The sequence below is a fragment of the Apteryx mantelli genome, chromosome 19, assembly GCF_036417845.1.
Source record: "Apteryx mantelli isolate bAptMan1 chromosome 19, bAptMan1.hap1, whole genome shotgun sequence".
Classification (NCBI taxonomy): Eukaryota; Metazoa; Chordata; class Aves; order Apterygiformes; family Apterygidae; genus Apteryx; species Apteryx mantelli.
In genome coordinates, this window is record NC_089996.1 from 5629105 (window position 1) to 5915993 (window position 286889).

At 45.6% G+C, this 286889-nt stretch overlaps 4 protein-coding genes and 1 long non-coding RNA gene across 9 annotated transcripts; 2 read left to right on the top strand and 3 right to left on the bottom strand.

Annotated features, from left to right (window-relative positions):
* Positions 1-7811: 7811 nt before the first annotated feature.
* Positions 7812-114642, top strand: MYH10 (myosin heavy chain 10). 2 transcript variants are annotated; one of them, XM_067308261.1, is made up of 41 exons: positions 7812-7870; positions 10546-10923; positions 24084-24240; positions 46527-46554; positions 58584-58686; positions 67803-67895; positions 71832-71895; positions 73629-73727; positions 74659-74802; positions 75121-75216; positions 78636-78754; positions 79184-79336; positions 79872-80045; positions 81853-82026; positions 83853-83967; positions 87589-87782; positions 88054-88175; positions 88992-89061; positions 89162-89322; positions 89916-90024; positions 90103-90234; positions 91180-91386; positions 92739-92876; positions 93503-93626; positions 95864-96035; positions 96929-97141; positions 97246-97390; positions 98918-99124; positions 100180-100284; positions 102752-102904; positions 103240-103488; positions 104047-104259; positions 104393-104605; positions 106135-106296; positions 107738-107866; positions 109157-109245; positions 109489-109612; positions 109714-109922; positions 110798-110906; positions 111780-111952; positions 112853-114642. In XM_067308261.1, the coding sequence occupies exons 2-41, from the start codon at positions 10579-10581 to the stop codon at positions 112995-112997; spliced, it is 5931 nt and encodes a 1976-aa protein (XP_067164362.1). In that variant the 5' UTR covers positions 7812-7870; positions 10546-10578; the 3' UTR covers positions 112998-114642. The 2 variants fall into 2 exon arrangements, with proteins under 2 accessions (XP_067164362.1, XP_013808636.1); XM_013953182.2 differs by lacking the exon at positions 7812-7870 and adding an exon at positions 9561-9610.
* A 1576-nt stretch (positions 114643-116218) lies between these two features.
* NDEL1 (nudE neurodevelopment protein 1 like 1) lies at positions 116219-149115 on the bottom strand. 4 transcript variants are annotated; one of them, XM_013953189.2, is made up of 10 exons: positions 142170-142227; positions 138121-138218; positions 136652-136805; positions 135229-135377; positions 134012-134148; positions 131711-131884; positions 130806-130897; positions 127932-128083; positions 124561-124595; positions 117989-118072 (listed from the first exon to the last, which is right to left on the bottom strand). In XM_013953189.2, the coding sequence occupies exons 1-10, from the start codon at positions 142197-142199 to the stop codon at positions 118065-118067; spliced, it is 1029 nt and encodes a 342-aa protein (XP_013808643.2). In that variant the 5' UTR covers positions 142200-142227; the 3' UTR covers positions 117989-118064. The 4 variants fall into 4 exon arrangements, with proteins under 4 accessions (XP_067164364.1, XP_013808643.2, XP_067164365.1 ...); XM_067308264.1 differs by lacking the exons at positions 124561-124595; positions 142170-142227 and adding exons at positions 125809-125940; positions 149036-149115 and having other exon boundaries at positions 118011-118072; XM_013953188.2 differs by lacking the exon at positions 124561-124595 and adding an exon at positions 125809-125940 and having other exon boundaries at positions 118011-118072.
* A 19636-nt stretch (positions 149116-168751) lies between these two features.
* RNF222 (ring finger protein 222) lies at positions 168752-171176 on the top strand. The gene is made up of 2 exons (XM_013953181.2): positions 168752-168797; positions 170171-171176. The coding sequence occupies exon 2, from the start codon at positions 170202-170204 to the stop codon at positions 170865-170867; it is 666 nt and encodes a 221-aa protein (XP_013808635.2). The 5' UTR covers positions 168752-168797; positions 170171-170201; the 3' UTR covers positions 170868-171176.
* A 27284-nt stretch (positions 171177-198460) lies between these two features.
* LOC136993677 (uncharacterized) lies at positions 198461-199958 on the bottom strand. The gene is made up of 2 exons (XR_010886078.1): positions 199846-199958; positions 198461-198990 (listed from the first exon to the last, which is right to left on the bottom strand). It is a non-coding gene; the product is annotated as an uncharacterized lncRNA (long non-coding RNA).
* A 7907-nt stretch (positions 199959-207865) lies between these two features.
* On the bottom strand, positions 207866-215712 carry PIRT (phosphoinositide interacting regulator of transient receptor potential channels). The gene is made up of 2 exons (XM_013953177.2): positions 215701-215712; positions 207866-208288 (listed from the first exon to the last, which is right to left on the bottom strand). Exon 2 carries the CDS (start codon positions 208262-208264, stop codon positions 207866-207868), a length of 399 nt encoding a protein of 132 aa, XP_013808631.2. The 5' UTR covers positions 208265-208288; positions 215701-215712.
* Between the last annotated feature and the right edge of the window lie 71177 nt (positions 215713-286889).

Here is a 286889-nt window from a genome sequence, read left to right on the forward strand (position 1 = left end):
TCATTTCTGAAGTACAACGGAGTTTTACAGCCAGTGTTAGGAGATTTGGAAGCATCCACGTCCCATTTTCAAACCCGAGGCAGGATTTGGGAATGCTTTTTGAGGGTTTTCCTATGAGACACAAGCTCTTGGGGGTAAGATCTGAAGAAGTGCTGAGGTTGCTGATAGCCCTGGAGACTGCTGACAATCTCGTGATACCTGTTGGCATGCTTCAGCACGCACATGCCTTCCCCAGCCGGCCCCCTGGGGAGCCCACACCTCCTTGCAAGGCAAGAAGACTTACCAAATGCCTTATTAATCTTTAAAAATGGGCCTTAGGCTCCCAAGCCACTCCAGCACTCATAAAATCTCTGTTCTTGGCAGAAGGTTCCTCCCCTGTGGTCTGTCAGATCCTATAGGGATGCCGTCCTCAGCTCTTTTTTTGGCTGTTTGCTCCCCAGAATGGGCCCTGAAGAGTTTTTCTCTTCCATGGCATGTCAGGGCATTTGAAAAGTGTAAGAGGGCAAGTGGGAGGCAGACGCCAGGAGCTGAGATGTGCGAGTGCAAGCTCGGTTTCCCGTGCCCCTGCCGTGGGCTGGTTGCACACGGCCGTTGAGTGGGTGCCCTCCTGCCTGCCCCAGCGGCACTGCCTGATGCCTGCGTGGCCTGGGAGAGCTCTGGCCCAGGCGTCACCTCACGTCTCAGCATCTCATCTGCCCCAGCACAGCCCCAGTGTCACCCCATGCCCTGCACAGCTAGGCAAGTTTCGCCACGTCTTTGCTCCTTGGCTAAAGGGCACGGTGGGAGCTTTCATTGAGGGCGCTGGTTATGTCCAGATGGGAATTTTCAACACTGTTTTTTCCCTGTTGGAAAATGCTGATTTGATACCTTTTTTGTAGAAAAGGGATGCTTTTAATTGAAGTTCTGCCAGCACAGAGCCTTTGGTCTTGGATGGAAGTTCTGGTCCAAGAGAGAAAGATTTGCCCCGTTCAGACGAGCCAAGGGTCCCTGCCAGGGAAGTGAGAAACCAGACCCGGGCAGCTGTACTCTGCCTGCTCTCCAGCCAGGACGTGAACTCAGTTTTCCCACTCTGTCGGTTTTGTTACTGTGAATTAATTCAGGGGCAGCCCCTCAATTTCTGCTCTGGAGAAGCATTTTGTAGAGATGAGAACTCAAAACTGGTGAGAGATGGGCCACATCCCAGCCTGGCAGCCCCAGTACTTCCCCACAGTTTCCGAATCAGGAGGTGCCACTACTCCTAGTCTCCTATAGTTCTGCAAAGGTCTCCAGATCTTGGGCCATGGGGGGGGACTCACATTCCTTTGCTGCGCTTCTGTATATGACAAATGTCAAAAAATTACTGGGCTTGCTCAGCTATGAATGAGGTATTTAGTCCAAATTAGAAAATGTTCTATGAGCCTTGACAGTATGGGGCAGAGGGACAGGTAGGACAAACGACGGACAGTTAGGGGATAAATAAAATTTCCAACCAGGGTAGCATAGGTGGGTGCTATGTTGGTACTAATGCACGAGCCATGCCTATAGGCAATGGGAACGGGGCATGAGAGAGCACGCTACAAATAAATCCTACATTTGAAATACACAGAGGGGAATCTTTCTCATCTAGTGAGGTATGCCTGACGTGCTCATCCTGCTGGCATCTGAGCACCTAATCTTGCAGTTGTGCTGAGTAAAGTCCAGTTCTGGATGAGGTTGAGATCCCCAGGGAAATGTGCCCTTCACAGATGGACCCACAGGAAACCACCACCGTTTTCTTTATTTTTTGAAGTTTGCAAAATCATAACTGACCCTGCTTTGAGCAGGAGGTTGGACTAGATGATCTCTTGAGGCTCCTTCTAGCCTGAATTATCCTATGATCCTATGATGCCAAAGAAATCTTTCTTCTGGCCTTCCTACTTGCCAACTCGCTACATCCTGACCTCTTGAGAATGGTACTGCAAGGGAGAAGTGCCTCTGCAGACCTCAGAGCTGTTCCTGCAATGCAAACTGGTGTAAATGGAATAAGAATCCAGCCCGGCGAATCGCAAGCTCTTGGCTAGCCAGAAATGAAAGGACTGCTCCCCAAACCTGCAGCACGCGGTTTTCCCGGGGATGATTTCCGATCTTAGGGTGTGGTGAATGAGGCGGGGGAGGAAAGATCTCACAGACAAGTTCCTGCTTTGAGGGGAAAGGGAGGTTCACATTTCTGGCGTTTTTAACAGACGCTTGCGAATGAGCCCTCCTTTTCCTTGAGGGAAGAGAAACATGTGCCAAACCCTTGTGTTGAGGGTGGAAGGTATGATTGAGAAAATCCTGTTCTGCCTTCCCAGCCACTGCTTCTTCCAAGCATGACGAATGGAGGAAAGAGGAAGGAAGAGAGAAAGCAGGAGCGGGCCAGCAAAGGTGGCCCACGCTGCAGCTTGCTCCAGAGGATGGTGTGGCTGGCTATTGCTCCTAGCATGTTTGCAACGGGATGATCTGACCCAGGTCTCATCCTGGGTCCTCCACTTTGGTCCTTCGTGTTCAAAGGAGGCTAGCTGATTTTCTGCAAAGCGTTTCTGCTTCCAGCACAACCTGTTAGCAAGTGGCCACGTGGTTGTCAGACTTACTCGGAGGGAATGCGAATCTTTCACTCTGCTGCTCGGATCTTGACTCAGTTGCTGAAGAGGTGGCTATTTTTGCTAATCTGACATCAGTTTCACAGCAGCCTATCCAATGAACTATTGTGCAATCCCCCTTTGTGAGTAAGAAGCAGACTTTCCATTCCTGATTTAGCTAACTTTTTAAACTAACCAGGACTAAAATATATGATGGGTGAGACAACGAAGCTCATATTTGGTGCTGATCCCTGTAAGGCACCCTGGAGAACACCTTCTATTTCAGAATGTTTCCTATTGACATATGAGATAAAATAAATGGCACCGTCCCAGAGGACTGCATGATTCAAGAAATAAGTGTAACCTCATCTTACTGTAATTCATCATATCTCGGAAAGCTTTGAAACACAAGCATTAGGCTTGAACCTCTAATTCCTTTCAAGCCTCTCCCATAGAAATGTTTACTATAAAGTCATTTTATTGTGGAATGATTTTTCTTTTATTCTTACGCTTCTCTGTTTTGATCCCATGCAACAAAATTTTTTTCCTTGAGCAATTCTGCCTTTTCCTCACACCTTCCTTCTGAAGACGCTGAATCACATTATAAATCAAACTTGATATCACCTCTGAAATGGCAAACTGGCATAACAAAGCCTCTTACCTTTTCCCTTAGCGGGATAAGCTAGGGCAGGGGAAGGTACAGTGGCCCACCCAAAGTCACAGCAGGTAAGGAAGAACTGGAAACCGAATCCAAGGGAATGCTATTCACGTGTCCCCTGGTCACCGCTAAGCACAGTTGACCTGACCACGTCTGTTTCTGCATATAAAACTCCTGTGTTTAAATATTTAATTCGAGACCCTGACTCTCAACATTGTTCAGTTCTTAAGGTTATAAAGAACACTTTGACCCAGAAATTTGCTAAAATGTCCTGCTTAGTAGAGATGTAGGGCTCCTGAGGGAGGCCAGACTTGGGTCTTTAACTCTTGGAAATGCGCCCAAGACCTGTTGTGTTCAGAAAGCAGGGCAGGGAGGAAAGACACGAATCTCCACAGGAAGCAAAGATGTCAAATAATCAAGGAACGGGGCTTGTCTGGCTTATTCGTAGATGCCAGTAGGGACATGGGACAGGACAAATATCTGTTGGATGTTGGTTGTGTGTTTTCCCCTTGCCACAACAACAACCCGAGCAATGCTGGGGATGTAGCCACACAACGCCCATTAGTGGAAATTAGTTTTCATTAAATGCCAACAGTAGTAAGACCTCTAAATTAAAAAATGAATGAAGCATTTTTTGCCTAAATCCCCACGTTGTTTTGAAAATCTCAAGCACTGCTTTAAGCTTAAGTGGTATTTATTTACCTGCTCATGTTCCAGCTCTGGAAACACCCACAGGAACATGCTTTGCCTTAAGCACATGAATGCCCTAGCAGCAGCAGTATCATTAGTCTTATGTTTAAAGTTAGCGAAATGATTTTAGGATTAGGCACTAGCTGAATTTTTATTTCAGATAAAAATCTTTAATAGAAGATGTTTCTTTCTACTCTTTCCAAACTCCTGGGGAAGATTAAAAAAGTCATCTCTCCCTCCATGGGTTAAAGAGAGTCTGTGGATTTGGGGAATTCCTTCTTAATACTGGCTTGGATAAAAATAATTGTGCCATAATAATAATAATTTAATGCTATAACCCTGACACGCTCTATGTGGCATCTATGGGATCCTCAAAGATTTTCCGTGGAAATCATTTTCTAAAAGAAACTAAAGCCTCCAGTCAGTTTGTCACTAAAACAATGTTTTCTGTGCAATGCTCTTATTTTTCTTTTAAAAGACCCTGCATGCCTAAAAAAAGAAGTATTTTGCCTGAAGCCCAAAGCAGTGTGATGTGGAAGTGCTCTCCCGGTGCGTGACGGTGTTGCGGTCCTGATGCTGCATGTCCTGCGATTCCCCGTGGGCCAGGCGATCCTGAGCCGCCCCGAGTGGCAACGGCAACCGGCTTTCAAAACTTAGGGAAATTTGTTACCATTTGAATATGTGGCTTTTCCATAGGGAGCGAAATGCTCCTGAGGCTGCTCCGTTGCAGAGCTCCGGCGCTGCCGAGGGGCTGCGTACCGCTCCGTGAACCCTTCTGGAGCATCCTGTGAAGGCCTGTTGGCTGAGCAAGGAGAAACTGCAAATACCCGGAGACGTGGCATGCTGAGCACCCGTGTTTAAGCAAACCAAGCTCCACACTGTGCTGGCCTTGCACTGCTGCCTACGGCTGCCCGGGGCGGCTCGCCACGCAGCTCAGCCATCCCGGCCTCGGGAGTGGCCGTCCTTGCAAGGCGAAAACCAGCTGGGGAGTAACCAGTTCAGCCTTTCGGCTTTCATCTACCTGCGCCTGCAAGTCGACACCCTTACTTCTCTGGGAAACAGGATGTACGAGACCTCCCACTGAAATTGTAATTAAGAGAGAGACTTTCATATAAATCCAAGTGTCAGGAGTTGCGCGTGAACTGATTTGTACGCACAGAGGAGCAGACATGACCGAACGATTCCTAGCTCCTTGCAAGGAGCCCGACTGCCCACGGGGGGGGGAAACCCTTATTGCTCCCCTTTACAAATGGAGCATCTAGTCCAAAAATGATCAAAATCATAGGTGCACCTTTGAAACGCTTCCATTTATGCACTGAGTCTGTAAAAAGTCCTGCTTCCTAAGCACAGGGGGAATGGTAGATGTCAGAGAGAGTCTCCTTACTGATGTCCCCAAGCGTTTCAGGCCGTGCCTGGTCCCCCAGCCCTTGCCGGACTCCCGGCTGCGGGCTCGTGCTGTGCTGGACTCCAGTCTCCTTCCTACCATTTCTCTCTGCTTCTCACTCCGGTCGTCTCCTGCTCTCTGCCTTAGTCAGAACGATCCGCAGCAATTCCTTCCACCCAAATAGCTCTAATTCCTGAGCTGCTCGCATTCGCATTTGGTTCGGGTGGAGAGACAAACCTGCAGTTTGGGCAATGGAAACCCTCAAAGCTTTTAGCTACCTGCTTCCCTGCAGGGCTTCAGTGAGCGCTGTGACTGTGGTCAGAGGAGAGGCTGTGCCCGTTCCCAGGAGGTTTAGCGCACTGTGCCCAATTCCAGGAAAATTTTCTGAGCCAGGGAACTAAACATGGAAAGACTGCAAAGAATGAGCAAAGCCCTCACGGTTTTGAAGCTCTCCGTCTCAAAATCTCAGGCCCTCTTCAGCAGGAGCAGCGGACGAGTCTGCTGGCCAGCAGCCACCCCGACATGCTAAACGTTAAACCCACCCAGAGCTTTTGAGAGCCCACGTGAGCCCACAAGCACAGAGAAGTGCCTTTTGAGACACCGAAAACATTTCTTTTTCCCGCTGCAGGGTTTTTTTTGCCTACCCCCCCCCCCCCGATTCAGAGAGGGTGCTGGCAAATGAGACAGCGCTCCAAAAAACCACGGGATTGTGATTAAGGACCTGTAAAACATCCATTTGCTTCTGTTCAGCCTGGGAATGAGATGGTCACGGCGGCTTGGTCGCCGCCAAACGATCGCCTCGAAGACCCGCGCTTTGCCCAGGGGCTTCTTCTCCTGGCACGTAGGAAGGAACCACGATCCCGGGTCTGGAAGTCTGGGTCCGCTTCCAGACTCAAAGCAAGGCTTTTTTTTTTATTATTTAAATAGAGAGGGTAATTAAGCTGGGGAGCAATTACGGAGGTTTGCGGTAGAGTTTCTAGAACCGGGAACTCTGAAATCGGGATGGGATGTTTTTCCGTCGATGAGCTGCGACGCCGGCGCGGGGCCCAGCCGGGATGGGGGGCGGCCGTCGCTCGCCAGTGGCTCCGGCGCGCCGGAGGGAGATGCTGCTGCGGCCCCGCGGCCCCGCTGCCGGCCGGGGAGTGAGCGGAGGCGAGCCGGGAGGGCTGGGCAGCGCCAGGGCGACGCGGGAGATGCCGCTGGGCTCCTCGAGGACGCTGGCGAGGGAGGCGCTCGACGGGGCGCCGGGCCGCTCAGGGCGGCCCTGGCTTTGCTTTGAACATGTTTTTTCCCCCTTACTCCTTCCTTTTCTGTCAGTAAGAAGGAGGATGAGCCCAAAATCCGCCCCGGCTGCCTTGCCCGGCCCGCGACCCGCGAGCGGGGAGGCCCTGGGCAGCGCTGGCGGGGCACAGGCCGGCACGCCGCAGCCGCAGGGCTCGGCCCCGTCGCCCCTTCCCCGTGCCGCTCCCTCTCTCCCCGAAGCAGCTCAGCTTTTTGTTTTCTTCCGCCGCAGCGAGCCCGGCTGGGCCGTGGGCCCGCTGCGCCGGGGGGCCGGGGTCTCCTCGGATGCGGGAGGGCAGAGCACGTTTCCGCGATAACTCCGAGCGCCGCGCAGCCTCGCCGTGCGGGCAGACGGAGGGAGGAGCGGGGAGCGCGCCCGGCCGGTGGGTTTCGGAGGCCTGCACGGGCGAAGCCGTCCATCGCTGCTCGCAGACGAAGCAGCGGGCTCTTCACGCAGATGCACGCCCCAAAAGGACTGGGCGCTACTCGTTACGCACGACGTTACAGAGCGGGGCCGGGGACACTTCTTAGCGTGCGAACGGCGAGGAGCCGCGCAGCCGCTGCTCCCACACACACGGGTGGTCGGCGCAGGGCGCGAGGGACCCCAGCGCGGCCCCGGCGAGCCCGGCCCGGGCGCTGCGGGCGGCGGCTGCGTGCACGCAACGTCCCGCAAGGACAAAGGGGGGCTGCGAGGGGCGGGGGCTGCCCGCGGCTCCGCGCAGGGCGGTTCGCACCGCGCGGCCCCGCCGCTGCGCGCAGGCCGCGGGGAGCTGCGGGGAGCTGCGGGCCGCAGCCGCGCGCGCCCCGCGCTGCAGCACCGCGCGCGCCGCCCGCTGCAGCGCCGGGCACGCGCCGCGCCCCCCGCCGGGCGTGCTGCAGCGCGGGGCGGGGCCCGCCCTGAGCGGCGCGGCGGCCGCCCACTGAAAGGGCCGCTCGGGGCTGATGGGCGGGCGGAGGCTGCCAATGAGGGACGGGGGCGTGGCGAAAGGGGAGGCGGGGTTTGGAGGGTAGCGTGTGGAGGTTGCTATGGCCGTTGCGGGAGAGAGGCCGCGCTGCGGGCCAATGGGCGAGCGTGCGGCGCCGGATGGACGGGGCCGCGGCCCAATGGAAGCGCCGTCGGCGGCGGCGGGGGGCGGGGCTGGCGGCGGCGGCGAGCGGGGGGCGGAGGGCTCGGTGTGGCGCTAAAGGAGCGCGGCGGGAGGGGGGCGGAGCGGCGCGAGTGCTGAGGAGCCGGGCGGGCGGCGCGAGCTCCGGGCACGGCGGCGACCGGGCGCCACACAGGTGAGGCGGCGGCGGCGGGGCCCCGCGGCGGGCGGCCCCCGCGGCGGGCGCTTTGCCGGCGGGGACGGCGGGCCCGCCGCACAAAGGCCCCTTGTGCCGCCGGGCCGCTGCGCCCGCCGCGCGCCCCCTCCCCCTGCGCCGCATCGCGCCGCTCCCGGGCGCACCGCGGCGGAGAGGTGGCCATTTTCTCCCTCTCCCGCAGCCTCCGCGCGGGCGGCGCGGCGCGGCGCATCCCGCCGCTCGGCCGGGGGTGCCGCGGCGGCGCCGTTCGGGGGGCGGCGGAGGCCGGGCCGCGGCGGGGGCGGGCGGGCGCCGCCGGGCCGGGGGAAGCGGCCCCGGCTCCTCTTTTGTCCTTGGGCGGCGGGGCCTGCGCCCGCCCCTGCGTTTCGGCCGAAAGCCGCAGGGCAGCGGCTGGCGGCGGCGCGGGGCGCGGGGCCGCTGCGGCGGCGGCGGGCTCCGCCGGGCGCTGCCGTCCTTGAAAACGGCAGGACCGCATTGAGGGATGCCACTCCCCATCTCTGCTGCGAGGGCTTCTCCCTCTCCTCCCCCCCACCCCCTTCCCCTTTTGTTTAGAAAAGCAGAATTTGTGCAGGATTTCTTTTCTCCCCCCCCGCCCCCCCCTTTTTTTTTTTTGGATGCTAGCTTATTTGGGAGTGCTGGATTCCTGCATGATAAATGTGCTCATCTGAGTATTTCATTTAAATGCCATTGTTAACAGAAGAGCCCCGGGTAGAGTAAACGGCAACTTGCTTGGCTTTTGTGGAGGGTCTTTTGTGATGGGCTCTGCGGAACTAAAAGGCAAAGTGGGAGAGCGACCCTGTAGCTGTCTGTGGTCCCTCAACAGCAGATTTGTTCTCCAGCAGCTAAAACAAAGTCAGTTCTTGCATTTATTTCAGTCTTCAGCCTTTAATTCTACTGAGGAACAATGCTGATTAATCTCATTGTATGAGTTTTTTTTCCTGACCTCCGGGTTTCACTATATCTCAGTGTGGAAAACTGAGACCAGGCTTACCATAAATGAGTGTGTTTATATGTTGTAGCTCCCCAGGTAGCCTTCACAGGCTTGACCCTGGGATGCGTTTGCACATGAGGGAAGCAATGGTATTTCAGGCCTTTGTTGCAATTTAGGTTGCAAACTAGCATAACGGGGACAACTAGCTTGCTGGATTGTGGTTGAAGGCTCTGATATTAAATTTGTGGTTTTTTTTTTTTTTTTTTTTTTTGAGTTAAATGGCTAGTGCTCCTTGAATGACTATTTTCTTTTTCTTGTTGCGGAGTCCAGCTATTATTTAAAGTGCCCCCTCAATATTTTCCTTTTGCTTCAGTGGATTTTTCTCCTATAGAAGCTTTTCTGAAATACTTTAAGTGTTGAGTCATCACCTCTTGATTTGAATTGCACAGTCTGTAGTAAACGGTCTGCTCCTCAAATCTCTGAAGGATTCAGTGACTTCATGCTTTCTTCATGCTGAAGTTGGACAGCATAACAAACCTCCATGCTGTAGATGGAGACATAGCTATTGTACTTAATTATATGTTTTTCTGGGGGCATGTGTGTTGCAAGACTTCCATCAGTGTACATACCATAGTATGAAAGACGGCAATGCAGTTTGCGAAATCTTTCTTGCTTTTGAAGTGAACCTTTATATTAGGAAATGGTAGCTTCTTCCATGAGGTAATCTAACATTCTTCAGCACAGAAGATCTAATGAATGAATAAACAAGATATTTAAAGACCTCAACAGTAGGTATTTGGCTTGACCTTCTGGATATGACAGCATTAGCTAAAGATGCAATGGCCCTTTAGGGACAAATAGGTAAAATCAGTGTGCAAGAACTCTTGTCAGCAGATTTCTCCCCCCCCCCCACCCCCCTTCAAATTACCTGTGAAGCTGTTGAAAAATATGACTTCAGTGCATGCTACATCTTGAGGCTCAAGATAAACTTGAGATCTGGAAACACTTTTCTGGAATGTGGCAGTGTCAATGTTCAAAACTGAGAACATAAGGAGCCTGTGAAAGTGCTAAGTCTAATATGTTTTCAGGAGGAATACAAGCAAAAATTTGGCTTTACAGCGTGCAGAAACCCCAAGTGTATAAAGTTCTTGTCTGTAGTTGAAAATCCTCTTTTTTTTTTTTTTCCTTTTCCTCTCTTTAATAAATGTTTTGGTCTCAGTTATCTAGTGTTAGCTATGCACTGAACATAAGGGTTTGTTTTTGCCCCCTCCCCCTTGTAATTTCGACTGAACAACATCATACTGGCAAGCTTTTGTTAAATTTAGTCATCTTTCTTATCAAAGTACAGAAGACAGATAAATATTTTTTTCTGCTAACAACTACCACATTTTTTGCAATGTCTCTTTCTAGTTAGTGCACAATTGGAATCCGTTCAAACTAATGAGTTTCCTGTGCTGGGTCTAGGGTTATAAATGAAACATCACTTTGGCTTTTGTACAGCAGTTCCTTTATTCAGAGGGCCATCCCGCAAACTTAGCCTATCAGTTGTATAGCAAACTTTTTTTTATCTATGAATGAAATTAACATTTCTTTTTCAGCTGAGAGAAGATATAGATATTGTTGATAAGCCATTTAATTGAAATTAATAGAGCTATGATAAATTACCAATAAGAATTTTTTTTTATCTAACTCATTTTTGGTTCTCTCCTTCCCAATTTAACAGGGTAACTGTTAGTGGACACTTTCACTTCCTACAATGGCACAGAGATCTGGACAGGAAGATCCAGAGAGATACCTCTTTGTGGACAGGGCTGTGATCTACAACCCTGCCACCCAGGCTGACTGGACTGCTAAAAAGTTGGTGTGGATTCCTTCAGAGCGCCATGGTTTTGAGGCAGCCAGCATCAAGGAGGAAAAAGGGGATGAAGTGTTGGTTGAACTGGCAGAGAATGGAAAGAAAGCACTAGTCAACAAAGATGATATTCAGAAGATGAATCCCCCCAAGTTCTCTAAAGTGGAAGACATGGCAGAATTAACCTGTTTAAATGAAGCTTCTGTATTGCATAATTTAAAGGATCGGTATTACTCTGGGCTCATCTATGTAAGTACTAGCTATTAGATTCTTTCCTGGTGCTAATTCAGCTGAAGCTTATCTGATTCCTATTCTTTCTCTTATTTGAAACAGGAAGTTGGTCTTAGCTCTGTTTTTGATAACATAAATACTTAATGTCCCTGGCAGTTAGATTAGGCCAGGGTCTTTTTCTGTGCTGTGTCCAGGTCAAGAATTCTGTGTTGTCATTATACAAATAATAAAAAATTCTCCTATGGAAATAATTCTGCAAGCATCTTTCAAAAATAGAATGCTAAATGGCAACTCTGGGTGCTTAGCTCATGCCACTAGTTAGAGCACTTGCCTCAGACATACTTAACTGATACAGTGAATAGTATCAAATAGCTTGTTTGAGCTGATGAGATATTACAAAATCCAACTTTGCTGAATTACTGTTGTTTAATTGCTCATATGAATAAGCGTGCATCTTGTTTTAACTTGCTGCATCTTAAAAATGGGAATAAGAGGATATGCTATTATTTAAAAGTGGAAGTTGGAAAATGCTAGGAATGCAAAATGTGTTTTTGGAATCTAATATCAACCTAGTGGCCAGGAAAAAAATGTATTTGAGTGCTTAAAGTAAACCAATAAGATAAAGCTCTCTTTTTTTCAGTGGTTTGGAAGTGCTAACTGAAACATCTGGCTTATCACCATCTTTCTATGGAGTTAGAAATCACAAAGCCATTGATGCTTTTTTTGACCCTGTTTCTTCCTTGAACAATGTTGAATGAATGTCTGTGGCATACAGTTAAGAGTAGCTGCTTGTTTCTTGGCAATCTGATTGCATAGACACTTGTTGAGTCAGAGTATCATTAAGAGCTACAAGTAGACTTTCTATCTTAAAAGAAACTGTAACATCTGCCTAAATACTTGGCTCGTTTTGGTAAACACTTGTTGTAAAGCTTCAATTCATTTTTGTCTAGTTCTGCTAGTTAGTTGGCTCATGTGGTTTTTTTTTTTTTTTTTTTTTCTCCTTCTGTCTAGATATTCATGGGCTACTTTTTTGTAGCTTGGCCAATGGTGGTATTTGGACTTACTAAAAATTATATGCAACTTCAAAATATTTTTCATGCTGGTACTTCTGTGTCAATTTTCTATGTGAGACTTTGTCCCCTCCCTCCCCCAGCTTCTGAGGGCTTCTACCAAGACCCTTAAAGTAGAACTTGGCAAAAAATATTTGCGGAATGTTTTCCACAAGCTTATAAGGAAAGTAACTGGATAATTAGTAAGAATTGGATTGAAACTTAAAAGTAAACAAGTTGATAGGTCAAAAGTTCTCAGTATATGTATCACTCATAGTATTAGTTAAAAGCTGAAGACCATAAATATCAAAGCAAGCTCTAATCTGAGGACTCATACAGCAAACATAGCCATGAATGCTTCTGAGGGTCAAGCTGAGAACCTGTCACTTTTCTATATACACAGATGGTACAGCACTCTGAAACTCTGGACAATTGACAAATGACGAGAAGAGAGAGGAGAAGAAAAAGCCTTTGTGAAAGGCTAGCTTATCTATATGTAGTTCAAGTGATAATATATAGCTGATTTACTCCTCCTTCCTCCCCCCTCCCCTCCCCCCAGCTTCCCCCCAGAGTGCTTTCTTTTTTAATTCTTTACAAACTGTGTCCTTGGCATTGAGATACTACTGTCACAGAGGAGGATTACTGCATCGGTATATTACTAATGGCCTCCCCTACCCCCGAGCTGGAGTGAGTAAGTTTGGGATCAAGAAACTATTAGTTTTGTTGGTCTAAACTGGAGGTCTGAGTTACAGGAGCATTGCTGGAGGATGCTGCTGTTACCAAGAATAGTGTCTCTACACAGCTGTATTAATGGCTTCTTAGCTGAAATTAAAACTTGGCTTGCTTGGAGTGGGGGGAATGCAGCTGTGAGTAGCTAGTAGAAGAGAGGCTAAATATTGGCAAGAATCAATAGGCCACAGAAACTTAATCAAGAACTTGATGACAAAATCTTTAGTGCAACTCTGGGTAGGGATCTTTGTTAGGGATCCCTAAGCTTCTTCCCGAATTGTGCGCTATTGCTGCTGCTGATAGCGGAGCCCAGAGCAATTGCTATTGCCTGCTTAACCTGTTGTACACTTGGTGCAAGGGGTGGGGTGGGGTGGGGGGCAGGGGGGAAGGCAAAATTAACTGAGCTGGTGAAATGGATTATGGTGATTTGGCCATGACAAGAGTCAGCTAAAGGTATGTTTTGAGTTCCAGACAATACTGTTGTAATGATCAACCTAAAATCTCTTATTTTGGAGCTACTATTGTATGGTTAAGATAGAGGTGGTGAGTTAGGTTTGGTTTCTCTAATTTACAGTAGGGAGTATAGAGTGTTGCTTGCCTAGGAAATAGGAGGTAAGACTGTCAACTGAAGTAGATGCATGTTTCCCTTAAACCCCTAGAAAGGACACAAACAAGCTGAGGAATTTGGCCAGAAGGTCTAGTCATCTGTGTATAATCTACTGCCTCAAGATCAGACTGCTTAGGGGAACAGGGAAGACTAATCAAAGCTAGCTAGTGCCAGCCAGCATGATCTGAGTAATGGTATTCATGTCATCAAGAAGAGATTCATGGGACATCTAAAGAAGGATGGTGAGGTGTTTCTGGAACTTCTAGCTCTTCTAGTATCTGCCAAGTGGCATGACCTCTGTCTCTTGAGTTGCGCTGTTACTGTGCAATGGGAGATGAACACAAATGGAGGATCCGGAAGACCAACTGCTTGAAAAAATGTCATCCCTCCTTGGTCCTGTCTGTTCATTATAGAACAAAAGATGAGAGGTAGCAGGGCTCTAAAAGTACTGCTGGTGGGGTGGAGGGGGAAAGGTTGGAGTATAGACTCTGATCTCTCTTGCTTACTCTGCTTTAGAATGGCAAACTTTAATGCTAGCTCCAGCATTTAATTAGTAATATCCTTCATAGCTATAGATCACAAGCTGGAGGAAGTTCAATATCAGGGTACCCAAGAGGAATACTAAAAGATTGGACTCAATATGATTCTGCTTAGATTGGTGTTTTATGGTGGTTCCTTCATATCTTTAAGCCATGAAGAGTTATTTCTGCGTATCTCTTTTCTTTTTTTCTTTAAAGCGCACCCTCCTCTCCCAAAAAAGAGATCTACTTCTTGTAACAAGTTTTGGATCACTGAGGTCTGTAGCTTGAGTGAGGAAACGTCCTTATCTTTAAAAGACATGCATGTAAAACGCCAGGATGAAGCCTTCTAGATGTTAGCCCTAGGTCTTAGTATCTATCTAGTAAGCCTGAAACTTCTTACAAGGTCTGTTAAGTCAGCTAGAGGTGATCTTTATGAAACAATAAAGAGCACTTGAATTGGAATACGAAATGGTAAAGAATATGTGAATCAGAATATGCAAAGGAGAAGACCATTGGAAAGAGTGGGTTTTAAGGGTCCATCAACCCGGAATGCTTCAAAATGTTCTCCAGACTGCTGTTGCCTGAACTCTTTGTGGCAGGCTGCGACAGGAGAGATTACTGCTCTGGTTATTCTCCTTGTCATTGTTTCATGAGGCTCTGGGTTCCTTGTGAACCAGCTTCTGAACTTTGCAGTCCAATATGGTGTCTTAACATAGAAAATCACTGACTTCATTTCTTAAACTGCTGTACTGTAAGCTGTGGAAGTTTAGGAGCTGTTTTATTAGTGGCTCAGGCGTTTGTGGTGTCAGCTTGCTGTTTGTGGAGGGTATGAGGCCTAGCTGAAGCAGCAACTCTGGCAGTCCAAGCTGTAGCTGTCTCTTTCAATTGGAGCACTGGGAAAAGGTAGACATTTCAAATGGGTCTTTACCTTTGGTGGGAAGGTATGTGGGTGCTGGGGGAATGAACAAAGAGGAGGATTTAGTCTGAAAACAAAATCCTAGGAGGAAAGAAGGAGAGATGCCACACTTAATATGGAGGGGGATCTACTTAGTTTCTGCCTTGATGGAAAGCTGCAAATAAGGTTCAGAAGCTGAAATGGAATTTTTTTGTGTAGGAAGAAGTGTTTTCTCCTGTCTTGATCTTTCCATGCACTTCAGTATCAACTATTTACAAGGTTTCTGAATTGACTTTAAGGTTTAATATGTTGGCATGTTGGTTTTGTTTGGAACTAGACTCCTACTCAAAGTTTACTACCAAGTTTGATGAAACAGCTGATCTGAAGGAAATAGCTGAATCCTGTGGTTTTTTTTCCTTTTTTTTTTTCCAGTTCAGAACAAGATGACTTAAAAAAAAAAAATCTAAAACAACAAAAAACCACCTCTGAATCAAAGTTAAAGTTTGAGAACATGTACTATACGGGCTCTAGAACTGTGAAAGACAAAGTGATCAAGAGTGTTCAAATGCTTTCAGTAATGGGTTTCAACGGTTCATTATGCAGTGTTCTGGATATAATTTTCTTAGTGTTTGGAACTTTAAATGCTTTTAAGCAACTTTAAGTTGGTCAAAATGCAGCTAGTTACAGATCAAGAATGTATCTGCCTTATTTTCTTCTAAATGGAAAATGACTGCAATTTTGAGCGTTCTGAATTGGAATGTGCAAGCAAATGACTTGCTTCTAACATAGGACTAGGTGAAACTTCTTTCTGTAATTTAAAGCTATGTTTTTGTCAGTACATCTTTTTGATGGGAAATGGAAGGGGCTCTTTCCTGCCTTTTTTTAGGTATGTTATAAATATTTATATGTTCATACATGCTTTTATAATTAAGGTAAAAATACAACCTCCTGCTCATCTTGTTAACAGAAATGTTTTGTTAAACAAAAATGGATATTTTAAGCATACAAAATTAATCCTGCATGTTTGACACGCTTTCTTGCTTTTCTGGAAAAGGTAGAAATATTAATATAATGTCCAAGTTGCAAGTGGTCATATTTTAATGGTCTGAATGGTAAGTTCAGACTACTATCTTAAAAAGTCCTGTATAAATGGCTAGTTGTGTATTTAATGGCTTCATAAAAGTTACAGGTTTTGATGATCCTGTCTAACCGAAGGAAGATATCCTAGGACCAAAAATACTTTGCTTGTGCATTCAACAGTTTCTCTTCCTGTCCCCAGTACAGTAAGATGGGATGAAGCAACTGAACACTCAAACGTAGGGAGTAATGTAGCTCCAGTAAGGATAATCAATATTTGATAGGCTTTTAAAAAAAAAAAAAAATCTATTTCAAGACTTGTTGCCCTGTGCCCTGTTCTGGTCTCAGCTCTCCTGGAAGAAGAGTTCATTGCCCACAGTTGATTGTGTGTAGCTTACTGATGCTCGCATAGGTCAGGAAGCAGTTAAGTAGTTATTGCAATGATCTCATTCAGTCAAAAGCATTAAAATTAACTTAGAAGTTAAGAGTCTGAGAAATATTATTTAACCCATGTTATCTTCCATATAGCCTTTTGCACTGGTTTGACTTTACATAGGTTATTCTACTGGTGTTACCTGTTGGCAGGGAGCCCATGACCTAGGTATGTGTGCTCAACTAAAAAGCTTCAGCTGGAGACACATAGCCTAAAAGGTGTGTGTACTATAATGAAGAGGTGACTGGTTCTGCTATTCCTTGAGACAGAACAGAAAAACAGTAAAGCAGTTTTGAAGAAAGGGTTGGATTCAACTCTAGAGTCCTTCAAGTGCTAATGAACTATGAATTATTTCCTCTCTCCCCTGTGCGTGTGTGTTACTATTTTCTTATTAGCAAAACTTCTTTGGAAGGGTAGGAAATAATTTATGGCTATTAGAGCTTGTAGAACCTTGCTGCTAATTATTGCTCTGAGTACATGCCTACTTTTTTTTAAACAGTAAAGATAACATACTTTTTGTTATGCAATTATAAATATTTCTGCAGATTTCTTTGATTACAAATATTACCTCTGTAATTGGTCTGCAGCCCTGTGTTAGTTTCAGTTCTTGCTGTACTTCCCCCTCTTTTTGGGTAGAAGAGGGGAGGAATGTAGCCCACCCACAGCAGGCTGCAGAACTGGGGGTGGGGGGGAACAGGTTATAGCCAGCTCAACTGCAGTTTCATAAGCTGTTTCTTCTCTAGGTCTCCTTTAGACCCTGTGGGGCCAGAGCACAATGTAGAACAACCAGTGTTATTTAATAAGCTTCCATGTTATTGCTTAGAGGACTATTGGTTTTGGAAGGGAGAGAACTTGTTATAATTCTCACACTGGTATAGTCTGTGAGTGTTTCTAATTCCTATATATAGAAGACTGTCTTTAGCAGAACCTGTAAGGCTTAAAAAGCGGTTGTAATTTGATTTTTGGCCCCTATGTAACAAACTTATTTGCTGGATCTAGTACGTAATATACTGCTGAAGAAATACTAGGGTTCAAACTGTAAGGGCTGCTTTGACTGGAGAACTTGCATCTAGATCAACTCCAATTGTTGGAAGAGTCATAGATGTAATCATCTTGAAAGTGTTCCGTGTATTCTGCTAGAAATGTCCCCTAAAACTGTCTTAGGGGTTTTAGGAAAGTTAGTTAATGTCCCCCTTGCCCTTAGACAAAAACAGGTATGATAACATCTGACAAGAACGCACACTTTATCTCTGCTTCTGTTAGAAGTGGCAGCTTAGCAGCCTAAATGGTTGGAAGAATTTAAGCTCCTAGTTGAAGGAATGCACTGTATTGGAGGCATAAGGCTTGAAAGGATGTCTTGCATCAGAAGTCACAGGTAGCTTGTTTGCAGCTAGACAAGAACCTTGTGAAGGGATATTAATATTTTTCTGGTCCTGGTGCAAATTAAGATCATGTTTTACCTCTTAGCAATAGCTGTGGCTGAAGGAGTCCAGCTGTCTTAGTGGCTATGACACAGCTTGTCTGTCCCTGGTGAGAGATGATATGCTGACTGAGCAGGAGTATCACCACCACTGCTGACTTAATTTTGGTTTTTCTCTCTTTAAACAGATAACCTGAGGCTAGACGGTACTGGGGAACCTCCTGTCTTCATTGCTAGCTGTAGAGAACATCTATAGCCAAGTCTCTTCTAAAGTTTGGGTTGTGCTTTTCTTTAATAGCTTGTGTCCTGTGCTCTCCTGCTTTCCTTTTCATCTGCCTAGTACGCAGAATTTACTCAGCTGCCCTGAGTAGCAGTCAGTGGTTGTGCCCTACCCATCAAGCTCCAACCTCTGTCAGAGCAGGGTCTTCCATTACCCTGTAGGGGAGCTCTGTACCCTTGTTGACACTCTTGACCAGTACACCTCAGGTTGCCACCAGGACTTTTTTTTAGCAGTTCTGCTAAAACTGTAAAGAGCTGTACTGTACAGAGCTGCCAACATTTCTATAGGGCTTGAACTTAGGACTGGGTAACTACCTCATTTAGGAATAAAAAAAGTAGTACATGAGAAAAACATACTAAGCACAGAGGCTGTAGTAGGGCTTGGTGTATGCAAGGCAAGTCTAACCTTGGAAGGTTAAACTAGACAAGAAAATGATGTAATAGTGCAATTTATTATATGGAGAATGTATTCTACCCCATACTAGTATATGGAGGACTGCTTAAAACAGATCCTATGTTCTAGGCTGGAAACTACTGGTTTGTGCTACAGTTAACAATAGGAGATGTCTACATGCTGCCTTAACTTAATTATATATGTAGTAATAGAATAAATGTGTCTTTTTCTGTTCTGTATTTAAAGAACTGGAGATAGTGTTGAGCCTTGATAGTCAGGTGATGTAAACTATTTGTTACAAATTTCAAAAACTTACCTGCATCTTGCTGATACACTCTGAAGTGACTCTTAAGAGGCCCTTTTGATGTTGCAGCAGGAGGTATCAACCTAACAGTATATTCCTTGATACAAGAACTGTAAAGCTGAACTGTTAAACTAAGGAATCATGCAAGGCTTTTGGCACTATTACCACCATGTGCATGTACACAGTGAAGGTCTGATATGGCTTTTAAGGGAAGATGAGCCATGGAAACCTTTTATTCTGGAGCACCCACTCCAGCCAATGGGAATAGCCTTGAAAGTCTGCAGTGTCAACCTAGCTGGAGCTGGGAAACTGAAACTTTGGTTCTTTTGTATCTGAAGATTTGCAGACATGAAGATAAGATGACTTAGTGTTTTTTTTTCTTAATTTTGTGGCACTAGTGAACTGCACTGTTAGAAACTAAATTCCTATGTGATAGCACAATGGTATAAGGAAGCCTGTATTTGTTTGTAGATCACTTAGGTACACCTCTTTCTGGGTCTGTTTACTGCTAGAAATATAACATAGTTTACAAATAGGTTTGTGCCAGGAACCGAAACTCAACATTCTGGGATAGCTTACCAAAGTCCAAATTACTAAATGATATACTACTGGATAAAGGCTTGTAAGCATCTGGAAACATTCAAACTCCACAATTGGTGTCCTGAAGGACAGTTTGTATAACAAACCTCTGACAGAGTACTACTTTACTGTTTCTCTGGAGCCTTGCCTGGAGAAGGTATGCTCCAACATTCCCTATTCCTTTTGACTGATAATGTCTGCATCCTACTCCTCAGTAAAGCAGAAACGCGTGCAGTTTACACAGCTAGCTTGTCTGGAAACCGAACACATGCTCTCAAGGCAAATGAGCATCTTTACTTGACTTTAGCTTCTCAGTATACGTACTTACCCATGTCAGCTGAAGCTACAGCTGCTCTTCAGCTTCATGCAGTCTGGTTCCTCATCCAGACTGGCTAGTTACTGTAGCTCATAAGATGTTTGATCTTCGCTCTTAGGTAGTTTCGACAGTTTAGGCAGGGTTCATCTACTTAAGAACAGGGAGGAGGCACAGGGTATCGCTATGTCCCTCTGCATGTCTGAAAGCTCTGCGCATCTTTAACAAGCCTATTTTCTGAGCTTGGATTGCTGAGTTATTTAGATACCCTGTGCTAGGTAGAGGAATAATACCTTGCATTGAAAATGTTGAATTAGGTCTACTTTGGTCTCAATTAGCAGTGTGCAGTTCAGTGCACTGTATAGTCCTGAAACAAAGCCACCATCCTACTGGAGGAGTACGTAGGCTTGAGATTTCAAAAACTTTCAGGCAGACAACAGAAATATTGAATAATGCTGATCACTATAATTACTGCAAGTGAATATGACAGTTGCATAGTAGTAGTGTTTTTTTTTTTTTAAAGTAGGGTGTCCATTTTGCAGGCTACTAATGCCAATATAAGCATTCCTGTTAGTATATTTTATGGCTGGTCACTAGGAACCTTTTCAAGGTGTGTTACACAATCAAAGTATTTTTCACCTCTTCAATTTGTATGCAGAAAGCCCATAGCTCCCTTTTTCTTCGACATCCTCCAGTCTGCTCTCTTAGGTTCAGTAATATAATCATAAATTTTGCAGTAGAAGTATAAAATAGCTGTATGAAAGTTTTTTTTTTTTCTCTGTACTGTTTACCTCCCCCCTCCCCCCCCACACTTAAATTTGATTGAATAAAAACAAGCTTCCTTGTGTCCCCCACCATGTTTATAGACCTACCAAACCAAAAAGGAAAAAACTTTAGGTACTACATATGTTCAATAGATGACAGTCAGGAAACTTGGAAGCTTCACAGAAGAACTCAGTTTCATCTTCTCTCAAATTAGGCTTTATAATGTAGAGATATTTTGCAGAAAGTTCAATTTTAAATTCTGCAGGGAAAGTGCAGGATAGGCAAATGAGTGAGAAATCTGCACGAAACAGATGTTGGGGTGTTGCTGCATGTTAAGAGCTCTGTCAAGCTGAAGACTTAATGATCAGTGATTAAATCTAGAAGATAGGCTTCTTTTATTTCAAATCAATGAACTATATCATTAGTGAAACTATATAATTGCTTGTGTTTCATACCTCTAGTTCCACCTCTTTGACTATACAGCCTCTTAAATTAACCCTTTGCTCTGCCTGGGATGTCTCCTGGTCTTCCCCTAGATTGGCTGGGGTATGTTGGCATCTCTCTGGACTTTATTGATTATCGCACCAATTTCACAGACCTGTCCAGTTACTGCATTGGGAAATAGTCTAGAAAAGCTTCCAGCCTCAGGTTAGGTATCATCAGTAAAGATCTGAAGTACTTTTAAACTTTTAAAATAAATTACAAATTCTTTGTTTATGTAGTTAAACAATAATTTATTTGCTTCATGTCTATATTAGAGAAATAAACAGCAGATGTTAAAGGAACTGAAGGGAAGAATAGCCTTTTAATGGCTGTTCTTTCCCCAGCACTTAAGATCTTTTTACTGAGCTTATTAAACCAATTTGTTCCCATCTGGGGACAGTGATGTAGTGATACTGCAGAAACTTTTCTTTGTGAGCCTAAAAGGGCCCAAATACCTGTGAAACTGATGTGAGCTTTAGAGAGGTTTGCAGAGAGTAGAGGTGTTGCCCTCAGAAGAGGGTAACTCCATTTGGAAACTCCAGTTATATAGCTAGCATATACAGTAATGTAGTTACTGCTTAAATATCAAGCCATTTTTTGGAGAGTTCCCATTCTCAGTAAGATGTAGACCAGGAGCCCATGAAGTTAAACTGCAAGTCTTTGGAAGCGAGTGGGTAAAAAATAGAGAAGGGCTCAGGAGTGCTGCTGGGCTCATGCCTCTTCCTGAGCAGCTCTACACTGGTGAGAGGAAATGTTGGGACAGAACTGGAAGCCGACTGTGGCTGTGTAAATTCCCTTGCTGATAAACATATCGCTGGATGAAAACCAGTTATCTAGGGATAAACTAGTCTTTATTAATTTATTTTATTAGATGTGGTCATAGCAGAGAATTAAGGCATAGATGCTGTTTAGTGATTTGGAGTTGGTGATCAGAGGAAGACTTGGTGAATGTGTGCCTTTCTTCTCACTGTCCTTATTTGAAGACTAGAATGAAAATCAGATCTGTGGTAACTCTTGATGCCTTTATGTCACTGGTACTAATTATAGCCTCTACTGAGGTCACCCACATCCATCTAAGACAGCTGGCTAAGAACACAGATCCAGGTTTTTTCATTTAATTGACTCTTTGGTCCACTGTACCATGCTATTAAAATAACTGTCCTGCCTTCCTGCTCCCTTATGATATTGCTAGTGACCATGAATAAATTTGATCAGGGAACTGATTCTACTGCAAACCAATTCTTTTTGAAATCTATCTTCAACAGGATCCAACTCGGTGAGTTATTGCAAGAGCATCAATGCTGATGATAATAGGAATGTGTGGTTAGGCAGGGGGAGCAACCACCCCTCTTGCCAACAGTCATATTAACTCAAAATAAGCATGTATTTGTTAAGTTGCTTTTTATGCTTGAGTCAATTGGCCTGATAATGTCTGTTTCCTTTCTCTTAAGAGCTAAGTACCTTATTACCAAAGATGTTTGGCTGGATCAGGCACTGCAGTTCTTACCATTCAGGAGACCTGACCAAATCAGACTTAAAACTATTTTCCTGTAAGGAAATCTGTCATCAGACCAAGTTTTCTCTCTTTACTGATATGCTTCTAACTCAAATCATGGAAATCGTGTTCTGTCTGTCTTGTCAGGATTCCTTGTAGGTACAAAAAGAACAGGGCTCCTTTTCTTCCAAATAAGTTATTTTATATTTTTTAAAAAAAGGGAGGCAGATTAGGAATTCCAACAGCTCTGTTCATACAAATGTAGCAGAAAGCTTTTTAAGTCAACAAACAGTGTAAGAACCATGAGTAACCTGCTTGCTACTATTCAGGCTCTCAGCAGTTAGGAATGCTGTTTGCTCACTGTCTCCATTCCTTTTCTTCCTCTTGGCTTGGAAAGGCCAGGGGGAAAAACAGCTGCTTTTATCACATTCAGAAAGCTAGTCCATGTTTTTTTGTCAAGAGAGTATTAGTCTTTCTTGCTCATATTCCTGTGCCAATACAGGTGGGGATACTATTAATGGCTAAAACAATGCACAGTCAAAGCTTGCTATGAAATGGAGAATGGCAAGATTGTTTTGTGAAAATCCATCAGTTAAGGTTGATTGAGGAAAGGTAGGAGTCATCCAAATATCTTGGTCCAGGGAAACACCCTGGATCACCTTAAATGTGTTTTGCATGACACAAGATTGTCTTTTTGCAAGTTTAACACTTGATCCGTAGTAAAGCCCGTGTAGCCAGAGCATACTAATGCATCCAGCCCAGTAGACAAAGTATGAGTGAGTGACCATGCATGTCTTTTTTAGTTCCTTCTCATATATGTGGTAACTTCTGGCCAAATAATTTTTACAGAGGATGGATTCAACTGTTCTGGAGTTGCCTTTGATACTTCATTCATAGGGGACCAGTACGCCTCGCTTGCGTTGTGTGTTCAATTTTATAAGACTTGAGTTTTGATTTTTCTGAGTCAGTAAACAGAAGAAATTTCTCAGCAAGAGAGTCGATGAAATGAACACTGTAAAACTCATAATTGATTTTCTAGATATTGTAGTAGTCCTGATCACTTCTCTTCAGTATCAGCTCTAAAGATAACCTGTGAAACTTTGTCTGCAGTGCCAACTGTCAGACTGTTCCTTCACCTGGAATAGGAGAGTGTAGGGAGTGACTGCTACTGGAGGAAGTTGCTTTGGGATTGAGAAAGGCTGATGAGCCGGAAAGACGGGCAAATATAAGAAGAGAAATCAAATTCCTGAGGAGCACTATGGGAGGGAAATACCAGAAATAGTTGTGGCTAGAAATAGGCTTTTCCTTATCCAAAAAGTGACAGTAAATAGTTAGGGTTCATTACTTGCACATAGCCTCTGCTCTGTGTGTCTATCAGTCATCATTAATCCCAGCTGAAGAACTTATCTGTTCATCCAAAAGTGAACAAGTAACTTTGAATAGACATTTTACTGAAGGAGTTAAACATAAAAAGATGCCCATAATTCTGTAACTCTGTAAATGGAGGGGAAATTTAAATATCTGTGGGAGAGAGATCAGATGCTCCACTTCATATTTATTCACACTTATCATCTTTAAATTACTTTTTATGCAAGTAATTAAGGAGCCTTTTAAGAGAGCTAGAAACCAATAATTTGAGTGTAACGTGTACTTTGAGATGCTCAATAAAAAGGATCTTAATTTGTGTCTAAGATAAATGTATAATTTGTGAAGAAACCTTTCTACTTTTTGTGGTTCTATTTCAATACTGTGTATACTGACGTAAATCTATAAGGACAAATGTCTACGAGTGTTAATATGGTATCTTTTTTCTTTTTTCTTTTTTTTTTTTAAAGACCTATTCAGGGCTGTTCTGTGTAGTCATAAATCCCTACAAGAACCTCCCGATTTATTCAGAAAACATTATCGAGATGTACAGAGGGAAGAAGCGCCATGAAATGCCACCACACATTTATGCAATATCTGAATCTGCATATAGATGCATGTTACAAGGTAAGAATTCATTAAATGTTACTTACAGTTAGTAAATGGCTATACATGTTTAATGTTCCTAGATATAGGGATATTGTTATCCAACTACATAGTTTCTGACATAATCAGAATCCCTTTCTAATACTTGGAGGGGGAAAATACTTTCTCATTTAGAACCCTAAACTTTAGAGTAGAAATAACTTAGACTTTCAGCCCTGTTGGCATATTTCTTTCTGACTTGGTGTTAGTTTGCTTTTGTGGCTCAGTAATAGGCAGTGTACTGTGCCAGTTGGTGGCACTGGAAGTTGTAGTAGAAATAGGCTCCTTAAAAAAAGAAGAGAAATTTGATGTCGGAAGATGTTAGTGTACTACAGAACACTTGCTTTGGATGAACTGAGAGAGAAAAATTGATTGAAAGGGGAAAGCTAATAGGCTGGTATGTTAACAACTGGTTCCTAAACTTCTGGAGTGACAAAATACCAACACTTTCTTAGACATTATTTCTGTCAGGAGCCAACTACGCTATAGTATGTTTGAGTTCAAAAGGAGGTTGGATGAATTTTTAACCTTGTAGGTGTGTGGGTTTTTTGTTTTTCTTTCTTTTTTTTTTTTTCCCCCCCTCTTCCTTCAGATTGGTATAGGTCATGTCTGTAGAATAGAGAGTACTTTATGATGGGTACGCATTTGGGGTTTTGGCTGTAAGGCTAAGCTGGACAAATATCAAAATACGTTGTATTAAGCACATGCTATTGGACTTGCAAAATTGCACTTTCAACATAGCATGTTGGAAACACAGCTGGTATTATCCAATATCAGTTCATATTTAGGCAGCTTTTTTCCCTGAGGGTATCTTATTGATCTAGAAATATCAGCATGCTTTATCTAGAAAAGTGTTTGTAATGTAAAGGCAGGTCTGAAAAACTTTCTGTGTTTTCTGTTGTAGAGCTGGCATGGATGTGCTGAAAGTGGGTTAAAAGCTATTTGACCTAGTTCCCACAAACTAAGAAAACATTGTTTGTACTACCAGGTTAACGAACCATTTAAATGTAAATCTTTTTTAAAATGACATTTCTTCTCTTTTAAATACATCACTGTAAATCCTTGTCTCTTTAATTGTGCTTGTGTTTGTAGGGTTGCTTAATGATAAACTAGCAGGTTGTTTTTAGCTGGATTATTTTCTGGAGGTTTTTTTTTTTACTCCAGAAGCAACTGTACTTGTACCCCGACAGGGGTGATGTGGGTACAGGGACAAGCAACAAGTGCAGCAAATTGGTGCTGCCAGAGCTCTCGCATTTCTTATAGATATCTTGGACTCTGTTTTACATTATCTTGACCAGAACAACAGCCTGTAACAGCTCAGATCAAAGGACCCCTAATAGCACACTGCTTGGGAAGAATAGAGCAAATTTGACAATTATCTTGAATTGTTCCTAGCAGTCTCTAATGGTTTGTGGATAAGGGCTTCCCACACCAAAAACACAATGTCCCTTGAAATTGTAGGTTCTTGAGAAAGAAATGTATTCTAATAAAGTAAGTCTATGTCAATAGTTCTCAAAGTTCAGATGCTGCATTTACTTGTTTATGTATCATGCTAGTACTGATTTATGCCCCCAGAGATCTTGCTACATGTACAAATTTTATTGGATTTTTTGAAGGCTAGGTGAAAATTTTTCCCAAGATGGTACATGTGTGGTTACTATTTTATTTTCTTTATACTGGTATATGATATTTTATATTTTGTATCAAGTCTTTATGTCTTTCTGTGCTTTCTTTCTTTTTGATAGTCCAAATTGTTTTTGCTTGAAAGAATGAAGCCTTAGATTGGAATAAGAATAGCTGAAAACCATGCAACAGAATCAATTTATTGTGGAATAATTTCTTTGAGGTTGACTAAATCTGTGCGTTTCTAGTATCCTTTGCCTGTATGGAGCTATTCCTTGTTTATTTAAGGAAGAGATTGCAACCAGTGTCAGCTACTGAACTTTCCATTGATGCTTTGCCTTCACAATTACATTGCCAAAGAAAAGTAGGAATTCAAGAACAGGTGTTAGCAGTTTTGCACTTGGCAAATATTTTACTTAGCAAACTGGTTTTGGCTGGTTGGGTTAGATCAGAGGAAGAGATCTTCAGAGGAAGGGAAAAACAATGCTTCCTCTGAATTTCTAATGGGCTCTGTAAAGCTGTTTCCAGGCACGGCTTTAGGAAAAAGGTGATATACAGACTTCTGGAGACATGTTTGCCTGAAGTATGTGGCCCTCACTGCTGTTGGTGCATTTCCCTAGCTCTACACAGTCTTGCGAAGCAGTGATTCGTCATGATGAGAATGACCAGTGAGTGTGTGTATAAAGCAGGGTAAGAGGAAGAGATGCATGGTGCTAACGCTGCTGGTCCTCTCTGCTTACGGAGCTTCTAGATGGCACCTGATGCAGAGAATCAAAGTGGCATTTGAGGGAACAGTCCAAGTCTTCTGACACCTTAGTTGTAACTGCAAGATCTTTTTCCACTCACTAGAGCATAAAATAGTACTTGTCTTGATGGCGGGAGACTTATTGCAATATTCAACTTATGCTCTAGTTATCGTTGGCAATACAAAAACAAGTAGAGTATGCCTAGAGCTTGGTAGGAAGATATATATATATATATATATTTTTTTTTTTTCCTGGAGGTAGCTCCAAAAGATTTACGCTGATGTACAAAGCATCTCTGACCTGTTGACCAGAGGGCAAGTTTTAAGTATTCTTTATGTACGTACTAGAATTTCCATCTTAAACTAAAAAAACTGTGTTAGAAAACTTTGGTTAGTAGAGCTAAGTCTCTGTAACCGTGAGCTAACTTTTAATCGAAACATTTTGGATTAAGTCATCAGAGGCTTCTGTAGCACTGTTATATTTGAAACACAATCATCAACCATGATGCTTTTGCTGATAAGTCACTAACATATGTAGCTATAATTACGAAATTGTTCTTCTACAGTACATGTCCAAATTCTTGCATGCAATTGCTTTGGGAGGTGAAGATGGAATGATAGAGAATAGGGCAGCAATGGAGAGCTGTTTTCCAGTATTACTGCAAAACATGGTTTTCCTATTATAGTGTATTCATAGTTTTCTTTTGATATGAATGGCTTCTGTCTTGTCAGTGTTTGACATCAAGAGTTTAAGATTCAAAACTGAAGTTGAAGCCATAGGAATGCAATTGCTTTGAATAACATGACCATGCTCTTACAGAAATATCTTGACCGCTAATTTAGGTCAGTGAAAGTGATTGGCTATATTTTCCTGACTTGTTCAGTTTAGTCGTGGTAGCTTTCTTCGTAGCTATTTGTGAACTGCTAATTTTCTAGGTGTTTGAGACTTGTGTTCGCTGATTAAAACGGGATACCTGGACCCAACCTGTGACTCTGAACAATGTGGTTTCTTAAAAGGCAGTTTTTCTGTGCTAGTTATCAAGCACAGTGAGTGAACTGTTGTTCAGTGTATTAATGCTTTCATGCCTTTAAATCGGAGCACAGATCACTAGAGATCAACTTCAAGCATCTGCTAATCTGAAGTTTCAGCCATTTGAAAGAATATTTGAGCTTAAACAGCAAAATATAGATTTCTGGTTTAGAGTATAGAAGCAGAAAGGTGTTTTTGGTCAGCAGCAACAGAACTGACAAATGCACATCCGAATATTATTTATCATTTTAAATGTTGCTGGAAATACTCCATTTTGTTAAGCCAGTAATATAAACGGAGAACCGCACAGCACAATGCTATCTCTGTTATAAAGAGGTTGTATGGAAGCATTGCTAGCTGCCAGCCATCAAGCTGCTCCTCTGTTCTTATCCCCTTGATGAATTTCCTGTTTCGGGCAACCTTAAGCACTGCAGTCTTCACAGATCAGCTCTCATCATGCCCTTTAGTAAGAAGGAGAATGGGCTGAAGTCTATTTTGGTACTTGTTAAATATGGAGGAGGAAGGGGAGGGGGGTCAGAAGAATGTAGAAGATATATTCGAGCAGCCCCGTTTGCCAGTTTTGAAAGGAAATAGTATTCTGCAGAGACATGTACTGAGTTAGTGTAAGCTGTCGCAGCAAAGAGGGGGGTGGAGAATTTTTTTAATGGCTACCATGAATGTTGCTGATGAGCAGCTCAGTGGTGATGGAGCTGTGATGCACTAAGGATTTGAGAGACAAGGCTGGCAAGGAAAAACAAACCTCATCAGTTGCTTGATCTCACAAAAGCATTGCTTTTTCTGCAAATCTTGTAGTAAAGATTTAGTGTAAACACAGGCTATTAAAAACAAGCAAGACTTTGGATGCATTATGATTATGACAGTCTGGATTCCTGTTCCGGAACAGACTCATTGCCTAGTGTCTTGACCTCACAAAGTAGTAACATGCAACTCAGCTTTTACATACTGGATATCCCCCCTCTCTCTCCTGCTAATTATATTTCAGAGTAATGAGTAGTAGGGTAAGTGTTACCTCAGTCGCTTTAATCTATTTCTCCTATGCTTTCTCTTCATTCATTAATGTAACTTTGAAACTGCTAGTATGTATAACTTGGATTTCTAGGTTTGCTGGAATTATTTAGCCTAGACAGAAATCAAATGCATAAATACATAGGGTTAGAGTTAGTGTGCTTCACGAGAATCTAGACTGAGCTTCTCAAAGCTGCTGGACAGTTGACATGGTCATAAGAAATTGGTATCCTAATCCCTGTGGCAACACTGATCTTGATTCTGTTTGGTAATACAATTTGCAAAACTTGCTGGTGTTTTTTGTACTCCTAAAAATTATGGCTAATAAGAAACAAAAATGTTGACAGCGACTAGGATTTTCTTTAGAAAACTAAATCTGAAAGCCTAATGGTTCACGTATGATTAATCATCTTTATTTTACTTGGAATGGAGTCTTTTCCTGATTGTGTGAAGGCAGCACTAGCATGAATGTTCTCTAGTGCTTTTACCATACTTTGATTTCTCCTGCCCCCCCTGCTTCCTAGTCTCCCACTTTAATTTTAGAAAAAGTATTGCACTGTTTTATTATGTCTCTTTATTCATTGACTCTTAAAATGTCTTAGAGGAAATATTAAGGAAAATTTGTTTGCCTTTGGTTGCCAAAGGCCACCTCCCTACTACTATTACTCTTGTATAATGATTCTTAGTCTTTTTTATCCTGTTTCCCCAAGGACATCTTGATGAGCACTAAATTAGCACCGATATTTTAGGACTGTCTTTAATCATGTTGCAGGGAAGGTTCATCGGAAACACCATAATACATGAACTGAACACTTAGTGTTGGAGAAGCCAGTATTGCCTACAGATGTAATACTCGTATCTTAGAAATACCTATATTTCTAGTTAATCTTGATTTGAATCCTTCCTTTAGGGAAGTGTGTTTTCCCCTAAAGATATGGAAGAAAAGAATTAAAACTAAAGCATGGGAACACTTTTCTCTAAAGAACTACTAAATATTCAGATGGAAAGGGTAAGGAAGAAAGCTGTGAGACTGAAAACTCAGGGAGTGATAAAAAGCATTTGTTGTGTTATGTAAAGAATACATAAACCTATTATTCATGCAATTAATATTCTTGATATTTTCATTATAAGTCTTTTGACTTATCAAATGATTCCCGAAAGCTTTTTAGCTTGGTTATAATGTACAGAATAGCAATTTAAGCAGAACCAGCTGCATAGTAAACCTAATGTGGAGGATTTGTAGATCTCTTTGTTACACTAGTGTCTCTGTTTTCACTCTATCAAGCTGGCATAAAACTTGAATACTTAATAAGTGACAATAACATTAAAATCTTTAGCTTGTATACCAATAGGAGTGTGATATAAAGCAATCCTAATGGGTGAATGGAGGGAAGGAGAATTTTGATGGAAGAAATGGAGTAGAATAACTAAAATCCATCATGCTGAAACAGTCTTCCACTTTTTTTTTAATTTGAAGTAAAATGTGAAATGTTTGTCAGCTGAACCCATTGTACAATACCCCATTTCCTTCCCTTCACTCTTCAGTACTGTCTCTTGGTATCAAAACCCTCTGCTTCAGTGACTAGTGTGAGGCTATTTTGATGATTTAGATTATTGTGCTTTACTAGACTGTCTTTGAATGACATTAACAGCAATTATTTAACTTGCAACAAAACTCAATTGAAAATAGTTTCTAGAAAGAGCTTATTGCATATTACCATGTCTCACTTTTTTTCTTGACTTTTTTACTTGACTGTTTGAAGTTTTAGTACTGCTTTTGACAACAGTTCCTAAGCTTTGTCTATCTCTGTGTCAAAATGTTTGGAACCCTGCTCTTACTGGTATCCAAGTTCAGGGTTGCAAACTTAATTAGGCATAATGATATGTACAGTAAACTTTTTTTTTAAGCCTGGGTTGCTTAGAAGTGTTACTTGAAGTGGTTGACTTCAAATTTTTCTGCATAACTTCAAGAAGTAACTTTTGCATACTCTAAAATAGACAGGAATGGCAAATCTTAAACAGAGGTATTCTTAGTTTCTTCAGTATCTTGACTTGTTTTCTCCCCATTTCTGAAGCTTAGTGGTGCAGCAGATTAGGCAGTTCCATGGTCTTTTTAGTTGATATTTTCACCAAATGATATTTTTAGAATTAAAACTTACTATGCAAACCGGCCTCATAATTAAACTGTGCTAGCCTACAGACAAGAATTCAAGACTAAGTGCATAAAACTTATGAAATCATTCATGGGATGAATCAAGTTGTGCGTCTTACTCGACCAGCGGCTGCTTCTCTTGAAACTCTATTCTGAAGTTTTGGTTTGAATTAAATTCCATTTACTTCTGTGTAGTTGTGAACTAGGTAATTAATTTCTTCTTGCCTTTATTGCTTGGCTTTTGCCTCCAGATGCCATAAATTAAGGTATTACTGCTTGTGCAACAAAAACTTCAATGTATTCTAATCTTAACAGTCCTGTTAAAATGCAATATGCTGTTAGGTGTTGTGCATTCTGTGCAACAGTTTGTCAGTTATGTTTGCGTTCCTCCAGACTGTTAAACTAAGCTTAACTATTCTATAATTGCTACTTATAGCAATTGCATTAGCTCCTTTTTTTTCTTCCCCTTCTTTACTAAATTCTCTTGTTGCAGGGGAATAGGAACAAGTAGGAGAGAGCGCTAGCCTTAGCAAACAGAGAGAGATGGTGAGGGACTGGTGTTACTCTGCTCTTTGTCTTCCTCCTAATATGATGAAGCTCACAGCGCTGATGCAATTATCAATGTACCTGTCGGTGTCTTCCTAGCCTCCTATCCAGGAATGGTGGTATCATCTAGTATCCTTTTGTCTGTGTATTCTTGGTGCTTTCAGGTATTTGCCCACTTAGATCCTCTTGACAGGCTTAGTGTACCTTCCTCACTTGTTCAGAGTTGTGAGGTTTTGTGCATCTCCCGAGCCTGCTTTTTCATAAAGCAAGGTGTTTTGTGTGTGAATGGAAGTTTTATGCCTCCAAGTATTCTGAAAGTCATGAAAAAATCATTTTTTTTCCATAGCCTTTTCAGTGTGACTGATAGTGATGTGACAAAGAAACTCGGAAGAGAAAGCAGAGAAGAAAAGTGAGACTGACTTTTCGTTTCTGTGTTTGCCTTGAAGGAGCTTGGGGAAGTTCTCAGGCTGGGAACACTCCTTTGAGAAAGGCATCAGAGGATCGCTCTCAAGCTGAAGGGCTGATAAATAGGAAAATGATGGTAGCAAATTGCAAGGACTAAAATCTTAAACTCGGAGATGGAGTAGATGTTCGTGTGCACCTACAGTCAGTAGGTTATTTCACACAAGGCTGACACAGTGCCAAAGGACCCAAAAGTTAGCTGTTATGGAATCATTTTTTCTGAGATTCCTTTGGAAATCTAAGAATATGAAGAGCAGTATGCTTGCTGTCTATGTCAAACGTGTTGGTAGAAACCGTTCTGAAGTATAAAACAAGCATCTGCATGAACAGAGATATCTATTCTAAGGAGAGGTCACGTCTCACAAAAACATTGATCTTTGAATAAGTGGGTGTGGACAAGGGAGAGCTAACTGGTATGACCTTACAGGGCTTTCCAAAAGTAATTTGATCATGTTCTTAACCAGAGACACTTAAGTAACTGCAATAAAAGGAAAGGTCTTCATATAGGTAAATAACTGATTAAAGGTTGACCAATCCTATCCTTTATTTTCTGCTTTTATGGTGTAACGGAGCCACTGTTGAAAATCAAGTGGAACCTGTACTCATGTTCATGCTTTTCACTTATAAATTTGTTGGCTAGAAAAGAGAATTAATTCTGAGGTGACACTTGGCTTATACTGCACCTCAGAGTACAGGAGGTTAAAATGGAGATGAGACAGCAGGATTGTGAAGTGGCACACGTGGGCTGCATTGGAGGTATAATTCTTTTAGCAGTGGAGCTATTACTACTTGAGAAGGAGCTCCTGGGGATGAAACAGATCTATGGAAATATAAATTCAGTGTTTGGCAGAGGTTAAAGTCAAATAGAGAATATGGAAAGGAAGAGGGATCAAACCAGAAAATATTTGATTGCCATAAACTTAAAATACACCTGTGTCTTGAACACTGTGCCACTCTGGCCTTTCCCCCACCTTGGGAGTGGAGGAGAGATGATGGGGAAAAAATTCAAAGACTAACCAAAATTATTGAAATTGTATTCAGCATGGAAATAATTCAGGTCAGATATCAAGGAAAAAAAAAGTTGCTAAATCTAGAGTGGCACAGGGAGAGTGAATAGTGACTCCCCCTGTCCCCTCTCCCCCTAATCTCTTCCTCTGTAAAGACAAAACTTCATTAATTGAAATTAGGACCAATATGTTCAAAATAACAACAAATTAAATCTGTTGCACTCTATTTCTCAGGATATAATGGATGCTGAAAGCTTATGCTTGTCCAACAAGCAGTCTGAGGAATCCATGAAATGGAAGTCTGATGGTGATAGCTCACGAAGTTGCGTGGCGGTTTACTGGCTACCAGGAAAATGTTCTGGGGAATCATCCTTACATGCTAATTTTGTTCTTTCTACAAAGAATGTCAGTATCTCATTCCAACTATCTACTATTGGAACATGATGCTGGTTTAGATGGTCTTTGGGCTAACTTGATGTATCAGTAAACCTGCTTTATAAACTGCACGTAAACATGCACCTAGGTTAAGTTGTAATAGTCTGCGTCTTGATAACACTTCTGGGTGTTACGGAGCATGATGGATTAGTGGGTGCCTGACTTGACGGGCAGTGGTGGGAGTGCAGGAATCTACCTAAAGCTGTTTTTTAAGACACTGATGAGACTATTAGTAACCATAGCACAGTTCTTGGTTTAACATGACTGCGTGGAGCTCAGTTTGGTCAATTTAGCCCAAATTAGTCTTTATTGTGGCTCTATCCTGACTTCTTATTACTCTAAAAAGTTCAAAGCTGTCCAAGAAGATGCAATTAGTGAAACATCATTGTACTTTTTTTAAGCAGTAATTGTTTATGATTCATTCATTTAAGATGCATTCAGCATCTTAAATGTGTTTGCTCCAGATGCTGGAGTAGATATTTTTTTACACTAAATGTGTTAGGCAAAACAAATCCTTTCACACTTTGGAGAAATAGGGCATTTAATTACTGCTTTTATCCCCTAGCTGTTTCCCTCTCCTCCAAAAGACTTGGTAAGATGTAAAAAATTATTGTTCAGCTAAGGTGCCCTTCAACTTGGGAAGAGCTAGTTTTTAAAAGTTTCCTCTGTGCCTCCTCTTGTTCTCTGCTGTCTGATCCTGATGGTAAGTTGCCAGCCGCTTGTAAAGAAGTATGCCTATGTCAACACCAGGAATGGGCAGATGTTTTTGTTTAAAAACAAGACAATGCCCCTTCCCCACTCCCTCCCTCCCCCCAAAAAAAAGCAAAGAAAAAAACCTAGAAAAACTTGTGTAGCTCTAACCCTATTTGAGCACAATAGACAGAAGCAGCCATTTTATAAACAGGGATTGTTCATGAGCGTTTCTGATAGGGGAGGCTTGTTTTAAGTATCAGCAGATACGGTAAAATTTTCTCAGATGAGCGTTAATCCTTTATACTTACAGGAAAAACTGTTTGTGTCAAGTCTGTGCCCAAGGGAGAGAGAGGGTGGCAAAAAATCTTCCCTACTCCCCCTTCCCACACTGTAAGTAGCCTAAGGGATATGGGATGCCCATATGTAGAAAAATGACAGAGGGCAGAAGTGTGGGAGTGTGTGCTGGTGTCAGGAGAAGTTCTTTTGGCCACAAAGAAATGAAAGTTAGCAGCTTGGTTGCTCTTTTATTTGGAGGACAGCAGATCCGAATAGACCTGTGAGGCTATAAAAGTTGAAATTTCAGATTGCTGTGTTGAAATAGATTTTATTGAGCAGTTATGGGTGACCTGCATTAAAAAAGAAGTTGTGGGGAAAATGTGTTGTCTTTGTTCTGAACTTTCAGATTTCTTTGAAAACAATTCACAATTAAATGTAAAAGTAATATGTTTAAAATTTGAAAAGGCAACATTGACTTGGGTCCCTTGAGGAAAGGATTTTAATGTGTTTGACAATCTTTCACACTTTTCCTGTAAAATCTTAATTGTAGACAAATGTTTATTTTAATGATTGCACAACGTACAAAGTTGGTTGCACCATACACTTCTATACTTGCATGGCAGCCCGCAGCGTTTGTCACTTTTAAGTGGTGGGATGTCATGATTTTTTTTTGTCTTCTGAAATCTCTTTGAGACTTAGTGGATTGTGTGTATTCTCATGGGACAATATTTTAGAATTTGCGCTATTGTTCAGTGGAGGAAAGAAATAACAGCTCAGCTTCACTGCTGAAGAACAGAAATGTAGTATGTATATAAAGGAAATCTGAGACTAAGATATTTTTTAAAAGACCTAAAAAAAGCCTTTTGATGAATACGTGCATCTGAAAAAATATTTTATCAAAAGTGGCCTAACTGGCAGTAGGGGATGGCTTAAAATGTGTTTGTGTGGCTGATCTTAATGGGGGTGGGGTGATGTGCCAGATCTGTGTTCCGTCCAGTTCTATTTGTGATAAACAAAAAAATCCCAAACCGCCGACCGTACTGTGCTGAAGTCGGAAAGCCTGGCTATGTGCTCTCTTATCATGCTTGCTGTTTCTCCAAACTTACAAAGCTTTAGGCATAACAAAATAATTATGAAGAGCCCACTAGAGTGAATATGGGTGCACAGCCAGTTTCATTAAGCGGTTTGTACTTGCTTATTTGTTTAGCAAGGAGAGGAGCTGAAGTAAATCTGGGGGCCTAAATGGCAGATATTGCTGTTGGAAGACCTCCTTGAGTCGTTTCGGTCGACAACGTAACCTTTGTCTGGACAAAATTGTGCTCCATGGGAAACAGAACGATGTACGCAGGGTTGATTTGGGACTGGAAACCACTCTTAGGTTGAATGCTCTGTAGTCTAAATAAACCTTTTCCAGCCTGTGGCTTGCCAGCTATTACTGATCTTGGATTACTTCTAAGCAGTATGCAAATATAAGTAGTGTAAGTATAAGCAATAGGGAAAATAGGCATAGGGACAGGCTATATGGTTTTAGGAGCTGCTCATTTCTACTGGGAAAAATCTTAGGGAGCCACAAGTCAGAAAGCCGAAGAACTACCCATCTGTATCATTTAAAGAACAGTAGCACAAACAAGCAAATATTTGCAGCTCTGGCTGGAGCAGTTCATGAAATTGCTGCCTTATGCGTTGTTTGTTACTGCCCTTCAGCTAAGTTGCATTAAACAATTGTGTGAGAACTAGTAGTTGGCTTCAACGGTAAATCAGTCGCATGAGTTGTTTTAGCTGGCCTGACTGGCTTTATGCTGCGGCAGGTTAGGAGCACTTTCACAGTCTAAGTAGTTTCTCTCCTTAGCTGAACTGTAACAGCCATTTCTACATCGTAGCTCTGGTACAAAGAATAGATCAGCTCTCAGACCAATGTGGCTTTTTCTGGTCTCTTTTTTTCCCCAAACTGAAGACTGACTCATTCTTCATCTCCCAAACTAGTGCAGTTACCCATTTCAAGAGGCTAAATCAATTTGGCATTAAAACACAGATTTGAGGTGTTTGCAAGTAGTATTATAAAACCTGTTTGAATGAATTTGTTAGGGAGGTAATGCATTCCCTATTAACTTCTGTTCATAACTGTAGCAAATCTGTTTTAATTTCTAGGTTAGCCTTACTGAAGCTTCTACTAAGGATAGTTAATAAAGTTATTGAAAGACTGCCAGTGAAAGCATAAACCACATCAGTGCTTTTTAAAGCTTGCTAATTGTAATGAATATTAGACCAAAAATTTCATAGCTTGGCTTATTCTACCAGGTTTTGGTGATACTGTGGTAGGTTAGCCTGTTGTAGTATGCCTGCGCTCAGCTGCAGCAATTTGAGCTAGCAGCAGTGAGTAATGTGTGCGGGCATGAAGTTTGCTGTAGACATGCAAGACATACTTGTGTGCAGTGCTATGGTTCACCATAAACAAGTTGTAGGATAAACTGTGACTGCAGTTTGACTGACCTTGGCTATGCTCCATTTAATAATAATTAACTTGATGTACTTGGCAGTCAGTCAGCAAGTAAAACTGAAGTATGGCTATTGTGATTTAGCTAAAATTTCGCACTTTTTAGAGTAAAGGATATAACCACTTTTTTAAAAAACTTCAGCAATAGCAGAAACATCTATATAGTGTCTTAACACCCCTCCACCCCCATAGTGAAGAGACACTTCAAAGATTTGGAGATAATCTTAAGCATGTCTTGGAGTAACTAGATAAACTACACAAAAAAAGCAAGAATGAAATATTGATCTGTCAAGAATGGATCGTGGCAGTTTAATCTGACAGCTTTCGCAGACTGGGTTCTAGTCAAAGGAAATGTCGCAGACACTGGCTGTCTGTGTCTTGTATCGTGCTACGTGGGAAATTATTAGGTAAACAGACGAAGTTGGGGACTAGTAATTGACTTAAGAAAAAACAGCACTGATTTGTCTTTGAAGTGGATGGTATTGGACTGGAGGAAGGCTTCTAATGTAATTCTTTGGGGACTGATGTTTGAACTGGTGTTAGTGGCTTTTGGTATTTTATGTGTGAAAAAGCAAGAGTGCTGATGGAAGAAAACTGATAAGTATTATTCTAAAGTTTAAAACCGCTGGGTAACCATGAGAAGTGGAGTATGCTTGAATTTGATCTCACTTCTAGCATAAATTACAGCATTATGCACTTAAGGACAAAGTGAGACTTCCCGTAATTTCATTGTCTGACAATTTCAGAGAAGTAAGTCTTGGATGTAGAAACTGGCCAAAAGGCGAATGAACCAATGAGGACAAAGCCGAGAAGGAAAAGGTAAATGCAGTTTCAAGGCACATCAAGAGAGAAGTTTTCCCTAAAGATAAGAGTGCCGGTGTCCTTGATCATCTCTGACCTCTGGAGATCCCTTGCAGCTTTTAAAAGGATAGTTTCAACTATACTGCTTGCCCTTCTTGAAGGTGGATGTGATGTTTTCCTCATCCCAGTCCTCAGAAACCTCCTGAGGAGAGTAACCTCCCAAGGATGTCATCCAACTCCCTTAGCACTGTTGGATGTATCTCATCTGATCCTGTGGGCTTGTGTATGTTCAATTTCCATGAGTAGACAGTGATGGCTGATTAAATTGAGAAGGTGTTATACCTTGAAACATCAAGCTTTATAGTTTTAGCAAATTACATGCTTTCTGAAAAGTTCACTTGAATGTTTAATTAATTGTTGCTGGCCAAATGTTGAATGTATTCCTAAGAATTGCCTGTGTCCTTGTGAAGTCTCAGAGTTTTTACACTGAACAAGGGATGATTCAATCATACTTTGCAAAGACTACTGCACAAATAAAGGTGGAGCTGAAGGTGGGATAAGCTATGCTATTGTAGAAATGTTATGGTGAGAATATAAGCGTATGTAACTGTGTCAGGGTATATTTGGTCTGCAGTAAGGCAGGTACTCAGCAAACAAACTTGTGCCCGTCAGTCTTCCATTGCGCTTGTTAGAGATGTTTGTTGCAAGTCACTTCGTAGTGTTAAGTGTTTGACGATAGTTTATGGAGTAACTAGGCAACATTTTAAAGACAAACAAAAAAACCATAAAGGTACGCTTCATCTGTGTAACCGGATCTTTTTCCATGCTTATCAGTCCTGTAGGACTTTTTTTTTTTTTTAAAAACAATTTATTCAAAGTTTGGAATAGTAATGGCAAATTATAAAGCAGACAGATGTTTTGACAATATTTTATATGGCACTTAATAACCAAGTCCTGTGAATGCACTGGCTGCAGGAAAATCTGTACTCCGTGGGAACGTTTCTCTCTCCTCTAATGACTGATCTACACAAACCTTGTTAAGAATTCATTTTTGAAATCTCTGATTGAAATTTGAGCCTGTGGCCTAGAGAAGACAGTAAATATCCACAGATCACACAAGCCTGACACCCACAGCAAGCAAGGCCGTCAACCAGAGAATCGGGCTTTGTTTTACAGGCTATGGTACCCGAATATCAAGTACTGTCCAAAAATAAACAAAACTCACTATTCCCCCTGTATCCTCTCCCCTCTTCCCCCCACCTATTTTTTAAAGGGATTTCTCCTGTTTGAAAAATATCAAATAAGTCATCTGTCCTCCCCCTCAGAGCCACTTTTTGGATTATGCCTTCTACAGAAACAAGGCTGGCAATTTATCACTCCTGAATAGGAATTTCATGCTGTAGAGAAATAAAAGGCAAGGTCATGTCAAAGAGGATAATCTGGAAGAGTCTTGCACTCAGCTTTCAGGAACGGCAACCCTTGAAATAAGAACTGTTTCCCTTTCAGTAACTGTTCTCCCCCTGTTGAGGGCTGGGTGGGTAGTACCCCATAGCTTATCCTTTAACCCAATTTTGGAAAGCAGGTGTATATTCAGATATGTCCCTTTTCACTTTTTTTGTTTTTTGGTATTAGCCTTTTTATCTTGACACATTTCTTTTGTATTTGTACCTAAATACTGGTACAATAAACGTTTGCATGAACACAACTGTTTTTAACAGCAGGTGAAATTCTTGTCAAAGTAATCAGATACTTTAAATCTGAAAGCAAATAATGCAGCTGTGGAATCATAAACAGATTTGTATATTTGTTTTAATATAGTAGCTCAAAAATGGTATTCTAGTAGGGAAGTTCATAGGATAGCCACAAATGGCTTCTTTTATCCATTCTGAAGTTAATTGATTTATCAAGTCATTATTAGGGATAAATGCAGATCTGGGCAGCTGCTATTCTTAAAATGTCAGTGTAGTAAAGGGCAGCTGGAGCAAAGATAGCTGCTGAAGAGGGTGAACGTCCAGTTACTTGCATGCTGTGTTCTGTGGTACAAAAACTCATGTGCTTACAATTCTACTGCCTTTGAGTTTGGGTAGGAAACTTGAAGACGTTCTGTCTTTTCTGTTTGATTATCTTGTATCAATTTATGAATGACCATAGTGTGACAGAACGAAGTTTTGCTTTTTAGAAAAGCCGCTTTGTTAAAATACAGTAATTCCTTTGTAGGCAGACTATAGCTTTGAGCTGCAACTTTTCAGAACATCCTGCCTGAACCAGTTACCCAGCAAATGTTTAATGCACATCTGGAACTTTCTCCAGAATTAACAGGGGCTTTGTTAGATCTGCTAGTTGAGAAAAAAACAAAAACAAACAAAAAACCCCTTAAAGCTTGGAGGGAGCCAGGACAGGGAGTAAAACTTTTTGTATTCTAGCAATTGATCAAAACTTCCTGTGCATATATCTATACACACGTGCACACAGTGATATAAACATCAGGATCTATTCTTACAGTTTTTTCAAACAGGAAAACATGGCAACTATTTAAAAGCTAAGCAACATGTTTGCTTGAGGAGCTGTTGATTTTTGTCCCTGTAGGAGAGTCCTCTGGGGAGATGACAGTGAAGTAGGTTTAAGATGGTGTAGGGAAAAAACAGCTTTCAGAACTGTAATTCCTCTTGTTCTTGTCTCCTTGTAATGCTCCTTCTCCTCCTCAAAGAGTTTGTACGAGTTGGTGCTGTGCCACTGAGTTTCCTAATGGGCAAACAGCTTGCATCAATATCTACTGCTGTAGAGCTGAAAGGCATTAAACATAGCAGTTGATTCTTGCCTTAAGATGAGAGAGCCATCCTTTGGAAGGAAGCAAAGTAAAGAGGAGAGCAGATACTGAAGGAAATGCTTCAGTGTCTGATATTTCCAGATTCTAAGTATACTCTTTGATACAGTCTAAACCAATCTAATGTGTAGCTACTGCCGAAAGAGTCAGACCTGCTCTGGTTAGGTGGTGCCACACCTCTTGTGCTGGCTGCTCTTCCCCCCCACCCCCCCCACTTTATCTTTTTTCCTTGATGTATCAATTTTAGTAGGATTAATTTTCTGCTAGTATGACTCCCTGATCAGGCTCGCGGTAGGCTCAGGTGAGTACTGGTGCCAGCGCAAGGGAAGCCGTGGAACCATACACAGGGGAGGGAGGAAGAGGCAGCTGCTGGTGGTGGTGGCATCTGCTTGGGCATGGTTTGCTAGCTTGCCTGAGCCAGCGAGCGTGCTTTTGTTGTAGCTCTGGGATGACCAGAGCGTAGGTTGTTGATGCAAGAAGTGTTTTTTTTGTTTGTTTTTTTTTCCCCCCCCTGCTTCCCGTAAGGTAATTCCAGTGTTTGTGTGTCTGTTATAAACTGGATCAGGGTGCTGATTGGCTCGAAACTAAATTTTGTCAGTTGGATCATCTTGCTTGAACTAGCCTAACATGCATCTGCACAGTTATTTGCTGATGCAAAGGGAGGATTGGGTTGGGGAAATTGGGTAGGGGAAGCAGAGACATCAGTTGCAGCACAAGCTGATTTACAGTAGTGGTAGAACTTCAGCCTAAGGCTAATGTCAGATTGTGTGTATTGCCTTTGTGCTTCCTAATTCTTACATTCGAAAGGACATATTGCTCTCTAGAAAGCTTATTTCATAAGCAGAAAATCAAATTTTGTTTCTTTATTTTTAGACTGTGTAATTATGGGATATTCTTTTTTTATATTGGGAATATTACAGTAAGACTTATTTGCGCAACTTGTGAAACATTATGGTCTTCAGTGTAATATTGAAGTCTTGGGATACATTCAAATCCAAATTGTATCCCTCTAAAGTGAAGTGATGCAAATCCAATACAACATTTTTGTTGGCTTAATATTAAAGGGTGGTCTTATGATATGGTTTGAATTACCGGCTGGTCCTCTTATTTCCTCCCTTCCTACCACTTAGATGACTACAAGCTTCAAGACAAGTGACTGAGTTAAGTTGACTTACTATGTTAAATGAGTCCTTTTGTTTGATCAGTGAGCTGAATTGCCTTAACCCGCAATCAGGCAAGCACCAGAATCCGGTCAGAGGCCAGGAACTGTGTGGTGGGGTAGGACAAAAAGGTGCATGGTGAGGCCTTTCTCTTAGCGATTGAAATCTGCTAATTTGGCTCAGGTATATAATGAAACCGTACTGGGTTGTATGGGAGTAACTTGTTAGATATTCATGCTGATTTGAAAAGTTGTGATACCCGTGCCTTCATATAGGTGCTCTGCCCCTGCCCCAAACTATGACCGCTTGTGTGCAGAAGATGTGACTCACCCCATGTGACTTTGTCCAGGGCATCAACCATTCAAGACCCATATGCTTTCTCACACACAGGTATAGAGTAACAGAGACAACAAATGCCGAATAAACTAATACAAATAAGTTATTTTCATGAATAGTATTTCCTTTTTCAGTTGCGCTACAGGTTGGAGATGAGGATTATCTGCTAACCTGTTGTTCTGCTTTTTACTGCTGAAATTTGCTTATAAACCCAAAGGATTAAATTGGTCTTGTCTCTTTATTAAATATTTAGTATATGTTCTTGAGAATCTCTTGTGTCATGGTGAAGAGTGAGATGTTATCTCATGAAGACATTGCTACAGAGAATGTTTTTGGTCTTTTTTAAAGAATCATGAGATTTATGTGGAAACTTAAGTTTTTTCTTAGCATTTTTAGGTTTCTATGAACTACTGCCTGAGAATTCTGTGGCTTTAATAAATTGCTATAAAATTAATGCAAAGGATGGCAGATTTTTTATTTTTATTTTTTTGTAGGCTTGGATGTGTTGTCTGTCGTAGAAATGTTTTGTGAATCGAATGCTACCCGTCAGGTTGAAGTTGAGAGCTTTTTGGAAGGATCGTTCAGATATATGTTGATAGGTGAGAAATTTAGTGCCGCTTCTCTGTGCTGAATGACAGATGTCCAAACAGCACAAGAAAAATTTAAATTATTTCAAAAATACAGGCTAATGGATATTGTAGGTAGTTGTCATAAGGAGGTTTTAGGAAAGAGACCAGATGCTTTGAATTTGAAACTACAGACTTGGATGAATTGTGTTATTTGGGGGAGGAGACGACCAAAGCAATCAAACCATAAATAACACTTCTGCAGTAATCCTTTTGTCCAGAATCTCTTTTTCAAAATGAATCCATAGAGATCAGCTGTTTTTCCTTTGGGACAAAAGACATCCGGCATTTGACAACATACAAAGCAGCATCCTGAGCTTCAAGCTATAATTTTCCGTTACTGTACAGCTGAGTTCTAGATGCTGGAACTGGCCATTAGCATAAGTAAGTGAACAGAAGGCGCAACTTGAAGCTTGCTGTTGTCTGTCTTATTTTCCTTCTGCTTTGGTATCAGTTTGGGAGGCTCAGAGTCTAGATGGACACAGAGCAATGGAATTGGAGTAACAGACTTGAGTACCTGGTAACTCAAGGACCTGGCTCCTGGACCTAGAAAACTGCCAGAAGCTCCAGCTAGTGCAGCAGAGCTTTTTAATGATAAAATAAACACAACTGTCTGGACTTGTAGATGCTCTCTAGGACTAATTGGGTAAGAAAATTCATTCATACAGTGCATGTTCTGGAACACTAACTTTGTGTAGCAAATTGAGATGTGAAAATGATACAGAACATAAATGTACATTGCCTTCAAGTAAATGACTTAATTTTCAAAGACTGTCTTTTTTGATAAATTGAAGAGGCCTAGCTGGAATGATAAAACTGCAGTGGGAGATGTTATTCTTGGGCAGTGAGAAATTTTAGAAAATGCGTTAATAAATATTAAAGCTAGAAAATATTAACTTTCCGCTCAACTTGTGGAACCAACTTGGCATTCATTCAGCAGTTTCTTCTAAAAGAACAAATGATTTGTGCTGTCCTAGATAATCTTGATTTTTGTGAGCATATGGAATTGCCTGTTGAAGTGCCTGAGTGTCTATTAGCCACCCCTGGAAACAGGTCAGGGACAGAAAGTTGCGCTTTTTTCTAGTTTACGCTCCCAACTGGGTGTAAGGTATGTCTGACTTCTGGAGTTCTGTTTTTTGGTCCCAGCAGGAGACAAAAGCTGTTTCTGATGGGACTTTTGCTGCCTTTTGCTCCTACCTGAAAAACAATGGAATATGGCCTTTTTTAGAACATTCTCTTAACATTTGTGCTGTCATACTCCCACTGCTGTTGCCTACTGCCAGCTTTTATTTTTTTTTCGATTGCAGGCTTTCCCCTTCCCTTTTTTGGAGTTTCTGTACACCATGCAAAACACGAGAGATGGTTTGTAACCATTCCTGCATTCTTGTCAGGAATATGGTCAACATTCTGATTCTTATTTTCGTTCCCACTTTTAATTCAACTAAAAAAACCTTCTTCTATTCTGCTACAATCATTCCACCGTGTGCAGGTGTGTGTTATCCTGTAAGTAGGATTTCCTATCGCTGACATCTGCTTGCAGAAAGTAGGTATGCAGACGTCCTTCACAAGGAGCATCAGTCAGCCGCGACACAACCCGATACAGTTTGAACATTGGTCTGTGTCTGCGCAGTGGGCAGGAGGCTCGCTGGTGGTGTTCCCGTTTTTGAATAAGTTGGTACAACGGGTTCAAAGTACAACTGTCTCTCTGTTTTTAACACTTTCGGTATGAAAGCACCTCATACTTTTTTTTTAAATATATTATTAAAGTGTAGTCTAAAAGCTGCCAGCAGTACAGTCCACGGGTCTCTGGTTTAGCTAGCTGTGGTAATATGCAGTGGCATCTGCCTGCTTTGAAAGACTTAGAAAGTTTGAGGGACACGAATTCATTTATGAGCTAATTAAAATAGCAATATTTTGCTGAGACCAGGCCTTTTTTAGCTATTTAGCTCTCTTAGATGCTTTGTGTCTGTACAAACATAGCTTTTTGATCTGATTTAAATTGGGGCTGCCATGCGGAAGAGTGGTCTTGGATCTCCCTCTTGCCAGTACGAGTCTTTTTTGCAGTTATATAGTGAAATGTAAGAGGGGAACTGATTCAGCTGAGCACAAATCAGATCAAAAAACAGTTTGAGCCAGGTCACTTCTGCTTGTGTCTTGACTGTGTTATGCTGATGACACTAGTGCTGGCACAGTGAGGGGCAAGGGGACAGGGCGTCATTGCCCCTTCAACAGCAGCTTGTCTTTATTTTGGCTGCGTACCCAAGTCGTTAGGCTCCCTGGCAGCATGCGCTGATCTAAATCCAGACTACTGCATTTCTGTCTCTCTCCTCCCCTCGGCAGTTCTGTCCTGTCTGCAGTGAAACTTGTATTTCTGCTGTTGTGCAGCAAGCCTGTCCAGGGGTTTGATGTGGGTGACCATGAACTCTCTTTCAAATCTGGGTTCATCCAGGCAATGTAATAGGGGAAAACATAGGTCACTGGCTTTTTTTTTTTTTTTTTTTTTTTTTTTTTTTTGCATGTTAGCTAGCTAAGGCTTGAGATTCTGCTTCAATATGAATTGTTATGCAAAAGCTTTATGGACCTAGCTCATTACATAGGTAGGTTGTCCAGTTTTATGTAGTCTTCAAATCTCTGCTGTAGTTCACAATTCAGTTTAGCAATAGCTTTTCTGGACCCATCTAGAAACCATGCAGAGTATCGTTTACCTTACTCTGCTTCTCAGAAATAGTCATGGATGCACTGAGGTTGCATGTGTGGATACGTATCTGCTTCAAACCTATAGAGCATCTTGGGGAAACAGTTTTGTAGCAACCTAAAACTGTCTGTTCATCTTGCTGGAACTGAACTCTGTATCCTGGAAAGAAGATCATAACTTTGCCAATGTCTCCCTTTTTCTGGTCCTTCAAAGGCTCATGTTCAAGGAGGAGTGTGTGGGGGGGGGAAGGGCGAATGAAAAGGAGTCTAACACTTAGGCCCAAGCTTTACACTCAGTTCTCTCCCTCCCTCCCCCTGACAGATAACTGGTAAGGGTTTAAATTATTAATAAATTTGAGTTTGCGAAAGGTGACTGTGTTCTTTTGGAGCAAGTGACAAATAAGTAAAGTCTAAATGCCATTAGTAAGATTTTTGTGATGCAGATTTATGAAAAATGTTGAATTTATTGACAGCTCTGGATGCAGTAGGGGTTGGAGAGCAACTTTAACCGAAACATTAAAAAAAAAAAATCTTTTCACAGGCATATTTGAATGCTTTGATTATAAAACTTTTAATATATAGTGTATGATGATGAACTATATCTTGTAAAGATCCTGTAATTATGAAATGCCTCTTGCAGGAAGTAATTGTCCTTTCAAAGATCAGGAGCGCAGTAGTGGGTGTCAGAGTGCTGAGCTGCACCGTATTGCGGAGTTCAGCTCTCTTCAGTGTTTCCCTGAGCATCTTTTTGGCAAGTCTCTAATGAATAAGCTAAATTATGGAAGTGTTAAGGCTTGCATGTAAAGAAGTAAAGAATGCAGCTGCAGAGGAAAGCCCTTGTTTGCTGGGGAGGTTCTTGCTGTATCCAAGTATCTGGTCATTAGCGTTTTGTTCTAGAAGCTGTTTTCCTTCTTGCTTAAAACTTAAACAAGTATTTGTGAAAAGTATCTGTTAAAAGTAACAAGTATCTGTTAAAATTCTGTATCTGAAGTATCTGGGAGAGGTGTGTTCAGAACATAAGATGCTGGGCCAGCTTTGTCCAAAAATATGGTTAAAAATATTACTGTAGGTTATTATTACATTTAATCAAAATTTGGGTTTCATTGTATGATATGGCAGAACTTTCATAAATGTCTAAGCTGTTTTTTGTTTAGGGGAGAAAAAGGAAAAACAAAAACAATTAAGGCATCTTACTAAAAATAGTTTCAGAGAGCCCTTAGAACTGGTAAGCTGAAAAACGAAATTTTCTAAATATCCTTTTAAAGGAAACTGCCCTCTAAACTGGAGAACAATAGGAACAAAACTATAACCATATCCATTTTTCTTTCTCTTTTGCAGACCGTGAGGACCAATCAATTCTCTGCACGTAAGTAAACAAAACACTTTTTTTCAGTTGGGCATTTTTGGAAGTTTGTGTGAAAGGGTAAGGTCTCGGGTTACTGAGGTCTCCGATACAGCTATAGCAGTCAGTTCTCAATATTCAAGCTTTGGTAGCTGCCTGTCAAAGAGTGTGAAATGCTATTTAATGTGGAGAGATGTTGATCCCTTTAATAGTGTAATTCACCTTATTGAAGGTTTTAGAGGGTATGTGCCACTTAAGAAATGTAGTTTAAAAAATGTCAATCAAAAGATCTGAATTAGAAAGGAAGTCTTTAAAACATGTGAATTTGTCTGAAATGCTCTATTGTAACTACTCAATGTGTAGTGCCTGAGGAGGACACAAATCAAAAGCTACAGCCTAGAAACCCTGCTGAGCAGCAGCATAACTTTGGATCTGCTTCAAACAGGAAAACTCTGAACAAGCTGACACTAAGATTTCTTTTGCACCTACAGTTTTGCTTTGTGTGTGCCTGAATTTGCCCCATCCAGGAGCAGACCGACATCTAGCTCTAGCTTAGACTTCACTGGGATGCAGAAATGAAGTCATGTGGTGGTATAGTCAGAGGAGTAAAAATGCACATTGAGGCTTACGACCCCACTGAGTTAATGTCCTTGGGATTCTGTTAAAAGGGATGATCCAGTTTCTTTCCGTCTCCCACATAGGGTATATGTTTCTGCTGATTCTCTTGTGCCGGCACTGGGGCTTGTCTGCCATCATGGTGAGCCAGTTCGGGGAGTTAAGATGGCAGAAAACCAACTTTGCCAAAAACCAAATTGCTTTTCATCAGTTTAGTTCTCTGGATTGGCTCTCTGTCTGTTCAAATGCATACTGGTGCAAAGGATGAGGTGTGACTATGAGGAAGGGGAGCAGGAGGGGAAATACCAGTCTTAGTAGCAGGCTGGTGATTAGACTAGTTCGCCTGTGTTGTGAAACCATGCCTTGTTTCAATTCTGAAACTGCTTGCCGTTAGCAGTCTTGGATGTAGTTTGTGTTCAATTATCTGAGCAAGAGAAGGGAAGAAGTGGTAGCTTGAATGTTTTTTGACTTGATTGTGATCAGCTGACCATACTGTATGCCAGTGCATACCAACTGCATTGAGACCATAATTTGTGAGGATGCCTGCTTCCTGAAATAGCTTGATGGTTAGATTAATTGCTGGGAAGAGACCGGGGTTTAATTTCCTCCTTGACATGAAGGGATTCAAATCTTCATTTCCAACTTCCTACAAGAGTGGCTTAACTTTTAGACTGTAGACTAGACTGAAGAAGGATCCTTTCTAGCTATCCTTTTTTGAACTATGGAAACCAGGAATACTAGGTTCACAGGGCCAGAGAACACTAAAGCAGGAAGCAAATACAATTTTGTAGCTAAGAAAAAAGTTTCCCCCAGGTAATACAGGCTCATTGAGGGCTCTGGTGCCTGTTCTTAGTCATCACATGAAAACAGAAGTCCTGCTATTTAATGTGCAATGTACAAAACAGACCTCAAAGCAGGATAGGATACCAGAACAAAGTGAAATGCTTTGTTCTTCATGTGTTTGTGGATGCTTCTATGGTATGCACCAGCCTCAGGTGAATTTTTTTTTTTTAAGTAGCTTTGTCTTGTGCCCATACATGTACCTTGCATTCCTTTGCATGGTCAGCAGAGACCACAAAGGCTGGAATGGCAGTGCTACAGCATTTAGTGAGTGTCTGATCTGTTCATTCTTAAATTGGAAAACCTTTAAGCACTTTTCTCCTCAACTCTTTTACTACTTCAGCTGTAAAATCACAATAAGCTTTTGATCCATCTGGACCAAATACACAATTGAACTCTGATTTATATCTAGTACAGTACATACTTCAACATGAAATGTGTGGAACTTGTGATAGTCTGGGTGAGGGGTTGTTTTCTTTTTTGTTTTTTGTTTCTTTTCTTTTGAAGATAATGATACTGTCAGTAGCATAGTTCCGTGCCTTAGCTGGATAGTTAGTAAGTTGCTTGGTGCGCATCCTTCTGCAGAAACAAGCTTGCTTCCAGATTGGTGGTGGTGGGGTGGGGAGTGGATGCAGTTTCTTAAGCTCAGACCTGAGGAGAACGCAACTATATCCAGTACTGAAGTCTGGAAATTCTGGGGACTGCTCTGGATGCAGTCACAAGTTAAGATCCTCAGAACCATCTCTTCTGTTGGACATGTAAAAAGTTTGGTGACAAAATCTGTCGTTCCCTCTGAAGTTTCAAAACCTAGTACTAAGAAGCAGTGAGCGGTACATCTCAGAAGGACTTCAACACTGGCGTCATATCACAAAACTAAGTATTGGAACCATTAATACCATGACACTGGACAAGTTTTGCTATGTGTAATTCAGTGTCTTGCTTGTACCGATGTTAAAGGCTGCACCTAGCAGAATATGACAGAGTCTTAATGAAGCTTAGATTCTGAGCAACAATTTCCCAGGTTCTATTGATTGTTTGCTACTTTAACTTGCATTAAGTACCTACACAGCAGCATAAAGAAAATCAAAATTAAGAAAGGGCAATGGCACTTAAGATGGCTTACAAGTAAGTACGAATCTCTCCAGTATATTGTGGGCAGATCTGTGTGCTCAGATCTGTGTGCTCAGCCTTATGTATAGGGCTTTGTATCTCCAAACTAGAACTGTGGGTCAAAGAACATCCAGTCAAGTTCTTATCTTTTGAGATACTTGATGTGCTAGATGCTAGACTCCAAGGTGGTTCTGTGCTCTTGAAGTTGAATGCCACAACTCCATCACAGCCCAGTAGACCTTGCAAATGGCATCTAACCACCAGTGCCATTTTGATGCTGCCTACAAAAAGAGACAGTGGGGGTTACTAGACTTTTGTTCAGAATATTACTTTTCTTTTGAAATACATTTGTCTTATGCTGCTTTCTAGATCAATGTCCAATTTGGGAAGAAGTACCAGCAGGACTAAGCTTATGTTTCCCTTCACATATCTTTTGAAGAAATGGATTATAAAGACAGTTGCCCACTGCAGTACTATCCCTAAGGTTGTTTTCCCCATGCGCTTTATAGGAGAGCTGTATTCTTTTGTCAGATTTGCATTATAATCTCATTACTTGACTGGTCAGCTGGGATGTTAAATGACTTTCATGAACTTGCTTGTGTAGCAGACCAGAAGGAAGTCTAATACATTTTGCTCAAGGGTGGGTCAGTGTCTAGGACTCCTCTCTGACCACAGAAGCAGAAATGCAACAAAAGGCCAGCTGTATGTGTTTTTTCCTTCCATGCCACTGGTTTTACAGGTCTTAGAATAAGGCAGGAGTAAATAAGGTTGAAGGAATGTGTCTTAATTGTGCTGGAGGTGGTTTCAGGAACTGCTTTGGCAATTCAGACTTGAGACATCTGTTTCTCCTCCCAGAACAGAATCTGGATCACCCGATTAAGCCCAATTTAAAGACTTTCAGCTCTGGATGGTGCTCTATTAAAGAACACTTTCTTTGGTCTGAGTGATTCTAGCCAGGCAAAAGGAAAATGTCCCTTGACATGTGCTCTCAGATGAGTGGACAACTGTGGTGTGCCTGTCATTCTCTTCTCTCCCATTGCCTTGATTGTCTTTATATATGTCCTGGAGATGGGTCTCTCCCATAGCCAGGTGGACCTTCACCAAGCTAGCATCTTTGTCTATCTCTCCCTAGCTCTTCTTGATCAAGTTTCCTGGGTTTTCACCTTCAACAGCCTTTACAGTAGGGGGCCACATGAGCTCTCAAGTAATGGTATTTGAACAATGTATTATCAGGTGTGACTTGAACCTGTGAACTGCAGCCTCCTTTTCTTCACAATAACTGGGAGTGCTGCTTTCACTGACATTCTTTGCTGTAAGACTAGTGGTATTTCGAGCCTTTAGGTTTGGTTTCAGCTCTTCAAAGAGTGTCTCTGCGCTCTTTCCAAATTCCTTCTTTGATTAAGTTTTAACTTAATCAAGGAACTAACCACCTGATATTCTTACCCTAGGCATGAAAGTGTGCAACTTGAATCTAGACTTGAGACTGTTCCATTGTCTTCACTGGTCCAGAACTTTAGGAAATCCCAATCTTTATTTCCACTCTAATGACTCCCAAATATCTTCATGCAGTCGCTGTTCAAATAAATAGCTAGCTGTGTTCAGGTCTGTCATGAAATTGCAAAGGTAATGTTTAGGGTATTTTCTAACATAGTTCAAACCACTTTGTAGCTTCATTAAAGTGTCTTATCATAGCTATCTATGTAGACACTTGGAGGTCTGTTCATACTTTGCTTCAGGAATAACAGTGAGAATTCTGCGGGGGAATAACCTGTATTTCATTGAAATATCAATATGGCAGATACAGGCATTCAACTAAATGCTCTGTGGAAAAAGCTATACTATCAGATGGTTCTTCAAGTGTGCTTTCATCATATCATGTTGTTTTGAAGATGGTGGGATTACTTGAAGGTTTCCTGTCCGAACTGAATCACCAGCTGAGAATCTGTGAGGAGTTTGGGGTCTGACATCCCCCAAAGAGTAGGCGTCTTGTGTAAACTCATGAGTTTGAATTAGTAGTTTTTTCTCAAACTCAAGCTTAACACCAGAAGGGAAGAAAGCCCTGCTGCTTTCTCTGGATGCTTCTTACCATCTCAGCAGAGCATCATGTCCTTCACCTAATGTAAAAGTTGATTCTTCAGGAGGGTATTGCTCAAATGGCCAACTGATTGTGGCTGTCATTCATTTCTGTAATGCAGACTTGATGACTTGATGTCATCAATGCTCTTGGTGTAGAAATGAGAGATCTCAGAACAAAAAAAACCACCCTTCTGTTGCTTCCCCTCTTCTTTCCCCCATGTCCAGTCTCCATCATTTAAGGAACTAAACAGACAATTTTATCCGTTGAAAGCAGCATTTCAGAAGAGGCTCGTGTTCAGGGCTTTATTCTGAGTCAATGGCATATAATCTTATGAATATTTATGCACTGACTTCCTTATTTTTATTCCGGTCTGTTTATTATTTGTTTCATTGATTCCCTGGCCTCAAACACTTCTGTTCTTAATAAATTGGCTAGTACTTGAACCCTAGGAACAAAGTTGGTAGGAGCAACTTTGAGTTTTGATAAAAATTATTGTTTTTCTCAGAGTGGACTAAAAGCCGGTTTCCCATGTCCAAAAGGACTGTTATTTTCTGTGATTTAATCCTGGCTTGCTCAGGAAGTGATGGTTTCTTGTTTTTTTTTTTCCTTTGGCCTTTGACTAATTAAATAACTCAAATATATGCACAGGCTCATACTTGCCAAGCACAATTCCTGAACCCACTGGCCAGTTTATCAAACCCTGGTGAAGGCCACAGATCTGAGACACTATGTTACAATAGGTTTAATAAAAAATAATTATCTGCACTGAAAAGTGACACCTTGGTAATGCTACCACTGAGGGGAATAGGGTGCAGTGTAAGTTCATGCCTTTCTGGGCGAACGAGACTCCGCATAGGTGACAGACCTGTCATAAAGCATACCTGCCAATTGAAAATCACAGTACATTAGTCACTAGGAAACTAGACTACTTATTTTTTTTTATTCCAGTGGTCATGAAATAATTGAGCTACTCTCCTCTTTTGTGGCACAATAACTCTTTGGAGATCCTTTAGTTACTAATCTATCTTTGTTTCCTCTACTTCTCTGTTCTGAAAAGCTTTAGAGGGTTTTAGGGAGCACTTGTTGCTTGATTAATGATGAGATGGAATGAGCTGAATGACCAATAATTGTAGTCACTACTACTTTGCTTTCCAGTTGTATGGTTTATTCTTGGCATGGTAACCACTAACAAAGGGTTAGTAAAGGTGCTACAGCTCTCTTGCTTTGTAGTTTGTTTAAATTTAAGAACTTAATGAACTAAACTTGTTTGGCAAGCTACACTTAACTGATTTTCCTCTAATCATGCCCCCTTGGTTGGAGTGCAAAAATAAATTATTTAGGATTTTCTGACTGTAAATTCCTAGTTTGTTAAACAGCAAGAAAAATACATGTAGTTCCAGCAACTGCATTGTTCTTACTAACTTTGAAAGTACGCTTTAAGTCTATATAGACCCAGCATCCATAAGAAATCAATTACAGAAAAGTGGTGCTAATTTTACAATGTGCATACACTGAACTGAAAAAAAACTTATATGAAGTAAGGCATAAAAACTTAATGAAGTTCTGCAGACTTTTTTCTTTTGAGTAGCTGCAGCTGCTGGAGCTAGTATGGTAAGTTTTCTTGTTTTCCTTCGATTATTACTGCATATTAATGTTAAATAGAGTGTGCCAGGCTGCTCTAGGCAGATGACCAAGATGAAGAAACTTCTGTTACGGTATACTAGGAATCGGAGAAATATTCTAATCTCTATAAGACTTGTTATCTTTAGCTGCAAGGCATCTTTGGAAATTCAAATATGAAAATGTGCTGTACTGCACTTTTTTTAAGGTAATGTTCTAAATTTGAGAATCTTACCACAAGCCTATGGTATTCTCAAAACTGAGACTCTGCTTGATAAACAGTCGTTTAGCAGATGCTTGCAGCCATACAAGGATATCTAATCTGAATTGGCTTCAGTAGGAGTGGTGGGTTGTGGAGGGAATAGAGGCTGCTTATGAAAGGACAACAGCAGCAAATACCAAGCATTTTTGTATACAACCTCTGGCTAGAGTCCAGCTTCTAACATTCCCTAGACAACTGGTGCGAGAAGATGTGAAGCATCTAAAGTGAAATAAAGGAGCTATAAGCAGCCTTGTAAATAGTAAATCCAATTAATGTTTTTTTTTTTGTGCTAGTCCAAACTATCAGTTATAGTTCTTTGCAGAAAATTAGGCAAGTAATTAAGACATCCTTTTAATTACAGGTCTTGAGTCTAAATATCTGTTGTTTGTTTATAATTGGCAGAAGATCTACCCAGTTGCGTCTGAGAATAACTCCGTTCTGTTCTTCGCAACCAGTCTTGTGAGAAGGACAAGAGACTATTGTTGGGATTGTTACTTGTGCGGTTACTTTCTCCTACAAACAATTTAAGCGCATACTTTCACGTTTTGCTTCCTGATGTGAGGGACCCCTTTGTATGAAACAAGGCATTTCTGGCCACAGGGCTTCGGAGTGGTAGGCCGGGATTCCTGTGTCTTGTGAAATCGGTCACTGAGGAGAATTTGCAAAGGGCAGGTGCCAAGGTGCTGTTGCCGCTCTTCCTTCTGCAGTGTGTTTAGCTGCTAGAAGGACTCTCTGCTTCCAGATAAACTTCTCATCCCAGGGGTTGTTGCTGATCAGGAATGACGAAAATAAGTTGACTGAAACCCCTAAGGCAGGAGGAAGGTTCACATGTCTGATCCAGACTTCCAGCATGGGAAATGTTGACTTGTACGGTTAGTTTATCAGTATTTTAAATCGCTGAAAGACGATCTTCAAACAGTTAGCCTTGTCCATCCCATTGCAGAACCAGAATGACCACCCTAATTTCAGATGCTTACGTTCACAGATAACTGTGTGCTTGTAGCAGTGATTCTGTGCATGGGTAGCAAGATGAGGAGAAAAAAAGAAAAAACTTTATTTGAATTTAAAAGTTTTTTTGTAGACCTGTGGTTTTTATACATCTCTGCCTTATATGGGTCACAGCACTACATTTTGTAGGTCCTGTATATGTCCCTGATCTGCTAATGAAATTAATGGTTAGCTGGGGTAGCTAGCGGGGCACAAGTTGCTTACTGAAGTCCCACTCCAAGGATTTGAAACTAATGTGACTTTTCTGAATGTCAGAAATCCATTTGCGGCTTCAGAAAGATGTTGTGTTCTTGCCTTTTTCTGCTGTGCTGGCAGTGCCATAAATGTCGCAAGAAGATGCATAGATGCTTCCAAACTACTTGTCAATAAGACAAACAGCTGGTTTGCTCCTGTTTTCCACTAAAACAGTGCCATCTTAGAACATGTTTTTCGCAGACAGGAGTTGGACCTGGTATGCCATTATGTGGGAAGAGCATGCTGCTCTACTGGAAGCCAGAAGACCTGGCTTCTGTTCCTCATTGCTGTTTGCTCTGTGACCTGCAAGTCGCCTCCCACTATGTTGCTTTTGCCTGTTTCCTAGATTGTAATCTGCTGAGCAAAGGAAATAACCTAAATCTTACATAGAAGTAAAAGGTAAAGTAGCTTGGAGGGGAAAAAAAAATTGCAACTGGTTGAGAAGTCAGTCACTAATTTTTTGCTAACCAAATTGTTGCTGAGATAAATTTGCCTGAAGAGTACTTTCTTTTATTGAAAATGACACCATAGCTTTACATCCAGGGAGTTTAAAACCAAGTAAAAACTTCAAAGTGCTGCTTTGCTAGCTAAGGATTTCCTATTTTAAATGTGCTTACAGAAGGTACTTAAAATTAAGCCAAAGCAGCAACTTTCCTGCTCTGGGGAAAAGCACTTTAATTCTAGATATTGCATAAATTTACAAGTAGTTCTGTGACTTTCTTTGAACCGTCTTTGTAACGGTTTGCAAGAGACAGATCCTTCAATTGATAAAGTAACTTTCTTGCATCCAGTTTAAGGCTATTTCTAAAGATCCTTTGCCTACTTGGAAGATTCGCCCTGATGTGCTGTTTGCAGAGCCCATAGCTGGTGTTGCTATAGGATTTGAATTCAGTCTCCTGGAGTTTTGTTTCTGCTAGTAGTGGAAATGAGACTGAAATAGAAGAGGTGAAGTTGTGACCCTACTGAAGTCATTAGCAAAGCTGCCACTGACTGAAGTAAGGCTGGGTCCCAGCCAAGGGTTTTAGTTGTTTAATTTATGGTAACACATTAATTGAGCTGTATTAAAGCATTTTTTTTTTTAAAAAAAGTTAATCTTTAGCTTTGTGATACCGCTTCCATTTCATAAATATTGTACATAGTGTTACTGAAAGTTTACCTTTTTTGGGCAGTTTGATAGTGGTAGAAGATTAATTTATTTTTATAGTTCATGTGTTTGCTCCCCTGGAAAAGAGCTCAAGTATGCAGAGGTCCTTGTTTCTATAAATGAAAAGGACTTTATCCTAAATCTTCTAATTCTTTTAGAGTATATGGCAGCAGAGCTATCTAACACTGTATCCTGCAGGAAATATTTGGCATACTTGTAAGCTCCAGGGAGAGGAGAACTAGGATGATAACATGCATTAGTATTGCTTTTTGAATGAGAACTTACATAAAGACTTTCTCTTTAAAAAAAAAAAAAAATCACTATCGGATTTAAGGGATTTTCTACCAAAAGGAATGTATTGCAAGCTTTTGACCTTCCTGTGCTTTATGAAGCTTTACTGGTGCGTGTTCCAGAAAAGCCTGTTGATTAGTGGACTCTTCTGAAACTGTGCTTTCATTTGGAAAGTTAACATCTGGACTGTATTTGTAGTATTTTCTTTTTGCCAGAAGAGTAGCTTTTCATCATTTAAAATTTAACAAAACCTTGTTTCTGTAATTTGACCGAAAAGATTATTTACTTTGTTTTAAAGGTACAACTAATGATGTCCACCCAAGCTCTAAAGACAATAAGAACAAATTGCACTGTCTTGTAACTGTTTTGGTGGGGGTTTTTTTTGTTTTGTTTTTTGTTCTCTTCCCTCTTACCTTCTGGAATAATTTTAGAATTAGGCAGGCTTTAAAATACATTTAGAAACAGGCGAACCTGCTAGAAAAAACAACAAACTGGGAAGCAGGAATTGGTATCTGAGATCTATTCTCTGCTTAACAATCTTCACACTTGTTTACTATAGTTTCATGAGTGGTGACTCTGTACCAGGTAGAGAAATGTGACTTTTCATTAAGAGTTAAAAAGTGCGCACTCCACTTGTAGCGGTTCCAAAGTACACACAATTTCTGTGTTGTGTATTGATGATACCTCTGATCTTTGCAAAAAACAAACCCAGTTATCCATTTGCTAATTCTCAAAGTAATCTTCTTTGCAACCAGCTCTTTAGGTAATATCTTTCCAAGTTGGTGGGTTTTTTTGTTTGTTTTTTGTGTGTGCAGCAAACTGTGCTGGTGTAGTCGAGTTTCAAGGCACCTAGCTTCTTTATTATCCTAAAACTTTTAGGAGATGATTAGTGATGATTAGATGATTTAGTGACTTCTAATCTCTTTCATACTATGTATTTTCAAATGATGATTGTTTTATGAGAAAAACAGAATTAAAATAGTTCTGGACAGGATGATGCAGTTGTTGCTTCTGAGCAGCACACTTCATCGATACCATCAGGGGCCTTGATTGATTCTCTAATATTGCAGACCACAATTTGGTAACTGAGGCCATGGCAAGTATCCCATAGCTTGTCTGCAGAACCATTTGGTTTAGTGTTCTCAATTAAAACTCTTCTCCCACGAAGCCTAGGGGCTAAGAGTGTTCTGTCAGGCCAAACAGATCAGCCTTTTCATCTGAAGTGTGTAACCAGCTTTTGTAGGCTCTTGTTAATCTTCCGTAATGAATTTGCTAAGCTACTATGAATGTGCTTTTTCAGTCCACATCATTTCTTGTTTGTGTGTGTAGATACATGCACGTGTATGCACACACTCCCATCTCTTAGCAAAAGCTCATCTCTGCTAGTGCAGTTGTCCTGTATGATTTCCATTGTTTTAGAGGGTTGGAAGGTAAGAAAAAAACAGATTTTTTTCTTAAAAATTCCATTCTCCCTGAAAATCTGGGATAACATCCTTCCTATATATGCAAAGCTAACACTTCAGCTGCTCTACTGTCCCCTTTTTGCAAATGTTAAGTGTAACATGAGGATAGGGGTGTTTCTAAGCTACCTATCTGATCAGGAAGTGTGGGTTTGGAGGTACTAAATACCTAAGCAAATGCAGGGTAGGTATAAAACTGGGATATACAGTGTAGTAGAGGAAGATATTTATGAAGACTCCAAGAGAGTACAGGACTGACAAGTATATATTCTAGGTGCTTGCAAATTTTTCTAGTTAAGATATTTATAATGGAAATGTTAATTTACTGAGGAGAACTTGAGCATAAAGTAGTTGATAGTTTCCAAACCTTAACTTCTGAGCAACTGTTGAATGATGGAAGTATTCTCACCCTTTCCCTGCAACTCGAGGTAATAAAATCCTTTCTCGTTTCATGCACCTCATAAGTGCTAGTGGCAGTCCCTGTCTCACTTGAAGTGGAATCTTTTTGCAGCAGTTACTGCTGTTAAATTATGGATAAGTTGAACTTGGTAATCTCTCTGAAATGTGGAATTATCCTAACATTTGATCTAGATTAAAACTGTAGCATCATTTCTGACTGATGTGATGTGAACTTGGTCTGACTTCTTGCCTGTACTATCCTTAGTAAGGAACTCACTTATCCTGAGTAAGTGCTTAGAGTCTCGTAGGTAAATCTTGCAATAGATTTCATTTTTAAGACACAGATAGATGTAAAGCAGAATGCAAGTTATGCATGCACTGTCTTTATTGATCTGTGTACTGTACTGCTTTGCAGCAATAAACATGATTTTCTTAAAATGAATGGAAGTAGCCCTGTGGTCATATATATTTGAATCTAGCTAAGAATCTGAGATGAGCAGCATAAAGGATCTGTATATTTAAAATGTGTTTTACTGTGCTTTCAAACTGACTTCTAAATATATGGGATGTTTCGATCAACTTGGTAGTTCTCATAACTGGGTCCTGGAATATGAAATCTGTTAAAATAGTACTACATGTATATCTGCACTCTGAAAAATCTGTCCCTGGCCTTGATCAGGACAAAGAGACAGAGTCCATTTCTCGTTACTTGAAGTAGCGCAAGAATTCAGGCATACAGTCAAAAGCTTTTAATCCACCTAATGTTACATATTGTATCAAGAGTTAAAAGCTAAGGAGATCATCTGGATGAGGAAAATATTTTAAACAAATACCTTTTAGTTCTGTGCAACACTGCTTTTGGTTTCAGATGGTTAGTGGAGTTCTGTTTGTTTAGTCTAAGCTATAAATGGAGTGAAATGAGGTAGTTGTAAAGAAATGACTGATATGTTGTTGAAAACTAAATTTGAGGAAAATGTCTGAAATGTTTTGCAGAGGTGAATCTGGTGCTGGGAAGACAGAAAACACTAAGAAGGTTATCCAGTACCTTGCTCATGTTGCTTCCTCCCATAAGGGAAGAAAGGACCATAATATTCCTGTAAGTTGGGCTTTTTTCTTTTATTTATTTTTTTTTGAAAAATACTATCTTTGCTAAAAAGTTGTTGCTTTTAAACTTTCTATTAAAAATCAGCCGTAATGTTATTCCTGTAATTTGACTCAACTATTATTGTCTCTTCTGTAGTGGCTGAAATGAGTAATTGCATCAAATGTTCCAGATAATGTGAGCTGTTTAACTTCCTCTGTAAAATCAAAAATTTTATGCAAAACCTGGAACTAGAAACAGTATCAAAACTTTCTGAAGCTGTAAACCTCAGTCTAGTCTTTCTAAGTATATATGCTGCGGTCTGTGTGCTGCAGGTTGTCCGTGTGCATTAGTTACAGGTGTTATAAGGAAGTTCTTGAGGTGGAGGGTGTGTAGCCATCCCCCATGGAGGTATTAGATGTATCTTCATGGCATTGTATCGTTGTTAGGAAAATATGTGGCTTTGGAGAGTGCTATTTAGAGAGTCATAACCAATTAAACTTGGTTTTCTGTAGTTTTTGATTTATGAATATTCTTGGCTGTACCACTGTGCAGTCTTGAACGCAGCGTTTTTTTTTGATTCCTACGTGTGTTAAATTGTCTATGGTTTATTGAGGGGAGTATTCAGTGTGGGTACATACCAAATACTCTTAAATATACTATTGATATTTGAAATACTTTGGGCTGAAAGACTTCTGGAAGTCTCTAGTTCAGCCTCTCTTCAAAACAAGGCTCTCTTCAAAGTTAGATTAAGTTGCTGAAGACCTTGTCCAGCGGAGCTTTAAAAATTTTTAAGGATGGAGATTCTGCTGTCTCTCTAGGAACCTGTTTCATGTGTAACCACTTGAAGCCCTATTCTTGGTTGTTTCAAAAATACTGACTATTTCTTTGGCCTTTCCCATGCTGTGTTTCCACGAGCACTGTATGCCAGCACAGTTGATCAAAGAAACATCCTTTTTTTTTTTTTTTTTTTTTTTTTTTTTTTTTTTTTTTTTTTTTTTTTTTTTTTTTTTAGCTTTTTCAGCATAACGATTCCTGTGGCCACTCGCTGGGCTTGGAAACTGATTAAAACTAGTCATTTAAAAAAGTCAGTCTAGCTTTTCCTTGAGCAAGCTTCCTCTGTTCTGTTTATCATGTGGCTGCATGACTGACATGAGAGGAAGAGACGACAGAAGAAGGGGACAGTGGGGGTGGAAAAGTTGGTGAGGATGAGTTGGATGATTAAAAAGGATGAGTTGTCCTTTCTAATGCAGAGTTGACTTACTCCATTTAAATCATTGATGGAACTACAGTTTCGTTCTCTTCTTATCAGTGTAACCAAATGGATGGTGGTGGTAATCTCAAAAGAGTTTTGAAGATGACTGTAGCAAGCTGCTTCATGAACTATTATTGTCTGTCATGACAGATTGTGGAGAAGAGTCTTTATTCTTTGCAAAACATGGCTCACCTTCAGTAAAGATTGGGATGGTGACCTGAATGAAAGTTAGTTACTTTGATCATGTTCTTCATTCACTGCACTGCCATAATAAGCACTGGATTAAGTGAATATTTATGAAAATGCAGGATATTTGTGTAAGCAAAGTTGTTTTGAAAATAAAATGAGTCTCACTCAAAAGTTAAGCATCAGAATTGGTTATATGTGCAATCCTAATTCATTCCTGTGTCCATATGCATTTAAAAAAAAACTAAAACAAAAAAACCCCTGTCTCCATAATGGCTTCTGTAGGGTCTTTGCCTTATCCTGTGCCTAGAGAAGATGCTAAATAGTGCTAGTCATGATTTTTTTTTCATCCGTCCTGTTATAAGTGATAATCAGTCGCATACGTATTACTGAAAGTTTTCTGAATGCAGCATGGATTTTTGTTTTACGGAATAGTTTTACACTGATGAATAAGTAATAAAATTTTCACAGTGCTGTTCCCTAGTCTAGGGTAAACTATGCCTGCTATGCCAGATAGATAAAGATAGCAGTAAAACTATTACAGAAACCTGGTTTGACACCTCAGGCCGTCCCCAAAGTAGTAGTGATATTCTGCCATGTAAGGCAGTCAGCTGCAGCTCTTCTGTATGAACGAACGCTCACCAAGCATGTTCCTCAGAAGTACTGATTGTGAAACCCTTGGCTGGTGTGAGGAGCATCACGTAGGAAAGGAACTCCATGCATCCCTTGGAGAACGCGGTTGTCATGTTCAGCATTCAGCTACTTTATCTGTGAGACTCTTCTTTCTGGACAGTCCTCTCTGTTTTTATTCATACTGGTTAGTGACTGCATTCCTACAGATGAATCCCGAGAAATCCTTGGCATGTGACACTTCCACAGGGGTCCTGCGGGAAATGGAGTTAATCACTGTATGTGGCTACAATGTGTTGAATTACAGTTGAACAACCAGCATTTCTACTACTTCTACTAGCATTTCTTAATTTTAGAGTGTTTAAATCTCTAGACACACTGTCTTATTTTCTACATAATCTGAAAGAATGTTAAAGGTATTGTCTTGGAAACCGCACTAGAAAGTGTCAGTAGGTGATGATGGTTTAAAAAAATATATATATAGACAAGAAAAGAGAATCATTATTAATTACAGGACTTGTCAGAGCTAAGCAGGACTAATGTAGTCTCTTAAACTAGGAATAGAGGCTAGGCTTTCTAAAGCCACATAAGAGAGGGGAGGGAGATGTACCCACACCTAGTTATAAGCCTAGGCTGATCTGAAGATCTAAGGTGGGGGTGAAAGTGAGACTGAATCCTTGCCTGTGGCATGCTTAGTTGATCTTCAGGACTGGCGTGTGTACATCTTTGGAAACTTTAGCTTCACATCCAACAAATTTGAGCTCTAAAAAAAAAAAAAACCCAAAACTTTTGAGGGGAGGGTGCAGTTGTAACAAAATTTGCAAGTAAATTGGAACATTCTGCCTACACAATTGTCTTGGCCTGTTGTTAACCGTGGCATGTGTGGACCACCCTTACAAGATCATCGACCTGCTTCGCCTTGGGGATCTCCAACCAGAAGTGACCCACACTGCTGCCTGTTGTTCATGTTAACTATCTCATGCTCCTAGGCTGCACATAGCACCGCCTTCGCTATCAGTTACTCTTATATTGGCTCAGGAAGTATGGAGAACAAAAATGGATATTTAGAATAACAAGACAGCAAGAGAACAAGGGCAGGTAACTGTTAAGTGTGGGGAGGAGGCTAATGTGGCTGGAGAGGGTTTGGGGCAAATTAAGCAGAAGATGAGGAGAATTCTTCCAGCCTGTTTAGCTTTGTGCCTAATCAGTCTCCTATGTACTGAGTGATGTGGGAATGAGAGAAAAGAATGAAATCATTATGTATCATAATGTATATGTTACAGAGCTGCTTTAATATGGTTAAGTAGCGAGCCTGAATTCTGACTCTGGTTCTGTTTTATTTTACAAATTTAGTGTTTTCAGATGGGGAGAGAGGTCGATGCAAAATAAAAAATAATAATAATAACCCCCCCCCCCCACATACATATCTCTTTTTCAAAGAAAAGTGCCACTTGTCATTCCTTGCCCAAGGACTGCCATTAATTGCATGTTTTGCAGGCTAAATGAAGTTGGGGGATTATCTTAACTGCAGTGCTAGATTGGATATACCTGGATGCTATTCATGGTCAAACATATGAAATCAGAAGATATTTACAGCCATGGTAGTATATAAAATAGTTAAGTTTGTAAATAACTGCATTCATCCACCACTGCTTGCTCCATGTCCAGTCATCTGGTACTGTCTAGCTCTGGTTCAGACGGAAGGAATTAAAGTGTTTTGTTCATCTTTCTCCTCTCCCCAATGCTTCCCCCTAACCACCCCCCCGAAAAGAAAAGTGTCTGTATATGTATTTGTAGCTGAAATGCTAAACTGTTTAATTCTCTCTATTAACAAATTTCAAAAGAAATTTAGTTGAAGAGCTGCAGGTTTTGAAGTACAGGATCTTGACCAGCCCAGACCGCAGCTCCCCTTAGGTAGGATTTTCCAGATGAGCTTCAACTGCTCTAACTTAAATGCAGAGAAATTAAATGTTTGTCTGATTATGCTAGGCTCTGTTTCTAGTGAGAATAGAAATAGGCACCCCCCCCCCCCCAAATGGCAGTTCATCTTGCCTAAAGATAAGCAAATGAAGTGCCTTTTAGGTGTACCTATATTCCTGCACTGGTTACAGGAGGAGTGATTAGCTCACACTGAAACATTTTTTTTAGATGCCTGAGCTGTTTGCCAAGAAGGTGCGATTCAGCTGTGCTAGATTCAAATTGCTTAGCTTAATGAGCAAACCTTTGCCAGCTGCTTTAGAGATCTGTGTCAAAATCTGTAGTTCCTCACTGTGAAACTGTTTTAGTGTTTTAGAAATAAGACATAGAGCAAGCCTGCATCTAGCTTGGTATGAGTCTCTTGGTGCGTGTGTTTTACAGTATGTTCTCCTTAGGCTTTATGATATGAAGCTTAGAATTAGAAAAAATTGCAGACTGAGTGAAGAATTTAATAATGGAATTGAAAAATTAAGTGTTTCTGCAGACACAGCCCAAAGCTGAGTGTGTGTGTGTGTGGTGGTTTATTTTTTTATTACACTCATGTTTGGTTTTCCCTTCTTTCTGGAAAAATTTAAATGTCTTCCAGTTTCTTAAGACTTTGTTTCTTTGCATTTGGAAGATGACTCTTAAAAATAAATAAATACAATAAAACTTCTGTCTTGAGATTGTAGGTTTTGTATTTGCTAAACACCTGAAATGTACAGTACAGAAAGAAAGCCCTAACTCCTTAAGGATTTCTTTCCTCTTAGGTTCTTTCATAACATTCTAGATTTTTAAGGAATACTAATCATCTTAGCCATTCAAAAACACCTTGCAGTGGCTAAGGCTGTGGTGAAAAAACTATTTAATGGTGTGTTTTTCTTTTCTTTTAATTGCTTGGCAAAACTATGGAAAGCAGTGCATAACTAATTGTACTATTACTCTTTTCCCTTGCTGCTCAAGGTCCATCTATCATCTTCTGTTTCATTTGGGATTAGTTCTGTGCATAAACACAGGCTTTAGCATTTTGCGCATGCAATGACAAGTGAATAACCTTCTACAATTACTTTAAACCGTTTCTATGGAGTAAGAATATAGTTGAACTAAAACTACTGACATTAATAATTTGGATGTAACTTGCAGCTGGAATGCTTGCTTGCTAACATATGCGTTTGTTTGTTTGCAATGAACAGCCCGAATCACCTAAACCCGTGAAACATCAGGCAAGTGTTTCTCTTTATGCTTCTAAAGTTATATAGGTGAACTTACATATTTTTCCTTTTTTCTGTCAGTTTGTCTGTATTTATAACATGTGGGCAAGCTTGTGCAGGTATAAAGCTAATAAATTTGGTAAAAGCTTACCTGGCTTTGTTGAAAAGAATGAACTAATGAACAGATTACCCGTTCCTCAGCATTGCAAAGCACTTACCACGTTAAAGTGGTGTTCCCCTGTCCTGAAGCGAAAGCTTCACCTTCTCGCTGGCTAAGTTCTCCAGCTTGCTCTGTGTGCTTGGTTAATGTGCTGCCGAGAGGGTGCAGAACATCTTGTTAATATTAAACAAAGCACTAAATAAATGATACGGATCAAGGGGAAACTACCACGTTCTTCTGAGTAACGTATGGTTTTGCCTGGATGTTTTTATAGCTGCTCAGATAACCTGATAAAGACTTTCTTCTCAACTGTGTAAGGCTTGGGCATAACCAGTCAGCTGAAATCTATCGCTTCCTGTTACTTTCGAAGATAGATGGGATAAACAACATGGCACCTATTCAGTTTTGCTGCCTGGATGAATGCTTTCTGATTTGAGCTTCAGCTGCTCGTATTTCTCAGGCTGGCTGGAGCTGACATGCAGATAACACTGTCCATTCCCTAATCCCCCTCTTTCCATGGGAAGCAGTAGTTAACCTGTAGTAGGTATTGCAGTACTGCCGGTGGGGCTGTCTGTGAAGCCTACTCCGTTTCTGAAGGAGCGTAAAGAGGAGGGTTAGATGGAAGTGGAGGGTAAGACTGTGGAAAAGAATAAACAGTTGCTGCCACATGTTATACAAGATGCACGTTCCGCTGTCTAACCTGAGATGGTAAGTGATGCCTTTTGTCATGGGCATGAGCTCTTAAATAAAGAAAAAAAATGTGCCAAGCGTCCCATACGATGTAGCCAAAGTCTGGTAACTTAAGAAGCTGCCGCAAGTTAGCTTAGCCAATTGTATTCTTTCCCTTACATTTTCTGCGAGCTTGGATGTAATGCGAATTAACTTGCAATGGGGGAGGCTTTAAGTCTGGTTTGTTGGAGGCAAAGAGAAGTCGCACGGGCAGTTGCGATGCCTCTGCTGGTGTGTGGTAACTTATTAAACCTCTGTAACCCAATCATGCGTCTGAGCCCATGGTCTCGTTTTCAGAACTTACAGACATTCTTAGTGTTTAACCTAATCCTCCCTCCCTGCAAACCTCCATCAATTCTAAGGGTTTTTTAACTGAAGTATTTCTCTGTTCCAAAAATAGATTGACCAGTGTCTAGTTTAACTTTTTGCTTCAATTTAGTGTGCCAAGGTTGAAATAAACCATTTGTTAGCAAACACTTTAAAAGTATCGGTAGAAACGTGCTAACCCAGAAATGTCGATATTGCATAAACCGTAATCATTAACATTTGTTTCAATGTCATTTTGAACTACAGAGTGGATCCCTGTTGTATGTGAGTAGCATGTAGTTTCCCCCCTTGCCTCACACAGGCTTCACAACGAACCAAGTCACTGGGATGCTGGTTTTTCTGAAACTGAGACAATCTGTCCTTATCTTAATGTTGCCCTGCATGACCTATTGCATGACTTCACTTTTTCCACAATATTTAGACACTGCTTTTTCCAAGTTCGGTTTAGATACCTATGTAGGAGATATGTCTATAGGCCAAATTTACTCTTTCCAAAACACTGAACACTTCTAAAAAGGATAATTGCTTTTTGAATATAAAGTAGCTTATCTAAAATCGGAACTACTAAATCCATTTTAATGCTTACACCAGCTTTTTTTTTTTTTAAAAAAAGCTGTTTTATATTCTGTGAGAGGTTTACTCTCTCTGTGATAATTACAAAAAGTCTGCTTGCTAATGAAAAGCCTAGAGGCTTGCTAGGCTGTGATCACTTTGTTTTATCTCACTGTTTTCACCCCCATCTGAGGACCCAACTGAATGCTTTCTTCAGATCCTCATTAAAATGAGCTAGTAAGGACTTTCTGCATTCAGTCGGAGAATTAGAGTAAAATTATTTTAAAATACATTGCAGAAGTTCCAGTACACAAGACCAAATTCATTCTGTAGCTCTAGTACACCGAAACACTTCAAAGCATGGACAGAGTGTGCCCACAGTGAAATGCTTTCGAGTGGCGCAGTAATGTTCTGTAGTTGAGTCAAATTTTGAAGCCGGTGTGCTTTCTTTTCCAGAATAGCTAGAATTTGAAATGTAAGCTGTGAAATGCTTGCTGTGCTTAGCATACGTAATGTGGCTTATTTCAAGCTGTGCAGAGCGTGGTAAGCAAGCTTCTCCTTTTTATACCTGGTGTCTTAACTGGAACTGGAATAGCGTGGTCTGGGAGAGGGGAACGGGAAGAATAGTGTGATCAAGTGCTTTTCCACTATCTGATGTGTTTCGCAGAAAACTTTTAGAATATAAACTGCACACATGCATACAGTGGCTATAAGAGTGATCTAGTTCTTCTACAACTGTGGATTTTCTTTATTGATTTAAAAGTGTTCCTGAGAACTGTAATGTTGGCAGACCTACCATATGGTGCTTAGGCACTGTGGCTTGAGTAGTGTTTAGTGTGCTCTGGGCTGAGACTAACAGATTTTTTTTAATATTATTATTATTTTTAGTTACTTTAGAATTCAGAGAATATGTAGTCCCAAAGGGAGTATATTTGGAAGTAAACTATGTTTTGAGCAGATAACTTGAGGTTACATTAGAGAATGAACAACCACTTTTTTCCAGAAGAATGTGAAATATATTCCAGTATACAAATAAAAGCCTCTTTCAGGTGTTAACCAATGAATTTTTAGAATTACTATGTAATAAGTGAGCTCATATGGAAGTCTTAAAAGACTTATGTTTCCTGTTCTTAATTGTTCCTTCCTGGGCCTTTATTCATCTATGCTGTAAATGATTGGAAAAAGCAGATTTATGAACATGACCTTGTTTTTTTTTGTTTTGTTTTTGACTACATTTCAGAGACATACAGCTTCACTTTTTTTTTTTTTTTTAATCCTTCAGAGCTGGAAAACAATATCATATTTTCCCATGTATGTACTTGCCTCCTGGGCTCATGGAAGTAGCACAGACTTTTGTGTTAGCCAGACCTCCTTATGAACAGCAATCGTACAAGCTGTTGTGCAATTTCCTTAAGATAAGTGTGTTGTTTGATTTCTACATCCATTGGCTTAAGCTTAAGGAAACATTTAAAACAATGCAATAACCATGCTGAACTATGTGGGCAGACTTGGTCAATTTAAAAATGAGCTTTCTATTTGGTGATCCTCTGTTCCCATTATGCCATTCTGACATGATTCTCGGATGCATTTGCTTCATCTCGGATATGTTGAAATTATATGAATGTCTGGCTATTTGAAAATTAATATTTTACTGATTTGAAGGTAAATATGAAAATAGCCCTTCCAAAGTACTGCATTCATAAATTACCTCTTTAGTGATTTGACAAAAACTAAAACCTCAAAACTATACAGTTAAATTAGTTTTTTCCTTCTTAAGAACTTGAAATCTGTGCCGAATTTCATTAGCCCTAAATGTGAATTTGCCTTTCCATGTTCAGTGATTTTTTTTTTTTTTAAAGCACCAGTTCAGTCATATTCAGTCACTGTTCTGTGTGTGTGTACATGTGTTAAAAATATATGTGTGTGTATATCCTTCACTGGATAGGAGGAGACTATCAGCGGATTTGACAGTGGGGGGGAGGGAAATGATAATGTTCTTATGAAGATAGTATCACTACCACAATCGGGATAAAATGACTATCAGGAAGAAGCAGAATATAGGAACCCTTCATGACATGTGCACTGTGCTTATGTCAATTTGCTTCTCTGTTTGTGTGGTTTTTAGGGGGAGCTGGAGCGTCAGCTTCTTCAGGCGAATCCCATTCTGGAATCCTTTGGGAATGCAAAGACAGTGAAAAATGACAACTCCTCCCGTTTTGTGAGTTATTCCTTTTCTCTGGAGAGTCTGTAGATCTGGATTATTGTTTATGAAAAATGCCATTTTTATGAGTTTATCTAACTGGTGTTGGAAGCTTTCTTTGCTCCTTTCCCTCCATGAATTCAGGTTCTCTTATAGTACTTTCCACATTGTGTTAGAGTCACTGGAGATATGTCCCAAGTGGCTTTTGGCAAAGCTTGCTTTAATTTTATCTGGTCTCTGACTTCATCTAACCTTGAATTAATAGTAGCATTTGTAGTGTAACAATATAACTTTGCCACAGAGCTAAACTGGCTTGCATGCACAAATTGCCAGTGAACTCTGATAAAGGATGAAGAGCTATGGCATCTAAATGGGGTATTGTCAAATATGTAGCCTTCCTATCAATAGTTATGACTTTACAAATTGATTGGTTTGGAGAGAACATCCTTAATTTTTTTTTTAAAAGCACAAAACTTGCAGATAAAAACCTCTCTAAACTTACATGATCTTCTGACAGCTTTCCTGAAGGAAAGCCGATATGACTTAAAGGTGTTGAAATCTCATGTAGTTGGTTGATGTTTCTGTTGGGTCAGTGCCTTCTGTTTCACCTGCTGTTATAGTAGTAAATAACTGCTTTTTGAAGTGTTCCATTGTTTTCAAACTCCTGGTGGAGTTCAGGGTGAATACCCATTTACCACTTTCTAAAATTTCCTTTAAGAAAAAGCTATCTCCTATTTCAGGGGAAAGATGTTTTCAGTGCAACTTTAAAACTGTCTAGGAGTTTGTAAATCTTTCCTCTTTAAAAACACAAGCAGACAAACTAAAATCTAAACTAAATCTTACAGAACAAATGAAAGATTTTTTTTGGCTGCCTTGACATTTCAACAATTGCTTGAACTTATATGGGTGAACTTAACTCAGACAGTGAGGCCTCTGGAAAGCTGTATAGCTAAATACTTCAGATAGTCCCTATCAATCAAGAAAGGAAAGCACTGTAGAAATGCAAGCTTAATCTTATAGCCATATTATTTACAATAATGATTGATGCTTATACACACTGGGTATAGGATTTATAAAGTCAACAGGTTTCACTGTCCAGTAATTCTTCTTTGTTCTGTTTCTTGAATCTATCAGAGTGCACTAATTTAATGAAGATACTTTTTTGTCCTGAAAGATGTTAGCATCTGTTCTGTATTATGTTGAAGTCTGCATTGCCATCATGAACATAATCAGTCAGATGGCTCCAGCTCTATTTTTGTAAAAAGAGTATGTATAATGCACTCCAGATGGTGTCGTCTTTATTAAAAAACAAAAAAAAAACAAAAAAACTTTTAGTAACAAGCATTTTAAAATCTGATTAAAAAAATTATATCCTCCCCAAATTGAGAAGTGCAGTTATTCAGCACATACAGGCTTGGCAATTTTTACTACGCAGCGTGAAGACACCAGCCTGTTCCCTACTTGCTGTAATAGGCTAATGTTAAGTCAACTTTTTCTACAAAATGCAGTGTTCTTTTTCAGGAAATAAAGACTCTTTAGTTTGCAGCGGATAGGGAAGTGGTCTTGTTGAGTTCATAATCCAAAACTAATTGCTGCTTTCCTTCCTATGTGGTTTTTAAAAAGCCATGTAGTTTAGCACAATAACAGCAGTGTAAACAAACCGCTGTTGTTGAGCCGAGTGGTTATCTAACTGTGATAACGTAAAGATTCATAGCAACATTGACCAGTGCTAGCTAAAAGGATGAATTAACACTTTGCTTTTAAGAAGATGAACTAGATCAGCGACCTTTCTAGTTTAGACTTCAATGGTGAAAGAACTTCTAGGCCGAAAGCACCTTTCCCTCTCTTCTGATGTATCAGCTGGTGCAATGATTGCATTTCCTCTCAATTTCATTCACGGATTTGTAACTTGATAGCAGAAATTAAATAACTTTTAAAGGTGAAACTGAGTAAAGTGCTTCTGAAATATGTTAGAAAAAGCCACTGACTAGACCTTATGCAGTGCTTCAGTTTTCATGTTACCTGTGTCAAATTCAAGCCATGTCCTTCTAAGAGAAGGTTCCGTGTTATCCATTCTGGGGTAGAGAAAGCTGTCATGTTATTCCTGACATGCTAGTGCGGACACATGCATCATGTATCTAGCCTGTTGACTGAACATTAGAAAAAGTCAGTTTGTGCTTTGTATCAGTTATGAATTTGTTTTTTGGAACTTTTACAAAGCAAAAAAGTATAAAGCTTTAGTTACAAACTGAGCTTAGAGTATTCTGTGTCTTCATACTCAGTTAATACTTGAAAACAAGCCCTGTTTCTCATAGTAGTCAGATTAGTTCCATTGGCTTTCCAAACAAACTGCAGATTAAGCGATATTGAACCACTGAAGCCAATGTAAAGAATTCCACCAGTATTCTTAAGACTCGGACAAACAATTTTTTGGGTTGACGACAAAAAATTGCAGTCTCGGAGCGGTTGTTTTGCTCTGAGACTAAGTCCAGGTGAGGCTGGTAGGTTATAACTTTCTCTAGATTCAATGGTATGGTTGGGGGGAGAAGCTTGGTAAGTCTTGTGCACACGAACCTTTCTTTGACTTCTTTGGCTTTATCAGGGAAGTTGGGGAGAAGAGCAGGGTTTTGTAGTAAGAAGTTAGGAAGACTCAAATGACTGCAGTAACTTATTTAGGCGCTGTAATTCTGCAGCATGACAGTACATGCCCGAAGCTTTTACTAGATCAGGCCCACGCTAGAATACATGTACTCTACCTGTTTGTAGAATAGAATATTTAATATGGAGATTAGTAGTACAGTCCCTGAGCTGAATAGATTTGCCAAACAGGCAATTCACTTTAAAGTAGTAATAGCTCTAGGCTGCCAGATGTGAGATATGAGAGGATGTGATACAGATGTGAGGATTTGGATACTGATTGCAAGAACGGCTTTCAGATGATCTCCACAAAACATGTTAGCAGGTGGCTTTGTGCAGATCCCATCAAAGCAAGTGTTTAAATAGCTGTTGGCAAATTGCTATGAAACTTCCTAATCCCCCAAACCTGTTTATATGGAGATAGCGAAGTAGAGAAACTGGAAGCAATGAAAGCAGAGATCTCCGTGTAGTCACTGGGTGTTCCCACTGGCTCCTTTACACATTTGCAACCGGTGGGAACACCTACAGTTTGAGCACAAACTTGAGATACGGTAGCAGTGCTGTTACAAGTGCTCCAATTCCAAGGCAGACCGTATTGTGCTGTTGTGAATGTTTGTGACCAAGTGACCAAACAGGTTGGGGAACTGATGTGGCTTAAAATGGGTTTAGTTGGTTTCAGCTCTGATATTCAACATAATACGTATGCCAGCAACCGTTTTCTTCCCAAGACCCACTCTACATGTGGAAATTCTGCTCTTTATTTGGTCATTTGTGGGTGAAAGGAGACGTGTGTAGAAGAAAGAAGTATACTGGCTGCCTCCCAGTCCTCTTTTTACCAACTGCTAGGAAAAAAGACCATGCAGATAGCAGCCATCCTGGTTTTGGAAGTGGAAAAAGAAGCAGGGTGGTCTGAAATTCAGGGTTGCTGCAGATGAAGCAAGTGTACTGATGCCTAGAGATGCTGGTATTCTGTAGAAATGTGTACATTTAAAATCCAGTGTTGCTATGCTTTTATCACCCTTAGACAGCACACTTTGTCAGTGTGAGAATTTTAGTTTCTCTTTTAGGAAAAAGTAATCTTTCATAAGGCTGGATTACAGATATACCTAGAATAAGTATTCTTTGAGCTTTAGAAAGTGTGTGTTTGCAGAATAGCGTATTCCATTGAAATGATAATTGAATACATTGAATGGGAAAGATTGTATTTGAATGTGAAATGTGCAAGCAGCGCTGTTTTCATATAGAGAGCTTAATCTTCTTAATCAAAAAATACTCAATTGCAAAAAAAAAAAAAAAAAAATTCTCTTTTCTTTGCAGGGCAAGTTTATTAGGATTAACTTTGATGTTACTGGTTACATTGTTGGGGCCAACATTGAGACATGTATCCTACTTAAGCAATGCAACCTCAGTGTAAAACAAGTTTCCTGATTTTCTTCCTAACCCTTGAATTCATTGAAATGCATTGAAAGATGAACATATATTTTTAGGTTCTTTTAACAACATCTCCCTCTTCCTTTCTTTCAATCAAATATCAGAAAGTCAGCATGTTGCCTCATGCTTAGAAATCAGATATCGCAAAGCTTCGCGCTCCTGAAATCTGCTGAATTTGCTGACCAGCCTCGAAAACAGGGCGTTGTTCACTAGAGAAACCATTGAAAGTCAATTTGCTCTCTGAAAATTTCCTTAGAAAAGGCACTTTCCTGTTCAGAAGCTGACCTCTTTTGCTGTTCTCTTGTGCCAAAAGTTTGGATTTCCTCTCATCAGTGCTGCATAAGCAACACTTGCACTAGGAGGAGGCGACACTCGCCATAAAGTGATGGAATTGGTAGTGCTGTCAGTGCTGGGTCAGCTTCTGTTTTCTTGGTTCTTCTAGATCCCAATATGCATTCAGTATTAATTGCTCGTAGATCTTGTGTTGCTGAAGCCTAATTCGGTTTTAGCTTTAAGGTCTGCTTTTATTTAGAATTGCTTAAGAAGAGGAAAAACACACTTATACTGAAAACCTTTCTCTCAAGTTGCTTTATTTACATTATACTAGAAATACTGTGTGTGTGTGTGTGTGTGTGTGTATATATATACATATACACACACACATGTGTATAATATGTGCCTATACACACACACTTAATTTCTAGTCTTTTTAGCCTGTTTTCTGGGTGAATAGCAGTAGGGTGGTCATAATGTTTTTGTGAAATCAGAAGTCTTGGTAAACAAAATATCTTGTGAGTATTAATCATGAACCACTAGTGCTGCAATTAAGCTTTCATTCTATGCCTATGTTTTAAACTGCTTAATTTAATTTTAAATGCAGTGCATATTCGGTACTGTCACAAAAGAATTTCCCCAAAGGCTGCAGAAGACCTATATTTATTCAAAATATGTTTTAATGTTAAGATATTCTTTCATTAAACATTCAGCATAGGAATGAATATAACTTTTTGCTTTTATGAAAGTTCAGATGAACTGTTTTCCAAGGGTTTTGTGATAAAAGGAGGATTTACTGTAAGGGAATTTTTTCTTAAAAACTCACCCTTATCAGTAACTTGTGTCATCTCAAATAGCTGTCCCATGTTTGTCTTTCAATAGGGCATATCAAGAAATGAAAATATAAACAACGTTATAGCTTTTGGCAACTTATTTGTTCCACAGATTTTAATTTGGAAACTCATTAAAGGTAATGAAGAATAGTATGTTAAAATGCAAGGCTTAAAAGAAATGAAGAAGTACTTTGTAGTTCAGCTGCTGCTGGCGTTTTGATACTTCAGGATTCTGCTATGACCTTAACAGAAGTGATTAGAAAAGAATGACCAACTTCCTCTCTCACTTGGACTTTAGTTGATCCATTGCAGACATTTGTCCCCTGTATATTCTAGGGAAGCTCAAACAGCATCCAAGAAGTTAGCGTGCTGGAATTAAATGTGGGCTTCTGTCTGTCTGAATTTGAAGCCGTTCATCTGAAGTTACCAAAAGTTCATGGAAGACAATCTTGTCATTATTATTAAAATGCCTTTGGTCCTTAAGTAATTATATAGCTTGCTTTGGAACACAGTGGTGTTTTGCTGTTTTTTTGTTCGTTTAAAAAAAAGTGTGAAATCCTTGACTAGTTATAATCAGACTTGTTGGAGAAGTCTCGCGCTGTTCGTCAGGCTAAAGATGAACGGACATTTCATATCTTCTATCAACTGCTAGCTGGAGCAGGAGAACACCTGAAGTGTAAGTTATCTCATTTTGTAAACCTGTTGCTTCCACATTCAGGATTTGCTCATTTCGGTGCTAAGACACTCGAGTTTGAACTATTCTTTGCTCTTGAAATAGTAAGTTCTAAAAGGGGAATAGAAAGCCAGGTCCTCTATACTGTATCAAGTATGTTGTCAAGCAGATGTTGCGTTTCAAGCAAACGGTTTCTACGTGGCAAAGTCCAACCCGGGCAGTCTGTAGTGTATTCAGTCTCTGGGAATCAGTGGATTGAAGCAGCAAGACTCTCGGCTGATCAGTAACAAAGGAGCAACAGCCGGATCCGTTCTGGACCGTGCCTTCAAACTGGTTAGAATAACAGCCTGTTTGCCAAAACATGATGAAATCCTGAGGTCTTCTTCAGCCTAGCAGTACTGTGTTGGTTATCTTCTCCCCTTTTCCCTTGCTAACTAGGAACTCCTGTTAAGTTGTGATAAGTGCAACTATTTGAAGGTACAGACTTCTGAGAAACGTTTCAATCTTTCTCCTCCCATAGTAGATAAATTTGCGTTTAGCATCCTTGATGTGGTGGTTATCAAGACCCAACTGTCTTCTGCCTGTTACCTTTCAATATAGATAGTTGTTTGGATACCCCAAATAGCAATTTGAGATTGTTAGTTCGGAGTCAGGTACTGTTCTGTTTACAGGCTTAATGCATTAAGGAGCTAATGTAGGTTGCTACAGATAGGGATTCTGTGAATCCAGCTTTAACTTTTAAGGTATACTCATATCTTTAGCATTTCAGAAGAATCAATTACTAAGCTGGTATAATGTCTTGTAGCCTGGTTATTTGAGTAATTGATTTAGTAAACTGTAGTTTGCTTATTTAGTGAAAACTGAATCCAGTTGAGTGTGAACAGTATTTCTTTAGCTTTTTCTTTTCTTCTCCCCCCTGCCCCTCCCAACACAGCTGACTTGCTGCTTGAAGGATTCAACAATTACAGATTTTTATCTAACGGTTACATCCCCATTCCTGGGCAACAAGACAAGGACAACTTTCAGGAGACTATGGAAGCCATGCATATCATGGGATTTTCACATGAGGAGATCTTATGTAAGTTATTAAGCTTTCTGAATTTCTAGTGTACTTGCTTGTCTCTTGGGCAACTGCACGTGCATGTGCACACACACACACACACACACACGCACACTTGCTAATTTAATGTGACCAAATTTAATGTTTCAATGTCTTGACAGCCTGCAGCAAATGCTTGTTTAACATAAGGTAGAGCTAATAAAGCCATTTGCCTACAAAGCACAGTATAAACTTTATTTCCTTTGTGAATTCGTGCTTAAGATTTGGAAGGAAAGTGACACATAACAGAAAACTTCATTATAACATTTATTATTTATTCACTTATTTTAAACGCAGCCATGCTGAAAGTGGTGTCTTCAGTGCTACAATTTGGAAATATTTCCTTTAAGAAGGAGAGAAACACTGATCAAGCTTCTATGCCAGAGAATACTGGTAAGTTGATCACATTTGCATGGTTTACTATAACTTGAGTTGTAGTTTTCTTCCTATTGTTTGTTTAGTGCATATTTTTGAAAGTATAGAGCAGTCTTCTGAGATTCCTTGGTAAAGTTTTGTGCCAGAAAGAGGCCATGATTGTGATGGTAGTAGCCAGCAGGCAATTTTTAAAACTCTCTTGACTTCCATTCTCTTAATGCAAACAGAAATTAAATAGCTATCAACAGAATTTATGCTGTTTGCATTGCTTCTAAACTTTGAACAAGTATTTCAGCTGTAGTCTTGTTTATTGCTTATCTGCAAAGCCTTAAGCACTAGGAAAAAGTGCATGCTTAAAAACATTTGTTTTCTTTGGTTCTTGACATCAGTTTTCTTGCCAACGATAAGAATTCTGAAGCCAAGCTCAACTTCCATAGTGAAATGGCTGAACATAAGCATGCTGTATTTAAAAAATCTGATTTCTGAAGTAGTGTGGCAGTGTGACTAAAGCCTTAATTTATCAGTTAACACCTTAAAGTGCAATCAGCATTTTGAGGAGTTTGTTCCTTCACAAAGAATATGGTCCTTGAAGCAGTTTTCAGATTTTTAATTTAGTATTCAGTTCCAGCCTTTAAATGCTGTCATGGAAAACAAGGTTGTAGAACTGATTTCAGTGCAAAGACCAGTAAGAATCATCATTCACAGGACCTGCTGCACGCGCGCAATTCAATTCTTTTGTCTGCGGCTTGTTTTATATTTTCCTGAATTGCTGTGCGAGTAATTTTTGCCATTGCTGACAGTGGTGGCCTTCTGCCCAAGTGCTCCAGCTAGCAGGTATGGATTAAAGCTTGATAATCATTGACTTGACATTTGGCTGACAGTTGGCAGTTTGAGTTTTGCAGGGAGTTAGAAAGATTTGGGGGAGTGGGAGAAGGGTTGTTTTTTTGGACGACTTTGCCAGCTGGGGCAGCTGTTGCCTCTTTAAAAGATATGATCAAGAAACCTGTAGATTCTTCTTACTTCCAGACTATCTTGACTTTTATTACTGTTGGTTTTTTTTTTGGATATAAAATTGTGAGTTACTCTGAAGAAAGATACTGAGAAGCTCATATCATAGTTGAAACATGTTGCCGTTTTCTTGTATTTAAAAATTACTTTATTTGGCTACCCGTTCTTTGCTAGTATATCCTTTTGAAAACACTGAGGACGACTGATCTCTCTCTGGTTGTTGTCTGTATTGTCACATCTCTGCGTAACAGGGTTCCCTAGCTTTTACTCCAGAGAAATAGGTGTGTCTTGGTAGCGGTTCATCCTGTTTGTAGGCAAATGTCTCAAATAAGTCTCTCCATAGACTAGAATTTGTATGGGTAGTGAAGATGTGAACTTGGACAACATGAATTTCAAACAGATATGGAAAAATAAATTCTATGCTATAGAAGTAATCAACTAGTGCATCTGGCACAAATACCTGTTTCAATTATAGATATGAGTGATGACAAGAATCCACATAGCCTTCATGGATGAAGGAAGAGGGGAGAAGCTGTCTTTACAGAACTATTCCATAGTTAATACTTATTTTCAAAGTTGAGTAATACTTACCAGATCTGGAAGAAGCCTTTCTGCTGAAAGGGCAGAGATCTCAAGGCACTGAATTGAAAAAAGTTTATTAAAGTGCCTTTCTGAAACATTAGTCAACTTAGAGAAGCCAAATGACCCAGGCAGGACAAGCCTTCCAAGTGTTTACGACCATCTCCCTCATGCTGTGTTGTTTTCTGTGCCGTCTCCAAACTTATAAAAACCTAACAAATAATGCAGTTCATAGACAAACAAGATGACTTGTTTTCTTTAGTAGAAGATTCATCAAGCTGAAAACAGTGTGAAACAGTCCTATCTGTAGAAGTGGTATGCTTTACAAGCAGAACTGAGCTTTCAATGGTTTCCTTTCTTCACAATGAAGACCCTGAAATGCTGACTGCAACTTCCTTTTGCACCTGAATCAGACGTGATTTTAGTGGTACCTCCAAGTCAGTTGGCTGTTACTGTATTATGTTATATTACAAGCTCAGCAAACAGGGACAACAAAATTTGCTCTTCTTTCGTGAATATGAAACCCTGGATGTGATGTCTGGAGTACTGCATGGGGGAAAATAACTTATTTCTTAATCTATAGTGTCTGTCATACGATATTCGTTATGCCACACTACAAAGTTGATTTGAGAGTGCTGAGTAGCTCCATCCCACTTTCATGTGTGTGTGTTTAAGATCCTTAGGACATCTAGTACTAGACACCTAATGTTGTGGGTTTTATCTGATATGCTGATGTGCATGTTTATACTCAGAGCACAGAAGTGCTCCTCTATGTAGCTAAAATGAAATCGGTGCTGAGTTTGTGATGTTACCCTAATTTCACTGATTAAGTTGTGTTTTGATTCGTGAGCCCTTCTAATGAATATGTGGCCAGAGCGTCTCAGACATTGACAGCGAGTAACAGCGTTTTCAGTACTAGCACAGATACTTACGTGTGTTGGCATTAGCATCTATTTTTCAAGGCCGATTTGTGAAAACAGCTTTGTTTCTTTTTGCCAGCAAATGAATGAGCTACCAAAGTAAAAGGATAAGGAGTTAAAACGCTTGCTAGATGCAGCATGGAGGGCTTCCTGCTAAAGGGCAACGCTTACCCAGGCCTAAAAATACCTTCAGCGTCACGTTCATTTTTAGAAATCTGAAGTCATAGACACCTATTGGAAAGTTCCCTTAGGAAAAGGGATTGATGCAAGAGGAATACATAAAGATAGCGTGCGTAGTATGTTATTTTAAATAACTGACACGAAACCAGAAAAGTTTGTGCTGTCTAAAGAATGTGAGCTCCTGTCTGTAGTGTTATTCTAAACAAAATATTATAAATACTTGCTTTAAATCATTTAAATAAAGTGATTTGATATCTTCTCTAACAGAAATGCCCATAACATTACGCTGGTATACCTGCCTAAATTAACACACAGTTTATTAGGCCACTTTAGTTGTAATGAAGCTGATGTGATCATACTGTGCTTTTTTTCTGGACATGTTAAAAATGAATGTGCCGTATCAAAATAACAAAACGAACACTCATGGCCAATAATCTGTTATGTGACCTGCCTGCAATTTTATGAAATCTAGTGTTTTCCCCGCTTTGTTAAGGAAATTCAGCAGTGTATTTCTGTGAACGTTACGCCAACCTTTGAGAAGAAAGTCTTTCTCCGATGCAGGCTGCGTGATAGAGTCGGTCTGTTGTCCACAGGACAGAAGTGCGTCTCCCTGACCTTATTTTTGAATGGCTCTTAAACTTTTAAGCTGGCACTTGACCGCCTTTGTTTGTAGCTTGTTTTCACTGATGTTGCTAGTTGCTGTGGAGAGTCGAGGATTTAAGTGCTTGCGTTTATTACTTTGATCTCCAGTTGCACAGAAACTCTGCCATCTACTGGGGATGAATGTAATGGAGTTCACCCGAGCCATACTGACACCGCGCATCAAAGTTGGCAGAGACTACGTTCAGAAAGCCCAGACCAAAGAACAAGTAAGCTCTGGTGCTTAAAAGATGACGTGAAACTGTATCTAACTTTTAATAGAGAGCGTTGGGATTAAATAGGTACTGCCACCAACTTTGTTTGAACTTACTGTCTATAGTAAATGTTATATGGTAAAAACCCATAGTACAGTAGAAGAAACCTTTCCTTTTCCTTGACCTTCTGCTGGTCTCATCTTTTAATGCAGTTGTACATACAAAATATTCAGAGAGCTTTTATTTTTATCCAACAGTTTAAAACCATGTTTTCATAACATTAATCAAACTGCATACTGTTTCTACTGCTTGCTTTTGTTCCTCAGTGGTATTAACTGCCTTAAACGTCTTCTGTTACTTAGTTATTTTTGATAACATCCATGTCTGTGTTCTTTTGATGACTTCTCCAGAAAAAATAAATTTTATGTGTTTGATTTTTTTCAGGCAGACTTTGCAGTGGAAGCCTTGGCAAAGGCCACCTATGAACGCCTCTTCCGCTGGCTTGTTCACCGCATTAATAAAGCTTTGGACAGGACCAAACGACAGGGAGCATCTTTCATTGGAATTCTGGATATTGCTGGATTTGAAATCTTTGAGGTATTTTAAATAGATTTTACATATATACATGTATATACACATATATATACATACATATACATATATATACACACACATATTTTAAATAGATTTTATGTGTGTGTGTGTATATATATATGTATAATTAGATTTTTTTTTTCTTTTTGCTCTCCCTCTTATTGTACATTCAGGCCTAGCAGTTGGTCTAGAACCGCTGAATGCGTACATGTTCCAAGGCTGCAGGAGGGTTTTGTGTTCTGTAGCACATGAATGCTTCGAATACACTAAACTACAGTGCTGAAAAGTCATGCTCTAATCTAAACCATTTTTTATAAGTGTTGGTTCTACAACAGTGGGGTTTTTTTCCTGTTACACATTAGTTTACCATATGTAACAGGGAACATAAGAGATTGAGTAATGTGTTTGCCAATTTTCTTTAAAATATGTATTGCAGAGTTTCAGGGAATTGCCTTGTAAGGTCAGATTTTTTTTTGCTTCCAAATATGCAATCGATCCTGTCATTGAATTGCTCGTGCTTACTAATGTTATTTTGTAGTTGAACTCCTTTGAGCAACTCTGCATTAACTATACCAATGAGAAGCTTCAGCAGTTATTCAACCACACGATGTTTATCCTGGAGCAAGAGGAATACCAGCGAGAGGGTATAGAGTGGAACTTCATTGACTTTGGACTGGATCTGCAGCCTTGCATTGACTTAATAGAAAGACCTGTAAGTTTCTGAGTTTATAATGCTCAGAGGAGAGGAGATCTGATATGAGTTTGTCTTTTAGTGCTTGCAAATATTAGGACTGTGCTCAAATGTCTTGTGGAGCTGTAACAAGAAGTGACAACCTAAATCCCAAGTCTAAAATACCATGTATTAGCTCAGCATTCTTATACCCTAACATCAGGACATTAAATCCATGAAGGATAAGTCCTTTTACTAAAGATATTAAGCTACTATTTTTATACTTTTTTCACCTAGAACTAATGAAGTCTTTAGTCCCGTCGCCTTCATATTAAACCATGACATTGCATTACAGGAGCTTTAGTGTGGTGGCTCAGTTAAAAAGGTTTTCAAGACTGAGTAAAACTTCATTTGAAATCAATAGCAAAATTCCTGAAACTTAGTTTAGAGTAGAATTTTCCCCATCAATCTGCCTTGTGAATAGTATCTTAAAAGTTTTGTTAACACTGCACTGCTTAATAAATTCTTCTAGTTGCTCCATGTGTGGAAGCTGAAGATGGTTTCAAAGAGCAGAAGAGGCAGTTGGTTTTTGACTCCTGAAAGGAGCAGCAGAAGTGTGCCATTAGTCAGAATTTTGTGACCTGTTTTATTAAACCTAGGGTGTTACAGTTACTACTGTTGTACGTTTAACTGTGTTTACTCCAGAATACATGTAAAGTATGTAAAGTGTCTTTGCTGCCTGTGGTGCTGTACATCCTGAAGAGCAGCAAAAGCCAATGAGGCTTTTTTGCCTTTTTTTTCCCCCCTCTTCTTTAGATCAAGAAAAGGGAAATCTTGTTTCACTTGTCAAAATTCTTCACTTTGTGCGGAACTTCAGTAAGTTCTGCCTCCTTTGAAGGTAAAATCTCTGCCAAAAAGTCTGGGTGGAGAATTGTGGATGTTTTCAATATGCAGATACGCAGATGAATATCCTAAAGTGCATCAAATCACTTTGACTTTTTTGAAAAGCCAATGGCAGTACCTTAACTGTTCTATAAATGAAGTCATAAGGATATGCAATACCACGTAGTAGGCACATATAATCATCTCTCTTCGCATGTGTAGACTTCACATGCACAAGAAACTTCTGAAGTATTAAATCATTATAAACTTTTTCTGTTGCCTTACTGTGTACTTCAGTCCGTCTTCCCTGAGGAAAACGATCCTGTCAAACAATTCTGCAGCTGTAAAATGCAGATTTTAGTTCCCTGCTCCATTTTAAGAATAAACAAACCTTCTAAAGGAGTGCTTAAATTATATGGAGAGAGAGGTAGTATATCAAACTTTGCTGACTGTTCAAGCTGAGCCTGCTGAGTCTCCCTGGATGCTGCTGCTGGATATCAATGCAGGGTTGGGCAAGGGGAGGCTTAGTGGCTGCCACAGTAATAGAGTGGCTGGGAGGGATAATTGCCTTCCGTTTTGCCCATATTAAAGCATAACATTAGCCACTGTGGAAATGTGGATGAGTTGCTGCGTGCGGATGTGTCACAGAAATGTTGGTTGATAGGGAACTCTGGAGGTCACCTATTCCAATCTCTGCTCAAAGCAGGGCTGCTGCCAGCGGTAAATCAAGTCAGCTATGGCTAGATCCATATATACTGGCATTAATTTGTTTGAACCGGTTGTTATGTCTGTCTTCTAACTGGACTCACCTAAAGCTGGTTTTAATTTAGATCAGATTGGAATTGATCTAGATGCTATTTGCTTTGTCATTCAATGGTGTTTTGAATGCAATGGCTTTTTTTTAATATTAAATATTGAAATACTCTGTTTTAAATATTAACACAGATTTAATGCAATTGAATTTCAGGCAAATCCTCCTGGTGTGTTAGCTTTACTGGATGAAGAGTGCTGGTTCCCTAAAGCTACTGACAAGACCTTTGTGGAAAAACTAGTCCAAGAGCAAGGAACCCACTCTAAATTCCAAAAGCCAAGACAACTAAAGGACAAAGCGGATTTCTGCATTATTCACTATGCAGGGAAGGTAAGGGTTAAATGTTGAATCTTTGGTTAGAAATGTTGCTTTTGGGAAAGTGTTATGAAGTACTAGCTATGAAATTTAGAAATATTTGTGCAGGAAAGGGGCCTTGTTTTATTTTCTTGGGCACATTCAGGAGTGCTGTGATGGAACTCTTTTTCCTACATAAAAGGCAAAGCTGAAAAATTTTAATTGGATACTAAACAAATACTTGATTTCAGTTTTGTTGTCAGATCTTCTGTGTATCTTGTAGGTGAGTTTTTGGGGACTTTTACTGAAAGAAATCCTATTGTGAATTTGTGTGTTTCCAAGCTGATTTTCAAAACTGGCTGCTTGAAGATGTGCTGAGTCAATACCATCATCTTTACTTTTATCCCACCAGTTCATGTAATGACTTTCTGTATAGCCCCTTTCATAGCTAAAGATGATATAGCTAAAGATCATATCTTTGTCTTTACTGTTAATTTGGTCTTTTGCTTTTTGAAGGGCTGAGGTCAGATGTAGCACTGGACAGGACCGTGAAGTAACTGTGAAATTCTTGTCAGCATTTTATGGAAATGTAGGAATGGATGAAACCTTCACGATTGTTAAGTCCATTCCATAAGGCCGTGCTATAACGAATTTCATAGATACTTAATCTTAGAACCAAATTTTGCCCTGATATATAAAGTGACTGTGCTAATGGTTAAGAGCTATCCTTTAATTTTGATTTAAAGTATTAATGGGTCATTGTTATCTATTCATTAATGTCAGTGGTGGCAACTAGATAAGAGAATTGTAGCAAAAAGTGAAGTAAATATTTTGTTATATCAATACTTAAAACAGTAACTTAGAAATAGTAAACTCGTCACTGTTAATGCAATGTTTCACAACTAACCTGTTCAAAGACTTATTAAAACCTTTAGGTAAATAACACAGAGTGAAATAACTTGATGCCTTAGAGCTGAGAAGTAATTGTTTTAAAGAGCAGTTTACTTCTGTCAAACTGAGTGGGCTTTTGTGATACTGGCATTACAGTGTGTATCTTCCTCTGACCAGAAGACACTTTTCAGTTTTCCATCAGAAAGTATCTTTCCTTCAAAACTGAAATGCTTTTTTAAAATAGCTTTTCCTGCAGAAAGTACTAAGATGATGATCTGGTCTGTTTTTGAATGGTGGAAACATTTAAATTTGGCTTTCCTTCCAAAGACGTTATTTAAAAATAGATAACTTTCTGGTTGAAGCAAAAACATGCTAGTCTACACAGGAGAAGTTTTGTTGGACTTGAGAGGTTTTAGGACTCTGTTTTGGGCTGGGATGAAATCCATGTCGGTAGATTTGTGTTTTCAACTGCTGAGCTATACTTTTTTTTGCAAACCACAGTATTGGTTCTGTCAAGATAAGAGCATTGTTTGTTTTCCCTGTGGAATGAACTGTTTAAGTATAGCTGTTAGAGTCAAATTAAAAATATTCATGTTGCAGCACATTCTTAATTTACTGTCCTATGATTTAGATAAAGTAATTAGGGTCTTGGTACTGGAGCTGTTTTTACATTTCCACAGTGAAGCCTCATTTTTGACAGTAACACTAGTTTGAAAATGTATACCAGTTATTAGTAAGAAAAAAGTCAGATTACTGATTTTTAAAATAATATTTAGTCTACTCTTATAAAAGAATAATTGTTTTAGTGGTACTCTGAGCTGTTCTGAGGAGATATGACATTTGCTTGCTCTGACTTAGTTGTGAAGAGAATGGGAGAAAAATTCAAATACTATTTTGAAACTTTTTTTTAGCTAGTAAATCTAAAACTAAAGTTGATAGTCTCTTTAATCATGTGCGACTTTGCTCTACAGGTAGACTACAAGGCAGATGAGTGGTTGATGAAGAACATGGACCCTCTGAATGACAATGTGGCTACGCTCTTGCACCAGTCTTCTGACAAATTTGTTGCAGAGCTGTGGAAGGATGGTAAGAGATCATGCTCCAAGTACACAGGCTATACAGATTTAACCTTTTTAGATGAGTTATGGTTTTTGTGCATGTTTCCCACCACCCTCCACCTCGAGTTGTAAATATCTACAGCATTTTCTCTATTGTTTAGCACCGAAAGTACCACAGGGGAGCTGGGTTGCTCCTATGGTCCCCTGCACATGTACCATTTCTGATTAGCTGCTTTTCATGTTCATTATTTGAACTAATATTCACTTACTACTTGTTACCCTCTGTCAAATTTCATCTCTAGAATCATGTCCAAAATTCTTAATTTTACTTGTTGCAGTGAAGTCCTGAGTATAAACAGCTGTAGTGATACTGCTGTTAATAAAATGTCGCTTTCTGTGAGCACCAGCACAATTATTTCTCATAAACAGCCATACTAGTGCTTACAGATGTTGGATTTTGGTTTTAAAATGCAATATTACTGCTATTCAACAGCACACTGCTAGTATCCCTGCACATCAGCTTAACGTATTTCTCACTGTTTTTACCAAAATACTCCAAGAAGCAGAAATAACCTAGTAAATACTTAGCAGGGACTTTTCTACCTTTAGATTTTTTTCCTTTATGGTATATTAATTACAGACAGTATATTTACATGTCACAGTATATTAATCCTGTAGTTTCTTACTCCAGGAGGAAAACAAGCTTATGATGTTGATGATGATGCTGTAGGTTACTACTGAGCTGATAAGAGTTTCCTTCTTATTCTCAGGAATAGTTACTTACTTGGTTCAGCTACAGAGAGCAGTTTTATTAAATCTATACAATAAATATACACAATGTTTTGGTTGGGGATCTGCTCCTTTCCTTTTGAGTACAGGCATAGAAGTGAAAGAGTTTCAGTACAAATACTCCACACCTGCTTCCACAGATTATTGAAATGTGCATGGAATATGTTGTGGCATAATTGCTTTTGTAGCACAATATAAAGTCTGCTTGCAATTGATAAACCTGTTCTGTATACTAACTGAAGTGTCTTGTGTATCTGCTCTTCTGTCTTTCTGTTTTCACTGTTTCTCTGCCTTAGAGATTCAGACTATTCAGAGAGCCTGTTTCTATGACAATATTACTGGTCTTCATGATCCACCAGGTGAATGGATATAAAAATCATAGGTCTCCTAAAGGCAGGGCTGTTGTATCTACAGGAAAACCATTTTTGCTCGTAGGCTTGCATGAACTTTTCATTTCATGCTAAAATTTAGGTATACCTCCACAAGGCAAATGTTTCTGAGTGCATACCTATTCAGTTGCTGCTGCATACATATAGCATTTATATTTTATGCATTGCATTTAAGCATTGCAAATGAAAAGGTCTGTTGCTTCCTAGTTCCATGTTGAGATGCAGAATCGCTTCTTAAATGATAACTCTTGTAGCTCCAAGTATTTGAGACAGTGTATAGGCATTTTTAGTATTATCAAGCCTCTTTCTGCAGTCCAACATTGACAAAACTCTGAAATGTTTTAGAATGTGGATGTATTTTGGGGGAGAAGAGGTGAAGAATGTATTAAAAATTAGAATGAGTGCTGCAGTTGCAGTGGAGTAGTAAATGAAATAGATTTCTTCCAGACTTTCTGGAATTGTTTTTATTTAAAAACCTCTTTTCAACATTTATATTTCCCTTTTTAGAAGCTGCACACTTTTTGTTTCTTTAAAGGAACTAAGACATCGGCAAAAACATTTCTTATTTGAAATATTTACTTTGAAGACGCTTTAGATATTTTATCCAACCACTTCCTCCTCCCTCCCTTTTTCCTCTCCCCAAGTTTTGAAATATGTGTTTGTGACCACATGGAGCTTGTTACCTTCAAATTTTCTAATTTTTACTTGGGTTTATCCTCCAATAATATCCTTGTGATATACTGCATACTTGTGGAAACTAGTGGTGTTTCCTAAGACAGTTATTTGAGGGCTTGAGTTCAAAGACTTCAGCCAACGGGTGATAGTCCAGTCATACTGTTCAATGGCCTCTCTTAGCCTGTAGGAAAAGGTCACGCTTAACTTTAATATTCCTCATTTAAATGTTAGTAACCTTATAATAAGTTGGAGGATAGAGGGGAGAAAAACAAAAGGTGCACTATAAAATATCGTCACAAAAAAAGTATGTGGTCTTAGACAGCTGAATGATGTCCAGTCACTGGCGGTGTCTGTTGGATGCATGTTTCTAATACTTATAAAATGTTTTGTTCAACCTCTGTAAAATTCCAAGTAATTTTTATCCCATTTTCTTCTTTAAACTAAATGTGTGGGATACAATCTTATGAACCTTTACTACCTCCTTATGGTTCTGACTCTAATAAGCAGCTTAGGCTCTTGCACTTAAAACTATGTGTATGTAGGATCTGGGCTCTGGTCTCTACTGCATGAAAGACTGTTACAAATGGTTATTCAAAGTTGCTACCCTGTATTTCTCCCGGATTTAATTTTTGTTTCTGTATAGACCTATGAAGAACGGTTGGGTGCGAGCATGAAATAAAGTAGTCACTTAACTCTTAAGTACAAAACTAATTGTGGCAGCAAAGTGTCATTCCCTTTGCTTTGGTTTGAGTGAACCTGAAGACTGAAATTGAAATTTTACAAGTTTCAATTGTAGCCTATGTATAGCTGCTTGTTTCTGGCTGGCCAGCTTGGATTTCATGGAGAGCCAATACACGCTGTGTATCTGCTCAGTACTAAGAAATAGCAGCTCTTATGATTAGGGTGTTAAGCTTACTTATTTATTTATTCCTCCTTTTGAGAGCTGTTTAATTGCTGAAATGTACGTGGGATCACGTTCACTTTTTTGGCCTAAAGGTCATATTGATAGCAGTAAGATTTTCTATTCTGTGCTTGTGAAGAGGAAACCATAGAGATTCTTACACAAAATGTTTGCTATGTTCTAAAAATGAGGAGAAAAACAAAAACAAAAAAAAACCCCAAAACCCTTCATCTCTATTCTGATGCTTTATGACAGCTTTGGTCTGCAGTTTTCTTATTTTGAAGCTGTTTTTTTGCCTAGGGAGGCTTTACAGGTGTATACACAATTTGAAAGAATTTTTCAAAATAGCAGACTAGCAAATACTTCTTTTTATTTGTCACTGAAATAACACTAACTCTTCTGTAAATAGCCTAGCTCTCAAATGATTTTCTGTATTCAACAAAACTCATATTTAATCTAAATAGTTATCAATTCACTCTTCATTTTAAGCAAATACGTGCAGATATCTGATTCCAAACTTTCAACCTGGAAATGTTTGTCATTGTAAGAATTCAAATAATTGCTGGTTTCCAGGCAATCTTCTGTCTTTTTAAATTTTACTTAAAATAAAGAAAGTGGCTTTACTGGTCATGTAGAACTGCAAGTAAAGAGCTGGATATTTTAGTACGTATCTACTAAAGCTACACTATTCGGCTGTATAAGTTTGTGGCTTTTGGTTCCACTGCTTCTGCACAGTGTCCCTGGTACACGCTGACTGCCTTGCCTACTGATGGCATCTTCTGTCATTTGTTCCACAAAGCTTTTGCTGCTGCACTATTGCTCCTCTTTCTGTATATCTTTACACCTAACAAATATTAAGGTCCACTTAACTATTTTTTTTTCTCGTCCTTCCCAGTGGATCGTATTGTGGGTCTGGATCAGGTTACTGGAATAACAGAGACAGCTTTTGGCTCTGCGTACAAGACTAAGAAGGGCATGTTTCGTACCGTTGGGCAACTGTACAAGGAATCTCTCACCAAGCTGATGGCAACGCTCCGAAACACTAATCCCAATTTTGTTCGCTGCATCATTCCAAATCATGAAAAGAGGGTATGTGCTATAGACCACTTCTCTAATTCTTTTTTCTTTAAAGGAGTTTCTACATGCGTGTTCAGTTATGCATGCTTTTTGTGTCCTTTCAAAATTGGAAGTTGGGTTTTGCAAAGCTTTCACACTGACCAGCTATCTTCTCAGTATTCCACATGCATCCCCTTATTTAGACAGTTAACTTTGGACAGGGCAGCCTGAAAAAAAAATAAACTGCAGTTTTCCATGCATACAAATTGAGAGTACAAAAATAATACTTGTTTTGTTTGTTCAGGCTGGAAAACTGGATCCACATCTGGTTCTAGATCAGCTTCGTTGCAATGGTGTTTTGGAAGGAATTAGGATTTGTCGACAAGGATTTCCAAACAGGATAGTGTTCCAGGAATTTAGACAGAGGTAATGGCAAGAAGTCTTTTGAATTTTTATTCTGAGATGAAGTTCTTTGTTGAATGATTGAAGATGGGGGTGGGGGAGGTGGGGAGAACACACTCAATGCTACTGAGCATCCTTCATTCAGGTCTATAGAAATCAGACTTTCAAAAGTGATAATCAAAAAGCAAGGATTTTGCCAAAAGCTCTTTAAAGGGGGATATGTTTATAATAAGCCATGACAGTAAAAGCCACCAAAGTAAATATTTTGTTTCTTCCCCTTATTCCTTTTTGAATCCAGGGGAAAAAAGTGAATTGAGGCTGGTCTTTTTTTGAATAACTGCTCTTGAGTTTTGGTGGTGTTTTTGTTTTTTTCCTTTTGCTTTGTATCCTGAAATTTCACTTTATCTGGATACTTTATGATCAGTACACTGTGTAGAGTTCTCCTTAACCTCAGGACATAGTATCTACAACTACCAAGACCTCTTTTTACTGCTTTGCATTAAAATTTTAAGTCAGGAGCCCCTCGTTCATATATTTTTATTTAAGCAGTCTAATCTTGCAGGTTTCTTAGTTTATAAAACAAAACCTAGCCTTTTAACTCACCCTAGCCTTTTATGAAAATATCATATCTTGGTTGCTCTAACAAAAAATGTGTGGGTTTAATATTTTTTTTCTAAAGATTGAAGAAGGGAAAACGACCTAGAATGAACTGCTGAAAAAATTTTTTTCTGGGGAAACTCCTTTACCATGCTTGGTGACTATAGCTTTATGGGTTTATAATGATGTAGCTTGAGCGTAAAGATCTTTTTCTTGTTTGTCTGTTTGTTTTCTGACTTAAAGGTACGAAATCCTTACTCCCAATGCAATTCCAAAAGGTTTTATGGATGGTAAGCAAGCATGTGAGCGAATGGTAAGTGATTACCTCTAAACGTTTTTTAAAACCTAAAAATTGAAGCAGAAAAATATTGTCCTTTCTGTATGTGAAAACAATGTGCTTGCCTCCCATTTAGATCAGAGCCTTAGAGCTGGACCCCAACTTGTACAGGATTGGACAGAGCAAGATCTTTTTTCGAGCTGGTGTCCTGGCACACTTGGAAGAAGAGCGAGATCTGAAGATCACAGACATTATTATATTCTTCCAGGCAGTCTGTAGAGGATACCTGGCTAGAAAGTATGTGTGCTTTTATGATTGGATCCTCTCATTGTCATCTTAAGTGTCTTTAGGGAGCTATGCATCAAAACTTCCATTTGAGAAGAGTTGTTTTTTTCTTAAGAAAGAATGTTGTGTGATAAACTGTAGATGTGTCCAATGTAAATAGGTAAATTTGCACCTTCATTTCATAATATTTCCTTTTCTTAATCTTGCCTTTGACATATGTAGCTATTTACAGTATAGCTGTTAGCTGCAAAAAGTCTCTTCTGCTCCGCCAGACGGTCTTAGTTACTCTGTAAAACTGCTTTTCTGAAATTAAAGGAGAGTTCAGTGTCTGTAATCCATCCATTTTTTTATCTATTTGAGTAAAAAGGCTGTTAATAGTAAGAACAAATAGCATTTGTTGTTATTGCAATGAAAATGGTGATTCCAGCTCTTGCCTTGTTTCTTCATATAAGGAGTAGGCGCTCATAAATCATTCTAGTCACTGAAACTTAAAAATAAGCCTATTTATGGTCTGCGAATATTCTAGGGTTGGGTAACCTAAAAATTAAAAACACAAATACACGTATGCTCAGCTGTATTTAATACGAATTTTGCTGTGTCTTCAGGGCCTTTGCAAAGAAACAACAGCAACTGAGTGCACTGAAAATCCTGCAGAGGAATTGTGCTGCGTATTTAAAGCTTAGACACTGGCAATGGTGGAGAGTCTTCACGAAGGTTTGTTATGTTCTGTCACTTTTTTTACCCTTGTAAGTAGGCAGAATGCTGTTTCTTATTTGTCTCAACTCTTTGCAGGTGAAGCCTCTTCTTCAGGTCACTCGCCAGGAAGAGGAACTTCAGGCCAAGGACGAGGAGCTAATGAAAGTGAAGGAAAAACAAACAAAAGTGGAGGCAGAACTTGAGGAAATGGAAAGGAAACATCAACAGGTTTGTGCCCAAGATCAGCTTTTAATATGTAGAATGTATTTTGCACTGCATCCTGTGTGAGAAAGTTATCCTGGGGAAGATCCTTGTGAGCAAAAGCACCATGAATCAAGTGAGTTAACTCCTTCTCACTTGGCCAAAAGCTGAAATAGGAAGATACAACATGAACCTTCCTCCAGCATCACAAAAACCTTATACTGAAAAAAATAAATTTGATTCTGTTGCCTTTTCCTGTTTTCAGGAGAGCTTTAGATGTGTTTTCAAGCTGGAATGCACACATGCCTGTGCTGTGTTCAAGAAACATGAGGAAACGCCGTTATGACAGTTAATGGACAAAACTGGAAATGCATTTAAACTGATAAAGTAGAATTGGTGTCAATTTCAAGAATAGCTGATGGAGTGTCAATAAAAATTGCCATAGTGATAAATACACATCTATCATGAGACACGATGGAGTGGGGATGCAAATCTAGAACGGGAAAACCTTAATTCCTGTTGTCAAATTTACAAAGCAAGCAATAGTCTGTTTTAGTGCAGTATCTCTGCAGTTGCTCTTCCAGTGGTTCTGAGTGCCAGCTTCTGCCCAGTTACCTACGGCAGCACTCAGTCGCTCTGCAGGGATGAGCGCAAGGGACAGTCTGGGAAACAGCCACTTCCCTCATCTCTTTGCTGCTGGGAGAGCCAAGGAGGTGGGGTAGGCACAGTGGGGTCTGTTCTTTAAGGTGTGGGGACAAGTGAGTAAATGCCGCTGTAGCCTTCCTCTTAGGGTTGGTGTCTTTTGGACTGCTGATAAAGCTCTCTGGTAAAAGCTTTCGGTTTTGGATCTTGACCACGGAGTCTCAAACTGAAGCAGAACTTGGTCTCTGAGTACCTTTATAGTTGTCATATGTGTAATCTCTGAGAGGCTTTGAAAGGTAAAGATTTTACTATTTTGTGTAATATTTGCAGCTTTTAGAAGAAAAGAACATTCTTGCAGAGCAGCTACAGGCTGAGACAGAGCTCTTTGCAGAAGCTGAGGAGATGAGGGCTCGTCTGGCTGCCAAAAAACAAGAGTTGGAAGAAATTCTTCATGATCTGGAGTCGAGGGTTGAGGAGGAAGAGGAGAGAAACCAAATACTGCAGAATGAGAAAAAGAAAATGCAGGGTCATATTCAGGTACGTCTCTTGGTACACTAGAAATGGAAAAGTATGCGAACAGAACTGTTAAGGATTGAAAGCTGACTCAACGTCTCCAGAACATGGAGGAAGTTAGTTCCTTAGCATCATGTATGGAATAAAATCAGCTTGAATTATTTCTCTTTGCTTCCTGTATTCAGTGTGCTTAGCACTCTGGTCTCCAGGGATATGAGGATGAGGGAAGAAAAAAGCAGAAAAGTCGAAATGGCCTGTAGTGAGCTATAGCATATGTAGACAGAGGTTTGATGTCAGCAAGCGCTTCTGAGTAGGCAGGAACTGGAAATTATTGCATGTGGCTTACCTGTTTTCATGTAGAAACAGACTGATGGGATGAGCTCATTTCTGAGAGAGAAATGTTTCATTTTTGCTGAAATCCAGTGAGAATATAATGAAGATTATTTCTTCTCTGACTTTTATGAAACAGAAAGGAAACTTCATCTGCTCCAAGTTACTTGTTTTTGTGAAAATCAGAATTTAGATGTTTCATTTTGAATACATGGGCACCTTGAAAAATCCTTATTGTTTGAGGCAATACATGAGAACTTAAATGTCTTTCAAAATACATGAAGTACTTGAAGGAGAGGAAAAAAAACCCACACATCCCACAGTTTCTTGATGCCTTTTAATAAGTGTCTGTTAATAATGCATGGCTGAGAATCTTATTTAAGACTGCAAATGAACAGAAACAGAATGTGTTATTACTTTCCTACTAGTATCTAACTAGTTGTGTCAGCCTCTGAACCATTCCACCAGTAATACTGAGATCTATATTCATACTGAAATTGGGGGACTTGCTTCCTGTAGCAACTCTTCCTAGTTCATGGCATCTATGACATGCTTTGATCAAATATTGAAATATCTGCAACAGCAGACAGCAAAGCAACAGCTTCCTCCTTTGTCCGTGACACCAATGCTTTGACACCTGGTGCCCTGTTCAGATGCGGTACGCAAGGAAGCCCAATCTAATGTCACTGTGGTTAAGTACATTTGGGCCTTTTTTTCTCCCAGTGGTATTTTTATTTTATGTTCAAAATTAGGAAGATGAGAGGTTGTAGCAGAATGAGTATATGTTTCCTAGATGGCATGTTGTACAGGTTTGCCAAAGCTGAAATAGAGTATAAAAAATTCCATGTGTATCACATGGCTCTAAATTTCATTACCAGATCATTGATATTATAAATGAGTCTAATAAAGTGAAAGCAATTTTAGTGTCATTCAGGACAACTGCTTCTTCAAAATAATATCTTTTTTCCTTTTAATAAGCAGAAGAAAAAAAACTTAACAAGTGGGTAACATGAAAAAAGTACATATGCAACTATCTTTGTTCCTAGGACCTAGAAGAACAGCTTGATGAGGAGGAGGGAGCTCGGCAGAAGTTGCAGCTTGAAAAAGTGACAGCTGAAGCAAAGATCAAGAAGATGGAAGAAGAGATCCTACTGTTGGAGGACCAAAATTCCAAATTTTTGAAGGTGAGATCAGTATGTGTGGTGGAGATTCTGCTCATAAGGAATAGTAGTATCAAGTGACAGCTCTCAAAACTTTTAAGACTGGTGCTACCTTATCTTTAGAGTTTATAACTGAAGACTTCTGACTTCTGGAGTTTGTGAACACGTTGAAGCTGAGGCACTTAACTTGCTTAGAACTAACCTTTAAAAGGGAGGGTTTTGCCATGCATTCTGACTTCATGAGTCTTCCAAATTTAAGAGCTTGGGATGGTGTTTATCATAGCTACTCCTGTTCTTTGCAAACTATAAAGATGTTTTTAGGCTTAGATGGTAAGGAAATGTGACCTGATCTTCAAAAAGTGTGGAGCAAATACTGTCTGAAAATCAGGCCTCAATAAGTGGTTTTGGATTAAACACCCATGTGTTAAATTCCAAATCTCAGTCTCAGAAAACAAATGTTCATTTTCCTATACTATTCAAATGGATCCCTTACAATTCAAATAATCCCTTGATGGTGACTTGAAATAAAGTCTGTATTAATATGCTGTATGAGGCCTTTATATGGATTTCATATGTTTAGTTATTTATGTTGCTTAAAGACTCTGAATAGTATTTTAAATTTTACTCTTCCCCCTTTTTCTCCTAACTAGGAAAAAAAGCTGATGGAGGATCGAATTGCTGAATGCACTTCTCAGCTGGCTGAAGAAGAAGAAAAGGCCAAAAACTTGGCCAAACTCAAGAATAAGCAAGAAATGATGATCACTGATTTGGAAGGTTTGATCTTACTAAATTTGCCTATTAACAACTTGGAAATCGTGCTAGAAAGAAATGGATCACTAGTTACAATGAATGCAATATCTGTTCCAGTCTGACAGAGTACCCTAATACGTAGATACCTTAATAGTTATTATTCGTTGTTTATCTAGATTTTGTAAGAAACTTGCTTCACTTGCATGGCTTTGTTGCATCTGGTTGCTCCATCTTACTCTTCTCTAGCTTGTTAGTTTTTCAATTTTGAGAATCTAATTGACATACAGACACATTCAAAAAATCATGATGTTGCATAAATCCCTTAGTAACAAGGCAAAACGTCTGTCTCTTGTGGAAAGTTGCTACACTTTTCTGTTATAACACATTAGACTGGCATAATTCTGAAAGAATGTTATTAGCTATTTACTAGGCTTCTAAAATTTTTTGAATAAGCGAATCTGAATCATTTTACTCTTCTTAATGCTTTATCTAAAATAGTTCCATTTCTTTGGCCGTTTATTTCAGGCTGTTTTACTGTGTGGTGGCAGGCTAAATCAGCCCTATATAAAACCCTTCTTGATTTATTAAAAAAATTACTTATGGCTGTAAAATAGCTGTTGCACAGCACTAATAAATTGCCAAGGCAGAGTTGCACAAATGTAAGGCTAAGTTGCTCTCTGCACCCTAATTTGGAAATAGTTTTTCACCTACTATATTATGGCCAGTCTTGCTTCATATTTCAAAACTGACATGCTTATGGAAGAATACCAAAGTTTAATCTTCTTTGTTTTAATCTTCTATACCTTTTCTTTAAATGTCATATTCGGAGACCTTAAGATGGGCATAAGTAAACTTCACTAACTGGAAAATAATGCTTGAGTAGTTGTGTGCTTAAATCAGCATTAGTGTTTTTGAAGATATTTGACATGTTCGGTTATAGTGCCATATGCTGAGACCATGTGATGACCTTAGAAATGGAAATTAAAGCTTAAATATAAGGCATGCAATTTTTTTGGCTAGTAAAGCACAGTACAATCATATTTACTCTTGGAGATGGTTCAAGACGCCTTAAGCTCTCTCTCCTAGGGTCTTGGCACAGTTAGGCACTGAAATTTGAACAATAATCTAATTCAGTTTGCTATTAGCTTTCTCAATTGCAAGATAGGCTCTTACGACAATCTTCTAACTTAAACTACCCAGAAATGTAATGTAAAAACACAGAGAAAATTTGCTATTTTTTTGAGTGAGGAACTGTTTAGAGAAGAAAACCATTGTTAGCGTAGATTGCCTAGAAAATCCCAAATTGCCCTCAGTGGCTCTAAGAGGTGATTCTTGAGCATGTCCCTCTTTCTCCATATGGAAGAAGAGATCTTGATCGAATAGCAGGCCCAAAAAGGGCGTGGGAGAAATCTGTGCATAGATCACCCACAAAATATTGAATGACAAATCTGATATTTTACATTTATGCTGATGCACATAGAATTAGCATAGTGGTAATGCTATGCTAAGCACTACTGGTTTGGCAAAACCTTTCTGTGACTGTGCACCTGGCCATTAGCTAACTGCTAAACAATGCAATTAGTAACTATCTCAATCAGACAACAGTCAGATAAAGTAAATGTATTTTACTGCTATGGCACTGATATCTGGATGCTTTTCACATAAAGAAATACCTCAGGGCAGGAGTATCTCAGCTACAAAATTAAATTACTAGAAGCTATCAAGGTTGCAGTCTTCCTAAATCTCAGTGGGTTCTGAGTTCTGAAGTGGCACAGATACTCGGAAAAACATTTTATCCAAGTTTTTTTTTTTAAAGCTGTGTTATTTTCCAATAGACTTTGAGTCTAGCCTAGTCCTTCAAAAACTATGCAAACGATCATTTTTTCCAGTCCTTAGCTGATCTTAATTTCTGAATCCTGGTGTGTGATCATCTGGCACAGCAGCTCAAAAACAGCTTTTCTGTTTGATCCCATTCCTTATTTTCTACTAAGATGAGATTGTCTCTCTGTTACCTTACTTAAAACTGTTTTTCTCCAGGGTCTGCTACTTTTTCTTGACTTTCTGTCTAAACCATGTAGTTCTGCTTGGTTATTTCGTCTTTCCCAGCTGACTTTCCAGCTGCAGACTGGAGAAAGAATAGATGCAGTATAAATTAAACTTCCTACCCTTCTTCTACCCACCCCACTCCCCTGTCCCCAAATCTTCTGAGGATGATTAGAAAAGAAATCGCTTATAAATAAAATGTTTTGTTGCTTTCCTAGAGCGATTGAAAAAGGAAGAAAAGACCCGTCAAGAATTAGAAAAAGCTAAGAGGAAACTTGATGGTGAAACAACAGACCTACAGGACCAAATAGCTGAGCTACAAGCCCAGATTGAAGAACTGAAGATCCAGCTGGCCAAGAAAGAGGAAGAGCTGCAGGCTGCTCTTGCTAGGTCAGAGCATGATGGGGCTTATGACTGCATAAATGCAGTAGAAACTTTTCCCAGACTGAATTTCAGTTGGCTGCAGACATTATATTGATTAGAGTTGGTAATGTTAAAGTAAAAAAAAACCCAGCTACTTACATTACCCTGAAACTTCTGGTGTCTTCTGTCTTGGGAAATTGCTCCCTTCTTAGGGTAATCATATACTTAAAAGGTTTTGAAGCCAGTTAACACTTGTAATGGGGCATCTCTAGACATGCATGTGCTGTGAAGTAGACTTGGCCAAAAAGGAGTTCAGTGGTTTTTTTCAGTGTCCTTGCTCTGTAAAGCCACTAAAAAGAAGCTTCACCAGTGTGTAATGGTGTTTGGGCTCTGGAAGCTTTTTCACTCTCCAAAGTTCACCTTCAGAAGGGAAACATGTAACTGTCAGTCAGCCTTCTTACTGGTCAGAGTATTTGCAGTGATTGGGTAGGACATGCGTTTTCAAGCTTTGTGAAGTATTTTTGCTGTCACGTAATATAATACAAATCAAACACTTGCATTTTTCGAGTAATTTGTAATTTTGTGGGTAGAGAAAATTCTATGGACAGGCAGTGTGTGGGGGACAATATCTAATTAGATCTGCAAAATCAGAATACTTGAATGCAAACTTGAAAGTTTGATCATTCTAATAGTATATCTGTAGTACCTGAGGCCCTTTGCTAATAAGGGCTTAGTAGTGTGTGTGTTTTATCTGTGAAGTTTTAGGAACCCTGTTTTATTCTAGTAGGAAAGCTAATAGCTTTTTTTTCTGCAAGATATCACTTATGTACCTAATTTAAGTAACACTAGACTATTATGAGAATAGGGTTTGAAGCTATAAAATATAATTGTGTATTAATTGCTGTGTTTCTGCTTAATAGAGGTGATGAAGAAGCAGTTCAGAAAAACAATGCACTGAAAGTGATAAGAGAGTTGCAAGCTCAAATTGCAGAACTCCAGGAGGATCTTGAATCTGAGAAGGCATCACGCAACAAGGCAGAAAAACAGAAGAGAGATTTAAGTGAGGAGTTGGAGGCTTTAAAAACTGAACTGGAAGATACCTTGGATACTACTGCAGCACAGCAAGAGCTGAGGTACGGTCACTTGTCTTTGTAAGAAGTTGAAATCTGTTGAAATCCATCTTTAATTTACAAAAGGCTAAAATGTTGATTTTGATAACCCTTGATGCTTTCTCTAGGACAAAGCGTGAACAGGAGGTGGCTGAACTAAAGAAAGCAATTGAAGAAGAAACCAAGAACCATGAAGCACAGATCCAGGAAATCAGGCAGAGGCACGCTACTGCCCTGGAAGAGCTCTCTGAACAACTTGAACAGGCCAAAAGGGTAAGCAGGAAATGAATTACAGAAATATTTCCCTACTTCAGGGTTTTATGTGAAGTAATGAGACTGTTGTGGTCTTTTCCACTGACATGTGCATGCAGAGCTAAATTGCCCTCCTCTATGTATGCGTAACAATTGAGATTGACTCAAATACATCAAGCTGATTTGTCAAACCTATTGTAACTATTAGGCATTCTTGGCGACTGCCTGAAAAGTCTTCGTTAGACTTGGAAATGGTGCACCTAGAGATAAATCATGTAATGCTTTTATGTGAGCTCTTCAGCAGTCCACATGCTCATTTGGAGAAAAGCAGTTCTCATGGGTGAACTGCAGAATGCTTCCAAATAAGGTAATTATAATGTAGCACTTGAGAGAGAGCGAGAGCGGGGGGGGGAAAAAAAAAGTTAAGAGCAGGTAGTGTAAAAGTTTCTCCAGCCACTCTTAATTTCACGTTTGTACTATGAACTCCAGTGCTAGATATTTGTGGAACATGTTGCCAGTTTGGACAGCTGTATTCAGTTCTGTGATCACCACCACCAAAACAGGTAGGAGGAAGCACACCTGTGTTGTTATATCTAGGCAGTAATATTCCTTGTAGTGTAGCTTGAGCGTCTTGCTCAAAAACGGAATTATTCCATCACTCCTCCCAACCCCCACCCCCCAAAAAAATCTTTAGTTTGTGAAATGGTAGTCTTGGTCATTCCACATGCATTTGTGGATAGTTAAAATACTGTAGTAACATTTTTATGTTGCCTGTAGGGAATACTTTACAAACTTCCTTAAATTAAACTACTAAGTGAGAAATGTAGCAATTAAAGCTGGTGGAAAATTACAGTTTATTCACCTGAAGATCTTATGCATGTCTTTTGCTTCCTAGTTATTAAATACTCTCAGTAGGGGTATAAAAAGTCTGGAAAAGTACTCTGCAATCTTAAAGCTCCTGTTCATAATAAGATGATGTCAGTTTAGATGATATAGTAAGTAAGAATTGGACTTAATAATCAGCATAAGTGATGTTTACTTTTTTAAAAGTGTTTTTTCTTTTTTTTGGGGGGGGGGATGTGAGTGCAGTGGTTTAAAAAAAAAAAAAAAAAAAAAAAGCTTTGTTACGCACTTCCAAGCTGCTGTGCTTACTAAAATCAGGGCAGCTTTAGTTGATATCTTTCCTTTTATTTCTGTGAAATGAGCCATGCTGATCTGTTAATGGGCACATTCCTTCCTACTTACAGTGCTGCTCGAACAGTCATTTTACAGCACTGATGTTCCAGATCTTGTTCAAGTCATAGAATATCTTCTGGTGCTCACTGCTACCCGTGATGTCTGAAAGGGGATCTTGCATTAATTTATTGTGTAATGGAAAACACAATGTTTAAAGGAAATGTTTTAAACAATCCCTACTTGCAACTTCCCAAGCACTTGTTTTATGCTTGAACTTTAGAGCCTGATTGGCTGGAGTGAGTGTTTGCTAGCAGAAAACTTTATTGATACGTAATGAAGTATTGAATTTCTGTCCTTTTGTGTCTTTCCTAGTTCAAAGCAAACCTTGAAAAGAACAAGCAAGGTCTAGAGTCTGACAACAAGGAGTTAGCCTGTGAAGTGAAGGTATTGCAGCAGGTCAAAGCAGAGTCTGAACATAAGAGGAAGAAGCTTGATGCTCAGGTACAAGAGCTAACTGCTAAGGTCGCAGAAGGTGAAAGACTGAGGGTGGAGCTGGCAGAGAAAGCCAACAAGCTGCAGGTAAGGCTGTATGGACCTGTACTCTTCCAAAGTCCTAAACTCCTGAAAAATAGGCTTCAAACACATGCAGAAACAGCTGGGAAAAATGCTCTTCAAAGATTAGGTCTGCAGGAATTATGCCTGTCATGGACATGGGAGGCAACCTCAGTCATGTCTTCATGAGTACTTGAAGAATCTCAAACTGGTGGTATGCCTTGGAAGGAGGTAGTTCAAGAAATGCAGGATTAATGTCATGCCTGCCCAACTGTGTGAGAATTATAGTGGCTCCTAAGCGCATGGCTCCCTACCCTGGAGACCAAACAAGGCTGTTCACTGGAATTCTGGTTTTTGGCTTGCATATGGGATTGAGTAGATGTGGCTGAGCTCATTTGTCTATGTGAGCAAAATGCACTGATGATGGCCATTGATTTCCTTCGTGCTTCAAAGTTGGGAGCTTAATGGATGGGGCTAGCAAGCAAAGGCCACATTCTTCCAGGAAATGGAGCAAATGGGAGCCAGGACTGCCTTTCTAACCACAGCACCAAGTACTTTAAATCGACCTAAAGTACCTCAGAAAGAGAATGGCCCAATTCTTTTCAGAGGAAGCTTTCAGGCAGTCTCTTACATTATCCGCAAGTAGCACAGCCTAAAATAGCAAGAGCTGGCACCTGGCAGTAACCTTTTCTATTGCGGTGATGCTCCAAACCCAGCTGTCACCCTGATACTCCCCGAGTTGATGGGTACCATAAGATGGCCCTATAATTAAAAATAGCATTTAAGTATGAATGCAGATATTGTCATGCAGAGATTGAAATGACATGCTCTGCTAAATAGCGTGCCTGACTCCTGTGATGCTACACTGCTTAAATTGAAGATTGACGTTCAACTTGAAAATCTGTAGCCAAACTTTTATATTTTTAGCTTGTGGCATCTCTCTACTGGGAGCTATTGTTGCCTTAGTTGCCATGCCTGGAATTTGCTGAGGTTTTGTGCTCTGCACTTCCAGCCACCGATGGGATGTAAGCTCTGCCGTGAGTCAGCTGCATGGTGTTACCTTTAGACTGCTTGCTTTGCAGAACGAATTGGATAATGTCTCAAGTCTCCTGGAGGAAGCAGAGAAGAAAGGCATTAAGTTTGCCAAGGATGCAGCTAGTTTGGAATCTCAGCTTCAAGATACACAGGTGTGTGTGCGCAGTGGAGCTTGAACTTTGCACTGAAGCTTTGTTCCACATGGCAATGCTAACTGCAAACAGAAAGTACTTTTTTTTTTGTTCATGGTTTTGGAAGTCCCTTGGGTAGAAGTTGCACTTCCTATTGAAGTCTATTGAAATGTGCTGTATGATGACGGCTCAACTATATGTGGAGCCAGTTTATGGTTAGCTAAGCTTCACTACTTGATGGACTGTACACTCCCATTTCTCTTTTAATACTTATCTCCCTCTGAGACTAAGAAATAAGTCAAACTTTCCAAGTAGAATATTAATGTAAATAGGACCCTTGGGGTATAAGGAAGGCACAAGGGAGAATGATCTGTCTTTTACTGACAGTTTAAGTTCCCGAAACTACCAGTGTTTGTGTTTTCAGTTAAATAATGGCACTATACTCATGTATTCAGCACTTAAATATATACTTAATATATACTGTATAAAAATGCTAATGGTAACTGTTTGAATAATGTTAATGCTAATCACAATTAGAGCTAGAGGTCTTTGGAGAATAGGATGGAGCAGGAAGGGAGGGGAGGCCTAGTTGTTAGAGCTTTCATTAGTTTCCATTATGACAGAAGTTTCCACTGCCAAATCGCAGCTATCTTTAAATTGACCTTTATATTTATGCAATGCAGTAAAACTTGGAAACATGCTGCTGTTTCCTTATTTTGTTCCCAGGTGGCTTAAAACAGGTGTTCTATGCTTGTCTCAAAGAAGGAAAAAGCAAACTTTGAGCGTAGCTTCTGCTTTTCCCTTTAAGAAAAGGAAAAGTATGATCTGATAACTTGGTAGAACACACAGTGGCATGGGTTCCCTAATCAGAAATTTGTTTTGTAAGGTTGACCGTGCCCAAAATGAATGATCAGTGCTTTCTTGAAAAGCCAAATTACAGATGTTCTCATAACTGCATCACTTCAAAAATGCTGTGAGGAAAATTAATCAAACCCCCAAGCTGGTGTGGGATCAAGTACTTCTGGTTATATGTCCATTAGCATTTTTGTTCAAAACAGGAGTATCTGAAGCAACTCCAAGTCGTCCTTTGGCTCATGTTGGGAGCAGTCTCAAAGCATGTAACTTGGGCCTCCTTTGAATGAAGCCTAACTGAAGATGTGTTCCAGAGTGCATGCTCGATGTGCTTAAATTGCTAAGTGGTGTTCACCTGACAGACCCAAGCTAAAGCTAATTTAAAGTGAGAACTAGTGAAGCACGAAGTGTGGACATGGTGTCCTTTGCATCAGCTGCTGTGCTCTGTAGGTCAGCTTTTGATGGGCTGTACAACTTGCTAAGGAGCCATCGCCTCGGATCAAAAAATCACTTGAGATAAAATCTGGAAAGGAAAGAGCCGGTCAGTCTTCACTGTGGCAAAACTGAAAGGAATGTAGTCCCTTGTTACAGAACAATATCAAATATTAAGAGTCTAGAATGGTTCTGAAGAGAGATAAGAGAATCTGCAAATGTTTAAAATAAACCAGTACCACAAAAGGCTCAAGATTTAAAGAACAAGCAAGATGGTGTGTATTGTCTTCACCAGAATTTAAGCAAGAAATGATTTTTTTATTTTTTTTAATAGCTAAGAACATGCACTGTTGTCACTCCAATATATGTTCTTTTTGTGGGTTTAAAAAAAAGTTCCTTGTAGGTGAACTGCTTCCTTCCTCTTCATTGAGGAGGATCTTGCATTTCCCTCTGAAGTAGCTGGTACAACCCAAGAGTAGCTCCAAAACTCGATCAGCATTCTCTTATAGGTCCAGGCTAGCAATGTACATCAAGGCAGGCTAGGATTTCTTGTGTTCTCGCTGCTGACCCAGAGTCCTGTCATAGGCTTATTAGAATGCAACTGTCCCGTAAAACACAGCTGTCTGTGCCTGGATCATATTGGGGTGTTTTTCATTACTTAATGGATTTCCTAAATATCATAATCCCTGGTTCTGAATGATCCCTCTGGTTTTTAGCCTTCAGTGTAATTTCAGAATTATTCTTGGAGATGTTGGTATGTTTCTAGGAGAGGGAAGTAAGTGGAGTCTGACCATTTCTTACACTGGTAGCTGACAGTAGGTATATCTGCCCCTTCTTCAGATTTTGCTCTGGTCCTTAGAGAAACTGCAGTTTTGAAAACAATTTTCTAATTCTGTGTATGGCGCTCTCAGAGAAATAGCTTACCTACGCTGTAGAGAAATAAGCTATACCCTTGTAATAGATGCTTGGCTTGGTCAAGTCTGAAAAGAGAATACTTCTGCAAATAGACAAAAGTGGTGATCATTGTCTTCACATTGGCCATTGGTGTCAGAGTTTTAGATAGCTTTTTATTACGTTTCAAACCCATTTCTGCTATAGGCACCCAAGAGATGTCTGTGTAGAATAATGGAGGGTGGTAGTCCAAGGCCAAAGTTAACATACTGTCAACGAAACTGAACTTTGAATATGTCTGTTCGTGTAACAGGAGCTGCTTCAAGAAGAAACCCGCCAAAAACTCAATCTTAGCAGTAGGATTAGGCAGCTGGAAGAGGAGAAGAACAACCTTCAAGAGCAGCAGGAAGAGGAGGAGGAGGCCAGAAAGAACTTAGAGAAGCAAATGCTAGCCTTGCAGTCACAGGTAAGCTGTTGTAAATGGCAGGACTTCTATGAGGCCTACAAATTCAAGGTGAGATGAATTGGTACCAGGAACCTCTTGAAAAATTTCCTGTAATTGGCATGAAAACTGTACTGAATTGCTGAATAAAATTTCCTGTGTTCTTTCTCTGTAGCAGTAGTGATTAGTACAACTAATGGTAATGGACAGGACTTTCTACCCTTTAGTATGCTGCTAGCTCATGTTTGTATTGCCTTAGCTAGTAAGTGCCCATTTCTGGTTTTGTATTCTAGATGTGATGCCTTTGTTTCATTCTTCTCATGTACTAAGCAACTTTATTTTCTTTTGTAAAATTTCAGTTGGCTGATGCTAAGAAAAAGGTAGATGATGACTTGGGAACCATTGAAGGTTTGGAGGAAAATAAGAAGAAACTACTGAAGGATATGGAGTCTTTGAGCCAACGTCTAGAGGAGAAGGCAATGGCTTATGACAAACTGGAAAAGACAAAGAATCGCCTGCAGCAAGAGCTGGATGACTTGATGGTAGATCTAGACCATCAGCGCCAGATTGTTTCCAACTTGGAGAAAAAGCAGAAGAAGTTTGATCAGGTAGTCTAGTTTCCTGTTATCTTTCTGTGTTTTTTAAATGGCAGCTTTAGGTTATGTAGTAACTACTTTTGAAGTCTCATAAAAAGAAGGGCCTGACTGGAGTGCTCTGGCTACTGATAAATATGTTGTGAGCAGCTTGGCCTTCATTACGAGTAGTCGCTTAATATTTCAGTGAGCTAAATGCCAGCTTTATTTATCTTGTTAGATAAAGGAATAAACTCTTCCAATATAAGAAAGAAATAATATTGGAACAAAAACTTGCCTTAAAAAGCATTATCATAATCCCTCAAGATAGTCAGAGGGGATGTGAAGATTGAAAGATGAAAATAACACAACACCTATGTAATCAAGTAGCGGATTTCTTTCCTCATCTCATCTCAAAATAGCTGTAGCTGTTTTCTCACCAGGACTTTGATCAAGACTTGAAAGGCTAGGCTGAACTTCTGAAAGCCAATTAGGCTTAGAATATTAACTACTTCTTTGACTAAAACACCTTTGACAGGGAAGACTTGGTCATAGAACTCATGAGATATATTAATATATATTTTTTGTGTTCAGATGCTGGCAGAAGAGAAGAACATTTCTGCCAGATATGCAGAGGAGAGAGATCGTGCTGAGGCAGAAGCAAGGGAAAAGGAAACTAAAGCACTCTCTTTGGCTCGGGCTTTGGAAGAAGCACTGGAAGCTAAAGAAGAATTTGAGAGACAGAACAAACAGTTGCGTACAGATATGGAGGACTTAATGAGTTCTAAAGATGATGTGGGCAAAAATGTAAGTATTTTTCCACACCTTACTTGGTTACACAAAATGCTGTCTGCTGTCTTCATATAATGCCTTATTTTGGTTTTAGTAATTGTTGTTGAGACAACTGAAAGAGAATGTCTGATTAATGTTTGTGGTTTAGGTCCATGAGCTGGAGAAATCAAAACGAACTTTAGAGCAACAGGTTGAAGAGATGAGGACTCAGCTTGAGGAATTAGAAGATGAACTGCAGGCCACAGAAGATGCTAAGCTTCGTCTGGAGGTGAACATGCAAGCCATGAAAGCCCAGTTTGAGAGAGATCTACAAGCCAGAGATGAGCAGAATGAAGAGAAAAAGAGGATGCTGGTTAAACAAGTATGTCTAATGTACTGTACTTCACAGTGGGAAGGGCATGAAGCTCTTTTGCCAGAACTTTGTAGCTTTGGTAATAACTTGCTGCCAAAAATTAAAACTCTTTATTTGCTTGAAGCTTCCCAGCCTATAGAAACGATAAGCATTGATCTTTACAAACAGTAGAATATGTCTTGTTGAGTACTGGGCACTGTCAACTGTTGCTGTCAGGGAATCTACTCCTGCTAGTCCTCCAATTCAACTGTATTTCGGCCTCCTTTCAAAAAACACTCAGCGTGCAAGCAGAGATTCTGCTATCGTTGCATGGGCTTATTTTAAGGACAGTGGTATGTTATTTGGAACTCCAAGCCCATGCTGTTTGTTCCACAGGAACAAATCCATGGAAGTTGAGACAGACTGAAAGATTGCCAAATAAGTGAATTATTTCCTAAAAGAAAATTGTGGAAAAGACCCCAGATTTTCCAGATTCAAGAACTCTAGAAATAAAAAAAATGGATCCAAGAAGATTTAAGAGATGCCTTTAAAAACTTATGCTTTCAAGAGAAGACTTCAGTCTTTGACTTGACTTTGAGTCTGACTTTCGAGTTCCTTTAAGTCTTTTTTTACTCCATTTGTGTGCAGACTAAAAACCCTGAATGAGCATGTGCGTGTGTTTTGTTTGTTGGAAATGATTCTAAAGCTTTGAGGGGAAAAACACCAAATATTTCAAGATTTATCATGAGAAAACTGTAAAACTTTAAATATCAAGTATCACCTTTATAAAAACCTCTTGGACAAGAACACAAACAATGGACTTGGAAGGCTTTTCAAGTTCATTGCTAGGCAAAAGTGCAAGTTATTATCTTGCACTGGACAAGAACTCTTGACCTAACATGAAGAGGGAAGCTTGATTCAAACCAGAATACATTTTTGTCTCTTGTGTCATTTGCCTGTGTAACAATGGCATTTCTGGCTCCATTTTATTTTTGCATAAGTTTGGCTTAGGTTCATGTTGGTTGGCTGATTAGGTACTTTTATATACTTGCATTGTTTTTCAATTTTGTATCATTGGGCATAGAGTGCTAATAGCATAGATGTTTCTAAAAGAATTTCTTTGTTTTATCTTTAGAAATTGAGGTGATTCTACTATTTCATTTTTCTCTTAATGGTTCAATCAGAATTACTAATGTGTGTCCCAGAATAATACCTAAATATAGATAGATGCACTGGGCAAAAAGCTGATCACTAAGTAGTTGACCAGGTGAAATAGTTTTCAGAAAAGCTTCAGACACTGAGTTGTTATTATCTTTGTTTTCCCTTTTTTTTTTTTTTTTTTTTTTTTAGTTAATTCACACAGATCTCTGCTTCCCATTTGTAGGTTTGTTTTTACCATCTGCAATGTCTTCCCCCTAGCTTGCATTCTGTAGTCACTTCCAGTCAACTAATGTCAATTCTGCTCTGCAAAGGCCTTTGGAATTCACTGGCCATTTATTAGGATCTCTTGTTTGTTCCATTCCTGGAACTGAGCCAGTTAAATATCTTGATTTTTGCAGGTGCGAGAGCTGGAGGCAGAACTGGAAGATGAGCGTAAACAGAGGGCTCTTGCTGTGGCAGCCAAGAAGAAAATGGAAATGGATCTGAAAGACCTGGAAGGTCAGATAGAAGCTGCAAACAAGGCTCGAGATGAAGCAATCAAACAGCTACGTAAACTTCAGGTAAGCACAGCTAATGAACCAGACTGCTTTGTCTCATGGGGACAGTCTGTCAAGCTCGTTGCTTCTATTAAATACACTTGTAATTTGAAGGCAGGAAGGGTATCAGACTCAACTATGCTGCTATGTCATAGTGTATCTGGTCTGAACCATTCACCTGTTCAAATACCCTCTCATCCTTATATCAGTAAGGAGTTAATTTTCCCCCAAAATATTTCCAATCAATTGGCATCTTTTTCAGCACTTTGCATAATAATTGACTGAATATTGCTTTGAGCTGCATATTTTAAACTTACAGTTGTTTGTATCTTTGTACTGATTTAGCTTCAGCTCTTCCGAACTCTTTCTTCCTCAACTTGAAATTTTTAAGGTGTTTTTAGCCAAAAAAAAACTTCAGAGAAAAAGGAGGGATAAACTTCAGTTGCTTTTAAGAAGCTCCACCAAACCCCTTCTTTTTAGTTTGCTAAGCAATCCCAGTCCTTGTGTCAAGCATTTGTTTACCATTCCCGGAAAAATAGTCAACATTTGGCAGAGTTGCAGTTTTGCCTGAGATTTTCAGTGCTATCGCCTGCAGCTGCAGGAGTATGAGGCCATAACAAGACTATGTAAAGCATATGAGAAAGCAAATTACCTTTCTGTCCTGCCTTCTGTATTGCTTGGTGATCCTACATCAACTGAATGAAGACAGTTCTGGGACTGAGTCCAGACTCTGGGTGAGGAGGGAAGATGGATTAAAGCAAGAAATGTTGGTATCTCACAGTATCCCAATACTCTATTTCAAGAGGACAGGTCAGCTAGGCAGATCCGTACCTGAACATGGTCTCTGTATACCTTTATACAAGTGCCTAAAAGAAGTGGTCTCATGAGTGGTGGTATTCTAAAGATACAGGTACAACTCAAATGCGGTTTCTCTTCAATTTTCTGTGTTACTGTTCTAGTATCTTAAGTCAAACTCATGCAAATTAAGATCTTAGTCTGTAAAAACAGTGTGTCTTAAGCGAAAGATAAGTACCTGCTTCTAGATTATGTGTGTAAAATGGTGAATTGTTACTCCTACACAGAGAACAATTTCTTATACTGCGTACTTGTAAAATTTGTCAGTCAGTTTAAGTAAATGCCTTTTTTCCATGTCCAAGAGCATTATCTCTCCATGAGTTTGCTCGAATGTAATTGAGCAGCTGTACATAAGAGCTTTTTTGCTACAAAAAATAGACCAGGTAAATCAGATCAAACTCTATAATGTTGTATTTTTGGCCAGGAAGGAGTGATGGAGACATTAAAAAATGAAAGTAAGAACTGAAAATTAATTTAAGTGGAATGAAGCTGCTTTGGGCAAAGATCTTACCTCATAAGAGCCAAAAAGGGCTTCAGTGCTGCTGATGATAACTTGTGGTTGCCCTAATGCAGCATGGCTGTGTTTTTTGTCTTCCCCCACAACTTACAGGCTCAAATGAAAGATTACCAGCGGGAGCTGGAAGAAGCACGTGCATCCAGAGATGAGATTTTTGCACAGTCCAAAGAGAGTGAAAAGAAGCTCAAAGGTCTTGAAGCAGAAATTTTGCAGCTCCAAGAGGTGAGACTAAATCCAAGAAAATATTTCTCTTGCTAGAGTAAGGGCAAATTCAGAAGGCATTTTCCCACACACCCACATTCCCCCCCACCCCCAGCTCTCTTGCAGGTTTTTTATGGCTTTGTAGGAATCATTCAAGTAGTCTGCACTTGGTTTCTCTGTTTGGGAAGCAGGAAGGCTTTACTACTACTTGGAATGATACAAGGCCTCATTAAAACTTGCAAGGTGGCTAGAGAATCTCTAAAAGGTGTGGTACATGGTGTCAGCACTAAAATTGATTATTGGAAATATATAAGACCCAAGAATCTCTCCAGTGCCTCAATGGACCATTTAAGTCTGCAGAGGTTTCTCACTCTGTCATCTTTGGTCCTCATCCCTTTCTCTTACAGGCCTGTGCTCCCTCATTGTTGGCAATTCATGTAAGAACTCTAAGTCTTGCTACATATCACTTATCCATCATTATGTCCTTGGTGTGCCACAAGGTCAAACATCAGAAGACTTGCTGTGTGCAAGAGGCTTGGCAACACTTCTTTTGTGCTGCATTAACTGCACATCGAATTTTGAAGCAGTCACTGAGATTTCACTACATTTACTAAACTTGCGCGTTTACGGATAATCTGTAAGCTACTAGAGCTTCTTCATGTGCCACACTTTAGTCCTCAAACTTCTCAGCTTTGCACTTGCAATGTATTTAGAGGTCCTTCTTAGCAAGTGCCTGGGTGTTTACACCACATAATACAGTTTAGAATGTGAGATTCAATGCTGTTTATACCATTGCACTATAGCTTTTATTTTTTATACTTTTTCTCCATTTACACTATGCACTCCAGAGGTGTAAAAACCTAAATTTGATTAACTTACTGCCTATTTTATGTTGAATGAATATGCTTAGTAGGGCATATGACACACTGAATACTTTTTTTTTTCTTGCTGTTTAGGGCTTGTGTGTTACTGATGTTCAAAGATTTTTTTTTTTTCCTTCTGTAAGAAGGAGACTTGTGCTGTAGTGTAAATAATACTGCAGAGATTCTAGAAAGGATGAGTGAGGGATTGTCTTGAATATTTTGAGTGTTTACCATTCAGGGACAGGGAAAAGGAAATCCATTGTAGTCATACAGGAGTTAAGGGGAAGTTTCAAGGTGATGTGGCCAGTCATTACCTGCTAGGTTCTGCAGCTGTTGCTTATCCTTTAGAAGACTTCAGGGGTATCTCCTAGAAGTACTTGAAGGCTAAATTGTTTGTAATACTTGAGATCCCTAATGCTGTAACAAATCTGTTCTTAAATTTTTGCAGGAGTTTGCTGCATCTGAAAGAGCCCGTCGCCATGCTGAGCAAGAAAGGGATGAGCTGGCTGATGAGATTGCAAACAGTGCTTCAGGAAAGTGAGTCATCAAATGTATTAACTATGCATCTGAAGTATTTCAGGCAGCAGTACCTGTAGTTCTCTGTAGTCTTCTTACAAATTCTCTGACCTACCTTTATGATAAAAATTCTTTCTCATCATGAAGAGAATTGCTAACACAGCAACCTCTGAAAACTTACAATGCCTACGTTTTCAAAAGCAAACTAGCCAGTTGCTTTGTACCAGGTCAGAACACACCTTGTCCTAAATATTGCCTTTCTAGGTCAGCGCTGCTGGATGAGAAGCGCCGTCTGGAAGCTCGTATCGCACAATTGGAAGAAGAGCTTGAGGAAGAACAGAGCAATATGGAGCTTCTCAATGAGCGGTTCCGAAAGACCACGCTGCAGGTAAAGCAGTTCTTGGCAATGCTTTTGGGGCAGTTCGTATTTCAGTGTGTGGTTAAGTGGAGACTTTGAACAGCACCAAATAATCCATTCTCCTCTGAAAGGTTGATACACTTAATTCTGAGCTAGCTGGCGAGCGGAGCGCTGCCCAGAAGAGTGAAAATGCACGGCAGCAGCTGGAAAGGCAGAACAAAGAGCTGAAAGCCAAGCTGCAGGAATTGGAGGGATCTGTGAAGTCTAAGTTCAAGGCAACAATTTCTACTCTGGAAGCCAAGATTGTGCAGCTAGAAGAACAGCTTGAGCAAGAAGCCAAGTAAGGACAATCTGCTGATGTTTGCTCTGTTTGTCAGTACGAAATATCTGAAACTTCAATGCCTTAAGTTTTCACAGGGCAGAGATGTGAGCTTACAAAACAGACATTAGGTTTTATTATCTAGAAACCTACTGTTGAAGGGGCACTATGACTGGACTGTTGAAAAGTGATTGGGGTTAAAAGCTGCAGAATCAGTTTGTTCCGTAACTGAAACTGCTGAATTAATTCCTGAAGTTAACTAGGTGCATGCTGTGTGTGGTGGTTCCAGGACCCACAAGGTGTTGCAGAAGTTCTTGAGACAACTTGAAACTTATCCTCAAGACACTGGTCTCTTTGGTTAGAGGAAGCAAGGTGAACAGCTTAGGCTTGATGGCTCAAGTTAGTGGAGAAAGCAGATGTCTGCAGAGCACAAGAGTCATCTCAGCTGTTTCATGTCCATCCTTCCTATCTCAGTCCTCAGCTCTGTTTTTAAACTAATTCCTCCCAGAAAGCTCTAGGGTAGACAGTCTCGTCGCCATCTCCATTCCTTTACTGCTTTTGGCTCTGGGAGAGGATCACATTATTGGCATTATTGATCAGCAGTATGCTTAAAGCTGCCCAGTGGAATCTCATTGTAAAGAAGCACTTTCCCTCCCCTTTTTTTAGCCTCGATACCATCCTGATATTCCTCCAGTGCCAATGCCGTATGCTATCAAAATTGCATCCCGACTAACCTCCAGCATACTGAAACCAAGGTGGTGGTGTTGATGGTGGTAGGCGTGTTAAGAAAACTCAAGCATCAGTTGTGCAATGGAGCAGGAGCCTTTCTGAAATAACAGATCTTGTTTTCCCAGCCTTTGAATGCAGGAGCAAATTATGACTTTTGATTATTTTAGGGAAAGAGCAGCTGCTAACAAATTGGTACGTCGTACAGAGAAGAAACTGAAAGAAGTCTTCATGCAGGTGGAAGATGAGCGTCGGCATGCAGACCAGTACAAGGAGCAGGTAGGCAGAAGGACTTGGCTTTTGAGACCTGTATCTCAGAAAAGGCAGATTAAACCCAACTTCCAATAGAGAGGACCTGTTAAGATGATGATTATTAAAAGATCTGAGGGAATCCCTGTCCTGATGTCAAGGGTTCAGTGCTGCAAGTCACTATTTTGGTTGCCATCCTCCTAGCTTCCTGCTGTGCTGCTGGTACTGTTTTTCCCATTGCCACCATGGAAAGGAAATAGCTGAAGCTATAAATGACTTGCAAACTCGCCAGTGTTCCCAGATAGCAGTTGCTGAGCATTTTAAAGGGCTAAGCCATTAGAGTAGTTTCTTGCTAGACCCCAGCAGTCAAAAACCTCTCCATGTTAGCTTTGGTGTGATGGTCTGTTATGCACCCTGGTCTCACCTGGACCCAGAAGCTCAGCAGTATTTCCAGGAGTCCAGTCTGGAGTCTACAGTGAGTGCTTGGACCAGACAGTGGTAACAGGAAGGAATTGTCTTGCCCTGGACAGCTAGGACAAATGCAGCAGCTGTTTTGTCCTGCTCAAGCCTAGAAAGCTTTGTATTCAAGGCCTTAGGGAAGATAAGTGGTCTTTCAGAACAAACAGTGCCTCAATGAGGCTTTGTGTAGCATGCGCCTCTCTAACGTAACCCCTTAAATGCTCTGATCCACAAGTAGCTCATGAGGAACTTCACTTTTGGTGGAGCCATTGAGTCTGGACAGACAATTTCTACACACAACTGTTGTCTGCTTGTACACCAACCCTTCATCTCTGGTAGGGATGGTTGGGGAGGGCAGGGTGTTAGCTAACCTCTCTCACCTCCCAAACCATGGGGTTGCAGCTGCTGAGTTTTATCCTGACAGTCTTTGGCTTTGTCTTCTAGATGGAAAAAGCAAACGCCAGAATGAAGCAGCTCAAACGCCAACTGGAGGAGGCTGAAGAGGAAGCGACACGTGCAAATGCTTCCCGACGTAAACTTCAGCGTGAGCTGGATGATGCCACAGAGGCCAACGAGGGCCTGAGCCGGGAGGTCAGCACGCTGAAAAACAGGCTAAGGTAAGAGGGACCAACAGAAGTCAGACAGGGTTTTATCTAGGCCCTTGTTTTTGTAGACTGTCTTCATAATGCCAGCAACCTGGGGAAGCATCTGGCTGTGGGACTGCAGAAGCAGAGCCCCTAATGTTAGGGGGTGGGTCAAGCTGAAGTCTGCTGAGAACTGTTGAATCAGCCCAATGATGATAAGCAAGCTGCCAGACCACAAGGGAATTCCTGACAACTCCTGGAACCTAAACTCACAGGTCCCCTGAGGTTGTTCATCCAAGCCAATCATAGGTAAAGATGGCACAGAGGAGACAGCAGCTCAGTCTTGCTTTTTCAGTGGCAAGTATCGATCCCTTTTTTCATAGTCCACCCTGGTGGAAGTGTGTGTCAGCAACTTCTTGAGAGCAGCTCTTTCGGAGATCAAGATTTGTATCAAGTACAGGGAGGAGTCGAAGGAAGTGAGGCCGGTACAGAACAAACCATCCTGAGGGGCAGAGAGCAGCTGAGCTGACTGACTTGTAGGAATGGCAGGAGGGTGCAGCACCACTTCACAAATGAGCAGTCAGCATCTTTCAGAGAACCACTCTTAAGTATTTGGGCTGTGCTTGGTGCTCATAAACAGGTAATATTTTGAGTTACCTGAGACTTCCCAAACTTAAAGTGATGGTATGAATTCAGCAAAAATACCAGAGTGCTGGAACATGTTTGGGCACAGCATGACCCCTTGGTTGTTAAGAGATGGTCTCAAGAGAGATGGTGAAATTTGCGCTGTGGATGGCCTGGAGCTGAGCTGCTGAATTCCCCTTGCTCTTCAGTAGGAAGCTTTTTTTCCCAGGGGCAACCGCTAGCACTGTGATTCACGTTGTGAGCGAGATAAAAACACTTCAGCAATTGCTGTCTGCTTGTTGTTTGCAGGAGGGGGGGGCCCATCACCTTCTCTTCGAGTCGATCTGGGAGACGCCAGCTGCATATCGAAGGGGCCTCCCTAGAGCTCTCCGACGATGACGCGGAGAGCAAAGGCAGCGATGTGAACGAAGCGCAGCCAGCCCCTGCAGAGTAGAGCCCCATTGCACCATTTGCATGCAGAGACCTTTTACACAATAGTCGGCAGAACAAGGAGGACTTACCTGACCACCAAACTGCCTTGTGGCCTAATCTGCCTTATGAAAAGTTGGCATGCTACAAGGTTACTTATCATAGGTCAACTATGTCTTAAGGCTCTCCAGCCTCAACATACTGTACCCTGCTTCAGATATAGGTACAACTGCTTTTTTTAATACATAGTAAACAAAATGGGATCGTCTCTGTTCAGTGCATCTATTTTCCAGACACTCATTGTAAAGCCATTTTATAAAGCATCATGTGAAGGATAAAACTTTTTTTTATCGATACAGAAACTTCATTCCCAGAGGGTAGGTGGTTGGGACAGACCCGTTGTCATGATTATGCATGCTTTGTTGTACAGACAACATCCTTCCATTTCTTCTGTGCTCAGACGGCCCTGGGCTGTATTGAGTCTATTGGATCACTGAAGACCAAACTGCACCTGTATCTTTCTTTTCTCCTAATTGTTGTGATCAGCACACAATCAGCAAGTGAACTGTGAAAAGGCCTTGGGAAGTGTTGGGAAGAAAATGTAGGGATGAATGAGTAGTGTCCATTTTCAACCTGCAATATCATTTTGAAGTGTTCTCAGCACCTGCTTCATCTGTTAGTGTTCATGCAGTACAGGCAAACTGAAATAGCATCACCATTCTTGATCTGTACAGTACTTCTGCATTTGTAGAGACCTGCTTATTACCACGCCCAACAGATCTGTGTATATATATTAAGGCTAGTATAATGTGAACACCAGTGGAAAATAAACATACAACACAGGCAAAATTAATTTATTAATTTATGGCTGAGTAGTCTTCAGGACGTGGAGCCAAGTAGCTGCACCGTGGCGCAAGGCTTACGTGATACCTTAGCCAGCCTAGTGTTGCTAACAGAGCTGGTCCACTGGCCAGCAGCGAGCCGAGCGCAGCAGGGCCCTCTGTACTGTACAGTGTGTGTGGCTTGTTTGGAGTCTGTGTGGTTTACAGGGGTTCAGAGATGGATGTTGCCTGCCTACGAGTTAACATGCCAGTGGATGTGAATCCTTTTTTTTGTTTTGTTTTTATTGTTTTGTTTTTTTATTTTGAACAGTATTACAGCAAGTAGTTAGCATTCTTTTTGTTTAAATAGCTGAAAAACTGACATTACAGAAAGTGCCTTAGACACTACAGTACTAAGACAATGTTACATATATAATTTGCCTATATAACAATGATTTAATGTATTAATTTTGACTGTGCTTCATATCATGTACCTCTCTAGTCCAAGTGGTATTATTGATATTAGTGACAATGAATCAGTGTTAACTAGGAAAACTTCCTCTGCCACATGCTCAGAAACATGGATTTCCTTTTTTGGTTAAAAGCTTTAACATCTGTCGCAAAGGTTATGTTGTGTGTGTTTGGATATTTTTAATCAAACTGGCTGTTGACCACCAGGCATCTGACTGCAAATATCTTGTTTTCTTGTATACCCATATTTCTAGACAATGATTTTTGTAAGACAATAAATTTATTCATTATAGATGTGGCCGCCTGCTCTGTTTACTTACAGGAAGAGCTATCTCCTGAGGCTGGCATAGAACTTAATAAACAAGAGTATGACTGGAAGCTGCCTTTTCCCTTCTTACTGTTTTTGGTTGTTTTTTTTGGTTGGTTGGGTTTTTTTTTGCTTTTGTTTTGACCTACATACAGTATAAGTGGCCTGTCCATGGTGCTAAGCCTTTGCCAAACTTCATGCTCCACCTCCACCTTGCTGTTGAAGGGAGCTCTGAAACCAAATGCTGGTATTCTGTACTGCTGTGCATGTACAGCTCCCTTATTTGGCCTCCATTTCTGCCTTTAACAAGCTGTTGTCTTTTTTTGTTTATTTTTGAGTAGATACTGCAGACACCTGGAATAGATACTTCAGAACTGATAGAGGTGAACAGATAGAACTACAGCTCTGGTTACTCATAGCATCAGGTAAAGTCAGAGGCTCCTTTGAAGCTCCTGGGAAGTCTAGTGCAGGCACCAGAGCCCCTTTGCAGCCAGCACTGCTGCAACCTGCCCTTCCCCAAAGGCTGGAGGTAGGTACTGTTGCCCCACAAGATGGAGCTGGCCCCAGGTGGAGTGCATGACCCCTTCCAGGGGATAGGTGGGACCTGGGGCTTGGTACAAGCAGGGAGGGAGAACGTAATCCTGCTGCTCATGCCTGGCTTGGACAACAGCCAGGGTGAGTCCTAGGGTCAGCTGTGCAGGGTCAGTTGCTCTGTGGATGAGTAAATGGGGTGCAGAGATGCAATTTCTTACGCTGCATACTTGTAAAATTTGTCAGTTTAAGTAAATGCCTTTTTTCCATGTCCAAGAGCATTACCTCTCCACAAGTTTGATGCTCAAATGTAATTGAGCTGCTGTACATCAGAGCTGAGATGAGAGCTCAAGCCCTGAGCTCTCCTCTGGGGTAACTTGTTCCCAGGGGGGCCATGCCCTGTGTGGTGGCCCTCTGTGACACTTGTTTTGAGCACCCAGACCAGCCTGCTCGGTGGCAGGACTCTGCTGCAGCAGTGATGGGTGGCTGTGGGAGCTGGGTGCAGCACAGGGCTCATGTCTCCCCTGCTCTCAGGAAAGGAGCCTCTGGCACAAGCCCAGAAGGGTCAGACCCCTCCATCTGCAGGTCCCCCTGCGAGCCAGCAACGGTGCAGGCTGTGCCAGGGCAGTGCTGCCTAGTGGCTGCGAACCTGTCATCCTTGTGATCCTGTACCTGATCCTGTGAGTGAGGTGGGGGCCCTAGAGGGTGACGGTGAGGGAGGGAAAGGGGGTCCAACACAGAGGCAAACGTGCAACTCCAAGCAATCCTGGGGGCCCCTGAGCAACTCTGGTGTTCTGCAGAGGAAGCTCCTCTCAGATGGCAGAACACCCCAGACGTTTTCCTGTGCTTTGCCAAATCAGTCACAAACCCTAGGACTCAGCCCCACAGCCAGGGTCCCACACCATGAGCCACAAAGGCTAAAACACAGGGAAGGTGTTCACAGGCAGGGTCGTTCCAGAGCCATGGGGAACTAGGGCTGCTCCAAAGAAAGGAGCAGCAGCCGCTTCCTCAGGTGCCCTTTCCCCAGGGCCAACCCAGCCACCAACTTGCTGGGGCTGGCAGGAAAAGCTACGTGACAGAACACAGCCGCTAGCACCTCTTCTGCAAAATCCACAATTCCACATTAAAAGAACTTTATTTTTGGAAGATTACTCTCTTGGATTTTTAAACCACATGATTTGTGTCACCACGGTGGTATGGTACACTGTCCTATTGAAACATGCCATATAGATTTTGAATAAATAAACTACAAAGCCCAAGTTATGTACAAAGATCTTAGGCAAAGATATTATGTTTACAAACCTATGTACAATAAAACAAATGTAAACAGTCAAATGCAGCAAAGGATGCACAGGAAAAGAGGAGCATACAAAACCCTAATGATAAGTGGTGACTCTCCCCACCTCCCTTCTGCTGGGGCAAGTTTTATTCCCCCCCCCCCCCCATTACATTGCTGCAGAGCCAAATGAATGTGACTGAACAGATTGGGAAGGAAGATTTTTTTAAACCCACAGACCAAACCACAGCTGGGTTTGCTGGTTCATTTTAAAATCCACCAACTTTGACAGCGAAATCGCACAAATACGTTGCTTGAAAGACCCACAAGGTACACAGTCGCCCAAAATTGTCACAGAAGCCCATAGGTGACACTATAAAATCCAGTCATATATTACATAGATCTGAACATGGTTTGGATGCTTAAACGGTTCTGGGAGGGGGGTATTTCACTGGCAGTGTAGCCAATTGGATTTGCGACTTTCTAAAGCTCTCAAAGTCTCTGCTTTGGAGATGTATGAAAGTTTTACTGATAAAAAGGCAGGTTAGATTTGGGCAGGGAAAGGTATGGTACAGACACATGGCAAACATGAGCTCGCTACAGCTGCTAAATCCATTACTGCCCAGCAGCTGCTGTCTTAGCATGCACAGCCAGGCCGCCCCAGCCACAGGGAAAATGCTTTAGCAAATCTCACCGCTGTTAGTTTAAGCTAAGGCATTTTTATGTTGCAACTCGCATCTGCTGAGCACATGATCATCAACTACAATGTGCTGCCAACCAGCATCTGGCTCTCTCCACTCCCCTGGCTGTGCTGGCAGTAGCCACCGGGCCCCTGCTCGTCACTGGCCCCAGAAGCGCCCAGCACCGATGTGCACGGTCCCCTCTGCCAGCTGACATGGGGCGGCAGGAGCAGGTCTGACACACTCCGGCCAAGGCAAGAGGCAGATCAGCCTCTCGCAGCAGGCTGCAGTGCCTGGGGACACACGTGCCATCAGCAACAGCTGCTCACCTGCCAGGCAGTAATTTATCAAGCTGCAGTAACTCAGTCATGTACCTGGACCTCATTCCCAGGTGCAAATGTCTAAACAAACTCATCTCAAAGCCTTACCAAGCACCGATTTCAAGAAGTTTGAGCTTTACTGCGCAGACAGCAGCTGCACATCTTAAGTGCCAGGATGCTGGAGCAGGTAGGCAGGGAGAGGGGGAAGGCTTTGTTTTAGAGGAGCTGGCCAACATTTGTATCATGCTAAACCTACATTAGAAGAGATAAAGTGATGGGTCGAGGACTGCCTGACCAAGTTTTGGCTAGCAAGACTCCTGCATCCTGTGAAACAGAGCACTACATGTCTCACCTCGTGCAACACACAGCGGGTGGCCAAGGCAGAGAACATCCGCTACAGCAATAGGAGAAAATAAGTTGTATTAACATGGCATGAAGGGCTGTGGGCGCAGGACCTCCTCCAGCAGTGGCTGGCCAGGGGACTGCTGTGCGCCACGGCACAGGCTGTGTTCCGGCTGGGGCAGGAACGGGGTGGAATCAGAAGCACTTCTTCTCTTGGTGGTTTGGGAAAAGCATATGCAAGTCCGAACACAACCTCCCCGCGGCTCATACGCTCAGGGGGAGCATGCCAGGTGCTGACGATGGTCTGGAGGATCCCAGTCCAGGGGGACCTTGATCAAAGCCGTTTACTGCCCTGAGAAGGAACAAGAGACAAGTCAGTACGTGCTGAGCAGCCCCAGGAGAGAGCTGCTGCTGCTATTGCTCATCTCTCCCCACCACCAGGAGCTGGAAGACAGAGCACATCTCCTCCCTTTTCAGACATCCTAACAGCATCTATCCCCAGGCTGGGCTTAAGGGCAGCAAGCCTTGGATGCATGTGGGAGTCGCACACCGCTGTGCAGTTCAGCAGGGTCAGAGGAGACCTGACAACACAGCAGCTGCTCAGCGTGTGCTGGAACAGGGCTCAGGTAAGACGGGGCTGCCCACCTCCAGCTGCAAGAACCAACATTCATTGACAGCCAGGGACGGACAGACACAGACACACGCCCCTATGGCTGAATGCCTGAAGCTTTGCCAAGGCGGGCACTTGCTGGCCAAGGTGCCCAGCCAAGGAGGTCCAGGGGCTCTCGTGCATGCTCTGAGCTCGGGGGCTATGCAATCAATCAGGTCTGTGCAGCTGAAGACGCCAGACACAGCAGCCCCGCGGGCTCTGCCCCCACATTTAGCTCCCCTTCCTCCTTAAAAGCTGACAGTTTGCCATAAAGTGGCTGTTTCCACACATCTGCGTGACCTACGTGCAGCCCCCAAGGGCTGGGTGGTCAGCACGGAGCTGCAGGGCCCAGTCACGCAGAGCTGGGCGACAGCTCTACCAGGGTCTCCTGGACTGTTCACATGTGGCTCTACTCAGATTTCTCCCAGTAAAGGGGATGGGACTATGTACACACATGCACACACACACACACACAGAGCGCGCGCTACAGTGCACTATGCAATGGCGAATGGGGTCTGCTAGAGCAGGCAGGCACGTGTTAAATAAAGCACAGCGGGTTTTGCCTCCATGCTACTCTACACACTGCTGGGGTGCAGTGAGGGCTCCCGGTCCTTCCGGGTCTCGCCATACGCGCTTCCCAGCTAATCTTCAAACCCCCCAAACTTCACACGACCAAGAACCATCAGTTTCTAGGCTACTGCCCTTCCCAAAGCTGTTGTTGAAGGTGGTGGCATGGAGAACCTGGCTTCCTAGCGGGTTGGATGAGTACATGGGTCTGACAGCTTTTCAGTCTCTGCTTTGTTATGGCTTTGCCGGATCTCCTGCCATCAGGCTCAGTGTACAGCTTCTGTCTAGGCTCACCGTCTGGTGGTGATCACCACCACAGCCCTGGCAACAAAAGGCAAGTATTTCCATGTAACAGGACATGTCCATCCCAACTCTTGCCACAGAACTAGCACCTTGCCAATGTTAACACGTTTATACTACTGAAGGCATGTGGGAGGAAAAAACAACAAAAAAACAACCCACACATCCCTGCAAGGCAGGACAGGTCCCCCGTCTCGCTGTGCAAATAGTCACAAGTAGTACCTCTGCAACACTTCATCAGCTTTCTCCAAACCACCAACATCCCAGGGGATGCCGTTCACACCTCTCGGCAGAACTACCTTCAGGAAAGGGAAGCTTTTTAAGAGGCTGTCTTTGCTGCTTAGATCAGTGGCCTGTGGTCTCCAGCCCTCAGCGAGAGCTGACAAGGAAAAGCAATGGACAGTGAAGTCTGGATGGCTCTGGCACTTCTAGCAGAAACTGGAAGCGTTTACAAATCAAGAAGCAGCCAAAAACTGCCAACCAGGGAGTTGGCTGCTCAGGCTGTACCTGAGTGAAGAGTCTGGAGAAGCATGACCCACTGCTGCTGTCACTGCAGGAGCTCACACGCGCTCAGCACCCAGGCTCACGGCAGCATCCCCAGGACTGAGATCAACTGGTTTCTGCACGGCCTTTTGCATGGAGCACAGCTCACGCTCATCTCATGTTCACTGCTTGTGCAGCGGTGGCCCTACACCTGCTGGGTCAGTTAAGTATCAACCCTGCCAGCAAATCCCAGAACAACGCTGCTGTCGCACTGGGCCATGACAAAAACCTTCCAGAAGAGCAGATGAGAGCTGTAACACGAACACTCGCTAGCAAGGACAAATTCCCATGGTAACACCCGGCTCCCTATCTTGCGGAGGCGCGCTGTTTTCTTTCCCCATCTTGCTGTTTAAACATCCACGCTTCCGTATTAGCGCAGCCTGCTGCACATCCCAGGACCACAGTTAGAGCAACCAGAACCCACCTTTTCCATCTCCTCCCCTTAAAGCTTTTCATTTCACATTTACATGTTACTTTGACATATTTAAAAATGCGCGTACTTTCAGGGCTGCAGGAAACTAAAAGCGATTTGAGGAGCAGCTTAGGGGAAGATGTACTTCGCTATTCTAATTTGCAGGGGCATGAAGCCAACCTGATCGTGACACAACTCTGCAGACTGGTTATCAGCTAGAAAGCGACTCTGCCAAGTACGACAGCAAAAAAGGACCAAAACAGGATTAAAATGTGGTAGCGTGCTGTCTGTTAAAAGAGCCAGAAAATTGATGTTCAACATTAGCAGACTGCAAGTCCTGGAGAGATGCCCCGCTCGTGTTTGACGAGTAGCACGGCAACAGAGCCATGTCTAAAGGTGCTCCAAATGAAGAGCAACTCTTCGTGGCTTACAGCCACTGTCACCGTTGGATGGCGCCCAGGCTCTGCCTGCACAACCCCGGGGCTCTCAACGGGCCTGCCGGATTTGCTGCTCCTGAGGACAGCTGAACTAACACCACCTCCAGCTGAGGATCTCCTGGCTTTGCTGCTTCCCAGGAACCGGGATTCCCTCAGCCAGAGCCAAGATCAGCACGGGAACTGCAGGCTGGGGAGATTAACCGACTCCCTTCAAATCCAGAGCGAGTGCTGTTACTCCACACGCGGCCACGGCTTGCGCACGGATTGAAACGACAAATGAGCCTTCGCAACCCAACGACCAACAGCAGCTTTACACGAAGCCAGGCAGGGCAGGCACACGCAGAAGGGACTGTGTCCCCAAGGCGCCAAAGCTTTCATCCAAAGCATGTGGGCTAGCGGACCCCTTCCTCTCGCCTTGGTCCAGGTCTCGCAGCAGAACCGGGAAGAAGTCAGCAGCAGCCTCTTCTCGTGGACGCACCATCCCTGAGCTGTGATTTTGGTGAAGCGCGTTTGCCAGCCAGGTCACCCTACTGATTACAGCAACCTGCAGCCGAAGAACCGGGAGGACTCAGTGGCAGGGATCACCTCCCTCGCTGTGCGAGGGTGTCCCGGAGCCGCTCCGCACTCCCATGACCACAAGGGAGTAGCTGCGGCTCCCCCACACCCTGCAGACAGGCAGGGGAAGGAACGGCCCAACTCAAGCAGCACAAACTGCTCCAATATTGCTACTTCTGGGGCACCCATCGCTCCTGAATGGGGTTTCTAGCACCCAAGCGCCTACTACAGGCAGAATTCATCTCTGCAGCCATCACCACCCTCACAAATGAACCTGTCTCTGCTGGCAGTTTCCGCCTCTAAAGAAAGTGGAGCAAATCCAACACTCCTTAGCTCTTACTCCGAGCTGCATTTAGCAGCTCGGGTGCTTGAGTCTCGGGTGATCTTTTCAATCTCCCGGAGGTGTATGAGCAAGGCCAGAAGCCATGAAACGGTCAGGCACTCCACACCAGTGACACGCTGACGTGACAGGGCTCAGCCTAGGTCACCAGCGTCACAAATAATCCAGCGTGAACAATGAGGCCAGAGACAAGCAGGGAGAACAAGCCCTATCTCGGAGCCAGCGGTATCAAGGGGACGAATGCCGTAAAGCCAGCAACGACACTGCATCTCCCCCTCGCCAGCTTCCCTAGGGAAGGGGCAGCACGTCTCTGCCCCAGCCCTGTCCAAATCTCTCCAGGCGCCTCAGGCTGTACGTGCGGTGAGGAGCAGGAACATACCTGCCTTCGCACACAGCCTTCCCAGGCCTCAGGCAAGCATCGCGCCGACAGATCGCCTCCAGCAGCGCAGCAGCAGCCCGACTCCAGGCTTGCCTGCGCGCTGGCCACGGCGTCCCTGGAGGCATGGCGCAAATGCTGAGCCCACGCAGACCGTTAAGTGTATTTACGGATATCTCTGCAACGGCCCTTGTGTGCTCTTCACCTACACGTGGAGCCAGGGAGTCTGTTACTTTGCCCTTTGATGTTCTTTGTGCCTGGTCTCAGTCTGCAAACCTGAACGACAGGCCGAGTCCACTGATTGCTCTGGAGGAACCCAGGCACAGACATATCTTTAAAGAAAAACTGTTTAGGAAGAGTTGGTTAACAAATATAACACTGATTCACCAGCAAAACAACCAGGAGAAGCGACACACATGGTCGATGTCTTCATTGTGAAGAGGCACCAACACTGTGCGAGATGGGGAGTGCTCGCAGCACTGAGATGCCCAAGGGACCCACAACCAACCAGGCTTTCTGCTCAACACAGAAAAGACAAGTCCCATTCAGAAGACTTCTGAGGTTTCCCCATCATTTGCTATTTAAAAACCAGTGTCAAGACAGCACAGAGTGCTCACTGTGGTAGCTTTTCCCAGGATTAGTTCCCAGAATCGGTTACCTGTGTTGCTCATAGCACCCTACCTGCCCAAACTTGCCCTCAGTACAGAAATAAAGATAAAGCTGCTGCTTTGATTTGCAGAAAGCCACTTCAGTAAGTGGGGCACAGAAAAAGGTTTCAAATAGTAGCAAGAAATGGGGGGGGGGGGGGTAGCGCTGAAAGCTGAAATTTTGGCTGAGCTCATTGAGATCTTATCCAGCCATGGGATTGTGCCATTAACACGAAAATGCACCAAAAAAAAAAAGTTAGCATTATTTCAGTTAAAAATTAAGGGAAAATAAAAATAACAGATTAAGCAGAGCAATTTTAAAAATAAAGGATGCTGGATTCTTCCTGCCTGCCCTCTGCGAAGACAGACCACATGTTTGGTCTCTAAAGCCAAACTTTCCTGCTGCGCCCTGGGAGCAGCAGTGCGCCCGCTCTCTAGACGGGGCTGCGATGAGCACGCGCATCTCTCCAGCCTTTGACTGCTCTGCGCAGGTCTGGCGCACACGAGGGGCCACTGCTCACAGAGGGCGGACGTTGCCTGAAGCCTGGAGATCTGCCCTCAAGGATTAATCCAAGCAAGGTCATTTGCTTCCTGCTTTTAGCTCTTTCCCCCGCTCAGTCAGACCCAACCTGACGTGCTCCACAGGGGCCCCATGCTGTGCCATTGCTCAGGGCTTCCTGAGAAAACAGACTCTTTCTGGTGCCTCTAACTGAGCTAAAGTCATCAGTCCCTGCTGGAAATGTCCCCTGCAGAGGTTTCCGATGGACGTTTCTTACTGCCCATTCCTACAGGCTTTGCATTTTATGCCCGCTTCTAACCGCTCTCTCTGACCCATTTGTATTTTACCAGTTCTCTGCAAACTTCATCGGATCAAATTTGAGTCCTGTGGCCTGTTCAAGATATATTTTCATTCATTAATCTGTATTTCGAGCAGCATTCTGTATTTCACACCTTAACTCTGAGGCTTCCTGAATTCTAAATATCGAGCAAAACCTCAGCAGAAGGTCCTTTCTGTAGCTGGACAAGCCAGTCTAAGGACTAAATGGACGTGGTCAAAGCATACACGGACACTAGCTCAGCAAGAAAACAAGAGGAAGAGTGAGTCTTCAGGCAGATCAGAGCCTTAAAACAGGCCGCTTAGTCTCCCAAGCAGCAGTAACAGCACAAGGAGGTACAGGAATGCCCAGCCTAAAGACGTGAGGAAGGGGACAGAGGTGAGGCTGTGGCAGTTCAGGCATGGGTCAGTTTTAAGCCGGTAGGGAACTGCACCTTTCGACATTACGGGAGCCCTCTACGTTCCCTCAAGAGGCAGCTAAGCGAGATGAACCCAGCCCTTAGGTATTACAGGCTTTGCCTGCACTGAGCCTGTGCGTGGTAGGACTCCCCTTCCCGTGGAGGGGGCTGTCCTGCTACCTGAGCAGCTTTGCTGGTGCAACTGTTTCCACCAGGTCCTTCCAGCTGGCGCAGCTGCGCCAAGCAGGGACTGCAACGCCGAGCAGAAACACTGCTACACGCTTCGGACTAGCCTATCCTTTCCCCCTGCTTATAACCTCAGTCGACTCATTTTACGCCTGTGCCCTTGTTTGCTTCCCCATCAGTCAGAACCACGGCTACAGGGCACCAGTGAGCCAATATGGAACAAAGCACTTAAGACCATTGAAGGCAAAACACCACTGAAAGGCAAACTAGCTTTTACAATTAAATTAACTGCAGCAGTACTTCATACGGCATCACTGCTGCGCTGATTTGGTCAGAAATGAATCTATTTGCAGTAGTATTAGATCAAGAAAGCAAGCAGCACTCAGTCTTATGGTTGCAACTGGTCACAAGACCAGAGAAGTTGATCTAAAATAAGGAGGAAGAGAGAGGTTGTAGCCTCGGGCTTTGATCATTGCCTATTAGTCCGTAACGCTAAGAGAACTCCCTCATGCAGTTAGCATAACCACCAAGTCCGCACCTCCAAGCACCAGAGTTAAAACGCATGCAGCTTATCATTGCAAATGAATTCATTTACCCATGACCAAGGTGGGAAATACGACCTTTTCACGCCTAGTGGAGAAAAATTGGAACAGTTTATGTACACAGTAAAGACATTCTTGGGCGCAAGGCTGTATGCAAGAGAGAGGGAAAAGTAAAGGTGTTAAGTCTCACCAGTCCTTTCCCCTTAGACCTCTGCACGCTGAAACTCTGCTCTGCCCAGGCAGGCTAAGGGTCCTACTTCAGCGACAACCAACTCTCCCACCACACTTCACTGCTAAGACTGCATGACCCGAATAAAAGCCCAGGGTTTTTGCAAAGCCCATTGCAGGCCATGGAATTACTCACCTGAACCTGAGATACCCACAGTGAAGCAGGGTCCCCTCTTTTCCAGTGAGGCTTTTTTATTTTTATTTTATTTTCTTAAAGTGAACTAGAGAATGTCAAGAACACCCTGATTTTACAGTCTGATATATTACTATCAAGGCTGTGGACAACAGTATCCACCATGCGTATGCACCTACATGTTTCACAGGACTGCCTGAAGCGAGCAAGCAGAGGCGCTTCTCACGTTTAAACTCTAGTTTATGTTTTGGAACACAGCCAAACAAATTCAAAAAAAATAACCTAAGAGTAAATGTTAACTACAGCAATGACTTTGACATTCAAGAAAGCAGGAGGGGGAGCAGGGGAGAAGTTAAAAAAAAAGGAGTTAATGCCCCAGGGAACAAATGCCGGATCTCGGTTCACATACAGTCTCAGCCCAGCTCTTCAGGCACCAGGCCTCTGCAGAGCCCATCAAGGTCAGAGCCATTTTGTTCCCCAGCTGGATCAAAGGTAATAACCACTTAAGAATAGCTACAACAGCAAGAAATGAGCACCTATCTCAGAACATCCTCAGGTGCTGTTCTGATAGGCCCTGGCATCTGGACAAAAACGTCATGCTTGTAAAGTAACAAGTCTGCAGGAAACCAATCTTATATCAGACTTTGCAGAACTAAACAAAAAAAAAAACCCACCCTGACTCTTCTGATTCTCCAGCAAAGCTAGCATGCAAGTCCAGCTGTCCTCCAAACCTCCCCTAACTGCTGCTCAGGTAACTGCTCCTACCGCTGCTCCAGCTAGGCCAGCTCCAGTCTATCATGCTCTTTAGATGCCTGCTCAGCTCCTCTCAGCAAGCAAAGAGCAGGTGTTTGATGGGAGATGGAGACTCGTTAAGCATTTTAACCAACAAAATGGCAAAGGAAGGAAAATAAATGGAACCGTAATGATGTGGCTGAGTTACCTCTGTCACAATCCCACCACCCAACAACTGGCTGTTCATAAGGCAGCAGCTGCAGATTGGATCGGGTCTACGAGCGCACGTGGCTGTTTCAGGCTCCAGCGACAACTGGGGGCAGGGAGAAGAGTACAGGGGCTGGAGAGAAAGGAGGAGAAGAGGGGAGAAGAAAGGGCATGCCTCGACTCAGCGCCTCGTGCCTAGCCACTGCAGCGAGCTCTGGATCCGATGCTCGCCAGCGACGTGTGCCAGCACGGCTAGAAGCTAGTCTGCTGCTGCACCGTGTGGGCACAACGGGGCTGACCTCTTTTATGTAATAGCTCTTTTCAGCTTTCATGTGTAGACAAAATTAAACAGGTTTTTACAGAGCAACCGTGGAGACACGTATGCAGCACAGACACTGCGTTCGCCCCACAGCATGCGCAGACCTCGAAAGAGGCAGGAATGCACAGTGGGAGATGTAACGAGTAGAACGTGGGCCCCTGACGCCGAGGTTAGCAGGATACGTGGGTGCAAAGGAGAGGGGCAGGACAGCAGCGCCATACGGAGACCCCTAACATCTTGCAGGCAAGCGCATCAGTCATCTCCACTCACTTTTCTAGCCTGCTAATATACTGAGGCTGCTCTAAAAGTTACGTATCAGTAGGCTGGGTTTTTAAGCCTTCCTCAGCTACAACCTGCTCCTAATTCCAGGCAGCCAGCCCAGATAAGTGTGATGACAATCTGGATAATTAAAAGTGACCCCCCACCCCACACAGCAATCAGCTTATTTGTCACACCACAACTCAGTATAGCAACGCTGCATACCAAGAACAGCTATAATCACTCCCTAGCAACTACCCCAACAGCTTGCAGCTGAAATCTAGCCTGTGTACTGCAAAAGTGAGCGTGGCTGTGGTGGTGCGCGGCTCCAAACAGCCTCAGAGCACACAGACAAACCAAAAGGCTGCCCGATTTGCACAGGACACCAATTTTGCTGACTCCCCCAACTCCTCCCTTCCAAAAAGGGAAGAACACTGTTCTAAAGCTCTAAAAACTCTGAATGCCACTTTCTAAGATGCGGCCTGCCCTGCTACCCACATAGCAAAATGATTCAGCATTCACAAAAGAATGACTCCAGGAAGCCCAGCATGTCTGTCTTCTAAATGTACTCTTTAGGATGGCAAGGGTTCAATTACTACCCTAAAATAAATTTTGTATTGAGGATGTGCTGAATATTAACATTAAACTGCACTGGCTTGAGGTTTAACTTGGAAGATTATCACAGTGCAGGGAGTATGACGCATGCTTTGCTCAGTGACACCAAGCATTGATCTCAATACTACTGTATTGACACTGGAACTTGTGGATGTGCTTTTCTCTCTGCTCCCTCCAGCTTTTCATACAACCACAGGGTCCTGCACTGCGAAGGACTATGGGAAAACCCTCCTGCTGAACGGCAACTGTTTGCTTCTCAGTATCAGAGAGGAAGCTCTGAGTATGAGCGAGCCATGTGAGAAACATGTGTCACTTCTTTCCCTGTGAAAGGAGTTTCTGGTTTCAGGGCTGATGCACAGCTCAGCCAGTATGAGGACAGTTGCCTCCTAGATCAGCTAGGACTAGCAGTTAATACCACTTTCTTCTCCCCTAACGGAGGAGGAAGTAAAGCGAACAGGACACCACCCTCCAAGGGAGCATTTGCTGCCTGCCCTAAGCTGTTCTTACTGAGGGAATCTCCAGATTTGCAGTTACTGCACTTCCCCACACACGAGCACACCAGTAACTATGGCAACTCCACCACTACTTACTTGAGATCCTACTGAAGGTCACATTCATCTCATAAGCAGGTTTGCTGTCTGGGTTTTGGTATTACTCGAGATGCAGAGCCCAAGAGATTAGGCAGCAGAGGTATAGCACAGGCATTGACATCCTACCAGCTAAGAGAGCCACAAGCTTTCTTTTCTCTTTACTTTGTAGAATTCAGCACTGGAATCTTGCTTCCCCACCCCCTTGGGACTCTGGCTCTCCAAATTATTAGTCCGATTGGATGAAAGCTGTGGTAGGCTAAAAACAAGCCAAGAAATGCTGGTCCTTCAGGTAGCATCCCAAAACACATTCCCCCTTTACAGCAAAAACACATCCCGACTTACCCTTTGTCGAAGAAAGACGTGTGCCCCGAATGAGGGTACTTTGTGCCATTGCTGTTCATCATGCTGCTGTTAACATTCCCTGAAATGTAGGATTTCCGTGATGCCTGGTCCTTTGCAAAATTTCTGCAAGCAGCTAATTTGGATTCTAAGGCCTGCGAAAGGGGGAAAAAAAAAAAAAAAAAGAGAGAAAATCAAATAAAAAAAGTAACATTATTAGGAGTTTTTCTGCTCAAGTTCAGGCCTCAGCCTGACCAAAGATCACCAGGACCAGGACCCCCAGTGTTATAAAGTTTAGTGAAATCTGAACTAAATGGGAACAAAGTTTTCTGTGTCATCCAGCTACAAAGGAAACCCATACAATGAGATGTTGATGCAGACTGCCAGGCACAATGCACTTCCATTAGGGTTAGGATTTTAGAACATTATCAGTTCTCATTTAAGCATCTAAACTAAGGAAGTCAAATCTTAGCAGCAGCTACTGAAGTCCATCCGTTTGAGGATCAGACTCAGAGAGACGTGTTATCTTCCCGAGGCTGCAGGCAGCGTATTTCAGCACTCCTGTGTCTGCAAGAGCTCAGTTTTCAGACATGGCAGCTGAAAGGTCTCTTGCAAGCTCTCATCACGGATGGTACTCAATGGTGAAACCGGCAAGACCTCACTCTGTTGTCTGAAGTTTTCCCAAACAAAAGGGGTAGAGGCAGGTCCAGACCTATTTACTGGGTGATGACTCAGGACTGGAGAGCACAGGATTGACAACTGCCTTCTGCCAGAACAGGTAAAGCTTTCCTATTGTAGGGAAGTGTGCGCCGGGGGGAAGCAGCTTGCTTCAGAAGCTGGAGTAAGGCTGGCATAAGCTAATCAGATGATTTAGAGAAAGCCAAAAGAAGAATCCTTAATTTCTGGAAGGACCTTGTATATGGAAACTTGGACTCCTCTCCAAGACAGTGTCTTCTTCCACTTCTTTCTTAATCTCATTCTGCAAGACATGGCCAGTTTTGTAAGCCCTCCTGACACAGTTCAGAAGAAGAGGTACAGAATCAGAAAAAGGAAGAGACAGCATCTAAGCCCACCCAGGGTCTGTACAGAACCACACCTCATCTCCACTACTTTCAAGAAAGCCCGGTGAGATCTTTTCTCCCTAGCGCAAGGCAAAAGTCTTTCTGCCGACTGCTGGCAAGGAGACGCTTTCCACATAGCACCACATTCCTAATTTTCCCCCGCAGTTTATTACATCACCTGCCCTTTCTGCCACCTAGCACATAAACTGAGACTGAACTTGAATACCTGCCTGCTCCAACGGAAAATCCTTGCAGCTATTTGTAACATCTAAGTTGGGCGCGTGGACATTCACACGCTTGTAGACACACGTACAGAAGATAAAAAGCTCACGTCCTTGATAGCACAGAATTCAGTACTGTTCCATGCAGAAAAATACTCCATTAATAAGGTACTGACGTGCTATCAGAAATAAGCCAACTCTACAAAACCTTGTTCTAGCAGCCCATTTAAGCTTCCTTAGTGACTATATATTTTTGCTTTTGTTTGTTGTTCTCAAAGCATCTTTCAGCTGGAAATAGCAAGTGTGATCTCTGCCAAGTGACTCCCTGTCTCAGCTGCAAGCAAGAAAGGCAAAGGGGACTTCTTGGAAAGAAAGGGAATTTAGGGCATAAGCTGAGGCATCCTCCAAGTAGCCAGACCTACAATTAGTAGATGAACATCCTACAATTGTTGCTAACAAATGAGTAAATTGTAACTTTGTATCATTAGCAGACTGAGTCTAGGAGTAGGCTGGGAAGCAAGCATGCTCATTTGGCATTTCCTGTCCTTGCAGAGTAATCACATGGGATTGTGATTAAGCTCCCTAAATCCCCTACAGACTCTTACTCACAGTGATCCCATTTTAAACATGCCACTCGGTAACCCCGAGTCCTCCTGCTGCCCTTTCAAACCAGCTACACGCTTGACAGCTCCAAACGCGAGCAACGACATAATTTTTAATTTCAAACTTTGCCAAAACAACTGCCTTGGCTGCACTCATTGCTGTTCTCAGCGTAAACCACAAGACGTGGAGGAAAGTCAGCACCAGAGGCTAGACACAAAGGCTGTCCATGCTTCCTCTCAAAACACTAACACTATCCATTGAGGCACGTGAACAAGCTCCTCATGACTGAAAGCAAAAAAGTCATGTCTTCGTTCAACTGGAAAGCCTAGCATTCCTAAGCAACACTAACAGATGTTTAAACCACTTCTTCCCTGCTTATAGTTATGATCCCTTTAAAGGCTTACACATTTCACTTCCCCATCAACTACAGAAGGGAACATTTGGCTTTCTCCCGATTTATTTTTTCACTTTCTTATCAAAGGACTCTACGTTTATTCATTTTAAACAACTGTTGCTGTCTCTTCTTGAGCCTGACGTGATCAGCCCTGACTGACTGATCTCATCTCGCTTCCCATGAGAGAGAGAACAATTGCGCAGCAGGCACTCAGAGTCTGAGATTCAGTTCTGAGTCTTGGTCTCATTAAAGAGAAAGCTGCAAGTCCCATTTTAAATATGGGCAAGCGGCCGATGGTGCCTAGCCCAATATATCAAAACTCCTGAAATGTGTTTTGCTCCATATATGAATTTGATCACCCAAAGGTGCCATCAGAATCTTAGTAACATGGTTTACAAATCAAGGTAAACAAAATAATAATAATAATGATAATAATAATAAAGCACTGCCAAATGATGCATGCATCATTTGGAAGAGACACCTTGGAAACCATGGCACGTACTGAGCATGGGCCAAGTCCTCTTTTTATTCACGTACAAGGATGAAAGCTCAGCAACACAAGAACGGAACTAGTGATTCTTCAGTACAAGGCACTCACCCCTACTTTCCGTAAGAGATCTCCCACAATGTTGAGTGCAGATATTCTAGCTGAAGGAGTAAGAGGGCTGGTACCAAACCCATTTGGTATAGCTGCAAACACAAACAGATTTTATTATAAGCGCCACAGCTCCATAGTAATAAATAAGAATCAACTTCTCTGTAGAAGGATAGGTCTAAAATCCTACTGCAGATTATTCACACAATTACCCCACAATAATGCACAGACCACATGATCAGTAGCCACAGAAAAAAGAAAAAGCTTAATTCCTGCCCACTGCCTTCCTTCCCATTAGACCCACACGCAGAGTTCATGCGCTCATCTGCAAGGCTACTGCATGCAATCCATCTAATCCAGCCAGGGCTTGCTCTGGAATCTACTCTTCTTAATTTAAAAAATGATATATTAATCCTTGTGATTGTCCAGAGCCTTCCAGATGGGGAAGAGGAATGAACTAATGGACTGCTGCCTCCCAGAAAAAAACGTACCCCTGAACAGCACGTGCGGTAACAAAGACATAGTCTAGACTGTCAGAGTTGCTGCCCACCATTTACCCTCCACTGCTACTCTACATTTAAGCAGAAACATCCAGTCAGTATAATTCTGTAATCCCAAACGTCTTCAGTACTCTACTGCAGGGAGGGCAAACACACAAAAAGAGTTTGGTATGAGGCCTAGCAATAGCTAAGCCTCACACCAAACATCATCCTCATTTTGTCATATTTGCTCACCAAAAACCAAGCGTACCTGATGCTGCTCCAGGATTTAAACACACCTTATGCAACGCACGTGGGGTCTACAAGCACCCAAGTTTACCCAAGATTTACTAACAAGAACGTGGTTTGACGTTGTTGATAATCTGAACATACTCCCAAACAACTAGGCCAAGTTTCTGTGAAGTATACCTTTTGGGGAAGGAAAACTATTTTCTGATCCTTTTCCAACGGGTGTAGCTGGCAAAGAGAGAGACGCCTGGACAGCCGAATCCATCTTTTCACAGTCTAGAGTTGGAGAGCTAGGCGCTGACTTTCGAGTGACTTCCTGTTGCCTTTCCCGTACTGCTAGCTCTTGCCTTAAATCTGAGGGTTAAAAGAAGAAAGAAAATATTATATCAGTGACAGATTTCTCTAACAAGCACATTCTCTCTGTTCACTGGGGAGGAGGGAGAGTGGGAAGTGTACACAGTATGCTGCAATAACCAAACATTCATTCCACTCGATCAACAGACCTACTTCCTCCATTAGCGAGGACCCCCAATCTCAAAGCAGTCGCAGCTTACTATCAACATTTTCCATTACAGTTGGGAGTAAAGGCAGCAAACAGCTCTCCCAGGACCAGAGAACTGTGTGGCCCCCAGAATCCATGATAAGTGACTTGGTCTCAGCATTTTTCCTCCACCTGTGTTTTGAATCCCACAGAAAATGCATTACAAGAATCTCCCAGGAGGTCACAAATGCCTGCTGACCTGTGTTCAGCTCCTGCTAAAAGAAGAGGTTGGGAAAAGGGAGGAATGACATAGCCTTGTGCTTCCAATTCCCCACATTATCCTTCCAGTTAATAGTCCACAGGATTATACGTAAGGAAAAGACAGCAAAAGGGTTGTCCCCAGAGTTCCTCTATTCTCCAACAAGCTAAAGAGGAGAATGAAGAGGCTGGGTGGTCCAAAAGGCAGAGAAAAGGTCGGACATTAGGAAACGCAGCTTTTAAATCTCACCTCTTCTCCCGACCAGCTCGGTCATCCCTACCTTGTGCCCTCCCATTTCCACGCATGTTCTCTGCAAAAACCATCCACCACAATTAGATAATGAATCTATAAAGTCCCTACATGGGGCCAGACGCAAACAAATAATATGTTACAAGGGGTGTGCTGCAATTGTTCTGTTGTGGATAGAGCAACTGACTCTCCCAGATCTCTTATTCCCTGCCTCAATCTGGCAAGATGTGCCAGTAAAAAATTAGTTTTATGTTACAGCTTTTAAGTTGTTGTGAATTTTTAGAACTCATTTTAAGAAAAACAGCACAGTTGAAATTAAAGTCTGCTTGGACTCCTAGAAGAGAAGTTGCAGTTGTTAACTGGAAATTTTATATTTGAGTTTGAGACTGTATGAACTTTTTATGGCTAATGTTCCTGCATGGTGTCAGGGGGAATAACATGTAGCTTTATCATCCTAATAAATATTAAAAGTTTCCAAATGACTCATCCAAGAAACAAGATGACCTGTTTGCTGATTATTTCAATGTTCTATAAAAGTCCCCTAGGTTTCCCTGTTTTTTAAGTACTATTGTTCTAATCCCAAATTAGAATTCCTCTATTCCTTCAGAAAATACTTAAGTCTCCCCGTTTCCCATTTATTATCAGAAACAATTGTATTTACAATAGTAGCTTTTGATTTGTGGCCACAAACACACTTCACAAAAAAGAACAACAACAACAAACAACACCCCAGCCTGTTGTCAACCATATTGTCTTAAGCTCAGACAAATGCCTCATCTGAGGAATTTTTCTAGACAGCTTCATTTTGGAAAAATAAAGTTGAAAACTACTAATCTCCAAACTATACAGACAGCAGGCGCAGGTTTACGAACAGAGCATCCCCACTGCTCTAGAAAAGAGCTCCAACCAAAACAAAAACAAACAAAAAATTGAAAATGCTTCTCTGACATCATCAGCGTGAAATCCATTGGGGAATTCCCAACTCTTGATAATATCCCAGAACACGCTATTCTGAACACCTGATCTCACAGGTCCAGCCACAGTCTTTACTGGAATATCTTCAGTAAACTAGGCAATTTCCAAGAGGTTTGGAAGGAACAGAAAACAGGGGCTTTATTTATTTTAAAGGAGGCTATTTAAGCATTTATTATTTCTTTCCCTGTCATTTATCTTCTCTTCCCACACAACACAAACCCAAGGAATGGGAACCTTTGGAGCACAGTTCTCTACTTTGTTACAGTTGTGGAATGCAATTCTTTTGTACTCACCTTGGCTAAAAATCCTGAATGAATCTGATATTATTTTTTCCCCTACACAAGGGAATTTTTTCCCTTAACTACACTAGACATACAAAGAATACAGAACATACTGTTTGTAAGCAGCATGAAACATTTAGATTACATATCTAGTTTGAGTCCCGTTTGGTTGCTGCACGTCTGTGTTAGCAAGCCAACAATGTACTAAGACATAGAATTAATCAAGCAAGCTTTACCTCTCGCTTCATCCTTTAATCTCTGTACAGAAACTAGCAACGATTCCTTGTCATCCAGTTCACTTTCTAAAAACGCATTTCTCTCAATAGCCTGGTTTAGCCTTTGTTCAAAGTCTTCCAATGAAACTATTGTTGCCCTAGAAACAAAATCCAGAATATTAGGTTCTTCAGCTTCACTAACATAAAAGCGTATTCAAAAACATAATAGAGGAAAAATGTTAGCAGGGTCTACATTCAAGTTAGTCATGTGAAAGCTATGGGAATGCTTCTTAGAAAGGGCTAAGAAACTCCAATGAACCAAGAGACTGAGATGAAAAGAACATGATAGCATCTGGCTCTCAGACATGCACCAAAGAGCTGGTAAAGAGCCAATCAAGCACACCTAGCTCCATTTTTCCCATGCTGTTCTCCAAAGCCATGCTACTATCAGTGTATCAGCTCAGGAGGTGCTGCACTCTCCAGAGCTCTGACCAGGCAACAGCCTAGCAAGTCCAGAAAGCAGGGCACCGGGATATTACCTAAGGCCCAATTTATTCCATGATTTAAGTGGGACAACTCATATGTGTCAAAAGCTAGTTGTGTGGTTAAGAGCCTTGTGGAAGCAGGACCTCAGCTCTTAGTTCTCTTTACCACATAGCCAGAGGCTCATTCCTGCTTCCACTGAATCAATGGCAAAATTCCCATTCAGCAAAACAGAAGCATGATCTACTCCAAAACAGGGCGTTTCTAACAGCAGCCTGTTCATTTTCTGCACTTACCCAGGACACATTTGTTCCTACAGTCATTAAGGCATTATGCAAGAGAAGAGGAGACTCCTTTGGCCTGTTTTATTTAAAGGGGGTTATGCAAAACATTAGTTTCTTACTTCAAAGAGGCTCTGAGCTACAAGGATCACAAATATATTATAAGAGGCACCTAGCTGGTAGTATCAAAACCAGTGCACTGGCCTGGCTTGCTCTAAGCCTGCTTTTACTGCTTGTTTCTCACAGGAATATGAAGCACTTTAGGTATCCCTTGCCTTCCTTGCTGTAAGGTAATGCTACCAGTTGATGGATGTCAATTCTAAGGGTAAACTGCACTGTACAACAGAATCATGTGTCTTGGGCTCTGAGTGTGCATTTTTTTTTCTTTAAAGGAATAATAAAATGATGAATCTAAGTAGCAAAGAAAAGACCTAGTGAAAAAACTCAGGGAAATAAGAGGCTTGCAATCTTCACCTCTTTGCACGTTCCAAGTCGTCGTTGGCCTGCTCCAACTCCCTCACATACTTATGCAGCTGATCTTTAATGGCCCGCGTCTGACTCAGGTCATCCTCTAACAAAGACACTTGCTTGTAACTCTGCGCATACTGGTGCTCCAGTTTCTCCTGAAAGAAAGAGAAGTAGTGAGATAAACATCAGTAACATACATTCTCCAAGTCATCAGGAGTAAAACGGGACAAAGTAACACAGTAGCTGCAGTCTGCTGACTTGGGATTGCTGGCAACACACAGCAGAAACCGGAGAGTTAGGAGGAGCACGTTCTGAACATCAGAACTGGACACGATCTACAATTACAAACACCGCATTGTGCGCAGAGATCTCATCCTAACACAGCTGGCTGTTCAGAGATGCATCCCCGCATCTGTTCCAAACAGTCTGCGCTGACAGCTGCTCTGAAGCCTCAAACATCTCGGATGTCAAAGAGAAATCTAATTGCATTGGCTCCCCCTCAGTGCCTCTCTCTAGACAACAGCAACACTGTACCTAGAACTTGCCTGACATCTCCATTAGCAAAAAATGAGAGCCACTGGAATTTGTTATAAAACCTCCTGACTACAAAGAGAAGCTCCACAAGCTCGTTTTCAGAAGACTGTAGAATTTATTCCTAAACATGCTATCAACAGCCCTGAAAGTACAGATAGGGGCTAATGGAAAAAACTACCGATCTTACAAAACACATACTGACCTTACAGATATAACTAGGACTGGATAAGAGAACAAGTAATCCCATATAACTTATTTCCACTGTGTAGGTTTCAAACCTTTCTCTTCACTACAATATCCCAAGGCTACGAAAAGATGATACTTTTCCAAGATCCCAGAAGAGGTAAGAACTTGCTAACCCAGTGGCATTAAAGTCATCTTTTGCACACCTGTATGGTTATACCACTCCTATCTCCACAGATAATGCTGTTACGAACGAATTATGAGAAACTCTGAATGATGTGAACAAACCACCTGTCTTCAGCTTTCTTTCAGGTTCTTTCACAGAACCAAGGAGACATTCTGGCAAAAAAAGCAGTTTGCAAGGAAAGATGACAATTCAGTGGTCTGACAAAACACACTTGTGTTGTCTGCCCTGCTGCTATGTTAATGTTGCCTGTGCGAGTAATAAAATAAATACTTGGCAAAGCCTAGAGAATTCAAACAAATGAGCAAACTCAGAGACAGTAGTTTAATGATATGAACAAGAATAATTCTTCCAGAATTTTTCCTGGTAAGTTACTGGCCTTATTTGGAGTACATGCCATACTCGAGACTGGATCTTAAACAGATGACTGCTTTACTCCATTTGGATACACAGTTAACATGGGTACAGACCAGACAATCTAAAATGAGATGCAAAACATAAGGCAATGCCATCACAGACAAGACCTACCTTTAATGTTTCCACTTCATATTTCAGTCTTTGGTTATCTGCTTGCAAATCCCTATTCCTTTGCTCAGCTTGCACTAACTGCGCCTCCAACTCAGCTTCTAATTCTCTGCTTCCCTCCTGAAATTCGGCCAGCTCTTCTCGAGCTTCCTGGAAACTGTAAGGAGAGGATATTATCCATTGAAAATCCAGCATCTCTCAAGTTAAAACAAAATATACTGATCTTTAAAAATAATAATCTGAAAAACAGAGTTTTACAGGACTTAAGTGTGATGACAATAGACCTCTACAGGGAGAGGGAGAAATGGTGAGAGAAAGAAATTACATTAAGCTTAGCTATAAAAGGAAATTCATTCTCTTACATCCAGCAATCAGCTACATTAAATGCATGTTTGAACATAATCTATATCAAGGCTATTAACAGGATTCAAAGGAGTCTTACAAACACTTTGTACTCCATTAGCTTTCACTGCTAGCAGACTTGAGCAAGTCAAAGAATGAAGTGAATTTTAACCTGATTTTGGTCAAAAATTATAATGGAGAACAACAGTTACTGTATCTCTGCACTACATGGAAATTTAAGGTTCTTGAAAAGTGTTAAGATTCTAATCTTAAAGTTATTAAGCACTTAGGAAGCCAGCTCATACTTACCTTATACCACTGCAAGGTATTAAATTGCTAAAAAGCAGCCACTCCACATACTTCACTTATTAAATTTGCATCTTTACCATATTTAATAGTTCAGCTCTTAGCAAGCAGCAATGAAAATCAGAAAGGTTTTAGGAAACAACATATGCAATGATGTCAGAGACAATTTTCTGACACCAAAGAACAGCTCAGTGCATGCGAGGCCCCTCCACATGCCCATCCATCTACCCAAAGAAAAACACCCCAAAGAGCTTTTAAGCCCAAAGAGCTTGCAGGAGGTTTAACTGGCTGCACCTCAAACCACACAAGCAACGCTGCATGCAAGGAAAGCCTTCCAAAGAAAACCAGCTGGGAGCCCCTCCCAAAAAACAACCAAAACAAACAAAAAACAGGCCAGAATACCAGGTATAATACATTTCAGTAAATTGCAATAGACATGAAATCAGCCACTTTTTATACCAGTAATTCAACTACAAGAAGCCTGAGGGAACAGTTCTCACACAAGGCAAGTCCAACGGAAGCTTCTTATGATAAAATGTCAAGTTGCTACTTAAGGCAGCACTTTGATTGTACAAAGATGCACATGATCGCAGAAGGGCTCTGTTCTTGCTTGAACATGCTTGAAACATAGCCTAGATTTCATGGAATGGTAGCGCTGTTCAAGAGATTTCAGCTTTAAAATTTCCAGACTTGTGGAAGCTGAATAACGCAGAGATTCATTCTGACATATCTAATACTCGGCCTTGCAAAGAAACAGATTAAGCCTGGTCATATAAGTTCTGGTCATTAAGAACCAAACCCAGTCTACGAATCCACAATGGTACCTTTGTTTGTACTTCAAGGAAAGCTCTTTCCAATAAGCAGTTTCCTCCTTTGGACTTGAAAAAGTTGGAATTTCTTCACTGTCCATGATCAATGCAACCTGCGGAATACAGACACAAGAATACATTGAGGATAGACAGACAGGCAGGCTGCCCCTGAGACTGCTGCTAAGTACTGAACTTCAGCATTTTGGCCTTTCTGACAGCCACATCCAAACTTGGCACTCACAAACGGGACATTAACGATCCCTAACAACAGTCCATCAGCACCGAGACCTGTAACAACAAGAAATGCAATTTTATCCAGCTCCTGGAAATGCTTGTGCAGCGGACTGAAATGAGACCAAAGAACTACTCTGTACTTAGCCTATCACTGAAAGAGTAGTTAACGTCAAACGCTCATTTAGGATCACCTCTGGTAAGGATATTAACAGCTATCATAATTTCCACTTTCATTCATAACATGAATGTTCTTAAAAATAGATTTTATCTGTCGTCAACACTCTGACACATACTACAATTCCTCTTAGAGTTACGAAGGCACGTAATGAATGAAGACAAATACTCTGAGGTCAACAGCTAACATGATGTGCTATAGAGATTAAAACTCAATTTACTATTCATAAGTTGAGTCCTAGCTAATTTCTGCTTTCGTATAAAACATGCAGGTAACAGAAGTTTTCAAAATAGTTTTGTCCCCTCTGCCCTCTCAAATCAACATAAAAAAAACAAACAAAAAGTCTTTTTCCTATAATTAAGTGGCCCCCATCACACAGCAGTGCTTCTAACTTGGAGACACGTCCCATGCCAAGGCAGGCGAAACAAGCTCTCTGTTGGTTCTGCTGGTAAATAGAAGTTAGGTTTTTAAGGTTGCAACTGTAATGACCTGGAAGATGCCAAAGGAGGCCGGGTGGCAGTTGTGGATGTCTACACTCCCCAGTTTCACTGATGGCTAGTTCTGAATCACAACAACTATTTTACTGTTGGTGTTGATGAAGAAGACGTAGAGGTGGTTTTACTATACAGAGAATGATTAAAAGTGTTCAAATAGAAATGGTTCCCAATCCCCTCCAGGAGATACTCTGCACAGGTCTTCTTACCAACATGTCATTTCTGAACTCTCTCCAAGCAAGGCCACAAATCTGTTACTTGTAGGCAGTCACCTTTTTTTTTTTTTCCTCCCCAAGACCCATGACTCAAATTCTGTTATTAATTCTCAGCAAAAGGAAAAAAAATAAAAAATAAATAAAAGCTGAAATCAACCTCCTCTTTATTGCAGTGGCTTTAAACATCCCTTGTATCAAGCTCATCCTAGTGGATCTATGAGTAACAACTGACCTAAAATTCCTGGCTTTCATACTCTGACAGGCATCGATAGCCAATGTTGTCCCTTCAGGCCCAAAACTGTCACGCTAATATGTCCTACATCTCAGTGGCCAGCATTTTAGACACCTAAAAGTGGGACAAAACAATTCCAGTGCTTTCACCAGAAGGAAACAAGCTCATGTCAGAGGCTGGTACTTAGCTCACAAATAAAGCAAGGCAAAATTGGCACATTTGTTCTTCAGCTCAGACTGCAGCTGCTACAGTTCGGGGCACGAGACCAAATTTATCCAAAAGGTGCTAAGCACCTCAAAAGCACACGGACTCTCTCCCTGTGTTTAGCTTTCCAACTTTGTTGGTAGAAGCAAGTTTTTTAAAAAAAACAGGTCTCCACGCTGCTTGAAAGAACTGACAGTCTGTTCCCTTTTCCACATTTCACTGTACTGAGAAAACAAAACACACATGTGGAGCCATTATAATTCCTCCCAGCACATATATTTTCCAGTCCCACTGCACCTCTGCAGACAAAAATTTATTTGGGGTGTACTAGCTACAGTTGTCTCACCTGTTTGCAAGGCAGTTTATCACCATCCAGGGACACAATCACAAGTCCTAGGCAAAGGACCTGTTTACAGTGGATATAAAAGACCCATGAATCACCTCCTGAGCTGTCGCAGCTTTGCAGCCTGGTGCAATAAGGCAAACAGACATCTGTTGTGGCTCGGGCACATGTCAGGCAGTTCATGAACTGCTACCCAAATCTCTGGGAAGAGGAAGAGGTGAACAGCTTGGTTCAGTTACTGCTGCACACTGTAACACCAGTCCCACATGGATCACACTGACAACCTGCTTCAGAAAAAGCCTTCTGACCTTTTCCTCTGAGGAAATTCTAAACTGGCACACTTGGAAAGGCTTAGATCAGCAAGAAGCACGTTTTCCCCCCCAAATAAAAGATGCACAGCACAGAACAGCTCCAGAATAGCTGATCTCAAAGTTGTAAACAGCCAGGAAACGACACGTCAGCAGATTTCAGGCTGGATTTAGAGGAGAGTTTGAACAAGGAAGTATCTTGCATCATTTCCTAAAAGTAGCTAAAATAAGGTACATCTAGGCCCAAGACCCCTTCCTGTCTGCTCACATGAGATACACCCTTAGAAAGAAACATCGGAGGAATCCCTGAAAATACAACAGTCTGTGGAGATGTGGGAAGGGCTGCCTGAGACTCGCAAGTATTTACAGATTCACAGACAGAAGATGTGGAAGGTATTTTTTCCTTCCCTTGTCAAAGGGTTATTTCCTTTTAGCTTCCAGAGGGATGAGATTCAGCCCTTTGGTACTTCAAACCCACTGGGCAACAACTCCGCCTTCCCAAACCTACCCAGTGGGACCTATCAGAAAGGAATGGAGTTAACCTTCTACGAACAAGTCCACCATCCTTTGCCAGACCTGGTTAAGTGGGCGGTATCTCATGATTATCCATGCTCTAAGTATTTTTACCATCATGCCTAATGTTATCAGCATGGATTTTTTTTTTTTTTTTAAATCTGCCAACTCTTATATCAGATGCTCATGTCATTGTGCTGTATTAAATTCTAATATCTATATCCGAGATTCTGTACACAATGTACAGTTATATCACTTGCCTTCTCTAACACGTACAGGAAATAGGAGAAAGGGATAAAAATGCACATACACACTCCTACAAACAAGGTGATTCAGGGCCAAAACACTGGTTTGAGAGTTAGGAAACACAGATAACTCCCAAGCCTGCCACCGACACATGCATCATCTTCAGTAAATCACTTCATTTCTGCCAACCTTTACTCATTCCCTCTATCTAAAGCATCAGCTCTTCTACGCAGGCCTATCTAAATAGGAGTGTGTGCCTGGCAGAAAAGGACTCCTAGGCATTATCAGAATATAGCTAAATAATTTAAACATCTAATTTGTGGAACAGTAAACGCCCATGGAATACCAAGAGTTTAACAAATAATGCTTTGCTTCACCATGTTGTTGGTTATTCCTGGTTCTGGGCATTATGTAAGGAGTTGCGAACTAGCATGGCAAACGCTTCCTATTCACGGACTTCTTTGCATACGTGGCATTTGCAGAATCCAGCCTTTGACGAACAACACTGAGGCTTTCAGCATACAGACAAGACAATGCAGCAGCGTCTTCCAGGGAAAATGGGAGCAAGCTTATGCCGAGATACCCACTCAGAATTCATTACAACACAACTAAGCATTCACAGAGCACCCTGGGAAAACTTAGCTGCATGGGCATAACTCCAGAATCTAAAGCAGCTCTCAAACAAGAACTATGTTCAAAATGCGATGGCTCCTTTCAAGCCCCTTTTACACAGTAAGCAGGGCAGAGGAACTGAGAAGAGGTCTTCTCCACTGTTAAAACAGCACAGTTGCTCCAAGCTGTAATCGTTCTGAAAAATTGCAGCACGTGGCTTACGAAATTCTCTAAATGCAGGTCTTTTTGGACAGGACAAACCTGTCGTCAAAAACATCCCTAGAGGTGGGATGTTTAGTATTCTGGATATTACAAGAGTCAAAGGCTGAACCAAGCATATAGCAAAAGTAACTCCATTACAGGAGGACGGTATTTTTCTTCAAGTACCTTAATGAACCTTGCATTCAAGGCCCAACTGAAATCTTTATGAAGCCACTTTTCAGCTAGGTCATTAAAAAACACAAACACAGCTTGAAGCATAACAGTACCTTAAAAAAGCTTCCCCGGCTCTCCATCATGTGACTGTAGGCTGCTGTTAGAGCTTGGATCAAATATCAGACCAAAACATTACGCTTGAAATATAACATGATGCTTAGACTTCAACCCAAATCTTCCCAGAGTTCAGAATTCACCCCTCTGCTCTCAAGGGACAATTCAACTCACTGAAACATCACTGTAAGGATGAGCTACAGAACCACGTCCAAAATGATTCTGTGTATTGGTCAGGCACAGCTGCAGTTCACCCAGGATGTAGCTGTAGGCATCTTAAGGGGCTGGGTAAACCACATCCTTCCTGATTTTAATCATACCACATTTTCCCAGTTAGAGCTAGTTTATAAACATCTGTCACACACACATACACAATAATAATAATATTTAATATTCACGAACAGGTCATTTTTCTGTGCATAGGATACTAACTTTCTTCCTCACAATCCTGTTCGCCCTAAAAATTCAGAAACCAAACATGAAGAATTAAGGAGAAGAGGCAAAGCACAGCTACTGAAAGGCACTTTTAAGACAAACACCGAGTCTATGCGAAAGAGCCTGCCAAGCTAGCAAGAGGCTACAAGCTACGGTGCTAAGACTCACCCATCCACAGTTTGCTGACCCACCACTTAAGGCAATACAAATGTCAACCGACCTTTGGAATTAAATATGTAACTACCCAAAATAAGTGGTCTTAAGGAAATTCTACCAAGCTCATATCTGGCCTTCAGTTCTTGAGATAACAAAATAGTTGTATTCATTCTGGCTGTGAGACTCCTGATCTCCTTAAAAGTTAAAACTGCCAAGTGCCACGTAATTGCCGCAGTCATTCCCTTCTTGCAGAGAATGACTCTGCCATTGAACGCTGGCACAGTCCAGACCTGACAAGGAGAACGAGAAGGATTGTCAGTTCTACGCTGTCAAAAAGCAAGTCTTCTGCCTCTTCCTCTTGTATGCCGATTCACAGATAGGATCCCTTGTGCTTTTCTATCTCTACCATTCTTTGCCTTCTCAGACCATAACAACCAACAGATAAGCCCCAAACCCTTGGGGCAAATCTTGAGTTTTTGTAAAACCATTTCAGGACTCAAACCATGACTAGGAACCTGAATACTCCAGCACTAAATAAATAAATCAATCAAAGCACATTTGCATTGTCTTTCACTTATTAAAATATTGAAAACAAACAAACAAAAGCCATGGATTAGATTTCAACAATCAATACGTGCTTGTTTTTCTCATCCTGAAATAGGAGCTGGAGGCACTTTCATACGCGCGTTGGAAGGTTGCCCGCTTCCACTGCTGCTTCGAAAAGTGAACCTCTCTGTCTTTTCCTGCAACACTATTTTTGAACTGAATGTTCTCTGGTGAACCACAACAAATGCCTCATTGCCTCTTACAACAGCAGTATATGAGCTTTCGGGCAGGGGGAGAAAAAGGGAGAGTCGCAAAGCACAGCGTCAGCACAGTGCTCCTTCTTCCGCCATAATAATAAATCCTGCATTTTCAACTTGGACAAGACAGTAGGCAGAAAGATAACTAAATCCTACCTGCAGGAACTGCGTGCCAGGTTCAGACTAAAAGCCTTTAAGACAACCAAGCATCACACAGTAAAGCCTTCTTACCTCAACAGTCTCTTGTGGAACCTGGTCTATTTGGTTAATATGCCTGATATGCCCTAGGCCGCATGACCAAGACTTGCACACCTGCCAAATCTGGCATCTAGTGTGGCAAAAAAAAACCCAAACCCCAAAATCACAAAAACACAATTTGCAGTGCTAGCCAGCACAGGGATGTAAGCCTTGAAACCAGAAAGAAAACACTGATTCAAGAAGCTTCTTTTCAGAAAACTCAAGCTACAACTACCATAGGCATCAGAATTTAGTATCAAAAATTTATCCCTCTCACAAGCATGAAAGGTTTAAGATATCCAACCTCTATTTGTTCCCAAATAACACCACTAACCCCACTAAAGCACTTTGAAAAGGAAACTCTTAAGAGGCTGGTGCACCTGGAAAAGGCTCAGTATCTGCAAAGATGAAGAAAAGGCCCCTGAAGACGTGCATGTCCAAGAACAATGTGGGTCTGACCCTGAGAACTGGAGCTCTAGGAAACAATTTGCTCCCAGTTTTGTATCTGGGAACCCCTGATGACCAAATCCACACAAAGCAGAAAACTGAAGAGTGGTGTGGAGTAAACAGTAAACCAAGAAGGAAGTTAAGGCTGTGAAAAGAAAATGCTTCTCCTTGCCTCAGTCTCCACTCTCTGGAAGACCACCTCTTAAGAACGCAGGGAAGTTGGTGAGATATGGTAAGCACAATCTGGCCTCACCCACGTTGGTCCCACTGCACATTCCACACCCCAGCACAGTGGGCTAAATGCTCTCAAAAGAGCACGGCAAGCCCAAAAACTTCTATGCTTACTAGGTAACTGAGGCCAACAGCTGGTACAAGCTGCCACATGCCTGTGCACCAACACATATCTAGAACTTCTGGATATTATTCACCCAACTTGCATCTTCTTGAACTCCTAACTGTCTCATTTGTCTTTAAATCCCGAAAAATTACAGGGCATCTTACCCAGAAGCAATGACTTTATCCAAGAGCTCATTACAAGCACAGCAAAGAGCTTGTGACAAAAGACGGCATAATGGTCTCTTTAGCTTCCATATTATCTCAAAAATTAATATCATCCCAATGATGACATTCCCTGGAAAGGCAGTGGTCAGAGGGCTAAGATGTCATTTTCCAATGTCCAGAAACAAGTGACTAAGAAACTTAAAGGGAAAAAGAAAAGTACTTAGCACAGGTTTCTTCTAAGATGAGTGAACTCTGTTGCCTTTTGAGCTTCTGAAGGCACCTACCAGTGCCAAAGAGCAAAACTTTTCAGAAAATACCACCCAAAGCAAGCCAGCCTTCAACAGAAAAGGCCTTACGTCTCTTCAATAAACACTTAACAAGATGAAAGGGGAAAAAAAAAAATCCCCAAGCTGTGACCAGGAGAGTTAAAAGTGCCATCTGTGACTTTGCTATACTGACAGAAGACCCCTCCAGGGAATCACTTGTAATAAGAAAAATATTCTTTGACAGGTATATCTTGTTTTGCTCATGTACATGTACTGTAGAGTAATAAAAATGCAGTATGCTTGCAGATGTGCCCACCAAGGAACACTGCAAATATACTACAACTTTTTCTGTTCATAATGTATGTATAAATGACTTGGGTATTTTCAACGGGCATCTAAAAGCCACAGATTTTAAGGTCAGGAGAGATTATTTAATCTGATCTCCTGTACAAGTCAGTCCCTTCACTGTGTGCTCAAAGGATGTCCTCTCCTCCACAAAGTCGAAATGTTCGGGATCTGAAACTAGGCAGCAAAAATAAGGGCCATCTTTCCTCCTGCTCCACACATTTGCACGCAACTGCAAGCAGCTGTGTATTTTGCGTATCTGACCTCAAGGCACATCCCAAATTTGGAACCCAGATTTTTCACACTGATCAGGGAACAGTACACAGGGTCCACAACACACTTGACTATGGTTATGGCGACACAAATGTCAAAAAAAAGGACTATAAGAAACATATTTCCTTTCTTAAGTTTAAATTCCCCTGCTTTTCAAAAATAACTGTAATAGACTGAGGGCATAAATACTACTTTGTTCCCATACTTTTTGGTAGTCTATTCCCAGACGTGTCTCCAGTGACAAGACTCCTTGGGGCACCAAGGTCACAAACATCATGATTAGTCTCTTTTCTCTCCACTTTCTGCCTTTTCTTTCTCTTCTCCTTCCTTCCCCTCCTAACTGTGCTATTATCTCACACATTTGCAACCTCTACACGGTCAGGAAAAGCAAGGTTTTACCCTCAAGAGCTGGGAAGGAAATTAAATCAATATGGCTCTGAACACATACCTTCACATTTGCAATTCACAACAGCATGCAAGATCAAATCTTTGCATATGTAAGTCAAAAGGAAAACGCCTGGTATTTGGCTCCACATATAAAACACGAATACATAGCATAGCAAGGTCTAGGTCTGAAAGTAAGAGAGAGCATTTTTCCAAGGCAGGCGCAACATCACTAATTCAAAAAACACACTATTTACCCACACCCACCATATCATGTTCCACCATAGTTATCTGGCACTATCAGGACAAAATGCCTGTGCACAGTCACAACACATGACCGACACACCAAATTTAAAAATAATAAAAAAAAACCCTAAAAACTTCAACGTCACTTTTCTGTCCTAGTACAACTCCTTCCTATTACAGTTACAAAGGCCTCTAACAGAGCACTAACCTTGATGAGGCCACTTACCTTCATGGTATCCAAAACTTTTTCTACAATCTAAAATTTCCTTAAATGTCCAAGTAACTCTTCTACTGCTGTTTTGCATATTTAACTATCTCTTCGAGGAATAAAAGCCACAGGCCCAAGAAAGAACTATTTGCGCTCATGACCAAGTTAAGAGTTTCACAGGGAAGAGAAACCCTGAGTCACTGAACACTCCCAATGCAAACTGATAGAGAACAATGAACCTGGGGTATGTGTGCGTGAAGACAGTCTTCCCTGTCACTAGAAGGAAGGAAGGATATGTTTTAATGGGAAAAGGCATAACTGAAAGCCTAACTGTAGTAATGCATTTTCTCTTGTGTCAATGAGTTCATCCTTTATGGCATGTCTGGCGCAATTTAGGTCAAACTCAAACTGGGAGGCAGTGACTATTCGAGTTTGGTTAAGTTTATACAAAATAAAAACAGGCCCAGCTAAGCTGAGGGAGAATAATAAAAACCTCAACCCCCCCCCCCCCCAAAAAAAAAAATTACTGAAAGAGTATTTTCAGATAAATATTGCAGGCATTTGATCCACCAACTATTTTATGCAATCTCTGCAAAAGCAACTATTCAAATAGTGGCTGTGAGTGAAAAGCCCATGACAGCAAGGTGAGAGCATACTTCTTGTAGCTAGCCTCATCACAGGGGAACATGAATTAGCATTTCCTCAGGCACAATGCATACGGGGTCTTCCCAAACCCTGTCCTGTGGGCCACCTCAAGTGCATAGTGAGACCAGACCGTACCAGCTCTCACAACTTTCAGCCATTACCCTGATCAACAAGACCCTTCACCACAAAGAAGAGAACGGCAGTGAACCATATGCCCAGCTATGTGTCTTCTACTGGGGCTGGAGGATGAAAAGACACTGCCTTACGGGACCGAGTCACCTACCAAATAGGCTTAGGGAGTATAAAGAGAACAGCAGCGATTCCTGTTTACAGCCAGACAAACCACATAACTTACTCTGTTGCATGCCTTTCACACACATGCAGCATTAAGTCCCTCTGCATTCAGAAATTGCTCTGAGCATGGGATGAAATCAAAAGCAGACTGTCGCCATCAAAGCCATCCTGGCTGCCCTCTTCCCCGAGGGCAGCATGGGGACAGCCAAGGAGCATAGTCCACTGCATTTAAGTGGACAGGAAGAAAAACAAGTGTCATCTCATAATACACGTCACATGACTGAGAGATTGCCCCACAGACCCAAGGAAGATGAGATTTGGGAGCGAATCACTTAGCCTGCAATTTGTTCCCCCTAGCAGAACAGAGGGCAGCCAGGAATAGGTCCTGAGCTGGACAAATTGCACGTAGTTTGGGCAATTTTGCCTTAACACATCTGAATCCTGTAGTTTCATTTAAACACTTGCCTCAAAACTGCACAGCTTAGCTCTAAGAAAATGCATGTCCAGCTCAACTGAATCATTCTCAAAGTTTTCTCCCCTCCCTGTTCAGACACTGGATAATCTGAACCAGACTTGCCATACTTGAGACACGCTTACAGGCTCCTGGATAACTTTCGAGAGGTGCAGCAAGAGGAAGTAAAACGTGATAGCGTAGTAAGAAAAAGTGTTTCCTTTCAACGAGAGCAAAGAGGCAGGCAGCCATAAATTAGAAACCACCTGCACTGAATTAAGTAGTGGGTAGCGCAAGTGAGCTGGCAGGCAAGAATTAAGAGTTTTATAACCCAACTGCATTCTGACAAAAAACCTACTAGTAGAAAAGCTATTTCAAACCGAGCATTGGTCCAGCCATTTTCCCTTCACGCTGAAGCGAAACTGCCTTTTAAACAAGTTGTGTTTTTTTTTTTCCCCTCGAAAGTCCGCCGCTCCCGGGCAGCCGAAGCGCAAACCGCGGCCTCCCTCCAGCCGAGGAAACACCGCGCCGCCCGAGCCGCGGCGGACGCCCCGCCGGCTGGCGCGGGGCGCTCGGGGCTGCCGACGGCGCCGGCAGAAACAGCCCCGCCGCCGCCCCGGCCCGGCCCGGCCGAGCCCACGGAGACAGCCGGAACCTCAACGCGGTTTCTTCGGGCGAGCGCCGAGCCGGGCCGGAGCCGCCCCACGGCGCCCCCCGCCCCGCCGTCGCCATCGCCTCAGACGGTGGCGGCGCCCCGCAAGAGGGGGGGGGGGGGACGGGGGGGACGGGGACGGCTCGCGCAGGGCGGCGGCCGCGCGGGCAGGGCCGGGCCGGCGAGCGACTGGCACACGCTGCCGCCAATGGGAGGCCGCGAGGGCTCCGCTGCCGGCCAATGGCGCGGAGGGAGGGGCGGGACCTGCCCCGTTGTCAATTTGCAGCCAATCGGCGGAGGGGTGCGGGGCAGCGGCCCCCGGGACCCCGCTGCCCCTCCCGGCTCGACCCGGCCCGGCCCGGCCGCCTGCTGGCCCGTGACCGCCGCCGCCGCCGCCCCGCCGCCACCCCCGCCGCCGTGAGGCGCCGCGGCCCCTCCGGCCCCCGCACCGCCCCCGGCGCGCCGACACGGTGCGCTGCCGAGCCGCCGCCGCCCCGCGCCGCCGCCGCGGCCCTCACTCACCCGAGCGCATCCCCTGTCACAGCCGCAGCATCCCCGCCGGCTCCCGAACCTGCCTCATCCGGGCACCGCGGGGGGCGTGGCCGCCTCTGTGACGCGAGAGGGGGCGGGGCCCAGCGCCGCAGAGCGGGGACGCGGGGGCGGGGCCACCGGAGGCCACCCCCGGGGGGCGGGGCCAGGACTGGCAGCCACGTGGGGCGGCGGCGCCGGGACGCCTGGGTCCCTGCGCGGTGCCGGGCCGGGGGGGGGAGGGGCTGGGGCGGCTCCGGGGAGCGGGGGCAGCGCTCGTCCCGCCGGGGCACCCGCGGCCCGCTGCGCACCCCGCGGCCGGGCCTTGGCCCCCCCCGTGACCCCCCGTGTCCCCCCGTGTCCCCCTGCCGCAGCCCGGGCGCTGACCCGTCGGCGGGTTCCCGCGAGAGGCCGGAGCCCATCCCCGGGGCCTCGCGGCGCGGGGGCACCTTTGCCACCGAGGTGGGATCAAGGGGGACGTTTCCGCACTGCCTGCCGCTTCGGTCCGGCAACGCTGCGCTGCCGCAAGCCGGCTGCGTCGCGGCAGCACCGCGCCCAGGCCGCCGTGGTGTTTTGAGGCAGCCTTTTTCGGGGAAATCCTGGCAGAAATGGGCAGAGCCGCCGCCTCGGCTGCGCCCCAAAAGCAGAAGCGGAGGACGGGAAGCGCTGACGCCCTTGGCCTGCTCTGGTGCCCCGACAGCGCCGTGACGCGTGCGAGCAGGCGAGGACCCGGCTCCGGGCGTGGGTTGAGCCCCGTCGTGACTGTGCCCCGCGTCACGGGCCCAGCAGCAAGGCGGATACGCTCTAGGGAAATGGCTTTTTTCCCCTGGAAACCACCGGTCTGTCCAAATTGGGAGCATGTTCTTCCCAAAACCTTCACCGGGGAGGTGTCTCGGTGCCGGCACGCAACGGCCGCTCGGGACAAGGTGTCTCCATGGACCAGGATAATCCCTATTCCCGGGGGGCATCCCTCATCCCGGACAGGCATAAACCCCGCTCCAAACAGCTCTATGTGAGCACGTTCATGATGGAGCCGCTTCTTGGGAGGAAGATTCTGGGTTTGCTCTGACCTGCTTATCCTTGAGACTCAAAGTATCAACGATTTGGGCAAGAAAGCCATTTCCGACCCATCCGGCTGGCTTTCCGAGCTCCTGAGCTGCTGCGGGCCCAGGCCTGCTCCCTGGGAGGACCCCCGGCAGCGCCGTGTCCGTACGGCTCGACTCCCTGCCTCCGTAGCAGGGGATTTGCCTGGGGCTTACGGAGATCTGTATCCCTCAAACCGTGCTGCCCCCCGAAACATGCCTGCCTTGGGAACAGTGTGGTTTAGCACAGGCTGGAAGCGTGCTACCAGCTACCAGCTGTGAGATGAGTCCGTCGGGGCTCAGCTCATGCCCTGGCCCAGCGCGGCAGCAACCATGGGACGAGCACGAGGCAGATGACACCGGCCAGGCCCCGGAGATCCCGGTTTTGCTAAGGCCCCCCTGCAGATTCAAAAGCTGCCTTCTGCCCTGGGTGGGCTCCGGGATGCGTTTGGGCACGGGAAATCGGCCGCAGCATCCCCGCTGCCGCTGGCGGGGATCGAGCCCTGCCGGCGTGCGCAGGAAGGCTTGAAGTCAGCCTGGCCGCTGCCCTAGCGAAGTCAGCATGGATTTCCTCGTGGTCCCGGGCCGTACGGTGGCACGTGTGGAATTTGCTATATTTAGACTGAGGAATTGCCGTCGGTCGGAGCGGCGGAGCGCTGCCTTTCCCTGCAGGCGCGCTTCCTGCGCTCAGCGGGAGAAGGACACGGAGAGGTCAGAGCTGGCGCCGGCCTCCGGCCCGTCACAGCGGAGCAAACGGGCCCCGTTTCACCTTGCCGGAGCCTCCCGCCACGCTCTCCATCCCTGCCGGGCTCTGGAGCAATCGCAGCCCCCCGAAACGCCCGTTCGCATCCCGAGGGGCTCTGTCATGCTCACGTTGGCCCTCATTCAGAACGAGAGCCCCAGCCAGCGGCTGACGGGGTGCCCATGCCCTGCGCCAGGAGTCTCGGTCCCCAGGGAGGATCTTGGGGGGTCCCGTCTCCTCCTTGGAAATGCGGAAGGTCCTTCAGCATCGATAGGGGTCCTGGACCTCCTCTCCACCAGCATCGGTGCACGGCAACTGGACGGCGGCTCCCTGAGACGCCGAATTGCTCCCCTCGACGCTTCCCCATCCCACCCCTTCCTGCTGGCCCCCCCCAAGGATGGGACAACGCGCCGCGCGTCCCACCCTTCCCCCTTCCTCCCATTGTGCCGTTTCCTCTCTCCCGGCGTCTTGTTTGGGATCTGTTCCCGTGATATCTCCCAAGTCCGTATCCTCAGATCCCCTCGGGGAGGCAGGGAACAGGGCCCTGAGACCGCGGCCAGTGCGCCGAGTGACTCGGGCACCGTTATCCTCGCGGCGCTGCTATGTCGTCTGTCCCGTAAGAGCCCCTGGAGAGGGGAGAGCCACCGTGTAGGGAGGCTTTTTTAACTGTTTAAGTAACCTGCTTGGCTTGGGGCCACCCGTCAGCCTCTGAGATGGACTGTCACTGCTCGTCCCGGCTTTTGTACTTCTGGGTGGCTCCTTGTCGCAGGTGGTTCCCGCAGCGATACCTGCAAAATGTGCCCCGTGGTGCCCACCAAACGTCCCCCATGGTGCCCATCAAATGTGCCCCATGGTGTTTGCAAAATGTGCCCCGTGGTGCCCACCAAATGTGTCCCATGGTGTTTGCAAAACACGTCCCATGGTGCCCGCCACATGTGCCCCACGGTACCCTCCAAACGTGCCCCCTGGTGCCTGCCGAACAGCCCTGGGCAGCCCGCGGCTTCACGGGCACGGGCAGAAAGAGGGCAGGCTGCCTCCGCGGTGGCTCCCGCACAGGAACTGCCCGGCAGCCGGCCTCCCGGCTCCTTTGCAGACCTAACACTTAGGTTTCCTTTGCATGCTTAATTTGCTGCCCCCTGTAATTAGCGGGGCAGCCTGTCATTAGCGGCAGGTGGTGCTTTCGGGAGGCCCCGCGTGCCACCCTTGCTGAGGGCCGTGCCTGGACGCTGCGGGCAGCGTGGGGAAGCTGCATTTGAACCCGTGGCCGTGCCCAGCTGCCAGCTGTGTGACAGCCCGTGTCCTCTGCGGGCACTACGCCTCCGAGAGCATCCTCTGTATAGTGCATCCTGATAACCTCTTCTCTGCCCGTGTCCCATCTAACCATAGGCTGTGGGTTGTCCAGGGTTGATGGTCCCATAGTCTTCTCCAGTGGAAAAAAATCCACTTTTTACCATGGAGGATGGGGATGGGCATTTTTATACGAGCCGAGGACGGAGTGCACGTACAGCTGCCTCCCAAGCCCCGTGATCCAGCGAACGCTATGAATCACCCGTGACGCACGCGCAGGACTTTTGGGGTCACCTTGTGTGCCCTGGGCGTTGCACAAGCCCGTGAATGCTGCTCGGCGACGTCTGCACCGAGCCCAGGACATGCTGTAGGACCTGAGCGTGGCTCGGAGCCTCACGCTGCACCTGAATTAAAGAGAGGAGGGGAAGCCACGGCATCCCGCGGGAAGCTGTCCCAGCAGTTAATTCCAGGCAGGATCTCTGCTTGGAGTCATGCCTCCGGGAACCCTCCAGGCCAGGGGCTAAGCGCAAGGGTTGGGGCTGGGGAAATCTGCTTGTCCCCTTTGCCCCGTGCCGGCTTTGGTTTGCAACCCCCCGCCAAGGCCCTTGGCTCCAGCAGAGGGGGAGTCCAGGGGGCTGAGCAGCGGCAGGAGGCCTGGCTGGGAGAACGATCCTCTTCCCCGGCTTTCCAGGCACCGTGTTGCTCGGATCCAGGAGAAGCTACAGCCGGCTGGTTGCTGCATGCGCGTGCGGTCCAGCTCTGAAGCGATTCGGGCGCCTGGCCTTTCTCGCTGCGTTGCAAAAGCTGTAGGGGAAGTGACTCACGCTGCCTGCGTCGCGTCGTGCCTCGTCCGCGCGCATCCCACGCGCTCCCGGTGCAACGCTTTCCCTCGCCCCTTTGACTGCAGCTCGGCCCTGCGAGACAGGAAGGAGGCAGAATATAATCGTCCACAAGGGAATCACTGCAAAGCTGCCGGCGCCCAATAACCGGGGGTTTGCGGCAGGGCCCGAGTATTATTCCCACAACGGTTCATGGAGAGCAGGGTTGGGCTCCCTCGGGGGGGACAAGGTGATGAGAGGGGTCGCAGCACATCTGTCGGCACATCTGGAAGCTGCCTGTGGAGGGGCAGGGGATCGGTTCTGCTCTCGGCTCAGGGCGGCGTGCTGGCCCCCGGGCACGCCGCATCGGAGGGCTCAGCGGCACGGTTGCGTTTCGGGGGGGTTAGAAGCGACCCGTCGAAGCGCTGCGCTGCAGGGCGACGTGAGCGGCAGCCAAGCGGCCCCGCAAGCTCCCGTGGCGGAGGTTTACACGGAGCGCTGCTACCTTGCGTTTCCTGAGGAACGCGCCTACGGGCGGCTATCAGCGGGCAGCTGGCTGGTGGTGACTTGTTGTACCAGGGAGACCTGAGCGTGCATCAGAGGCCTTGGCTTAATCATTAAAGAGACACTGATTTGCAGATCCTTTTCGAAGGAGCTGTGTGGACAGGGCGTTCTCCCTTATGGAAGTGCCCGGTATGCTCCGAGCCTATATGACTCTCTAACCTCAGCACTGGACTTCTCGAGGGGCATCCGCGTAGCGGGGCACCTCTGACTTCTTTTTTCTTCCCGAGCCCGTGGGATCCTTTCAACTCCAACGTGAGCGCCGTGGTGCCTCTTTCCCAGGCGTGGCGACGAGATCGGTAAACATACCCTTTGCCTCTTGGCTCTGCCAGCCCATCCTCCCGCGCGTCCGTCCGTCTGTCCATCCGTCCCCCCGCGCCCTGTGGGAACGCCGTGGCGGCCGGCCGCTGGCTTTGACGCCGCATCTAAAGGAGCGGTGACTGATGACACCCGGCCCGGCCGCGACGTGAACCCCGCCAGCCGCTCGGGCACCCGACGCGTCAAAGCCTCCTTTACAAACCCGCGTCTGTCCCGGCCCCACGGGGCTCTGACGCCGGCAACAAAGGCGCAGTGTTGTGGTTCTGTGTTTCCCAAGATGTCCGGTTTGCCCGCCTGGTTAACACTGATTTTTAAGTCAATGTTTGCTTTGAGGTCGTTCCTGGCTGCACCCCTTTGTAATCTGGAGTTGTTCCCATGCATTCGCCGAGGGGCTCCGCGACTTCAGCCGCACAAAGGAGCAGTCACTTAGCATTAGCGGCCGCACAATGCGGCCGTGTCTCCCGGCGGCCGAGGCAGATTTGTGTTTCGCCAGCAAAGCCCGTCCGTTGAAAGGCGAAGAAGAGAAAAGAGAGCTGTAATGTAGTCGAGCGAAGGGGGTCTCTCACGGGGGGGGGAGGGCTCGACGGCGAGGGCAGGAGCCCGCCAGAGCCGGGGCTGTCCCGCGGTCGGACGCGGCGGGCAGGCGCGGGGCTCCCGGGGACGGAGGCTGGTGCAGGAATCCCGGAGCGGTGGGATGGCCTGTGCAGGGAGGTCGTTTTGGCCTGGGGTGAATGTGTCCGAGGACATTGGGCAGGACGGGCTGTATGTTTGCAAGGGTTTCTCCTGGAGGGTGTGGGGTATGTGGGTGCGGGAACGAGGGGGTCCCGAGGGTGGGAGACTTTAGGAAGAAAACGTCTGATCGTTGCTCTGTGAGACTGTTTTTAAAGGATCTAAAAGAGCTTTTGGGGGTGGTGGACAGGAGACAGAAGGAGGGTGACAGTCGGAGTGGGCTACGGCACGGCTCGCAGGGATGCTGCCGTGGGGGATGTGGGGGGGGGAGCCCCAAGTGCTGGGAGTACCGGGTGGATGTGAGCCCCAGTGAGGCCATTTATGAGCCTGGAAGGATTTGGCCCGTGCGCAGGGCTCTCCCATACGGCCCGGGTGCAGCTAGCCCTGCGACATGCACTTATTTCTGGTTATCCCCTCTGCGAGACGCTGGCAAAGGGGAAAGAGTGAGACATAGCTTGGGAGCAACCCGGGAACCCAGACTGTCGCCTCCCTCACGCTAACCGGGCTTTTGTAGGAGAGATGCCAGCTGGAAGCTGGTGATTTGGAGGTGATGTCCGTGGGGCTGAAAGTAGGAAAAGGCTCGCCAGTTTGACGTGACGCGGTGAACTGTGGTGAGCCTGCCGAGAGCTGGTCCCACCGCCCCATGCGTGGCCTTGCAGCTCCCCGTGACTTGCCAACGTGACCGCTGCCGGGGAGGTTCAGCAGCATCCGGAGGGGTCCCCATGGGCTGCTGGAGCCACCGCCAGAGCTGCACGTGGTGGGTTTGGTGCTCCCAGGCCGCTGACATCGCTGCAGGGGATGCAGCAGCAACGCATGCTGAGCCACCGGCTGCAGGGCGTCTTGGCTGGAGCCCAGCCTGCCCTGCCTCCCCCGGGGCACTGGCCCGTGGGGTCACGCACACCTCTCTGCATGAACCCGAGATGAATTTGGCCGTGGACTATTGACTCAGGACGAGGGAGCAGCAGCTTTTTGCTGAGGCACGGAGTTACAGGAGGGATGCCGTCAAGTGCAACAGGCCATTCAGCAGCTCTGCTCTCCCTCTCCATCCCTCTCCTGCCCTTAGCACTGAAAGCTGGCTGTTTCTGGGATATTTAACAGCCACTCTCCCTCAAATTGCATAAGCCACACGGCCTCCCCAGCACCGAGCGAGAAACCTGGAGGGAGCAGGACTGCGAAGAGCATCATCTGAGTTGAGGGGAGGCATCCCGCGTGGGACCTGCGGGGCCGTCGATGACTAGAGCATCTCACCCCATCGCCTCGCTGACAGCGGCCGCATTAATCCTGTTTGTTTTCATGCCTTGAACAGCTGAAGCTGCTGGGAGAGAGCTGGATGCCGCGCCGAGCAGCCCCTTTGCCGTCCTCGCTGGCTGTCGGCAGGGACGGCGCTGCCTGGCTCTGCGGGGGGCAACGAGGGTTAACAACCGGGAGAGGAAATCGCCTGCCTGTGGTCCCCGCTCTGCGCGCACCCATGCCTGCGCGCGCGCACGGACCGAGGGAGCAGGAGGAATTCCCACGGCTGACGGCGTTTCGTGCCACCTGATTAACATGAGCAGCTGCTCTGCGAAGGGTTTAGTCGAGGAGGAGGCAAAGCGCTCTCCGGAGCTGCCTCGGCAGCGAGATGTGCCCGGGCCGGAGGCTGGGACCCTGGCAGAGCTCCAGGGTCTGCTTAGGAGAAAGGAAACTTTGGGTAAGAATCGAGGCCCCTTGTGAGGAGCAGTTTTGGGCCCTGTTGTGCAGCACAGGGCTGCAGTCGGTGCCCCATGCTCCTGGGGTGTTTTGGGGAAGAGGATTTCGGAGCAGGGAGGAGAGTCACCACTCTTTGACTCCTTCAAGCCTGGGCGGCAGCGATGAAATCTGCTTGCGGCTTGGTAGCTGCGAGCATTTCCCTGCAGGGATGTGGTCTGAGACCCATCAGCTCATTGCACCTGGAGCCCTCAAATGCTTTGTCAGGCTTGAATTGGCTGAACCTCACAGTCAAGGATGCCTGGTCTCAGCAAAAGCCAGATGATCCCAGGAGCCCAGTGATTTTGTGATTGCTGGAGAAAGGCCAAGGCGAAACCCTCCCCGGGCCTCACACGTTGCTCCTGACAAGGACCTCAAGTCACAAGCCTGCCGGCCTCAGGGCCAGCAAGTGCTGCGTCCCAGGCCAGGGGTGTCAGCTTTCCTGCTCAAAAAGGACAGAATGACCCCAAACAGATGGTTGCCTCCAAACAGTCCCATTCTCATATCCCTGCCCCAACGGCTGCCTCTTTCCCCAGCTGATCGAGGGCAGCGTTTCTGGCACCATCCACCATCTGCAAATGAGAGGTTTCTAAAACAGGAGGTGAACGCTGTCCTTGGATTTGTTCACTGTCTGTTCGGCTGGTGCTAAAGGAGTCACTTAACCTTGGAGGGAGCCGGGACGTGTTTGACAGCTCCCATTAGGCAAATGGTGGCTTTTACTGGTCTGCACGCTGCCAGGTGAATACAAAAATCATTTCCTCCCGCTGCTACGTGCACCACGGTCGGGGCTGTGGCTGCTCCCTGGTGGTTACGTCCCCAAGCGCCCGTCGAGCGTATGCTCAGGAGCTGCGGGACCTGCAAGCAAGATGCCAGCGGCTCCGCAGGGGCTGCCCGGCTGCCTGTCTGTATTGCCATGTCACGCAGGACACACCATCCCCACCCAAGCCCTGGGCTTCGAAACGCTGTGCTAAGAGTAACAGCAGCAACCTCACATCCTATCAGGCCAATGAGCTGGTTCGTGGTGACCTGAAGCTATCATGAAATGGTTTGGGAGGGTTGCAGGGAGTGCTGGATCTTGGAGGGATTTGGGGATCGTGGGTTTAGGGATACGGGGAGGAACGGAATGGGGAGGGATGCAGGGAGTGTGGGTCTGGGCAGGATGCAGCAGGTGATGGGGCTGGGAGGAAAGGGATGGAGAGACGGGTCTAGGAGGCTTACGGAGAGGCTTGGATCTAGGAGGGATCTGGGGAGTGGGGGGTCTCCGAGCGGCGGGTCTGGGAGGGCTGTGGCAGGGCCATGGGACTGGGAGGGCTGCTGGAGGGACGACTGGGCCGAGGCAGCCGTGCCCAAGCGCAGCCCCTCGCTGCTCCCTGCCCCGACTCCTCCGGCGAGGATTTGCAGATGGGAGCACCCTGCCAAGGCCCTTCCTCCCCACCCAGCTCTGCTGTGGGACGGTGCCGGTGCTGAGGGGCAAACTGGGGAGCGGGCTGTCGGGGTAAAACCGCTCTGGCGCTGGTCCTTGCATCCCACTACCTCCACGTTCAGGTCCCGCTGGGAGGACCGCAGGGAGGACAGTAACAACGGGAGCAGCCTTGAGCGCGAAGCAGGACGCAACCGCCGGCGGGACAGAGCCCAGCTCGTTCCCAGGCAGCTCCGGAGTCGCTCAATACCAGGGTTTCTCGCGAGCGGCCGGCGGCGGAGGGGCTGGGCGGAGGTTCGCTCTGCGCACACGGCTCCCTAGCAGCCTGCCGGGATGATGCAACAGCCCTGCAAGACGAGGGGAGAGGCGGGCGCCGCGCCGCTGCTGCAAGCGTGCCTTTGCGTCCCGGCTCCGAAAGCCCCCCTGCCGCGAGCTGGCTGTGCCAGGGCGGTCTCGCGCCCTTGGATTAAGAGGGCCCAGGTGAAGCTGAGCGCAGCATACGGCCGCAATTCCTGCTCTTTCAACGCCTGCTGCAGCCTGAGGCTGATTTTCGGGGGGGGGGGGGAGGGCAGGGGGAGAGAGTGAGGTTGGGGGATGATCGCTTAACCTCCTGCCGTGTGTCACTGATACCCAGCAGTCTCCTGGGACGTGTCCAGATGGCCGGAGCGGGATTGCTATCCCGGCAGTTCAGGCAGAGGCAGGTCAGGTGAAAGCTTACCACGGCTTGCAGACACGCAGGCTGAAGCCCGGGAGCTGCAGCAGCCGCCGTCAGCTGACGACGCATCAGCCAGCGTCGGCTGATGGTTCAGCAGATCGCGCTCGCTTGGCCCTGGGCTCTTCCCATGACTCACATTTGCTGCCGAGTGTGCTATTTTGGACCAAAGCGGAGGAAAATATTAATAACTGCTGTTTGCGGATTGCTCTGTGTTCAGGCATGTGCATGTAGAGGCCTTTCGCTGTGGCAGAGCCAACCTGAAGCAGTTCGGCTTAATCAAGGAAGGGGAGCTGGGCTCCTCTCTGCTGCTGGCTGCGCGCCCACATCCTGCCGTCCGCAGCCGGGCTCCGTGCTGGGCACCGGCGGATGCGCGTCCTCCGTGGGTCAGCGCAGGGGGAGACCTCGAGTGCCTCAACGCCGGGATCACGGTCCCCAGCTAGATGGTCAGGCTGGATCCCAGGCCAGGAGGAAGGGCGGAAGCGTAACAGGATATTCCTCGAAGCACAAAGCCAAACAAACCTCTTTCGTGCTCAGCGATGGAGTCACTGCATTTATCCTTCCTTTAGCACAGTCCTGCATCCAAAGTACCCCTCCGAGCTGGCTGCGTTCATCCATGTGGAGGCTTTTTTTGATAAATGTTGCTGGTTTTATTGCCTGATCTGAGTGCCTTCTTAGGTAGCTGGTAGTATTTGTCAGATCATTTCCTTAGACAGACCTGGCCAGCGATTCCTGAGCAAACTGTTTGCAGCTCAGCTTGCCTAGTGAAAGTAAAGTGTCCTTAAAATGCTGTCTTTCTTGATTATTCCCCAAGCACGTCGTTGTACCACCCTGTGCTTAAAATAGCCCCTGCATCTTTTCTGTCGCAGCCGGGTGCTGTGCATAATCAAAGTCAGCCCCCTCCTGAAGACTGTGTGAACTGAGCTTCCCGTGTGAGATGCGAAAACTCAACAGCCTGAGTGCTGACGTGCAGAAAGCATCTTGGTTATCGGACCTCAGTCTTTGGGCCGGTATGACATGGGGAAACCTTGCTTTGCCCCCTGTCCTTGCTGCTTCGGTCTGCAGGAGGGAAACGAAAGGCCTCTCTGTGCTCAGGAAGAGTTTCTGCAGAGAAAGCTTGGCCAGATGGAGCCAGTCTGAAAGACTGGGCTAAAAAAGGAAGGCAAGAAGCAAGGACACAAGCAAAGACCTCAAGGCCCGTGGGCTGGGATCTTCTCTGAGCCCGTCTGCACTGAGGCTGTACCCACGCGGAGAAGGGGCAGCCAAGGCTCAAGGCGAATTGAGGCTGTGATATCCTTGGTCCCCAGTTCTCCTCTGCCGAATTTCCCCATGCTCACCAGATAAAACCTTATCCACCCCAGAACTGTTTGCACCAGTTTTCATGGGGGTCCCTGGCACAAAGATGGGCAACGGGGAGGGTCCAGGAGACGCAGGCAACTGCTGCAACAGCAGGCAGTGATCCCAATGTCTTCATTCACGAGCACGTGTTTCCGTGCGGGATCCTCCAGCATCATCCTCAACAAACCTATCTCTGCTCCACCGGTGCCACGAGGGTCCAAGAGACCCGCAGCAGGGCAAAAGCAACATTTCATGCAGGCAGGGGCTCTCTCTGCTCCTCAAGCACCCATGCTCCAGCAAGATGGTCAGATGCAATCATCCCACCGGTGCAGGGAGGGGGGAACTGAGGCACAGACTGGTGGTGTGCTTTCCCCTGTGGGGCACAGCAGCTGGGGTAATGGCAGGATTAGGACCTTGTATCTGCCAGCCCACACCCCGGAGAAGCGGGAGGCTCCAGAGCTCAGTCACAACCCTTGAGGGCTCCTTGTTTGCTGGGCTGTAGGCGTTGGAGAGGGGACAGCCGCTGCCAAATGAACACAGAGGTTCTGCATTAACAAGTTAGACAGTGTCAGGCGGTTCCCGGGCACTAACTCCTTCAATTTACTCCTCTAGGCATGGCCAGGGCATGCCACAGTCAGCAGTGTGAGCATCTGAGCGCTGGGACTGGGGCTCCCGTTCCCCATGGGGACAACGGTGGGAACAACCCAGTTGGGGGCTGCACAGCAAGAAGCACCACGGGCTGCACGGGCAGGAGTAAGCTGCGTTTTGTGCCAAGCATCCTCGTCTCAATAACGCACTTAGTTTTCCAGTTCATGACCTGCCGAGCGGCCCCGCTTGGTGGACCTGCTTGGGATAGGCAGTGCCTGTGTCCTGCTTCTGCCAGGGGCAGGAGGAGGTGTGTGGATAGCGCCTGGGCAGCCTGGACACCTGCAACCCCGCTCACGAGCAGGATGGGCCTGTTGTAGCCCCTGTCATTCCTTCTGAACATTAAATATCGCTTTTGTAGGAGATCAAGGCCCTGGGCAAGCAGGATGGGACAAATTTGGGGGTGAAGCCAGTAACGCAAGGTGCCTCTGCAACAGCCTGTGCCTCTTCCTGCAAACCAAGCTCCCATCACTGGCACTGCAAGGGCAAATCTCGGCACTGGTTATCCTTCATGGGCGGCTTAATCAACGGGAGAAAGTCCAAGCCTGGCATTGCTGCTGACTGCTGCTTAGTTATTAACTGGGTTCGGGGCCTTTCACTGTGCGGGGCAGCAGCACGCTGGGGCGACGGAGCGCTCCTCCCGCCCGAGGCACGCGGAGGAAGGAGAGGAGGCTGGATGCTCTCTCTTCACAGCACCATGCAACCTGTATCAGGGTATCATGGAGCCCTTGATACAAAAGTCATAAGATGCTGGAAAAATCTCCTTTTATTGAGCCTTTCCTTTCAGTGCTGCTCCAAGACATATGTTATAGCAAGCACTAGAAGGTGATTTTTTTTGTGCCCATTAAAGACAACACCCTTTGCCGATCACATCAGTCCAGGAGCTGGAGCTTGGAGGAAAATGCCAAACTGCAACACAGCCATGGCAGCCGACACCACTGGGAATATGCCATTCTCGGAAAAAAAAGCCAAAGAGCCCTAACCCTGTGGCCTGTCAATCTGTCAACCCTGTTGACATCCCTGGATTTCTGGGCCACATACCCACAAGGTGGCTCTAGGGAGCTGCCCAGTGAAAGGGGACTAGAGGTGATGTTATGAAAGAACCCAGCAATTCTCCCTTTTGGTAGGAGGACATTGGTGTCAAACTGGACCTGGTGGGGAATAGATTGCTGCATGGTAGAGGTGGGTTATGAGGACTTCAGAGGGTTTACAGCCAGTCTGTGTGCTTTTGAGCATGGGCTGGAGCAGGCACAAGGTGTCCTTTGCCACCGTGGCAACAGCTGGGTCATCTACCTCCCAGCCTCAGTTTTCCCAACTGTAAAATGGGTTCAGAGGCCCTGCCACAGCCTCAGAGGATGGCGTGAGACCTCCAGAAGGTTTTAAACCAGCTCTCACTGGAGGTAGGATGTGCATCCGAACCACAGTGGCACTGGGGTGTCCTCGTCATCTTGGCCTGGTGCCCCAAGGACACCCACGCCTTCTTGTGCCCTGGGTGATGGCAGGGAGCTAGCGTACAAGAGACAAGGGTTCAAAGCCGGGCTGCATCCTAGACTCCTTGAATGGCTCTGCTCAAGTCCCGAATGCCACCCCTCCTCCAAAAAGCAAGGGGACAATCCACCTTTGTTGGCCCCATTTAGCAGTAAGACTTGAAGACAGATCCCTCTCACATTTCATTACGCTGTTCTCCATCCCGGGCGCTGTTCCCAGGAGGGATCTGCCGATCAGACGGGCTCACAGTACTCTGCAAAGGCCCCGGCAGGGCCTTGCTGTGCCCCGGCTGCCGCGGGCAAGTGCAACCCCGGAGGCGTGCGGCACTGCGAGAGGCAAGCTGGCAGCTGCCCACCCCGGCTGCTGCCAGTGAATAGACCCCTTCTTCTTGCCCGAGCATCTGCCCCCTCGCTTCAAAGCCTTATTGTTTCTCCATGACGCACATGACACCACGGATTACCATTGCAGCAGCTCCCCTCCTGTTAAACCAGGCTCCCAGGAGGGGGCCAGAGATGGAATTTGAGGTGGGAACAGGGCAGAGGAGGGGATGGCAGTAGGTGGGGGATGACGTCTCCCCCAGAGTGGGGTATGGGGCTGGGACACGCACAGGATGGACCCTGACCCCCCGTCCAGGCATGGTCTGAGAGCCAAGGCGGGGGAAAGCCAGCCTCTGGCACTCCCGTCTCTGTCTGTGCTAGCAAATAAGACAGACTAATGCCTGTCTGAGGGAAAACAGTGACACTGCTTGTATCCATGCAGGCATAATCTCCCCCGCAAAACAGGGGGTTGGTCCAGAGGCATGGTGGGAATGGTGTCCCTTGTGCCATCCCTTAGCTCATACCCAGGCACTGTCTCAGCCCATGCCAGAGCCGTGCCCGGGAACATGCTAACAAGGCTGGACTTATCGTCCAGATGTCCCAAGCACAGATGGAGCCGCTGAGGGCAGGAGAGCCAGGGAGACAGCTCAGGGACAAGGCCCCTGCGAGCCCGCCGGGGGCTAGCACAACCTGGGCCTTGCCCAAAAAATCCCTGCCTCTATGCAGCTCAGAGTTGCTGCCCCATCCAGTACCCATGGGGTCAGTGATGTCTTTGGGATGAGAACCAAACTGAATAGCCGGCATCCTGCTCTTTCCAGGCATCACTCACTGTCACCGGGTGTAAACACCAATTCACTCTCTGGCAATTGCATTTGGTCCTGGAGCATGCAGAAGGGTTGCCCCCAAACTTGCTGATGCTTGCTGTAGAGCAGCAACTGCCTTTTTGGGCAAAAAAGCCTTGAAGGAGTCCCCGGAGATCATAGCTGCCCTCCCAGGTGTGGGAATATCCCAGCATGGCAGGACTGGGTGGCTCTGCATGGGCTGGAGCCACCTGCATGGGACAAAATGCTGATATTTGGTGTCAGAAGAAGGCTCCAAGAGCTTACACCAGGCTTACAGTTGTTCACAGGATGGTTTACTGCCTGCAGCAGGGAGGCAGGAACCGGATGGAGGTGTCATGCTCAGGTAGCTAGTAAAGCAGGCAGCAGCTGCTCAGCAAATCTTGCCTTGGTGGGAAAAGAGGGATTGGAGAGGGTTTTCCAGACATACCCAGCTGTTCCTTGTTTTTTGCTAAGCATTAGTCACTTTGAATCACCTGGTCCAAAATTTGGATCTGTGGGAGGAGAGCAGATCCTGTCCATCCCAGTGCTGTTGGTAAAGAACCAGCGCCCTGGCTGGTGAGGACAGACCCATGCAGTGGTTTGCTCCAGTCACTCCCAGCACTGGAGAGGCAGGATCAGGGCTCTTTCAGCCTGGCACCCTGGACTTTCACAGCGTACGAAGCACATCCGAGAGCACCACCTTCTGGGCACAGCAAAAAGTGCCCGGGGGTGAAATCTGAAGGAACAGCTTCTGGTACTCATCTTGGGCCATCTTGGCTAGATCGGCATCCTGATGGTGTGTCTCCATCCTGCTCAGTGACTGAGCATGGTGCAGAGACACCCATATGAAAAAGACACTCTGAATTCATATGAAACTCTAAATTTAGCACTGCAGGCACTAAAGCATGCTGTTCCCTCTGCTTGAGCATCTCCCAGGCTGGATTGAATCTCAGCCACTGCAGGGCCCCAAATCAGGGTGTCCATCTCCCCAGGACAGGATACGTCCCCCAGTGCTCCTGCCTGGGGATGTGAGCAATATCTGCTGAGAGCATTTGGCTTAACCCGGCTCCCAGCCAATGCCAAGGGCACCACGCAAGACATGGTCTCCCAGCCCTGATTGGGGACTGATGGACAGGGTAGGTCCCACACTTGGAGTGGTGTGTGGCTGTTGCTGGTAGTGAGAATGGCAGCACCTCTGCTGTTTATATATCAGGATTCAGCAAAAGCTTGGGTCAGACTTTCTGGTTTTATCCCTGCCAACTTTTCATCTTGTTTGAGCTGTTTCCAGTACTGGCTGGGAAGAGCTGGGAGGAGAATGGGCCAGGCAGAAACTCTTACAAGATTCAGATTTACAGGTTGAGGAGCTGAAGATAAATCATAAACCTTTTCACAGGAAATAGCAAAACTTTTAGAGTATTGCTGTTGAGTATTGATTTCCACAACCGGCTGCTTTCTGGTCTCTTCCAGCACCTCTGAGAAGGGCAGGAACATTTGTTCGACAGGCAGGTACATGCCCTGCTGCTGCATCCTCACTTGTGTGTGCAGCGCATTGCTAAGAAAAAAAAACCCAGCCAGGCCAGTGGGAGGATTTGGGAGGACTAGCTATGCCCAGGGAGGTGACAGGAGCACTGGAGCCTCTCTCCCAGTCTGTACTCACCCTGACCTGCAACCCAAGGAGGCCCAGCATCCCCGGTGTCCCCTGGCACTTGGCTCCAGGTGTCGCAGCCCTGCAGGTTCTGATCCTGTCCTCACAGGGTGGACTGACACAGGGGTCAAACCAGAGGCAGGGCTCAGCGATCCCATGGAGGCGGAGGTGGAAGGACAATTTGTCGCATGCCATGGGAAGGAGAGGGCAACCGGACCGAAATGGGGTCGGAGATCTCCATGTGCTTTGTGCCGACATCGCCTCTCTGCATGTGAGACGTCGTTACTCATGGGAGCCTGGGGAAACCAGGCCGCTGGTGTGGGTGAAAACGGTTTAATAAACCCAGCGCTGGCAGTGGAGGCTGCTGACGTCAGGAACCGAGGAGCTGGAGGAAAGACATGCAGGGGCAGCATCCCGCAGCTGCATGGTGTGACGTGCGGCCGAGCAGGCCCAACCTGCCCTGCCGGCACCACCGGACAGCAGTTTCGCCTGCCTCCAACTGAACAGGGCAGGGAGCTGTGTCTGCTGGGAAGGATCTGTGGACACGTGGAGGCCACCAAGGCAGGGACAGCACTGGTCAGCCAGCATCGCAGACACTGTTTCATGGGCCACTTGCATGGAGCTGAAAGAAGCTGCTTCGAGGAGAATATAAGACACGGATGCAGTGATCTCTCCTCCAGCTTTTGGCAACCACTTTTTAAGGACTTCTGAAGCCAGAGGTTTCACTTGGCCTATAATTTCCAGCAGCCACCAACCTTTCAGACCAGTTGTGTCAAAATGGCAAAGCTCCTTACATGTATCCTGCAAGAGGAGCTAACTGGACCACCAAGAGTAAATCTGGGATTTTCCCACCAGGATCCTGACCACCATTGAGCAAAAGGATGGAGGATGGAGGAATGCATTTTTGTTCACTGGAAGCATTCCTGCTTCATCTGTTAGGATCTGGGGGACAGTTGACAAAATGCATCAGGAAGAAAGCATGTGTTTGAGCTGGAAATACTGAGATCTATGATAAATATTCACTTGGCACCAGACTCACCTATAGATCAATCTACTGGCTTTAAATGTGCTTGAAAACGAGCAGCTTCACAAATCTGTACATTATAGCCTCGTTCCTCCTCTCAGCCTGGTTACCGGGAGTGGAAACTCTGGGTGATGCAGTGGAAGATGAGGGCTGTGTCTGCAGCATTCTTCGTCCCTGAGAAAGGCTGCAGATATCTGCCCCAAATCTGTCATGACTGCAGAGAGGGGACCCAGGCTTTCCTCAATCTGTCGTGAGGGCTGGGTCCTCTCCTGGGTCAGAAATGCCCCTTCCTCACTGGTTCCCACGAGCACTAGTGCAGAGTGGGTCTGAGACGTGGCCTTGCAGGAACCCTGAGGAGCAGACCTGAGCCCAGCGCTGCCTTCTCGCTTGGAGTAAGAGATCCTGGAGCCCTTCCCTTGGCCTGTGTTGAGTTCGAGGGGGCTGAAATTCTGGGAATGAGCTGCACCTCTCAAAGCCCGATAAAAAATGCAGCCTGCGTTTTGGCAGTTTGCTTTGTCCCTGAACCTGGTTTCTTGTCCTTCAGGCACCTGCAGACTAAATCCTATCACACAGGAAAGATGTTGCCAAACATAAAAGTGTGGCAAGGCCATCGAGAAGAAAAGTTGTGCCCAAGAAAGAATGAAACTGTGACAAAGACGGGGCCATGATATGTCAAAATCCCTTTGATTTCAGTGTGGTCAAAGCGGCAAAGGGAGGCAGACTTGTTTTTCCAGTGCCTATGTATAGTGCTGTGAGCTCATAGTTTCTGACCATGAGAGTATTCAAACTATGTGAAACAGGAATTTCAACCCCACCTCAGTGCCAGCAGAGAGTAAATTGAAGCTGGGGAGATGCTAGGCTGGCCCAAATTTGATCTCACTGGCCCAAATAACTTGTTCGGTAGTGGAGACCTCACTGAGTGCAAACGCAGCCCTGATGAGCTGGATCAGGGCCTTTGGGGTTTGGGCACATTGGGACTTGCCGGAGCAGGGGGAGGCCACAGGATCTGGAGGCTACAGCCCAGTAGTGGCTGTATGAACTTCAGCCTCGGCAAAATCTGTTTGGAGAGTTTTCAACCTCAGCTTCTGAACACCCCAAGAAAACTGGGATAACAAGTGGAGTGGTTCAATCCCTCACCCTGAGCAGAGGTGCAGAAGGGGGTGACGTGCTCTGGGTTTCATTAGAGTGAGGAATGGGACTTCATGTCACGAGAGGTCCCTTCTGGGCTCAAGCCCCAAACTGCAGGTGCTCTCTGTGGAGTGGCAGGAGGGCAGATGTGTTTCCCAGAGCATGGAGCAGCCCAACTTCGCAGCTGCCCACCCTTCTCCTTCCAAAAATCTGCTCTGTGCTGTGACGGCTGGAACTGCTGCGCCCATGAGGGAGTGATATTCCTGCCCGCTCCTGGAGCCCTGTACACTGCCAGGGCACCCAGCCACTTGAAATCACTGCTGCTGCCTACTGAGGGACTCCAAAGCCCCATCTAATTGGGTTTTGGATGCCAAGCATGCATTAGTCTCCTAGTAATGTCCTCTGCTGTCTGTCCCGTAGACCCTGGAAAACCCTGGACACTTTTTTGAGGCTGGAGGATCATAGGATCAGGAACGATTACGCAAAGCATCTCTCTGCCCCAAGGTGAGACCCTCCACCATGTCCAGGTTCTTCCTGGCACAGTCTCCTAAAGGCTTTCTGTGATGGAGACTCCGGGTTGTCCTGGGCATTCAGGCAAATCAGTGTGAATCTAGGTCACCCCACTGCATCGCTACAGCCAGAGCTGGGGAAGTCTCGCAGGCAGGGTGCCTTGGGGTCTGCTTCTGTAGCCTGCTCTGGTTGTGGCAAACAGCACCTGGGCACTGAGCAGCTTGGCAAACCTCAGTGCAGACCAGTTCTGTGGCCTCTGGAATGGGCTGGGGACTGGCAGGGAATGCTGGAAAGACTTGAAGTTGTTGTGGGAACAATCTGCCCTGCAAAGAGCCTTTGGAGGGAAAGTCCAGGGAAAATCCCTCTCAGCTTCTTGCCTAGGGGTCAGGTGAGGAATGGGCAGCACATCAGGACTTGGGATAAGGCCCATAGGAACCTTTTCTGCCCAGGTCTCCAGCCTACACATGACCAAAATGTGACTCATGAGCCACCTGTAGCTCATGAGAGGGTGAAATGTAGGATTTCTGGGCTGCCTGGGGTCCACACAGGCTCATGCCACTGCTTAGCACTGTGTTTCCAGAGCAGCTGAAAACCCCCTGGGTAGATGCAAGGCAGCACTGAACTGAATGCCTGTTCTGCTCTGATTATTTTGGACCATGCACGGGAGCATGGCCACCACTGAGACCCAGGTGGCCAGCAGCTGATGTAGGAGGGGGGTCAGGCTTCAAGCACAGGGCCGGTGGGAACATGTATAAGGGGGATGGGGAAGGCAGGGAGCACAGGGGTGAAGATCTGGTCAGGGTGAGCGGATGGGGAGTGGAGGTACGTGGCTGGAGAGGCGAGTATGCACAGAAGGAAAGATGCATTTGGGAGGAGTTTGGCCTTGGCACGTGAAGCACCCAGGTATGCAGCCCATTGGGCTGGGAAGTTTGGGAAGCCCCACCACAGCCATGGGGTGAGAAGTTCACCATCCAGGCCGGGACATGGAGCTCGTTCTGGTTTGTAGCAAAAGGGGAGTCTGGTCCCGGCATCCCCTTTGGTGCCTGTGTCAGTGTGGCCTGACCCCAGGGGCAGGTCCAGCTCTGGTTTCCCATTACATAAGGGAAAGCAGGCAGGACTGCCCCTGCCGCAGGTGTTTCTCCAGTCCCTGCCCTCAGACGCCTGACGCTAGCTCCTCACCCACTCCCTGGCCAGCAAGGCAAATGTGAAGCCTTTAAAACCCAAACAAGTTCCTCCACATTCACTCTCCGGGAGCTGTCCCTGTCCTCACTTTGGATTTTGCGCAACGTGCCTGGGATGAAACACAGAATAAACACCTGCTTGTTATATAGGCACTTCGGTCTTCTCCTCGGCTGGTGCACAGCTCTGGGGCTAAGGCACAGCAGGCTCCGGTTCTGCAGAGAGCAGCAGAGTGTATGGAGAGTCCACTGCCCTGGCACCCTGCAGCAGGTAAGTGGTCCCCTGGGCAAGGAGGAGCAGGCTGCCGGGGTTAGGATCTTCTGGGTCAGTTTGGGGAAGTATCAAATCCCTGATCACCCCTAAATCAAAGCAGCAGCCTGGTTCTTTCTCCTTTTGCACATGGAGTGGTTATGGCTCGTTGCATTTCTCTGGCCGTCCTGGAGAAGATATCCCCCAGGCTCCAAGAGAGGCCCCCATGCCTTTCTCTCCAGCAGTGAGTGCAATGGCTGGAAGCAAGAGAAAGAGGGAGATGGCAGCCAGAAAGGGAATGGCAGCACCTTCAGAAATACCTGTGGGGATACCCAGCGGTGCACGACCTGGATTGGGTTCCTGCCTGAGGCAAGGGTCGCAGATTGGGCCAGGTCCGAAAAAGCCTGTGAAGTCTGGAAAACTGGCTTGCTTTATGAATTTCAATCTGCTGAACTATACTAAGAGAAGGATGTTGAATATCCCTTCTCCTGAAGCTACCACAAGAACACTCTCTGCTCTGGGAAATGCGCTGGAGAGCCTCACATCATGCAGGTTCATGGATCGCCACAGCTATTGTGTTCCTGCACTCCCTCTTGCACCCTTGGCCAGGGTGGGGGCCAGGGAAGCCAGCTGGGCTGAGCTGTGCCCTGCCCATCACGGCTAACAGAAGACATGGGTTTCTGAGACGTGCAGACGGCACCGTGTTCCAGCTGAGTGAAGAGCACAGACCTGCAGAAGCTAGTGGCAAGGCCACCAGGCTGGGACGTCCTCCAGCCCCTTGGAAGGAGCCTCACGTGAGTGCTTACTGCCTGCTCCATGGACAGCATGCTCCCTGCACCGTCCCTGTGCGATGGGCACTCCCCTCTCTCCCACTGACCTGACCTCCCTCTTCTCCTCTGTTTCCCCTAAGATGGGAGCATCTCCCTTTTCTTGGCAGGTATCGTTGTGGGACCATGTGGGTTAGGAGTTCCCCTCTCACCCCACACACCCGGGAGCTTGCAGCACAGTACAGAAGTGCTTGTGACACAAGCTGAATTTCTTTGAATGCTCCTTTTGCCTGTACCAGGCACTGAGTAGGGAGAGATAGCTCCACCCAGGGGCTCACGGATTTCCATCAAGTTTTGCAGCCAGAGATTGTTGCTCCTAGTGACTCTGGAGTTGAGATCCTCCCACTATAGATTTCTTACAAGAAAGGCCAGTCTGAGAGCCTTAATATTCCTGAAAATTCCCTGTGTCGTTGAGACCATGTCTAGTAGCCTTCTATCCCATCTGTTAGGGCCAAGAGGGAAGGAAGGAGGAGGACTGATGGTGAAGAAGGTATGCATCATGTCAACCTGTAGGCTCTGCACTTGTAAATAGGACCCTTATTAAACCATCGTGTCTCTTTCTTGCAGCTGGGGCGTGTGTGTGGCTGACAGAGCAGGGATGTCTGAGACCTCAGCTAGCAAGGAGAGTCTCCCGGCTGAGTGCCCTGTGTGCTATGAGAAGTTTCACCCACTGGAGGCCACACGCCGGAAGCTCAGCTGCGGGCACACCTTCTGCCATGACTGCCTGGTGAAGTGCCTGCTCTCCACCAAGCTCGATGGCCAGGTCCAGAACAGCATCATTTGCCCTGTGTGTCGCTATGTGACTTTCCTCAGCAAGAAGAAGGCGCTCTGGCCACCCGAGGCAGGGACAAACCCCTGGACACTGGAAATACCTCTATCACCATCCTCCCTGTCTCATCTGACTAGGCTGGAGCCCACCAACACCTTAGTGGTTCCCAGCCATTTTGTGATGCCAGTGCAAAGCTTTGACCGATGTCACAGCCCGGGAAACACCTCTCCGGACTCTCGAGGGGTCCCAGGAGAGCTGGCACGGGAAGCCCACATCTTTGTGATCAGCGACCATGGGATGCCACTGGTAGATGAGGACTGTGGCTCACTGGGGAGGAGAAGCAGAACAGAAACACTGAGCTCAGTGTCATCCAGCCCTGCACTGGGGGTGAAATGCTGCCAGTCACCCATCGCCCTGGCTGTCCTGCTCATCTTGACTGTGGCACTGCTTGCAGCTGTGCTCCCTTGGCTGCTGCTGGTGAAGAGGGACTCGTAGTGGCAGTGTGAGACGGTTCCCACCAGGACATCCTGGTGGAGAGGTGCTGGCGGAGATAAGCAGTGCTCCCAGGATAAGCAGTCCTGCTCCTGAGGCAGTCGCTCAGGAGGGAGCCTGTCTTGTCTCCAGCTCGTGTCCTGGAGGGGTATCACTGATGTGGCAGAGCTGGGCTCTCAGACCGCTCTCAAAAGACCTCTGGAGAAAGCAACTCCATGTGAAGCTCTCCCTTCTGGACAAAGACTGAATGGTCTCCCCTACCTTTCTGCAGATCTCAGGGACCTCACAGTGTCACTGCCATCGTTTTCTGCCTCTTTTGGTTAAAACTTGTCTGGTCAAATCCTGTCAGTGGGAACAATTTGGCTGGGATTCCTCCGGTGTTTTAGCGGAGGGTGGTAGCTCCTCCTGGCACCCTGTGACATCCAGGCCCTTGTAGCCATGCACAGGGATAGCTGACCTCCTGTGCTGACCCCCTTCCCTCCATCCTGGATCCCAGGGGACTGTGACTGTGGCACCCATGCACTTGGAGCCTGAGGAGAACCTAGGGCTCTGTACATGGGAACAGGTCATGCAAACAGCTTGTGGGGCTTTTGGAGATCCCCAGTCTCCTGACTGGCTTTCAGGGTAGCTGGAGTACATGGTGCTGGAAATTCATGCCTTTCCATCCCAAAGGTGTGAAAATAAATCAGAAACTCTAGCTACTGGGCAACAAGGGCAGTGAAACCTCCTGCACCCATGGCCAAGCTGGCACAAGAACAGTCCTGCCCATGGTCCAGACTTATCTCTGGAAGGAGCCCATCAAGACAGTTTGACATCAAGACCCCAGGGCAGGAGCTCTGAGCCCCAGGTTTCCCAGCATATCTGCCCGCAAGGGCATATCTGCCTGCAGAGGAGGTTTTCAGGCCACCTCTGGAGACAGCAGGTTGCTCTCTGCATGGGTGCACCTGGCAGGCTGCTACATGCCCAGGGCCATGCTGGGGTGCAGGGATGCCAGGACACAGCCATCAGCCATGGGCAGGGCCACCATGGCAGCGTGGCATGTCTCCACAAGCTGGGAGGTGTCTCCAGGACATTGCTCCAAAGGGGTGTCCTCCCACGCTGGCCCACCTCCTTGAACACACGAGGCCCCGCTGGGACAGATTTTGCCGATACGCAGGGGCAGCGCAGCTCAGCCCCAGGCAGCTGTGCCAGGGATGGCGGTGGGAAGGCCCCGGTGGCAATCAGGCAGGTGGAAGAAGTGACAAACGCCAGCCTGTGCTTTGGTAAGGGCTGCTCCCCGGGGACCCAACACAGCTGCTAATGTGTTACACACGGGGACTGTCACTGCCAGACAGAGCATGGAGAGAGCGATCCTCGCCCCTTGTTATCTCACCTTCCCCTTCGTGACCCCGTCGTCCCCTCCCTACGGAGAGGTGGGGTAGGAGCAGATGCCGGCTCATTTCTCAGGCAGTCCTAGCCTTCCCCTCACTCAGCCGTGGTCTCTGTTGCTCATTTTACTCTTCAGCTTCTTCCCGAGGGTCCTGATCATCCTCCCAGTCTCACAGGCCTCCCTGCCCTGGGGACACGGAGAAAGGCAGTGGGGTGTGTGGCAGGGAGGCCAAGCCAAAGGCCGGGACCATATAAAGGGGCAGATGTGAGAATCCCACCCTGCTTTACAGGCTGGGCGCTGCTCCTCGCTAGAGTCCCACGTCCCAGCAGAATGGTGTTTCCTCGTCCCTTTATCCGGCTCCTGAAGGTTAAGACCCAGCAGCTCATGTTTACCTTTGCTAAAGAGGTTAGTCACCCATGTGCCTCCTGACCTTGCCCTCTTTGGGACTGGTCCTTCCCCGGGATGTCTTGACCTGTCACCCTGCAGGCCCTGGCTGGGAACGGAGGAGGAGAGCTCTGCGCTGCCCGGTCTAGATTCGGGACCTGTTGTGCCCCATCTCAGGCAGTGGAGGCAGCCAGTCACCCCCTTGCCAGAGATATCCAGAGGTGCTGCGGACCCACAAGGTGTGCCCTGATCCCTTGTCACGCTCCCATGAAGTCTGCATGCCTCTGAAACAGTGCCTGCATGCTGTCTGCCACCTCTGGCCTCCTGACCCAGCCTCCAGCCCCATGGGTGCTGCTCTCTGCCCAGTCATTCAGGAATGCACCCAGAGGAACTCATCCCGGCCTTCCTGACCCCATCTGGGAGCAGGAACAACATGGCCCCAGCCGTAACCACCAAGCTGAGAAGCCCAAAGGGGTGAATGGTGGGGGAAGGAGGGCTGGCACATGTTTCCCAAGCTCCCAAAGGGAGGTTTCCATTGCCAGGTTGAGTTTCAATTAGTACAAACATGACCAGCAGTTCCACCAAGTGAGAAGAGTCAATTTTGGGATCAGTCAAAACATTTCATGGGAACAAATAAAAACCTCTTGTGACATGTCAGCTGTCTTAGATCCTGTTCTGTAGCCGGAAAATGCTCTGTCCTGACCCGGCTGATGAGGCCGGGTGAATTCTCCTGGTGCTGGCTGCTCTTTTGGAGAGTTTCTGTGGGTAGTTGTTCAGCTAGAAAATATCAGGGCATCCCAATGGCTCAGGGGCTGTTTGTCTGGGCAAAAGCAGGGAGTCATACATCCATGCTGTTTGGTGAAGTTTTCTGGGCTCTGGCTGCAGGGATGGAGCAGGCTGGGAACTGAAAAAGGCCAGCATGACTGTGGGTGATGGTGAGTGATGATGGGGTTCGCTTAGCATTGCTGTGTTTCAACGGGACAGCCTGCATGGCAAGCCAGATGCGAGGGTACTAGGCTCAAGGCAGGCTGGCAGCAACTGCCTTGGGATTCCCTTGTGTCAGTGCCTGAAGGGTTTATGGCTCATCCCTTATTTCTGAAGGACCTCAGTGGGATGATCACCAGCACAATGCATCTGCAAACAGGTCTTGTCCCTGTGAGATGCCCAGCATTGATGCTACTATAAAGTGCACCCAGGCACCAGATGGTGGTTCTGGGTGGCATTAAAACTGGGAGACAGTAAAGGAGTCTGCGTGTCTCCAGGGGTTTGGGGAATGCTGCTTGGAAAGGGGTGAACCATCTGTGGGAGGGGAGCTGATGGTATCAGACCCCTTTCCTCTTGTTAGAGTTATAACCAGTGCACAGCACACTGGCTGGGCTGCAGACTACCCAGCTGCTCTCCTTGATGCTGCCAGGGACCTTCTGCAGTCATGCCTTCACCCTGTGCCTCAGTTCCCCCACCCACACAGTGGATGTAATGGCACTAATCCCCCTCCACCCCCCTCTGGGCCAAACACTGGGAAAGTGTCTCTGGAAAAGTGCTTGAGACACCAGACTGGAATGGAAGTCTTATTTCATAAGAAATAATTACCTGATAATAATGTGCCTAGGCTTCATTATTTAATAATAACCCTTAATTTTATTCTGGGAGGAGGAGAATTGCTGGAGAGTGTCGGAGAACCACCACCCTTTGCAGAGAGCTGCTGGGAGGTGGGAGGGGGGACCCCCCCCCCAATCATCATCTGCCCCCAGGGAAGCTCCCGGGGGGTTGGGCTGGAGAAACCCACTCCCGGGGAGCAGAGGACAGTCATCGCTGTTCCTGCTGCTCTGGCCTCTTGACTTCTTTCCTCCTTTTCCCTTCTCCTCCCCACTGTTGGCTGGGTTCGAGGTAAGTGTGTGACCACGTGGCATTTGGGTTGCACTCAGTGAGGTTTTCCCAGCCCGTTATCTGTGAATGGAGGAAGTTCTTCCAGCTGCTGTTGCTCAGCTGCTGGAGATTCTTGGGCAAGGGAAGAGGGAAGGGAAAGCTATTCAGAGTTGGGGTGAGATGGGACGTTTCGCACTGTGCAGGGGTCACAGGCACTGTCGGGACCAGTGAAGAGGGGGCTGAGGCTCGGGGTGTTGTCAGAAGGGGCTTCCAGGGTAGGTGACTGCCATGCTAATACCAATAGCTGGAGAAGGGTCCCCAAATGACACCTCCTGGCTGTTTGGCCTGCACCTCATGCCCACTTTCCATCCTGCATTGTTACCTGCAGGGCTGTGCCTGACAAATCCTCTGCCTCTGGGTTCAAGGGAGAGCAGTCTCAGAGGCAGGTGGGGGGTGTGTGTGTGGCATGAACAGGGCTTTGAGGATTTTGTGATGGCTCTCATGCTATTTGGCATCTTCCTGAAATCACCAGCTCCTAGAGCCAGAGGATTTTAGTCAGCCTCCATTTAAAACCTAATGCAAGTCTTTGGCCTTTTGGGCTTCAGGAAAGAGTCTGGATCCCTAAAATACTCCATATTTCAAAAGTGAATAAGTGGTGAGCTTCACAGCTCTGCAGTGATCAGGGATAAAGCAATGCTGAGACCTGGAGGCCTGGGGTAGGCATCCAGGGACATCACCCCCTTCGTAGGCAAGGAAGGCATTTGCCACAGGGTGGCACTGCTTGGCCAGAGAAGGCTGTCAGGGCTGAGGCAGCAGCAGGACCAGCCTTGGGAAGGTGTCACACCGGGACCAGAGCCCCTACCTTTGGTGGGTTAGGGTCACTTAGCAAGGGATTGGAGCTACACTGGAGAAAGCCTGCAGCAGGTATTCACTAGTGCTGCTGGAGGGTGGCATGCAGCTGTGCAGCAGGGATGTGCCAGGGCCGACGCGTTTGTGCTGGCACCTATTGCAACAGCCCCTCAAACACATCTGCTGTTCAGGGTCAGCTGATTGCCCAGCATCCCCACTTCTTTTCCAGAGCCGCCTCATCTCTGGACAGCGTGGCCTGTGTTTGGTGCTCCTGGGGGACAGGGTGTCATTGCTGGCCTGTTGTTTTGGGTGTGGGCCTGCAAGCACCTGGGAGAGATGTTCAGAGGGGGCTCTGTTCCCTTCCTGTTCAAATGGGACACAAGAGCTGCCATTGCCCTGTTTTCTGGTTGTTAATGCTGATGGCCAGAGCCAGGCCTTCCTGAATTCTCTCCTGCTGCTAGTCCCTGGGGAAGAGGTTCAGATGTCTAGGAAGCCAGGGCCCCCCCCCACGCTGCACAGCTTGTGCTCTCACCAGACACACGTCCAGGGGCATTAGAGGATATTGGGGCCATTTCCAGCACAGTCCTGAGTAACTCAGTGCTTTTGTTTATTGTGGTGGCCCAAGTGGATAATTCATGCCAATATCTCTGGGACATGTACTAGGTGGTTTTATTTGCTGCAAACTGGGACAAATCAGATAAAGATATTTTACATTGATATGGATCTGGTGTCCCAAACCTGGTCTTCTGAATGAAAGCCAAACCCGGATGGTGTTGTTTGTCAGTAGGACCTAACTCATGAACGTGTCTGTCCAGCCCTCCAGCCTGTCTCAGGTGTGTCCAGGAGCAGGGGAGTGAAGGAGACAAGCAGAGAGAGACCCTTCCCCCATGCCCAGCAACTGCTCACCTTGCCATGAGCAACCTAGACACCGCTGCCTCGGGCACATCCCTTCACATGTGCCCATGGTGTGGGCACTTCTGTGTCCCTGCCACATCCCTCGGCAGTGAGGCCACAACTGAGCTGTGAGCAGTCTGCCACGGTTGCTCACAGAGAGGGTGTGATAAGCTCACACGGACTCACTTATGGGCAAATTCACTGATAAACAGCCCTGCCTGACTCCCTGCCCTGTTATTGTTAACTGCAGGCTCCAAGCGCACAGATAATATTTGCGATGTAGGCTGCTTCTCAAGCAGGCTGGGCGCTGTCAGTGATCTCCTGTGCACGGTCCTGGAGATGTCCACCCCTTGGGTGTCACAGCTCCCTCGTGCCTGTACTTCATCGGTATCGTATTCGAAATGCCTTACTGTAAATTCCTGTTGGTGACTCATGCCTGTGGAGACTGAGCTGTGCAGCCAGGGATGGGATGGGAAGAGAGAGCGTCCCACAGGGAAGAAGGCGGCTTGTCCTGGTCTATGCCTTTGCAATGGTTGTTTGATGTCATGGAAGGTGGTTTCCCGTCTGTCACTGCAGCATCAACCCCTCCTACTTTCAGCAATTTTTGCCTCTCTGCTGTGTGCAGGGAGGGACATGCACACAACCACACATGGATGCACAAAACACACCCAGCTGGACACAAACATGCCAAACCCCGTTGGCATATTCCAACTCTTCCTCCTTAGGGCTGAAGAGAGGAAAACAACAGGTACCTATTTAGCTTGTAGATAACAATCTCCTTCCCCCGTTGCGTACTTATGTTGCTCTGACTGCATAGCACTGACACAGGAGATTTAGGAGGCTGTTTCTGCTTGCGACTTTGCTCACATGTGTGTAGGGACTCGGTGCTGCCTTGCTCACACCCGTGCCTGTAACTGTTGCTTCCAGTTCTGCGTTTAGTTAGGTGTGTTTTTGCCTCTGGCTGAGGACAGATGTGCCCCAGATGGGGTTAGCAGACTGGAGATTGCCTCCTAATCCTATTACAGGTCTCTTCCTCCCTCCGTGAGTCACCACCAGTGCCCCCTCCATGCTAACTGACCTGGCCTGGACTCGTTCCCTCTTTCACCTTTCCATAAGTGGAAAAAGCCAAGATCTTGCTGTCTGTCGCTTCCTTCCCTCTCTTCTCCTGTCCTGCAGGACAGCCCCAGAGGTGCTGGAGCCATTTCCTCCTGCCTACCAGTATGAGCCCAGTGGCTGGGCAGCAAGGACTTTCAGAAACAGCCACAGGCTGCCTAAGGCAGTAATCTGAGGAGCATGCAGGCTAGGCCTGCTGGCAGAGCCCATTAGGGCAATTATTTTCTAATGTGTGTGTGGGGAGGAAGCTAATAGCTCTCTCCTCCAGAAAAGGAAGGTCAGTATGCATACACACAAAATTAAGGGTCAGTTAATGGCATCAGCACAGCAAAAGGGCCAGAGCCACATCCTCCGGGCTGCTCTGGAGGAGGGGACATCTGCCTGGTAGACAGGAACATTGTAGGACCCTGTGCTGTGGAGGAAGGGCTCTCAGCAATGGGGCAAGATGCTGGGAGCCCTGTTGATGGCTCAGGACTGCTCTGCAAGCACATGGCAAGAAATAATGCATGGCCTGGCCTGGGAGTGAGTGTTTGTGTGCAGGGGTATAGTGTTGCCCTGGCAGCATGTGTGTGTGTGCATGTGTGTGTTTGCATGTGTGTCTTCATGCCTAGCAAGCAACTGGCTGTGTGTGCATGGGAAGGGTGTGTATGTCTATAGGTATAAGTGTTGCCCTGCATGCTTTCATGTGTGCTTATTTTTGTTTCAAGCAGTGGCCAGTGACCAGGTGTTCCTTCAACTAGCAGTTCCCAAAGAGAGGCTTGATCCCAAGTGAACGACTGAGCATCTTTCCCCCTGCCAGCACGGCTTTGTAACTGCGGCACTAGTTAGTCCCATGGGAGGAAGCCAGATATCTGGTCCTGATGCGCAGCACAGCCATGGTACAGTTGCCCGTGGAGCCCATCTGTGGCTTGTTTTTAGAGTAAAATGAAAGTCCCTTCCACACTATTCCCCTCTGCTTGGGTCAGTTTGAGGGTGTTTCATCTCTCTGGACCCTTCTCCAGGCCTCCTCCATCAGCACATCCGCCAAACTCCATGGAGAGACTGGAGCGCTCCTCCACCATGGCCATGCATAGTGGGGATAGCTCAGTCCCAGCAAGGAACACAAGGGATCATGGCCCAGATGCAGCCAGAGGTGCCAGGGCCTGGAGTGCACATGACATCTTCCCCTTTGCTGTGGTAGGAGAGGTCTCCAGGCAACATCTCTTCCAGGAGCCCTGTGGCTTGGCCACCATCTGAATTAGCACAAGCACATGCCCCCTAACTCAATTGACTGGAAGGGCAGGTCATCACTCTCAGGATAATCACCTGTATCCCCCAGCACTGATTGAGTTACTGACTCCAGCCCTCAGCACGCTCTGGGTAGGCACCACCTCCTGCTGTGGACTCACAGCCTTGTCTGTGCTGGGGATATGATGCTGTGCCTCCGAGAGCAGCCTTCCCATTCACCCCCTGGCAAGGCATGGGGCTCCTGGGCAATGGGAGTCGTTGGGCTATGTGTGCTCGAGCTGGCATCCAGCCTCCCTGCTCTCAGGCAGGCTGCGCTGGCACGTATTGCCAGGCATCCCCACCACCCCAGCCAGGCAGGCTGGCTCAGGGACATTCTCTGGGTGCCATCTGGCTGGAAAGGGGTCTGGATGTCTATGCTGGCTCAGTGATTTTAGAAACATGGCCATCTGGAGCAGGCTTGGATCACTTGCAACAGGTTTTGGGAGCCTGTTCAGGGAGGATTCAGACAAGACAGCAGTTTCCCCGTACATCCTCTCTGAGGATGCTTCTCCTTTTGCAAGAAGAAGCAAGGGGCACAGATCTTTCCCCAGCAATGTGTCTTCTGCCCTCCCAAAAGAGAGGTCTCCTGCATTCCTGTAGCCCATATAGGAATGCCAGTCCAGGCACCATGAATACAAGGGTTTAATACTCTCTCTTCAGAAGAGGGCACCAAAACCACCCCAGGTTTGAGCCATTTCTCCCAAGTGCTCAGAGTGGAGTTATCACTGCATGAAGCACTGCTCTGAACTAGATAAATAGTTGGGTGATGTGTGTATGGGGATGGATGAATGGGTGGATGGATGGATAGAGCTTCAGATCAGTAAGAGAATGGATAGTAAATGTCTGTGTCAGGATAAAAAACAAAAACAAAAACAAAAACAAAAACAAAAAAACAGGGGGAAGAATAGATATATGGGTAGATCTTCATAGATCTCCATGTGGGATGGACAGTAAAGTGGGAGGAGGAAGATACACGGAACTATGTAAGGTGAGCTGAGCATCCTTCCCATGATACAATAGTCCTCATGAAGCCCCTCTTTGGTTACGTAGAACCTTGAGCTGTGCCTATGCCTGGATCATATTTCCAGCCCTACCCAGCTGGTATGGAATGTCCAAATGGACAGGAGAGGGTGAAAGGCCCAGGGAATCCTGGCTAGTGTCTGAAGTTGTAAACGGTTAAAGCAGATAGAATCGGAACACCCAACAGGCTGCCTGGCATTCCTGACGCAGCATTTAGCACATTCTTCCTGCACAGCAGCCAACATTAACTTTGCCGTTCCTGTGCCCATCTTCCACCACTGCCTCCTTACCTCACCCAGCATCCATAGCATCTTTTGTTCCTGTAGATGGAGATGTCCTACAGGCCATTAACACAGGATGACGCTGACTGGTCTGCAGGACCTGGGGTGCCAGCTAATGCTGTTCCAGTGCCCTTCCTGCCCATGTTCCCTGTCATCTGTTCCCTCCTCTGCCTCAAAACACCTGAGGAGGGAGAGGCTGCAGGTTATGCTATGCTTTAGCTATGCCTGTTTTTTTTTTTTTTTTTTTCCTCTGGTACTTCTTTCCTTCCCTGTGCAAGTTGCTCTCAGATGGCCTGTCAACCCTCCATCAGTCTTCAGTGTGGGCAGGACCATGGGTCCTGGCAGATCTCAGGCACCTCCAGCATGTGCGATTTCCCTGGTTGGAGAGCACGTACTGCTCTTCCCACACTATCAGCCCAAGATCCTCTCATGATGGCAGCAGGACTATGAACCCTGGGTAATAGCTTCATAATGCATCATTAGCAGGAGAAGGTGGCATTTTTATGGTACAGAAATGGGAGAGGTGGGAATTGCTCGGGGCCCAGGAGTGCTTATTGGCTAGACACGTCAGCAGGCTCCATTAGGAATCAGCCTTTGAGAGTCCCAGTTCCATCAGCTGAAATTTCATCATGAATAATTGAGAAGAAGGCTCCTCCAAGCTCCCTCCCCTCCCCTACACCCAGTTTAGGCTCTTGGAGAGCCAGGGTCAGTTGGAGGCTGGAGTGGGGCCGGTCCAGTTTGTTCCATGTGGCTGGTATGGGACATGGATAAGAGGTTATCCTAACCTAGCTGTCTGCCCGCATTCCTGGGTCTCATCAGCTGGGATCTTTTTGGCTCCATCTCCTGCTCATGGCAGCCACCTTTTCACCTTGTCCACTCATGTGAGGCACCAGTGAATGGGGCTCGGCCTTGTGCTAGACTGTGCTTCCTCTTCCAGGGCCTCACAGAAGACTGAGGTCTATCTGAGCCTATGATGAGAGCTGCCAGCAGGCACAGGAGGTCTGCCAGTACATGAGATGCTTAGCTAGTGTCCTCACTGACAATTGAATGTCCACGGCAGGAGCACCTAACAGAGTCGAGGTCCCCAAGCCCTCAGGAGAAGGATCGTGTGGGAGTGGGAGCTGGGCTACAGCCAGTAGCAGAGACACGGCACAGAGAAGCATGTGGCCAGCCCCACACTCCTTTGCATTGCTTGGCAGCAGCAGCATGGAAAATATCCTGCTCAGCTGGCTGGGGAGATATTGCATTTCTCTCAGTTCTTACATGTCCTTTTAGTCAAAAACTCAGCAATCTGCCATGAAAAAATCCCCTGGAACATCATCAAAAACTCTGCACTGTTTCTTTCCAGTAACTGCTGACAAAGACCTGCAAATACTTTCTCTCTGAAGAGCTTCTTTTCACAAAGTTTTGCTTAAATGAAGTCATATTTTGCAACAGCAAACTGGACTGGGAAAATGACTTCCCTTCTCTCAGCGGTCACTTCTCTGCTGGTTCCTGGTTCCCACTGTCCCCTGGTTGCTGACCGTAGAGTTGTGCCTGGTGCTCTCAAGAGAAAGAACCCTGAAGCTGCAGGAGCTGGAGCTGTCATGCGGGTGCCTGGGGTACTGCCCGGGGCCAGCACACGCTCCCTTGGGCGCAGAGGATCAGTATGGCTGAGGGGAGGTGTGTGCAGGGCTGCTGCAGGGCCATTGCTGGGCACAGAACTCCCTGTGCATGGACAGATCCTGGTGCACATGTAAAGGAGCCCTTATATGGCCTATAGAGCCTCTGCAATGGAGCTGAAGATGCTCAGTGTTTGCAATCAGCTAAGAGGTACTTGGGTGTAGGGAAGTCAGGGGTTTAATGAGAAAGCCACATGCTGGGAAACATTTGTGTGTTATGGGAAGGACTGATGTTTACTTTAGTTAACTATGTATAAGGCTTGGACCCTCATGGAAAACTCATCCAATCCACTCAGATCCCTTGTGGATTGGAGCTGCCAGGCACTATGATACAAGGAAGGATTGCAGGTGGCTGCTGTGGGATCTAGGATCTCCTGGGACCTGTGTGAAAACACATCCTTGGAGATAACTGGTGACAGTATGTGCTGGGGTGAGATCCCATCTCCAGTCTAGCCTCAGACCCTGCCTCGCTCCTCTCGGCAGTGTAAGAGGTCCCAAAGTTTTCATTCTCCTGTGAATTGGCTTTATTGGGAGTGGGCAGGAAGCGGCTGTGAAATACTGCTGAACATCAGTGACAGCAAGTCCCAGATTAGCTTGGTGGTCACTCTGGTAAAGTGCTAGCCACAAGACCCACTTAGATGGCAAAGCCACCTGGAGATACCACTACAAGGACTGGCAATCCCAGCCATCCCCAGGTCTTCATCAGCTACATTTCCTCCCAGCCAGCCTCTGGAGCAGCAGAGTCCTGGGGGGAACACAGGGATGTTGATGTTGCACAAGGTCTGAGTATAATGTCGTGCCTGAGTCCCAGGGACCACAAGCCCACCTGAAGGCCAGTCGCCAGGAGCTGCTCTTTAGCTTTAGATCTGGAGGCTCCATTTCTTAAGTCCCTGGGCAAGATCCAGCGGCTGCTGGTCATGCAGTCACTTCCTCTCACCCCTTTTGCTAATGACTGCAGGGCTTGCAGTTACTTCTCAAATGAGCAGCAATTAGCTTCTGGCTAGCACTCGTGGGCTTATCCATCTGGACTTCCGCCAGGGCTAAGAAAGGCATTAATGGAGGTCTGTTCATTAATGGAGGCTGAGAACATCAGCAGGGCTGGGTTCAGCTGGAAGGGCTGGGCTGCATGCTGATAATGGCAGTGAGACCCCAGAGGACACACTGCTTTCTCGGCATGACTGTGCCTCCTTCCCCTTCCCCTGCAGCCCCCGAGGATGCAGGGATGTGTCTCTGCTTGGGGCTGGCGGGCTGGAAGCAGGTGCCTATGCCCTTCCTAACGAAAGGCAAGCAGGATCCTTCCATTCATTCCACCTCAAACACTGCTCTGTGGCCTAGATGGCACCTGCTGGGTTTGTTGACTTAACAGGCAGCTCCATGACTGTGTTCTGCCTCTGCTCGGGAGCACAAGGACAGGTCTGGTCTCGGTCAGCTACACACTGTCACTGGCTGTATGCTCCAGGGTGGGGCTGCAAAGCCCTTCAGGCAGAGGACAACCTCACAGCTGTGTCTCCAGTGCCCCAGAGGATTCTCTGATCCTGCGCTGTCTCTTCTCTGGCTGAAACTTCAAAGGTGGTAGCTGGATTAGCCAGACAAGGTGAAGTCCCGTGTCCTGAGAATAGGGAGGGCATCCAGTTCTCAGGTGAGGCCCGTGGAAAAACAGCTCCTGACCCATCCCTGGTGAGGACACACTCAAACTGACAATCCAGACATGCAAACACTGACTCTAGGCCATGTGGGCATGAGGAGACCTCCCATGCGGCTCAAAGGGAAAGGCCATCTGCTGAAGCAGCTCTGACAGCCCACTCTGGGTAAGCTGGCTGCTAATACTGAGTTTTAAGGTCTGCTCCACTGGACTGCTGGTAATGACTTGGCTATGGATAGGCAGATGGAGAGTAGGCTGTATTGGAAAGGTTTCTCACTATGGTGTCATGAGCAGTGAGAAGGTGGGGATTAGGAAAAAAATGTCTAAATTTGTCTTCCTTTCTGCTCTGAATATGAGGAAAAGTTCAGAAGGACTCAGCTGGAGACCTGGGTCTGATCTGGAGCACTTCAGCGGACCTTGGCCATGCTTTCCAGAGACCCTGACTGGAACATGATGTGATCTCTCCCACCCCAGAGGCCCTTGAGGTCCACAAAGCTTCAGTCACTTGGAAGAAGGTTGTGAGTGGATGTGGATGAGGTCTCCATCCATGCTGCCATGAGGAGGAACCATGGGTTTCTTGGTTACTAGAAGTGAAGAGGAGTAGGAGACAAGTTCTTGGGAACACCTTCCTGGTCTGTTTTCTCCATAACAAAGCCTGCCCAGGACCTTCAGCACTGTTCTCTATGTCCTGAGTCTTTTCCTAACCACTCTCTGTCCTGAGGACTTCTTATACCATTGGGACATTGCAAAGCCCTGGGGCTGGGCCTGCCATTCAGACCACCAGAGGATGTGTAAGATGGGAAAGAGCTCCCAGAAGATGCCTATGGTTGGTGTGGTGCAGAAACTTGCATTCCCACAGCTTTCAAAAGAGTTGAGTGTAAATCATCTACACTTTCTGGGGGAGTTTCTCTGGGGATCCCCACAGACATGTGACAGTGCAGGGGCAGGGCAGGGCAGGGGTCAGAAGGAAGTTATAGAGGTCTCAGGTCCAAACTCTGCTCAAAGAAAAGACAACTTGTTAGTTAGATGAGATTTCTCATGACCTTGTCTGTGTGAGTTTGGAAATTCTCCAAGGATGGAGATCCTCCTTCAGATCTCTGCACCCCTGTCCCAGTCTGTGACCACCACTGGAATTTCCTTCAGTTCATCTCATACCTATTGCCTCTTGTCCTTTCACTATGCACCTCCAAGAAGATCTTGCCTCCATCTTCTTTCTATCCCCATTAGTAAGTCCTGCTGCATCACTGAAATCAGGATATTTCTGGTTGGTTCCCCTTCCTAGCACCCTGGGAAGTGAGGACGGAGAAAAAATCTGAACCACCCCTATGGGTTGTTTGTTGTCGCCATGTATCTGAAGCTCAGACCCAGCAGTTACTCCATTTTGGCCCCACCAAAGTAGTGGGACATCTGCCAAAGCAGTGGGGAACTCAACAGAAAGCCAGACCTTAGTTTGCCTTAAAACAGCAAGGACAGAACGAGACACCAGCCTCCAGTCTCTAGTTTCAGTGTCTCCCCCTGCAAGAGGCAGGCAGGATGAGATCAGTGCATGCACTCACGCTCCTTGATGCTTAGGAAAACATCCACAACACTTCAAAGCAGCCTGCCACTCTCCCTTCACCCTGGGACATGTTGAACAGGCCCTTCCTACCGCCCAGTGACAGTGGGGGAACAAGCACAGGAGCTCCTGGCTGCACAGGAGCCCAAGCCCGTCTCTCTGAGGCTGTCTTTGTGGGATTGCCTTTCATTCTGGGCTTATTTCCTGGCCTGATGATAGGGGACATGTTGCTGTCTCCACCGCTCAGATGAGCATTGCTTTGCCAGGACCGCTGAAGGGGGAGGGAAGGTAGCGGGATCCTTTGAGTATGCCCTGTTTGTAGGTGCTACACGTCCTGATAGCAAAAACCAAACTGCAGTAGCTTTGGGTGGGGACAGAAAAAAGAAACCTCCAAGTAGCAAGGCGGCGCCTGGCCCTGGAGGCTGTAACGAAAAGGTTTGAGGGTGACGTCACTGCTAGCCCAGCAGCAGAGGGCGGATGAGCTGTTTAGCCTGCTGCTTCACACCTCTTCTGTCCTTGGGTACCTCTGCAGCTGGGTAGAAGCAGCGGTGAGGGCTGGTGAGGGTTAAATCCCAGTTCAGAGCCCCTCCTGCCATCTCCTGAATCCAGCTTGCTTGCTGTCTTGGGACCAGCCAGAAACATGTCTGCCGTGACTAGGTTTGGGAGTGCCTGCAGGACCAGGCATGCTGGTCCCTCCTAACCGTGAACTCTGGGAGAGTGAAAGCAACAGTGCAGGGAGAGACAGTGACTTCTGCAAATGGGTTTGTGCAGTCTGGGACAACCAGCTACCAGGGTGTGTGACACTGCTTGTTCATCCCACAGCACCCATGTACTAGGCGCTGTACAGAGGTCCAGAGGTGCAGAAGGAATTTGCGGTCTATGGCTTGGGTCCCCTGTCAGGTTGAGGAGTGTGGGTCTCTCTTCAAGCCCTGTCCCTGGACTCCAGGGCACCCTCAGGCTTTCACTTGCCTCTGAGCAAGGTTGGCCAGTGCCCAAAGGGTTCTGTCCCATCCCCATTTGCATCATGTGTGGGTCCAGACTGAGAGCTCTGGGTGAAATGCAAAGATTGCCCAGTAAGCAGTGGGGCCAGTTCAGAACTTCACCAGACCATTTATTTGATAAAATTGCTGGCTTTGTGCTAGCTCCTTCCTTGATCAGCCATGGATGGACATTTGGCTGTGCTCTGACAGTTTGGCCTAGAGAAGATCAGCTCCTGTCCATGGCAGAGGGCAATCATTCACAGACATAGTGCAGTTGCCCCCAGGAGTACTTGCCTTGGGGTTATTGCTAGTGATCTCCTGACAACTGCCATTTTCCTAGAAGTCCCTGCTCCTGGAGTTATGAGAATTTGCAAGAACCACAGAGATACTCTTAATATATTTTTATTTGTGATACTCTTAATATATTTTTATCTTTGTAGGAAAAAGGATGAATTAATGACCTCCAGAGCACCTCCCCCAATGACCACAAATGCAGAAAAGCCAACAGTAGTTTGTTTGTTTTTTTATGATCCCTCCTTTTTTTCAACTTATTTGTATAGGAAGAGGTATCTCTTTACTGCCAGAGAAGGGTTACTAATGCTGATGTTTGCCAGTGGTAATCAGACTGTATGATGTCTCACATATGCTGCCATATTTTGTAATAGCCAGTAACTTTGACTGAGTTTACAGAGCCAGAGACTTCCCCTTCACCGCACCATCTACTATCAATAAAACCATGAGCTTTGGAAATGAGGGTAGCAACTTTAATAAAAAACCTGGAAAGGTGACACAAGCACAGTTCCCCTAAAATAAAACACAACACTGTGAACACCCAGGCACATGCTCTATGCTGCATCTCATCCCCAGGACACAGCCTTATACCCTGTCTGACATGGTACATGGTGTCCCTTAGTGTGATGACTCTCTGGTCAATGTTCTGGGCCACTGGGAGGTGGTCCCCGTTCTGCTGGGGACAGGATCAGGCACCAAGTGTGCCTATGTTTCAAATGTCAGTTACTCTGATGCTTCGAGGTAGTGGGTCCAGCACAGCACATGTGGGACTTGAGCAAGAAGCCTTCTTTCCCAGGGTGGGAGCACAAGGGTGGTTAGAGGACTACAAAGGACACCGGTTGCTTCCTCACGGTGAGGGCAGAGATCCTAGCCCTGACATACAGAGATGGGTCTCCATCATGCTCTAGGAACTAGAAATAGGAAAGAGCTGTTAGATTCTCCCAGGCTAGTAGTTCCCATGTCGACAGCTTGCCCTCCAACATTTTGCTCCTTGGAGCAAAAATTAAGGCCAACAAGAAGGTCAAAGGCCCAGTGTTGACCATAAAGTATTACTTGGTTTGTCGTATTGTCTGGGCAACAGTGAAGGTGGGCACCCCCAGAATAACTCTCCTGGAGGCCCAAGTGGTTTCTCCTCTATGGACTCTCCTCGGAACCTCTTTAACTCAACATGAAATGTCTGATGGAGCTCTGGATGGGCTAGCCTGAATGCAAGCAGCATTTGCGCATTGGGTCCAAATCATGTCTCCCTTACACACAGGAAAGCCTGTGGGTTTCTGAAATGGTGGGGAAGATCTCTCCTATGTTCAGTCAATGCATGTCTGCTTTGATACAGTTTAGCCCAGCATATCTTGATTAAAAGGGATGTCTCTGAGTGCCAGCACTATCCTGTCAAATAGTCTCCATAGAGAAGCACAGATGGAAGTATCAAACTTGTTCTCAGAGGCAGATGCTTCCAGGGTGGGAAATCACAATGGAATAAAGCTTAGTAAAGTTTTAAACAGTTGAAAACAATTGGCATGTAATGGAACATACTGAACAACCTGATTGGCAGGTGTTGTTTTATGTGCTTCCATCCTACAAAATGTCCTTATGGTAAGCTGAATGCTGCATCAGGAACACAGGAGAACAGAGACATAGATCTCAGTTTCCTCTCCTCCCATGTGAAATTTGCATTTTGAATCAGCAGAGAAGTTTATTTCCATGTTGAACCACTGTCAGTTTGACAGCTGCAGCACTAAATCCTTTCCTGGGCTTCACAACTGCCAAAGCCTCCATTAGTTCTTTGTACCAAGATCTCAGTATTTTATTAGATGCCACTTAGAAAGTGTCTGGGACTTTGGTGAGTCTAGGTAAAAATGCACCTCTGACCTAGGTTAGGAAATCCTCTGTCCTGCACAATTTTGATGTCTCCATCTCCCCTTGAGTGCATCAGTGTACAGATGAGGCCCCCAAGTGGGGTAGTTGGCTTAGTATCTTGCTGGTACCTCAGACAGCCTCTCCAGCTGGGAGCTCTGTCAAACCTGTTCTTATGCACAGCATGAAGTTTGCAGAACTGGTCCAGCCTGTCTGCTGGGATCCTGCTGATCTGCACCTGGCCCAGGGCCAGGACAACCTGCAGCCACTTTGCTGCTGCCAGATTGTCAGTGTCAGGCACTCTGAGGCAATGCCAGTGGGTAGGAGTGAGTGTGATGTGCTTACAGAAGGTGTGAAAAGAGTATCCACCGTTCTATGCATGCCTTGAATACTCAGGCCCAGACTGGTAACAATGTCCCTAGCAGATCCATACAGCGCTGCTCTGTCTGCATATTCAGTGGCAGGTTTTCAAGAGAAAACCTTGCCCAAGATTGGCAGGACACAGAGTCCTTGGTGCTACTCCTCTTCATCTGCTTGCTCCTTGGATTCATACGCTGGTGATTCTGTTTCCCTATAAATAGAAAATGAAAACAGATGGTAATAATTTAGTGAACCCTTCTGAGATCTAAAAAGTCAATCTCTGTCAAATAAAGATACCTAAAATTAGCATAGGACTTGGAATCACTGACCATCAACCAGATCAGATACAGAAGCACAAGCAGACCTCTGCCTGGGGTCACAAACAGGATGTCCCAAGGTCCATGAGTGCAATCCTGTCAGCTTATGAGCTAGGCATTATGGGCTGCCCAGTGATAGTTAGGATCAACAGAGTTCGGTGTACAATTACAGTTGGTAATATTTGGTTACAAAATGAGGATTTTTTTCCTTGAAAATCTAGACACATCAGCAAAACCTTGAAATTGTTTGGGTTGGTATTCTTCCCAGGGTCCTTACTCTGGTAGGGAATATCATGGCTGTGGTGCTGTGCAGGAGATAACATGTGGAAGAAAACCCAGATCCCCAAAAGCATGCATGAGTCTTGTGAGAGAGGACTCCCAGCATGCACTTCTGCAGCATTTTGGGGTTAAAATCCTAGGGAAGAAAGAACTGGTGGTGTTTTTCAATGACAGATGGTTCATTTCAGTGGGGTGACTTGGGGGGCGCAGACTGGGCAGGGAGTGGAGAAGGACCACCAGCTCCCAGTGCCCTGCAGTCATGGGCATTGTTCCATAGACAGGGGGCTACACTGTGCCCCCAGGCCATAAACATCCCCAGCAGCCTGGAACAAACAGACCAAGCACAAAACCACGAAAACCCAATGCTGAAAGACAAGCTCTTGGGTCAATAATGCCCTGGGTTTGGGCCAGCACTTTCAGCACTGTGCGGGACTGAACTTCCGAGGGACAGGGACTCACAGACCTCTCAGTCGAGCTTTTCCTGCTGTTGGTGAGGCCAACTCAGCCTCAGTTCTATCATGGGTTACTCTGCTCCAGCTGGTATGATCTGGGGACAGGGGAAGAGGGAGAGACCCAGTGTCCCTGGGGTGGAAAGGGAAACTGGAGACCATCAGAGCTGGTGCTCTAGAAGTGCTGGGATGTGCAGGCTTGTGGGTGCCTTCCAAAGGGGAAGGTGGGATAGGTGAGGTACCAAAGGATGCCAAAGATGTGGTGCAGACCTTGGGTGAAGGGTACAGAGAGAAGAGCGCCAAGGTGTGAGGAAGAGCAAAGTGGAAGGTGGCACAGGACAAGAGAGACTGGGAGACACAACCAGCGCACCACACGGAGAGTGGAAGTGGCATGATGATGTGAAGGTGCAGTTGGTGGAGCAATCCTGTGGTACCTGGGGATGATCTGCCAATTCATACCCAACAAATGAGGCCACATGTTCTCTGCTACAGGCTCAGCACATCCCACCCTTAGCTGAGCTGAGGCAGATTGTTCTGCTTGGTCCCCTCTCAACCTCTCCTCTCAGTGTGGCAGTGGGGACCCTACTGTCTTCAGGACATCATGTGTCCTAAAAGGATGGAGGACAGGAACGCATGAAGAGACAGCCCATGGTAAGAGAAGTCGCATGGTGCCCTGCAGTGGGCCCATGACACAAGTGGAAGGTTTCCCCCTCTGGGAGTCAGCACTAGTTGATTGCTTTGGTCCACGCGTGAGAGGGTGTTGAAGGCGCCATGTCCTACCTGTGCCTGTGATCATCTGTGCAGGGTGCCTGGAGGCAAAGGGTTGGGCTGGACACGTGTTGCAAACACACACACACAAAGAGAGAATTGTTCCGTTTTGACTGTGCACCACCTCTACATGTGCATCAGACTGGGGAGCGGCGTTAACCCTGACCGGAGCCATGTGAGTTTTGGGACTATCAGAGAGTGCAGACAAGTTGGCAAAGGCAAATTGGTTGGGCAGGCATATCCCACAGGGAATGCTTGAGCTAGCACTTTAGATCCCAGGGCCTGCACAATCCTGTCATTGTAGTGCTGGGCCTGACCCAGAGCTGGTGTATGGTGTTGGTGTGTAATGGTGTGTAATGGAGGCCTCTCTTCTTCCATGGAGCTGGAGATGGCCCCATTGGTGCATGCCAGGAGGCTGGGGCACAGGAGTGACTGCCCTTTCCTGGCTGTGGGCATCACCCACCCCCCATCGTCACCCAAGAGCAAAGCTGTGCTCCTGACAATGTGCTGGTGTGTGCACTGGCTCATCGAGTGTCAGGTGGCGTCAGAGACTTTTCCCTGCATCAAGCACTGTTTTGCTGTGGGGTGGCCTGCTAGCCTGGGAGGCAGATGAGACTCATGGTAACAGGACCCAGCACCCATCTCTCCACCAGCCTCCCTGGGCGATGGATGGAGCCAGCTCCCTGGGTGTTTTTGCTGAGCGATGCACCTGGTCAAACATCCAGCAGGGGACAGACATTGAATGGTGACAGGACAGACATTGAATGGTGACAAAGCACTCAGCTGGGCTTCATGGGCTGGATTGAACAGGCTGAGCACTAGCAATTAAAAATCTCAGCGCAAATAAAGCAGAGTGTTCGTTACTGTTGCCCTTCCTTATATGTGGCTTCAGTATCCAACTAATGCTTGTTACATGCTCTTATCTGGAAGCACATCAAGGAAATATTTAAAAGAGTTAGTTCCAAGGGCACATGGATGAAAAAGTACCCTGAGACCTAGTGGTGGAGGGTAAAACTGAATTCCTGGTGGGGGCATCCTGCCAAGTTCAGGGCTTTAAAAATGACTTACGCTGCAGCTACCAGGTTCCTTGGGGAGTGGAGAAAACTTCCTGGATGCTAATCACAGCCACTGCAAACAAGACAAGAAATATATATATGAAAAAAGTAAATAAAGTGAAAACTTTTCTTACTGGTTATGAGAGGCTTTATCAAAAAATTGTGCAAGGCTGGGAGATAGCAGCTGCCTGGAGATATCTCCTGAGTGGTTGGTGGGTCAGGATCACAGTGGTTTGGAGATCTTCCTCCTGTCTTACACATTGGGGTGTATATGTCTTGGGGCACTGACCTGCCTGAGATGCCAAAACTGAAAAGTGTTGGATCTGGTCTCAGCTCTGATACTCACCAGCATGCCGGTGGGGAGCATGTCCCCTGCCTCTGCTTTCTCTTTGTTTGGCATACTGTTATGAAATTGTTAGTTCCTTTGGGCGAGAATTGGCTTGTGATATGTGGGTGCACATCAGGGCCAATGACTGGGACTTCCTGGTATTGTCATTACCTTTTTTCATGTGGCATACAGCTCCAGGCACAGCAGGGCTGCTCATTAAATTAAGCTAATTGGCTCCACCAGCCTCGCCAGAACACTGACGGGGGGGACATATCCTTGGGATGCTGTGAAAGACAGAGGATGCTGTCTGTGCAGTGGTGATCACACAACACAGGGACATTTTCATCTCGCTTTAGGTTTTGGAGTGGTGTTGCTACTCATGAATAAGGCCAGAACTGAGCAGTTTACAGAAGCTCTCAACTGGCCCTGATGTTTCCATGTCACCACAAACCTTTCCACCCAATATGTGTAAAGCAGGGACTGGTCTTCACTGTGTGGGGCCCTTTTCCACATGTGTTTTAGGGTCAGGTTGCAGTAACTAGCCAGGGTCCATGTTGCCTGCTCTTCATGCTTACTGGTCTACTGTCAAATAAATCAGGCACTTTCTGGACTAACCCAAGATTAAGAAAGAATAATCTCAAAGAGAGTGATCAAATATGGCGCTTTTGTACTTAGTTTCCATGCATTCATCATTTGACACCGGGCTGAATACAGCGCATCAAATTGTTGCCTTGGTGACACAAGCTCCACTTGGTTTTTCCCTGTTTCCTATTACTTTACTGGAAATAGGTCCCCAGCTGGCAAAACCTTCTCAAGCATGGTCACCCAGGAGTTGCACATTGGTATGATGTGGGTACGTCTCAGGCAAGCGGCCACATTGCTGAGCTGAGCATGGAGAACGTAAGGGCTGTGCTTCTTGGCTGCACGGTTGCACAGCACCCCGAGCCCTGTTGCTTGCTGAAGTGCGCCATTTACACAGAGGTTTTGGTGCTAAGCGACAATAGTGGATCTGAATTATTCTTATTGACTTTCTCTATTTGCCCAGGTTGTGAATATCCCTGGGAGGCTGCTCATGCTCCCAGTGCCCCTGCTACCAAAAGCAGTTAAGAGAGAGCAGTAGCTCTTCAGAACCTGCAATTCACAGTAGCATCTAATGGGAAAATCTAAACAAATAAACCCAAGAAATTAGCAACTTCCAGATTCCACCAAAGATTCCCCTCCCTAGATTCACTCAGAGCTGGCTCATCTCATCAAAAACATGTTCTGTCTCATCAATAATCCATTTCAGGGCATTTAAAAATCTAACATTATTCCTGAGGTGTGGCTATCACTAACAGAAAGGTCTGGTTGCCCTGCTAAAATCTGGCTCTGCTCTTCCCGACTGTAGCGAAGCATCTCTGTGTGTGTCTAGGTGTACGCACCTTTCCCCGAGGGTCCATCTGGCTGGGCGATGCTGTAGGGAACAGCAGGCCCTTCCCTGTGCTCTTTTGGAGCTCTTCCCCTGAATGATGCTTTAGTGCTTCCCAGTAGATGACGTTGCTCCTCCAAATGCTAGTTTCCACTTCCGCTTTTCCAAATCCTTGGGTTAGTTAAAACCTAGTTCTCTAAAGGGGACCTCGATGTTGGATGTGTACCAGGATATCCAGAAGAGGAGGCTGAAGGCAATCAGTACAGCTCCTGAGTAAATGAGGAAGTCCCAGTAGCTTAGCGGAGCAAAAATTCCCAGGAGGAGGATGATCAGTCCGGCCACATCACATAACAGAGCGAGGAGGAATATCAGAGCACAGCGGCCCACGTATTTGAAGAGGACCATGGTGGAGCCCTCCTAGTAGAGATCCTCAGGAAGGGGGCAAACCAGCTGGCAGCATCCCGGCACTTGTCTTTTCCTCTCTGCCTTGCTTGCTGCCAGGAGGAAGTACAAATGTCACAACACACCTTGCAGAACAATCGGGAGGGAGCATGCGATATTGCTTTAACTGTTTCATGCCCCTTCCATTGCATTGCCTCTGCCTTTCCTGGAGCAGATCCCAGGGGCGCGTTTCTCTGCAAGGCATGTATGAGGCCTCTGGGGAAGGGATCTGCCATTGGGGTACCCTGTAATCAGCCTGGGAGGAGGCTGATTACACCCAGCCTGCCTAAAAAGTGCAAGTCTGGTCCTGACTCAGCCTTCAGACAGGCCAAACTCGTTTGATTTGAGAGCAGGGGGGTCTCATGTTGCTTTTGGGTAGCACCTACTCTCAGCACCCTACTGCCTGGGAGTCACCCAGAGCTGAGCACGAACTTCGCCAGCTGGCTGGCTGCTGGGGTTCAGGCTGGGCTTGTTCATAGATGGATGGTCTACCTTCACCCCTGCCCTGTGATGGGCGATGGTAGGCTTGGAGCATTGCCCAGTGCCTAGTTTGGTGCTGGGGCAGCCCGTTAGGCGGAAATATTACTCTAGATACGTTTTTCTTTGCTCTTCTTTAAATGGACTGGCATGATTGTGCAGATGGACAGAAGATGGAAATAGAGGTTTGCAAGAGCAAACAGCTTGAATGAAGATGGGTCTGATGGAAGGAGTTCTGGTCAATCCATGCCTGCCCAGACCCATACTGTGCAGGGTCAGGTGCCACCGTGATCTCACCAGGCCAGACTAAGAGGTCTTCTTGTGGCTGCATCCTATGCCTGGGGCAGACCATCCATGAAAAAGTGGTCAGGAAAACTCTTGGAGGATGTCCAAGAGAGGGAATTGATGGTCCCACTCCTCATGGTGGGAATAGCTGTGGCAACTCGCAGTCCCTCTGAAGGAGACTGTGCAGTGGATGGCTTGTCCTATGCACTTGGCGTCCCTCCAGAAGAACTCCAAGGCCTTGGCAGTATTTACCACCTCAGCCAAGGCTTCTGTTAGTCTCTAAAGATGCTGCTGATGGATTGTTTTTAGCTTTTGGAGACTTTTTTTTTCACCAGGCACAGAGAAAAATGGAGCTGGGCCTACTCCAGGCTGTTTCCTTCCTGGCACAGTCAGACATTTGTCTCAGTGTCTGCATTTGTCTCAGTGTGAGAAGATGCAGGGAGTGATGAAGGCTACCAATGCACAGCAAAAGGACCTTGAAATACCAGCTCTCCTCTGCCAACACTCCTCTCCTTGCAATCTCCTGCTTTTTTGAACCAAGTGTTTGCAAGGTGAATGACCTGCATTGCACATCAGGAGTATATCAACAACCCAACTTGAATTTGCTCTGTAGCAGGAAGGAGTTTCATCTGGGTGCATTTCAGTGATGCTGAGCTATGCCAAACAGTGGGCAGGAACAGTGTTTTGCCCATGATAGCGTTAAAGGAAATATGACACACTAAATAAAATTGCTCCCCCAGTTGGAAAGGAATCAAAGGTTTCCAGAAGTTCATTCACCACCAGTTAAAGGTTCAAAAAAAATTATAACCATTTGCATTTTTCTCCAAAGATATTTTAAAAAAGAGCAAAACTATGCCTACCTCTTCTGCCTTTTTCCAGTCCAGTTCTGCCATGGCTGGACAGATGATGTTAGTGGAAAACGTTTGCCCCCAGAGCTGGTCCAAAACAGGTTTGCAGAAGTATGCGGCAAGAGAGAACCAGTTCTTCAAAGGAAACAACGAATGTTGCTTCCCCAAGTTATATATTAGTCGGGCACAGCAAGCATTTGAGCAGGCAAATGCAAATGGCCTGACAAAATCTTTGGCTAGCAGGAGTTAGTCAATATTTATTTAACTGCAACATTGAGAGAGAAACATGAGAATGAGCCTTCAAAAATTTCATGCCATGCAACAGTGAAACCAGGGGAACGCCCTGTAGCACAGACTGAACTTTTAGGAAGCATCTGCCTGAGGATGAGGAGAAAACAGATCGGCAGTGCAATGCTGTTTAACCAAGCGGCCCAGGGATGGTTCATGCACTGAACTCTCTAGCCACAGCTCCACGGCTTAAGGCTATCTGTGCCCATGATGATGACAGTTCAAGCTGCCATAAATGCAGGGACAGAAGACGAGCTCAGCTCTGGCAGGGGAGGGAAAACGTGGCCCCCCTCCTGCAGCACACAGGGATTGACTTCTTCAAAGGCCAGCAGCTCTGTGCAGGGTCAGGGCATTTTGGGGCTGGGTCTGACCTGTGGGACTCACAGCTTCAAGAGCTAAGATGCTCTCCAAGCACTCTCCTCCCAAACCCAGATGTAGGCAGTGTCTTCCTTGACCAGATGAAAGCTCAGAGCAATTTATATGAGATTCCCAAGACTTCTCCCTGGGGAGGAATGGTGAAAACAGCCCCCTGAAAGACACTGATTGTTAGATACTGACTGATTGTATCTCTTCATTCACCTGGGAAATGAGCCCAGACATCAAAGGTGGACTGTAGCGATACTGAATTAGGAAAGGCTCCTGCCCCCATCCTCCTGCCTTGCCTAGCCCTGGCTGACAGCATGAGGGCTGGTGATGCCAGTGCTTGGGAAATCGTCCCACAGGGGACAAGACTTCAAAGCTTCCAGAACATGGAGAGTTAGCACCCATTCCTCTCTCCTGAGAGAAACGCTCACACTTTGCAGGGTCCTTCACACCCCAGACCAGGGCCTACTCAGCCTTTCCAGCCCTCCAGTGCCTGCCCTGGCAGGGCAGGACTCAGGGATCCAGAAGCTCCTGTCCAGACTCATGCTCTGAACTTCGCAAGCCCTGGCTGGGGCGCAGTTTCAGTGCTAGCTACAAAGGGCAAAATGGTCACTGAGAGCCTTGCAGCTGATCTGCAAATACTCCACAGGAGCGACCGGCAGCCAGAGACATTTCTTTGCAAGCTCATCTGCAAAAGAGCTGAGCAGCGGGAGAGGGGAAGAGACACCGCAGGGGGCTGGACTGCAGGGCAGCAGCCTCTGATGCTGGCAGGCACCGCTATAACACCATTGCGACAGACTAAACAGGTGAGAGCTGGCTTATACTCGTATTCACGCTGCTAGCAGTTGAAGGGCTAATGAACATTCACAACAGCAATGCCCCAGGGACAGCTTATTAACTGCTCCTCAATCGATCTGATGTAATCGGCCGTGCACGGTTCTGTTTGCCTTGGGCAGCTGCCTCCTTCCCTGGCACCGAGGCACCGGCAAACAGACCCTTTGTGCTGAGGTCGGTACTGCTAATGAATACAGTGGCGGGGCTGATTATATAGGTATACGATTTCCAGTTCAAAGAGCTCAGAGATCTGCAGTCGGTTGCATTCAGGAGTGGAAAGGAAGCAGAGCTGGAATTAAGGTTGCTGGCACATCCCAAATTCACGCACTGTGCAAAACTCAGCGTGATCCCCAGTCCTTTGTCCCCAAAGCCCTTCTGCGGTGCAGATCTGCCTGGGGAAGAGGCAGGAGCAGGTAGCAAGAAGAGCAGGATCTGAAGCACTCATGCTGCAGAGGTTTCAAATGCTTTTCCTCCTGGGTTGCTGAGCCGTGACTGTCCCAAGGAAGTCTAGTCTCCTGTCACTTAAGATGACTGTAGGTTCCCTTCTCTTCCCATGTTCTCACGCAGGCTGCAGGGACACAGCAGCTGAATGTGGCACCCCAGGGGCTGGAGCAGGGGGGGTCCAGGCCCCGTGTTCAGTATCCCATGTCCTCAGACCCTGGGGTGAGCAGAGCACCTCCACCAGCCAGTCTCGCCACAGCAGAGGCAGGGCCACACACACCTAAGTCCTTTCGTACTTGAAGGTTAGCGACCTGCTTCCCATTTATCTGTAGACGCCAAAGCCAGGCTTGTTTGATTGCCACTGGCCCCCGGAGCTGCAGCTCAGCTGCTTGCCGGCTCGCAGCACTTCCCGCTGTTCCCAGAAGCGGCCGCGCTGCCCGCGGAGGCCCAGCTCAGCAGTAATTGCTGATCTTCCTACCGGAGTGCGGAGAGCAGCTTTTAGCAGACGAGCTTGTTGATCATGCGCTGCTCAGGGTTTATGGCTTCTACTGCTCTTGGAGCTGGCAGCAGTGTACGTGTGCAGTAAGCCCAGTCTGCAGGGTCCAAGGCAAGCCCCACTGCAGGTCCCACAGCAGATCCAGGCTGTTTGTCTCTCCTGACCTCGGCCACATACCAAGGGCCCCCAACCCTGAAAAGCTGCCTCCCCCTGCATGCTTGTCCCCAAAACACCAACCGCCCCATGGGGACACACATAAACACATGGGTTGTCCTTCCTTTGGCCCATCCTGGTTCCCAAATCAGGCAGGACATATTCTGGAGATATTGTCCCTTAAATCCCCCAGCTCAATGCTTTCAGCACACAAAGCATGAAAGATCTAAGGTCACATTTCCCTCCCTCCCTCCCTGTTTTGCACCTTGTCTAGGGGCAGCCCTGGGGGCCCACGCCACCGTATTTACAGCCTGCACCCAGCAGGGAATCTCAGAGTGACTTACAGCTCTGCAAACACGGTTTGTCCTTCCCACACCTGTGTTCAGACTAATACTTTGCCAGGGGAAGGGAAACTCAATAATTTAAATTCTCTCCACCAAGGGAAGACTGTTTCTAACTCCAGCTCTATCCTGGCAGCAGGAGCCAAGCCCCAGCTGAGACCTCTTCCCAGGGGCTTTGGTCAGAGTCCCACAGACATGGGCAGATTCTCAGTAGGAGGCAAGAAGGAAGGAGCAGAGGAGGTGGAAGGTCCTTTCCCTCCTCCAGCATGAGCCAGGCTGCTTTCCCTCATCAGGGAGAGGAAGAGCTGTGGCTTGGTGGCTGGGTGGTGTTGCAGGTAATCTCAGTATGGGCCTCTTGGGCTATCTGGCATGGGCTGAAACCACACAGTAGACATCAGCATCAGGCTAGTTTAACTGCTCAGGAATTAAAATCAACATTTATCTGTGTGGAGAGAGTATTCATATATTTTTTTAAATATATATATGTAGGTATGTATACACACACACACACACACACACACACACATATGTACGTGAGCAGAGCACAACTTCCTCTGACAGACTACACTGCGGCCAGCCCTCTGCCCATATATAATGCTGACTAACAGTGAATGAGTGTCTCTGCAAACAGTATATCACATTTTCTTGAGAAAATAGTTTAATATTAATCTCCCCATCCCAACAATTCCAACCCTTCGTCACATGCGTGTCCTTACAGGATGACAGCTAAATTGGCCAAGTTGATGAACAGTCTTAAGTATTTTGCTTTAAAACTGAGCAAGTACTTCCTCTTATCCTTGATTCAGGACCCAGAAAAAGTGCTGTAAATAGGACCCCACATGGACTGGTCAAGTACAAAACAGTTATAAAAACAGTTATAAAAACAGAGATAAATAACTATTCATGAGAGCTGGCCCAGGTGATACTTGACGAAGATGCAGCACCATGGAGCAGTCAGGAGCAGCAGTCCCCTCCGTGCATGTCACACGAGGCACGGGCACCCACAACACAAGTTTCAGGCGGAGAAGGATGCGACATACCAGGGCCTGGCAGGACAGGCTGACAGAGGGCACCTCCTCCAGCAGACACTCTCCAGGGCTCCTCTCCTTCCCTCTGGAGGAGATCTGACATCATCAGGAGAACCACACAAGGACATCACTTCCCATTGACCTGGAAGAGATTGAACCTTACTGACTTGTGTGCATTCATCCCGGCATTACATGGTGCCATCTTACACATGCACTCAGCTTTAACTCCGTTGGAAGAGGGGATCCTTGCAATCAAAGCAACTTCACTGATACACCAATAAGTATTTGGGTCCCCCCTCCTCACTCGGATGAGTGCAGGCTCCAGCTGGGACTGCTGAGCACTAGCAGGGCTGCAGAGCACCCCAGCTTTCCGGACACCAGGCTCCATCCTCCTGCTGCCCCGCAGCCATACCAGTGACTACGCACCAGAAAAGTCCAGTTACGTGCTCTCTCCAGCTCTGGGGGAACAGCCAGCAGGCCAGAGGAGGCTGCTAAGCTGGGCAAGACACTGCTGCTGCTGCGACACAGAGCGCAGCATCCCCTTGCAAGAGCCCATTTGGGCAAGGGGGAGGTGGAGGAGCCGAATTTCCCTATCTGCTGTCAGAGAGCCTTGCAGCTGCAGGCCGGCACGCTCTGGAAATGCCACTGCAGCACCGGAGCGCGGCTGAGCAACCAGGGCGCAGAGCTTAAAGCAGGCCAGCATGCTTCACGCCGCTCTTCGCCTGACAGCTGGCGAGCCTTGAAGGATGCTCCTAGCTGAAGCAACGCGCAGGGAAGCGCCCGGCGCTCAGGCCGGGGGTCTCCGCGGTCCTTCCCACCGCGAGGCCCCTCCGCGGAGCCTTTGCTCCCCGCTCTCGGGGCTCTGCCGGAGCGGGCTCTGCTCCCGCGCCCCTCCCGCCCCCGTCCCGTCCCGTCGCGTCCCGTCGCGTCGCGTCCCGTCCGAGCAGCCGAGGCGGCTCCGGCGCGGCGCGGCGGCCCCGGGCTCGCGGGCCGGTACCTGCGCGGGCGCGGGCGGCTCCGCGGCGCTCAGCTCCAGGGCGGCGGGGCCGGGCGCGGGCGCGGGGCGGCCGAGGCGCGCCGAGAGCTTGCGGGCGAGGCGGAGCAGGCCGCGGCGGGGCGGCGGCGGCGGCTCGGCGCGCAGGTTGCCCGTGTGCCACAGCAGCCAGCCCAGCAGCGAGAGGAAGAGCAGCAGCGCCCCGGAGAGCACCAGGCAGTCCCCGAAGGGCCGCCCGGCCCGCGCCGGCCGCGCCGCCGCCCCCACCACCACCAGCGCCAGCCCCACCGCGTCCAGGGCCAGCGCGACCAGCAGCAGCGGCGCGCAGTGCCCGCAGCCCCGGAGCATGCGGCGCGGATCGGCGCGGATCGGCGCGGCGCGGATCGGCGCGGGACCCCGCGGCGCCGCCGCCGCCCGCCGAGCGCACGGCCCCGGCCCCGGCCCCGGCCCCGGCCCTCGGGGAGGCGCAGGCCCCGCCCCCGGACACGCCCCCTCCGCCCGCAGCGCCACCGCCTCTGTCCACCTAGGTGCCGCACAAGCCACGCCCACTTGACGTAGAAGCCCCGCCCCGCCCGCCCGCCGTGCCCACACGGCAGCGAACCGGACCAGCCACGGCCCCTGGCCACGCCCACGCCAGACTCCGCCTCCACCCACCTGAGCGTGGCGGAGGCTCAGGGAAGCCCCGCCTCCAAGGTGGCCTCATGCCCCGCCCACACCTCACCGGGTGGGGCTCTCCCTCGCGGCCCTGTGCTCAGGCCACGCCCACGCCCCCTGGCCGCCGCAGCCAGCCCCGCCGCTCCCGGCTCAAGCCCCGCCCACGTCCGGAGCCCCGCCCCTCGCCCCGGGAGCGGGCGGCCCGGCCCCGCGGCCTACCAAACCGGCACCGCTGCTGCGAAACGCCCTGAAAAGATTTTAGCCCCCGTAGTGATAAAACCACATCTCAGCACTCGGGAAAATTTGGGGAGGGGAGGGGGGACTACTGCAAACCGCTTCCTTTTGGCGTCCCAGGGTGTGCGGCCCCTCGCCTGGAGCTGGGCTGAGCTCCGTGGCTTTCCCGCCCGGGCGGCTGTAAGCTCTAGGGAGACCCCTTATCGCTGTCCCCCTTTGCTCACGGGTCTCTCACGAGGGCGTGGGAAGGAATGCTTTTGTTTTGAATTAACAGCGTGATTTAATTACTGGGCCGTTGGGGAGCGAAGGCAGGACCCAGCCAGAACTAGACAAACCTCCCCGGGGGCGGCTTGGGGCTGCCAGCGGGCCCCCGAGGGCAGGAGGGCCCCATCCCCGCGCCGGGCGTCGCGTCGCTCCTCTCTTCTATCCTGATTTTCAGGCGGGCTGTGGAGGGGCTGGTATTTCAGAGCAGATGAAAACCAGGCTGCGCCAGAAACCTCAGGAGAAAGCCTGCTTTTTTATGATATTTCCTGCCCGGGTTCTTGACAAAAGAGGTTTGGGGAGAGATTAGCATCTCCAAAGCGCCTGAACTTTTGGCTTCTGTGGCATGCTGAACTGCTGGGCTCCTGACGGTTCAGGCTGCAAACCAGATTAACGCAGGAAACCAGATTTCTCCTGTCCTCGATGACTCTGCTTGCAGATGAGCAGAGCTTTAAATATCCTTTGTCAGGGCATTTTAAATAAACAGTTTCCTCTTTGGTGCTGGCTTCTGTTGCAATCTGATATTCCTATTGAGTTTTTGGGAAAAAAAAAAAAAGAACAAGAAAAAAGCTCGACTACTTCAACTACTTTTGTTGCTGCAATACTCAGCTCCTGCCAGGGGATTGCCCAGCCCGTGCTGGGACTGGCCACATGTGCCCCACAGCCCTGAGCGTCTCTGCACAGCCGGAGGCATTTCCTCACCCGGAAACACTCAGGTCACAGGAGTACCCAAGTTGATCTGAGGAATAACCAGATTTACCGTCTCTGAGGCTGGTGTGGGGTGAAAGTCCAGCTTGAGCATTCCCGCTCGTCTCTTAGCGAGGTGAAGGTGCAATGCTGGGGTAGGTTTGCTCACTTCTGCGTCTTGCAGTTTTCCTGCGCCCTTCCCAGCAGGGCCCTGGTGCAAGTCTGAGCTAGCGTGATAGTTTCCTCATTTCTAACATGTAGTGTGAAAATATGAAGGACTGTGGATTTTGTGGACTTTCAAACTCACTGAGAACTAAACAGTGGCTGATCCCTGCAATTAATCCTGGCCCTTGCTAGGAGCTGGTTAAGGACGGGGAAGGGGCTGCTGCCATGTCTGAGGGAGGCATCGGAGTTTGCGGCTCATCCCTGTGGACAGGCAGTGTGATCTGTGCCCTAGGGTGCAAAGAGGCCAAGGCCAAAAAAAGGACTAGCAGCTTTTTGGGGTGCGCATCGAACCGGAGGCTGGGCTGGTGTCGAGACCCTGGTGTGAAGCTGATATCCCAGTGGGGACTTGGGAAGGCAGGTCCCCGCGGTCCCGTGGTGCCCAAGGCAGGGTTTCCTGAAAGAAGCAACGGGTGTGCTCAGGGGAATACCTGCGTGATTACAGACCCTGGCTGCTACCTGTTTCCTTCTACAGTCGAATCATTTAAACTCCCAAATTCTCCAGAGGAGGGGGTTAGTGTAAGCAGCTATGTAACATCTACAGAAATCTGCAGATTACACCAGGGATGAATACAGCTGGTGCGAAGTGAGATTAAACACAATTAAACATCCTCAGAGAACGGTATGCAACACAGACATGCGATATCTCTGGGACTTGTCTCCAAGAAAGCTGGCTGGCTCCGGGTCCCATTGCACAGCTCTGCTTCGCAGCGCGACACAGCTCAAGCCCAGGTTTAATTTTCATTAAAACCCAGCAACAAAGCCATTTGCATACACCACTGTGGTGGGGCGTCGTCTGGTAGCAGAGCCTGCTCAGTGGGTTTGTTGGCGGGGGGGGGGAGATGACCTTTGAAATGCGGAAGAAACATTTCCTCTTTGAACTGCTCTGCAGAGATAATGAATTTTGTAATGGATTTCCTGCTCTTTTTATAGAACAGGGGAAGCTGGCAGATCATAGCTAATCTTGCTTTAGTAAGAGTTGGACATAATCACATTTGCTAGCTAACCTGACATTTACTTAAAACATGGATTTCTTAGGCTTGATCCCAACTGTTACACCAGGATTCAAATAGGCTACAGTATTACATGAAAGACATAACAGAAGACTATTGGGAAGCAGTAAAAGAGTGCTTTGCTGGTGCATGCAAATGGCCATAAGAAATGAGCTGCCTACAGTCAGGCAGGTCCCTCCAGCATGATCCTGTCTCCTGCAGTGACGACAGGAGATGCTCTTTGGGGACAACATGTGAGCCCAGCACTTGCTGCAGTCCACTCCCCATGAACTTCTCCAGCGTCCACTGTTGCTATATTACTGATGCTAGAGGGCATATCCCAGTCTGTTCCCTTACTGTCTCTATGGGTCTGTTGCCCGTAACCCTGTTTTGAACTCACTGATACCACCTGCCTCTACAGCCCCCCGGCAGTGGGATCTAAAGGTTTGCTGATCTCTGAGAAAAGATGCTGAGTGGAACAGTCTAAGGAGAAGTCCTTGGGGACCCTGGAGCTTGCTATTCCCCACCCTGGAAATGATTTTAGCTCTGTGCTTTGCTTCCTGTCCTTTCACCAGATTTCAGTCCACAAAAAAGACCTTTCTTCCCATCCTGTGACACTGAGGCAGAATTTCCTTTCACAGAAGCCTCGCAGGCTCCTTCTTACACATTGTTTGTCCATGGCTAAGCGATCTTATTTTTTTTATTATAGATACCACCATTTTGCCAGCCTATAGGGCGTCTGTAGGCTCCCCAGGCTGGGGGCCCCCAGGTCCCCTCCAGAGCTCCTGCTGTAGATGGGAGCTACCCTGCCATCCTGCCAGTCCTGGGCCACAGCTCCCGTTTGTGATGCCCATGGCACGCCTTGAACAGCAACTGTGATCCCTCACAGCTGAGCTCCTTAGGGCTCCCAGGAGGTTGGTCCTGGCATCCTGCTGACCCCCGTTTAGTCTCCTGCTTTCTGTAGCTTTGTCTCAAGTTGGCCTGGCTCCTCTGAGCAGCTGCTAAAAAGAATTGGCCAGGGTGGGAATCGCAAAGAAACCACTGAGCTTTTTTGTAGCCTTATCACGCTGGCCTTTATATGCTGGCCACCAAGCAGTCCTATCTGGCCTCCTGCTTTTGATAAATTTCAGCATTTTACTATCATCCCAAAAACCCTTTGCAATGCCTGCTTCCTCTAGCTCCTTTAATTTCCTGTTTATATTCCAGCTAGGAAGGATCTTATGTATTCCTAGGTTATATTCCAGCTATGCAGCCACCTTAAGATTCCCACTGAGCCATGGGGGGTTTTGCTGGGCCTCATTAGGATGTGCCTTTTAGGTCAGCTCCTAACCAAATCCTTGTGAATAGCTTGCAGACTGCCTGTAGGCTGTCTTGCATCTCTGTCTCCTTAAGTTGTTCCAGCTCAGTCTCTCTTACCTCAAGAGAATGAACCATTTCCCAGTGCTGGGAGCTCTTTGCCACTCATGCACAGTTCAAAGCTCATCCAGCCCCCTGGTAGGAATCAGGCATTTGTACCCTGTTGAATAAACTGGGGAATTTCCACTCTGGGGCAAGTTCCACTTGCTGGACTTTCACCTGCATCTTGAGCTTCAAGCTGTTAATCTATCTTTTCCTTCAATAAATAGTTTAATCCCCCTACCTTACTGTCCCCCTAAAGAGATAGGTAGAAAAAGGCAAGATATACCTGATAAATCCCACTCTTCTTTTCAGCAAGCTTTGCCGATCCCTGGGCTATCGCCTTTTCTTCTCACCTGTACAGGCTCCATCCCCTTATCAGGCTCAAGAAATCACTTTCCCATGCTCATGTCATACCTATGAGAGGAGTCCACTGAGCAATTCCCAGACCTGAGCACCCTCATCGAGAGCGCACAGCCAGCACCCCCAGAGAGCCCAAACAGACCCCTTCAGTGCCAGCCCCACTCTTCTCCTCTCACTGTCTGAAGCAAACCCACTCTGGTTGGTGTCCCCTGGTTGCTGCACCATGATGTATCCCACACAACTCATAACACAACTTCCCTCTCTGGCAGCAGGTAGCCCGGAGAAAGGGGTAGTAACTCCACAAGATGGTGTGGAACAACACATGTGAGACTAGAGCAGGAAGATAAAAGTCCCTTGGGAATTTTTTGCTTTATTTAAATGTTTTTGATATAAATGACCAGTCTGGAACCCCACTAAGTTCTTGGTCTCAGTGACTTCTTATCACATTACATTTCACTGACTGTCTCCTTGTCCTTGGTCATGAGGCATGGAGAACAGGACCTCCTGTTTCTTCTCTCTGGGCCGTTTGATACTTCAAGTGCTCATATCACATCCCTTCAGAGAGCAAGCCCAGGCTGAGCAGTCTTGTGCCACAGCAGAACTGTCTGCAGCAATCAACATTTTCAGTTGCCTTTTCCAGACTTTGCAGCTTTAGGACTCCTGTTTGTGATCAGGTGAGCAGTTCTCCATGCTGAAGCCAGTTCATGTTATTTCATGTTAATCTGTAATTTCTCCCTCACAAGTCCTGATGTTTTGTCTGCTCTTTGGACTGCAGCTATGCCTTGAGCAGAAGCTTTAGGTGAGCTTTCTCTGCCCTTTGCAGCTAGATCAATAGAGACTTCTGCCTAGTGCCAAGTCAGGATTAAAAAAGCAAGCAAAGTACTGAGTGGCACGATGAATGGATAAAGAACAAATGGAGGTTTACTGGATCCAGTGCCAGATCACATGCCTTGTACACCCCATTCACAAGCCTGACACCAGCTGGCGAGGGACACACACATCTCTGCACAGCTCAGGAAGTAAAACTCAGGGCCAGGCTAAGCCTAGAGCAAAGGAACATGCGTTGCTCAAGTACTTGTAATCCAGCTGCCGTGTGTCAGCTGCCAATCCGAGTGTCTGCTGGCAGGCTGAGAGCTGCCTCCTCAGACTCTCTGAGCAGTGGTGAAGGGGATATCCAGGTGCACGGGACAGTATGTCCCTGATCACGCACTGTTTGGAGCCTGGCAGCAGTGATTAGGTGAGCCTGAGCCCCCTTGCTTATCTTGTTAGCCAACTTTCTTGGGACTGCGGCAGCACAAATGGTTCCACTTGAAGGCAGAGATGCTGCTGTGGCACCAATTTCAGTTATGTGGCACCGATTTCAGTTATAAGGGAGTTCAGCCAGAGATGGCCAAGAGGAGGTTAAATATTTCATCACAGGGAATCAGCTCTTGGTCCTGAATACAGTCACCACAGTGACGGCTTCATGATCCTTGACTACCCCGAACGTGTCTCCATTTTAACTGACCCCGAGCTCCTACCTGCCTGGAGCAGCAGGCCCAGTTATCTTCCACTGTTGCTGTGTCACCTGAAGTTATCCAGAGCTCCAGCATCCCCCGTTGTTGTCTTTACCCACACTGAAACCCCTGCTAGATGACATGTGTGAAATTATCAAAACTTGTTGCAGACTGTGTTGATGCCCAGGATCCTCAGTCAGTGCAGAATACTGTAGAGTCTCTGCTCCTCTTCTCTACCTTATCTTCCTTGGACTTCATGCCCAGGTAACCACCAGCTCAGGAAGCTCCCACTGTCTTAATGGGCCTGATCCATGGGCGCAGGTGGGAGTGCTCCTTGGAGATGGGACAGTAGGCACCAGTTGAGCTTTGCTCCCAGGATTGGAAGGTTTGAAAGGATCATTACAGCCTGTTGCACAAGGATGTTGCAGAGCCTGAAAGTACAAACTGGGAGGTCTAACCAGTTGTACAAACTTGCTGAGGGGCTGCTGTGGGTTCAAGACTGGATCAGCACTACTGAAAAATCAGACTCTTATCAGTGCCTGAATCCAGAACAGGAGCTGGATGCTGAAGGCCCATTTATATGAATCCAGGTTTTGCTATCCAGCCCTGCGATGAGTTCTGCAGATTGGGCATTTGTATTTCAAATTTGTATTTTAAAGTAAATCACGTCTGCTGAAAATACAAAATAAAAGCAAAAACATGTGGGGAGTATTCTTGCTTTCCTTGGTAAATTGCCTCAGGGCACACATTTATTAAAGGCAGAAATGGAGAGTATTGGAGATAAAGAGCCTGTCTCACTTGCATGTGGTCCAGTTCTGGTTTTGTGAAATGGCTGATAGCTCAGGTTTGTGGTTGGCTCTGGTAGAAAACGTCAACACACATGGAGAGATGCTGCACAAAAACTTTGCCCCTGCAGGCCTTGAGGAACAGCCTTTCTTAAACACCTTCTGCCCTGGGGATCAAAAAAATGCTGCTTGTGCTGCTGCTCCTTGCCTTGACTCTGTAAAGCAATAAATACACGCCATCGCTCCACCATGAACACCAGTTTACAGCCATGTCTCAGCCAGCCATCTTTACAGACCAACAACAGGAAGGTCCTGGCCATGGGCTTCATGTCCGAACTTCCTAATCTTTGGTGATGTGTGTTCCTCATTCTGGTGGCCTCTCCTGATACAAAGTGGTCTGGAACTGTGCTGTCCTGCTTCCCGTCTCAAGTGACCCTGGGCAAACCATATCTGGCCTCCCATTTTCCAGGTGTGAACTGCTGTCTGCAGTCAATAATGTTCAGACCAGGATTTATCCATGCTCCGTAGCTGATAGGTTCCCCTCTGAGAGCTATTCCCCCAGCGAATAGGACCTTCTCTGCTGACACATCTTGCAGAAGCTACTAGGTGGAGACAGGCTTAGCTTTGTTTTTCCCAATACATAATGTAGGGCTGATTACTGTACATGATGGCAATGCAGAGAGCTTGGACCTTCCTTGCTGGGTTCAGCTGGAAAACTTGGCTCTCTTTTTCTGGGATTCCTGGGTAAAACACAAAGTTCACTTTCACGCTGGATACTGGCACAGTGTGTTCACCTATAGGGAAGAGACTGTCTGGGTTGAATTCCTCTAGGAGAGTACAAGAGCACTTCTTTTTTTTTTTTTTTTTTTAATGACTGGTCAACACAGGTGGGTAGAGGGGAGGGGAGCATTCCCAGAAAGGCCCTGCACTGCCCTCAGCGGTTAAAGAAGAAAGACTTGAGGGTCTGCAGAAACTGTGACTTCTGTCTCTGCTTCTGCTTCTTCCGAATGATCGGGATCCAGACAAGGCCACAAACAAGGAGCATCAGTCCCATGGACAGCAAAGCTGGGCCACACATTTTGTAAACGTTTTTGTTCTTGATTTGGATGCAAGACAGGCTGGTGATAACCACCCCAAAGAGGAACACAGCTGCTCCGACAGACACGACGATGATGGGCTTGTGGTATATGTCCCACTTGCTTCTGGATTCGCTGGTCCAGACAGACTCGCTCCGAGAGCTGATGCACAGGGTGCTGGCCGTGTTACTAGGCAGCAGCTCCTTGGACTGGGGTGACTTCTCACTGCCATCAGGGCTTTTTGGGGGGATTTCCATGGTGACAGGATCTGAGGAGGAGACCTGAGAAGGACGAAAGAGAAAGAACAGAGCAAGGCTATTACTGGATGGACAGATTAGGTGTTCTCCATTTTGTTGATTAATCAGTGCATGCACCCTGGCCACTCCAAATGAAGGTGAAGAAGGGTTTGTGGGTCACTTCAGGGAGAGAAGAGCAGCACACCTATGTGAGCAATGAAATTTAGGACCTGTTCCCGCTGGTAGGCAGGCACTGAGGAGGCCTGTAGGAGTCTCATTGCCCCTCTCCATGGGCCCCAGGACAGGTTGTGCGCTGTCCAGTTCACCAGCTTCCAACTCCCACAGAAGCGCAGTGGTGGGATAGCGAGGTGTCCATTGGGAGCCACTGCCCTGAGCCTCGTAGGGCTCTTGGCTGTTTTCAGGGGAGTAGCTGGGTGCTGGATGCTTCCCAGTCACCTGCAAGCAAAGCTGGCTGTGCTGCTGCAGTCAACATGGTACCACAGGCAGCAGGATGTGGGGAAGAGCTCTGTACCCCCAGACCTGTTTGACACCCTTACACCTCAGCACCTTGTGACACTCATGTCTCTGCCTCGCAGGCAGGGAAACTAAGACACAGGTGTGCCAAAGTCGAAACCGCATAGTGGGATAGCTGAAAGCCTCCCATGCCCTGGGCTGAGCGCCCCCCGAGGGCCTCCTGGGGCTGGATCTTCCTCGTTGCCACATCCAGCTCAGACGTGTGAGCCTCGTAGCGCTGCAGCACAGGAAACGGGGCTGCTCTGGGAATCGGGATGTGAGTTCCAGTTTCAGGCGCTCCCTAGATCCCCGGGGTGACTCTGGCTCGCCTTTGACTCTGTGACTCCATTTCCCATGCTACCAAAATGGGGGAGACACACCTAATACCTGTGCTGGCACAGGCAGGGACTTGTCTTTTCCTATCAATACACAGGATGGGAGGCAGGAAAGCCCTTGTCAGACAGTAAATATTTCTCCAACTGTGAGCTGGGGCAGGCTGCTCTGGGACGCTCTTGGACCTGGCAGTGGGTGCATAAAGAGGCGCTACACCTTGCAATGGCAGCGTCAGCAAGGCAACTTCCTCAGGGGCCCCAGCACTGCATTATTTTTTCACCAGATCAAGAAGGAAATACATTTTCTCAGAAGCTAAGTGCCTTTATCACTTTACATGACGGTAAATGGGAAGGGACAAGCATTATACAAACCACTATTTCCTCAGGGCTCTGCTGAGGAAGCAAGGGCATGAAGATGGATCAGTGAGTACTCCACACCCTGCATGGTCTGACTCGCTGCTGGGAAGCCCAGCAGAGATGAACCTGCCCAGGGCACCAAGGGTGAGGAGAGCAGAAGAGGCCGGACCCATGGGTATTTCACAGCCAGGATTTTATTCCAAGGTAGACACATGCCTGAGCTTCTAGGTTTTCCCCAAGGGGCTCAGCTGTAGCAGGAGGGCTGGGACTGACCCCAGCCTGGAGGCCATGCTCTGTCCGCCGTTCAGGCCCTTCAGCCCTTGGGGATATGGGCAGGAGCAGGAGTGTGACAGTGGTGCCAGCCTGGAGCAGTCCAGGACCTGGCAACAGCCTACTGCCAGCGCCAGAAAGCAGAAACACTTGTGATTTCTGCCCATCCCAATCCTGTAAGCACTCCGTGTAGGGCTCCCCCCACCGAGGGCAAGTGGTCAAGCCCCTGGCGATGTCCGTGCTGGCCTGGGTACCACCCCCCGATGCACCTCAGATGGATAGGCAGAGCCATCAGGGCTCTACGCCCTGTCCATTGCCGACCTGCCAAACATAGTTCTTCCTAAGTGCAGCACCAGCTTTGAGCCTAAGTGGGCTTTGATCCAGAGCAGTTCATTTAGAGCCACTCTTTGGTCCTTTTTTGACACACAGAGCACAGCAGACTGTGTGTATTTGCTCAGTTCAGCAGTGGCCACACTCGGATCCACTTTTTCTCTGATGAGCCTTTGGGATGGCTCATCAGAAAGCACGGTGATACCATTCTGGATTACATCCTGCATATGACACACCCTTTGGTGGCAGCAGGCAGCAACAAACTGTAAATAAGTTGAGAATGAAGCCCAGAGGCCCCAGCTCATTTCCTGCTACTGCTAATCCATGCGAGAGCATGTACCACATGGATGGGACACAGATGCACAGGGGCTACAAAGCTGGCAAAGCTCCCGAGGCACAGTCTTAAGGAAACGCATTGGTATTTGGGTCATATTGAGCCCAGTGCCCATCTGGGGAAGCCAGCGGCCAGGCACAGCCAGTACCTCCCTTGTTCTTTTGTCTGTGACCCCTGCCCAGGTTTGTGGTTTGTTTTGGATAGAGCCAGATGTAGTTCTTCAGCTCATCCACACACACCCCCACACACACATACTGACACACTCTGTTGTTCCAGAAATGCAGATCTAGTAGCACCAACATATTTTGTGATGCTTCAGGTTTGCCAAATTTGGGCCAACAAGCAAAAAAAGAAAAGTCAAGGGAGCGTGAAGGGTGATGGATACTATTTGCATCCCTCTCCCCAGCAGCTTTCACTCCTCTCTTTTGAGCTAGGAGAGATGGGAGCTGGGGAGGGTACACATTTCCTGCTTCTTTCTGCTGCTGTCCTGATTTATCTGCTACGGCGCTTGATCAAGGATGGCCGGCAGGAAAGTTTAGTCATAGTAGCAAGCTCTGGTTTCTCTGTTTCTCTTCCTTTTGAGCTGCTAGTCCTATCTCTGCAAGCTGGCACAAAGCTTGGCCGTAGAAATCATGGTGGAGTATGCTGATCTCTTGGTCAAAGCCACAAATGTCTTTGTGAACACATGAGCTGCCAGGAGATGCTATTTTCAAGGCTACAACCATGCTAGATGTGCAGGCGGGCGGGATACAGCTTCCTCCACTGTCGGCTTCCGTGACACAGCTCACCTCTGCTCCTGTAAGTTGTGAGACCAGGCAGTCACAGGCTCCAGTGGCAAAAAAATGCCGACGGCAATGGGACACGTCTTATCCAGTGTCCAGGGGACTCAGCAAGGCTGGCTCTGCATGGACTGAAATGTTTGCTCTGCTTCCAGCTACAACCTTTCCAGGAACCAGCTCAGTCCTCCAAAAACATCCTGAGCTGCCCAGACCCTGGATAACTTCTTGCTTGGCTGGTGTATGCAGCCTGGATACCAGCTGCCTCGCTCATAGTGTTGCTGGGCTGTGATCCCCCCTGTTCTAACTCAAATCCAAGCTTTCTCACAGTTCTGCCTGAAATTTCACCCTAGGTAATCCTGGGCTTTCCTGGCTTTTCCCTTGTAACATCCTTCATGGAGAGGTTTTACGATCAGCCCACTGTATGATTTTAATTTGGCTCTGTGATTGGAAATTTGCTTTCTTCTCTGGAATAATGCCCAGATCTCATATCTCAGCAGTCTAATGCAGTCTGTCCTGCCCTGTCTTTTGGGCACCCCACTCCCTGCTTGTCTATGTGCTGCTGTCCTGCCTCTGCATCTGAGTATGTACACTGTGCCCTGCAGAGGATCTTCCTCTTGGTTTTGCAGATCATTAATCTCATAATCATGCAGAAACCATTCTCTTCCTTCCAACCTTACACCTGCATTAGAATGTTTTTTTTTTTCCTTTGGTTTTCTGGCATAATCATCCCTCCCACCACAATTCCCAGATGATGGCAATTCCTGACAGAGCAATTTGCCTGATCACACTTTTTCCACATTTGCTCCTTTTCTTTTAATTTATGCTCTCTGTTTCGTATTGCTCTCTATGCTTTTGCATGAGGGTCAGTGTGCTTTCCCCACCATTAGCTAGTGAAGGATTTCACTCCCTACAAGTTGCTTGGGAGTTTGTTTGCTAGCATTGCATGCATCTGCAGCTCTTGGGAGGGTTAACCTAATTTCAGTTCCTGTTCTGCCCATGCTCCGTTCCTAATTCATCACAGATGTACTGAGCAGCCTGGCAGGATAATGCTATCAGATTCCTCCCAAATTTTTTAATCATTATTGTTGTAAGGAGAGCTTCAGCAGATGACTGTCTGATAGCTTGAAAATGCCTCCAGAGCACATCTCAGATATCATGTCTGGTGGTGTGCTGCTTCTGTGTCTAAAATCTGGGCAGCTGTTGGCAGCGGGGCTAATAGCAGAGTAACTCATTTTCTGCTTCATTTCATAAGAAGGAGCCTCATGTGATGCTGCTTCTCCTCCTTTTGCTCTTCTAGTGCTTTGTGTGGTGATGTTCAGTTTCTGAGCTGAAGGACCTGTTGGCACCTGCTTGCTAGTGGTGCTGGGGGAGCCTAGTGCCAAAGCAGTGCCGCACACTGACTCCGTCCCTCCTAGCTGACTGCCCTCTTGAAAAGCACAGCTGGAAAGGTGAGCCCGATCGTACTTTGGCTCTTTTTGTTAGGAACAAATTTGTAGCTGCTGCCACCAGTTTTACAGCCATTTTTGTTTCACAGGGAGCTGTGCAGCCACTGTCACTGTGAGAGCAGCCTCTTCCATGTGGGAAGATGTGCTTGCATTTCTCCTGGACTGTCCCTCCCAGGTGGGTTCAAGTGTCTCCAAGGATCCTCCATTCTGACCCATCATCTACTTTTTTGGATACCTCTTGGGCCTTGTGGAGATTAAATGGTTGATGATGAGGGCAGGATTAGACCATAGTGGGCAGGGTGTGTGTGCCTTCAGAACAGAACACAGGCTGTGCTTTGAAGTAATTAACATACCTTGGACAAACACTGCCTCCATTCCAAAGACCAAGGGAAAGTGGCTTCCAAGGTCCAGCTGAGCGATGAGCTGTGCAGCATCACTGCATGCCAGTCACAGCAGGGAGGAGATGACTGGGTAGCACAACCAGGAAACAAACCAGGGGGACAGGAGATAGCCTCAGACGCTCTGTGCTGGGTCCTTCAGCCTGTTCTCAGCTGTGGTGAGGCTTCCTCTCTCACCGGTACCCAGCATCAGGAGCTGTCAGCTAGGAGGCCCATGGGATGTTCCTTGGGGGAAGATCTGGCATTGCCCTGGGGACCTGCAGGCTCCCTCATCAATACAGGGGGAAGGATCATGCTGGGACAGTGCCCATGCAATGGGGAATCTCTTCCCCTCAAACTGAGTGCTGCCAACCTCACGCAGCCAGAGGCAGGAGGTGGCCTCACAAAACACAGATCCGCATGGAACACTGACGGCCTTGATGAATCATCTCATTTCAGGTGATTTAATTTCCCTGACAGTCTCTGTGTTCTTACAGGGACCTGCATCAGCTCTTTCTGCAACCATAGAGACTAGAAATCCTTTAGAAATCTTAAAGACTGAAACCAGAATATAAGCACCCACGATCTGGGATGCCACAAACAACCTCCAGATGTGGCAAAAGCTGTGCTACAAGTGGTGCAAGAGCCCAGTCTGAAAACTTTGTTCCTAGGCCTGGGTCTGTGTCCTCCTGGCTGTGCAAGGGCTGACGTTACTCTCCCAAATTCAGTCCTCTGCCTATCTGTCACCTCTTTGTGTGCAGAAGCAGCTCCGATTCTTCAGGAGCTTCTCACTTGCTTCCCCCTAAGACCCTAACTCCTTACAGCACCTTGTTTCTGACGCTTCCTCCTCCCATTTTGCAAGGCTGGGAACACCAAGTGAGCCTGTACAGAGGCCATCTGCCCCAGGCTCAGTGTCCATCTCTGTCCAGCTCTTCCTCATGAACAGCTCTCAGCATCCTGAAGCTGGAGTTGGGTTCTGCTTTAGGATTAGGTGGATGCCGTCCCACAGGAACACCCATAGTGTGGAGGCATCATGAGCTTGCCCCAGGCAGAGTACGGAGCAGTGCCTGGGCCACGGGTATTGGTGGTGATGCTGCTGTGTGCAAGATCATGCAGAGGAGCTGCAGCAGGCAAGGTCTCTGCCCAGAGTTTTACCACACAAATCATTGGGGGAAAAGTTAAGGGTTTTTAAAACCAGCTGTCAAACCTTGATGGAAATCCAGTCCAAGTTTCTCTATGGATATATTTTCCTTTTCTGTTTGCTGTCAAGCTACCTTCCTGAAGAAAGCTGTCCTGTAACACCTCTGGGAAACAACCATCATGGAAAAGAAAATTTTGAAGAAAAATCAAAGTGAGCCCTGCACTCCCTGAATGTTGTCTGTTCTGATTTACATCAAGGGAGAAGAGAAGAAGATAGACTGTCTCAAAAGCCAGGAGAGAGCTTTACCCATCAGCCATCCCCAAGCAAACTGAGTGAGCACCAGTACCACCATTGGGTTTGGGTGCAGGTTAGCTCTGGTGCTATGGAGCAAGTCAATGGAAGGTCACTTGAATGCAGATGTGCTTGTGCTTCCCCTGCTAGTACCCGACCTAGCTCCAGGGTCACTGGCCTGCCACAGCCATATCTCCAACATCAGGTCACATCTCCACCTCTGCACATAGGGAGTCTATGAGATGCATGTTAGGAGAATATCTGATGACTGAACTTTCCATCAGCCATGATCTAGATACTGCTTCACAAAATCCACAAGCCGTCCCACAGAGCAGGACCCTCCAGACCCTCCCCATCGCTTCACAGCCCACTGAGGTTTTCCTCAGCTGTCAAACAGCTTGGGACATTGCCCTGGTAGATCTCAGCATCAGGTGTTCTGCAGACCTTCGGGATAGGACCCAAAGGGTTCATTTGCCCTTCAGCTGGAGGATGTGTCGTGCCTACCACCCCAAAGGATGGGCAGCAAAGCCCTCACTGGTGAATAACACTGTGGAATATAAGCAAACTGAGATGGCTTTTCCTGCTGCTCTGTGCTGTCTCAGTCTAACTCTGTAAGAGGTCCTGCTCTTTAACTTCAGGACAGGACCCTCCCAGATGACAATCATGGGTTCATGCTTGTCAGGAACATGGATTAGCTGCTCCCGTGGACCTGTGTGTGACTGACCCTCTAAACAGCCTGAGGTGTGGGTGGGAAAGGAGACTGCTGGACTGCTGGACATGTGTGTGCATGCACTTTTCAGGAACTTAATGTCTGTAACACACCTAATCCTGACCAAATTTAATTCAGAGTGGCTCGTAGGTTCAAAGTCAATAGGCACAAGATGCATGTGCAGTGACACAGCATGCCTGAGCTCCCCAAGAAACCAAGTAAGCTGGGCAATGGAGAATTGCTGCTTTCTGAAAGTGTGGGACCTGTCCCCCAGCCTACCCCTCGAAGAGCTCAGAGCCCAGCAGCTGCACGCCTCCCTCCAGGGACCTGAATACAGGGAGGCACTGACCTGTGACAGCACCTCCGTTCTTTGTGCCAGAGGTGGCACAGTCCCAAATGAGGTTAATGAAAGAAGGATTGGTGCTGGCAGTATGGCATTGGCCCCCCTTCCTGGGATCCCCCCAGCCAGACAGTCGTGATCAATGGGGCTTGGAGGGGCACAGAACAGGAAGGCAGCAGATGGGAGTCAGGGTAGGAAATCCCTTGAGAAGGGACCGAGCGTTCAGAAAGCTCACTCACCGTGCTGTGCTGCTGTCGTCCCGGTGCGTAGCAGCTCACTCCGGGAGATGAGGCCGCCAGTTGCATTAAACATTCCCTGAGTGCTCAGCAGAGGAATCCGCCCTCAGGCTCCTGCGGGCACAGAAGGAGCAGCTCAGCCCGTCCAGCCATCACCCCTAAGAGGGTCTGATTGCGCTGGCCCAAGCAGTGTCTGCTCTGAAAGAAGGCAGGGAGAGTTTTGTCAGTGCAAGGCTTGAATGTTAGAGCCCCACTGCCCCCTCGTCCCTTCCTCCCCCCCCCCACTAGCCCCCAGAATGAGGAGGGGGCTGGTGGTGACTATGTGGGGATGTCCCTGCAGACTGGCTAACTACGCTTTAAGACTAGGGGTGGAGAAATAGGACAACGTGTCAGGGGATTTTGCATTGCCTACAGGCCCCGCCAGATCTTGGATGTAAATTGAGACGTAGTCAGTGTCCATTTGCTAGTGTAGCAGAGCTGGGTTGGGCCGAGCATCCTGTATCCCTTAGGAGCAGCTTTTCAGCATCACCCGGAGTTTAGATGGTCCCAGCAACTAGCTCACAGTCTTCTTGCTGAGCAAGGAACATCTGCAAGTTCCTTTTTAGGGCCCAGTGAGAAAATGATCCCCAGCCCTGCTGTGCTGTTTTCCCTCTCCCTTTCCACCACCCCGAGAGCCAAACCCTGGGAAAATAGTCCTACTTACATGGCAAGTGGTGAAGGACGGCTTCCCACCCCACCGGGGGTGGGACAAGCTGCAGGAGAAGGTCCTGCTCTCCTAACCGGCCTCACCCCCAGCCCAGCATCCCTCTGGATGTTGTCTACTGGGCTCTGTTAAGAGCCTAATAAACAATGGAGCATATTCCAGCTCTGATGAGCTCACCAGCATATCAGTATATTGTTTAACTCTTTGTTTCCCAGCCTCGGGTCTCTGCAAGGCTGACTTCTAGGCAGCTTGCCTGTGAGGGTATTATAAAAGGCTGCCGTTTGGGAGCCAGTCCAACTACACAGAAAAAGAAGTGGGGTGGGTCAGTGGTTAGAGCCAGGGATCAGGACTGGGGTAAGCTGCTGATCCAGATCTTGGCTATCAGCAAATTCTGTGTTGCAACTTTCCCAGTCATAAAGCAGAGGACAGTAACTATTGTCTGCAAAATGATTCGAGGTTCCTTGTTGAGCCATTGGAGGAATGCAAGATATTAGCAATTAGCTATTAATTAGCATTCTGAGTCCATTAGAAGGAAGGGGATGGAATAGGGAGGTGGCACTGGCATGCTGCCATCCTTGTGAACCCACAGCCAAACTTTAATAACTCTGACATCAGTGTGAATCCACTTGCTGCAGGGAGGGGATCCAGACTGACACAGGCATTACTGAGCTCTGGAGCTGATGTCCGGGGATGGATTCCAGCATCAGTGGTGCTGCTTCAGTCCCTGAGGGCTGTTTGTTGGTTTGGTGCAGTAAGTAACTGTATCGAGATGCTGCACCGCAGGCGTTGTGAGGGGTTGGGGTGAGATAGGTGAGCAGTCATGGAGCTGAGCACATGGGGATGAACAGGGCACCAAGAGATCTGGAAGCTCCTTATGAACATCATGGGGCAGTGGATGGGGCTGGAAGGGGAAGAACAAGGTCCAGAGGGGCTGTGGGTAAGGGTGGAGGGGCACCAGCAGATCTGGTGTGAGGAGCTCAGGCTCAGAGCAGGGACTATTTGTCAAGATAGGATCTCTCAGCTAGGCTCTAAGTAGACCTTTGGTGGTGTCTGGAGATGGGCCAGGTTTTGGACCTCTTCAATAAGGGACAACTGGGGCAGCCAGCTTGCAGGCTGGGACAAGGGCAGAGAGGCCTAAGGAGTGGGATGAGCCCAGCATCCCAGGCTGTGGTCTGCTAGGACAGTCCTCACCTCTGATGTGAGGGGGATGTGTTAGCTTAGCACAACAGCTAAGACCTGGGGAAATAGGGTGGCTCCACCGATCTGGGAACCATCAGCCAGAGGAGCTAGGTGGAATATTTTTGGAGATGTGAATAGGTGAATATTTATTTGATGGGCTGAAAAGATTCTCTAGAATTGGTAGAGTTGGCTGGATTTGGGTTCTTCTGGCATCCAAGTCTGAGGGAATTAATTATTTGCCTAAAGGGGCAGTGGAAAAAAATTAGAGATGGAAAGGCTTCATTTCAGCACCTGCAGAAGGAGGCATTTCACACTGCTTCTGCACCATCTCCAAACTGAACTGAGCTTGTTCTCTTCAGCTGAAGTGTCCAGCCCTGTGCTTTAGAGAGCTCCCTTCACATGGCCCCTTTCATTTCAGCCCTCCAAAACATACCTTATGCTCCTCTCAGGACGCCTGATACCTCCTTTCTGCCCCAGGGACCTGCACCTGGTGACAGAGAGCACCTATGGGCCTGGTCGCTGGACTCTGGCCACAGTCATGGGCAGAAGTGACTTTTGAACATGGAGCTCTCTTGTGTCAGGATAGAGTGACCGAGGTGCCCAGGGCCACACATTTCCTGGGGATGGCCTTTGCCTCCACAGGGCTGGGGTATGTTCCATGTGCTGGAGTCTGTCCATGGGGCTGTCTTTGCGCTGGGCAGGCTGGATGAATGGGAAACCCTCCCCAGTTTGTCCCTCACACAGGTTTTGGCTGTGGATATAATACAGCCCATGAGCCACCATTGCCCCAGAGCTGCTCCCATGGTACCACCTCTGGGGTTGGCCCTCAGGCATCTGATGATAAAGGTCTCTGGTCATGGCAAAACCTCTGACATGCAGATCTCAGCCATAGCTGGCTCTCAGAACTGGGTTCCCTTGCCCCGCATGACAAGATCCCTTACGAAGGCGCTGTGCTCAGCGCCAAACTGCTTGGGATTCAAATAGGGGTGGACATTCACTCCTACAGCCTGTGTCCCCCATGTGATGCTCTCCTCAGAGACCAACCTGGTGTCACCCTGAGGTGAATTCTCCATTCCAGATGGGTCCCATCCCACCTTCCCAGGACGTGGTTATTGCTTTGCTGCTGGCTTATCTCTGCAGCCAGGCAGAGCAGCTTGCAGCCTCCCCAGCATCTCTGCTTCCTCTGTAGGCTCTTGCTGCCACCTCGCGGGGATCTCCACCCTGCCAGGGCCATAGTGTGGGGACCGTACTGCTGCCACCCTGCTCATGCAGCATTGAGTTCTCCTTGGGGGCACTGCACAGTCCTGAGCCCACCAGGCACAGAGCATCCCTCTACCCGAACTCCAGACAGTCAAATGCATGCACGCAGAGTCATTCTTGCAGACGTATATGCATGCACACAGAGTCATGGATGTCTAAAAGCACTGTCCCCACAGATGCAGCACTCCAGATGTCTTAACCCCTCAGCCACCATTGCTGACATTCCTCTGGTTCAGCCTGTGTCTCTTCTCTTGACACTGTGAGGGGAGATGCCCTGGTGTGCCTGCACTTTGCTGGAGTACAGGGCTGAGAGATCTGAGGTCCCCCAGGACCTCAGCATCATGGATAGTGTAAAATCCCCAATGATTTGCCTTGCTGTGAGATCAGGACACAGTGGTGGGGTGACATGACTCCCAATGTATAACCCTGCAGGGCCGTGTCAGCTTCCGCTTTCTGGGGAACAGTGTGCCTTACATCACTCATGGTGGGTTGTCACCTGGTCCCTGGCAGAAACAAAAAGAGAATAAAGATTTCATTCACCTGCCAAGCCCTTTGAACAGTGAGGTACAGTCAACCCCTCACACAGTAATAGCAAACGGAAGCATGAATCCCACCTCAGCATGTACTTTCCCTCATCTCCTGGCCAGGACAGGCCCCTTCTTTCTCATCCCTCCCTTCAAACTCACTTCCTAGGGCAGGTGTATAGGTCAGGGCTGACCAAGCCTACCACAGTTTATTAACCTTTTCCTGACTGGGGTGGAGGTAATATAACCTGTGCCATCATCAGTACCATGTCCAGAGACCCACAAGCAGTTCAGACAGTATCAGAGATGTATATGAGCATCTGCATTGCTCTGTGCTAGGGGGCTCAGCAGGATGGTAGTGTAAGACCCATCCCTCTGTGTTCACCTCCAGATGCGACTACACTTTCCTCGGTGGCTCACAAGCCCCTTGTCGGAGAGAAACCCTAACCAGTCGGATCCTGGGCTGCCCATCCTTGTGCTGTGGGGATCCAGGTTGGGTAGGATGGAGGTGCCCCAGGGAAGTGTGTGGAGCCCGCCACTGGGATAGCTGAGAAGCTGCAGATCAGGGTTACAGAGGACTAGCAGAGCCTCCCGGGTTGTGGAGGTGGCCACAGGCACCATGGCACAAAGCTCCCAACCTATTCTCACCAGGCAGCTCAGGTTTGCTGGATGGGGAGGCTCTTCCAGACCTTCCCACTTCATGGTTTGACTTCTGTCTTCCAAACGGCACTCATGGGCAGCTCATCACAACTGCTCTGCTGCCAGCACAGCTGCTAGCTGAAGAGTTCTGCACTCTGCCTGTATTTTCTCCTCATGTCCTCATAGAGTCCATGTTCATCACTAGCTCTGCAATGTGGTCTGGGGAAGGAGGGAGTCTCCCTTCCCCTCAGCACACACCACCTGCTTCTGCCCCTTCCCATGACCTGTCTTGGTCTCTCTTGAAGGTGACTGGTGGGAGCTGTGTGCTAGACTCCTGAGGCCTCTGTGGCACTAATGTCCACCTGCCTGCTTCGCTGAGATAATTGTCTGAAAAATAGGTAAGGGGCATTAATTCAAACAGTGAACAAGATGATTCCCAAGTCTGCTATTTGGGGCAGTCTTCCCTGCAAGAAGATCCTTTCTAGATGACAACTGTCTTTTTCCATCTCTCCTTGGGTCATTTCCTTGCTGTCCTCACAGCTCTCCAGTTAGACTCCACATTCTCCTGTTTAACTGGTCATTTCCCAGGTGGCCCAGCATCAAATGGTTTGTGCTTGAGTGTGGGTACAGGACAGCCTCTCTCAACTAGCAGTTTAGAGACAAGGGGCTCATCCTGGGTTAGCCTGACTACATGGCCCTAGGGATGTACCAGCAAGTTGCATGCTCCTGGCCCCTTTGCTTTTTCTCTAGAATCGTTTTTGAAGCCCTTCACATGATGAAGGTCAGTCCATGCCCACTTCTCCCATACCCTGTCTTTCTCCCTTTGCTACTGCACTGCTATATGGCCCAAGGGTTTGGGCAAAGAATGTCCCCCTAATGATGGCCCACTGTGAAGTGCTGGCCTGTCACCTATCTCCCCAGCCCCATAGCTCTTCCCCACCCTGCTCATATTTTCTCCCCTCACAGCCTTACCCTTGCAGATTCAGATGCCTTGCCCATGCAGAAAAGACTGGCCATTCCCTGAAGCCAAGGGGAGCCTTTTTATGTCTCCCCCAGTTTCCATCCTCAGGGCCATGCTCCTTCCTCATCCAAACACCCATCCATGCCCAAGATGAGGAGGGATGTGGTGTTGGAGGCAGCTGGTGCAGGTCTTTTCCAAGAAGCCTCTTTTAACCACAGCAAGATGGGAAATAGCTCAGGCCTGGGGCTGAGTAGCAGAGCTAGGATCTGCCCAGTGAGATGTCCTGCCTTCAAACATGGAGCATTTCCTGAGATGTCACCTATGACGACCCTGTCAGTGAATGTCCGGTACTAATAAAGGCGCCCACATGGATTCATGCGACTGTTCACACACACACACACACACCACCTTTGGCACACAAATCTCACTTATACAAGTGTTTCTGCACACAGATGTACCAATACACACAACACATGGTGTGTGAAGCCAGGCATGGTTGCACATGCGGATCCATGACCTAGGACACACATTTGTCCTGGGCCACATGGGCATGTGTGTGCTTCTGCACGTAAGATCTGGTGATATCCCTACATGCTGGCATGTTCTGTTCCCCTCCTGCCCAGCAACTGCTCCCCTCCAGCAATATGTGGAAACTGTGACTGCTGGACTATCACTGACCATAATTAGGTCCTGGTCCTGGAGAGGTCTGGGACCGCGTGGAAGATGTCCTTGTTGGGACACACTCTTTTTCCCGTGCAAACTCTCTTTACTCCTAGTGCCATGTTGCTGTTTGGTTGCAATAGTGTTGTATGGCTTCTGTTTAGCTCAGGCCCTTGAGCTCTTAAATGGGATCTCAGGCTCTGGACAGACATGCCCGGGAGCTCACAAGGATGCAGGATAACCAGCTCCAGGCATTCAAAAGAGGCAATGAAAGCAAATAGGAAATAAAGCTGGTCCTTACATCTTCTACAGTACCACAGTGAGATGTGGGTGACAGGAAACAAGACCTTCTGCTCCAGCCTCAGGGACATGTGTGGACATGGAGGGCTGTCCACAGATATCTCTGCTTTAAAGTAGAGGTTGCCCCTGTTCCCACCAACCTATGTTTGCAGGCTCCATGCGCCCTAGCAAACACACACAAGGGTGTGTAAGCCTGCCAAAGAAATAGGCAGGAGGAACTTGTGGTTAGGGTTGGGCATGTCTCCATTCAAATCCCAATTCTGCCCCAAATGACCTTAGAAAATCCCTTCATCTGGGTTAAATAAATAAAAAACAAAGCTTTTCCTTCCCATCATTCCATGGGACAGAGAAGGGACCTGCCTGGGAGGTGCCTGGGCAGGGAGGACAGGAGAGATGCTCTGATCCAGGCAGTCCATCACTCAAGAAGGAAGAACTGTAAGAATCCTGTCTGGAGTGGGAGATGGAGGTACCCCAGCCACTCTCCCCATGTCTCTGTCCTGCACGGGAGTACACTTATGCTGCTACCAAAGCATCTACCCAGCCACAGCTGTTTCTGGTGGGAGGGGAAGCCACTTTTTCCACGTGCAGAACATGGGCTCAGAGTCATTACAGGCTATGGCCAGGACAAGGGTAAAATCATCTGACATATAGAAAGGTGATGATGCGGGGAGCAAGCTGGGAACTGCTCCTGCGATGCACTGTTCCCTGGAGCAGTAGATGGTGCTGTTGCTCTGCCAGGATGGTGCTGCTCACTATGCGAAGACAGAGTGAAATCCAAACCAGCATCTCAGAAGTGCTGGGTCCAGCACAGGCCTTTGTCTGGGGAAACCGTACCCCCAGGAGCCTTGTCCAGCTCCTCTTCCTCACTCCTCAGTGCTGTGCTCAAAACTTGTGATGCAGCTGGCCTGCATTGCTCTTGCAGGGCTTCGTGGTATGGGGGCCCTGTTGTTCAGGCTGAGCCCAGTGCTGGATGCAGCATCCTCATCCCAAGTGTCAAGCATCCCAGGATGCACAATCCCCATCCTGGGTGTCTCTCTCATGGTGAATAGGCTTACGTGGTTCAAAGATATGGTGACCAGGGAGCCTTGTGCAAGCCTGGAGGTAGCCTGCATCCCAGCTGCACATCACCTTCCTTCCATAGGATGCAACTGAGACCTAGTGTCCAGCCGTGGCATGGACAGCAGCTGTAAAGCATATGCTCAGCAAGGTTGAGGAGTTGATTTCATGAGCAATATCACAGCAGGTAACACTGGAGAAGCTCTCTGTGTTGGCATGTGTAGCATACCCATCCCAAAAAGCTGAGGCCAGCTTTGGTACCTCTGAGCAGGGAACTTGGTGTCACAGTCAGTGTGAGGATGGGAGAGAGCAGAGACTCCCTGTGCAGGTCTCTCATCACTGGCACAGTTTGGCCTAGAGGTGGCTGGAGGGTTTTCAACTGTGTCTTTTCTTGGCAGTGGAGACAATAATGCAGAAATCACATTTTCCTGTTGGAAAATTCCAAACTTGAACAAGGAGATGAAATGAACCAACATTTTAAGTGAAACTACAGTGGGAAACCTAAAAGGTCAATTAAAAAATTGGTTTCAAGATAGTAAAGGGACATTTTCCCATAGATCTATTCAACAGAGAAGGATCTGGTGTTTGAACTCATCCGGTTAGAGATGTTCAGCTATTATTGCAGCAAAAGCTATGTGAGAGGGAGCTTAGATGGGTCAGTGGTCTGTGTGGCATTTTTGCTTCCCCAGTGGTAAACTTTTCCTGTAGTAAGAACTGATGGAAACACAGAAGAAATTCTGTGAAGAAGAATTGGTGACTGAATAGTGCAGGACAGGGCTATGCCCAGCACTTTGCAGCTGTCCCTGTCCAGGATAAACGGGATGAACAGACAGTGCAAAGAAGGCTGATCGCAAACAACAGCCCATACCTCCCCCCAGCCCCCCCAAGTCCACGCTGTCTGCCAGCCCCTGCCCCAGCTCTGAGCCCAGCAGGGATTGCACTGGCCCAGCCTCTGTGCGGCTCACGTGGGGCTCCTCGGTGCTGGCACCGGTAGCAGCTTGGCAGCAGGCAGAGCCATTTCTGATCACAGACAGGCCAGCAGCAGCAGGAAGGGCAGGAGCAGGAAAGTGAGGGCTTTCAAGTAAGCCCCTAATTCTCAGGATAAGTTGCTGGTTGCATAACTTGGGTGAGATCTGGGCTCCTTTGTACAGCATTTGCAGAGCAGCGAGGGGACCTAAAGCACCCCCCAGCATTGCACACAGCCCGCAGAGGCATCCCAAGGCCTTCAAGATAAGACCATCTCCAGGTGTCCCTGCAGGGAGCCATGCACAAGGAAGGGGAGACCAGTGCCATACCGGGCTGTGCACAGGGTGGAGGAATCCAACCAGAAAGCAAGGCAGAAGGAGATGGCAGGAGGAAGGACTGGGAGGAGCAGCCCAGCAGCGTTGGACAAAAGTCTCGGAGAGCCACGAGGCAAGCCTACCACCAGTGTCAGCTTGTGCCTGCCGTTGCCAGTCCTTACAGCACTGAATGTGATAGAGAGGTGCAAGGACAGAAAAGACAAAGGTATCATTAGCCCATAAGTGAGGAAAAGAGATAATTTTCCAGGAAGGGGATATGAGCCCCAGCCCTCTGCTCATGGGAGAATCTGCAGCAGGCCAGGTTGTGCCTTTAGCTTTTGAAGTGAACAGATTGTGTGTGTGAGTGTGAGTTGATGCTGAGATATGGCAAGATATTGTATTTTTCAGGTTCAGCATTTCAGTTTTGCACTATGGTCCCTTACCAGCCCACGGAGAAGTGTTCTTTATGTTTGAATTACTACAGGGGGAGAGAGAACAACTCCGTAATTAGGTTTGCACCTTTGAAATCTTTTATTTCTTTTGCAGCTTGAATATTTATGCAGTCACAGAGCTTAGTGTGTCCCAGTTCTCCACGTTATTTATTTATGTTCAACAATTCCTGTAGTTGTTAAATCGCAATGTTTTCCAAAAAAAAAAAAGAAAGAAAGAAACCCCCCCCCCCACCCCAACCAGGAATGATCTTTTCCTCCTTTCCTGAAAGCTTTGAGCACTTACCTGGGATCCTTTCTAGTTAGAAGCCCAGAGGTATTGTTATCTTCAAATTCATGATATGGCCTGCAAATTGATGCCATTTGTTTCTCTAAAGGAGCATGAGGCTTGGCCAAAATGGTAACTGGAGATTTCCTTCTCTGAACTGAAGCAGTTTCAAACTCAGATTACTTTACTGATAGATTTCAGCTCTGGGCTGAGTGTTACACTCTGTACAGCCACTGGGTTTTGGGAAGATTGCTAGGAAAGGTGTGTCACATGGGGTCAGTGGGAGGCAAAGTCTCATCTCATGCCCTACAAAGACTCTGGCAACCTCAGTAAGATAACAAATTCCAGCAGCACCAAGTACCACCACAGAACAGGATTTCAAACCTTGGGCTACGAAGGAGTGGGGGAGTGAGGATATCTGCACTTACCCTTGTCTCCAGAACGACAGCACAAATAATGGCAGGATGTTTGTCTTGTGAGACCTGAGATGACAGGCAGTCTCGTGCACCAGTTTTCCTCCTCACTGCAATATGGCGTGGTACCTGTGAGAGCAGGAGTGATGACGTTGCAGGTATCCTTTGCAGGCTAAAGGGGATGCTCAGTGCAGGGAGGTTGTGGTCAAGGAGAAGCAGAATTGGAGGATGATCAGCCACAAGGAGACCAAGGCAGGGGAGAGGAATGGGCTCGCTTGGCCCTTCTGCTCTGACTTCAGCAGATGCAGCTCGGACCAGGGCTGAACAGGGCTTTATCCTCATGGGGATAGAGCGAGACATCAGCTGCTTTTTTTTGCAATAACGAAGCTTTAGCTACAGCACTGAGAATTTTCTGCAACTTTCCAAATAGACTTGTCCTTCAGGATTCCTGGGTCCCCCAGCCCTGCTGTCCCCTTGGCAGGAGGCTCAGAGGGGCAGAGGGCGTCCCTGGTTGGCCAACATCTCTCTTACACAACTCGTCAGTGACTATCATTTCTGCAGGCCATCCATGCATCAAGCAGCCAGCGAAAACTGAGAGTTACTGTTTGGGACGATTTTTGTTTGGAAATACTTTGTACATGGATTAGGGATTAAATAAATTTATGAGACAATTACCCATTTCAATTAGATGAGGACATTAAAACTTATTTACCCATGGCTTGCTCTTAGCTGCTAAGTGGGCTGCAGAAGGACATGGCTTCTTTAAAGTGTCTCATGTATTTATCTTCTTAATCGCTTTTTTAAGCATACATGGTTTATTACTTTATTGATTGAACAAAGCTTTGAATGATCAATATGGCTTTGAGAATTCTCTGGGAAAGACAGAATTGCAATTAGGAAGAGTATGTGGAGAGAGTGTTAACCCATCTCATTAATTAATGAGGTCACTTTTTCAAGTGTTTCATAGGAGCCTTTGGGAAGAAGGTAGCAATTTATTGCAATCCCTGGAGATACTGTTTTTTCTCCTTCCTCCTGCAAAGTTATTTCAGATTCCTTGCCTGGTCCTAGTGACATTCATGTGTCCTCCTACAGCTTCTTTGTGCAATGCAGGACAGGAATAGGGCTGAATTACCAGGTCTGCCTTGGTGGCAGGGAAATTTGCTTTGTACCAGCCAAACCCCTGGCTCTGAGGGATGTGAAAAGCAGACAGATTAGAGCTGGAGATGAGGTCTGGCCTGGCCTGAGCATGGAGATGCAGAACTTGCCCAGTTTGGGTGGGAGCGGCACTGGGCTAGTCCTAATTCAACCCATAATATAGATTGACCAAGCTGCAGGATCACTGCCATCTGCTCTCAGAGTTCTGGTTTACATGCACTCCTAGGGCTCAGTCCCAATACCCAGAGAAGTATATAGTCTGTCCAAAGATATACTCACAAGTCTGTTTGCACAGGTGTTTTGGGTAAGACATTCTTCCATGTACAAAAAATCTGCTTGGTACCATGGTGTTGGTTACCCATTGACACTTCAAGCCGGTGGCATCAGCACCCGTAAGGTATATATAGTCACCTGGGGGTTTTGCAACCAGCAGCCTGCTTCAGTCTGTCCTTACTGCAGAGCTAGACAGCTCCAGCCATCACATTCAGTGGGCATCAGATGCCGGCATCCCAGCCTCCCACACACAGCCTCTGGGCCAGGCAGTTCCTTCTGCCACCTGAGGAGAATGGCACTACATCCAGGCTGCCCTCTGGCATCTCTGCATGCTTCCAGTGTGTGATCTGCTGATGATCCAGCCCCATGCATGCAGTGTCCTGTTCTTCAGACCATGCTCCGGTGGAGAGTCAGGCTCTGCCATCTATTCATATCCTGGAGGGATATTCCTTCTTATGCCTGGGAGACACAGCAGTGAGTGGAAGTGTGCAAGATGTACATGATCTGTGGCCTTGAAAGGACTGAAATATTTCAGCTTATGCAAGTTTATTTATACGCTTGCTTAAAAAAATGTAAAAACCTACCCAACTAGGTAATTCTGGATCACATAGACCTAGACAGGGATCATATGGAGCAGACTCTGGTAAGGTAACAAAAAGGATGCATTCTCCTTAACTGGGTGTGCTGATGGGTCATCAGGGCTCAACATTTGGCTGGGGATCCAGTCAGAAACAAGCTATGGAGACCATTTCTTGCAAACTGTTAAGAAGAACATACTGCAGCTGTTCACAAATCCTTCACAGATGGAAACTAAGGCAAAAGTACATCCGATGGCATCTTGAGCCAGTTGAGCATTTAGGAGAAAAGTGATTCATGATTAAATTTGCAAATAAAAAACATGTTATGTTGCTCTTTTCTTGCACTTTGCAATATGTGCATTGCTCAGGTAGGCAGAAGCCTGCTGATAACTCACAGAAAGGTTTCCAGAGCATGAACTTTTCACAGATGTTTAGCATTTGCTTGTCCAAATATCTCTATCAGAGAGTCATTATTCATCCTACCCTTATGTACAAAGTTTTGCTCCCATCCTCCTGCTAAGGAGCTGAAAAAGTGTATTAGGCATTCTCAGCGAATTAGTTACAATTAAAGACAGTAGCTGGGAATAGCCTAAGAAGTTGAGACTGTCTATATTAAATATTGAGCAATGCTTAAGAAAGACAACTGTATGGAGGTATTCATGTCACGGTAATGGGACTGGTCTAAGAATCACAGTTAAAAGGAATCAGAGAAAGTAACGACGTCTGATGACTTGTGAGGAGAAAATGGTAACAGCTGGATTGAGCTGAGATGGATAAAGTATCTGCCCCAAGCTGGGCAATCCTCTTAATCTGGTGCACGATGGGGCAGTTCTTAAATGGTGGTGACTGTAGGCAAAAGCCCAAGAATTGCCACTGAGCATGTGATGACATGAATTTTAGGGTTTTAAAAAAGAAATGTTTTTTTGATGGAAAATGGGTTTTGAATAAACTATTTTGAAATTGTTGCTGTTTGATTTCTGCATGAAATAGGGATGTTTCACTGAAATGTCACACTAATGACAAATGACAAATGGAGCTATTTTTCTTACTAAAAATGGTACAATAATCCCTCATGCTAGCGTTCATGGTCACATTGCTGGCCTGACAACATTGTGCAGTATGAACTCCAGGACAGTAAGCTGAGAGAGACCCACACTTGATCTATAGGTCTGTCAAAGGCAAAGCTCCCTTGTGAGTTGTGCCTGCAGAATCTAATTCCTACTGACCCTGCATTTTGGGAACAATATAAGAAATCACCCAGAAATATCACGTGTGGGGAAGTTTCACTCAGCCCCTGATCATTGTCATTCCCCTGCATGCTCCAGGGTTGTCTGAGTACCTCAGGATTGAGACACATGAAGCCTGAAGTCTTCTTTGCACTAAGACTGCAGGGAGCACCGCGGTACATCAGACCACAGGGACACCTCATCCAGAATCAACAGCAGCCAAAAGCAGATGCTTTTGTAAGTGTAAGAGTAGCGTAAGCAGGTAGGGATACTTCCCCACTCTCCAAGAAACCTCAGCTCATCACACATGACTTGGATAGGACCGTTTTGGACATGAGTTAGATTTGGTCTGCGTTCAGAGGCCTGCTCTGTGCCAAGCTTTTGTACAGGGAAAATCATCTCCATGAGTGGTATGTCCTTCTTAACCTGATATCTGGTGTGGCATCAGCAAACATGGGACCTTGAGAGTCTTGACTCAGCTGTGTGTCTAGGCCTACTGTCTGCATGTTGTGTGGTCTCTGCACAAGGCCCGTGGTGCTTTTCTGCAGAAGCCAGACCCACTGTGCTTCAGCACACTGCTGATGGCCTGCTCACTGCCAGGTACACCAGGACCAGGTCCTACCTTCAGAGTCTCTGAAAGCAGGTGGGACCATGTGGTGACCTGCCAGCTCACGGGACAATTGCTGGCAGGACACGGTTATGTCAGAACAAAGACAACTGGTTTTCCTCTGATGCATTCCCCTTCCCAGGCAGCAGGACTGATGCAACCAGCGGAGTTTGTACTGCTTTGGCAGACTGACATAATCAAAACAAGAGAGCTGCTGTGGGCTGACACACTTTTAAATGGGAAGGGGTGGTGAGAATCTGAGCAACAAAAAAATATTTATGTAAATATGTTATTTATTAATATTCTTCCTGAGTGTCTCCCAAGTCCCTGATATTTATTGATGGCCATCAGAGGATTAACTAAATGCAATGAAGATTTTTGCATATATATTGTGCAGGCACACACTTCTTCCACTTCAGTGACAAGATGGGTGATAAATAGCATGTATTAAAGCTATAGTGGTTGTAGGAGAATCAATCCATCTCCTCTGGGAAATTAGCTGTGTCAAGAAAGGCAACGCCGAGGGAAAGCGAACAGCAGGCATGCCTGGGGAAGGGCAAGTACTCCTTCCACATCAGTCTGTGGAAAAGCCTGTTTGTGGCCAGGAGAGGGGCAGCCTGGCCCAAAGCGAGAGATGGATCTGCTGCAGGTTCTGGATTGGGCAAGGCAATTCCCAAGGGGGAGAGCGATATTTTTCCATGTGAACATCCTCTGCTGGGAATTTCCATTTAGTATCATAGAATAATTCAGGTTGGGAGGGACCACTGGAAGTCTTTATTTTCCCCTGTTACTCCAAGCAGGACCAGCTTTGATAGTAAATCAACTTGCCCAGGGCCTTGTCCATCCAAGCTTTGAAAATGTGCAAAGATGGGAATTGTCTACCTCTCTGGGCCCTCTTCCAGGGCTGTACCTCCCTCTTCGGGAAGGGCTTCTGCATTATGGCAAATCTGAACTTTTCTTGTTGCTACTTGTGCCTGTTGTTGTGGACCTCTAAGAAGACTCCAGTTCTGCCTTCTCTATAAGCCTCTGTTAGATGGTACAAGACAGTAATTAGATCCCCCTTAGACTTCTTTTCCACAGGCCAAATGAGCCCAGCTCCCGCAGCATGTGCTCTTATGCCATGTATTCCAGCCTCCTGACCATCTCCGTGACATCTACTGGACTTGCTCCAGTTTGTCAGCATCTTTGTCATAGTGGGGGCGGGGACCCAAATCGGACACAGTACTCCAGATGAGGTCTCACTAGTGCCAAGGAGACAGCAAAAATCACTTTTTTTCAACATTCTGGCTCTGCTTCTGGTAATGTTTTGTCAACAGCTAGGATGTTGGTGTGAATGTGTCAGGTCTGCTGTTCTGTTCAGATTTAAAAGGAAAAAAAATGTTTGCTGATGTCACATTTTGCATGAGGTGCAGGACATTGGTTTTTTTTGGGGGGGAGTGGAGTTATGCTGGCTGGTATGTAATTCTCTGGCTCCCCCTTTGTGAAGCTGATTCTATCCTTGCCCTTTCCTGCTTTTCTAGAACATCACCCAAATACCAGCGTGTCTCTAAGACAATTGTGCATGGCTCTGAGATGACACCCTATGTTCTCCATAGTGAAAGGGATCAGGCAGAAGTGATTATCCTGTAAGCCCTTCTACCCACATTTAAGTCTGAAATTTTATCTTGCTGTTACTGGTGTTCATTGTGGAGCCACGTGGTCTCAGCTAGGATTCATAAAGAAGACTGAAGCAGAGGAATAAATACTTGGTTCTTGGTGTGATGGGTGCTTGTATCCTATCTGTTGTAAAGCTGGGCAGGCTAGTGGGATGCATTTCACCCTGCCTTAGTGGTAGGACTTAGCTTCTGATTGTAGGAGTCTGCATGTGAGCTAGGTGATCAGACGTTCCCCTCTTGTCAGCACAGTCCTTGAGGCTTGGAGAGTGAGTCCTCTGATGACATGAGTCTCTTCTTTTACCATGAGCTGGACTGGTCTCCAGGCTCCTTGCACGTCTCTTCTAAGCAAGCTCTATCCTTCTATAGTAAGGACTATGGCAATTACAAGAACTGTCTTCCAAGTCTTGGTTCTGCCATGTAAATCACTGTAAATCAGATTTCCACTTTTTCCTGTTTATTCCCCTTATTTCTCACATGTATCAATGAGAACCACACAGAAACGAAAGCAGGTCAGTAGGACAAATTAATTCTCTCTATCCACTGTGCTAAGACTTTATGACAAGTGACTAATCATCTTTGATTCCTCTGGTACTCTGGTAATAACATTAGCCACGATCAACTCATTTAGCTCATCTGTGGATTTAATATCTAATTCAACAGCACGTGAGAAGAGAACAAGCAGCAATGTTCAGGGAGCAGTAACCCCTCTTTCATTTGCTTGCACTTTTAAAAATAGTTCACAAATACCTTTCGCAATTAATTTATCAGTTGTGAGAATCTCTTAGACCTCAGTCATCAGATTTTTGCCTTGGGGGTCCCTGAAGATGAGTAATGTCAACTCCTGCTTTCCAGTAACGGGCAGTGAAAGGAGCCTTTATTGCTGCCCCAGAGATATCTAGCTGGGTTCAGGCAACCTTTTCCCTCCAGTCATCCTGATGTGGAGCAGGATGAGTTCTGGTATTTGCCCACCAGTGCCAAGTACCTACCCCCTCGGTGCTGCAAAGCCCCTAACTTCTTGCATTGCTCCACCACTGACACCTTCCTGGAGGGGAGTAACCCGAGCAGGTCATGTCCTATAGAAGGGTGATGTTTTGTCCCTCTTCCACTTAGTTTGAGGGGGCACATGATGTGGCTGTGATCTGCAGTCTGCACCAGGCGTCCCATGATGAAGAATAACGTTAAGTTTCTTTGAGCTCCAAATGGCTCCATTGTATCTGGTTTACATAAGGAGCTATAAATACGCATCCCTGCTCTCCTGCTTGCTTGGGATGCTGTTTTCCTTGTTCGCATTTTTAATTGTTGTGGCAGCTGCTGCATTTTTAAATTCAGTGGTGAGATCTGTGTGGGACTGGAATGTGCTGGGAGGATGTCTGACACAGGTCCCTTCAAGCATGGGCAGACAGCTCCCAACCTGGTCTGATCTTGGCCAGTGCCTTTGAGCTTCAAGATGAGAGAGATTTGAAAGGACAGAAGGAACGGGGTCATCCAGCAGCTCCCCTTGATATGCACCTAGCCCTGTCCAGGTAGATGCCCACTATGACACCCTTCTCCTGTTTGGGTGTAAAGGCCTGAAGTGCCTTCCTAGCTGTGCTTCAGAACCGAGCACCTTTGCAAGCTGGTCTTTGAAAGGATTTTTGTTTGCAGGGCAGGTTTGGTCAGTAGCAGGAGTGGTCTACTTCTGGTATTGGGAACTCTACCTTTAAATGGTTTTATTTTGGAACTGGGAAGGGCTGCAGAAGGCGAAGTTCTCCAGAGTTGCAATGTTTGGAAGAGGCACTGCAGACAGAACATGCCTGTAACACTATAGGGCCCAGAGGAATTTGTGGATACTGGAGTGTGGAAGCAGTGGGCAGAAGTAGGGCTGGGGGTGAATTTCTAGCTGAGCTGAAGAGGAGAGGGGTTCTGGCCCTCTGAGATGCTCTGTCTTTGCAAAGACACAAGTATAACCCCCTGCTTTTCCGGCTCTGCAGCCCTACACAGAGGACACTGTATCAATTCAGTACTAGCCAAGAGGGGAGAGTTTAGGTCAGCGGTGCAAGGATGGAAACGATGTTATTCAGTTTTGAGGTCACTCTGAGCTGCATCTTCCCCTAAACCAGCCCTAGACCCATGCCTGGGCACTGCGCTGCAGCTTCCAAAGCAGCAAGGACATGTAAGTGAAGCACTTCCTCCGTGCACGCTGTTGGCTTGATACTCTCCAAACAATGGCAAATAGACTATCTTTTCAAGTTCCCCTAATCCTTCTGCAGAAACATCTGCTGTTTAAACAAAATCTGAGAAAAATCCTCAATATTTTCACAGTGAAGTGTTGCTTCAGGAACTCCTGGGAGGTTTTGCTGGAAACCAGGTGCTGCTATTCTCTTTTCTCGGGCCATCTTTCTGGGTGTCGCCAATGATGCATTGTGATTTCTGTTGGGGACAGAGAGCAGTGTACAGTGACTGTTGTGTGGTCATGAAGATCATGGAAAGAGCAGGCTGGAAGGGAAGCCTGGTTCACAGAAAACATGCTGCCAGTGCTCCAACTCATGAGAGGCACCAACGTGTCCTTGCAGAGTCCATATATCCCAGTGTTCAGGTAGGATTTCTTTCTTGTTCCTTAATGACTGAACTGTCTTCATTTTTAGGAGTTGGGGCCATACCATTCTTCAAAGAACAGAGCATGGGGAAGGTTCCTTCAAGCAAAATCACAATTACCTGCAACCAGTACATGTCATGAGAAACTTTCTGCTCCTTCTACTCCTCAGAGATGTGAGGGCTGGGGGCACCAGGATGGCAGGGATGGTTGTTTCCCACAGTTTGCATGGCAGTCATTTGCCTGTCCTCTGGCCAGTTCTGCTTTGGAGACTGGCGTGCCATAACGCTTTGACAAGCTGCCAATGCTTCCCCAGTCAGTGTGAGAGAACGGAAAGGTCACTTGAGCGGTTTGTAACTCCGCAGAAACTTCCTGGAATATTGCAGATCACAAAAGCAGCCTTTTTGGCAGTCAGAAGTCATTCCTGCTGTGACGTCAAAAGCCTTTTGGCAATAAGGAAAGTTCGTCGGATTCTTTCATAATGGGCATGTTTAGGCAGCAGTAAAGGCAGAGACTGATCCTCCCTTAACTATAAATGTGTCAGCAAACACAAAGGGCAAAGGTACTGAGTGTGGAATCAAATTCATGTCTTTAAATAAGAGAACATATTGAAGACAATGGAAGTTTTGTTGGTAACATCAGCTGCGCCAGAAGTGCTGAGCATCCAGCTCTGACAATGAAGTCAAGGGAGCAGCGGGATTAAATGTTTCTGGGAACTGGGCCATGTCCAGGTAGGGGTTTAGTTTCAAGTGCAGAGTTTGGGAATCAGGCCTTGCTGGTTTCTCTGAAACTGCACCAGCAGTGAGCCTCAGAGCAAGGACACCTCTACAGGCCTGGTGGACTCTATATAGCCTGCTGCTCTCATGTCCTGAGCAGCAAGAATAAAGGGTTTGTAAGTGCCTCCATGTACCCTGCATGGGTGATATTCTCTTTAGATCCTCTTGGGCTGCCTCAGGTCCAACCACACAGGGTGGATGGCATCCAGCCAGTGTGTGGGTAGAAAGGGATGAAGGGCACTGGAGCACCCTTGGAGACCCCTCCTGAGACAGTGGGCTCCTGCCCAATGTCTTAGGTCAGACCCTAGATTGCCTAGGATCTCCAGCTTGGAGACATCCCTGTCCTTGGGCCACCAGTTCCCTGAGCTCTGGAGCTGAAATGTGTGCTATGATCTTGAAGCCCAATTCTGGGACAGCAATCCTGGCAAGCTGTGAAAGAGTCAGGAGCCTGGTAGAGAGGGTGTCCTGAACTTTGAAGAGCCAGGTGCCAGGGTTTTCTGTCCCTGTCACGTGATCTTGTGTGCTGGAAGGGAGCCGACAGCCTGGAGGCTTTGCTGTACAGCACAGGTAAGCTGAAAAGCAGCAGCAGTGCCAGGACTATGGGTTCATAGCTCTCCATTAGCCTGGGCTATGATGGGCTGCTGAAAAGGTGGGCATGTGAGGTGCTGGAAGCCCTAATGGGTCTCACACTGAGATGGACTTTATTCAACTTCATTAAAATCACACACCATTTCAGTACAATAAACAGGTGTTCTCCAGCAGAGTACATTCTGCTGAAGCTGCGTGAAAGTTTCTGACCACCACTGTGAGACATGATGATAGTCCTCTACAGGGATGGGTTCGCAGGGTGGGTGTGATGCCTGCCCAAGAACCATTTGGTCCATACCGTACATTTGTTTTCTTTTAACTGCTTTTAACTTTTAAACTATTCTCTGTGAGTCTGTCAGAGAACAGCAGGGAACAGCAACCACAGCAGTGCTGTTCACCATTCTCGCACCTTCACTACTCTGTGGAGACTGTGTTTTCCCTTTCAAGGATATCTCTATTTTCAAGGTCAGTGGGAGACCTCTGAAGGTCAGGCATCTCCTTAGCGTGGGTTGTCACAAGCCAGGCATTGTAGAAGCCCAGAGGTGGGAGTTAGCAGAGGAAATCTGGGAGGTCAGTGCTGTCTGGGCAGAGAAGAGTGGCCCATGGCAGCAAGGGCCATGAAAATTCCCCATGAGACATGGTTGTTTGAAGAAGGGAAGGAGAGAGGCCATGTCAGGATGGATATAGCTCCTTTATGCCCATGTCTATGTTCCAGGTACAGCTTTAGTGTGAGCTGGGCACCCTGAACCCAGCCCTGGGGAACCAGACAACACAGACAAGTTGGACTCAAAGGAAGTGCAAGGCCTGAGTTAACGGGCGAGAGTCAGAGGCCAAGAGAGGAAGGGTTGTTGAACTCCTGCTGCCTGGTATAGAGCTGCACTTCTGCTCCTGGTGTTTCAAAGGCCCTGAAGAGGAACAGGCTCTTTAGAGATGATTTTCTTCAGTGATGAGGATCCTTTCGATCCCTCCAGCGCCTAATTTACCCTTTGGTGTTTGCACTGAAGCAGGAGTGTGTCTGGATACATCATTAATGAATATTCTCTTGTGACCCCTTGATAATTGCTGTGTTTAATTGGGCTGGTGCTGAGGCTTGGTATGCAGGGGAGAGGCTTTGCTCTAGACAGACTTTTCTTGCAGCATGTCCTCTGACTCCCCTGCTCTCAGAGCCCCATGGCTCAGATTCCCAGGGACTGCCTCTACTGATATTTCAAGATCATCCTGAGATCATCCTTGAGCATCTGGAGCCATACAAACTGTCCCTCCCATGCATATCACTGACGAACCCCCTTCGCCATATCAAATGCAATCAAGTACCTTTGGGAGGTGGCCCCACATTCACATGCACCTTTGCATTAGCCAACAGTAATGCAAAAAATAATTAAGACTGGCCTCAAGGACCTAAAAGTGATGCTTATCCCTCCTTTTCCCTTTGGCACTGTAAAGCTTCCTGTAGTGATGGGTAAGCTTCACTGGCTAGATTTTTTCAGGTGACCAGCCTTACTCCCACCTCCCTTGAGGTCTATCATCACACCTCTAACTACCCCACCACCATTCATCCAGTGTAGCTTTGAGCTGTCCCCTGACAGAAATGGAGCTCAATAGTCTCCTATGTCTGTATGTATGCTTATGGGCAGTGGAGAAGTGAGAGACAGAAGGGCTGGGAGCTGGGAAGGGGGGATTTCAGGAGGGTTGCAGAGAATGTCTGCACTCAGTGCATCCTGGCTGCAGGGCGGAGAGGAGTGGGGAATGTGTGGGAGAGTGGAGGACTGCTTGTGGGTAGCAAGGAGCTACATCTTTCTGAGGAAGGCTGGACTTTGTCCTGGGAAAAATAAAAGAGGTCCAGATCCTGGCCTTGCCCTGGTCCTCCTCGTGGACTTGCACAAGCTGCTCTTCCCTGCAGCTCTGGCTCTGCAAGCATGGGCCTAAGCTGTCTCAGAAGGGAAGGGACTGCCACAGGAATTGGCAATAAGAGGCCCACGTGCCTGTGTAAAATCACAGCACTGATAGGAATTTGTTTCAGAATGGTGTTAATAGCGATATCTTTCATAATTAAGACATCAATTAAACTCTTGAAAATTAGGCGGAAATATCAAATAGCGCATTAACTGGAAAATTTCCAACCAGTGTAATCCTATGGCCTTGTGATGGGTGGGTTAATCATCCCTCATTAAACACAGCTGAAATCAATCTCAATATCTCTCTATTATTTCAATTTGGCAAAGGCAGTTTATTGTTTTTCCAGTTTTTCTGTCTGCTGTACTCTGGTGAAGAAGTGAGGCTCCCAGACACTAACCCAGGGAGAGCTGTTCCTGTTACTTGCAGTCATCACTCAGCTGTGTCCAGTGTCCCCCTTTTTCCTCCCGCAGTCAACACTGTATTGTGTTAGGAGCTCTCATCCTTTTTCTGAGGGAAAACAGAAAGGAAGGACTAGAGGTCCCATTGCAGTCATGGGAAGACTAGGCCTGGAGAAACGGGGTGAGTTGCTCAGTGCCTAAGTGTCCGTGGGTTGCCAACAGACGGTGCTGAGGTCTGCATCTGCATTTCTCCAGCAGCCCCTCACTTCTACCCTTTACATTAGTCCCTGTAAATTACAGTCTTGCTCAAGCATAGACTGGAAGGGACCCTTTCTTTGAAGTGAACACCCCAAGTGAGACAGTGTTTAAATATTATTCAAGAAGACTACAGCACCCCTAGGCTGGAGCTGAAGCCTCTTTCTCATGTCTCCAGCCTGACAATCTCTCTGCCAGCAAAGCAGGGAGTCTCTGTTAATCAGGACTCAGCTTTTGCTAATTACATTATTTATTGCAATATGAAAACAGAATAATAATGATAATCACAAAAAGAATTAGCCTGGCCAAACTGAGGCTGTTAATTTCCGTGTTGGGTTTGACAGGATCACTTTCTGGAACATTTTTCTTGGAATGGTTCTGCCTCTGCTAAATTCACTTATTAGAAACTAGCTGCACTGCCCCTGCTAAGCTATCATCTCAAGGTCAACACCAAACATCCCACTGTAGGGAGTGTAGTAATGCAGGGCCTGAGGTCAATGGATGAATAAACACACCTTTCCCTTATTATAAATCTCTTTTATCCCATGTGCTCTGAATGCAGCCGCCTTCCTTTGGCTCCAATCTGCAATTTATATGCCAGTGTTTTCACTGCTGGAAGAATCAATACACCTGGACAAGACTTGAAATCAGCAGGATCCACTGCTGGCCAAAGGAGAAGGCTAAAATTTATTTGAAAGGCAAACTCCCAAGCTTTATCTCCAAATTAAATCATGTTGGAGAGCTATTTGGAAGGCATACAGCCCTGAGCCACTCTCTGGGCAAATTCAGTAATTAGCCACTATTCCAGAGGCCATGGAAACCAGCCTTCAAGTCCAGTAGAGTCCCAGCTCTCATCCCACTCGCCTTTGCCATTTTTCTTGTGCATTCCCAAAACAAATTCGCACAGGACTCAAATTTTCCCCCAACAGCCTGAAGCAGCAGCACCTTTACTTGAACTCTGTGAGTTGCTAAGTTAGAAAAAAGGCATCTGTGTCTGGAGGAGGGAAAGGTTGGGAAACATAAGGCTTTTTATGTCATTTCAGTCAGTTTTCCAGTCCTCTATAGCTATGGCTTCCACCTCAGACTGTTTTCAAGCTCTAACTAAATCTTCCTCTCATTGTGAGTGGAAGGCATTAAAAACAAACAAGCAAATCTTGGAAAGCTTGAAGGCGGTTTGATTAGTTTTAAATATTTCCAGTGCTGTCACCTCTGGTGATTTTAATTGCAAGTTCTAAAATGAGGAGGTTTTCTTTCAGTCCTGGGATAGCATCACAGGGATCAGACTCTGTTTTCATTTTAAAGAAAAGGGAGTGGAAAAGATAATGTGTGAATACTCTGAAACTGGACCAACCACTCAGGGTGGGATAAAAAGGAATTCCTTCCTATACACAATTTTGGAAATGGAAGGATCTTCAGTTTTTGGCAGTTTCCATACCTCCATTTTTTATGATTAAAGTCCAGATTAAAGTAAAATATTTCATTTTTTAATTAAACACTTTTTTTTTTATTACAGCCTTTCAGCATTCCATTCTCTAACTTGAATTAAATGTTTGCAATACAGCAGAGGTTGGAAACAACTGTGACATGTCATAGTTAGGACCCTCACCCTGGCAGCTGCATGTCTCTGTTCTTTCTCAGTTCTCCCAGCCTTTATCTTACTTTTTTCACCTGAAACCCATTGCTTCATGTCCTCTTCATGATGGACATGATGAACCAGCTGTTCTGTTTCTCTCTGCAGTTGTCCTGTCTGTTCCTGGACACAGCCATTATGTCTTCATTCAGTCATCTCTGGATGAAATGAATCCAGTTTATCAAATTGTCCTTTACAGACAATATTTTCTTGCCTTCTTGTCTTCTCCGAACTCTCTCCAATTGCTCCATACCTTTCTTCTGCCTCAGACTGGTCCTGCTCTCCAGTGGGACTTTACCAGAGCTGAGGAGAGGCATCCTGCAGGTGTTGGGGTTGCTGCCTTTACTACATCCCAGGAAGGTGTTCCTCTTCCTCACAGCAGTGGGACTTTGCATACTCACGTTGCAGGCTCCCTGCAATGCTGACTCATTGCAGATGCTGCAACCCAGGATCCATCCTATGCAACTGCTCTCACACCACCTGTAGCCAGGGAGCCACTGGTAAGTGTTCTGTGCATGGTTATCTCAGTCAAATTTTTCCCAGGCTTTAGTTTCATCTAGACTGAAAAATATTTCATATAAAAAAAACCCATAAAACAGAGTTTGGGTGAGCCTGCTCCAAGTCTCAAACTAAGAACACCTGGAGTTTTCTGTTCCTGATTTCATTTTCTCTCTGCTTTGCTGAAAAGGAGCATAAAGGACACATGTACAAACTGAAGGAGAAATTCAAAATTGCCACCTGATTCTGCCTGAGAAGAAGGGCGTGAGTGAAGCCCTTATCTCCAACTCTGGCCATTGTGTGGAGAGCAGGGCATAGGGCTGTTTGCTTTTCATAGCAAGCAGGCTGAATTGAGCAGTTCAACAGGGCTTATCTGAGTGATTAAATCTGATTATCATGTCACACTTTTGTATGTGGGGACATGGGTTGCTTCCTTACTCATGTTATGGTGTCAACCAGGATTTCTTAGTTACTGCCTTGGCCTCCCAGGACAGGACAGTTATTCCCCATGAACACACATTTTAGCTGTGCAGGTGTGGCCCACTTGGACCTCTCCAAAGGCAAGCTTGTTCTCAGCATGGGTTGCCCTTTTTTTCCACCTGGAGACTTTTGCTAGAGAACTTCTGTTGTATGATCCAACAACTATGACGCTAGAGATCCTTCCACGTACCAGAAGGCATGTGGAAATTACATGCAAAAATGCTTCCTATTCCATTTTCTTTTTTATCCTCCTTCCCCACTCTCCTGGTTCATAGCATGCAATGAAGTCATTGTTTAGTTGAGAGGCTCTGTCGAAGGAGCTATCAACCTTCAAACAATGACAATTTATCTCCTAAATCAAAAGAAGCTGCATCATAAATCAACTGCAGAGTCCCTTGCTTGTGAAATTAGTTGTAGAGAGTGAAATGTAGCCAGCTTTCATTGGGAAATAGAGTCTTTCCCTGAACCTAGGCTACAAAGGAGCCAGCTCTTGGAATGACAGGTTTTGCTGCTTTCTCAGTCATACTCCAGCACCTTATTTCCTCAGTGATGGGTCCAAGGCACCCCCTGACAAAGCTGCAGGACCGTTAGGATGGTAGTGCTGTACCCAGGTGAGACCCTCTTTCCTCCCACCATACACTGTGGTCTAGTGTCAGGCTTGGAGTCCATGGGAGATCCATTATCTCTGCTGCCCCAGCTGCACCTTATATCTCATAAGTGGGGGCTGGACTGATGTTTTTACTCCTGCAAAGGATACAGGCATTGCCTGTGACCATTGTGGCCTTAGCTTCCAGGGAGGACCAGAGAATAAGACAAGCCAGCCATCACCTCCCAGCCGGGCCTCTCCTGCGGGCAGGGGAACCAGCAAGCCAAAGGGCTGGCCACGGGAAATGGGCTGCAAATGCAAAAGGACAGTGGAGCAGATTTAATCCCCCTTTACCAGGTACCAGCATGTGTCCCAGCCTTGCTCAAGAATAATGATGGTCCCCTATGCTGCTCTTAGCTCTTTGGATAATTTAGCTAAGCAAAGTCATTTTCCCAAAGCTGAATACTAGCTCATGTAATGGTGCAAAGCAAAGGAGTAATCACAGGTGCTGAACCCCATAGCAAAGTCATGTTTCCAGAGGTTATGAGGGCATGGTGAGATATGCTCACATTTCCAGAAATGCATTTGGAGAGCAGAGATTTTTCTGTTAAACAAAATCAGATTCATTCTAGCTCAACTGCATTTTGGAGGCATTAATAAATCATATTCCAGCCCCCCAAAATTTTATGTATCCACATGGTAAATAGAAACACACATTGTCTGTGTGATGATAAGTCCCAGACAGACCACAACAAAATTGATTTTTCTTGAATCAGACTTTACTTGCAATAAAGAAAGATCATCATTAGGGTCTGCTACTTGTGATAACTCACTGGTATCACAAAGCAAAGGATGAAGGAAGGTGGACAAGACAGATGGACTTCTGGAAGAGCACAGTAGGGTTACTGGATATGGACTGATTTTATGGATGTTGCTGGTTCTCTAAGAAGACAATCTTCTCTCTTCTCCCCGGATTTAGGATTCAATAATCAGGTCACATTCTTATCCCAACCTCCTCACCCTTTACATCTTGTTAGCTATCCATCTCAGTGAGAAGTGGCAAGAGGATATTTTCAAAACTTGAGTAATGACTTCAGTTTCAACCCCATCAGCAGCTTCACACCAATTTCTGTATAGCAGTATTCATCACAGAAAAGGTAAACTTTAGGTCAAAGCAGAACACTGACCTAAGCTTGGAAATGTGTACTATGTAAACACAAATATGATTTCTGAGTTCACCCTGCCTCCCTGGTACTTTGGGACCAATGAAAAGGAATTAGGATCTATTTTAGTCTGCACCCAAATTTAACAGCCAAAGTTCAGAGGTGATGGTGGAGCAAAAGGATTTCTAAATGTCAAGAAAAGTGTAATTAATACTGCTTTTTACAAAATAAGAGAAAGATATTTTCCTAAACTTAGAATACGCAGAGATGCACTGTTATAATTGAAGGACTAACTATAGTTCAATACATTTTAATAGTTGTTGGTTCCATTTAACTGACCGGCCAAGCTATTAACTTTTGGAGAAAACTTGTAATTAGTTATTGGCTAATACTTTTGAGAAGCTGTGCATCTCCCAAGTAAATTTGTTTGTGTCCTTAAGACCCTTTTCTTTGTATACAGGAAGACCATTGCAGTGTGTGCAGTTAGCTCTGATACATCTAGTTGTAACAGTCACTGTAAGGACATGGACACCTGGAATAAAGGACGTTTTAGCTGTCCAGCTATGTATCCTTTCTCCTGTACAGATGTGAAAGGTTTTTGCTTAAATGCAGGCATTATCCATCATCATTACCATTGTTACTCATACCTACTGGATTAATGCCAGTTCAGTGTGGAGGTTTCATATCTCCTGATTACAGGGTAGGCGTAGTCCTGATGTCTGTAGCCAAAATATTTCTAAGATGCAGATCTGCTTCCCTAGTTTGATCCATGCTGTCTGCACAGTGGGGCATGGCTATTTGAGCACAGTGGGATGGAAATAGTGGAAAAACTGCAGGGTTATTATTATCTTTATCTCTTAATACTGAGCAGCAGGAGAGGAAGAGAAGGGGACAACTTGTTTTAAAGACATGGTGAATAACATGTTCTGGGAGGCAAATCTGAGAAGGGAAAACATGGCAGTGTTCTTGGGAGGAGAAAAAGCTTCAGGTCTGCAAAGAGGTCGTGCACAGAAGAGGTACTAGTGGTGTCATCCTTTAAACAAGTTGGGGAATTGATAAGGTGAGCTCAGCCCAGCCCAGCCTGGGCTGGGAACAACTGACAGACTGGATCCATGTTCCAGCTGTGCCTGACTGAACGGGCAGACTTTAATTTCAGGGAACTGGACAGGGGATCTCCCACACCTGAGCCACACTAGCAATATACTTACACATCAGAAACATAAAGACGATGCACGAGTTGGAGAAAATCTGGGACAAAGGTGCAATGTCTCTGAATCATGTCAGCCCACGTTTAAACATGATGATGTGTGTTTGTAGCATTGCTAGATCTCTCTGGAGGTATATAGCCTTCAGCTTTGAAATGCCCATGCTAAAGCCATTTCTGGGAATCATATTTTTGGTTTTTCAGTTATCCACCACATAGTTAATACAATTTAATTGCCTACAAAGCTGGATCCTTTGTCCAAAAGACTTTCTTTGCTAATGGTGTAGGAACTCACTGTTCGTGGCTTGGCACAGAGAGAGCAAGGCAGAGCTGTGGACTCTTTGCAAACTCCTGTGAGCTCAGCAGGACATACTAAGAAATAACCCTGAACCTTGTAGCTGTTGCAAGAAATGGGTGATGTTTTTAATAAAATGTATGTCACCTGTTTCAGATGAAATAGAAAGCCCCCCTAGGGATTTAATTGTATGCAAACCACAAAAGAATAGCCATTAATTTTATCCCAGCTCATAACATGCAATTTCCACTAATATAAAAGCTTTAATAAGACTACCCATAACCTTTATGTGTTCAGTAGCAGTCCAGGAAATTACAATTATCTTGTGCTTGCGACAGAATGTGTAATCCCATCAATACAAAAAATGTCATCTTGTGAAAAGGTTCCCAGCCAAAAGCCATCATTACTGTATCATGTAATTTGTTAGACTGTAGTTAATACAGAGCTATGATCACCTTGGGTAAGGGTTAGGACTCTGAGAGGGGAGTTTTAGTGCTCTATTAATGTTTTTTTTCCACATGAAGGTTAATCAGAGCCTTCTGCATTTCCCCTTTTTATACAGGTCCTGGCTCTCGCCTCCGGGCCATGGCAGTGAAGCCTTCACAGAGGCCAGGTTGCCCGTGAGCACCAGATCAGTGCTGCTGCTGGGGTGAATTTCCTAGGTTCCTTCTCCAAACTGCAGTTGCTATTGTTCACAGCCAAAAATCCACTGTGCTCCAGTCTGTAAAACAGATGTATGCGCTGAGCTGTTAGTAACACAGCATCAATATGATATTGATATTGTTGTCGGAACAGGTATTTTGACAACACTGATGTTAACTTGCTGTTTAATTGAAGGCCATTTTTCTCATCTTCTGTCTGACTTTCACAGGAAGACTGCAAACCAGAAAGCTGTCCTGTTATTTTGTATTTCACTAGGTGGAGATCTTTAGTTGTCCACTAGCACTGGGCTCTTGTTTTTCAGTTTGTGCAATTGAGATCTGCTGAGAAACTCAGCTGATGAATTTTTAGATGCTCTCTCAGATCTTTAATTTTCCTCTGGGATATACAGTTCTCTTTGCTGAGAACATATGGGCTGACAGGAAATAGGTCTTTTTGTGGTTCCACTTTTAGAACATTCTGTGTCTGATTTTTATCATTTATTGACTGATGAGAATGAAAACACTTGAAAGAAGATTTGCCTAACAAACTAATGAAAAGTAAATGAGAGCATAAACAATGAGTGTGAACAGCTCTCTACTACCAACATAGTGCAGCAGACAGATCCTGATCTCAGCAGTCCTGCCAGGACACTTCTTCCACAAATGCACTTCAGATTTACGCTAACATCCATAGGACTAAAACTCATCCCAAGCCCTCTTCGGTTGGTCTGTTCCAGATTTCTACCATGTCACTTTGAAAGGAAATTTTTGTTACTAGAGCTATAGCTTTCTTTAACCATTCCTCAGTGAGTAAAGTGGTACAAGCACTGATATATCTTTACAGAGAGATGGGGAAGCTAAGACTGGACTGGCAGGGCCAGCAAGATTAAACATTATTCTGTTCCAATATTCTAGCTAGGAATAGCAAAGAAAAATGAGATCCCATGGGTGGAAGGTTAGTGCTTCTCAACAATAATTCTTTCCAGTGCGGCCAGCAACTAATTAGGAGGGTAGCTGAATCCTGAATGTTGTTGAAGATGAATATTAAATTGCCATGACTTGGAAGCACAAAACTAGGTGCCTTAAATTTCACAATAACGTTTCTGGTAAAACAAACTAACAAGCAATAGAAAGGTCAAAAGGATGGGGCAGCCATACAGGGCAAGTTTACGGTCTTTCATTTCTGGGTTCCCAAGGAAAATTGGATGAGATATGGAAGTTTCACTGAAAAGGAACATTTTTATTTTTGTCACAAGACAGCATTGAAAAGTTTCTGGATCTTCACTTGAAGACAAAGATTTTCAGCCATAAATTGGTATTTTGTCAAAATGTAGTAGAAATATTTAGGTTCAGGGTAAAATCTCTTCAGCTGATTGCTGAAAACTCTCTGAACTGTTCTTTTAAAGAGTGAAAAATGTCATGCAGAGGGATATTTTTCACATAAGTATTAGCAAAATGCATTTGAGTGGATCACTACAGCCCACTTTCAATTAATAACTTGCATTGTGAGTTTTCGTCTCATCGCTTAACCCTACCTGAAATCCCCATACAAGTTGACTGTTTTTTTTTTTTTTTTTTAAACTTAGGAAAGCCAAAATATCAATAGGTAAGAAAGAAAAACAAGAGCAGAGCTGTGAGCTGGGGGTAGTGGGGAGTGCATCAAGTCCTTCCTAGGGTTGCGGTGGGCTGAGATGGTAGGTTTTTCATTAGTCTGGTAGCTGGAGGAGAGGGATTGGGATATGGAAATGATACAGGACACGAATGCAGAGGGAAGAAGGGAAGAAAGGAGGCAGTGCAGAGAGGAAATGACATGAGGGAACTTGAAGAAAGTGGTGGGGAACTGGGTCTAGGCACAGCACTGATCTGTGATGAGGCTGCCTGTTGGATGTCAGGATGGCAAACCTTGCTTTGAATACTTCTTAGCATGTGAGTGAGTGTATTGTCTTCAAAGAAAACAATGTTTGTTTGGGAAGATTTTCTTCCTTGTGGGGAGCCACTGCAAACACCAAGAAAGGTGTATTTTTTGTTTGTGTATGTGTTTTTTTTTTTTTTTTTCAATTTAAGGTTGATTTTTGGAGCAAGTTCTCTCCTAGAATCAACTGTGATAGCTGCATTGAAATTCTCAGAGAAGGCAAATGTATCTATGCTCTTTGCAATCATTTCTGTCAGAAAGACTGATGGAAGTGTGCAAATGAGGAAAGACTGAGAAATTACATTGACTCTGTGCCACTGAATTCCTCATAAAACCGAGCGGCAAAGACCCTGGCCTCTGGAAATGCAAGATGGGTATGGATGGAAGGATGATGGATGTATATTTTTAATCCAAAGGAATAAGAGGAAAACACGGAAACGTAACAGCTCATTATGGAGGAGGGGGGACATCAAACAAACACACAATTAGTCAGAGTTCTTAGTTTCCTTGTGTTGTGTTTGATTCACGCAACTGAAGGGGGAGAGAAGTTAGTCTACCCAGAAGTTAGACTTCCATCTACACTTAGTGTCTAGACTGCACTATGGTCTCTGTGGAGAGACATTGGTCCTTCTGAGGGGTCATTCCTCCCACACATCTTCAACAGAAGAAACCTCCGGATGGCCAGATTTGCTGGTGCCCTCTTTCTCCAGTAACTGCAGGGGGAGCCTTGACACCAAGATTAGGCTGGGCAACTAACTTTCAGAAAACTGAAGAAGGTAAAAGAAATTACTCCCTTTGCTGGAAGTAAGTGAATCAAGCCCCAAAGGGGGGACATATAAGTGCTGTCCAAAAACCTGCAGTACGGTGTAGACAGACATCAGTCAAATGGCTGGTACTTGGCTACTCACAATAGAGCTTTTAGCAACACAAAACAGTTCTTTAGTTTGCTCTGAAAAGAAACTATTTGTTGCTTCAGAACACCTTCGATTAAGTGGAAGGAAAACTGAGCAAACTGCCACCTGGTATTCAGCATTTAATTACTCACAGCCAGAGAGCTCATGTAGGAAGAACATCTGATGAGAGACACACAGAGAGAAGGAAAGCAACCCATTTCCAGGGTTACCGATTCCTAAGCAGTAGCTATCACCTCAGTATCAAATGTCATGTGCTGATCTGCGAAGATGCCGTTTCTTTGTTCTTCTGGGCTGGCTCCCTACTTCTGGTAGGACATATAGAGACCATATCCCAGTGGATGAGAGCCTGGACTCTGTCCTGCCCCAAGCATCACAAATTGAGTGACTCACTGAGACACAGCCATGTATACCTATACCACCCCTGAGATGGATAGGTTGGTGAGGGTCTCACTGATCTGACAAGAAGTACTGAAGCTCCAAGAAGGAACAAACCCAGACTGGCTCTAAGATCCCAGTTGTTTTTGGCCAACAGAGAGTTGTGTATCCGTAGCAAGTTGATGAGAAGGATACAGAAAGTGATAGAGAAGCTGGAGAATGACTCTTCCAGTCAGTATGATTTCAGGATAAAGCTGCACTTTAATCAGGAAACAAAAATGCTGGAAAACATGAAGTCAGAAAAGAGTTTCTCTTGAAAGCCTTCACGTTGATAAGCTTCTGGGCTCTATGGAACACTTCAAACTTATAGAGAAAAAGAAGAGACAAATAGAAATAAGGCACTTGTTTAGTATATTTTTAAGCACTCTTTCTGGTACTCAACAGAAGTGGAACAGTCCTCATCCTTTGCTTCTTAAAATCCCTAATGTGTATCTTGGTTAGTGCCAGTTTAGTCAAGAGGAAGTTGATGAACTCAGTCCCAAATAACTGGGAGAAATCCTGTGGCCTGGGGCACATACGAGGCCAAAGTAGAAGACTTAAGTTTCTTGACAATCTTAAGATTTATGAATATCTGCTTGGCTACCCCAGCAATCAGAACACAAACACTTTCCTGGAACGATGTGTCTTACATTACCCTGGGGCTCAAAAAAGCTTGAGAACTGGGAAACAGTTTAGGAGAGAACTGACTGTACAGAAAACTGGACACCTTCAGGGCAGGACCCTCTAGTCACTAGAGGGGAGATATAAGCATTTGAGAGTAGGAGCCTAGGATCTTTCCTCCTGTTTTCACCCAAAGTAGGAGCAAAAAACTCTCAATAAAAAAAAAATACATCTTTAGCATCCTTATAGCCACACTGGTGAGATATGGACTGGATCAGTAGATAATAATTTGGGTAGAAAATTAGCTGGAACAGCATGATCAAAGGGTTGTGATCAGCACTGCAAAATCCAGCCAGTGGCTGGTTACTAGTGGTATCCCTTGGGCTGGTACTGAGGCCAATGCCATTTAAAGTTTTCATTTATAACCTGGATCATGGGTTGGAGTGCGATCCCAGCAGTTTTGTGGGTGACACCAATCTCAGGGGAGTCATGGACCCTGGAGGGCAGGGCTGCTCCTCAAAAGGACCTCAGAAAGTTGAAGAAAGGGGATGACATGAACCTCAAGAATTTCAGCAAAAGTGAATGCCAAGTCTAGCATCTGGTATACAACAAACCCCTGTAACAGCTCAGGCTGGGGGCCAACTGGGTAAAAAGTAGCTTTGCTGAGAAGGACTTGGGGATCCTGGTGGACAACAGGTTGAACATGAGACAGCAGCATAACTTTGTAGAGATGAAGGCCTGCAACATATTAGGTTGTAGCAGCAAGGGTGTAGCGAGCAGGGCAAGGGGAGTGATTATTCCCCTTTATTGGTCACTTGTGAGACCACACCTGGATAATGTGTCCAGTTTTGCGTTCCCCAAAGAAAGACTTTGACACACTAGAGAAAGTCCAGCAGAGGCAACCAAGATGATTAGAGGACTGGAGCACATGATATACGGAGAAAGGCTGAGGGACCAGTGTTTGTTTAGTCTTGGGAAGAAAAGGCTAAAGAGGGAGAGATATCTTATTGCTGTCTTCATTAGGAGGATGTAGAGAAGAGAGCCAGACTCTTCTTGGAGGTGCGTGGGTATTAGCTTAGAGGCAAAAGGTACTAGTTCCAACACAGGAAACTGTTATTAGATATTAAGAAAAATATTTCAAGTGTGAGGGTAGTCATATACTGGAACAGGGGCCCTCAGTGATTGTGGGATCTTCACTTCTGAAGATACTCAAAACTCCTCTAGACAAGGGCCTGGGCAACCTGCTTTAATTGGACCTGCTTTCAGCAGGGGTTTGGAATAGAGGGCCCCAAAGATCCCTTTCAATCTACATAATCCTGTGATTCAATGATTCTCATCTTAGAAGCACTCAGCAAAAAGTAAATAGGAGGAGGAGCAAGAGAGGCGGCTATGTCTGGATGCAAGAACAGCCTGCTTATTAGCCAGGCTGGGGTAATCCGTCCTTCAGAACCTCCAGAAATATACCATTCAAAGTAGACACGTTTAGTGAAATTTGAAAAAAGGAAGATGGACTTGACACACCAAGGTGAGTCTTTGAATGACTAATGGTCACACTCTGGCAGATGCAAAACAGGATGAGCTGAACCTCTTCAGGGTAATATATTTTAACTGAAAATGTTTTTGGATGAAAAATAGCTGTTAATCATATGGCAGAGTTGGACTCAAAGAGGAACTGTACTTTTCTGGAGAGAAAATACTTTCAGAAATGCCTGGTGAAAACATTCTCTGCTCTCTGAACTCCTGGAGATGCAGCAAATCGCAGGGTCCAACAAATGGCACATTTTCCATGTCATCAGAAGGCCTCAGTTTAGTCTTCAGGCCTGGCTGCAGAGAATTGGAAAATGTTTTGGTACTGCTCCCCCCAGCATGACTGCTGGAAGGATGTAACGTCCCCCCATGTCATGCTGCCCAGTAACAGACAAGAAGATCCTTAAGGAGTTGATATAAATGTTAATTGTCTCTTACTGAGGTTTTTCCTTTCTTTTCTCCTCACACCCAGCAGGCTGCCTTCATGTAGTGGGCCAAGTCCCTGAAGTCTTACTCCTACAGCTCTGGATTTCCTGGTAGAAAAACCTCTTCACCCTTAAATCTTCACTCTCTTCCTCTTATGTCCCCAGTCTGCTGGGGGCTTGGGGCTATGACTGAGATTCTCCGTTGTGCTGTATGTAGATAGCTCTCAGACCACTGCCTGTTTAAATACAGTTTGGTTCTTCCAAAAAGGGGCATTTTCAGTATGTACTTGGCTGGGGATGGGGGGTGGGGAGGGGGGACAGGTGTAGTCTTGCAGCAGGACATGCAGACAAGACCCTTGGCAGGATGGATGTTCAGACATTGACTATGATGTCCTTCATGCAAAGAAAAAGGGGTGCAACAGAGAGGCAATTCTTCAGTCTCCAAGGGGGACACTACAGGTTCTTTGGGGCTTGTCTTCTTTGACTTGCTCACTGAAGGCACTGTTACCATGATGCATGTGCATCCTCAAAACATCCTGCACAATTAACCCACTAACATTCATTTGCCGCATCTGAGAAATGAATACTCCAGTTATAGAGCCGGTCCATTTATAAGGGAGACTTCGGTCTACTTCCAGTGGCTCTCCCAAAGAATGTTTCTTCTGAGGCCGAACTCGGAAATGACTCTTCAATGTGCTTGTATGGGCACATCCTCACTGAGTCATGGCAGAGCAGACCCTCACTTCCCTGCTGCCTGCCAGTAACTGGGATCTGTACGTCTGTCCAGCCCAGGGACAGTCCGAGTCACAGAATGGAAGGAAAGACCTGAGGTCCTGGGAGCCAGCACTTCCCAGACCTGGAGATCCATCCCTCCCAGAGCCAGCAGAGTTTGTCTTTCTGAGCTGACTGAATTGAAGTCTCAAATCCCTTTCTTCCTGCACTTCAGCTGGATTAAGAATTATTCTGCCACAGATTACCAGTGCCACCATGGAAGTATTGTTTAGCTGTCTGTTCTTGTACTGGCTCTGGAGTGGGAAGCATGCAGACAATGGGATGTTCTCACCTCTAGGACACCACTAAGTGCCTCTGCACAGTGCTATGGCATCAGCCAGACCAGTTCCTTAAGAGTTAACATGGGGACCTTTGCGTAGACCTGCATATGTCCTTAGACTTCTGCATCCTGCAGAGATGGGACAAGCATCACCCCCTGTATGACACCATTTGAGAGATATCAGAGTGCAAGAGATCCTGGAAAGGGCCTGTGTGAGAGAAGATGAAGAGGTCTGGGAGAAAAGGATGTTTTTCCTTTCCCTATGCAACGTTCCACTCTTGAGACCCAATCTCCATGCTTTCTCTGTCCTTTCAGATAAGGAGAGCCACCTCCCCAAGGCAGCACTGTGACAGCAGCACAGTGGCAGCTGAAATGTACCTCTTCTCCTTGTATATCACCATGGAAGGATTCAGCTGTTCCCTCCTACTCTTTTTATCCTACAGAGATACTGTCTGATGACAGTGTCTGCTTCCCCCAGGGAAAAAGAGTGTGGGGAGAGCATGGTTCTCATTCAGAAGGTGGAAATTCAGCTCCCAGGATAAGGTACTGGTGTTGTCTGGATGCACCACCAACAGAATCTATCTTGGTGGGAAGCCGCTGCTATGAGGGTCAATAAGCGGTAAAGCTCAGCAACCTGCCACAATCTGGTAGAAAGCATGTGAGCACCAGGCAAGGAGTTGCCAAAGAGATGATTCCACTTCTCTAAAAGGCCCACCACTGCCAATAATCCCTATCACTGATGAGTAACCTGATGTCTTCAGATACTGAAATTCCTGCCAGGATTAATTTTCTAGTTGGCAGGGAAGACCAATGGCAGAGGTCTTTGCCAGGAACAGTGGAGAGCAATTCCTAGGGTGGTTGATCTGTCATTCAAGTCAGCACTATTGTCACAGATGGTGAAGAAAGCAATTAAACTGCAAACATGACAAGGTAGACTAGAGATTGAGATCCTAGCAATAAGACCAGGGAGGGACTGAGCTGTCTTGCATGGCCACAATGGTTGCATCTTGCTCCTTATTCCTAAAACAAAATAAAACTCAGTTCCAGTAGGTGTGGGCTACCTTGTGTGATAGAGATTCAACAGCTCCTGTGGCTGGGAAGATTTTTTTTTTTTTCCAAGTAGGAATTTTCTGTTTCCTAATGCATTATAAAGAGGCTATTGCTGCTGTCACAGATAGTCCCACGCAGCTGGAAGTTTCATCATGCAGATAGCTCCACTGCGGTTCTTCCCAGATGGAGAGATGCAGCTAAGTGCTGGATATTGTGCTATAAGAAAAGGAGATATCAGGCTTCAGCCTGCAGCTTTGGGATGCAGGGAGATTGCAGGGAGAAGGCTTTCACAAAAGAGCTAGCCCCATGTAGTTGTTGCCATCCATTGTATTCAGGTGCACAGTAGCTCTATGCCATATACCAGAGCACATCACTGGGATAGATTTCACCCTGTCCTGGAGTAGGTCACATCTCTGCTCCCAACTGGCAGCCCTTTAGGGACTAGCTCACCACAAAAGGGAGGTAGGACTTTTCTGCCTGGTGACAAAGACCAAGCCAGCTTCCCATTTGGGCTCAACCGTGCTGGGAGCCAAATGCCTAGAGCTGTTCATGGTATGAAACAACACCTAAGCAGATAAGTATTAGCAGAGGCTCTCTCTTCCACTCTGAGCCCCACAGCAAAACCTAGTATGAATCTGAATTCAGGACTAAGTGAAGCCTGAGAGCCATCTGCCGCTTGAGCAGAGGAAACCTCTACTGATCCAGTTTCTCACCTTGCTCCTTCATCTTCTGCCATCCCTTATCCCTGCCACTCAGTGACTGCTCAGGCTCCCTGAGATCTTGTGGCCCAGCTGCTGAGGCCACTGGGTTCCTTTTTGACTTTTGCATGTTATTCAGTTAGATATTATCTCCTGTCCAAGGACAAAACAGGCAGCTGCCTTGGCTAACCTGAGAGCCCAAGATGGCAAGGACATTGTGACACATCTGTACAGCACAACTTCCCTGGGACAGCCAAAAGCTCCCAGAAACAAGATGTGAGCACCATGGGAGGCTGAGACAGCTAACTAGTATTTGATCTCATCTGCTCTTTGCTCTCTCCCTGCTAGCCATCAAATGCATTTCTGCTCATTGCGTCTCCTTCCCCTTCATTCATGAGGAAACCAGGGTAGTGAGAGTCAGACTCACTAGGAAGAGAAGCCAGGAGTCCTGACTCTTCAGTGTGAAGAGTTCCTGGCCAGCTATGCAGCACTCAACTTGACCAATGCAGAGGTAAAGCTAAAAACCGACCCAGCACCAACCGTAGCAGTTTCCTCTCTGCAAAGATATGATGTCTGGCCAACAGCCCAGCAGGTCTATGAGGGGGCTCCCATAGACTGCAGGGAGCTGGGAATCAGCCATCAGCTGGAGCAACTCCCAGAACAGCCCTCTGCCAGTCCCGGAGGAGGTGAGCTGTCCAGGCATCACATGGGCAGCATGCCTGTGCAAGTGACCTCCTGAAGGGCATGATATTGTATTGGTATTCTCTGCTCACTGAAAGCTGCATGAAGGAGATAAAGATGCTGAACCCGGTTTATTGAATTACACTGCAAGATTTAGTTCCACAAGTACAGAGGAATACTGGTGCAGGGATGTCTTCTCCATGGAGTGTTCTCGCTCCACTCTGACACTGCTACCAGCTTTGGAAGAGAGCAACCATGGTAAATTCACTGCCACCCCACCAGTAAATAGACAAGTGAGAGCAGTGTTCCTGGAGTACTTAGGCTCTAACCAGCCTCTTAAATAATTCTGTACTGAGGGCAGCATGACTGGTGTTAGGTCCTGGTGGACAACAATGTGGGCATGAGCTGGCAGCATGCCTTGCATCTATTAAGGCCAGCTGCTTACTGGGCTGTATTAGCAAGATGCTGGCTAGTAGTTTGAGAGGCTGAATTTTCCCTTCTATTTAGCACTTTTGAGATTGCATCTGAATTGCTGTGCCTAGTTTGGAGGTTGGAGCGCATGATGTATGAGGACAGGCTGAAAGAACTCAATTTGTCTGGTGTTAAGAAAAGAAGGCTGAGAGAGATTCCACTGCTGTCACCAACTACCTACAGGGAAGTTACAGCAAAGATGGAGCCAGACTCTTGATGGAGGTGCGCAGCAAAAGGACAAGAGACAACATATGTAACAAGGAGAAATTTGACTAAATATAAGGAAGAACAAACATTTCAAAATAAGGGTGATGCAGCCCTGGAGCAGAGGGATAGAGAAGTTTGGAATCTCCATCCTTGGATATTCAAAACTTGACTGGTTGAGAAACCTGCTCTAACTTTGGAGGTATCCCTTTCTGTGAGCAGGGATTTGACTAGAGACTTCCAGAAGTCCGTCCTGTGTGATTTATTCTATGCATATGTGATTTTCTGACTGTCTGGGGAAAAGAATGATGCTGGAGAACTGATCCCAGCAGGGGTGAGTTCACTCAGCTGCTAACCCAGGAGGAATTGCTTTCTTGGTGTACTATTCCAGTTTTACACACTTAATCTGCATCTTTGCTGCAGGAGATGGGAAAATAACTGATTCATTCATAGAGAAAATTCAATTAGGCATCAGACCCAGCCTTGTGAATATTTAAAGGGCTGGAGATGTGCTGTGAAGGGCATTGGTTGGCCAGCTGTGCAGAAAATCCCTTGTAAGTCTTTGCTGTAACTCCATGGGGCAAGGAGCAACACAGAATAGAGGAGTCAGGCTTGTCTTCCTCCGGGAAAGGGGGCAGAGCCTGTGAACCACTCTGGGGCTGGGAAGGGGAGAAGATGGGCCCAGGGCTGGCATTCTGAGAGAGTCAGAGCAATCAAGTCAAGAAGCTGCTCTGGGAAGTGATTAGCACAATAAAGTCTGGTATGATAGCCTGTAGGGCTGAGGCAGGAGGACTTGAGCAGAGCCGCCCACTGCTCTGGTGGGCCACGGCATATTCCAAGCTCTGTTTTTCCCTAGTGTGGGCACTAGCTGAGCTGGACCCTGTACTCAGCATGACCACGGATGATGGAGCAGGGATTCCAGCAGGAAAATCTCCCTTCAGTGCCTTGACCCCACAGAAGTAGCTTGCCAATGTGTCAGCTCTTGTCTGTTGAGAAAGGGGCTCACACAGTTTCTGGCTCCTGTACCCCAGTTGGGCCTAGGTTTTATATATTCCCATGCTGTAGCTCATGTAAAAACTTGTGGTGTGTGGGGACAGGGAACAGGAGAGAGTCCATATCTGAGGATGAGGTGGGGTGAACAACTCAGCAGGGCTTACACTCAGCAGAGCTATAGAAAACACCTCACCCAAGTGCAGCCTAACAGATGTCCTTTTGCCCACAGCGCTCCATTGAATGGAGTCTCACCCAGATGGGCAGTGTCTGGGCAAAGCTTGCTCTCTGGTAGGCGAAGCATGCCAGCGCAGGTGTGATGCTTGCCTCAGTAGGCCTGTTGGCCCCCTTGAAGTGACGTATCTGATTCACAGTAAGAACACACCATCTGGCAGGGCAGAGACTTTTGATAGATCTCTGTTACATCTCCTTCACTTGCTCTTCGGAAATTGCAGTCTAAGGCGTTTCCTGAGCTTCTCCCTGTCTGTCTTGCCAGCTCAACAGGCCAGAAACTCCCCAGAGCAGGAGAGAATGGCAGCTGTTGCTGAAAGAAGACACAGTAGGCTCCCCAACAGGCTCCAGCCAGCTCCGTCTTCTCTGTCCTAGCCATGCCACGAGCACAGTGACTCAGTGAACAATTTCCCTCGCAAACCAGTTAGCCAGAGACCCTCAGCGCTCACAAAGCATGGCTGGGCCACACATAGTGCTTGGTGAGCTGTACTATCTGATCCAACACAGGGCTACTTGCTCAGACAGGAGAGATTTGAGAGCGGAAACTCCCTGCTTTAGTCTTTGCTGTCAATAACGAATCCAGAAGGATCATCACCACATGGTTGTGATCAACCAGTGATGATGATGGCTTCCTCAAGCAATAATCACCATGATGATTAGTGGCACCATCCTGGGCAGCAGTGTTCACTAGCTGTGTTCCTGTGTGGATGCACAATCCTCAGCACCAAACAGACATGCTTTAAGTTTTATTCAATAACTTGAGCAAATGTTTATCAGGCTGCTGGGGGTGACTCAACTCATGGGTTAGCTCAACTTACAGATCAGAAGGGTCTGTTCCCTGTCAGAAATCACCAACAAAGCATGACCTTGTGCTTCTGGCATGTAGGCACTTCAGGTGCAGGTAGCAATATGACAATAACTCTATGGTACCTAAATGTTCTTTCTAGTGACTCTGTTAAACTGTTTACCCTTCCTGTGGCCAAGGCAGCCCTGCCAGCCAGACATTATTACCATCTTGTTCTCTATCCACAGCACTTTTCAGGCCTGCCTTATGTATGGTATCTCAGGAGGCCTCTGTACTAATCAGTGTGACTAATGTTGGCTCTGTGTTTTGTTGTTTGTCATTCTCCTAAGGGAACTACATGCAAAGCTGTATTTGGGCAATTTTAATTATAGCTATGTCCATGCAGATCTATACCCATGTAAGATGAGAATGTAGGTATGCACAAATGCTAGCGTAGACCAAACATCCCTCCAGCCCAACAGTCTGTCTCTGAAAGGGCTCAGCAGGGAATGCCAAGGATGTAAGGACAGGACAAGCATATGGTGATACTTTCCCTTAATAATTTCCTAGCCTCCAGAGCCAGAGTACAGAGTTTGTTTCCCAGCGTGGAGTTCTCCTAGGAAAGCTGCATTTCTTGTACAAATGAGCTTTGTACTCGATGAAGAAGATCCCATCCTGCTGGAAGAGCAGAGCTGTCTGCTTGAATCCTCATCCCAGCAACCTGTTTGAGATTTAGAGCTTGATATGACAAAGTTCAAATTAGCTGTCATGTTCCTTCCCAGAACTGCCACGGTGCACAAAGTCCTGCCTATGTTGCTCATCCAGATCTACCTGTAGAGCTGTCTGTCAAGGTCTAGATTTTGAGTGGAATCCTCTGGGATGGAAGGCACTGAATAACATTATGTATCTGATTTTGAAATTAAAATCAGGTGCTCCAGTACATTAGCAAATATCACTGTATTGGCCCCTGAAGAATGATTTCCAGGGTAAATCCTCCCCATCCCCTCTCTGCCATTTGAAATCTGGGGTGAACACACAAGTGCTATCCTTAGCTGGAGAAAGGAATGTCGAGGAAATGGACCTGGAAGAAATGAAATAAGTAAATGCAGCAGTTTTGCCTTGTGTGCAGCTGTTGAAGCAGTGAAAGACAGAGAAATAAGAAGGACAGGATACTGTAACATATGAGCTCTGTCAACAAAAGAAATGTCATGTCAGCCTTGGATGAACACACTCAAATCAACAATGGACACTGGATTGACTCAGCTGGTGTCAGGATGTTCTATTAAGAGATGGATGACTTCAGAGGGAGAATTTCTCAATCCATTTATATGAAGGATTCACTTCTAAATTCAAAAGGAGGTTCAGAGCAAAATTGCTTTAAAATTTATAACCAGGCATCTATATCTCTTTTGTTTCCCCAGTGAAGCAGGAGGCAGTAAGGTGAAATATTCCTGGTGAGTGGCTGGACCTCACACCATTGCTCAGACCCTCCACACTCAGCAGCCCTCCTATTTGTGGGACCCATAATTCTTGTCTCTTCCTGTCACTGACACTTAGTCTAGTTGAATCAATATAATCCTGGGCTAGATCATCATTTCTGTTATGGGACTGGACTCCAGACAACTATGCTAAGGCTTTGAGAGCTTCAGGTATCTTCTGTTGAGGTTGCCTTTCCTGTCCTAAAAGCTAAGGAGCTAAAGGAGGGAAAGCATTTGTATGGTCAGTCTGGGGAAGGAGCACGGGAAATTGACTCCAGCCTGTGACCCTGTGGGTATTCGCATGTGCTCTTCCGTCTTTTCCAAGCTGCCAGGCCACCAGACTTGCTTTTCCAACTCCTCCGCTGGTGCAGATCAGCACCAACCTGCTGAAGGCAACCAGCTGAATTCACATGGCATTTAGGCACCTAAACTAAACACTTGGGCACCATTGGCACTCTTCTACCTCCATCTAACACTGTAGGTGCTGAAAGTTCCTTGAGAGCTGGCTGTCTTGGAGTAATCCCGGAGATGCCTGAGTCCCTACTACTATACTTGTCCATGGTGAGCAAAGCTCTAGCAACATGCAGACCTCCTTGTTGCCTCATTCCTACGTTACCCCATTGGTACTTAAAACATATTTTTTACTGCTAGTGGGGGCCTGAACTGGTAGATTTGTTTAGAGGACACATGATAGTCACCAGATGTGATCACAGAAGTGATGGCAGTCACTAGGGTTTTCGGCTGAAGTGCTTGAGTCCTTTCCAAGGTCTACCCTCAAGATAGTCTGGGGTAGTAATATTCTCCTACCATTCCTTTCCATGGGGTAATTAGTGCTTACTGGGCCAGAGGGAAGGTCCTTGATATCCTAGCTGAGTGCTATTTGAGTGTGGTGGGGGAGGAGAGAAGAGCCGAGGCACACCTAGGTTTTTGACCTAGTCCAACGAGTATACTAAGTGTTTTATGAGTTGAACTGCTCCAAAAGACTAGCCCACCCTCTTGTTCAGCTGAGCTTCTTTTCTAGCAGGCAATCCTGGACCATTCATTTCCAGTCCCTCATTTACCAGCTGTGATCTCAGCACAACCTGGAGTCATATCAACAGGCCCTTGTCTTCTGGCCACGTCCAGTTTTCCTGACATTACCTTTTTGTGAGTGATCACATAGCATATATTGAGCTGGATTTTCATGGCTTTGGAAAACATAGGTCTCCCCAGCAAATCTTGGGCACCATCCCCTCCCATTCCTGCCTGTTTTCATTTGATGTGTTGGACCAAATCCTAGTGTCTTTGACCTTACTGGGAGAGTTTCTGGTGGGGATAAGCTTCTTGTTGAAAGATGACTTTAGATAGGGCTGGTCAAAATCACTCTCAGAATCGCTAATGCTATCTGAAATTGGCAGCCTTTCAAGTTCTTAAAATCTGCCTAGGACTTCAGTTATTTAAGTCAGATTCACAAGATGTGAACATAGCTCACACATCTGCATAAGATCTGGCTTCTCCTCTGTTGTCAGTACTTTGATATCTGATAGTTGTCCTTCTGAGTTAAGACTGTAAAGAAAACATGAACTTCTTCAGTTGTTATCAGTGACTCCCTAATAAAACCAGAAGAAAAAGCTAAATGGAGATCTTCATGATCTGATGTGGGTCTGGTTATCCAGTATTTTTGTTCCAGATTTGGGTGATGAAACATCTGCAGGTGAAATCAGATTGGCAGGGCTGAAGTACATCGGAGGATGGGATTAGGATTTGAAAGGATCTTAACAAAATGGAGAGACTGACCAAAAAATGGGCTACTTTTCTGTTTTCTGTAGAAAAGGATCTGAGGCTTTGGAGTCAGCATGGATAAGTCAGCAAGGTCGCACTGCTGTAGAAGAGATGACATCATCCTGGGAATGTGCCAACAGGTGTCATTTGCAGGATAAATAACCCTTCTGTTCAGTGCTGGGGGGAGCACTGGGCAAGGCCTAGGGACACCCTGAGGAGGTGCCCACAGGCACAGCACATGGCTAGCTGCAGCCACTGGGGCACACAGCCCCTCAGCTGTTCTCAGGAGAGGGGCATGGCCAGAGCCCCATGCCTTGGAGTGGCCTGAGGTTGCACTAAGGAGGGAGCACAGAAGGGCTCTGTCTAGTCCTTCAATCTGCACCAGGGCAGCATAGTCCATTTCTATGGATGAGCAATGTAGTCAGCACACTCAGATTATTTCCTGGTCCCTGCTTCTCCACCCACAGACATTATTCTGACCATCTCTTGGCTGTTAGCCAGGTTCATTCACCAGTTCTTCAGCTCTTTGACAATCTGGGGCTACCTTTGAAGCTACACAGCACTGTCACTGCTCCCTGAGTATCTGGCAGATCTTGATCACAAAGCATGACAGGTCAGGAACAGGCAATCAATCACCCATGTGACATGGGACCTGGATGTGTGCAAGAGAACTTATTCCCTCACCAGTGACTCACCAGGTATTCATGGCTGTGGCAGAAACAAGAAGCCACATGGATCTCTGAATGTACCTGTTACAACTCCTTATCTATGGTGGTTACAGCTGACTACAAACTTGGAGCTTTATCACGTGTTTTATTTTCAGAAGAAAGATTTCCTTTCTAAATACTTCTTTGGTAAAAACTCTCTCTTCTTTCCTCCTGATCTTTGGGATCCCCCGTTCTCTCACCAGTGTCTCGTGTCAAGACCATAAGAAGATGGGGCCATTCTTTTGTAACCCAGTAAGCCAAATTGCACTGTGAGCCGAGACTAGGGAGATGTGTGATTAGCTATGCTTGTGTCCTTGGTCAGGTCTTTTCTCAATTTGGCATTTCTTAGTCTTGTTTTGCTGCTCAGAATGGAGGCGACTGCTCTCAGGAGCTGTCAAATCTTAAAATGATCATGTGTATGTTTCTTCCTCCATCTCACATTTCTGCCTTGCTGGAGAGTATGCAATGTTTTGCAGACACTCAGTCTAAGGGCAAGTGACAACATACAACAAAGAAATTGTAACCCCCCCTCTTAGGAAGGCATCTATCTGGAGGCACAGACAGCAGCTGGATCATTATCTGCCTTCTGTCTGCCTATGAAGCTGCTTGTAGTGTCACTTTATCTACCTGATAACAAGATATTAATAACCACTCAGTTCTATAGCTCATTGCCTGTAACTTCTGTTCTTTGAGGTGTACACAAGTAATACACAGATACCATCTCTTGTCCTGTGCTCTCTGGTGATAGATACTCTAAGAGTCTAGGATTCAAGCCTCTCTGTAGCTGCCAGGCCTGTCCCTTGGCTGGGCACCGATCTCTGGGCTCTTTCAGGCCAGTGGGACAGGCCTGGGCATGGGGAGAGCTGGCATCTGCCTGTCACCCAGAGGATCAACATCCCCAAAACAGTGAGTCTTTGGCTTGCAGACTTTTGTGAAAGTAACCCTTGCTACCCCTGCCTGGGAGGTTAACCATCTTTGCTCTCATGTCATCTGCCTGACAGTGTCACCCCGTCAAGGTGATGGGGTATCTGTTCCAAAGTTATATCCCCTTGAAGGCCCAGACCCCAACATCCCATTGCTTCTCCTTTCCCTCCTGCCCTGTCAACACCCCTCTGCACAGGGAGGCAGAGCTCTGCTCCACAAAGAGCCCGGCTGCACAGTGGCATGATGCTGCTCTGCAGCACAGCTGGGAGGCGGACCAAGAACAGCTGGGACCCTCTGGGATCCTGTGGGGAGAGCAGAGGCAGTGGCAGGAGGAGCAGAGGGATGGTGGGGACTGTGCTGACTGACACATACAGGAAAGATGAGGTCTCGGGGCTCATGTTATCCTGGTGTCTGTGCCGTTCCCCAGCCTACTGCCTTTGCTTGGTGATTCCTCTCCTGTCCCAGACATATTCTGGGGGTCTGCTCTCACAGAAAGGTGAGAAACTAGGTTTGGCATACTCCAGAGCAGAGGTAGCAATAGTTGCTACCTGTTTTGGTAGAGAAATGTTCAGGGAGTGTGAGGAAATTCCAGTGCAGATCTCTCGCTTTTGTCTCTCTTCCCCAAAGGCTGACTGTGGAGTGCAGAAAGGAAGTGCAGACAGCAACTACGCAAGTAAAAAATAAAATAATAATAATAATAAAGGCATAGAAAAGCTGATGGCAATTAATGTATGTTAGAAGTTATGAACTGAAGATAACTGTCAAGTTAAAGCATCTGGGAAAATCTGTGGCTGGCACAATAAAGAGATAATAAAGCATAAATTTTGAAGTATATCAAGAAATGAATCTGTTCCAAATTAGGGAAGAAGTGGGGTGAATAGTACATGAGGATAATGAGCTATTTTCCAGTACGCTGACAACTGAGGATGATGTTAAACAGTATTTTTGTCATCAGTGAAAATATTTAAATCAACAAGATTAGAAAACTTGTGCTCCAGAGCCCTAAAAGAGTTGGCTCCCCTGGTCAAGAAGTGTGAATTGTTAATAGGCCTGGAAATGCTAGGGAGACCATAAAAGGTCAGAAGGATGCCAATGGTCTGCCAAAATTACAAACAGGAGAAAACTGTTAGGCTTGAGAGTTTGATCCCAATCATAGAAACACTAAAAAAGATGAAATGTGATTCTGTCAAGAAAGAGTAGAAATATATTTAACACCAGTCAGCAACCTTAGAGAAAGTAGGTCTCATCTGACGAACTTGACACTATTTTTTTAATGGTACACCAGTTTGATTGATGAAGATAACTGCAGAGATATGATAAATCTAGACGTTTCATGCCACATAGTGATGGAAAACCAGCTTTCCTCAGAATGAATAAGGCTCAAGTCAATGGATGAGGGATCCAGCACCCTCTGAAGAAGATTGTCAAGAGAAGAGTCTCACCACATGGAGATATTTCTCATGGAGTTCCATAGGAGGCTGGATTTTATTGGGTGTTTTGAGGACTTTCTTTCAAGGTGTAGTAGGGACATAGCTCTAAGAATTAAATGGCTGGTCAAGCAAATAGTCCCTCTGGATCTCTTCCCAACTTGGTCACATGATTTCTTAAAACACTGGGCAAATAATGTCCATCTGCTGTATTTTAATTTTGCTGGCTGTACAATGGAGATATGTCTGAATAGGAAAGGGAAAGGTTCATTTATCCTCAGTCTGGGGCAGAAGATGCTTCACCGTGTGCAAAATGAATGCAGGGCCACCCATGCTAGTCTTAGCTCTTGCTGGATGAAAATGCATGCCAGTTCAACCTGTGAGCGGCAAGGATGTTCAGACCCACTTTTCTGTGAAATAGAGCTGGTGGGGATTAGTCACACTAGCGGCTGGCCCACTGTCTGCTTGCTCTAAGAGCAATTGCTAGATCGTCCCGGAAAATTCACACATCAGGACCCTGACCTTGTCTGAAGGGCAGCAATAGCCCGAGACTGTCTTAACAGGGATCAGTCCCTCGGTGGTGGTTTTCATTAACTTGTCGGTCTACAGATAGGACCCTCACTCTCTGTGAGACCTTGAACTTACATGACACATTTTCTTCTCACAAGAACACATATACACCATACCCCTGCATTTACCATCAGTGTTTCTGTAATCTGGCAGGCTCTTTCCAAGCATACAATTTTCAGTGGTGCCCAGTGGCAGGACAAGAGGCAATGGGCACAAACTGAAACACAGGAAGTTTCATCTGAACATGAGGAAAAAATTCTTCACTGTGAGGGTGACAGAGCACTGGAACAGGTTGCCCAGAGAAGTTGTGGAGTCTCCTTCTCTAGAGATATTCAAAACCTGCCTGGATGCGATCCTAGGTGACCCTGCTTGAGCAGGGGGGTTGGACTTAAAAGATCTCCAGAGGTCCCTTCCAACCTCAACCATTCTGTGATTCTGTGATTCTGTGTAATATTTAGTAGGTTAACAGTCTCAGTTGCAAAGGTGCTGGCCCATAATTTAGCAATGCCAAACTAGACTGTACAAGACTCTCAGTCCTTTCAAGAATATGCCCCCTTTTCCCACAGAACCATTAGACCATAGGTACTCTGAGCTTGGTGCTAATATGCACACTGGGCTCAGTGCAGCAGGCTTGAAGTCCAGCTTCTGCAAAACAGTTACAGCCAGGACAGTCCAGCTGCTGTCTGCTGCCTAGCATCTGCAGTCTCACAAATACACGACATACATGAAATGACATATTTAGTAATCAGTTTCCCTAATAACTCCAATTTTCACCATTGGAAGTAACAACACAGAACCATTCTGTGATTTTTACCAGCATAACCAAACAAGCAGTGCTAACCACAGTCTTTTGGAGCCTATTTATCTGCAGAATATTGCAGTCTGGAGTTTGTTCCACCTTTTCTTTCTACCTGGTTTGTAATAGTATCAAAAATCACTTTGCATTTCCTTTGTAGTACTTCTCTCCTAAACTTCTCCTTTATCATTTTTATATTTTTCCTTAGTTCTGCTTCTACTTTCTCTTTATCTCCATGTTTTCTTTCTTGCTTTGTGATGTTATGTCTTTAGCAGTGTAGTTTCTCTCCGTGAGACCTATGGCAGGATTCATCCAACAGATTTAGATGTCTTCAATGTAAATATTTACTTCTGGGCTAGTCCAGACTCCCTTTATAGTTGACAGAAGCTCTAGGTATTTTAATGTACATTCCTCTCATCCTGAGGTAGGTGTCTACGGTAGGGCAGACGAATCACACTCCAGAAGTGTCTGTTCTCTCCCCAGGTTGTCAAGGGAGTCGAGGGTGACTAGCTCAGATCTTGTTTTCTACAACTCAGTGACATGAATCTCACTCTCAGTACAGGAAACATTCTTATCCCTAAAATAAGTATTCTGCTTCCCCAAACAGTTACCAAATTATCCTCATAAGAGTTTGTTTTACCTCTAAGTCAGCTCATTATTTCACACAGTAGAAATAATTTCCTCATTGTGAGATGTGAATTTTAGATCTCTTCAGTCTGATTAGGCTTTCTCGTGAATTGCTTTTGCACTTTCAGGCGCAGAAATAGGTACTACACCAGTGGGCAGTGCTGGAATAATAAATAAAGATTTAATTTGTTTTTGGCATGACAATCTGATCACTGGATGCAGTTGTATCTTGAAAGGTTTCTGCATATAATTTTGTTCCTTCCTTTCTCCGTTGTGTTTTCTTTCTGATTTCGTATTTTCATTCCTTCAAGCTTTTGTAAAATAATTGTGGTTCTTAAAGATATTAAGTCTCTGTCCACAAGCTGGACACTGTCTACGCTGTTTTTTTTTTTTTTTTTAAATAGTGTGTAAAATCCTTCCTCTAGCTTCCCACAGATTTCCCTAACTGTATGCTGCTGTCCTGTCTTTGTAATATGCTCTTTTGATTTTCTTCTGTACACTCCTTGCATTTTGATAACCCAGTCAACTGTAGCATCATCCTCTTTCCCTCCCAAAGCCCATGATTTGACACTGTCTTACAATGAGGGAACTCTCCCTGTTTTGTATAAGTTTAAGTCAAGATCCAGTTTTCTAAGATTGGAGCCTCATTATACTTGTCTCAAATTTAGAACTCCTCCAAACTGTACAACTCACTCTAGAGTCTTCCCTTCACAATCTTTCTACTTGCTCACATGACACTTATCTTTATATTGCTCTTCTTCAACTAAAATGACTGACTTTTTCTCATTTTTCAAATATCTACATTTATCTTCACGAAAACACAAACTTTCACTTGAGTTTTCTCCAATTATTCACTGTGTTTCAGGAGAGCATTGTCTGCACTTGTACCCTTGGCTTCCTCACTATGATCTTCACTCATCATCTTTCCCCCTGTTTTGTTGGTTTCTAGATGCACTCTTTTATTTCTGCCTCCTTCCTCTGCCACACTGAGGTCTGAGGTGAGGGTTTAGAAGATAAGTCAAACGAGAAAGAGAAATCTGTGAGGGAAGGGGAAGACTTGCATGGCTCTGTCAGAGCAATTGCTTCACTTGGCATTGGTAGCACTCCTTGATATGAACCAGTATGCCTCAGCCAGTTTCCTCTACAGGGCAGAGAGGAAGAAAGTCATTCACAATGAGAGAGGTTAGTGGTCATTTTCTTCATCAATTAAATCAGCAAGAAATCTGTCTTTTTTTTTTTTTTCCCCCTACCCCCTAAAAGTCCGGTCAATAACTGCTAGAGCATATTAAAAATTATTCTGCTGTGTCTTACAGTTCTCACTACTACCAAGAATGAAACATTTTCTTTATGTGTATTTATTTAAGCAATTATAGGACTTAACATATATTTATAAGGGTTCTTAATTTGTAAATTTTATTCATGTTAAATTGATTTTTTAATTGATAATTTGTCTCAAGTTCCACTTGAATAGAAATGAAAATTCAATTAAAATGCTTTGAACTATACTGTAAGATGGGCTTTAAATTAACTGAGTACAGGAAAAATGTATCTAAACTTAGTCTGCATTTAAAATGGGTTTATCAAAAAAGTACTATATTGTTCGCAGTGATGTAGTGAGACAGTTTGTGGTTACCATATTCTTCAAAACTTGAGACCTAGTAGAGGTCATCCTCTGTCACCTAAACTCTTCTACAGAGAAACTTTTCTGCTCTTTTCGTAATCACACTGTCAGGCTTGTTTGCTCTGGGCAGTATTTTGAAACCGTGGCATTCCCAGCCCTCACTGGTACTGCCTCCCGTCTTCACCTTTTCTACATTGGAATAGCTCTCACTGACTCCTCAGGTCCTTGGTTGCAAGGATTTATTGTATTAAAAAATATATATTTTTTTAATGTATTAGATTATAATATATTTACACCTTCAGAAATGTGTCATCATTTTATTTTTAGTTTTAATAGCTTTTTTTTTTTTTAACATGTATTTCCATCCAGCACACAACATGCGGAGGGTTGGATTCATGCATCTAAATTTAGCAAATGAAGAGATAGGGATCAAAGTCTAACTCGCTATCCCGGCTTCCCCTATAGCAGACACCTCCTGGGGTGATGTATCTCATCCTATGACAGACATGGGAAGGAGATAAGATGATTCATCTTTGGTAAAGACCTGTCTTGGGAAAGCCTCTGTCCCCCTCGCCCTGCCTGTTCCCTTGACCAGGAGCTGGTCTCGCAGGTCCCCATGCGGACACAGCTGCTCCTCTGCCTTACGGGTGTTTAGGTGTGGGGTGAGTGGAGGACAAGTTTCCCAGCCTTGGTGAATGCATCCTCCTGCTGCCTTTGGGGTACCAAAAGAGCAGGCTGGGTCTGTCTGGCACTGCAGGAGGAGGACTGCCTCCTGGGAGTCTCCTTGCACAGGTGAACTGGAGCAGGAGTTGGGCTCCGGCTGGCAGCTGGTGTGCAGCAAGTCCCACCACCCCCAAGCTTTGCACCAGGCATGAGCCCCAGCCCTGGCTGTGGGCACTGCAGCCCTGACCCCACAGGGATGAACTGCCCGGCATGGGGGAAGCCTGCCCAGGGTTGTGCTAGGGCTCCTGGCAGAGCTGAAGTGGGACCCGGGAGATCTGCCCTGACCTCATCCCAGCACACTGTCTCCTGCAGTGGGGACCAGCAGGCTGGACCTCTCTGCCTGCCCCCTCAGCTCAGTTCGGCTTGGCTTGGGAGCCTGTTGTGCCGCAGCAAATTGTAGGAGAGGCCTCAGCATTGGCACCAAAGGCCTGTTAATGCAGTTGTTGTGATGCACTTTGCTAGTGATGATTTATGATGTTATGACCCAGGTCACCTCTGCAGACTCAGCCATGCAGATGGAGCTGAGTGTCCCTGGCAGTGCCTGACTGTGGGTTTGGCTGATTGTTGGAGTGAGGGAAATGTTCAGGCCATGGAAGCCTTTCTGGGAGGTTTCTGTTTTCTGTCACTCAGGGACCAGGCTCTGGTGTCAAAGGACAGACCTCCCTCCACCCCTGCTGGTGTTTAGGTCCAGGAATCCAGCTGAAGGCTCTACACTGCTTAGAAGCTTTCTTGTACGAGTTTCCTTTCATGCTACATTGATTGCATGCCAGGGTAGGCTTTGGCATTGTGCTGTCTGCAGAAGAGTGAATGGAGCTTTTTAATTGTGTGTTATAAATTGATAGCAAATGTTAGCCTGCAGACCAGGGGATATTTGGTCAAAGGTAAAAATCCAGCATCATCACCTCACCTATAAGCAGGCTACAGCAGCCTGACACAAAGTACCAGCTGAAGTGGAAAGGACTCTGCTACACTTGACAGACTCTGCAAGAGCTTTGCTTTAGAAAGAATTCCTGCTCACAAGAGATGTGAGGAAATGAAGGACTCGGCTCAGAGTTACTGAGCTCTGTAAGGAGATTTTCCTTTGCACAAAAAGCCTAAAGCATTCATCTAAACCTACTCAAAAAGGACCACAGATTTTGTCTTAAGAGACCTGATCTCTTGGTAGCACCTTGCACTCTTCCATTTTAACATTCTATGTGAAGGATGAGGCAGTCAAACATATAAAATGTTTTGAAGGAGATGTCAAATAATTCTACTGGATATTGTTGATGCTCATTAGATGGTAATGTCTTTCCTTCAGTGTGGCAACCTGTGTTGTTTATCAAATGAGAAGCCTTTTCCAAGAGATAAATTTGGAAATATTTTGTAATAAAGTTGAATATTTGTATAATAAAATAAGTATACCTGTGTCCAATGACAGAGATGCTTAATATATGAGTTTAACAAGGTCACTTAATACTGCAATTGCTTATTAAAATGAGGAGCAAACAAAATGTAAACATTAGTTATATTTATTGAAAAATTACTTAGTTATCTGACAGTGTTTAAGCAATTTTCTTATCAAACACGGAAAGACCAGAGAATCATCTGCAAAAGTAATTAAGATGAGACAATGACTCCTTTAACAATCATTCAAAATTTAAAGACTTTCTTTAAGAATTAATTATGCTCAAAAAGATTATATTGAGAGCTAGAGGACTTTATACATAACACAAGGGCTTAAATTAAGTCAGAACTTCAACTGTCTATTAAGACCTGCCAGAAATGAAGGGAGATCTCAGAAAACTGCATGATTAGGGAAAAAGATAAAAGCCCTGTCTTATAGACACTCCAAGAACTTCACACAGAAACTTCTTAAAAGCCAATCCCAGAAATTATGCTGAGACAATGAAAATGGTGACAGCAGACAGTTCTAATATCTGTCTTGCACTCAAGAGAGGTGCACCTTGTGGATCTGTCCTCCAGGGAGCTTATGAGCAAAGAGCATCTCTGAATAGCCACATGTGGCAATGTCCTTACATCCCTCAGCCTCCTGTTTTGTTATTGCATCCTCCCCAGTCCTGCAAGCCAGCCTGGCTGCCGAGAACAGCCAGGGAGAAGGGAGAGGGCAGGAAGTGGATGCAGGATGAACCTCACCTCCTGCACTTTCCAGCTCCTGCTTCAGGGCCAGGCATCAGAGGGCACTGCTGGTGAGTTCGTGATATTTTTTCTCGTAACAGTTTCTTTGGGATGTTATCATTTACGGTGTTAGCAGCTCCCTGCTGGCAGCAAATTGCTTAGACCAGGAGGGAGCTGGGCTTGTTTGTCCTGGTGAAGGGAAGGCTAAGGGGAGATTTGATAGCAGTACTCAATTACTGGAAAGGTGGCTAAAGTGAAAACAGAGCCAGACTCAGAGGTGCACAAAGAAAGGACAGGAAACAATGGTTATAGATTGCAGCAGGGGAAGGTGTCCGCCATGAGAGTTGTTAAGCATGGGAATGGGTTACCCAGAGAGGCATAGACATATCCATGGCTGACCTGACCTAAGGCTGATGACCGTCCTACTCAGAGTGGGACGCTGGACTGGACACCTCCAGTGGTCCTCTTGCATAAACACTTCTGTGATTCTATGATCCCATCACAAGCTCTGAAACAATCTGGGTCTTCCCATCAGAGCAGCCTTTCCAAGCTGGAAAAGCCATATTCACCGCACTCTTCCGCACTTCCTATAAACCAGACATTTTCCAGGCATAGTACAAATTGACCACAGTTTGGGGCAAATCTTTGCACCTCTGAGGAGAGAGGGAAAGTTTTGTGCTTCTGGTCAACACCCAGAAGTACCAAGGCAGAGAAAGATGAAGGTCATCTGGCCAAACAGTGACCAAGTCAGGGACAGAAGTCAGGAATCCTGGGGAGACAAAACCCAATTGGCAAAAGAAGCAGGATCCAGGAGTTCTGCTTTGCAAAGGATGCACCACAGTTGCATTTTGTACACCAAATTTCATATCACAGTGCATTTCTCTCTAATTAACTACATTCCAACAATTTCAGGGTGATCGCGTTACGAAATCGCAAACCTGACTCAGGTCCTCCAGGGAGGTCCTCAGACAGACACCTGCTGGCACAAGATCCCCGGCGGTCTCTGAGGCCGCTCCAGCTCAGCACTGCACTTATGATGTCAGGGCCTTTCTGACGTCATGGCAACTCTCATCACTTTTGACCAATAGGAAAAGCACCTGCCTGAGGCCTCTGTGACATCACTGCCCCTTAGGGGGACAGTGGCCTTTTGCCTGGAAGTTTCTAGATTTATTGTCTGACACACTGTCTTTTTAAATTTCCGAGCTCAAAAATAGCCGTTTTGCTGAAATGAATAAGTTTTTGGAAGAGTGTCAGCTTCTAATGGAATTTTTGGGGAAGGTTTCTTTAGTCTGGGACGGAAGTTTCAGAAAACTGGTTCTCAAAGACTATAGAATGAAAACAGGAACAAAATGAACACTATTTTCCATTAAAAAAAAAAGAAAAAAAAGAAAGAAAAGAACAAAAAAAGAACACATTTGTCCACATTTTTCAGGCAATTTGGAAAGCTTTAATTTTTCCTACATGAAGAGAAGATTTTACAAGGAAACTTTCTAAGGTACAAATATATTTCTAAGAAAGGAAGGATGGAAGGGGGGGGGAGGAGGGAGGGATGAAGGCTGGAAGGAAGGAACCACTTTTACCAATTCTGTCCAGAAGATATGATTAAAAATATAACCCAGGTCAAATGCTTGCTCAAAGGTCCCAGTGACCATGCACTTTGGCTCTGCATCTCCCTTCATTATGTATTTATAGAGCCCTGCAAAGCTCCTGGACATTGAAAAGGCAGGAAACAGCCTGGCTTCCAAGGTAACGACTCCAGGCGACGCACAAGAAAGAGTCTCTTGAGAAAGAGCCCTGTCGAGTAGCATTCACAGGGAGCAGCTGGCCCTGGAAGGGCTGAGGACCCCGCAGCCCTCCTCTCCCACCCAGGTGCGTATATCTGTGACCAAGCACGTTTCTGCTGCACAGCGTGTCTCCGCTGTGGGAACGCAGCCATGCCGGAGGCAGCGCATCCCCTCCCCAGAGGCCGACCGGGTGAAGAGTATAATAGGGTAGGCATGTTCTCTAATAAGGAGCCAGTTTGTGGTGTCTGATAAGAACTACTTTACAACAGAACATAATCTACTGTAACACTTTATTATGCCTAATGCAATAGGAGAGTAAACAGGGCTGACGAGAATTAAAATCAATTGCATTCTCTTCTCAATAGCGATATCAGTTTGTCGGTAATTACTTGTTTGTTGTCTTCATTGTGAATCCGAACAATTCCAAGGTTGTTAATGCTCCGAGAGAGAAAATGAAATTACATATTCAATTTATTCTGCACAGAAACAAATTACCAAGAAGAAAAGAGGGGATTTATTTGCATTCCTGTGGTGGAGTTAGTGACATCTACAGTGAGGGAGCTCCCTCCCCGCCATTCTCCTTCGGATCCCCAGGGACTCAGCAGCGAGTCGCCTCAGAACCGTGGCAGACTCCTGCCTGGGCATGGACACCACCTGGGAGCGGCAGTGCCTCTGCTTTGCTACGTCATGGCCCTGCAGGACCCACCCTGGGCTGGGGTCCGCATCTGTTGCCCCTCCTGTAGGGAGGAGAGGCTGTTTGGTGGTCTCTCCAAGCAGGGTGCTGACCTCTGGCACCTTGCTGTAAAAACAGGCCATACCAAAGTCATGGCACGATATACAAAGAGGCACAGCTGGGATTTTGATCCAGCTGTGCTTTGTGGTGTCCAAACCTGCTGTCCATTACACTGTTGTGATGACTTCAGAAGAGCTATCTGTTTTTTATGGATGTAAATGTGTGAGGATACAGAGATAAGGGAGAGTATTTTTGCAAAAAGGTATTTGAATTAGTCTAAGCTCTTTATTGCAGGAAAAGATATCTTTATCCAGTTAGTTTCTACAATGCTTAAATTTATCTTTCTCCAAATCTAACTTCAATATTAATGATGCTTTGCATTTCTAGTGCCTTTCATCTGATGATCTTAAATGTACCTCAGGTAGGAAAAATGGTTGAAGTGGAGATTTTTTAAACATCTATAGATGTTAAAATGCAACAAATCATTAGATGGACTGACTTCTACTCAAAGACACAGAGGCTGTGTTTCACCCGCTTGTTGCTAAGATCCAGCTTCTGTTAGCCTGTACGGTCTGATGAGCAATGCAGAACAGGTCATCTCAGCTGAGGAGGGCACAGCTCTTTAATATCACCTCCTATAATTATATATGAATGTTACTTGAGCCAAGATGTAATTGAGTGAGACACCCAGTGAGAAAATGCCTGATCCAGAGAGAAGGTCATCTGTTTGATGGCCAGGAACAGAAAGTTGTTTTGCATTGAGACTCAGGACAGTCTTGACCCTGTCCAGGAGGAAAACTCAGTGTATAAAGCAGGAAGATACCATCAGGGAGAGGGACATACATTCCTCTGGGAGAGGAAAAAGGTGTTAATGTGTCATCCAGCTGGGGGAAAGAGCTGGACACCAGCATCCACAAGGCAGAGGGACAGGGTGTATGTCACAGAATCACAGAATGGCTGAGGATGGAAGGGACCTCTGGAGATCATCTAGTCCAACCCCCCTGCTCAAGCAGGGTCACCTAGAGCACATTGCACAGGACTGTGTCCAGATGGCTTCTGAATATCTCCAAGGAAGGAGACTCCACAACCTCTCTGGGCAACCTGTTCCAGTGCTCTGTCACCCTCACAGTTAAAAAGTTTTTTTTATATAATCAGATGGAAATGTGTTTCAGTTTGTGCCCATTGCCTCTTGTCCTGTCACTGGGCATCACTGAAGAGTCTGGCTCCATCCTCTTTACATCTTCCCTTCAGATATTTATACACATTAATAAGATCCCCCCTCAGTTTTCTCTTCTCCAGGCTGAACAGTCCAGGCTCTCAGCCTGTCTTCACACGAGAGATGCTCCAGTCCCTTAATCATCTTAGTAGCACTCCGCTGGACTCGCTCCAGTAGCTCCATGTCTCTCTTGTATTGGGGAGACCACAACTGGACACAGGACTTCAGATGCAGCCTCACCGGGGCTGAGTAGAAGGGGAGGATCACCTCCCTCGACCTGCTGGCAATGCTCTTCCTAATGCAGCCCAGGATACCATTGGCCTTCTTGGCCACAAGGGCACACTGCTGGCTCATGATCAACTTGTTGTCCACCAGGACTCCCAGGTCCTTCTCAGCAGAGCTGCTTTCCAGCAGGTCAGTCCCCAGCCTGTACTGGTGCATGGCGTTATTCCTCCCCAGGTGCAGGACTCTGCACTTCCCTTTGCTGAACTTCATGAGGTTCTCCTCTGTTCAGCTCTCCAGCCTGTTCAGGTCCCTCTGAAGGGCAGCACAGCCCTCTGGTGTATCGGCCACTCCTCCCAGGTTTGCATCATCAGCAAACTTGCTGAGGGTGCACTCTGTCCCATCAGCCAGGTCATTGATGAATAAGCTTAACAATACTGGACCCAGTCTTGACCCCTGGGGGACACTGCTAGCTTCAGGCCTCCAACTAGACTTTGCACCACTGAGCACAACCCTCTGAGCTCTGCTGCTCAGCCAGTTTTTAATCCAGCTCAACCATTAGAGAATCTTGGTACCATGGAACAAACTCATAACATTCAACATCCACAGATTGGACAGTGGAGGAAGAAGACACAGTGCATTAATAAGAAAGATGTTACTTACGTAGTGGCAGAAAGGCTATTCTTCTGGCCAAGGTCCATCAGAGCTAGAGGGACATACGTATATGCAGGAGCAAAGCAATACAGGAAGTAGGACTCAGAGGAACCCAGAGAGAGAAGCAGTACAGCCAGGCCCTGGCCATGATCAGTGCCTGAGTTTCACTGAGTGCAGACTATCTCCCTGCTGCGAGCTCCTGGGATCATCTCTGACCAGCTCTCAGCATCCAGCCCTTGCTCCAAAGCTGTTTTCCCAGCTTTCCTGCTGGCTCTGGCCTAGTCTAGCCAAGCCTCCTTGGCACCTTGTGGGGCTTCCTGCTTGTGGAAAGCTGTGGAGCTGTACCTTGCTCTGTAGGCTGTCTCTCCAGGCAAAGCTGTTTCTGTGCACTCAGAGGAATGCTGGGAGTGTTCTGCTAGACTGTCCCTGTAGGTGCACGGTGGTGTTTAATACTGGGACTTTACCCTGCTCTTCACGGCTCCTAAGCTTTCCCATTAACTTGCCTGTGTCCTGCTCTCCCCTTCCTTCTTCTGGGATCCACGTCACTGCTCCTGACTGCAAGGTTTGGGGTCTGATGATGCCACAGATAGAGCAAGGCTTGGAAAGGGCTCCCAGGCATGGAAGTGGAGCACAGCTGGTCTCATCAAGTTAACAGTGCCCGTAACATCAGTGCCTGGGAATCAAGGCTCCCAGGTGGGCTGGAGAAGTTCTGGTCAAAGTGTGACTATACAAGTGACTGTGTCTCCACAAACTCTGCAGCCAAGTTTAGACTGAGATGTTACCATAACTAAGTGGTACCATTAGCTAGTTGTGCTAACCAGCCTACCCCCCCCCCACCCCCCCAGCAGTGACAGAGAGTTTAGCCCAGCCCCTGCACTGCAGAGGACTGATGGCAGATAAGTACCCAGTCACTGCTAAATCACACCCTCAGCTCCTTTTGCAATGGCCTTGCTCCTGGACCTGTACCTATGCCCAAGCTCTTGGGACCTCTGGATGGATGTGGGTACTCTTTGGACCCTCTCAGGGTGCAATGACTAATGGTGGCTGATGATCCATCAACTAGTAGGGAGCCACCGACTGTCTGAGCATTCTCAGGTGCTTGTAGCAATTCAGGAACATGAACAGAGATTCGAGAAAGTTAATAAAACCCTGAGGTTCAAGTGGCTGTTAAAGCAAAACAGCTGCAATGCATTGAGTCTGCTCCAGGCCCAGGGAAAATGACAAAAAGGGAACGTTTGCCAGAAAAGAAAGCAGAACTAAGTGGGGAAAATACATTTTAATGAAATGCAAATATGTTTCCCAGCATCTAGGAGAGAATTAGAAGCATAAATAAATGAATGAAAATCAGGCGCAAGCATTAGGCACCAGGCTTGAAACTCTGCTTAAAGGGACAGCAGCAGCTTGTGTTGCGTGGGCAGGCCTCTGCCTGTTCTTCTGCCACTGCTCTTCACAGGGCATCCAAAAAAAAGAACAACTGGCTTTGGTAGTTGTTGTGTCTGTTGCCTCTCAGCACCATATTTCTGAGAGACTTTTGCATTCCAGCTGAGTTTAGATGACAGTAATGTTTGTCTTTACAATCTTTGACTCAAGTAAATGTTGCCATGTCAAGCAGGCAGAGGAAAAGCCAAAGCTCTCCCTCCTTCACCGAGTTCTCCTACACATAGTTCTTCCAGTACCATTTGCTGTAGATTTGACAAGTGTTCTGCTCTGCATTTTCATTGTATGGTATGAGCAGGTCTTTGTGCAGTTTCCCACCTCCATGCCATTCCCAGAAGAGCTTGGCAGGCATCACAGATGAATCTATTTGTGCCATTCTGTCTTGTACACATATGTACCCTCTTTGACTCTTTGGAGAGGAGATTGGCTCATCTACTGCCCGAGCCTCTGAGACTAGCCATAACTCAGCCCACCACAGAAAGGCAGGCAGGATGCTGTTGTCCCCATGAATTTCTCCCTGCTCAACGTGCCAAACAGCCTGGCTGCCCAGAGCAAGCAGGCCAGGGCCATGCACCCATGGCCAGCTGGGGACAGGGACAAGCCAGGAGGCCAGTGGAGGGAGGAGAAACCCTCTCCAGCAGCCAGGCAGGGCATGCTGGAAGCCAGAAATGCTTATTTCTCTGTGTAGCTCCTGTGCAAATGTTTTGTCTCATCTGCCCTGATTCAGCACTATTGCAAACCCCTTGAGGTGCCTCTCTGCAACTTTAGATCCAAATAACTTTGCAAGTGTTATTTTCCTGAGCAACATTAGTCTCATTTAAGACTACCCTGTGAGCATAAAAATCTCTCATAATGATTTCCCCGTCAGCTTTTTCCTTTCAAGACCTTTTTCTCCTTCCTAGAAATGCATAACACAGTACAGAAATTATGTAAAGCTCCTGCTCTCTGTGGCTATGAATAGTGGTTTCTATTCTATGTTGGTTTATATTTGGGTTTTATAATCACACTCATATTTTAAGTTAAACTAAGGCAAAATTTCTCTAACAAGAGCAGCAAACAAAGGAAAGGAGTTTAAGCTGAGCAAACGAGTGCAGTAGTGTATCCTTCACTCTCTTAATGCTTTCCTTCTTTAAATTATTCCCTGCGTGTTCCATTTCGACAATGTATACAAATGATTTGTAGGAGTTATTCACCCCTGAAACATAATAACACAGCAGGGCTGTGTCGCTAGTAGCTCTGTTCCTGCTCATTTCAGAGCAGCAATGCACTTTTGTGTGAAACTCGTGCCCATTCGTTCTTTATTAAAAAGAAAATTAGCATGAAACCCAGCTATCAGCTTAATAGTCTCCAAAGCTGCCTAGCAAATACTTCTGTTATACCAATACAAATCTATGCTATAATTCTGCTCTTCTAAATGGAAGAGGCACATGGTGCAAATCTAAATGCTGACCGTGACCTGGGAGAAAACAAGGTAACTGTTCTTGGTGTCTGTGTGTTATTAGTGCAAAGCAAGGCACAGCACAGAGAGTTAGAGCTAATAGAAACAGGAATGAAGCTAGGGCTGGCACTAGCAAATGACATCTTCCAGAGCATGGCCTTTTGATTACGTTGCTGAAATTTTATGTGTGTGCAATGGACATTTTGTGGCACTTCAAAAGGGTTTTACTAGGTCTGCCATAAAAATGACCATTCTCCAGTAAATAAGCCTCCATATTGATTAAGTCCATCTTTAGATATTTATGAGTCTGAATTAAAAGCTCTCTGGACTGCGTGTCACCAGAAAAGAGAACTTTCCACCAGCCCTTTTTCAATGGCAAAAATTGTCTGGGGGGAATAGGCCATCTAGTCTTGAGCTAAAGCTGCTCAGCTGCTCCAAGGATTCCAGATTCCCCAGGGCCATTTCATGTGGAAAACGCCTTGTGATGCTCCAGAAAGACAGCGGGCTGCGTGGCCCTGCATGCCCACAGGAACTTCAAGTCTCAGGTTTGCCCTAGCCACTGAAAGAGTGGAAGTGCTCTTTATTTTTTGGATCCTGATTAAATTTCTTCTACCCAAAGTTTGTAAAAACTTAAAGTTTCAAGCTGCTTGAATGTTTTTTTGCTGGGAATTTCATTTCTATAGGAAATAGGTTTGTGAAATGAAAAAAAAAAGTAATAGAAAATGATTTTTCTCAAGCTTTTTCAGTTTTTCCCTTCAGGAAATTCAAAACCCAAAGAGGAATTTTGTTTGTTCTTGGCCAAAATTTAGAAGAAAATGTGACATTGTGTTGTGTGCGTTTAAGATTTTGAATGGAAAGTTACAAGCTTTCTTTACAAAAAGTGAAATTTTCATGTGGGCCTTTGAGGGGGGGCTCACTCATTTTAACTATATTTACAAGGATATATCTGTCTCTCATGCCAAATCCTACATATTAATGCTGACAAGAGACAAAGGGCTTCAGAGCATTTAACTTGCCTCTCATAGATTATACTTGCATTTTCTGCTGCTGCACAGGTCAATAAATACCTTTATAAGTCGCTGGCCAGACAGGTTGTCTGTCTCCCAGTTGTCTTGATGCAAAGCTGACAGCAGATCTTTGAAAACCCATTTTGGAAGGTATGGTGCAGCTACTCCTCATTCCTCTTCCCTGGTGTAAGAACAATACTTGCCCTGGCAGGAGACCTTGGAGGTCAAGTGTTGCGTTGAACTCATCTGCCTCTGCCATCTCTTGAACTTAGGATGTTGACCTTACCTTTGTCATGTGCTAAGATCTGAAAATATTGCTAAATGCGATAAAAGTGCATGAGCAGGCAGAAAATGGAAGAAAAACATCAACCTGGTCCAGACCTGTGAAGCAAGTGGGAAACATGACTATGAGGGAAGCGTAACCCAGTCTTTGCCCACTCCATTGTCTTGTTCCCCACAAAATCACTGCTCTGCTCCATGGAGAAAGAGCTGTTACTGATGCATGACTCACACCCAGCTCAGTTTCTGTCTCCTCACTGGCAACTTGTCCTAGTGGCAGATTTTGACATGTAGGAAAAAACAGATGAGCTTTCATGTGAAGATTCAGTGGTGAGAATGAGACATGAGATAGTTATGCTAAAACAAACCATCTCTCCCTGCTGCCGTTATGCAAGGTGCTTAGCTCCCCCCGTCTGCTGCTCGTCCTGCTGGGCCCAAAGGAGTTGTCCATGGGCGCTAGGATCCAGCTGCATCAGGCTTCTGAACATGAAGAGAGAATCAGGCAGAGGGTGTCTGCCACTTGAGAGCCACGCAGCACATTTTATCAGGAGGTATATCATAACAGCATAGAAAATGAACCAGCAGTTGCTTTAATGACGTGTTAATTACATGAGTGTCACCATTTCCTATCAAAGGCACCTAATCAGGGGAGAATGCTGAATACATGTTTTTAAACACCTCATTATGTGGATTGCATAGAGCTGGGCGCACTTTAATGAATGGGTTTTATTAGATGGAGGGAACCAGCATGTTCTGCAAGTCCTAGGTCTGTCCAGGAAAGTCAGCAGAGGACAGGGATAGTTGGAATTTGTGCAAAACCAGACTGTGCCAAACCCATTTTCTGTTCCAAAACCTCATCTGTGGTGCCCATGGCTTCACTACTGTAGGCGTAGCAGGAATGCAGAGACAGACAGACAGATGTGGGGATGAGGAGGTGGGTCATTTCAATTCCTCTTTGGACTGAAGCTTTTCTAGTTGGTTCTTTCTGCCTAAACACACACAGCACATCACATACAAACTCCAGCTGCACATTTTTGACCTGGGTGCTGCTTGTGACCCTGTCAGTCAGGAAGGTCCATTTTGGGGCTGTAGAAACGTTGAGTCTCCAGGACTGTGGTGGGCTGATCATGTTGTGTTGCATGTGGAAAGTCACTGTCCTAGGAAAAACAAGGACATGAAATTTTTTTGCTACCATTTACTCTGCTGGCTTCAAACAATGCAGGCTTGGGCAGGATCCCTGAACCATCACTGGAAAAGGGTCTCTGCCTTGAGTTTCAGCCACTTCCCACTTGCCCAGTATGTCCCATGAAGCCTTTGATGACAGCCTATCCCCTATCTGCAAGCTGCAGACAGAATATTTGTCACATCCAGACCTTACTAATACACATCAAGATCCCACCTGCCCTGATATTTGCTGTAATTCTCTGGGCTACCCCTGTCAGCAGCATGACCCGTGATTCTGTTTCCAGCCTTATATGTTATCATTGGCTCAGAGTGGGCAAACATTCAGTAGCCTGCTTATATCTCAGCATTTACTGATTCCAGGCCACATGGGCAGAAAAAGTTCCCTGTGTTCCTTCATAGCAGGCAGGAGAGCTCTCAGCGACGGCTGCTATCAGGAAGTAAAAAATGAGATCATGCAACACATTTCTGCTCATTATTTCTGTGCTTTTTATACTGTAGTAGGTAGATCTTCATTAGAGTGAATACAGGTTTTAGGGTGAAGCTGCTTTCATTGTTAAAACAGCTCTTCCAGGAGCCCTGGTTGTTTTATTGAGATTTACAGAAAAATGAGCAAGAAATATAATGGTAAAATAAAGATGCCTTTGACCAGGCAATAGGAAATGTATTTCCTACTTTTGAAAGGCCATGTAAGGCCAGTGGGAGACAGATCCCAAGAGCTTTGTGTTAAGCTGAGTAATCTGGATAGAGAGAGCAAATCACATCTGGGCAGAACAGCAAGGTGACTCTAGGATGAGCCCACAATTCTCCCCAGAAAATCACATTTACTAGGCTCAGTCAGGAAGACTGTCTAGCAAAGACACCAAATGGTCTCCCTGCTCCCAGCATCATGTCTTCAAAAGCCACCAAATCCCATTCCCTGTACTGCAGAGCTGAGAAGCTCTCTCCTTCAGTGAGTGATGAAGTTGGCTGTTCCCTGGAGGAACATGTTTTTGCAGCCGCTGTCATGCTAATTGCAAAGCAGCCGCCTGGCCTCCTTGTGTGTTTTCAATCCAGTCATTGAGTTGCTGTGGGTTTTTTTTCCATTTGGGATCCTTTGGCAGCCCTGTTATTTTGTGCTCTGTATGTGTCACTCTTTATAAGCTAGAACTGATCGGTGCTGAGACAGAGGCTGATAAATACTGTAATCACATGTGGCTGTCTGATGAAGTAGAGATTTGGAACCTCTTTCTTTTTTTTTTTTTTCCTTAAAGTGTCACATCTTGTACTGTTTCAGCTCTCCTTTCCGCAGCCCAGTTCCCTTTCTGGAAACACCTGCTGAGGCAAAAAGGAGAGAAAATGAGGATGATTTGCAAACCACATACAGCTCTGAAAACAGAGAACAAGGCATAGTAGAAGCCTCTCTATTAACTGTATCCCGAAGTTAGGAAATCCTCACCCTGAAGGACTTCCCTGAGGCCTGGGGACATGAGCTTCACAAATTCTTTTTATTACCAGATATTTCCCAGGGCAAGGTTTGACAGCTGTATTAGATGTAGGGAATGTGCTTTAGCATCAAATCTTGGTCAATGTGCTTAGAAATTTCCAGACCTAAGAGCTATCAGGACCCACAGAAACAACACCATCAGATGACTGAATGATAGGACTCTGTGACTAGACCTGGAGCAGGTGGGATCGTCTGCGTGTTGGGGCTGGCAAAGTACACCGGAGGGAGGTATCTCTTGGACTCAGCATCTGAAGGAGTTGTGGGAAGCCAGAGCTTTCTTCTCCCAAATAGGGAGATACCTGTTAGCCATCTGAAAAGCACACATGGGCCTGCATCTCTGAGAGGCCGGGACACGGGCTGGACATCAATTAAGTGCTATTACACAATCTTTGGAGACCTTCAGGCCGGATACTTTCACATGGATGGCCTGTCAATTGCTCATCTCCTTTTCATGTTGGACTCAGCTCCATCTGCAGCCAAGGATTTGCTCCAGGCAGATCCCAGCTGTGACACAAAAATGTTCAAATCTACCTCTACTTTGCTTGGAGGATAAGCCAGATACTTCCTGCCCAAAGTTCCTTGATTCTGGCAGGCTTGCTTCTGCTCAGACATAACAGTTAAGTTCTCCTTTGGGAACCATCACCTGACACAGTGATGCACTCAGACACTCAGAGGGAGTAATGAAGGAGAGCAAAGCATGCAGGCATCTCTTATCTGCCCTTTTTGATGCCTTTGCATCTCCATTCTTATGCTGGACCTGAAGACGTTGGATTATGTCCTCTGTTCATCCTATCTACTTTCTCTTACATGGTATGACTTGTTCTGGCTTCATTTACATCTCGTCTTGCCTACCACATTTCTCTCCAGGCACAATGTAAAACCTTGTAAACCACAAAAACCAATCATTTGAAATCTTCTTATTAGACACAAAATGTCTGTTCTGATCTGAGATGCACATGCAGCCCAAGCATGACCTACCCCAGTGGCAATGTTGGGAAGGGAAGATTAGCGTGGGGAACAGCTCTGCCATCCACACACCTGGTCTAAGGAAAATCTTTCCAGGAATCTCCTCACAGTTTTAAAAGATCTTTTTATGCCCGTTGTTATTTTTATGCCTTTCCATAAAGGTTCCCCACTGAAGGGATGAAGATGTCCGGGAGTAGGCAATTTTTATTCCTCTGGCTGCAGAGAGAAAATGAGCGCTCATGAAGCTCAGCATTGTTCTGTACCAGTGGAGAACTTCCGTGTTTTCTATCCATTTTTCAAATTCAGGTTTCTGACCTCTCTGGGACATAAATCTTCTCAGAACTTCCACACTGATGGGTGTCAAGTCATGCATAAGCACAATGGTTGCCCCCATGATTAGTTGCTGTCTTAGGCTCTGTTTTTCTTCTTATTAATTATCTTTGCATTTTATTGGTTTATTTAGCCACAGCTAAGTAAGAGAAGGAAGACTTTGAACAGGGTGCTGACTAAATACTTCAGGATTTTGTACATTTGCCTGCTTTGTTTTGATCCCATTGCAAGTAAGGATCAAAAAGGAACAAGTTTAATCATGGAAGATGACAGCAAGAACACTGAAAATGCTGGGAATGTTACCTCAGAGGCACTACCTCAGTCTGGAAGCCGTAAACATCCCTTTCAACTCCTAAAATAGCAAAGGTGTCTGCCACCTTCTTGTCCTCTTTGATCTTTGCCAGCAGTTTCAACTCTGTGTATGACGGTGGAGATGGCATGTGACTTGCTGGAGGAATGAAAGAGGGAACAGCCTGGGAGAAGGTGAAGAGTCAGTGTCCATTTATGACCTACCTTTCTCCTGGCATGTTGGAGAGGGACCACCCCAACAACTGATGTCATGGTGAACACTGAGGTGAGGTTTATGAGCCACATTTGGCACCATCACTATGTGTCCCTGAGGTCCTCTGGGTGACCTGGTTAGGCTAGAGGGTTGACTCCAAATAGGCATCCACAGGGAGACAGGCTGCATGGGAGTCTGCTAGAGAAAGCCCAGACCCCAACCACTTGCTGGCAGCAAAGCAAATCTGTGAGTTCTGAGGAGTCCACAGAAAATGCACTGTCCACCAGGTCACTAACCCTTCACCACTGCACGCCTCCACCCACCCTCATAAAAGCCTTTAACCAGTCTCAGAGCTCCAGTCAAAAAGATCCAGCATCGCCACAGACACATATCGCACATCCCAGATGAAGAACAAAAGTGATAAAGGTTGCCATGTCCTAAGTTCCTGCACTGTCAGAGTTACCTATGAGGTGATGTGGAAAATGTCCATTCCACCCTAGTCAGAGAAAGGTGAAAAATGAAAACAAGCTCTACAGCACCTGCCAGCCTGCACAGTCCAGGGTGAGAGGTTGGCCAAAGCACAGCTGAGTTATTCACACCCTGAGATGGGAGCACGGGCAGCCTGTGCTGTGGGGACCACTGGCAGAGGGAGCATGACACCTCTGTCTCAGAATGCATGGAGACTGAGACGTCAGCCCATGCCAAAGGCAGTGCTTGCGGTAGCTCTGTGCTGCTCCCTGAAGCAAAACTGGCAATGAACTAATTTTCACAAGCCCTTTAACTACTATTGGATAAAAGCAGAGCAGATTTGGCAGTGGCGGAAGGTGCTGCCTGCGATGATGGTGATTATTAGGAACCTGCTGTTTATCTACAGGTGGAAATTTCTCTCTGCTGGACCCTTTCAGCAAAACTCAATCCTGGTCTAAGGGGAAACGCCCTCCAGGGGAACTCAAGCTCAGCTGCCCAGGAGGGCCCTGGCTCTGCACACCCTTCCTTGCAAATCTCAGCAGTAGTCTGGGAGGAGGGAGCTAGGATGCAGAACTTACAAATTTGTCTTGAGAAAGACCACCATCTCTTCGTTAAAAGGGAACAACTCTCATCTCTGCAGATCTGGATTCAGCACTCTGTGCCTCCAGGTGAGACATTTGTGAGCTCATTAGCAAAGCCCTGAGGTCTAGCTAATAAGTGCTGCTTGCTGTTCCAGCATGGGAAATAAGGCTGCCTTTCTAGACAGCCACCTTTATTAAATCAAACTGTGACCTTTGGGCCACTTAGACAGGCAGAAGCTTCCATTCTCTGCATGCTGCAAAAGTGGGTGTCTGCTAATTGCTTCCCCCTCAGGTCCTCACACCAAGGATTATCATTTTTCCCTCCACTTAAGAGTAGTTAGAGAGGAGCTGAGCTGAGAACTCCTCAGCTACTGCTTTGCACCCTCCTTGGAGCCTGGAATGCCAAACAGAAAAATGTCTTTGCACTCTCTCAGGTATTTCTGACAATGCTAACAGCTGTGCTACGCTTGCAGTAGTGTCAGTGTCTGCACTATCTTTCCGCTGGGAGGGCAGAGCATGCTCCAGCTCACAGGAATCCTCATCCTAGAAGAATCCCTCCCTGGGACCCAGGGTATGACTCTTCTTTAAATTTGGCCTTAGTGACTGAAGAGCTCTGCTGGTACATGAATGTTGCATACAAACAAGTGGATGGATGGGTAGGTAGGTGAATTTCTAAGAATTGGCACATAGAGCACACGGCAGAGTGGTTGAATCTGCTGGGAGCAATTGCCCCAGCAAGAGGTACAAGATGTGGGAGAGTATCTGCAAGCTGTGACTCTGCAGAGGGGCTCCAAAGAGCAGAGCACCAGGGAGGAAAATATTTGCACACCTCATGACAGCTATACAAAACTCCTGAGTTGCCAAACATCTGTGATTAACAGAAATGCTTCAGCCTTCTGTATCTATCCTATGTCTGTTTTAATCTTCCAGTTGGTTTGATTGAAAATGGTAACCTTTTAAACTGTGGCTCTCTGCCAGCTATGTCTTTCTGAAAGTGTCTCCTGATGCATCGTGGCTACTGGGTGAGATATTGTGTCACTTCCAATTACTTCAGCCATTCACCAATGAATGATATTAGGAATGTCATGCACGGCTGATTTTCTCTAGTCATCCTCCAATGTAGCAATAAAAGCCTGACTTCAATGGCAAAGTACCTGGCTTTATTCCTCACCTTTTTACTGGCTTGAGCTTCTTACTTTTTCTCTTTGTGGCTCAGTTTCCCCATCTGCAGATGAAACCCATTTCCTTTATAAAGCACATCCTTGATATCTACTGCAGAAAGTGCTATGTATGGGCAAGGGATTGTCATGATACTACAGAGAGTAAAAGAATTGGTTGAAAATGAAAAATTATGGTGGGGAAAACCTGTCCGGTCTGTTTCTCTTTCACAAGGTTCAAATTCTCCAAATTTCTTGTAGGAGGATTTTTTGTTTAGAGAAGTTTTTCTGCATTTTTATTTTAAGTATTACTAAATGCTTGTTTTCTCCTTTTTGCAATTCTTCTTTCCACTGTTCTATTCTCTGGAGAACTTTGCCACCACTGGAAGACTGGCAGATCTGTGGAGTTTCAAAGCTGCCTTGCCACTTAACAACAATGAGGATTTAGAAAGGGAAAAATGGGGAAAAAAAAGATTAGGGAAATACTTCCCAATGGCAGAATAAATGGAAGGGGAAAAGCTATCAAAAATATAGTTTCAAAAAGACATAGAATTGTAAAAACCTAACAGCTTTGCTCATTTTGCAGAAGTTTTGTATTGAAAAACGTGTCTAACTTGCATCCAGAATGATGTTTTCTAGCAGATCATAGCCCTTTGCAGCTCATGAAAGGTCCTTTGCAGCTGGGTTCATTTGTGTTTTTGAAAAAAGTAAAAATATTTATTTGAAGAAGCTTCTTGTCTTGATGTTTTGGTTTGTAAATTGTGTCTGCATGTGACTGGCTGCAGGTGCAAATGGCATCCTCTAGAACAGAACTGGCAAAAAATAGCTCCAAATACATAGAACAGCATTTTTTCCCCTACACTTATGTCTTTCTGGAACTTTTACTACAGGGACTGAAATTTCCTATGTAGGGGGAAGGGGATGCATTCAGGAAACATAAGCAAAATTGCCTCTGAAGCTTTGAATTCTAGAACAGGTAAAAACAAAAGTGCAAAAAATAGTTGTTTTTTTAAATGATGTGAGAAAGGTGTGAACGAGAGGCTCAGACTGGGAGGGAGGAGGAGATCACAATTCCTGGAAGGTGCTTTGTCTGTGATTTGAAGTATACACTTTGCCAGGCTTCAAGGATTGCCTCTGCAAAGTGGTACCTAGCCGAGGTCACGCCCAGATACCTGAGCAACAAAAAGTGCTGCGTGTTCTATATGGCGCAGCAATGCGGTGCCTTGAGTCACAACCCCAGTCAGAAGCAAGCTTGACTACTTCCCATTCCATATTTCAGGGTATCAGGCAGGAGCAGAGCTCATCCAGTTTGCTCCTTCAGCACACGCACCCCTATCAGTGGAGGCTGGGGGGATCAGGGTCCTGACCTCTCTCTTACCTGCCAGACTGATTGCGTCTACTGAAGGAGGCTTGGGAAAGGTTTCAGTCATCATGGTAGTGCTATTTTAAGCCCTCAGGATGACAGCTCTGGAGACAAAATCCTACTCATCCCCAGCAGGACACTGCACTAGAGTCCTTCCAGAAACCTTTCCTCTCCTGCCAGGTGTCTCAGCCCTGTGATGATGCTTCTGCCTTGGGAGGGAGATGTTGTCCCTTGTAGGAAGGGATCACTGCATGTGTTTCTGGCTGTAGTGGTTGGAGGACGAATCATCTGAACTAGTGAAGCCTGATAGGTAAGTGAGGAGACACCACTCCCAGCATGAGTATTCTGCCTTCGGAGCTTGTAGGAGTCACTGGTTCCCTTCAGCCATGGTTCCAAGAGAGAAAACAGGAGACACACCGTAGAGGTCCATACTGTAACACCTTGCTGTGCTAGATAGGCTCCCAAAAGCAAGCTGAAGACTGTGAGACTGAGTAAGCTTGGAGATGTGGGAAGAGGTTTGCACCGTAGCATTGCTCCAGAGTTTGTGGCATATCCTGAATGAGACACAAAAGTGAGGTCCTGTGCCCCCATGTCCCACAGGAACTATGTCTACACCAGTCAGTAAATCTCGTACCGTTCATGTTGTTTAGTGTGCAGCACTGCACACATCAACAGAAATCTCATAGTTACATTAGTGAGGCTCTCCTAATACTGAATTTTTAATAGTTATCTTTTGTCTTTTCCTCACTTTTTTTTCCACTTCTTCTTTTCAGTTTTGATGAAAATCAGCATATTAATTTTAATAGAATACCATTCGACCCTTGAGTGACCTTCAGACAGTGGTCTGTTAGATGCATTCCCTATGAAGCTCATGGTTTTATATCCAGTTCATACCTTATTTCCATTTCATACTATATTTCTAACAATCTTGTGGTGGAAATTGCAAACTCCAAAATATATACAAATATACCTGTGTAGGTTACAAAATGCATTGAAGAGACTGACTCTAGCAGCCTTCCCTCCTCTTCTCCAGAAAGGCAAAGTGAATGAGCAGCCTTCCTATTATACTATGAATAAACCCAGTTGCTGTCAGAGTAAGGAGAGAAGGTGAATGCTGGAGTAAAGTGTGCCCCAGATTTTCATCCGATGCCAAGAGTTTCCTCCTAGCAGGGACTGGGGAGATGCCCATGTCACCATGGGAGGTAATTTCTCCATAGCAGGGTGGCAGCAACACTGGCTAATGGTGCCTTGCTGCAGGCCATGACTTTCCACTGCGTCCTTGAGCTCTGTGCTGCTAGGACTGAGGGTTTCCCTGCAGTCTTATATACACCTCCCACACTTCATAAAGTCACCTCTGCACTTCAGCACTTTCTGAACTACCGCACTCCTCCAGATGGCTGCTGAACTCACTGTGCCTATTTTGGCACTTTATTAACTTGACAGTTGTTTCAGGCTCAGTGGGGACAGGGTCTCCATCCAGCTCCACAGCTTCTT

Excerpts from the sequence above, each read along its gene's own strand:
- MYH10 (XM_067308261.1), top strand. The coding sequence starts at position 10,579 with ATGGCACAGAGATCTGGACAGGAAGATCCAGAGAGATACCTCTTTGTG. Across the intron at positions 83,968-87,588 it reads TGCAGAGCTGTGGAAGGATG|TGGATCGTATTGTGGGTCTG; the intron begins GTAAGAGATCAT and ends CGTCCTTCCCAG. Across the intron at positions 87,783-88,053 it reads TTCCAAATCATGAAAAGAGG|GCTGGAAAACTGGATCCACA; the intron begins GTATGTGCTATA and ends TTGTTTGTTCAG.
- NDEL1 (XM_013953188.2), bottom strand. The coding sequence starts at position 142,199 with ATGATGGAGAGCCGGGGAAGCTTTTTTAAG. Across the intron at positions 138,219-142,169 it reads GCCGGGGAAGCTTTTTTAAG|GTTGCATTGATCATGGACAG; the intron begins GTACTGTTATGC and ends TGTATTCCGCAG. Across the intron at positions 125,941-127,931 it reads ACGTCTTTCTTCGACAAAGG|CCCCTGTACTCTTCTCCCTG; the intron begins GTAAGTCGGGAT and ends CTTTCTCTCCAG.
- RNF222 (XM_013953181.2), top strand. The coding sequence starts at position 170,202 with ATGTCTGAGACCTCAGCTAGCAAGGAGAGTCTCCCGGCTGAGTGCCCT.
- PIRT (XM_013953177.2), bottom strand. The coding sequence starts at position 208,264 with ATGGAAATCCCCCCAAAAAGCCCTGATGGCAGTGAGAAGTCACCCCAG.